A 288358-nucleotide genomic window follows, 5' to 3' on the forward strand; every position below is an offset into this window, starting at 1 on the left:
TGTATAGGTTGTGTGTGCTGGGTTTACTTGGAAGGGTTGAACTTGATGGACTCTGGTCTTTTTTCAACCCTATGTAATGTTGCCATATATCTGTAACATCATTTACTGATGGGGGGGGATGTTGGCTTGGAAACCAATGTCTTCGATGCTCTGACCCAAAGCATTCCATAATTTTTGTTGATTGTGACAACCACTTTTGATTTTGTGGATAGTATTTTATTTTATCTTTGCAGGGGATTTTGCAGGATCTGTGAATAATATATCTCTATATAGATGAAACAGGTTCTGATGTGTTTGCACAGAATACTGGAGAGCTGCACCATTAACTGGACTAGAAAAAATAACATTTGCCTTATTAGAAAATCTAGAGCTAAAATTGGGCCAAATACACAATACAATCAAAGCCTCATCCATATTTTTTTGCAGAATATTTACAAATATGTTATCCATACTAATGAGCTATTTTTCCTTTATAAAACAAATGAATGTCCTCAAGCCGTGGTTTTTTGATGATGGTTCATTTGAAAGCAGCATTATCTGCAAAGTCAGGCACAAGCCCCCCCCCAAAAAGAAAAAATTCTTAAATCAACGTTGCTTTATAATATGCCACAACCTACAATTGTCACTAAGTTAATGGGATGTCAAGAGTTCTTGTTGCCTGTGAAAGAGGTATAATTATCTGTCATTTTCAAAGCTGTGCTTTTCAGCGCCATGTAATTTATTTGCATAAATAAGATGAACTTCAACAGGCTGGTGGTTTGGACAGATTTTTAAGACCTGCGACCTCTCAACAAAATTAAGATTTCATGAATAAACCATTTCACTTCCTTTTAAGTAAGTAGTCGACCAGCATATCTTTTTCTTTGTTTACTAAGACCACCTTTCCTGTTTCACAATCAGAATGCAGATTTTACAGTAGGATAATAGCTAAATGCATGTAAAAAGCTAGTTGTGTAAACCAAAATGTGCTTGGATACAGCTATGGAATCTATGCATGGCACCTGGGGGTTTATAGATAAGGCATCCTTAAGTCTATTAAAAATTATTTCAATATTAAATAAACCCACTGGGATTGTTTGGCACCAATACGGATTTATGCAGCTTAGTAAGAATAAGGCAAATATCTAAATTATTTTCTTATGTAAGATGGTTGTCCTGTAATTCAGAACTGGATAATGGGTTTCCAGATAAGGGATCCCATATTGAATGGAACACGTTTGAGCTGCTGTGGCATTTAGGTGCGGGCATGACTATACAGAATCAGAAATTTCTTGCTGAAGAGCATGTTCCTAGGCTAGTAATAAATGTTTTATTTTGTTCCTTTTGAACTGCGTAGTCTTATCTGGTACTGAAAAGAGTTCAAACAAAATTGAAAACACATCAGTTATTAGAGCTTCTTCAGCATTATAAAAGCACAAACATTTTTTTTTTTTATATTTAATTTTGCATTTCACATGGGGCTAGCCATATTCTTAATTTCCCAGGGTGCCACAGCCATGTGACCTGTGCTCCGATCAATTTCACTCTTTACTGCTTTTGCTGCATGTTGGAGTGATATCACTGCCCTTCCCCCCAGCAGCCGATCAGCAAAACACTAGGAAGGTAGCAAGCTACGGCAGCAGCTCCCTGACACCTGTATTGCTTAAAGCGGTAGATATTAGAATTTTACTGAAAAGTGAAAAATCCAGGTCCGGCTTGGGACTCCTCCAGTTACATGGGAGTAGGCGAAACAATTGGTTACCTGAAAGCCGTTCTAATGTGTAGCGCTGGCTCCTTCTGAAAGCTCAGACTCAAGCACAATGCACTGAGATGGCGCCTACACATCAATATTACAATGAAAAAAAACATTTGTTAGTTCAAGAATAACATTTTAAAAGGTAGAGTGAGTTATTTGCGATGCAAACTGTGTAATATAGAAATAAAAAGTACACCATAAAAATCATGACAGAATCCCTTTAAGATACTGTGGACAAGAAATTTATTTGCATATACCCTTGGTTAAACTAGTGCCCTTAATAAGTAGATAGTAATTTAAAGTCCATTAAAGGAATTTAATTGGTAACGTATCTTAGAATCAGTCTCCATCATTCAAAAAGCTATTTTAAGTGGAGTTCTTGAAGAAGGTGTCATGGAGAATTTAGTGGCAAATCTTTTGGGATTTTATTGGTGTCAATTATGTATGTTTAACCTCTTTGTTGATCAGCAATAGTTAAATGGTAAAACGCTATATAGTGATAAGAGGAACAGTAATACCAAAAATAAAATGTAAATGTTATTAAATATGATATATTCTAATGCGATGCTTTATATAAACAAAGCTGCAGTGTAGCCATTGGGGTTGCTATTTACATTTTAAAAAAAGGAGAAAAGGCACAGGTTACATAGCAGCTTGCCATTGTATTCTACAGAGTGTATCTGTTACCTACTATGTAACCTGTGCCTTTTCTCCTTTATTCCAGCTAGAGTGGCTACACAGCAGCTTATTAATATAAACTATTAAAGTCTTTCTAAAGCAAACAAAACATTTACTAGTGCAGGGCAACAGTACATTATATTTTAATTCATTTTCATTTTTTGATGTTTCTGTTCCTTTAAGCTCTCTTAATGCAAGGACATACAAGACATTCTAGTACACCACTGGAAATGATCACATTTAAAATTGAGGTGATTTCTTTTTTAAGATAGCATTTAGCATATTTTATTAACACGTATTCACACCAGCATTCCGAAGTAGAATATAGTAGATTGTTATTCATTGGTCCATTTAAAAAAAAAAAAAAAAAAAGTATTTCTTTTTTGAAAAGAATGTTTGTACCAGCTTAGCTTGTCTTTAATTCTTGCAGGTTGTTATAATGTGACCTATGAAAAACACTGCTATTATAGATCAAACTATTACAGACCCTTCTCCTTGTTTTTATTATAGTAGGCATTCAAGAGCATATGTTTCCTTAAGGATTCCCTAAATAAAAGCCATACCCAGTTGTGGGATAAAAGCTGATAAATATGACCATATGGGACAGTTTAACTGCAGTTCCTTTGGTTATAATACATGGTTTTCTGCTTCTGAGCATGTTTGTCTAATATGTTTGATATAGGCAGCTGTAGCTTATGACCGAGAAAAGGTCATTGTTGCCAGCTAAAAATACACACAGGCATGGGACTTGTTATCTACAATGCTCAGGACCTGGGGTTTTCCAGATAAGGGATCTTCCTGTACTTTGGCCCATACCTTAAGTCTACTAAAAAATCATTAAATAAGCCCAATAGGCTTTTGCCTCCAATAAGGATTAATTTTATCTTCAAGTACAAGGTACTGTTTAATTATTATAGAGGAAAGGAACCCAATTTTATTTAAAATATTTTATATTATTTGATTAAAATCAGGGCTGTGGAGTCGGAGTCGAGGAGTCTGAGTCGGAGGCAATTTTGGGTACCTGGAGTCGGAGTCGGCAAAAAATGAACCGACTCCTACTAAATTTAAATGGGAATAAAAAATAAATAAAGCAAGTTTAAATGTCCCAATTCACAAACAGTCATAATTAATTACTTCTCTGCTATAAGAATAAAGCCCAATGCACGCAGTGCATAAACGAACACGTTGAGTGACCATGAAGCATGCTTTTTGACTGTATGCTTCACTAAATGGGACGTAACGCACAGTTAAGGTGCGGCAGCTCCACTGCGTCGTGTTCCTCTGTTACAGGGAACACAATGCCCACTGTGAACCTAGCCTAACTCTCACTGATAACTAATTAAGTAAAAAAAAATTGCAGGACTAGAAATACTTGTATACGTGCTTTAATTGGGCAATACAGTAGAGTGTTGGCTTCCTAGCCAGTAGTTCTGTGGTTAAATGACATGTATGTCTCCTTCCTTTCCTTCAATGAATGTATAAAATACATTAGCATATTAAAAACAGAGGAGTCAGAGTCGGAAGTATCAGAAACTGAGGAGTCGGAGAATTTATCTACCGACTCCACAGCCCTGATTAAAATGTAGTCTGTGGGAGATGGCCTAAGTTTATTTTCACTTTTACTGTATCAACCTGGAATGAGCAGTATTTGTTGATATGTACAGATATATGCTGTGGTAAAGTACCCATTTAAATTTACTTTCATAATTGTAGTTTACTTTGTGTTTTATAAGGTTATCTTAAGAGAGCAGTCATGGCAACTGAAGTTTTTTTTTTATCTACATGAACAGATCTGCATATAACACAACACAAGAATTAATTATACTTATTTATGTTAATAAATGAGTGATGCCCAATCCATTGGTATTGAACCACAGTTCTGATGATCCCTTGCCAACTTCTTTACATATTAGTCCTTCTTAGAAGGTGCCTGGCTTGATACAGATATGAAAAATGATCTCATTTTAAACCAGTATAATGACCACTTCAAGATGCACTGCCAGTGTGGCACATAATGATTTTAATCCGGATTGGATACATTTGTTACAGCAGTGGCACAAGACAAATTACTGCAAATAATATACAATTCAACAAATGCACTACAGTTCAAAAGAAGACAACAGGATTGTTTAAGCTGCAAGAAAGAAACGTGACTTTTTTCCCCTCTCCATACTAAACAATTTAACTTGTAGTCCTGTTAAAATTGATTCTATTTATTGTATTGGTACATATCGATTTGCCTGGTAATTACTTTGCTCAATGGTAATACTAAGAAGGAAATCAATCAGAACATTTGCCATCAAAGACAACGAATAGAATGGGCTGGGTTTCCTGTTAAAGCAATACAAATGGACTTGTCAAGAAAGAAAACTAAACCTCGTATCAGACACAACAGAGAACACTGAAAACATTTAAAACAACTCTACCGTACACACATCTATGCAACTTTTATTTTTCTAGGGCCTATTTTAGGCCAAACCTACACATATGTATCCACAGAAGTCATAATATTTGTTGGGAATGACTGCCGCTCATTCTGTGTAATGTGGATTAACCACTTCATTGTCACAAAGAATGTAAGTGAACAGATATTAAGCAAAAAAAAAAAAAAAAATAGTCCTGTGGGTTCAGTCTTTCCCATTCATTAATCAGTTGGACTGCATTCTGGGGCAATGTTTCTTTACAAGGAAAAGTCCAGAGATATGTCTTTGGCTCTCAATGCCTTTCGCTGCTGGAGAGGTTAAACATCAAGAGAAAGGAATGCTTCTTGTGCAAATCTTACAGGTTTTTATCTCACAGTTACAAACAGAAAAAATAAAAGTCTGAAGCTGACATCACACTACTTGGCAATGCACTGCCTAAAGGGGCAGCAAATGGTAGGTAGGCAAGCCATCATTACACACCTCAGCTTGACTTTCCAGTCTGAAACAGTGGCATTATCATTTGATTGTCACAAGATGTCCTGATGTATGTCAATAAGATAAAATAAAACATACATTAAAACTGATAGTTGGAAACAGCACTCTTTATGAAGAGGTGGGGAGGAACAACATTGGCTGACTTGTTAAAAAATGTAAAGTTTCTGTTGCAAATAACTATGTTAAAGTGTCAGAAGAGTTGTAGGAGTCCTGACCTTTTTCATTACATTTAGGCACAGTATTTACACTGTGTGAGGAATATTAGCCACACCTTCATTGCAGACAGGGAACCAAGTGTACAGATTCACAATAGGTACTGAAAACGTCCCAAGGACACACACTAGAATGAAGGAAGGAAGAAAGGAGGTGGTCAAAAAATATTTGGTGTCCACAGTCCAATGGTGTATGTATGTGGCAAACTTTAAAATTCTATTAGTGTTAGCTTTTTCCTAGAGCATTAAATAAAAAAATTAAATTTTTGTAGCAGCATCCCCATACCCCATCACAAAAATATAAATAATATTTATATATATATATATATTTTATTTTTTTTTAGAATCAGGGCACCCTGTGATTTGCCAGGGTTCCCATGCAATTTACATATGCTATCATTAAAAATGCTAAAAACAAAAACCTGTCAGTTATTGATATGGAACAAAGCAGTTTAACGTAATTCCTTTCCCAGGGTGAAAGAAACCGAGTAGCAAGTTTTTCCTGAAATATAAAATAAATTGGTAGTGTCATGTAAAAATTGCCCTATTGGTCTAGACAAATGTCAGATGCATTTATGTGCTGTTACTCTTGTGCCTGATTTTTTAAGGTTTCCGTTACCCATTTAGTCTGCTACTTATAGAAAGGGAATAATGAATCCCCTACAGTAATTAATAAGGATATTAGAAGGAGGAGTTCAGTGAGTGTATTAAAGCACTCTGTTGCACGCTGGGTGTTTATATACAGATCACAGAACTCCCTTGGTAACTGTTATTAAATTTACTTTTATATTATACATTTTCTAACTTTGGAAAGTGCAACTAAATATACTTTTACTTATATTTCTCAATCAATCAACCTGACCCTTCTGAAAATGTTCTTTTCTATAGTCAGCTTTTCCTGCCGCCATGTATCACTCAGAACACTTGACTCAGAACTTTACAAGATTTTACTGTTGGCATTAGGGGGAAAGTACAGTTCCCATGATGCACAGTAGGGGACTTATGTTCAGCATTAGGAAAACAGAAAGATGTTACCCTAGGACATGAAACAACACAAGGGTGGCTTGGAATGTTTGAAAGAAAGTATCACCAGTAGGCTATACAGACAGTTGCATTACCATCCCTTTCAGTTGTCTGCTTTTAGTTAGTTTTATTGTAACATAACTTGGAAAATAAGAACTAAATTTGGTTGTTATTTAAACATCAGTTATAAATTCAAGTGACATTAAAATTATGTCTTAGAAAACATACCCCCTATACAAGTCCTCTTTGAAGCATACTAACAACTGAATAGACTACATAATAAATCTGTTTAAAATACATCATCTTTACTACTCTTTGCTCATATGCAGCAGGAAAAATCAACCTGCACTATGTAAGGGTTTACTCTACAGACCTAAAAGGAAGCAGTTTTCATTCAGATGACATCTGTCCTGTTTCTCAGGTACATATGGTATCATTATGAAAGCTTCACTACCCATCAAACTGTGAACAAATGGTGGAAACTATAAAGTCACATCTTCGTTCCCCCCTTCCCAAGACCCGACTGAACATATTCAGCCACTAGGTAGCCACCACATTAAATAACATTCCACATTAAAAAAGATAACAATTATAACTAGTGTTTAGTAATAATTCCCAAATCTAAAACAGGGAGCCACAAGTCTCCATATTCTAAAAATATAAAAAGGTTAGTGTCTAATTCAGTTTCTGTTCTAAGCAAAATGTTAAAACATAGTTGGTCACATTTTTTCTACACATGATGACACATTGCCCATTCCGACTATGGAACAGAGTGAATGAGTGAAAGATGTCGCCTCTTGTTCATCAATCAGAGGTGGAATCACATGGTCAAACACACCAAGGAACTCTTACTATATTTACACTAAAGTCAGCGGCAAAAACCCAGGTTATTTAATATCCATGACAAACCCTTTCCGAATGTTTACCTTATTTAGTTCACATTGTTTACGAGTGGATATGTGAAAAACAATCTCCATTTAGTAGATTTTCTCAGAAATACAGAACCTGAAAAGTTATTAACTGCTCTGGAGTGAAACTATAAAGCAGAAAATGGCTGGTGATGTGGAAACTAGTTGTAACTAAAGCATTGTTTCTTTTTTTTTTTTTTGTTTTTTTTTTTTGCTTCACAATTAAGCTTTTTCACAGACAAATTACCCAACAACATCACAATCTGCACTGGTTGGACTTGTAAGGCTATAACAAAATATCTAGGAATTAAGATCACCAGCGAGGGAAGATTGTGTTTGTGTGCTCGCTTCTACAATGTGCTGGGTCAGATATGTGCTAGGAGCTATTCTGTTCACTGAACAGTTCCATATCCAAACTCACAAAATACACAGGAAAATCTGAATTTCTTAAAACATATCACAACCCCCTCTGTCCGACTGTTACAGACACAAAAATGTTGATTGCTTGCTGATTCTTTTCGAATAAACAAAAAACAACAAAATAACAATTTTCCCTTCCCTGTTTTCAATGCTCAACTTGCAAAAATGACTCCTGGTCAATACCCTCCCTCCTTTTTAAACCATTTTTGTAATTTTTTTTACATTATTTCTTTATGAATAAATATTATCCACTGAAAACCTTAAAAAAAGGTGTTTAAACACAGTGTTGTCAATTTGCTTTGTGTTAACTCCTCTACTTGCCATAAAACTTCCTAGCAGAGGGCTTCCACCATATACATACATCCATATGCATGGAGATAGGAATGTATGTATACTTCCGTTGCACAGACTTTTCTCTCCTTCCATGATGGTAAATGGCAAGTTTAGCGGAAGCTTGTCACTTTTTCACTGCTAATTCCACGGTTTTGCAGCGAAAAAGAAAAGCAGGACGGCAGCCTCGGTTCGCCACTAAGTGTTTTACAAGGCGGATACTTTCACAATGTTGCTTGTACTGTGAATGTTTGTTGAGCGTCCAGGTGGGCTGCCAGGTCGGGTTTCCCCTTCAGGGCTCAGAGCTGGAGGTGTAGGGATGCTAATAATTGCTGTAGTTATCTGCGAAGCTTTGCAGTTTGATCTTAACTCATCATCTGACTTCAGATTCAGACTGGAACGGCTAAAGAATGAGAGATTAGTTAACTTTGTTTATTACAGTAAGTTCTCTTATGTACAAAAACATTTTTTTCATGAAAAAAGTCAAATATACATTTTTAACATCAAGTAAACCTTTTTTGCACTTATAGCTACTCATACACACCCCTAGATCAGGAATATGTGACATTCAATTCCCAGATGGATAGAAACATTGCATTAATTCCGCTGTCTGACTCACAGCTGATTGGTCAGATCATTTGGTGGTAATGCAGATTATCCAATACATCTGCCAAATCAAGTCTTTTGTCTTTATGTCACCAATGTTGACAAGTGGTTTTAATGAAAGGTAGGAGTAGATTTGTGCGCCATGCACTATTAACCTAATGCTGGTGGTAGTAGGCTACACATTTTATCACACATGATTGTTAAAGTGGAACTCCACCTACACAACTTAAGCTTTTTGAAAGGTAAACATAATTTCAAGCAACTTTGTAGTATACATGTATTAAAAAATATGCAGCCTTTTCATGATTTATAATGTAATATGTCTTGGAACAGTTACCTAAGCCTGGCCCCCTGACTACTTTGAGATTTAAAAAAAAATGTAACAATAGTCGACTGTCCTCAGCCTGCCTTCAGCCTGCATCCTCCAAATTCCCTGAACACGTGATGTCCATATGGAAAGGAAGGTCACAGTGCAATGCATTTTGGGCTACATAGTTCCGGTATGCTGTCTGTAAGCTGTGGAGAAGTTATTACAATTTGTAACCTCAATGTTTTAGTTCCTCCTCCCTTGCCAGGATTTCAAATGATGCAGAACTGAGAAGAACTGTTTTGCAGCTGGATTTCAGCATATAAAAATGGTATTTATTTATACTTTTTGAAGGAACAGTTACAGTAATAAGTAAATGAGGGATTTCTTTGTTGTGTGGGGCTCTTTAATAATTTTGCTTTGGAAGCTGGAGTGCCCCATTAAGCCTGCTTTTTATAATAAACTTATCTGTCAGTTTTTTAACATTTGAGAATGTTAAAATTATGTGTATAATGAATATAATGTAAACTACAATGTTATAATACTATTGTATGCCAACTAGCACTACCCATGGCCAGCATTTACTATCTTCTCCAAGTTTAATGTTCTAGTGTGATAGAAAGTTATGGTAAATCATGGATATGTAGGAAATGGATAACTAACTCCCCCTTAATTAAAATCACATTTCCTTCTTTTTTATCAGTGATTTAATAATTTTCTGATATTAGATTGATGTATATTGTATATTGTATTTGGGCAGCAACACAAATTCTTCTTTTCTATTTCCCTTTCATTGTTAAATCAGCCACAGGCATTGCAGACTGCAATATAGTAACTAAAAATGATCCTTTAATATAAAGAAGATATAAATCTTCTTTGTCCTTTGGGACACAAGTTCAGGGGTGATTCTGCCCCCAAAGATGCACCAAGGTGGCTTCCATTATGCTACCCCTTTCCCCCCCCATGCTTACCTCTACAGTACTGAGGGGGGTCCAGGGGGGTTGCATTGCTAGCGTAGAGAGAACAATTGTAGCCACTGTACTAGAAGAGCAGAATGTCTGGTTTAATAACTAAAATTTAGCTCTTAATGTTACCAGGAACGTGTTTTTGCAACCCCTTGTATCTTTTAGGGCAGTGCTGTCAAACTTCTGTGCTACTGAGGGCAGGATTTTTTCTGGCCTACATGATGGAGGCCAGATAATGGAAGCCAGTAAACCACACCCACTTGAAACCATACCCGTGTTATCACATGAACATACCAATATTAATGGTGGTAGTACAGCAAAAACCTGACTTACTCTGCCTTCCCTACCCTGCCTGTGTGTGCCATACTCTGTCTGCCCTATTCTGCCTGTGTGCCATACTCTGCCTGCCCTATGCTGCATGTGTGTGCCATACTCTGTCTGCCCTATGCTGCCTGTGTGTGCCATACTCTGCCTGCCCTACCCTGCCTGTGTATACTATACTCTGTCTGCCCTACCCTGCTTGTGTGTGCCATACTCTACCTGCACTATGCTGCCTGTGTGTGCCATACTCTACCTGCCCTTTGCTGCCTGTGTGTGCCATACCATGCCTGCCCTATCCTGCCTGTGTGTTCCATACGCTGTCTGCCCTATTTTGCCTGTGTATGGCACACACAGGCAGCATAGAGCAGGCAGAGTATGGTACACACAGACAGCATACAGTGGCACAATGCTAGCACTGCTCCTACAGTCTGCATAATAACTATATATTAAGAAACTTTTTAATTGCAGTACCACCTCAGTATAGGTTCTTTTTATAGTGTGCAGGGTTTATTTGTGGGTTTCTACTGTTCCTACATTCTGTTCGAGGTGTGAACAGGTGAACAATGTGGGGTTTACAGTCAGAGCCTGAGGTACAATGCAGAGGGTGAACAATGTAGAGATTAAAAGGTGTGAAAACACAGGGGATTACATTTTTAAAAAATACAGGGGGTTTACAGCCTGAGATGTGAACAATGCAGGGGGCCAGTTAATCACAGTACTGATACTATTTAAAGCTTACACAAAGGTAAGCCATTACAGCAGCCAGACAGGTGGGGGGCCACACAGAGGGGGGTCGGGGCCACCAGTTGGACAGCACTGTTCTAGGGTTCTCAAGGCACAAGCACCCTTGCACAAGCTCTTATCCTAAGTATATCTCTAGAACTCCTGCCATTAAGGCAAGTTAAGATTCCTATTTTTCTATAGCTTTTTCAAAATCTTTCATCTATAAACATTCAATTGTTGAAAATTCTAGCTGCTATGATTAAATCATATAACAGCAACATATTATACAGCACTTTATGGAGAATGTTAATTATCATTCACATAGTTCCTGCCACAGTAGCGCTTACACTCCCTAATATATACATATTCTTACTACCCGCCACTAACAATATTAGCTTCAATTCTCCTGGTTTTGTTTCTCTTCCCATTCAATCTGTTTAATGCTAGAAACAGGCCCTCTACTTCATGAAATCTGAAAATGTATTGCCCCAGGGGATGATTTAAAGAGCCACTATACCGTAATATTTTAATTTATCCTTTACAGTTCACTTTGGATTTGGGTAATGGAAATATTTTGAACTGAATGTATATTTATATTCTTTTCTACCATCTGCCAAAGAATTTCTCTTCAGCTTGTTGGTTGTCTAGCCAAAAAACATCTTTATTAATTCACATAGCTCCTTATTGTGTAATAATCTTTCTTCAATAAGACAAATCTGGTGTGACCTAATAGTCAAGGTATTGTTGCATGGTATTTTGAGGGTGTAAAAGAAGAACAGGGTCATAAACAGAATTCTGCATATAAGAGATGAGGTTTTCTCACAGTGTTTTCCCTGAAAATAGAACTCCAATAAATTTGAAGTGTAGAAAGGTTGTAAAAGGATCCCAGAAATAATGGGGGCCATTTACCAACACAAGTGCAATGTGCAAAATGCAATTTCTGATGCAAATTAGAGTATTTTATCCCTACAATACAGAGCTTTTTTACCATAATTCCAATTATGATATAAAAGAGGATGCCCCAATGACAGAATATACTACAAATACTATATTATTGCAAACACGCTTGTGTTTGCACAAGCATGCTTTGCTGAGTTGTGTCCCATTTGATTTATGCTGCATCCAGGTCAAAGTCCATATTATCCTGTGGAGTGATCACTTATTACAGCATGTCTTATAAATTACATATCACATTATGAATGCGACAGTGGAGTCACAATTGTAAAAAGGTTTACTCCATCATATTACTACAGCGACATTGTTGTAATCTTTCCATCTTCTGTAAAATACTTTGACAGCTATTTACTAATATCTTTTTATGCACACTCACCTAGCTGTTAAAGATGGTTGGTCACTGCACTGTATGTGAATAGTGCTGAGTTCCTGCATGCTGCGCAACCTTGTTGCCGGCACATTGGAGTTAGGGAGGTGGGTGGTCTTTTTGTTGCGTCTGGAACAGCAGGAGGTGGTGAGCCCATGGTTACTGGATAGGGATGGGCTGCGACTAGATGGGTAGTTTTGCATGGAGCTCTCCCTGCAGTTCTGTTCAAACATCTGCTCATCCATAAATTCATGGTTCTGTGGAGATACCAGGTGTAAGTAGTACTAAAAACAGTGTATGAAGGCAAAAGGTTAATCATAGAGAAGCATAAACATAACACATCAGCGTGAAAAAATTCCAAGGAAACCATAAATATTGATCTCAGAGCTTTATAGGGTAACTTGAAAAGGGTAACTGAAAATCATGAAGAATATCAAAACCAATGTATGGAGAATGGGAAAGCTGGTTTAACAGTAGTTGCTTCAACAAAAACAATTGATAATTGATCATTTATTTCTTATAGTTTTTATATTTTTCTGCTGTTCCAAGAGATAAGCCAGAAATGTTTCCAATTAACAAAGGTGGTTCAGTGAAAATAACCCTGTAAGTTAGGTAATAATGCTAAGCATTCTTATAGTTAAGTACAAAGTACCCTAGCTAGAAAACTTTACTTTGTGGGTATTTTAGTGTATATTCCCATATTACATTTAAAGTAATATCTCATTTATATAGTCAGTTGTTGCTAAATAAAATATATAGCCAGCTAAGTGGATATCATCCCCATTGGTATCTTTGCTTTTATCTAATGTTAAACAAGAATAGTTTTTATACCAATTCTTCCAATAAGTTTATGAGAAACTGACACACATTTCCAGCTGAGTTTATCAATGGCAAGAGAAGTGCAAATCAAAGAAACCATCATTCCAAATCAAAGAATCCTCATTTAGAACCTCAAAGTGAAATTTGCCATTTTTTTGCACAATGCAGCCTTTGTTCCCAGAGTTCCTGAGTAACTGGGACTGCACTTCTGCTGCAATTACGTGCAATAAACATTTTCAGAGAGGAACTGCATCACTTCACTGCCAAGATGCAGCATCATAGTGTAGTTATCAACTTGCTGTGCAAAGCCTGCAATTACTACAAAGTCGAGGGTGGTGGTAATTGTAAGGTTCTATGATCAGTAGGCACAGTTTTGCATTGTTCATCAAAGCAGACTTGTGGAGAACACATTGGTGCTCTGTACAACTATGTGGAAGTGTAAGGAGCATGTTTGGGCATTAGTGCTCACACTAATTTGTGTCCATTTTAGTTTGTGGCAGTAACCGAATTTTTTTGACATACCAAATATGTCATGTAGATCTGCAAAAGCAAAATGATGCTTGTTTCAAATTATCCATGGAATGTAGTGGTTACGTAGCATTCTGACCATAAATAACTTGGGAAAGATATTCTGTTTTTTAAGTATAATTGGGATCATCTTCAAACATCTTGCAATATACTTTCCCTCTTATGTAAGCCAAATGACATCAACCTTGAGCCCTAGAGCACTCATTTAATGCAGGTATTAGCATCAGTCGCTGGGTTAATTTATTTAGGGAGATGTCAGGTATAAAGCCTGAGAAAATTCATTTTTGTGTCCCTGGAATGCCATTACAATTGAAGCAATCTTTGTAGTTAGTTTATGATTAAACACTCATATACCAGAAAGCACCAATTAACAGATACTCATGCAAAGCTCCTCCCATCAGGCTCCAGCACAGAAGACATGACCATACCAAACTTGGGGCAGCTCACACAGAAATTATTTTAGTATGAAGGGTGGGCACCTTCACATGTGTATATTAAAAATGTGATCAGGCTTTGTTTGGAATCAAATACATTTTATAAAAGAGTACAGTCAACAGGTTTTTTTTTTGTTTATGTTTAAAATTAAATACTGAATGAAGAACACAAACTGCAGCAAAATTTTTTAAAATTCTTTTTTTAAATGTTTTTTAAATCTGCTGTTTGTTTAAAAAAAAGGATCAGTGAAATATACAGTAAAACCACAGTAACAAGTGTTTTTGCTTCAACTTTATTTTTTAATCACAGTTTTGCCATTTTTAGACATGTGAACTTGCCCATCCTTACAACACTCCAACACTCACATATTGAAAAAGAAAATGGATACCTTCATGGTGGAAGTTCGAACAGATAACAGGGGATCATCCACAAGATAGGACAATCCCTACAGGACCACATGCCAACAGAAGATAAAAACACAATTGATTTTACATTCCAGCATTCCAGTTTTCAGCCCCAGCATTCTAGGTTGCACATGCTTTGTTAGAGATCATGAAGACATCAGCAAAATACAAGTTCACTGGTCACATTTTGTGGAGACTGTTTATAGGATCTAGTGTCTAGATAATGTAGCTATTCTGGGACTCTGGGAACAGTACCACAGAACTTATACAAACCAGTTGGTCCTATCACATAGCTGTAGTTCAACTATATCACATATAAAGTTGCAGTTCAGCAATAGCTAAGGCTACATAGCAACATGCATGATAAAAGGAAAAATATTTTCTCTATAATATGGATTGTGGTAACTTAACTGTATTATCTTTATTTGCTTAATCTTTAATTGCTTACAACTGTTTTCCTTAGTATTGCATTGAAAATAATATCTCGGAGCTATGTCACTGACCCTAAACAGCAAAATATTAGTTTAAAATAAAGACTGGATAAGAAATAACAGAGAGCCGGAAAGCAATCAGTTACATTTCTATTATTAACTAGATGCCTCTTGCTTTTATTTTTATACATACATTTCTATTATTAACTAGATGCCTCTTGCTTTTATTTGTGTCGGACTGACACACCAGGATACCAGGAAAACTCCCGGTGGGCCAAGGTGTCAGTGGGCCCTCCTGCTCACCCAAACATTTGCCTTGTATGCCTATACCATGGCCATTACTCAATTGTATATGAGAAGAAACAGAAGACATGGAGGAAAGGATTGGTAATAGTTTGTAAAAAGAAGTAATTAAGAGACTAAAGAAAGTGAGTGAACTGAGAAGGAGAGAGTGGGCCTAAAGTATAAAGTTTTCTAGTGGGCCCTTGGTACCCCAGTCCGACACTATTTGTACCTTACATTGAAGCTTTCGTTAAAGTTTTGCTGTCACAGCATGATCAGTTGATTAGTCGTCCTTCTAAGGTGGGAGATATCGGGCTAATTCAATCAAATTATAGGGATGGGTATAGGAGCCACCAGAGTGAGGACTGCATCAACAAGCTGATGCGGTCCCCAATCCGTCAGGAAACTCAACCCTGCTCGATCGAAATGTGCCCAATTTTAGGCCAGATATTGGTCAGGTAGGCCCATCGGGGGTGCCCATACACAGACAGATAACCTGCCAAATCAGTCTGAAGGACCAGAATCGCCAGCTGAAATCTTCTTGTGTGTGGCCGCCTTCAAACAAGTTGCAAAAGATTGCTAGTCATTTTTGATTGGCGTTAAAATCTCTTACAAAGGATATTGGGGGGTAGTTTATTAGTCTTGGGGCATAATATGACATGATTGAGGGCATGGTTAGTAAAAACCAGCCAATGATAGAATAATACATAATATTAACAATATCACCCTCTTTAAAACCATTCCAAACAGATGCCATAAAACTGTGTCTGCATAAGTACCTGCATAAGTACTGTACTCCCCTGCGCTTGGCATGATAATGCAGGGAAAACTATGTATTATGATACTTTAAAAAGAAAAGTGCAACTAAACTAAGGTTCCTTATTTGTTTTGCATTTTGCAACAGTTAGCTTTTAGAATTATGGATATAAAATAGGTAGAACAGTTAGGTAAGCAGTTTAAACAATAAGAAGAAAAAGCTGAGTGATCAGCAACTATAGTACTACAGTTGGTAACATGTACCTCTCTTACTAAATAAACTGCTCAGCAAAACTGTACCTAGAGTGTTTGTATTTTGATTAATTACGCTCTTAAATATATCTGCAGAATAAGCTTCATACACTATAATTCCCTTTTTTATGACTTTGTATGGTATATGTTTATGATCTTTGCCATAAAAGATATTTTTGATTTTAGGGCAGTGAAATAAAAAAAAATTGAATAAACATCTGTACAGTGACTGAGGCATGTTTATTGCTTAAAGACTGATACATAGGGTTTATATTAAGAACTTTAAAGGAGAATGCAAGTCAAAATTTAAAAAGCATACTGCCCAATAGTCCTCCTATTGTTTAGTAAAAACGCCACACTTTTGGCTCACCTAATCAAATATTTACTCAGTCACACTTACTTCACATTTTCTAGAACAGGCAGCCATCTCTAAAAAGGTATTCTCCCTTCCTTTCCCTCCTTGCTTCATACTGCACATGTGTTTCATTCCCTCACCCGCTCTGGCAGATCCGCTCCTGATTGGCTGGTGGGCATGTGTAGCTCAGATCAGCAGACAGGATCAAGTTACACACATGCTCAGAGAATAGGAAGGCTGCCGCTGGCAGCCTACAGGAAGGACAGAGAGATTTCAGTAATGTCACTGTAGTCTTCACACTGCTGTAGGCTGCCAGCACCATATCTCAGAGAAGCAAGCAGTGATCTGGGAATTTAGATATGCAGTAAGTACTTAAAAAGAATGCCTTTAGGCTTACTCTTAATTTATATTAACCTTTCATTGTCCTTTAACTTTTCCAAGAAATAATGATTTAGAATGATCTATAGCTTCACATCCCCCCATCCTTATGTATGGATCACTTTTCTTCATAGAATGATGTATCAGATAAAGAACATTCTGGATATTTGTATTAATTCCTATTGAACCCAGGTTAGAGTGTTCTTCATAATTAATTATGAAAATTGGGATTTTATGCTGATAACATGAAGGACATCTACATCAGAGTTCTATACAGCATTAAAAGGGATGCCATGCACCTAAACATTGCAGGTCTTTCTAAAAATATGTCATATATAACAGCACTGTTTAATATAAATACATTTGTCTCATGAAAAATACATTTTTCTTTCAGTATGCGTTATTGGATAGCCTCAGAATGAATACGCCAGCCTTTCTGGTTCATATGAGGCACTGTGCTCTCACCCAAACCACAATCAAGCATACATGCTAGGTTACATCAGCTAATGAATGGACAGAACTTCATCATTTGTTCTCACACTTCCGGTTACCGTTAGTGCATTGTTTCCTGTCAGGCATACAGGGAGGGAGCACACAAAACATTACAAAATGCTGACTCAAGGATATATTAGGATATGCAATGAGAATGTATTCCTTTAAAACAGGAATGCCAGTGTTCCTCTTGCTTTTGCTGAACTATAACTTCATTAGAACCCCAAAGCTTTTGAGATGGAAGGCTGCACATCCATATTTATTTTACTGAAAAAAAGATCCAGTGAAGTTGTACCAAAGATGTCTTTTACAATTCAAAACCATATCTATCTTTCCAGTACATGTACATTTATCAGAACATTCTCTTCATTACTTCAGAAATTGTCTAAGTTGTGGTTAGAGCTATGTTTCTATGTTTATTGTTTTTCCTTGAAATATTAGAAGAAAAAGATTGCACATATGTCAGTGGTGTTAAAAAAAAAATGTAAAATTAACATCTGGAATAGTATGTAGTAGTAGTTGAATTTACCTCTTACTTCTGTCCCAAATCCATAATAACATCTACAGTATGTATGTGAATTGATTTAGTCATGTATATTACTATATATGTCTGATTTTAATCCACTTAGGGGCGTATTTATTATGCTGTGTAAAACTAATTCACCAAAAAAACGGAGTAAAAAGCTGTGTAAAATAAATGGAAAAGATTGCCATCTGAACGCCGGATATTACGCCGTTATTTTCCATAAGTTCCGGTGGAAGAAAAAACGCGTAAAACAATTACGCCGATTTTACGCTGTTTTTACGCCATTTTTACACTGCAAAGCCTGTCGATGTGTGGCAAATTTTCTTGCCGTTTATTACACAGCATAATAAATATGCCCCTAAATGTATATAGTAAACACTGTACCCCTATTATAAGATTTCAAAATATTAGAGGTCATAAAGAAGCGCCATAACCACAGAAAGGGTATAATTTTTACACGTTTCAATGAGACACAAATGACATCACTAAGAACTGATTATAACCAGTGACCTTGCTTAGCACTATAAATATATATTACATCTTATTTGTGGATTATGTGTAAAATATTTCTATACCACTACTGAGCTATAAAATGTGAATAAAGTATAAAAATTACATTTTAAAACTTATTCTGGCTAGTGATAGCTGCAATTACTACTTTATGGTTTATGCCCACTAGTTACTATATATTTCCCACACACAGATGCTTTGTCTGTCAAGAACAATTTGCACATAAAATGCATGCATCATTCAGGGGCAGATTTTCTACATATTGTATTTTGTATGAGTGGTTACTGGTTTACATTTACAAATCATTTTCTGCATTATGCCTGATTGGTGGTAATACAGAAAATGATTTGTACTTATTGCACAATACTCCAGTACATTTTATTACTTTAAAATGAATGCAAACCTCATCTGTTTTGGGGGATTTACTGAATAGATCAAATGTTTTAGTACAACCATTAAACTTCAACACCTGACATGAAGAGATTGACTTTAAATGTTCATAGCAGTCAAATCCATTCTGACAAACTAGTTTAAAAAAACAAGTCTAAAAGGCTTTACAACTTGTTTAAAAACATTTTGGTATCAGAAATCATTACATACTTTCATTTTTGAATGTTTTGATAAATGGGGAAAATATCAAACTGCTGGAAATCCTTCAGTATTTCTCAGTTTGATATGTGATAAATCTGCCCCTCAATGTCAGTTGTTAAAGAAAAAGGAAATGCATCATAAAACCATCAAAATAAAAGTTCTGTGTTCTTCAACACATGCATCTCACTGACATTCTCTTTCATTCCTGTGTTTCATCTTTTGCAGTGAACTAAGCAAGAATGACCACAAGAATGACAATTTCTTGTAAATGTAGGCATTTCAATGGCATTGTAGCAGAAAATACATTTGGTTGTTTTTTTATGAGAAACAAAGCAAAAAATAAACAGAAAGCAGAACTCAAGTTTTAGCTACAAAGGCAAATACAATCCATAATGTTAGGCAAATATAAAAAGCTTTCTATCACATGTTTAACTACTGTTATAAGGCAAAATAGATGGTTCGCAATCTATAGAGCGATGTTTAAAATGTCCACTGTGGCAAGTAAAAGTTACAGGATCTAATATCTAAAAACTTTATACATAAGTTTTAATTTAAAAGTTTATAATTGGTTGGAAAGCATCCAGTCACTAAAGTATCCATGGGCAGTGTCAGTAGGATCACTAGGAGATCTGTAATCCGGAAACCCTTTATCCACCAATCTAAAAACATGGCAAGCTAATTTTTTATGACTTTTATGTTTAAATAAATTATTTTAAATATTTTACTGGTTTGTTTTTTTTGTAATTATACAGAGGTCTCTTGTAGAACATTACAATTGAAGCAAATAGTGATCATGATGAAACATAACAGTACAATCTCTATGATAAATGAAAGGCCTAACAACCAGAAAAGAGACCACTTCTTTCTCCAGAACACATACAAGCTATAGCTGTTTTGTATTGTATTCTGTTACCCTGAACAGTGCGCTTTGCACTGGAGCACAGCATCTGTGGGCCATAAGTACAGGGCCTTGTTGTGGTCTGTGTACTGTTCTGCTCCCTCATGTGCGTATATTAATGCCGTGGAAGTTAGGGAATAAAGGGCGAGTATGTGCATTGGATTGCATCATCAATGTAAGCAACCACTCAATTACTACAACAGAAACATGTCTATGAAGATTCTCATTCATGCAGGTCATGATATACAGTATCTAGTAGAATTAAGTCTAAAACAACTGGACTTTTCTGAGTTTTTCTTGAAAACGTTTCACCACTCATCCGAGTGGCTTCTTCAGTTCAAATGACTGGTAGGGAATTCCCCGGTATTTAAGCTCTTGATGGTAGTAGAGTCACAGACATCCAATCACAATGGTTCCATTGAACTTGTTCAGTTAGGTGTTAGCTGAAACTGACAGGTGTAAGAAGGTATGATAAGAAGGTATTGGATCATACCTTCTTACACCTGTCAGTTTCAGCTAACACCTTACTGAACAAGTTCAATGGAACCATTGTGATTGGATGTCTGTGACTCTACTATCATTTGAACTGAAGAAGCCACTCGGATGAGTGGTGAAAAGTTTTCAAGAAAAACTCAGAAAAGTCCAGTTGTTTTAGACTTAATTCTACTAGATACTACAACAGAAACAAATAAGTGTGTTCCTCTTCCATCTCCCCCTCCTACTGCCGAGTGTAGTTGCCAAACAAATGTCAAATGATAAAAACTCTCTTGGTTTTAAGGGTGATAAATTCCTCCTCAATTACAATTAACTTACCAATGTAAGACTTCTATAATTGTTTCAATTTAAACACTATTTACAGCTTCATAATACTATAACACAAAGAAAAGAGAAACTATTTGAAGTTTTATGCTTTTGTTTAAAACTACTGCCATATGTAAGTGTAAGCCTTTTCACGACTGGCCCATACATGTTCAGTAAGGGTCATTAGCTGACCTTGTGTGCCTCTTTCTAAATAACTCTTTTGGATGTCCCACACATAAAATGTAAATAAAATTTAGAAAGCAATTAGGTCTTGTGTGGCCAGCGTCAGTTAACGTACCTATCAAAGGTAACTTTTGATTGTATTTCTCTAGCAAATAAGCCCACAATTTTAGCCTGTTACTGTCTGGAGCAAAGTAGTATGAACAAATAAAAACTACATGGCAGAAAGACCAGGAAACAAGCTGTGTGTAATAGCTATGATATTTAAGTAACTAGAAAATCGATACCAGGGTTAGATCCTTCTAATGAAATACAATGCACTGGAACATGTTGGACTAACCCAATAAGAAGAACATTCTTCAACTACATCATCACAACAAAAGTTGCTCATAATTTAGTGTAAAAGCACTAAGTTCAGGGTCAGACTGGGGGGTGCAGGGTCCACCAGGGCTGCTGCCCCACGGGCCCCTGCCGCGGCCCCCACACCCCCAGTGGCTGCCCAACCCCCTTCCCCCTAGCATGTGTACAATATAGTTACCTTCTGATGCATCAGGGGAGGGAGATCAGAGGCCTGGGGGAATGCAGCAGGGATCTGGTCTGGGCCACTGTGGCCCGCAGGATGTTTTTTCCTGGTGCTCAGATGGCCCAGTCTAACCCTGAATAAGTTACGTTCTATATTCTATGCTGAAAGGAAAAGAGCTAACCACTTCCCTAAGAGTTGTGAAAAGAGCAATCTTGATATAAGAACAGAAATGAAATGTGTTTTACATCTGACAGAAAGTTTTATTCACTTTCTTATTATATTCTTGATTTGTATGTAAAATGTCCAGCATCTGAAAAAAGTGAAAATGGTTTTAAAGGGATACTGTCATGATTTTTATGGTATACTTTTTATTTCTAAATTACAGTGCTTACATAGCAAATAATTCACTCTACCATTAAAAAAATATATTCTTAAACCAACAAATACATTTTTTTAGTTGTAACATTGATGTGTAGGCAGCCATCTTAGTACATTGTGCCTGACTCTTAGCTTTCATAAAGAGCCAGCGCTACACATTAGAACTGCTTTTAGGTAACCTATTGTTTCTCCTACTCCCATGTTACTGGAGGAGTCCCAAGCTGTACTTGGGTTTCTTACTATTGAGTGCTAAGGTGGCCATACACGGGCCTCTTCTAGCTGCCGATATCAGTCCTTTAGACCGATTTGGTAGCTTATCTACCTTTGTATGGGCACAAACAAAGGGCCAAACGACCAAATTAGCCCCCATAGGTGGGATATCGGGAGAACATCTGCTCGCTTGGCAACCTCACCAAGCAAGCAAATCTTACCATGTATGGCCACCTCTACTTCTTAACCTCTGTTATCTATTGGGAGCTGCTATCTTGCTACTTTCCCATTGTTCTGCTGATTGGCCACTGGGACAGGGGTGCTATCACTCCAACTTGCAGCTCAGCAGTAAAGTGTGACTCTGGGAAATGAAGAATATGGCTAGCCCCATGTAATTTCAAAATTAAATATAAAAAATCTGTTTGCGCTTTTAAAAAAACTGATTTCAATGCAGGATTATGCTGGAGAAGCTCTAGTAACTTATGCGTTTTGAAAAAAAATGTTTTCTCATGACAGTATTCCTTTAAGGCTGCATAATTTTCTTTATATTGAGTGGTGATTTGGGGTGTGCTTCTACCTAAAACAGCAGACCTACTGCCTTTCCCTATACTCTCCCGCTGAGGTGCACTGACTTGACTACTTCTACCACTGAAAATCACCAGCCAATAATACATCTCCCACAATGCGCATGTTCTGTGCTTAAAAAAGGAGGTGAGTAACAGAAGCATGAAAGGCATTATGGGAGTATTGGCTGGTGGGGGGGGGTGAGTTAATTTCTGATACACTGTTTCTATAGTTTGGCAAGTTGGAAAGGCAATATCAAAGGACAAAGAAACTACAGTTTCATTTACAAATAACTTTAAAATCATTGAAAATGTTTCATTAATGTATATTGGGAAGTTTCTTCAAAATACATGCAAGTCATTATGGAAACAAATGTAATTATTTGGGTGGACATTGTTTAAAAAAATGTTAACATTAACATATATATATATATTTGATTAACAGGTTTCCAGATTATAGATCCCATAGCTCTGTACGGATAGGGGAGGCCCAATCTGTGTGCCTCTATATCCACCTTGCTTGGTGGAACAAAATATATAATGAAGCTGTAGCTGTGCTGAACATTCTTTGAGCATTCTTCGAGAAATTGCTGCAGATTTGGAGCCTTAGGTAGGAAAACCCATGTTTGCCAACTTTGGAAAGTCTAGGCAGACATCTAATGATGATTATCTATGACATATTACTATTGTTTTGCAAGAATAATGTATTCAAGGATAAATAACCCTTAAAATGCTGAACAATAAATTAGGCCATTAGGCAAGAGAATTTCTACGTGTGTTTCTACAGCTATTTCTAGTTGTTTGGTGTTCTAGCAGCCACTGCAGAATGCTGGGATCTGTATTTTGCTTCGCCAGTGGTTGAAGGAGTGTCAGAAGGAGCAATACTTTTTCATATATGCAATTTCAACATTGTGCAGACTGCAGGCATTTTTCTTGGGCTGCGGTGGGTGATAGAATAATAACATCATGTTCCACTTACAGTTGTTTTTTCCAGGCAATGCAGCAGGTGGTGGTGTTGGCTTTCTATCAGTGATGCTGATTTGCCAATGTGTGGCTCTTCTGTGGATCCCTAAAACAAATCCAGAATGGTGAATAAATTCTCAGTAATCAAAAAATGTACCCATGCAAGCCTACCAACTAAGACAAATGATATCATTACACCAGGTATCAGAACTAAACAGGCCAGTGATCAGTGTATTTGGGTGGCTACATCTATGTTTTAAAATGCAAAAAAAAGAAAAAGATAAACGGATAACACTTGAGAAAGGTCGCAGGGAGGACAGAAATGTTACTTTGCTTGTATATGCACATTTAAATATACTTTTTTGATTTGCACAGAAATCTCAGTGTTGCTGGTCTTTTTTGTATGATATAGAAATTCTTGTACTTGAAGGCTGGTTGAAATATTAATGTTGGATATCTGTACACTTTTGCCCTTGGCGTTAACATTTTCAGTTAGAAATGATGTAAGCAGTGTGCAATGAAAAGAGACACCCTAAAAACCTGATGTAACCCTTCACTGTCTCTCTTTCTGTTGTCATGAGTGTCGCTTAAATAAAACTGCTGTACATCAGTTAGAAATGTTATTTATTTCTTGCTATTTTTAAACACCTATACTTAACATTTACTTAGAAGTCTGTACCCTATTACTATACTAGAATGCATGCCAAGTGAGAAGCTTTAAGTTTAGAGTCCTATCATTTTTAACTTGGACTTAATTTAATCTGCCCGGCATTTTGTGAAAGTTATCAGGAAAAACATATTAAAATAAAATACACACAACCTCAAGCTTCAATGGTCATTTTTACTGTAAGGCTTCAGCAGCTTAGCAGCCTCTATCTTTCTCACCACAGCTCTCTCTACCTGATTTTATCAGTTCACTCTATACTGCATAATACCATATAGACTGAATTCTGTTTTAAAAAAAAAAAAAAAAAATAATCGCCAGGTTTGGCTTTCCTGTATATATTTGAATTTAATAGGCTTGTTGTTCAAATTTAAATTCTTTGAATGTTTGGTGCGTGACTCCTGAAGATTATTAAACCAAACTTGGTCAGAACTGGCTTCTTTAACTTTGATGCTTAACTGCTTTGGTACTTAGAAACATTATGGAACAATTAATTCTGATTGATCCACAAGGATCATTAGCATTTATAGACTGCACTTATAGACTCATAATAGAGCTATTGATTTTTACCAATATTCTTGGAAAGTAGATGTGATCATTATCTATAGTGTTCCAATCAACTTGAAAAAACCTTAAAGTTGCCCATAGTTTTCTACAGAATTCATTATCCCAGTACCATCATTATTTTTCATTAGTTTGGCTGGTTTGTTATACTAATCCTATAAACTTAGACAATAATAACTATCAATACTGATGGATTCCGAGGTTAAATGGTCATAAGTCAGCCCCGTAGGTTAATGAAAACGTGCTGAGTTAATAAGGGACACAGGCTTATGAGCAAGTGTTGGTGCAGGCACATGTAGCCAATATCTGGCTAAAATGCAAATTCTGGCTACATGTGCCTGTACCCAAGCATATTCAATGCTTTCGGGTGCAGGCATAGGTAGGAGGATTTTTAAGCGCAGGGGCGTAGTCTTGCAAAGCAATTTTCATCTTGATGAGAATACGCTCCGTCTGACATTAGCCTTACTCTGTGTGAACTTGATGTTAGATGTTAGGCAGAACAATATGTGTTCCATATCCCTGCGTTAAATGTCAGGTAGGGCAACATGTGTTTCATATACCAATCCAGAACTCTTCTGTAAAACAGGTAGAACCTCTGTACATTCCATTTATTATAAATTGACTTTTGTTCATGTATCAGATGTACCAAACTACTAATGAAATGGGAAAAATATACTGTATTTCAGCACAGCTATCCTATAATGATAGACCTGCTTTAAGTAGTACAGTCAGGCCAAAAATGTCCCCTTTATTTATAAGCCTGTTAAACTTTTAATTAAATTATCCAATTACATTTATGCAACAGGATGGAAACCCTGGCTCTGTTTTAATGATAATAACCATGGGAATAGTATAATCATTTCTGATGGAGAAGTTATATTGGAATAAAGGAATGAATAAAGTTGTTACAGTGTTAATCTGCATGACCGAGTGGACCTCCAGTTTAATCTCCTCTAAGTGTGTAACTAAAGTCTTCTCTGTATGTGACGGTGGTGCATACCCTAAAGAGTTAATCCAGCCAGTTAAAACTAAAAAAATGTTTGAGGTACCTTGTTACAAATCTAGAATTTAGGATGAACTAGTTCTCAAAAGTTAGGTTTTAAGTATCACGCAATTTCAACACAGGTAGTAAGAATTAATGAGCTATCAACCGTAACACTGGCACTCAAGTAACTGAAACCTTAAACCAGGCCTTCGTGCCAGAACTGTACTGCATTTTGGCAGGTTATGTAGTTTTAGACACATTGGGGCTGATTTGCTACAGTAGGTGTTGAAATTCATCAGTGTACCCACAGCAACTCTTCAAATCGTAATAGAGGTTTTTTGTTCATGGCATCTGAAAGCAGTAAGTAGCTTGACAAAGGGTTAATGTAGACCTGAAATGTTGCTATCATGGTCTGTGCCAATAATGTGAATTAAAGCGTTTTTAAGAAGATTGAATTTGGAGTGCTGTTCATAACTGGATGATCTGAAAGCAGTAAACCAAGTAACATTATCACACATACCATTAGATCTCAATAACCAAGGAAATATAAAAATAAAATAATTTCACAGTTCTGATAAGTGCAAGAAATAGCAAAAACCCAGATATTGGTTAGTTAAACTAACAAGCAGAAAGCATGGCTAATATAAGCCATATGTATTGAACTCATGTTGAGCTTGCATATTTTCCCTTTAAACTTTCAGTGATTTCCTTCAGTTTTGGTTCACATAAATTAAGTTACTTCCTTGATTTTAATTTATATAATGAAAAATGTTTAGATGAATTTGGAGCAAGGGAGAATTTTCATAATTACAATATTTCAGTGAACCACAGGAAAAATGTTCACCCATGAATCAGTAAATTAGGAATATAAATAAAGTGAGACTTTCCCCACTTGATCGTTCTGGCTCCAGCATGGGGTACAATTATTTGCAACTGACTTTGATTCACATGCCAGAGCACTTGTGAATGTAAGGCATATCTAGCCCCGTTCCTGAATAAGGATTGTTCCAAATGTGCTATCAAAGGCACTTCCACCACAATAGGTGTAGAGTGTAGGAACTCTGCAGCTGGGTTGCAGATAGGGGTTTGTGTATGTATTTTCTAAGCTAAATCATTAACTCTGAAAGTAGGACTATATTAGAAGTTATTTGTTCATGGTATCTGAAAGTAGTAAATTAAGTAATATCATGCATACCATTAGTTCCAAAGCTTCATTAAGAAGACCATTCCTCTTGCTGTGAAGGTAGGCTGTGGAACTTCCGGTCTTAGCCACCCTAATTCTTGCAAGTCTTGCTTTCTGCATTAGTAAAAGAAAACAATGCAATGATTATTCCAGATGAAATACATTGTTCAAAGGTATAGGAAAATTATAAGCAGTGAACATTTATAGTAACACTTTGCAAACATTCAGTCCATACACACATATATATATATATATATATTCACATATTCTAATAAACATATATTAAATTCACATAGTTTAAACCAGAGCTGTCCAGCTAGATGCTTGAAGTCCAAATGTGGCCAAGGAATTATGTGGCCCCTATACAATTTTTCTAGGACATTATTATATTAATAAAATCCAGACCCTAGAATGTGATATGCTGGACAACTACCGCCATCATGGAAAATCTGGAGAGCACTGTCTTAGATCACTAGCAGATGTGACTCTCCAGCAATGCTGTACGTGATCTATAACTCAATGCATCGAGTGCTGGTTTAGCAGCAGGTGAAAAAAATAAGCAGACTGTCTATCTTTGAACTACAATCTGGTTAAAATAATGTAGAATGGATTTGAAAATCGTTAATTATGCAAGCTCTTGAAACACATTTAAAAGTGCATATTAATTATTCCATTTCCTTTCATTAAGAGTGCAACATTAAAATTTATATATAAAATGAAAGAAAGAAAATGAAAGAAAAACTTGAGTAACTAAATAAATCCCAGGAGAAAATTTAACATTAACATACATCTAAGATGATTATTGACAGAATATCACTGCCTACTTAACTTAAACAGTATTGTAGCTAGAAATATCTATAAAAATACATTTGAGGGCAGAAGTTAGATTCTATAGATTCTGTCTTGAACACTTAGGGGCAGATTTAACAGACTGAAAGAAAGCCATTCAAATGCTCGCTGAGACCTGTTGCCCACGCTGTTAAGCTTGCAGTTTAAGACCCTTCCTCACTTTGTGACATGATGATTCTGAGACTTTTACAGATTGTCTGGAAAGGGACTTAAGATCCCTAAAGTCTCTTCAAAATGGAACAAGGTGAGTGGGTGTTACAGTACACTGGAAGCCTAAAATGGGTTGGGAAATGGTTCATGGGTTCCTTTCAATCTGTGGAATCAGGTATGTCTGCAAGTTGAAATAGTGTATATGCACCTTTGTTTACATAACTCCAATGAAATAAGCTCATCCTAAAAAAATTCCTTTAAAGGAAAACTATACCCCCAGAAAGAATACTTAACCAACAGATAGTTTAACATATTAAGTGACTTGTAAAAGAAGCTTTTTTCAAATTGAATGAACACGCACCATTGAGAAGGAAGTGCAACACTAAACCACGCAGACACTGTGCAGAGGGGGTGAGTGACCAGGAATCATCAGTGGGGGTAAGAGATCCCGGACTAGGGGTTGGCAACAGAGGTACCTGTCTAGTGCCCCTTCACAGTTGCGCCCTAGGCAGGTGCCTCTTCTGCCTACCCCTAGTTCCAGCCCTGGTGCCAAGTATAACCATGGCTTGGATACATCACCCACAGGAATTTGTAGTAAGTCAATAATATCCTTTATTAGTGTAGAATCGATGTTCGGGTTTTAGATATAAGCTATTTTATATGATACATTTTTTATAGAGACCTACATTGTTAGGTAGTATAGTTTTCCTTTAAGGGTAAAATACTTACAAGTGTATCCAATGAGACACTCACTGTACTTTTGTTGAGGATCAAAAATGATTTTATATGTCATATAGGTATTTTTGGCCTGTGTTATCAGCTAATTCTGCTCTCAATGGTTCTATAGACTCATCTAAACCTGATACTGTAAATCAGGCAACAACTATCACGAGTATCAAACACTACAGTTTTCTTTCAACAGTAATCATTTTGTTTCACATAGCAGCTTGGTGCTTGTAATTTCACTAATCAACAGCCGCCTCTCTCTTCTACTGTTATCTCTGTTAAAAAAAACCTAGATCCTTCTTCACTTCTTTCGATCAGAAAAGGTAAATAACACATGAAAATATAACCTTTCATAATTATATTTGGACACGTTTTAGAATATAACCTTTCCAGGACCTCATGCAAAGCGGTATGCCTTCCCCGGTAATTATTATGAGTTAATTACGTTGGGAATTTAGCACGAAGCAAGGTGTTGTAATTGTAGCAGTAGATATCATTGCTGCCATGATTCCAAAATAAGGAAATAATAAACCTTTCCTGAATACCCTGATTTTGGATAAAGCTTGTACCTGAAAGACTACTACTGTCTGTATTTTTTTCTGGTAATAGCAAAACAACAGAAATTATCTGAAAGGCGTATGTGATTTAGTAGAATTTAAAAACTAAAAGGATAAAAAGTACATATGACACAAGGTATATGGGTGAATAGAAAGAGTTGGCATTTAAGAAACTAATTGTGATTAGAGGCATTGGACTATAATCAATTTGATTAGCATAGCTTATCTCCTTATTCAGTTTCAGATCTTCCCATAGAGCCATATGCAATTCAATGAGTAAAGTTATCTCAATGTTTACCACTTGAAAACTCTGTTGCAGTCTATAGGGAAAAAATTTTCTCCTCAAATTGAGTCTCGCCCATAAGTTTTCTTAGACTGTGAACTCTGCACACTATTCAAATGAACTTTATGCACCAATGGACTGCACAAGATGTCTAACTGAAGGCACCCATTTCCTGCCACTAAACAGTACACAAGGACGCAGAATAAAGACAGGTTCTTTCCAGCATTAGTGAAGTGCTGTTCAATATGTGATATCAAATGCAATATTCAAAACCTTTTCTTGAATATTATAAAGAATTAAGTCTGACAATTGGAGATATTAATCAAATAAATCAAATATAAATCAACTAAACCAAGAAAAACTGAACCTAGAAGTATATGTGAGACCTAAGCATGCATGTTCCACTGAGTAAAATTTAACTCTAATTATGAATATAAACAATGTATGGTCAATTTACGTAAAATAACTCCAATAGGCAGTTTGTGGACAACATGGAAGCTCAACAAATAGGAACCTATAGCGTGGTTACTATGAATTAGTTGAGCCAGAAGTGCAAAACCCAAATAAGATGCCTATTTTCATGCCCAAAGCATACACACAGAACACTGCTGTAAACATTTGTACCACAGTGTCTCAGATTAGCCTCATTTAGGTCATTTGATTAACCATGCATGAACCATATTCCTAGCCTAAGCAAAATTGTATTTGAGGTAGTATAGTGCATGCATTCCAAAAAGTATTGCTAATTTCATTTGCCATTCCTATTCCAATTTACAGTTTCTGGAGTAACCATATATCAAATCAATACATTTACATGCATATGCCATGAAGACTTTGACATGAGAGCTGTGTAGGTGCATAGAGGAGGAGCATTGCTTCCACCCTACAGACACAGAAAGTCTGATAAATTTACAGGTATATCTCACCAAAATATACATGGGGTCCAGGTGCACAAGCCCCAGACCAACAGCAAGAGGAGGTTCAAACCACAACCAAAACAGCGGGCACTCATGGATCCAACAAACAGGGTTTTATAAAAGAATTGCAAACTTTATTGTAGGCCAACAGAAGATATAGCCTCAAGTGTTTCATGCATAAAGCCTGTTCATGGGATCCATGAGTGGCGGCAGTGGCCCCAGTTTTACTAGAGGTGGCAAAAAACACTCCTGGCAACTTCAAGTTGAAAATCTCATTTTCTAGTTAAGTGCATATAGCACAATTGCACTTTTTGCACTAGAGATTAGGTACCCCCCCCCCTCAGCCCATGCTAAAGCTCTAAATGGTAGGCAAGTGGCATCAGAAGGTCTGCCTCAGAGCAGCCAGGGAAGCATAATGGAGACATTACAAATGAGCATAATATTGGGTAACACTAGTTTAACTGTACATGTCGATCTGGCTATGTCAAGTGCATAATGAATGGTGCAGCCTGCATTACCTTAACACCTTTCTGTGTTCTGTCTAGTTCTGATTTCGCTTTTTTAGAAATTGTTTTGAACATTCTAAAAAGTGTTTTGTGAAAGTTCTTTAGCCTCCACTGCAAACTAATCACCCCAAGTTCCAAACTCTGGCAGACCTGTGATGGATTACTGTATTAATATGGCTGTGCTTTCCAAGGAACACAATGTAGCTGAGAACTCTAAGCTGTAAACTCTTTATTGACAGGTAGGCGACATTACTTGCTTTTAATTACGCGCACCAACTAATCCTTCACTGCAATTTTTAACCCTTTAGAGATGCAAATTTGTAATAGCTGCAGCTGATTAGACTGCATTTTGAAACACTTACTATTGTGGAAATAGAAATGAGGAGTACAGTTATGGAATCCCCCAGAAACCTGTTATCCAAAAAGCTTCAAATTACAGGAAGGCCATCTTCCATAGATTCCATTTTAAAGTGGTGGTTCACCGTTAATTGAACTTTTAGTATGTTATAGAAAGGCCAATTCTAAGAACCCTTTCAATTGGTCTTCATTATTTATTTTTTTATAGTCCCTGACCCCAGTAGCTTAGAAACAACTATTGCTCTGTGAGGTTTTGTTCTGTCAGTTTTTTTGTTATTGTTACTTTTTATAACTTATTTTTCTATTCAGGCCTCTCCTATTCATATACCAGCCTCTCATTCAAACCACTCCCTGGTTGCTAAGGTAATTTGGACCCTATCAACCAAATGGCTGCTGAAACACCAAACCGAAGAGCTGCTGAACAAAAAGTGGAATATTTAAAAAAATACAAATACTAAAAATGAAGACCAATTTTAATTGTCTCAGAATATTACTCTCTATAGCATACTAAAAGTTAAATCAAAGGTAAACAGGTCATTTAAACAAATAATTATAATTTTAAAACTGATTTCCTTTTTTTCTGTAATAATAGAACAGAAAAAAGGTCAATAAAAAACAGACAAAAACTGCAAAATTAGGAATGTAAAACTTGCATTATAGCATTGCTCATTATACTGTATATTTCTAAGACCTACTTTAAAGGGCACGTATCTAATAGAGAGCTAATAGAGCCCCCAAATGCGCTGGGAGGATGCTGATGCTTGTGGCACGTAATTGGCAATCTGGGACACTAAGCTTAATTTACACGTTTGTGTTCCAGAATGGCCCCCTTCACCTAGTATGGGCAGTATAATGCTGGCCAGGGACAAAGTAGCATTGTTTCCCCAAGCCAGAGTGCAGGTTCTACTAGCTCGCACCTCCAGTGGGGTAACAATTTTCCCCAGTGCATTTTTCTTGCTAGGCACAAGCATTGCTATAATTTCTGTCCTCAATGCCAGGCTTTGGAGACAGAAATGACAGGCAGTTCAAGAAAGAGATGTGATCACTGTTTCCTTCTCCTGTCCTGGAATAGCAAAAGTTGGTTGGGGAGGGCAGCTCTGTTGCCATGGGGATGGCCAGGGACAGCTTTCAGAGGCAGAGATGCTTTCTGGGGTCAATTTTGCACGAGGACAGGGAATCTGGAACAGGGTCAGTTCTCCTGAAATGGGGACTGATGGTAACCCAATTCCAGTTTGAAAGCAAACACTTTGATTGCTATGAGTTAGATCTGGTGTAAATTTAGCAGTTTTTATTAGATCACATTTATTAAGTGTCAGCTTTGCTTTATTTTAGTAGTGGCTTTGTTATTTGTATGATTTGGTTATTAAAAGGGAAATTCCATATACCTCCTTTAGGAAATGTTATTGGGTAGCTACAAAAAATGGATTTCTAGCTATTTCACTCACACCTATTTGGTAAAACAAGTTGACCCCAGACTGGAATCATTCATAAAACTGTCACAGGCAGCAAACAGAAACGGTCCTCTGCTTCCCCTACTGCTGTTGCTGAGAAATCAGGAGAGACAGGCTAGTAAAGGCAATTATTTGCCTGGTCTTTCTAGTTCCCGTTTAATCTGTATTCTAATTAGAATATGGTTCTGCTGCTTGCTGATGGGGTCATACAATTGTGTGCCTACTTCAAACAATGTTCATAGCAGGCCCATTTGCATTCATGACTAGGGCTTTTGGTACAATGCACACACAGCTTGTTAGTCCCATGGGTTGCAAATGTATTGAACTACCATGGAGCAGCTGATTAGAAGTGCAGTGCTCCTGTGTTTGTATACAGTAATTTTAAAAATAAAATAACCAAAGGTGTACCTTATGCAAGGAAAAGGGTGTCAACAACCTATGCAATATAAAAATCTAAATCTGTCTGCTACAATCAGAATCAAATCCTGTGACTCCTTTAGCCCTTACCCATGTATTCAACTCTTTCCTGGTTTTTAAAAAGTCTTCCCTTTATTCAAATTGGCTCCAGTCAACCTAACCCTATCACACCTACTGCAACCCTCTTTTCCACTTCTCCTTGCTTCAGTCTGTTTTAAACTTTCCTTCTATAATTTCCCAATCAATTATTTGTAGCACCTCTCCTCCATACAAAATAATTTATATGAGAATATATATATGATGTGTACCCTAAGTAAAATGATTGTCGGATCAATCTGGGCACCCTTACGATACACACTTTAAGCCAGGCTTACTGTCATCACAGTTTTGTGGAACATTGCACAAGAAAAATGTGGCCCTATGGAGCTCTGCTGTGAAAATCACCCCCAGTGGGGTTCTGCACAATTAGTCAGCATCTGGGGTACAGTCATTTATATGAGAGTATATATATATGATGTGTACCCTAAGTAAAATTATTGTTGGATCAAACTCTGCACCCTTACGATACATACTCTGCATTTCTGCTTACTTTGGCTGCATGTTCATTGAAGACACTGTATTATTCATCTGAACTACTAATCAATCAGCCATCAAGCATGCGTATTTTATAGTAAATTGCTCACATCCCCTCTTTTAGCCATTTTGAAGCAAGCTAGAAATAGATGTTATTATTTCTTTCAAAATAGTCACTGCTATTTTTGTAGACAATGAAACATGCCCCACATCAATAAAACCCTTTTTTTTTAAGGCAAAGGTGCTGGACATCCTTAGCCTGCTCATCACCCAATTGGTTTGCCCCCTGCAGTGCCAGTGCCTGCAGTTAGAGGTTTGTTTTACATGAGTAAATAGTCACAGAATGGATTTTGGAGTAAAGCTGTGCACTTTAAGCCAGGCTTACTGTCATCACAGTTTTGTGGAACATTGCACAAGAAACGATGTGGCCCTATGGAGCTCTGCTGTGAAAATCATCCCCAGTGGGGTTCTGCACAATTAGTCAGCATCTGGGGTACAGTTATGGAGTAAGCAGATTTACCATTTGGCTTGGGATTTTTATGCTTTACAATTATTTTGATGGAAGAACCACTGCACTGCAAATAGTCCACAGTTCCTAATGGTGTATACTTGATTATGATTTAATGGGCTTCAGGCAAATGTAGCAAGAAGTAGCTTTCATTTTATCCCTTAAGGTACTTGTCTTTACTGAAACATTACCCCTTGAGCTCCTCAGAGACAAAGACAGAGAGAAATTGTCTCCCATTACATGGATTGTCTTAAAACCTATTGTTGCATTTAGCAAAATACATATAAATTGTATATAAAAGAAATACATATTTAAAGGTACTTAGAGATGAAAGCATTTAAATGATTGTGTTGGTAGCGAATATCAATGATATCATGTCCCACAGACACCTCTTTACTGCAGCTGACAGCAATCATAGATGACTTTTCCAGCTTACAATGAATTTGACACCCTGTGTAATTCTATGCACAGAGGAAACTAGCGTTTCCATGGATACAGATCCCTCTTCTTGCTTTTTCTGTTAATCTCAATGGTATTATGAATTTTTCCATGACCTGCATTCTAACAAGTAGTCAACCGCCCATTTAAAACATGAAGACAAAGATATCTACCTTCCATCAACAATGGGAACTACAACTCCCATCATTCCCTAACTAGCTGGAGCACTGAAACTTTTCTATTTTTAGATAATTAAAAAAAGTCAATATTAAAAGCAATTGGTAATCCCAAATGTAACTTTAATTAAAGGTATCTCAGTAGATAAGTAGTTATTTCTTTTACTCACTATGTGATCTGTTTTGGCCCTTGATTATCCAACATTTATGTAAACTCTTTTAGATGGTGAGCTCTTTTGGGTAGGGTCCTTTCTCCCTCTTGTATAGGTAATTGGGGCTTTTTTTGTACAATGTATGTAAATTGTATATTGAGTGTAAAAACCCATTTTACAGTGCTAAAGAATATGTTGGTGCTTTATAAATATGTGTTAATAGTAATAATAATAACCTGGTGTTTCGATAAGGCAATGTCTCTCTTTCTGGAAGCTCTAAACAATGTTTTGTTTGTTGTGGCCCTTGGAAGGTGACTTTTCCCATTTGCATTTTATACCTTATCTGTTTTCAGCAACAGCAGAAATGCACAGATGGGAGCAGTGCTACTGCAGTGATGCTTTTAATACTTGGGAGAGATACCTGCCTTATAACACAATACAAAACAGCAACCTTAGCCTATAAATGTATTTTTACCCTTCATATATAACAATGCATGTAGTATTGGCCAAGTGCAGGTATGGAATCCCTTATCCAGAAACCTATTATTCAGAAAGCTCCAAATTACAGAAAGGCCATCTGCCATTGTGTCCATTATAAGCAAATTATTCTCATTTAAAAAAAAAAAAAAAAAAAAGGTTTCCAATTTCACTGTTATAATAAAACAGTACATTGTATTTGATCCTTACTAAGCTACATTAATTTATATTGGTAGCAAAGCAATCCTGTAGGGTTTATTTGATGTTTACTGTAATGTTTAGCAGACAAGGTATGAGAGATCCCTTATCTGGAAAACTTTAGGACTCAAGCATTCTGTATAATAGATCCTATCTCTGAAATGTCATACATGTGTGTTTCTACAGTGGATGTGCACAGAGCGTGACATTGCTTTTAAGGTCGCATTGCCTCCATTAATAACACAGAAAACAAATAGGATTTAAGAGGCTGCTGGCAGATAAGTCCTTTCCAGTTGCAGACTGGCTAATATCATTTTGTGGCTGCTTTACATAAAAGGGTATACCAGGGTCAGCCTGAACTATTTAACCAAGATTGTATTCCACAAGCCTCAAAGCTGTTCTGCTCCACAAGACAGGATTTTAGTTCCATCTATATGAAGATGATTGAGAAGCCTCAAAACATTGATTACTCTTGATTACTGTTTACTAAAGCAGCTGTGTCTTCTTAAAAGATTGCCTGCCCTGTGGATAATGTTCATTTAAAGAAAGAATCCTGCTTTGTATGCTTGACTGGGGGCCCCAGTGTACCTTGTATTCCGGAAACATATGTAACAGGATGTCTGCATTTACTAGGACTGAAATTGTCTGTTAGTAAACACAGATCATATTAGACCTTATAAACTCCAAAAGTCAACAAAGATTGTTCTTAAAGAGCTACAACTTCCATACTGTGCTGTAATATATTTCTGGCGATTTTAGGATTAGAATACATGATGTACTAAATCCTGTCATTTATAATGTCTGTTTTTATCCAGGTACAGAATACTGAAGAGCTTTTACCCATGCATACATGTAATTTTTTTTCTTTAGTTACTACAACAACCAGGTAAGAGAATTCTATTAATAAGGGGACCAAATCTAAAAGGCTGCAAAATCTAAATCAACTGGTATATCGCTCACCTCTCTTCAAGTTAGATAGAATATGTTCAAGGTTGGACTGGACGGGTGGGACACTGGGAAATATGCCGACCCAATCCCCACCTGCAATATTGTGGCTCCCCCACCGCCCTCCTCTGAAGTACAGTTATGTGACCCATTATCCAGAATGCTCGGGACCTGGGGGTATTCCGGATAAGGGGTCTTTCTGTAATTCGGATCTCCTACCTTAGGTCTGCTAAAAAATTTAAACAGAATGTTAGGCACCCCCAAGTGACTTTAATCGCTTACCTTGTACCCCGGGCTGGTGCCCCTGTTAGGAGAAAACTGCACCAGCCCGGGGTACCTGCAGCGAGTGCTTCCTTCTTCCGTATGTCGTCTGCCGGCAAAATCCCTGGGCCAGCGCATGCGCAGTAGAGTGAAGATCTGACTTTGTTTTTAAAGTTCGGCTTTTCACTCTACTGCACATGTGCAAGCGCATAAAGCAGGCAGAGGAGACGTTCGCAGCTTCCCTGGGCTGGTGCGGCTCTCTCTCTCAACAGGAGCACTTGGGGTGCCTAACATATTGGTACCCCCAAGTGACTTTAATCGCTTACCTTGTACCCTGGTGCCCCTGTTGAGAGAGAGCCGCACCAGCCCGGGGGTAGGGGGTGCCGCTGCACTAGTTGTGCTTAGGAATACCCGCTAGCCTCACTAATTTATTTTTTAAAGATAGTTTTATGCAATCCTTAGGCATTCATTTATTTACTAGATATTTACCTTTGATCATGTAATACTCCCCATTTAGCTGCCTTTGTTGTTTAATTATACACAGAACCATCAGTATGCAATGCAAATTCTTTTCTCCTGGAGCCACCAGTTTGTGATGGTCTGTGTGCTAAGTGTAACAGAAAGAAGTGTGGGAGTAAAAGACCTACAATGTATGTGTGCCTTGGTTTGTTTGTGTGCACTGTGAATCATATAACCCCTAGTACTTAAAATGGCAATATTCTATTTACGATTACTTAATGGCGCATACTATTAAAAGTCTAAAAAGACGAAAAGTCTGTTTTTATGAAAATACTTTATTTAGATGAAGCAGGGTTTTACACATGAGCTGTTTTATGCAATATATTTTTATAGAGACCTAAATTGTTCAGGGGTATAGTTCTCCTTTAAAAAGAGCCAGAGAACACCAATCACTCAGTAACCTCTTGGGAGCCATAGTGTGACTTTATATCTGGTACCCTTGGTGAACACTTTTTCAAATACTTTAAATTGCTGTCAGGAATAGGGACAATGAAATTCATTTTTTTGAATTCATTAAGGGATGTGTGTGCTGCAGAATAACTAGATTTATATATAATTATATGAAAAATCCTTTTTTATTTAAGCTTACTTGAGCCTACAACACAGCACACAGGATATCGCAGCTTTCAGTCACTGCTCCATAATTGTTTCAGGTCATATTTTGTACAAATTATGTTCAGACTTGTTTTGACACATGAAGTACAACAAGCTAAGGTTAAAAGAAGTGCTCACTGTTATCCAAACATGGTTAGAAGGGCATTGTTATAGCTTTCCATTCAAACACATTTATAAATTGTTGGGCAACACATTACTGACCTTTTGTGCTCGTCTTTTATCAGCACGCTGGTTCTGGTGGTAAATCCGGCTGAAGTTTGACACAATTACAGGGACAGGCAGTGCAATGACCAGCACACCACTCAGTGAACAAATGGAACCAAAGATTTTCCCTGCGATAGTCTTGGGAACCATGTCCCCATATCTAACAAAGAAAACCAAAGGAATAATAGATATCAGTAAAGTAATAAGCTAAAAGAATACAGTATCATTTTTCTCCAGCATTAAGATAAATATAACAAGACACTTTAAATCACTAAATGTGTTGCAATATATATTGTATCAGTGTCATTATTGTTTATTTTGTTATAATATCCTGTGTTGTATTAATAGTTATAGTTGTTATGCTAGAAAGTTTTTGCAGTTATTACATGTTATTGTAACAGCACTTATTGTAAGAGAAAAAGCAAAAGTATATAAATGTATAAAGCACATAATATATAAAGTAACTTTAAATCCCTACTAGCTGTATTGACATAAAAAGCTGTATAATAAAAATCCGTTACAAATTAAATAGCAATAGCAAAGTATGCACAGGAACTGCTTCCTATAGCAAATAAATTTACAAGTTACGTGTACAGATATGGCATTTGTTATGCAGAAACCAGTTATCCAGAAAGTTCCAAATTACGGGAAGGTCATCTACCATAGACTCTATTATAAGCAACTAATTCTAATTTTGAAAAAAATGTTTTAATTTCTCTGTTATAATAAAGCAGTACATTGTACTTGTTACAATGCTTATTGGAGGCAAAACAATTCTAATGGGTTTAATTAATGTTGAAATAATTTTTCACTAGATCCAAATTACAGAAAGACCCCTTATCTGGAAAACTCCAGGTCCCAAGCATTCTGGATGACAGCTCCCATACTTGTACTGTAAAGGATATTAGTGTCCCCTGACCTATATAAAGGCATTTTTAAACACCCTTGTGCCTGAAATCTAGTGCCTGATATATATTGAATGAGAAAGACAGTAAAAAATGAATGGGAAATCTATACCATTCAAGAAGAAAAAATGTTATGAATCAGAAAAATTAAACACGAGTTTCAAGTGAATAAATAACTGCAAATGCCAAAACATTTCAAAGTAAGAAAAAAGTAACACTGAGCAAAGATTAAAGAAGAGATACGTAACATACATTACATTATCCGCCCCTACAAGCAGTAAAGAGTCAGTCTACATTTGCTAATGCTCAATATGTCAAGAGTCCAGTATTATGGTGCTGAATTCTCCTCTGTTCACTGTTTCCAACATGCTGTTTTGGTGGCATCATATGTGCATATATTCACGCTCTTCATCTAACCTTTAAGAATATGATTTCTTTTGTAAGGTTAAAAGTCTTACTTAGTTTTATGGCTTACGTACATGGTAAAAAAAAGCCTTATCAATCTATATCATTATTTGGCTGCTGCACTAAAACCTTTTTCCTTGTAGGAAGTGGTTCAATTATTTTAATGTAACTTTTACTGTGTTGTATAGTCATATGCATTGGGAGAGACTTGGGTACTTAATACCAGTTTACTTACTGCTGGTAAGTGCTTAATATCCAAGAGGGAGTCTAAAAAGTGACTCATCAGACATAATATACCAACAGTATGTTATAGATAATGTTACACATTATTAATTATGACAGCAATGTTAAGTGCTGGGGTGTTGATTTGTCTTTACAAGTGTGAATGTTGCCATAGGCACAGTAACTTAAACCATCTCTGGTTTGCAAAGCCCAGGAGTCAGGACCAATCAGGGCACCTTAGAAATGTATTATTGATACAGCCAGTATTGCCTTATATTTAAAAATAATGAATCACTGTTGATTTACAGAATAGAAAAAAGTTTAACAGTTCATAATTTTCAGACTAAGCCCCTTTGTGACTTCGATTTTGCCATATTCTTAGAAGGATTAGCATACATAATATTGCTCAGCTTGAGGCATTGTCTTTTTTAATTAAAGTGTTTGAGAACACAGAGAAGATTCGCAGAGGCTTACATTTCAGTCATCAGAATCCGGTTAAGTTTTGGGCAATTCCACTTCATGGGAAGGGGGGTAGAGGTTAGGCAGAGTTCATATATGTGGCTTCATGATGTACTGAGAGGATTGAGTATGGGTTTATATAGTCTACTTCAGCTTTACTTTCATGGCACTGTAATGTGGTGCCCTGGAAAAGGTCAAACACAAACATGTATATGAAACACTAATGGGTTTTCTAGGAAATATGTAATTATTTAGAGCTATGGCAAAGCCATGACTGTTATTTTTTTATTTTCCCAGGGCCTCAGTAAAACCCTGGAACCAACACAAGCTAAAAATATACCTTTTTATCCTCTAATAAACTCAACCAGTATATTTTAGATAGTCCAAAAAAGATATAAAAATGTATATATTTGTCATGTATAATAAGTAGTTTGTATACCATATAACTATAATTAACTTTTGAGAAAATGTATCATAAGAAATAAACCACTTACACACTCACTAGAGATGCCAGTCCTTCTGCTTACTAATAAATTAATTCCTATTAAATCCAATTTGCTTAAACAAAGATTTTAGCTCAAAGGGTGGCAAATAAATGAGGAAGCTTTATACTGTATATCCCCAAAACTGGGAGAAATCATTAGGTCTGTTATGAGGCTAATAGTGGCGCATTGGTTAGCAAAGGGTACTTTTTGCAAAGACTTTGCATGTTCTTCCTCCAGGTTTCCTCCAGGTAGTCTGGTTTCCTCCCACACTTCAAAAATATACAGAAAGGCTAGTTGCCTGCAAAAATTCATCACGGTGTGTGTGTACATTTGCTAGGGAGCATATATTGTAAGCTCCATAGAGGACAATAATTATAATAATTTTGAGGGCATTTTGTTTTCTAAATCAGCTGTTTCATTGGCAAAATGCTGGTTTCCCCTGGCAATACACATTATTATGGCTGATTAATTTTCTATGATACCACTTCTCTTTGTCCTTATTTATTTTCAAGAAGAGCTTGTGACCTCGCCTTTGCTAAACCATTATGGTGCCTTAGAAATTCTCATATTTAGGTCTGGAGGTCTGGAATCTTAAAAATTTCTTTTATATTTATTAACCAGGGCTCAGACTTATAAGTATTTTCTTAGGAATATTCTAGTCTGGATTATGTCTTATTATGTTATTAGCAAGACAACATTTTCAGGTGCATCTAGTATAAATAAATTTAAAGCAACTGGACTTGTTTAGTAATCATTGAAGACGTTTCACTACTCATCCGAGCAGCTTCTTCAGTTCAACTGACTGGTATGGGAAGTCCTCAGCATATATACTCTTCCACTAATCCAATCACAATGGCACTATGTAACTCTTCAGGAAGGTGACATCTGAAACTCGCAGAGGTGTGAATGCTGTGGAGTTACTTTGAAAGGATTACCCAAGTATCATGCAACTCTTCAAACAGTGGAAGAGTATATATGCTGAGGACTTCCCATACCAGTCAGTTGAACTGAAGAAGCTGCTCGGATGAGTAGTGAAACGTCTTCAATGATTACTAAACAAGTCCAGTTGCTTTAAATTTATTTATACTAGATATACCATGACCTGGATGAATGAAAATCTTCATAGACATTTTCAGGTGCACTGATTAACATTATTAATATATGTCTTTAATACATATGTCTTTAAAGATTTGTAAGTAGGGCCAACTATAAAGTGGTGTCAGGCCTGAAATGTAATATTGCTCTAATTATACTCTTAATGATTCTGTTTTTAACTTTGACCTTCAACAGCAGACCAGATAATGATTTCCCTTATTGATCAAAATGGCAGTCATATACAATTAGCCTTGCTCAGAATTCACATAACATACACGTTTGTGTTCCAGTATATATACCTAAACCAAAACAGATTCACTTGTTTCAGTACCTAATTGCTGGCTAGTGCTGATGGTCATTAGTTTTATATATTTTTCACAAGGACTATGTTCTTTTGTAAACAATGTAATCATAGTTACATTTGAAATTGCACTCACTCTCACTCAATATAAAATATAAAGAACAGAAGGGTACTTTTACTTCAAAGTTTCTGTTCCAGATAGGGACCTTAGTCTGGTGTGCAAAGAGAACAACAAGAACCCCAACAGAACTTCTGCTTATTCTCTTTAAATTCCTGATAAAGGTCCCTGTGTGGGACTGAAAAACGGAGGTAATGAAACTTTCTATTATTTTTCATTTCAAATCATGCAAGTACCATTTCTTCTTTCATTCTTTACCTGTTTATGGTGCACTGTTGTACCTGTTTGGTGTGCTATGGTGTGGGAGGTAACAGTTAGAGTGTTGATCGACAGGCAGAGACAGAGCATTCCCATCTCAAACTGTTTTGCTGGCTGGGAGAAACATTTTTTTATGGATTGAGCAATATATCAGAGTACTATCTATATATTACTCTGACAATAGTATTTTGCTCTGTATTAGATGGTTTTATTAACTAGGGCTAAAGGTCTCAGGACCTACCTTCCTTTCCAGATCTAGGATTTTGTGAATACTGGCAATATTTAGAATGAGCCGCGGTGCTCCTTAGGAAACCTCAAGCCTCACCTTTGCAATGGGGATTGGGATAACTTCATCTCGAGCTAGGGAGATATTAATTATTTCTTAGAGGCCAATATCCAGGGTCGGACTGGGGGGTGTAGGGCCCACCCTGCAGGTGCCCCAGCCAGCCGTGTCCCCTACCCCCCCCAGGGACCCCCCTAACCCCCCCGCAGGGCCCCCACCTGACGTCCTCCCCGAGCGCGTATAAATTGAACACGTCAGGGGAGGAACAGTCAGAAGGGGGAGCGCCGGCAAAGGTCGGACTGGGCCGCCGGGGCCCACCGGGATTTTTCCCGGTGTTCCGGCGGCCCAGTCCGACCCTGCCAATATCCCTATACTGTGCATAAGTAAACAGGTTGTGGTGGCATTTAAAATGTTGTTGTTGTGTCATCCACTGTTTCCCAAGCATTTGTTGAAGACAGAATAATCTGAGTACAGGATTTTATTTATTACTTGTTTGTTAGATGTTAAAGATATTCTTTGATTCAGTGCCTCCAATTAAAATAGCTCTAAGTGACAGTATCATTGGTATACTTAGGGAGTGGTTAAAATTAGTCAGGTCATTGCATTTGAAGGGTATTATTCCCTATGTGAGGTCTGTTTGAGTGCTTCCATCTTTCTGTGCCTTTAGAGCGAACAGTTATACTCAGGAGCCTGTTGTACTCGTAGAATTATCTTTATAAACTGTCACTGTGTTTGCTCTCTGCCCTACGCTTGCTATAAATGTTGTCTACTCTCTGAGGGGACAGAACCGACTGACCTAATTTATTGCTGCATGCAGGCCTCCTGTCTTATTTTCAGCTTGAACTGGATTGAGCCTGCAAGAGTCCATCTGCCTGTAGTGCTCTCTGATAAAGCTTTTAGTACTCTGCCTTTATTGCCTTAGTATGGTAATGATTTTAATACTAGCAAAAAGAAAGCAGGTAGTACTAGAGATCATGTTCTTCAACCATGCCAATTTACAGTGATGACCTTTGCTTATATGAAGAAAACAGCTGGTTTATAGTGCAGTCTTGCAGTGGCAAAGGTTATTGTGACTCTCTTCCACACATAACAATCAGAACTATAGAGACTCCACATAATTATCATCAGTATATTGGCTGCCAGCATGAAAGCAAAAAGGTGGAAATGATTAGAGAGAATATTGAAAAGGTTGAAATATTCTATGCAGACTTACTGAGTTCAGTGGTTAATTTGGGTCTGATACATGTGTCATCTCCTCATGACCTCTGGCAAGTGTCTCAGTATGCAAAACATGGTTTATTGCACATACTACAGAAGAGTCATTCACTGTGCAGGAAAAAACATCCATAACCAGCTGTATGAAGTGCAAGTCAACAAATGTGATTTTGTTTTTATGGCAATGGTCAGACTGCACAGATCCAATCACATAACTTAAGGGCCAAACCAACAAATTTGCACATTACACTGTGCAATGAGGTGTGGCATCATTATGTTCTGTTAGCCAATGGCCCACAAATACAGGAATCAAAGCTTATGTTGACTTAAGCTCCATTCAAAAAGCATGTCTGGGCAACCCACATAACAATTGCTCAGTTACTGCCCAGTTTTACTAATCAGCTTTAGAAATTCATACACTCAAAGATGTAACTACTTTTCTACAGACAAAAAAAAGAAATTTCAGCAGCTTTATTGATTAATAATTAATAGGGCAGATATGATTTAGCAGCTGCGTGCAGTCAATTTCCTAATTGCTAATTTAACATGTGAACATCATAATTTCCTACATTTTTAGGACTATTCTGTGCTTTATGAAAGAATTACTACTGTATGAAAACCTTAATTCTCTATGTGTAATGTTGATCTATTGCTTTACAATTATGCTGCATGAAAATTATGATAGTTTTTGCAAAACATCTATTTTTTTATAATATGAATTCAGTGTATTATTCATCATAAAGCTATACATGCCTTGCAAGCTATACCTGTGCCTAACTCGGGACAGTTATAATGTACCGCTTATTGCATATGCTGAAGCCCTGTATGATCCCGCCTGCAAAATTACAAGACCAAGTTTTCTGCTGGCCAAGCACCCCAGCCAAATCAGACTGAGCAACCTGGCTTTTAGACATGTGCTGGCTTCTTGTTGGGGTTTATGACATGCCAAAATTATTGGAGCAGATTAGGATGTCACTAGATAGTTACCAGTGGTAACAAGGAATTTATACACTATAAATATGTGTGTATAAATATGGAGTTATGTAACAGACAATATGTTTGGCCTAGCACAGTAACTCATAGCACCCAATCAGTAGGTAGTATTTAGTGGTCATCTTTTTAAAAGCAAACATCTTATTAGTTGCCATGGGTTACTGCTCCTGGGCAAACAGTGCATCTGATTACATAAGAGGATATATTATCAAAAGCGTTGTGACACTTGCCTTTGAATTTCATTCCTAAATCAAGAAAATTACTATGAATTTGGTCCCCCCCCATTTATGCTGATTTAATAGACTCTGTTCTTTTTGAAAGGCTTTCCTGTGTCGGAAAGCCTTGTTGAGATTTGCTCCCATTCAGCTACAAGAGCATCACTGAAGTCGGACACTGATGTTGGACAGTCAGGTCTGGCTCACAGTTATTGTTCGGGTTCATCCCACATGCTTAGTTTGGAGGTCTAGGGTCTGAGTTGACCAGTTAATTTGTTTTCTACTGCAAGGAGCTACCTCTTTCCTCGACCTCATTCAGTAAACCCAATAGAATAGTTTTGCCTCCAATAAGGATTCAAAAAACATAGTTGTACAGGTATGGGATCCCTTATCTGGAAACCCATTATCCAGAAAGTTTCAAATTACAGAAAGTCCATCTCCCATAGACTTCATTATAAGCAAATCATTCTAATTTTTAAAAATGATCTCCTTTCTCTGTAATAATAAAACAGGATGCCTTTCCCTGTTTCAGCAAAAAACCTTGCACTTGATCCCAACTAAGGTATAATTAATCCTTACTGGAAGCAAACAAAAGTCTATTGGGTTTATTCAATATTTAGCAGACTTAAGTTATCGAGATACAAATTCCAGAAAGATCCCTTATCCGGACAACCCCAGGACCCAAGCATTCTGGATAACGGGTCCCATACCTGTAATCAAGTACAAGGTACAGGTTCTGTTTTATTAATTCTCAAGAATTTTAAAAAAATTCAATTATTGGAATAAAATGGGAGGTGGAATTTGGATCTTTCTGGACAACAGATTTCTGCATAACAGATCCCATACCTGTACTATGTACATTTAAATAACTCATTACTTTATTCTAATGGCTATTCGTTTTCAGTTGCTAAGTCTATGAAATATGTGGAGCATGTACAGGTAAAATAGGAATAATTCCAGATCCTGAATAATTTTATATTATTTTAAGGCTCTCTTGAGTTAGAAGAATGAATGTTTTTTTCAAGTGTACACTTGGGTGACTTCTAATTTTAGGTAGGGCAAAAAAAAAAGAAAATAAATATCCACTATAAAAGCTGTTTCTTTATTGAGTCAATTTGAAACCTTTAACGGCTTCTCTCCCTTGCTGAATCTATTATTTATAACCTAGAAATGGGATCATTAATATTATCCATGTTTGACAAACTGTAATTGATTATCTGACCACACTACAATGACTTTCCCTTGAAACTGGGTCTCTTATGAAAACTGCAGATAATTTCGCCCCCACAATCTACTTACCAATAAATGTACTTGGAATCTATATCATAAATTAAAGTACAATGTGCATTTATTTTTTCAAAGCAATACATGTGATTTGTTTCCATTGTCATACAATAGGCTTTCTTATGACTTCATTGTGTAAAAATGAACTCTATTGATGTAGAAATCTTGTTACAACCAAACTGAGACCAGACTGAACGAATGACCAGTTTTCTTCTGGTCTGACACACTCAGACCCTAATTCCAATTATTGAACATTATAAGTTTAAAATGAGCAGTCTAGAAAAAATGCAAAAAAAATTAAATAAACCTAAGGTCTTTTCTATATAAATCCAGTCCAAAAATCACATTTCCCTATTTATTAAAATATGTTCACCAAAATGGCAATGTTTTTGCACCATTATATTACACTAGTCCATTGACATCAGTGGGCCCAATGGGACCGATGTTACAAATAAACAATACAACAATAAAATTAGGATAATATAATAAAGTGTTGGGTCTCCCCAACTCTAAATTTTTTTACTGTGAGCCACAGTCCAATGTAAAAAGAGTTTGGGAGCAACACAAGCATAAAAAATGTACCTGGGGGTTCAAAATAAGGGCCATGATTGATTATTTGGTAGCCCCCATGTGTCCGTTCTGACAGCCTACAGGAGGATCTGTTTGGCAGTACACCTGGTTTTATGCAACCAGAACTTGACTCTAAGCCAGAAATACAAAAATAAGCACCTTATTTGGGGTCACTAGGAGCAACATCCAAGGGTTTGGTGAGCAACATGTTGCTTCTGAGACATTGATTGGGGACCACTGGTCTACAGGATGCCCACATCCAGTAAATCATAGCAACCAATCAGATGTGCCTCTTCAAGCAGCTTATCTGCAAATGCTGTCTGCTGATTTCCTACTATGAGTTACTAGACAAGAAACAAACATAAAATTAGTATTATGATTATTTTATTACACATTTTTTTTTTTTTACAAATATGCCTTTTAGATTTTATTTTGCAAACAGAAGTTTACCTTTTGGGTTATATTTATGACTTGATCATACAGACAGTCGGAATGATCAACATACGTTCTGAATATGAGCGCATTGTATGGGGGTTTTGGGGGTCTTGACAGTTGTGCAAATTCAGAATATCCTTAACAAAATCCTCCTCAAGGTTTGGGGTCCCTAAGAAGATAATGTGGGGTCTAACAACTTATGATTATACTACTGTTTGCTACAAACTCAACATTACTGCATTTACCATTATCTCACTATATTATATTCAGAACAGGAGCAACATTATAAAACAAGACAAATGAACATTTTTCTTTTTTTATTCTGCTTGAATAATGATGCAGGAACACAGTGGCATATTCTTCTAGTTCTGGATCATACATTGTGGTATTCTTATTTATCATTTTGTATCCTTTCTGTTAAAGCTTCCTTTAGTCTGCCTTCCTATTTTCCTATTTCTCCTTCTTGGTCTCTCTTATCCTTTTCTCAGTGTATTCAGACCACATATTGAGTTTATTCCATTACAATTTTAATATATACGGCAATCCACTTGCTACAGAATGCTTCGCTTATACAGTTTTCTTTCATTCGGTGAATTAGCTGCTATCATATTTTTGTTTTGTGTTTTGTTATTACACTAGTCACAGAAATTTATTAAAGTGTCAATCCTAATACAATAAGAAATGAGCACAGGGGCTGTAACAAGTCTCTTTTGATCATAGATAAAAGCTAATATACCAGATAACTTTCTCCATATAAGCAATAAATAGTAATTTAATGCAGCAGCAGAGAACATCCCTTCCTAATATACATATGAATATACTGTGCTTTACAAAAGTACTCATATAGCTGACCAATTCTCTCATTTTACTGGATAACTATTTCAACAATAAATTCAAAGGACTGAAATGCAGTCACGTATAATTTTTTAAATATTAACATATGCTGTTTACCTCCATTTATTGTATACAGCAACCTTTTGCAGCAATAATAGTGTTTAAGTGTAGGTATAGTAATAATAGTAGCATCGTGCTGCAGGTAGGGTTGCCACCTGTCTGGTTTTGAACTGGACAGTCCATTTTTTAAACGGCCACCCTACTTTAAAACATCCTGTCTGGGTTCCAGGGTTGTAAAACCAAACAAAAACCAGAGCCCTTCCCACAATGTCACTGGTCTGCCACCCTAACGCCACCAGTCTACCATCATATATATGTATACTTATATAATCCACTCTTTAAAGGGACAGTACTGTATATCCCATGTTTAACATGAGTGCAATGATTAGGACTTGTGCTGAACATACCTTTTGTCATTGTATTAATCACAGTGTTTACATTTTTTTTAGATAAACCGCAATCAGAGAAATTAAAACTACATGTTTGGTTCTTGCATGGTAGATAATTAGATTACCAATGCAGAAACAAGCAGATGCTTGTTCTGCTGGGGGTTTATCTGTGCACTGATCTTATTATCTACCTTGCAATAACCAAATATTTAGTTTATCTCCATATTTGCACTGTTTAGCATTCTTAAAATATAGTACTTTACTTCTTACTCCTGCTGGTTGGTTTTAGATACATGCAATTACGGCCACTTCCTTCTGTAAACAGATATAATAAGTATACAGGGTTGTCATTTCATCTGTATTCTATTCTTGCAGCCTGCCACCAATTTTGACTTGTCACAAAAAACACTTTGAACCAAGCTTACAGTACACTTCAAGAAGATTTTTAACATTTTGTTGTTCTGTGCTATAAAAATGACAGGCCACATGAGACTTGCATGTTAAAAATAGTCATGATGCATGTAGCTTAGAGCTTTATATAAAAGTATATTTATTTCTTCCTCAACACTCATGGAAAAAAATAGCAGCAATGATTGAAAATATCACACAATTTAGAGAGAAATAATGACAAGTCGGAGAAATTTGCCCGTGGAAAATAGGGGAAAAGTGCCCATCTGTCAGCATGTAACTTACAATTCTTGGAAAATGCAAGCAATTATTGGCTTCTTCAGACACGAAAGTTACTCTGCTCTTTGCTTTCATGTTAGGAACACATTTACATACTGAACTATAAATGATCCTGCCTTCTCTATATGGTGTTTCTAGATATTATTTCCCCATAATGAATCCATCATCCATATTTTTCACAGAATCATCCGTGCCTCTGGTACATTTTGATGCACATGACATTCCATTCGGTAACATAACCACTGCAGTAAATGTTATAAAGGTCAGCATCTACTTGATACCAAGTCAGATGCCTGAATGACTGCAACTTAAAGATAACTGCTTTGCAGCAAGTAGTACCTTTACAGGTACTTAGTATAAAGTTGGTGTGTGTTAAGAATGATACCATTTGTGGAAGAAAATACTGGCCTTTTATCTCCCTTTCCTTTTTACTCTATTAATAATAATAATGGCATTAAGTATTATTTTTGCTGGCTGCAAAGATAAAAAGGCAACCTTATCATGTTACGCAAAGCTATGTTAAACTTTCAATAACTAGGCTTGCCATTAATCTTCTCTTTCAATTAGAAAATTGCATGCATTAACTGTGTGTCTGCCTAACATGGATTCAAATCTAAGTGACTTTTCCAAGGGGTTTGTAGAAATATTAGAAATATTAAATAATATTAATAAAATATTATAGACTGGGGATGTTTGTAAATATGTAGGCTAAATATAGGTTTATGATTTTTACACCACTAGGGGGAGGCATTGTGTTTCAGTTCAACTGTTTTCAAAACACTTGGATTCTAGTATAACAAATAGTATCATGTGGGAAACATTTATATTACACAATGCATCACTAACAATGTTTGACATTCTTTTGAAGCAGCTCATCCTAACAATAATTAGCTTTCTTGTACTATACTTGACCTGTGCACCCCTTGAAATGCACAAATAACTTGCAGTCATACCCTTTGGTTTAGATAATGCTATTAATAATCATAGTGGCAATGTGGGCTTTCTGTTGATGTGGGAGCCTTTGATAGAGAAAGAAAAATAACGCTGAAAATGCTTATTATTATTGCCTAGCCCTTGGCCTGTAGCCCTTCTTACAACAGAGCAAGACCAGCACTTTTTTTTTTTTTGCTCCATTTTGTAGCAGTTTCTGGTTGTTACAGTCTCCTTGCTGTATGCTCGGCAATGCAGGTTATAGGGTTACTAATTTTACTATTTGGCAGAATATTTATCTTATACAGTATATTGGATGCTGTCCATTGCATCTCCACTACCTTTGAGCAGCCTTACTACAACAATATACTCTGTGTTTAAGGGGAATATCTAAAAAAAAATCAGTTTTAATATGAAATTAATAATACAGGTGCACAGCTACACTACATAAGAACTGCAGATCCATGTGTTACTGGATGGGTCATTTGTAACCCACACTTCTATTGTTATTCTGTTAAACACATGTAACTTATTTCTTTAAAAGTGGCATTACATCGGGTATCTCAGGTCCTTGTCTGATGATTGGGAAAACCTGTGAACCTATCATGGTAGTAAAAGATGGGACTAGGAACCCTGGCATAAAACAACACATGTGCATAAAATGTGGTTATTTATTATGTCGTTTGCAGAACACACATTTGGTATATAACACAACACTGTACTGTACACACAATCTGAAGTTTCTAATGTTTCATTCTTTAAATAGGCCCCCAAAGGGTATTCTCCCTATAGGCCAACCCTGGTGGTTGGTGCCATCTAGTGAATAAACCTAACATAACGATATACATTCTGCAGTTAACTCTCATTTCACCTGCTTACAACTGTTAGGGGCATTAAAAAAAAATATGAATCAGCTGTGCCCAAACTCAGAATGACATTTTAGCTACAAAGTGCGGCATATAGAAGCACAAGGGAGTGCTGTACTTTAAAGTTAAACTGCAAGGCATCTCTTTGCACATTGTATTTATGCACACAATTTAAGTGAGCCTCCACAACTAAGTCCATGGTTTGCCAACGTAATATCTAAAATACTTTATACTGAATGCAATTATGTTGGAAATCTGGGAAAAAATGCTGCATTTCATATACCATTATGCCACCATGAGTAAATTAACCGTGTAGTGTCTTCACTCAGCTTCCCGGCCACCTGTATATATATATATATATATATATTTCCACCATCCAAATTATTTTTAGCTTGCAACATTTGAGGAGTGTCCACCTTTATCAAACTTATCTCAAAGAGGTCAGTTCCCTTAAAATGGCAATTTCAAACATTAGTGTGGAACCTCTGTTTATACACCTGTTAAATAGAAGCTCAGCCTGAGGGTGTTTGCTAACAGCAAACAGAAAAACAATAGAAGCAGCCCTTTATTTAGAAAGCTCACATTACAATGAGAAGATGTACGTGCTCGACTCCCAGACTGCTGCTGCACCCATCCTGCTTTCTCTTGACATCAGCGCATGCCCCCTGCACACCCACAGCCCACTTACTCTTCATCTACACGTTTTGTTCTCTCTCCCAGAGAAGCAGTTCCTGTATTCCAGTTAGAACACCACAAAATAAACAGTGAAAACAGTAGGCGACTTTTTGCTCAAGACAAATTGCTCAAGATATACAATATTATTAATTTAAACAAGATAAAGTTACTAAATAACACCATGCCATTACCTCATTGCCATTTGTGGTGCACTGGCAATACAAAAATGACAACAAAGATGTCATATATGCCCCCCAGCAGTTTCTGAACTACAGTGAACTACACTACTAAGCATTCCCAACAGCCAAAGGGGAAGGATGCAAAAGGCTGGATTTCCTCGTACAGTTTTCCCAAGGACATTTTCATCATAATTTATTGTAAATCATTGATAAATCTAGATGTATACTTTACACATATATTATATAAAAACCTGTACTGTATATTGCTCCTTTCCAAATGCTCACAGTAAAAAAAGAATATGCAAGCAACTGATTTCTATAAACCAGCAAGTTCTGACGGATACATACCCTATTGCAACCAATCAGATGTTTGCTTTCATTCTTCACTACACCATTAAAACCTACAGTATCTGCAGTATGGTAGCTAAAGGTTACAGGGTCCCAGAGACCATATTCGCTGTTCAAAAAAACCTTATCATTTATATTTCCCTAGCTTCTAGAAAGGTTTTTTTTTTTTAATCAGATTCCAGGAATACTGGGATGCTGGGCAATTGGATGTTGCTGAAAATGAAATAGAACAGGCATGTATGCACGAGCATGTCCCCCAAAGGCTTTCATCTGTGAAACTGGCAGCAGCTTGAAATCCATTGTGACTGAATATGAACACCAAATAATGATACACATATAAGTGCTTTCAAATGCTTGTAGGCATATCCATTCACACAGGCTTGCAGATTGCTGTCACTTTGAAGATACATGCTTATTACGGGAGTGCATACTAAATGTAGCACCAAACGACCACCACCATTCTTTCTCACAGCCCTGCAGACCTAGAATGCAGTATGTTTGGTCGCAACATGCTGCAACCAGCAGGAAGATTGTCTTTTTACTGATCACTAGTGAACAGAATAAGGAAGGTCACTAAAACAAGCACTTTTCCTAGTGATGCAGAGTCGACTCACCCAATGCCAGAGAGTGAAAAAGCAATATTCTGTTTAAACTGTGAAAACACATGGTTTTGCATTTGAACAGAGCACACTGGAATTAAAGGGCACAAATCACAAAACAATAGGTTATAGGTACCATTTAATTCCAGTGCTTCCTTGCATCTATAGGCCCAGTAATTTGCACTGACTCATTAAAGCAACTCAACCAGAACAATGGCACTAGGCACACCATATCAGGCACCTGGAGGGCGCTGAAATGCCTAAAGAAAGCGCTGAGGGACTGGGGAGCCGGTCTGTACTTAATTCCCTCCAGCAAGCAAGGAGTTAAAGAGCTTAGCTTTGGGAGGGAAGAAAAAGCAGCTATACTCACCCCCTCCCCTTTTTTGCCTGTCAGCTCTTCTCTGCAGTGTCACTCAGCAGGCACGGAGCAGCATCTCCCTCCCCCCTCCCTGTTAAGGAGCAAATAGCCAGTACCCATAGGGCGGTAAGTTCTCCCAATTGCATGTTTTATATATTTTCTTTGCAGGCTCTCTTTATGCAAAAAAAAAAAAAAAAAAAGTTTTTCAAAGTCTTATATATATACTTTACATTTCGGTTTGTCACAGCAAATGGCGGGGGATAGTCCTTGGCCATTTAATCTCTGGTGGTGTTTGATGGTTTTCACATGCCCACTGCGTTTGCAGTAGCCGGCATTCGTTATAAACAGTTATAAAAAATGTTGTTGCGATGTTTGGTAAAGTTTGTAATACATGGCAAGGACTATTTTCTCTGATGTTGGATTTCTGTAATAAAGCTGTGGCCGAACTCCACCCACAAAAGCTATGGTGTCATTATGTTTTTCTTGACTAGGCGTTACATTCAAGGGGGACAATTTTGGTAGGGAGGGAATAAGTCTCCACAGTCTTTGTGAACAGTGTTTGTGTGCACAAAGCTGAACATAGTTTTTGCCTTAGATTTGTAAATGAGCACTAAGTTCCAGTGCTAGACTAATGGTGGCCATACACAGGCGGATTCTAGCTGCCGATATCGGTCCCCTAGACCGATTTGGCAGCTAATCAGCCCGTGTAGGGGAGAAGATCCACTCGCTTGGCGACATCGCCAAGCAAGCGGATCTGAAGGTGTATGGCCACCTTAAGTTTTCAGAAGACACAAAAAAAGATGAATTATGAGCCTACCCTTAATATACTTTAGATGGAGCATTGAAAGCACTTTCTATATGATAAGACATTATATTTAGGCTATATCAAAGCTGGCAGCTTTGGGGGAGGTTGCTTTTTTGGTAAATAAAACAAAAGGGAAGAAACTCTCCCATTGCTGCCAGATATTTTCTTAAGAAATCTGACAGAAGAGGCGAGGGGTAAGAGGGGTAACTTGCATAGGGCCACAGGTGAAAGGGGCAGCACTGGACCAAAATACCATGTTACCCTGAAATCCACTGAAAACCACAGAAATGGGCAATATTATGTCTAACTATAAACATGGGCTCATATGACCTTGAAAACAAGCTATTTTTCTCTCCACAGCTACTTTATTATTCTCTCTGTTCTCAGATAAAACAGCATAGAGGCACCATGACTTGTGCTACAGAATCTGCAGGCAGCTCTTTGCAAAGCAAATGACTGATAGAATCTATCTTGTTACTAAGCCTGAAAAATCACTATATCCCACCAGGTACTATTCTGTCTCCTACCCATTATATACACATCTGCAGAGGCATTGTTTGTGTGCATGTACATGTGATTATCGAATTGGCAAGCTGTATGCATCTGCAAGTGTAACTGTGATTTACTTATTGTTTTGCAAATATAAAACAGTTTGGTAAACTGACTTGGAGTAGTGTAATAAGTTATAAACGGTTAAAAAAAAAAATCACAAACAAGAACACATATCTGCATTCAATATAACATTCTTCAATAAATATGAATTATTTACACTGTGAATTGTAATTGTTGTAATTGCTCTTAGCACACTTTTTCAGTTCACTTTTTTCTCAAATAGAACACGGAAATATTGACTTCTTTTCAGTTGCATTCGGTGTTTTACTAGGTCTTTCTGAGCTTACTAAGAAACGTAAAATTTAAATCTTAAAAAAATGGTCAAAGAAAAAGAGAGGATTTGTAAAAACTTATGTCTGCAATCTTTTTCCCACTGGTAAATGAGGCACTACAGGTTTGCAAAATCTATATTAAATAGATGGAAGGGAAAATAGTTTGCGCATAAAAATAATCATTTCACATTGCACATACTGTTCTTTTTCCATTAATGGAATTTATTACATTGACCAGGATGTGTTCCTTTCTCCTGGATCATCTCATTCAGCAGAATTGCAGCCTGGTTCATTGGGGTGGTCATTGCATTCCTAGCTGATATCATTTTTATTACAATCTGCTTTTCTACACAAATATAATACTCTGTGTGCACTTTCTTTTTATTTTATTTGATTTCCTAGACAGGGATTTGCTTCTCAACTTCTTAGATTTTAAAGATTAGGGGTTCAGGAATCTTTGCCAGACTGTTACCTGTTGTGACCCTAGACATTTTGGGCACAGATGGAATGGATTGTGCTACTTTACACTGCCATGTGAATCAGTATTCACTACTGAAAGTGCATTCCTTCTTTTTATGAGGGGGGGGGGGGCGATATCATGTGGGTGAGAGATTGAACCTTTTGCATTGTGGTTGCACAATGGTGATAAACAATGTAACTAAGTTCTGCAGAAAATTCATGTGTTTTACAAGTAGCACATAGCTGATTATCTTTATCTACTATATAATATATAATATAATCTCTGGGGTTTTACTGATAATAATCAAAGCATTGCCTTATACTGTACTTTATCTTTATGTGCTTTATGTACTAATAATATTCAGCCTACCATCCCATACTATATAACTGTCGCAAAGAAAGCAATGTTTACAGTTAAAGTTTGCCCATGCCTTGTTCAAAGGGGTGGGATTAGCATAAAATGGAATTAAGGGCCCGACAGTTCAAAGATCAAAACCATCCTTAAAAAAATAGAAAATAAATAAAAATATTGTTTCTCAGTTGTGAATTTTGTCATGAGCATGTTCCCCTTGTATGTTTTATTCATTTCAAAAAAGATACATTGGTCCTCTGGGTCCGTTTTTCCAATTACTAAACAGTATATGGTTTTCCAAATAAGTCTACATTCATCACTCCTGGCATCTATCCTATCCCCCATCCACTAATTCCCACTACATTTAGAATTCAGCTGTCAGCCAATTCCCTCCCATCACAGCCCAGGAGGTTTGGTGGAGGGAGCAGTTGTAATGTTCTACTGTTGTATAAATGAATATATGTCAGTGTAGCATGTTTTTCCTCTGTGTTCCACAGTAATGTGTATTTGAGTGTTAATTTGTACTTTTATGTGTGACATATGCATGAAAGGTTAAAAGGGATGGTATTAACATAAAATGGAATGGGCTCACCAGTCCTAGGATCCAAAACTATCTAAAAAATAGGGTTTCTGTGTAATCAAAAGTATGTTTCTGGGCTATTTCCAAGCACACAATGGTCCTATATGCTTCATACATTTTAAAAAGATTCCTTGGGCTTCTGGGTCCTTTTACCACATAAGTCTCCATTCATTTCGTATTCAGATTTAGCTGTCAACCCTTTTTCCTCCCCGCAGAGTCCAGGGACCTAGCATCATTTCAGTAAGGGAAGACAAGGTAGATATCCTTTCTGCTTTCTAGTGTGGTCCTTATGCACGGTTTTATATCTTAGTACTAACCCTTGCCCATAAATAGATGCAAAACATTAAAGTGTCACAGTTGCAAATGTTAAAAAGGTTTGTATCCTTATTTTAGGTATACATACCAATTTAGCATCTATTAGTGTAGGCTAAAAAAATGTTTAAATATATCATGAAGAAGCTGATCATGCTTGACCAATGAGAACTGTTAAACCACAGCCCTATTTTTAATTGTCTTTTTCCAATTTTTACACTGCAGTTTTTTCCATAATAAGAAGGATCTCTCAGTGAACCTCTCTATTTTTGTGTTGATTAGGTTTAAAAGCATGTCCCAGAATAGTTTGGACATATTTTCCTCTATTGTGTGTGCCACAAAAGTCTAACACTACTAATTCCTTCAAATACAGACTCCAGTTGGATGCAACCTTTTAGCTCTCTATTATTATCTGTCCAAGGCAAATGTTATACAGTCCTACTTCTGCGCTTTATGTGACCTTAACCTGAATTCTCTTGCAACAAAGGGACAAATATATACATCTACACACTGAATCAAAATAAAAAGCATTGTGGTGATTAAGGATGTGCAGAAGGAAGGATGCTCTCCCAATTCTTTTTTTGAATTTGTTGCATCCCCTAACCTAAAGAAGTAGATTTATAGACTGCCTGCATGAGAATGGTGAAAGTGGCATGTATTTTATTTTAGGGGTGATTTTACTTTAACGAGTTTTAGAATCACCATTTTTTCCTCATCATTTCTTGAACAAACATCTGCAATTCCACAAATGTGCTAGATTGTAACTATTGTATCTTAAATGTACAGTGGTTTCTGATAATGCTACACAACAATTACCTTGATGTATTCCCCATAGACCAATGTAACCATCAATCCAGAGCATGGACAGAAAAAGGGCTTTCCTTTAGCCTTGGCTAGATAAATGCTTACAATAATACTACACAGTTGCAAATATACAGAAAGAGATAACATGGGATATTAGACTTGGGTTGCTCACCCATGGGGTCACAAATGTCTTAGACTACAGCTACCGGTATGCTTTACTAATTAAAGTGATACTGACACTAAAAAATGACTCCTCAAAATATGAATGTACATAAAAAGTTGCCTATAGGTCATGTTGATTGATTTTCACTGAGAGATTTGCTTTTATAAATAATTGTTACTTAAAGTTCCTAAACCTGACTGTTTTGCCAACCTGACTGTCCCTTCTCAGCCTGTCAGTTATAGCTTCTAATGCTAACGGCCTCCTGCTGGACAAATATGGCAGCCCCCTTATAGGAGAACATGGGGGATCAGACAGGTAATATAAAAGCATTGGGTAAATACTTTTATGGCAAAAATGAAGGTCATGTAAAGACCTTGTTATGATAGATGTAAAAAAAAAAGGTTTAATTTCTGGTGTCAGTATCTCTTTAACTACATGTCCAGAATATTGAGAGGGATTGAACTATAACACCTATTTGCAGTTAATACAAAATGATGGAAAAACAATGTACTAAATAAAACCTTTCCATAAAATCCATCCATCTCAAATATATGTTAACATCACTCCCTCCTGTACACCCCTCCCAAAAAAAATGATACAAAATGAGGACAAGGACAAATTGAATCTGTCACTTATAATGTGTGCAGCTCTGCCTGTTATTTTGCTAATATTAAAGAAGTTAGAATTGTAAATTCCACGTCCCAGTTTAGTGAGAAATCAGCAATACCACTTGTGAGCTTCAAGCTCTGTATTGCACTCCATCATATTAAAAGCCCACTTCATTTCATAAAACATTCTGACAGTCTGTCCTGCTCTAGAGGTGGATGGCTGATCCATTCTAAAGGGTTGTAATTATTCATGGGCTATTTTTAGTTGCAGGCTGCTTGAGACCTATATTTTCTCCTGCCCCTTCGGGGTCAGCTAAATGGGTTAGTTTGACTTCTCTCTGATTCTGACGCCTTTACCTTTTCGGTTTAGATTACTTACGAATGAGCCTGATTTCAAGGCAGCCTAATTGGAAGGGCCTCGTGTATATTCATGAGATATTTGGTAGCTGTCACTGAACATCTTGGTGTGTCTTAAGATTTTTAATTCAAATTGGAGCAATGAATTGGTGGTTGTTGCATGATAAAAGTAATTACATAGCATTTATTAATTAATTCAGGGAAGCACTCTCACTCTTTCAATATGAGGATAAGACCATATATGTTTGCTTACACATTGAGTATTTGTTTTTTTAAGTCATTGAGCCTTTTTTTAAGCATATTTACAGCCTATTTCTGTTTACTTTGCTAAATACTTCTTCTACTAAAACTGCACCATACCATTGCTGTATTCCTGGCAGAGGCCTTCAGCCATTCTACAAGAGCATCAAGCAGTGTGCAAAGGGCAAAAAAGGCTGATGTGTTATGAGTGATGTGTTCAGCAGTCAGATAGGTCTGAAAGTACAACCCCCCCTTCTTAAAATTGTCCATTAGTTAGAAACATTCTCTAAGAGGTCATAACCAAACAGAAAGAAATTACACTCCCTAGGTCCCAACCTGATTATTGTGCCATCCAGTACTGGGTGTTTAAGTTGCACCCCTTGGATCTGCTGTAAAAAATCCTACACTAAAGGTGGCCATACACGCACCGATAATATCGTACGAAACCTCGTTTCGTACGATATTCGGAGTGTGTATGGTATGTCGGCGAGTCGACCGATATCGCAGGAACCTGCTGATATCGGCCGACTCGCCGATCGGACCAGTTGGAAAATTTTGATCGGGCGCCATAGAAGGCGCCTGATCAAAATCTCCCTTCAGAGCTAAATCGGCAGAAGGAGGTAGAAATCCTATTGTTTCTACCTCCTTACCTGCCGATTCAGCCCTGAATGGTGTGTGGCACATCTGACGATGTTTCGTGCGACCGATGGTCGCACGAAACATTGTCAGATCACCACGTGTATGGCCACCTTTATATTTTAAGCAATCCATGCCACCATTGTTAACTGTAGACATTCTATTGTATTCTCTTCTTTATTGTCAGTCTACCAGGTATCTTGACTGTGAACTGTGATTTAATTGTTGATAATTGTGCTACCTGTTTTCATGCATGATAAAAATACAATGTAACAAAATGATAATACAACCTACATTAAGATTTAGAAAGAAAGAGGAACCATAGTGGAACCTTCACTTCGACTGCTTAGTTTATATTGGGATATTATCCAGAGCCACTATAGTGAACATCCAATGTAAATATGTCCATTGCTCAGAACATTTAGTCGTGTAGTAGAACTACCAGAAGAACCAGTGATATAAACCTCATTTACTACCCACCAACACAAGACTCAACACAAGACTATTCCAAATTAATTATGTAGACACTAAACAAGTGTAATTGCACAATAATCTAGCTACCATTATATAAGGATAACATTTCTTTGTGAGTTTGCGAGAGAGATGGTAGGTAAGATGTGTTTGTCAAGCTATATTGATAAATTGCTTTGCTAGCTGATGATGGAGAACAGTGTGTCCTGGCAAGTCACAAAAAGCTAGCAGCAGCTGTGAGTAAAATTGCATATTCCTATCTTGTGATTTAGGTACATTTGTTCAACATGCAACGCAAATCCTGCAAGCAAGTCAAAATCATTCTAGCATTTATCTACCAGAGCTATCAAGTACTGTCCTTCTAAAACCCTTCTGTATTTTAATTTGTTAGCTAAGATGTTGGTTCTTCGATCACTTTGCCAGTTACTTGTAATTATGTATCACCCCGTGCAGAAATAACTATTCCATCCCTAAAGTAGTAGATGCAACTTGGGTTGCCACCTATTTGGTTTTGACCCGAATAGTTCGTTTTTTCTAAGGTCTGTTTGGGTCTCACCTGCCTGTTCAGTTTTCAGAGTTGTGAAATATTAAGATACTCACCACAACATGGCTTAGTTTTCAAGTACAGTTAACTTCTTATTATCACAAAAACAAAAAAAAGCAAATCAATTGATTGGAATTTTTTAAAACTTAAAATACAGCATTTCTGTATTTCAAAGCTTTCTTGATAGATGTGTAGGAACCCATAGGGTTAAGCTCCCTATGGCTTTATACCCTACCTCTTCACACCTTAATTGTTATTGGGCAAAGTCCTTCTACTCAGGTTCAGTTATGTAACTGTATCCCTTATAGGTTTAAACCGTTGACCACTCCCCTTGCAGATATAGTATCTAGCAAGGAGGAGTGGCTTCCTCTTTTGGCTGCATGCTGTGTCCCGAGCAGAGCTCCATCTGAGCCTGGGAGCAGACTGTAGGCCCCAGAAGCTATTGTGCCCTAGAGGACACTATACCTCTAGTGAAAGTCGGGGACAGGGCCCCGTGAATGAGGACAAGCAAGCACAACAGATTATTTAAAAGCACTTTCTAGGAAAGTGAGCATAGTCAGCTCTAGCTAGAAAGGCAGGATAACCCCTGATCCTACTCACCCGGAGGACCCACCTGAAGGAGTCCCTACTACTTGGACTACCTCCAAACGGGCACTGGTTGAAAGGTGTGTATCCCGGCCCAGACTCTACCAAGAGGTGGGATAAAAAGGTGCATACCCTCTCTTCTGCGTCAGAGCGCATTTCAATTGTGCCATCATACTGCTTGTGCTTGTGAGTATAAGATTTCCCTGATTTCACCACTACTTTGTATGGGAAAATAAATCTTTATTATTGTTTCACCATAAGAACCTCTCTGGCGTCCAGGGCCGGATTTCTCTCCTGGGCGCCCCGAGGCCGCCCCTGTGGGTGTCCCCCCGTGCGCATGCGCAAACATGCGCCCCCCAGTGCGCATGCGCGAACGCGCCCTCTCCCGACTGCTCCGTATGGGAGCCAAATTTAAACTTTTTTTGCGGCGGGGCGGCATGCTGCCCCTAAACTCTGCCGCCCTAGGCCCGGGCCTTTGTGGCCTCTCCACAAATCCGGGCCTGCTGGCGTTCATTTATACTATCCGCACCACACAACCTCAGCAAGTGTAGTTCAACTACACCCTCAGCTCCTATTCATTTCTCCCACATAGCGGAGGCCCCGCCTAAGAATTAAGGGTCGCATGTAACACATGCTCTACACTACTCTATTAGCCTGGGTTTGCCTAATCTAAGCCAAAATAGTGTTACAGATGATTTCTGTTTAATAGATCCAATACCATTAATTAAAGCATTTTATTTATTCATCAGGCAGAATATAGATAAAGATACAGCTGCCACTCATGTGGTTTTGTACTGGACATCCCAGTTTTTCAAAGGGCTTTCTCTCCAGTTTAAAACACTACGAAAACTGGACAGAAATTCAGCCAAATGCATCAAATGATGCATTAACCACACTTCGGTTTCATAATCCTTCTGACATCATTGTGCCCACTTCTGATCATCTGGTCATCATGCCCATGTCCAATATCACTGCCCTGCCCCCTTTGTTCGGGTTTAGCCTCTGGCAAAGGTGGCAAGCTTAGATGCAACTGACCCATCTTTAATCTGGCCCAGCGTTGATAACTTTATTGTGCAGCCATCTGCCAAAACTATAGAGAAATTCCTGTGAGAAAACATGGATCTTAATAAATGAAACCCAGGTATCCAACTGTATAGGAATATAAGGAACCATAATGCTACACCAGTCTGGAAAAACAAGAGTGTACCATTTATACTGGTCGATAATTGGACCATTGCACATATTGCACTGACCTGGAAGCATTTATTAAGAAAACTTGATAAAACTTTAATGCTGCATTACGGTATCAGATATCAGCCACACGTCTTAAAGTTCAGATCACATACGAACAGTTCTAGGCAAAAGTAATTACAAAGATATAGATCTCTTATCCTCTAATTAATACAAAGCATCTTTTTTTTGATGTGACTGATAAACTATTACTGTCAACAAATTTTATAATCTTTTTTCTGTGTGCTGTGGTAAGAGATGCGATAGTACTGCTAATGCACAAATGAAACGGAACAAAAGGAAGACAAAAGCAACCACATCAAACATCTTGTGTGCCAGATACTGAGAAATGTATATAGCAATGGAATCAGAAGGATGAGGAACATAAAGCTTATATATATATATATATATATATATATATATATATATATATATATATATATTAGTATAAATGTCCTAAAAACAGAAGTTTAACAACAATTTGCAGTTGGTCTTCTATTTCTATGATTTGCTTTTTACTTCAGTCTGCTTGGTTGTTGGGTCAGCAATGCCGAAAAACCAACAAACATTTCTGAGTCTATGGTTTAATTGTTAATATTAATTTTGATTTATCTTTCAATTCAGGACTTATTTTGTTCGTCTTGCAGTCTGTCATCTGGTTGCTACTGTAACTTGGACCCTATAGTTTTAACTCCAAAATGGAAAGCTACAGAACAAAAAATGCAAAAATGAAACAAAAATTAAGGCCAATTTTAAATTGTCTAAAAATACCATTGTATCCATCATACTATAGGTTAATGTTAACTGAAAAATATACCCCTGTACACTGCAGACTCTATAAAAATATATTGCATAAAACAACCCATATAAAAAAGTATTTTCATAAAAAATGTATTTTCTACTAGGTTTTGGGTAATCGTAAATTGAAAAATAGCCTAGTACTAAAGGTTGTCCCCCAGGCTTTGTGCAGACCCAGGGCAAACATAAATATTAGACTACATCAGCCAATAACTTGACAGAGCTCTGTCTCTTACTCCCATTCTTCATCATGATACAGTTAGAGAATGCATTATTTCCTGTCAGTTGATTTTTTAGGGACCACAGAGCATCACATAACATAAGGGCAATACTTACTGATATATATATATGCCTATTTGGTAAGATTTTTAATAGGTTACTAATTATGACATAAATTATTTTTGGTTAAGTATGCACTATGAAGGTATAGTTTCCCTTTAAGGTTCTTTTGTTTGTATATAAACTTCATGATGGACAATTTTATCCTGATCCTGCTCTAATTTGATTCCAGTTTGGATGTTATTGGTAATAAGTGTAGTGGGTCAAAGAGCATTTTCCCTTGTGTTTCTGTTTGTGACATCATACAGCCCGGTTACAAGCTGGAGAGCAATCTGATTGGCTGGAAGCCCCAGTGTACCCCTGGGAAAAGAGAAGGAGAAAAAACCATGGGGTGTGCCAGCAGAGATTATAATGGAGCCCTGCTGCAGCAACCAGCCAGATCCAGAGAGAGAGAGGCAGCAAGGAGAGTAAAGGAGCTGCCTGGTAATCTAACTTGTGAAAGGGTTGTGCTTGCTTTGCTTGGTAGAAGCATTGAGCTCCAGCCATATTAAGAGAAAGTTCTGCTCAGCTGCTGTTGTATGCCTTTACCACCATGTGAATCCCCAGTGAGTGATCCATCTGAGAGAAGGTATTGGAAGGCTATGGTGTGTGGTCCCCTGTGTGAGGACAGGTGTTGATTGTGCACTGATCCAAAGAAGAGGTACTTTGGGTATCACTACCTGGGGTACTATAGAGCTCTTGGGAAGGGACATTTTGCCAGGGACTAACTGAACAAAACTGCTTTGTCCATCCGGAGTGGAGTGTGTGACTGTGGCACCTAGAGAGACTATGCCAGGGGTTGATAGACCACACGGTTCCCCAGGGCAGGATTTCTGGTTATAGTAAATACTGTTATTTATACTGTTATTTATATTTATAGAAAGTTAATCATTTTTTCTGCAAACCTGTATGGAATTTCCCTGAGGTGTACTACTCAAAGCCCACTAGGTGGAGGCACTGTGCTTGCTGTAAATCCCAGTTCCCCATTATCTTTCAACTATGCAAAGAGGTTTAGGGCTGCTGGATTGCTAGTGTGATCCTGTTCTATAGGAGGGTTACATAAGTATAAGTGCATAAATATGCAAACTTGGTAAAAACTACACTTTTTTGGTTTAGAAAAAGAAATATACATGGATCAAACCACCAAGAAGAAGGGGTGAAACACTGCTCATTTATAAAAAAAAAAAGTCACAAGAACATCTCTAAACATGCTGTAGGTAAGCCAAAGAAAAGAGGAATAAAACAAAACCAACAATAACATATTAACTGTACTGTAAATCTGTGGAACTATAAAGTCAGATAGTCAGCTGGGTGCCACAAGCTTGTAGATACTGTTAGTTTGCTATAGCAATCACTATAAGAGCCACAACCTGTCTGCTTATACCTTGAAATGAACAACAGGGATAAAGTACAATTACTGGATTAAGACTAGATACACAGTGTACAAACCTTACTTGCATTCGTCAGTTCCTGCTTAGCAGAGAAGCTTTGAGTTAATTCAGTTGAATTATTAAAAATGAGTTAAAGATTCTAAATTGATTCAGAAAAGCACGCAGGCTACATACCTGTTTACATAGATCCACTCTATTGTCACACTCTGAAGAGAGAAGCTGCCCTGTTGTTGCAGTGCTCTGTACCTTCCATTAGTTGGAGGACTTGGCTGGTTGCTATGGGTTACTAGAACTTTTTTTTATAAATTATATATATGCTGAAGTCCCATCAAACAGAACACCACGGATACAATTCCTTAGGCCTCTTGTAATTATAAAACAGGCCTTTTTTATGACCATATCCCCTAACTGCAGTTTTAAAAGCAATTTGAATTATTTATTAGACAAGCTCCAGATTTAATAAGGGAACTAATGATTTCCTTCCTGTGCTTCAAAACTTGGGAACTGGGTCTGCACATTTTTTATCAGGTGGTATATACAATACCTTTCCTGTCATAATGGTTCTTGAAATAATTTTTTCTCTTGATCTACTGTTCATAGCTGCTGCATATTTGTATAAAATTAGGTCATACAGACCATGAGTGCCAGTGATGGGAATATTCCTCTGGTGAGCAGTTCAATGCCCTATTTTTCAGGAAGGCGACTTTTAGTACAAGACTTGTCTTTAGAGCTGCCGGTGAAAGTAAGAAGCAATTTATAGCAGGAAGATGTTCCATGCAATGGGAGAAAGAGCTATGCAGTATTCATACTTCAGCAAGGCCCCAGATATAAAGTAGTAGTATTTGATACTTTTAGACTTTTAACCTGATGCCCAGGGTTCTTAACATATCTGAAAATTTGTAGCCAATATAAATATAAAACATACCTGCTTGAAAGGCATTGCTAAAACACTTATACATTGTTCCATAACAATAGACAAGTGTGTTCTTGTTATAAAATTCTGTTTTATACAGAAGCAACTTATTTATCTTTAGATTTCCTTTATAAGATAAAGAATTAACTGTCTGTTCTTCCAAGTGACTTTAGCTGGTGCTGTTCAGCTGCCAGTTTTGCCAAATAGTTAAACGAAGCAATGACAACTCAGCATAAAATCATAGTTTTTAAGACTGAGACATTGTTTTGGGAAAGTGGCATAGGTTTGATTGAATGTGTTTGAAATCAAGAGACATTATGGAGCACACAGCCATGAAACATTAGGCAATGCCCGCTTTCTGACAGAGCCCATTACTATATAACCTATGCCATTAAAATGATCATCTACAAATGCAGTGCAGTGTGCAAATTGAAATTTTCAAACGCAAATAGCCTTTTTTTTTTTACTCACAATTATCCTCAGATGCATTTGCCACAATTAGCATTAACGTGTTGGTGCAAATAGTTCCAGAGTTTCCCAGAGGCAATAGCCGCACTATTGTTAAGGCCTATGCAGCCCATACCAAGGTTGAAGTCAGGAACAAAGAGAAAGCTAAGCTCAGATATGCAGATTAGTCCAATGTGCAGTATCCAAAGGGTTAAGAGTCTCTCAGTTGAATTCCAGGCATATGTCAGGGCTGGCAGCAGAGTAGCTGTGCAGTGATGATGTCACTTAGTAGATGCCACATTGTGGCAATGGGCACTGCCATTTTTCATGTGGTGCAGAAGAGTAAAGGACTGCTAATAGCCCCTCCTGACAACTACTCAGCAGAAGACGCAGGATGGATACAACAACACTTAGAGCTACTATATGGAAACATGAGCTGTGTTTGTAAATTATCCTTAATAGGTTCCCATATTGCAGGACTGCATCCACAAGGTGGGGAAGAATTAATGAATGGCAATACCCTAAAGGCCAATAAAGGCCATATTAGAGTTGAGTTACTTTTATTGGCTAACCACAACTTTCCTGCTCCATTTCAGGTTGTCTGCTTCAGTACAAACTTAATAACTCTAGAAATAACAATTTTATGTATTGTATTATGTCTATGAAATTTGAGGAGGCCCTAGAGAATTTTTAGTATGTGGTTGTGCACAAATCCATTGGTTCAGCCAGACTTTGGGGTCCCTAAGAACCGAATAAGAAGGAGTGGCAGAAAAAATCGGCAACCAGTCCTATAAGCAAATTTGGGAACACTCATAAATTTACCACGTTGCCCACAGTTCTGAGCAAATCTCAGTATTTGTAGCCAATATGCTTGCAAAACATACCTATCTGAGACAACACTATCAGAGTTACACTTTGTTGCATACCATAAATGACAAGTATCCTTCTAAGACTGATGTCCCATGTGAGAGATTTACCCTCAATAGATCCCTGCTACTGCAGGTGACTAATCTCTCCAAAATGCCTTTCCACCAGCACCAAAGAGTGGTGGAAAGGCCTACACATTACTTTAGATTTCCAAAGTCTTGTGTAGGCCTTTCCACCGCCAATTCCCTTTGTCACCTGTTGTAGCAGAGATCTATTCCAGCAGACTATCTCTGTGTGGAACATTAGTCTAATAAAAAGCTGTTTAAGGGCGAAGACACACGGAGCTACTAGTAGCAGCTACTTGTCATGGCGCCTAAAATAGACAATGCTGATCATTTACTGATAATTGTCTCTACGTGTGTTTTAGCAGAGGCAATTCCCAGTATTGTCTTTGGCAGGGGATTTTCTAGCATTTAGTAGCCGTGAAAAAATAGCTGCCACTAGTAGCTCCGTGTGTCTTCACCCTAATAAAGCAGCAACTTATTAGGGTGAAGACACATTGAGCTACTAGTAGCAGCAATTTTTCATGGCTACTAAACCCCAGGAACAATACTGGCAACTGCCTCTGTTAAAACACACGTAGAGACTATTATCAGTAAATGATCAGCATTGTCTATTTTAGTAGCCCTGACAAGTAGCTTCTACTAGTAGCTCTGTATGTCTAATGTGTCATTAGCTTATCTTGCTATTGTAACCAACTTGCTGTCTGTTCTCCCTGGGGACTGTAGCTGTCGCTGTGCAGCTGCCAGTCATGACAGAGTGCAAACTGTATTTGCATCCCCAAATGCTGTAAATGACCCCTATTGTTTTTACATGCACTTGGAAGAATTTGTTTGAAATCTAGCCCCCATATTTAATAAAAGGCACTAAGTTTGCCCGGGGGCAGTAACCCATTGCAACCAATCAGCAGGTAGTATGTACTGGTCACCTGTTTAAAAACAAACATCTTATTGGTTGTTATGGATTACTGCTCCTAGGCAGACTTGATGCCTTTTATTACATATGGGTGTTTGTGTTTTAGACATGTTGAGGAGCACAGAGACATGGAACAATAAAATTAGGCAACTCCTGCTTTCTGACAGAGTTTATTACTACACTTCTTACACTATAAACAGAATTCCCCCTTCAATCTACTACGTGCCGTAGCTCCCTGATTTTTTTTCCAGAATAAGGACTGGCAAAAAAAGGTTCATAATTATACTGTTTTTAATCTGGTGGGGTCAGACAAGACTATGTGAAATGGCAAAGAACGCAGTCTGTTCATTTGAGGGAAGGCACAGACAACAGCTGATGGATCTTTTTCATTGATTACCTTTGGGAATTTGTCTAGACATAAAATGTCTTTTGCAGCTGAACATGGCATGCAAACAGCAGCCAAGTGCTAGGTATTTAGATTAGTGTAAGACACCTGCAAAGTAAAAGATGTTACTGCTTTTGTTGCATACAGTGGATCGTATTGTGCTGCCCACAGATTAAATTATGCAATAGCTGATTATCTACATAGTATTTTTCCACAGTGTAGAACTGGGTCCTCAAGGGGGAAGGTGCAGAATCAATGAATGGCAAGACTCAAAAGGTCAATTAAAGCCATATAAGAGGTCAAGTACTTAAACTGGCTGACCACAATTTTCCTGGTGTATATCTTAAGCATAACTCAAACAAACACACACACATATATAGTCATAATGTACACAAACCTACACTGCTAAACAATCCCTTAGTATGCTACAGTGTAAAAATAGACATGGGAAGATAAAAGAATGGGAGGATTAAATAATAAAATATGGGTCTATATATATGTATATATGGGTCATAATTCTATTTAAAGCTAAAATTGACACTTTAAAAAAAAAAAAAAATACCCATCTTTTTCACAAGTAGCTGCTCCATTTATTTTGATTCCTTGAGCTCTATCAATTGCAGATATAATGAGCTATAGGTATAGGCACTCGGAGTGTTGTGATTCACAGTGGAAATTTTGCTGTGTGATGACAAAGGAAGATACGGATAGAACCTGGAGGCTCGGAGCACTGGCATCCTGTTGATAAGTTCCGTTTCAGCGAGGAATATAACAAGTGCGATTCTTTAGTGGAATCAGTCATTCCAGCAAAGGAAAAATATAAAACTACATTTCAGAATAGGGAACATAGTGTACGATTCAGTGCCTTCAGTAGAAGGTGGTTATGGAAATGAAATTCTTTTAGCAGCACTGAAATGTATATTGCACTGCAGTAAGCATGGTTTGTTTTCTTTGAATGTGGGGATCCTACCATTTCTAGGTATTCCTGTTAATGAATTAACAACTGGTCCTGCCTATAATATTGATATTCAAAAGAATATAGTGTTATGGTACCCATGCCTGATAAACCAAAATAGAAAAAGAGAATAATGAATCCATTCCATAAGACTGGTGTGGTCTGCATAAACAAAATGTGCAGTGCATGGACATTGCTGTCTAACGCCTCAAGACATCAATATGATGATGAAGATGATGATGATTAAAATTACATTATACATTGAGAACACAAGAAAACATACAAAATAACCAAAATAAGAGGTAAAGAGGGCGGTGCAAACAATATTTTACAATCTATAGGAGAAGGGATTAAGATCCACACAAATATCCTTTGTTGTTGCAGGCCAAACTCTTATTATAACATCCTCCTGCATGAAATGTTTTGCTGTCACTGATGAAAGTTTTAGAGCATTCCCATTTTATATATTAATGGGGTTATATAAACAGAGACACTGATGTTTGCCGAGGTGCTCTAATTTATAGCAATCAATCCGCAATGTATAAAAAACAAACATTTAATCGGTTGCTATGGGTTTCTGCACCTAGGTCAATTGAGTGCATTTTATTACATATGGGGGCTAGTACATTATTTATCCTACTGTTTGTAGTTTGTATCGAGCACCAAATTTAGAGAGATATACGAGTTTTTATCTCTGCGTAATTGATTCTAAACTATGTTACACTGAGTTTACATAATAAAAAAACTAGATCTTATTTATGAAGGCATGACTGCCTTGCCATAAAAAGGTTGTCACAGAGACAGTAGACATGCAGTCATTCTAAGCTATTTTAAATACTTTAGCAATTCACATTATTTTAAAAAAAATTATAAATATTTTTATAAAATTATAAATATAATTAATTTTGTTTCCAAACTCTGATGAGGCAGCAGCAAGGAGAACTGTTCTAATGTTGTTTTCTCTGATAATTGTCTTATCAGGGCAACATTAGAACAATTCTCTTTTTATCTTCTGATGCATTCTGCCACTGGACCACAGTTGTAAAAATGACCAGCAAGTGGAGCTGTTGTTACAAAATCCATTAAAAATATCAAAATAATGTAAACAGCAAAAGTGCTTAGAATAGCAGTCTGATCCATTACATCAATTTATTAGAAAGGTTTACATTGCTTTTAATGTCGCATACACAGAAAAGGTGTGCAGAGCAGTTTCTCCTTGAATGTTGATCTCGCTGGCTCCATTTTGACATTCCAAGTGACAATATAACCTTTTTTCTTGCAAATTTATGTTTTTTGGAGCCTACAATATTAGTTATTTAAAGATTTTATGTTGAAAATGTTTTATCTCAACATCTATACAAAATAAAATCTACAACAAAGAGTAGTGTCCTCTGCTGAATATTCATAATTAAATAGTATTCAGCAGTAAAACCAAGCCTGAGCATGCTAGCAGTTCAATACCTGATGCAGGGTTGACATTCAGGTTAAGATTTATTTAGCCTGTGTTTGTATTGCCACAAATGTTGTCACTTGACTGTCTATGTGACAGGTTAAGCATGATTTGAGTAGGTTTAATATACACTTTTTATCCAGAGCGCTCACAGCAGATTGTGAGTGTGCCAGCTAACCTGCCTTATAAATTAGATTAAGAGCTACACAAATTGTAAACAGCTGCGGCAAGGAATTCTCAATCTCAGCCGCGGGTTCTGACTCACTTTGCATTGGAGCCAGCATTGTGGTAAGTGGCAGCACAAAACAGCAGAGATATGAGCTCTGCTCCCTGACTCTGTTGTAACAGCTTATCACACTGTGAAAATTGCCAGAAAAGTCTGGTAATGAATCTCAGCCTTGCTGAGGAGCGTTCACAGATGCCAACTTTGCCTTGGTGCTTTAGGGACTCTAAGAAAGGTGTTTTTTTTCCTTTTTTATACATTGAGGGTACAACAATTCTTGGTTTAAGATAAACAGGACAAGTGACATTTATTAATGTTCACCAAACATCACCCTTTATACTTCCCCTTTAACCTGATAAAACACATCCCACAATGGGAACAACAAAGTAGATAGAGATCAAAGGTCTAGTGTAAAGGACAAACAGTTTGTTAATAAATAAACCCAATGCCAAACCTGTCAAGAAATAAAATATTGTAGTAATTATTTGTATGGATGGACATTGTTTAAATGAGGGAAAAAACCTATGATTTAAGAGAGTGGGAGGTTGTATAAAGTTCACCCAGGTCTAGTAATCAAGAACCTTCACTTAACATAAGGAGCACATTTTAACATTGGAGACTAATATCACCAGTGATATTGCTCATAGCAACCAATCAGCAATTTGATTTGCATGGTCACCTACAAGTTAGAAAACAAAAGCAAAGATATGGTTTGCCATGGGCGATATCACCTGTGGTGTTTGTCTCCAATGTTAAAAACTACACCCTGTAAGAGTAAAATCACCTGTAAAAATGTAACTGCTGCTATAACATACTGGATAGATATAGTTGGGCAGATGCATTATAATAACTACAGCACTAAAATTTTTGTATTGAACCTATAACAATTAAGAAAGTGACTTTGTTTAATTGCCATTGGCATGATCAGTCTAGTCTGCATGTTAAGCATTGGTTAATGTATAAATAAGTTTATTTTATTAACATGTATAACATTTTATTAAGTATAATTTACAAACAAAGTGTTGTTGCAGTGTAGAGTGTAATACATTCTATTCAATGACAATGTTTAGTTAGAGAGATAAAGGGTATGAATGTAACTGGAGTTTATCCATCTTTCTCTGAATGCCCTGCCTCAGGTTCATGACCTTGGCATAAGTGTTAGAATTGTTTGGGATGATGAATTGTGTGATGATGTAGGTGCTAGATAATCATCTAATAGGTGGCTCCAGCAGTTTTGCTTCAACAGTTGAGCAGTTTATTTAGATAAAGCTGTAACAGATGGCAGTAGACAGTAATTCGTTGGTACTCACTGTCCCTCTCTAGTAGAAACTTTAGCTGATGCCAGGAAGGCCATAATGCAAAACAGCTTTTGTAGCAGCAGGCGCAGCTTAAGGCAGACTGTGGATTGCAGCACTGGGATTGAGACTACCTGTACAAACCACTGGAGCCTGTCCCCTGGCTAAACAGAGATGAATGCTACAAATAATAAGGTCACATAGCATTTTCATCACCTCAAGTTTGTTAAGGACAACCATCAAACCATTCAAAAGTACTGTCAGCTGATTTTTCTGTCAACCATTTTTCTGAAATCAACATAACACAGTGTGGCAAATAACACCAGAGAGCTGTGACAAGGCAAGGAGAGAGTGGGAAGTGGGTGCCACCAGTTGCAGGTTAAATCACCATTGACTGTTCTGAGCACTTTTTTTCTGCAGAGTGGGCACACCCTTAGGTAAAGTCACCTTAGAGTTCCCTAAAAAAGTACAAATATGCCAGCCCAGAAAACAGTTCAGTTTCTCACCTCCTTTTGGACTTGACTTTCATCTAGTAGTTATACTATTGGCATATCTAATAAGACTGACACTATGGATGCACCAAATCCAGAATTCTGTTCAGGATTCAGCCAAGATTTGGCCTTTTGTAGCCTCTGGCTGAAATGAATCCGAATCCTTAAAATCATGGAATTTGCATATTCAAATTAGGATTTGGCTAGGTTTTCAGATGAGTCTTTCAGAAAGGATTCAGAATTTGGCCGAATCCTTAAATTGTGGATTCGGTGCATCCCTGACACATCCTAATCGTCTGATCTTTTTTTCATTCTATGCAAGGAAGGCAACAACTGTTAGATACAAGGACCCTAAGGCTTCTTCAGTTGCATTATGGGCAGAACTCATGGAACAGCTATTGCCTGCTATAGCTTATGTTTATACAGCCAGAGGCTGTACAGTTTCACTAATGTAGTAAAGCTTTGGATGTAATGAAATTAAGGCTAGAGCAACAAAATACAACACACCCTGAAGCATCACATGGACTGGTTTCTTTCTGCCCAAAATAGAACATTGACAGTGGGCATACTGGAGGCAGAAGAAAGAAGCAATATGTCCTCTCACCTTAATGCTGTAATAGACATGAACTTATTGAACACGAATGAGGTACTTCCTTTGTAGAAAAATAGATGAGGCCAATAGATTCAGCAATAAACCAACAGGTAGTCTCAGCCAGGGGTAAGTCGAGTGTATCAGATTGTTCTGTGATGCTCCAAGAGAATATTCATCACCCTGAGCCCTGCCACACTGGTATACATATTTGTCACCTGGGAACTACTGGAACAACTAACGCCACTAATTCTACTCTATGGAGTTAAATACTGCTCCTGCTCACAAGTCTGACTTTTTTTTTTCCTTTGGTTACCTTTGTGCACAACACAGGGACCTTGTACTATTTACACAACAGAACTGTAAATGGGTACAATTTCCTTTTTAATTGCTATGCCATTTTTTTAGTGGGTCACTAGTGCTCCTCATAACTAATACTGAAAACTGTGGCCTCATTTAAAGTTAAGGCTATATAAAGAAAAAGCTACCCTCCACATGTAAATAGGATCATTTTGTATTTGTGTCAATATGTACAAAAGCTGTTCAATGTATTTAAATTGTTGAAAGACATCATTTAGGGGCCTCATGTGTTCTTTGACTACTCTGAAGAATAATTACATTAAAGATCAGAACAATACCTTTTAATATATGAAAGATATGATGTTTTTCTTTTGTGCTGCTTTTAAGAACTAATGTGTAATATGTTTGCAGCACAGCGGGTTGGCCTGAAAAACTGAAGTCTGAATGAAGTATCTTTGTATTGTGCATTCGATAAAGAGGGCAGTGTCACTTATTTTACATTCTGTGGATGCATACAAGCATTTCTGTGCACTTAATTACATGGAAGCAGTAGACAGAAGCCTCCTGGGGGTGCTCTATAACTGATTGAAACACAGTCACCTTTCTATGTGTTTTATGTAATGTGGATCTTCTTTCTGATTGGTGAATTTTTACCTTTGACTGGTAACTATGGTTAAAAGGAAAACTCATTTCAAATAACATAAAAGCCTTTTCTATTAAGTGGTCAGTAATGCTTAACAAGTCCGCATATGTTTCTATGCAGGTTACGTCTGTGACTTCCTTGAAGGCTTGTATAGTTGTATTATATTTGGGAGAATGGATATCCTGAAATTTAGTATCATTAAATGCAGCACGAGTGGAGCTTTAAGCCTCTCTGCTGTTGTGATAATGGCCATAGTGTACAATGGTTTTTTTTATTACTTGCAGTGCATAATGTTTTGCTGACATTACCCACACTCTCAGTTGTGTTTGCAGGCTCTTGAAGCAGAAGAAATGGCAATGATTTCCTGAAGTTAATTTACAATTTTATTTTGTTAATATGTTTCTTTTGGTTTAGCTTTATGTTTTCCCCGCATTATTTTCTGTTGCTAATGGATGTGCTCTACCAGTTTTGTTGGACATCATTATGTACAAAATGTCACTATTGTCTTGCTTCTCACACTCTACAATTTCCCAAGTTTGTATTCATTGGTTTTATCTAACTTGTGTAAATTAATTTTACATATGGTAGGATTATTATACTATAGACTAAAGAAGACCAGTCATCTGCACCCTTTGGTATCCAAGGTTTTCCTACTATTGCAGGGGTGTTGCTAGCTCAAAGCATTTTCCTGAAACTAGGGCTGTGCTTTAATTTGTCTTTTTTACCTTAAAGGAATATTGTCATGATTTTATGGCATAGTTAAAAGCAAACAAAAGGAATTCTGGGAGTGAATAGTTAAGTCACTGTACCATCTATCTATATCTATCTATCTATCTATCATCTATCTATCTATCTATCTGTGACTCTAAATACAGAGTCATACTGGGGGGTGTAGGGCCCACTGGGGCTACCGCCCCAGGGGCCCCGCTCCACTCAAGGTGCCCCCTCTGGCCACATCACCTGCACGCCGCGCCCCCCCAACCCCTTGCAGGGCCCCACCCACCTGATGTCCTCCCCTTATCACACGTAAGTGAAACACGTTAGGGGCGGACATTGGCGGCCAGGGGAAGTGGCAACAGGTATCGGATCTGGGCTTCCGGGGCCCACCGGGTTTACTTCTTGGTGTCCCGGTGGCCCAGTCTGACCCAGTCTAAATATACACATTTTTACATCTTCCAGTTTATCACACTTGTCCTGATACATAAGCTCTTTCTATATTGCTGCAAAGGCACCACAAAGAGAATACTGTAGTTCTTTTGCAGTAGAATCCCTTCCATGTCTTATTTATACCTAGTGGATATGTCAGACCCATCTAATTCTCTGCTATTAAAAAAAAAATGAAAAAAAAAAGAAATGATTTATGGAAGGGTGCTAATGGTGTAAGCACTCTTTCCAGTGATGTTGCTGTAACTAAGTATTTAAGTATTTCTGCATTTTAAAAAATCTGTGCTCTGTAAGCTGTTTTCTTCAGCATTGGAAACATTAATTATACACTAGACTCCCAGCTCCCCACATCTTCAAGAGTTCTTTTAGAAAGGCTGCGTCTCTGCACTAGAATTTTTGTCCTAGCTATTTCTGAGCAAAACAAGTGAAAATCAGTAGAGCAGCAGATCTTTGTTCCATGACAATAGAAGAGCAAACCAGACAGGCTGCTTATGTTAATGTTTGCATCAAGGGGCTGATTGCTATCTTTGCAAGTCTTGGGTGCATTAATCTCCAGCTCCTGCACAGTTCACTTGGTCAAGAGCAGGCACAGTGGTTTCAAATGAGATATCAGTGCACCCGTACAGTTCTGGCCTCATCAGAATATACATCTGGATTGTGGATTTTAAAATCAGGCAATAAGTCTACAATTCAAGCTGCGGTGCTATTTCTTAAATTTTATTTTATGAAAACAATAATGTAAGGTAGTATGGATTATCAATATAATCATGTGTAAAATGGTGTAATAATGCTGGATGTTAATATGTGGCAGTTTTAATTAGGTGAAAACATTGAGATCACTAGAGCTGACCTACTGCATTAAAGACCAGTTTCCCATATGGAAATGCAAATAATCAGAAAGCACATCATTTATATATTTAAATTATGTGCAAAAATGTAATGGTGTCAACGTTTCGGTCCTACACAGAGGCCTATATCAAAACATCATAAACTGTGATCTTTGTAATGTCTTGATAAAGATCCTCTGTGTTCTGCATGCTGATATAAATATATATTTATTTTTTACCCTTTTTTTTTTAACATAAGTCTTCATTCATTCTTCAGGCATTAACCTTACATGAATAATGTCACAGAATGCAGAGTAGCATGTGCCTTTCTAACAAGCACTGGGCAGCACCTTATGGCAACTTCTGCATCTGCAGCGCTAGGTCACTTATCTCCATTCATCAGCTTGTTAATCCTCCAGATAATTTAAATACCTTCAAATGGGATTTCCCAGCTGGGAACATAGATTCCCAAATGTTTTCTGAGCTAAAAATCAAAATATTCGCTGGCTGTCAGGGATTTCTTAGCTCATTAACAGCTGGATCAGCTACAAGCTCAAGAATCCTCCTAAACTGAAATTAACAAATTTCACCTAAGCATACCGTTTTCTCTGTTCTATTGGCCTCTACTTCATGGTAAATTTGCCAAATGTAATGTTTTGATCAGTGGCTTAAATGCTTTTATTCTTTGTTATCTATAGCTTCCAGGTGAGAAACCACAATATCCAATAACAAAGTTTTGGTGTTGTTTGCTAACAATTTCCTACATTTTAAGACAGTGTGCAGCAAAAGTATTTTCCTAGATGACATATCCATTTATAGACAGAACATGGCCTTTACCTTGATCAGTGGTATATGTGAGGATACTTATGCTTTTAAAACGTAAAGTAAATCATTCTCTAAATATGCACTATAAATGATGACTTATTTTTTGCTCACAAAATAGCTTCTCTTTCCTTCACTTCTCCTCCAATTTTTGCTGCCATTGTTCTTTTTACTGTACTTGTATTTGACTGACATGAATAGAGTGAGCTACATTAGTCACTGGTATGAGTAAGCCATTGCTAATTTTCTACATTATAAAAAGAAGAAAAACAATGCTAACACAGAATAATTAGATGCTGATAGAAAGTTGTCCCCAAGGTCACAGGAAAAACAAAATGATCTTGATCAGAATGACATGGCTTTTTCACTTTAAGCAACAATTACTTTAACCATGTAAATAGAAGGCATGTAACAATAAAGGCACAGTATTGTTGTGGCTAATACATTGAAAAAAGTGTAATATGAAATACTGAAGCAGTAACAGCTTTCTATTTGCATAAAACAGCTATCCCCGCCTATACTGCCTACAAGTTACTCCGGCAGAATGAACCGCTGTTCACAATATAAAAGGATTCACTTAGGTATTTAAGGGAGCAAGGAGTTTTGTCATTAAATTAAACCTGAGGTATTGTTAAAAATATATATAATACATATAAATACATATATTTTTATATTAATGACATACTATATACTGTCCACATGGATACCTTATAACTGCAATCTAATAACATACAATAAACTGTAGAACACAACAAGCCAAATCTGGAAACACACTGGTCATATATTAAAAGGTTTATCATAAAGGATCTCCCCAGCACTGTACTACTGAGCAGTTGTTTAACTCTCAGTCTTGAACAATTGCTTTTTGGTCAGCCCAATGGGGAGAATCAGCTCACAGGAATTTATTTATTGACAAATCACATTTTATACATCACATCATCTTGGATCATTTAGGTTTATCAGGTATCAAATGCAACATACAATACACAGATTATAAAGTCACCAAACTGGCTGGCGACAAAACATACACCTTAAAAGTTTTATATGACTCTTACCCCAATGCAATCCCTTCAAGCCCTAAAATACTGGTGTGCACTGTGCATAGTTCTTTCTTGGTGATAGTTATGATCAACTAATTTTCTCAAATCCTACCAGATGTTTTCTGGAGATGCTACAAACACAGATTGGGCATAATTGCACACAAAGCTTTATTTATTTTGTCATAAATTAAAACATAACTTCTTTATTAAAAAAAATCTATGAATTTCTTCTAAATGGTATAAGTTATGCCCAGGCTTGAATGATTTTTCCCTCCTTATACTGAATGATACTCATATACAGTAGAAGTGGATAAGGCTGAACAAAGCAAACTGGCAAATTATTTTTTATTTTTTTACATTTTGGGATGATTTTTATCTATGAAAATTAAATGACATAAACCAAGACATTCTGACAAGGAATTGCTAACAAGCAAGCCATTTCTTCCACGATTCATGCACCAGATAAAGCCTGCTGAGGCTGTTAACTCTAAGGCATGTATTATAAAACAGAAGTCATCAAAGGTAGGCAAGGTATTGTGAGACAACTTTGCACTTCTGTTCACCAGAATTATATTCGAAGCACAGTGCTTAGTAAACATATTTACAGCAAAATTATACAGACCCAATTATGCTATTTTCAATGTACTTTTAAGGCATGTCTACTAAAGGACTTGCTAAGCCTAAAACCTACTAAACGATCCAGGGAGCTGACAGTGGTGGTATGACAGCCTTATATATATAACACTTTATATAAACATATAATTTGTAGAATGCACACATCTATATTTAAAATATAGAGCAAAGCAATGTTTTTTATGGAAGCACATACCCTTTGTACTCTCCAATTTTGCTTCTAAAGATCAGGCAGCTCCTACTAACCAGTTATAAAACTACAGTAAAATACTGCTAGACATAGTTTTGAGGGATACTAGAATAGCTTTAGCTATACTTTTCATTATGTAAATCTTAAATTTACATCTGTTAAAATTGCAATTTTGCTTAAAAATAAGTGCTTAGGATTGATGGGTCTTGTGTGTGAAAATGTGAAGGTTTCCAACTGTAGACACAGGAAGAGTAAATGGCGCCACTGGCAGGTCTGTTCTGTCAGCATTGGCATCTACAAAGTAAGCAGAAGGGCAGATAAAAACTAGTGATGCACCAAATTCAGAATGTTCTTCCAGATTTGGCCTAATCCCAGGACTTCTTGCAGTATTTGAATCTGGCCAATTACCATATGCAAAACATTAAATTCATGTTACTTTAAACCACATCTGATTACTCTTAAGCTGAAGAACTTAAATATTGTAGACCCGACAATAACAGGCAAGATAGGTGTTTGGCAAACAGGAACAACTTTACTGAAGCATAGGCTTAAGGCACTGGCACAGGTAGGGTTAACAGACAAGCAAGAATCCAGGGCAAGGCAAACAGATACACATCCTAGGGAAGGTACAGTAAGGGTTAAATATACTACAAGTGCAATGGGTCCATGCAGGCAGCGGTCAAGACGAGGTCAGAACAGACCAAAGTCTTAGCAGGGATCAAAAGTGTAACAGAATCAGATTATTATAACAAGCAGAGTAATCAGCAGTATAGAGACCATTACATTAGCAAAATACATTGACTCCAGTGAGGCTTTAAAGGATTTGAGTTTCCCTATGGCAGTGCTGACATAATTTCAAAAACCCTGGTGTCTAGAGGGCTATCACTGGCCCTGTGTTGGCACTGATGTCTCCGAGCAAATCTGGCTCTGTGCCTTCATAACAGTAGGCCTAACTTACAAAAGCTAGAATAAGCTTTATATCGAGTAGTGCATAGGCGGAGGGTGACTTTTTTTGTAGGGTAAAGATGGGCCATACATAGACTGATTTAAAACTAATGTGAGACTGGATTCACTGCTAGCATAAAAATGAACCTCCCAACTACCTCTTGCGGTTCCCACTTACTTCCAGCGATGCTGTGCAAAAGTGCGGGTGGGAATGCTTTTTAACCCCAAAATGTTTAGGATGTAAACGTATTTATACTTTTACATCCATCTATTTGTGTTTATCCATCCATTTGGGTTTGTGATCAGTTAGCTTAAATGTGTTTTAGTTCGTTATATAGCGAGAAAGGCAGTGGGTACTGACACCCCAAAAACATTAAATACAGTGAAATGCTGTCTATATGTAAAACCAGCACATTATATGCAGTGAGATGCAGTGGGCACTGATGCCACATATTCAAGCATGTCATCGCACTATAACACTGGCACCGGACCATTGGTTTGTTTCCCAGCTATGCAGTCTTATGAGGGCTCTACTGTAAATAACTAGAAATGAACAAAACAATGACAAAAGTAAGAAAAAAAAGGGGAAAGAGTTAATTTAGGTTTGGAGCAAGGGTAATATTATAGATGCCAAGTGTCACAAGACTATTTAATTTCAGCTAGTGATTCAGCTTTTAGAACATATACAGTATAGTACCTGTGGGAGTGGGATGAATCTGCAGCAAAAGTTCAGAGTTGGTGAGGATCTTAGGTAAAGTTTACAGAATGTAGATCCCTCTTATCAGTCTTTATTTCTGAAGTGCCTTCAGTTTGTAATATCTCCCCAGCTCTGCCTACATCTGTGCCTTGACTGGTCAATTTTACTGTCTGTCAAGAGAGCTGTGCTCTGATTGGAGAAGCTACAAGAAAAAAAGAACTAATCAGAGCATAGCTAATTACAACAGAACTGGAGCTTTCAGGAATGCAAGAATATTTCCAGATGGTAAAGGTTCCAGAGCAGTGCAGAAACAGAGTGAGTTTGTTTTTAAGGCGCCAAGCAGGTTTGGGGAGGCTTAGCCTCCCGTAGCCTTATTAAAAAATTGGCATAACACATCTGCTGTATATAAATAAAAGAACTATTACTCCAATGATTAAAATAATTTAAACATTTTGAAAGATATGTTCTTTCTGTAAGTATATTTTATACACAGGGAAAATGCCTAAATGACCTGACCTTACTAGGACATTAAAGCTATATAGCTGCTTTATATACAGGTAGATCCCCTGATGACATAAACTAAAGATAAACCCATTGAAATATGTAAAGCAAAATATCCAATTAAAAACCTAATTATAGATAAGAGAAGAGATACTTATCCTGGCTGGGTGCAACTGTCCTTTATTGTTACAGTGATCTGTGACAGAGGTAATTTCTCCAGTGAGCTTGTATTCTTATTTATTCAGATATAGTGTGAGCAATAGTAGTGTGACCTGGGTCAGTGGTAGCTATCCTCAGCCACTCTCCCCCATAGGTACTGATGGCCCTCACTTGTTAAAAGGTTTCTCACTTTCAATTTTTTCGCAATTTTGTTTCCTGATCAGAGAATTTTTTGCCAGGCGTTTTTCACAAAACTGCTGCGAAAATTTGCCTCAACAAAAATTTTCTCAAGAAAAAATGCCCATTGATTTTTTTTTTCAGAAAAAAGTTGCGGTTGCATCAAAAAACCCATGGTCACATCAAAAGAGGTGTGCACAGAAAAAAAGTTGAGCAGTGAAACGGGACAGATTCACTCATCACTAATACACACATATACATATACAGTATATATACAGTATGAACACACAGTTCCAATATAGATAGCACACCACAAAAAGAGGAGTTGAAACCTGGGTGCTGCAGCAGCAAAATACAAATGTACATACAGTGAGAGCCAGCATTCACAGGATTTTTAATGATCAAACAAAAGAAAGAAATAGTTGACAAGAAGTATCCTTACATGGTGGTTTATTCATCCAACGTTTCAGTTCCTCATCGGGCAGATACAGTATGAACACACATATATATAATATATGAAACATGCCACCTATCAGAACCATGGGCAGCACCTAGGAATGTTAAAAAAAACAAAAAAAACCTCTGTCCAAGGTAAATCCTCAATTGATTAAATACTAAATACTACATTGATTGTATTGTGCTTGTTTAACCCCTTGGGTGTGAAGGATAAGAGCAGCACAGCAATCTTCTCTGAAACAGGCTTTCTCCATCACGACAGCTAATGATAAATCAGCAGCACGCCCACCTCCCAACTCTATTATTGGGACACAGTATCTGAGTGGCAGTTTATTATTCACCAGTGAGTCATAGCACTATCATTACAAGGAAAGACAAATTTACTAAACTACTACAGAGCTGCCTACCTTTTATGCACTACTATCTAAACCCTCCACAACATATTATAGAGAGTGTATCATTCTCATAATCATTCTTTTTAAGAACAAAACTTACATCTTATGTCCATTTGCTTATTGCAGTCAAACAAAAGTACACAATATTAGCATAAAATCTCAGTGTCCATAAACATAAGAAGATTTTATTTTCACTTATCCTGACTTTTTAAACTGCAGGACATTGTGTATAAGCCAACTAATAGAAGTGGACCCTCATATGGCTCAGTAGGCCAGCATTTAACCTTACAAAGGTAATGGCAGGGGTAGTTCTCAGATATACTCAGATGTTGGGCTTTGTAACAAAGCCAGACCTGCTCATAAAACAGCAAGAACAAATAAAATACCTATGGCAAAACAAAATGCAATAATGTACTGAAAGTAAAAGGTAATAAAAAGGAAAAAAATAAAATGAAAAGTAACTGCAGTATATAATGTCAATGCAGCCCTTACAAATCATGAAAAGAGTATTATGTACTTTTAAACATTAGGTGGCAAAGTGTTTAGTATAAAAAGAACAGGAAGCTTTAATTAATAAGGTCATTGTTTAAAGTCACTGGTAAGAAAGGTTTTCCAGCAGGAATATTGTACTAAATAAAACACAAAGAAAATCAAAAATTACCCACCATACCCTCCATAGGCAAAGAACTGCTTGATAAAGTGATTTCTCTCTTATGTGTTTATATTTAACTTGCTGTGCAATATTTTGTGGTTAAACCCATTCCCCAGATACATTACATTAGCAGTAGCAGCCTGCCTAAATTCCCAAGCATTTCATGAAGAAAAAAGTGCAAGTCAGCTTGCCAGCCAATACTTTATATTGGTTCATTTAAAATGCAATGTTTGCTTAACTCAAGTTAAGGGGGGGATTTAAATGTGCTCCAAAGCCAGACTGCTGTTTTACAGTTCATCCAATATGAAAGCAGCAAGTCAAATTTAGCATGAATGCCTGTTTCTGGTGCCAGTAATTATATATAATACCCATTATTCCCTTCTAGTTGCGGTGATATCATATTTCTGCTTTTTTTGTAAAAGAATGGGATTTTATATAAGCCAGCAACAAATTGCAAACGGATTATGGAGCAGTCACCAGGGCAGCATTGAGATCACTAAAACAGGTGTGCCTTGGCTGTAATAGAATCCTCTATCTTCATTCCTTTGGCATCTTGGGATGTGTTCATGCTGTTTATGGGAGGAACATGCTGGGATGTGATCAGTCCAAATGGTACCCAGAGACCAGAGCAATTCTCCGCTAAGTGACTACATCTGTGGTTTCCGATGAATTTCTAGTGAATACGTTTCAACTCTGCACTGGGAAGCCGAGGAAACTTGGAGCTGTTTGTTCGGCATCCATTCTTACTTTTCCTGACCACTCCTTTTTCTATATTCCTATCAACACTTTTTTTCCTTTTCTTTTTTTTTTTTACAGCATGCAATATATAGTAAATAATTAACCCCTTTTGTAAAATATAATTATAATTCACAGAGGAGTTCTATGATCATATAAAGGCATGAGGCTGAAGCACCAATTATAAATAATGGCATCACTAAGCACATTTATAAAGATATAATTTACAGGATACTTATTTATACATCAATGTTTTATACTCATTATATAAAAAAGTGATGTCATGGAACCTTTGGGTAGTCTTGGAAGGCTAGAAAATTCCAGTTCTGCAGTATTATTTGCAGATTGTAAGCTCTTTTGGGCAGGGCTCTCTTCACCTCTTGTATCGGTTATTGATTGCTTTATATGTTACTCTGTATGTCCAATGTATGAAACACACTTATTGTACAGCGCTGCGGAATATGTTGGCTCTTTATAAAAAAATGTTAATTATAGTAATAATAATAATAATATTATAGTACTGAAATACAATATATAGGTGCTAACAGGGGCATAACTACAGAGTAAGCAGACCCTGTGGTTGCAGGGGGCCCAGCAGTGAAGGGGCTCAGCAAACCCTAATTAATTTCAACATATCTTGTTAGAATATGCCAAAATATTAATGTTTTGGGGCCCTACATTTATTTAGCTGTGGGGCCCAGTAAGATCTAATTATACCACTGGGAGCTAAATAATGGCTGCAATGTATCATTACATGAAGTCCAGTTCTACCAGAAAAAGATATTTAGATTCTTCCTTGTTTTCTAGAAATGGAATGTGCACACCCTCTGCACAGTGTCATTACTCATAGCAACCAATTAGTATGTAACATTTTTAGTTATCAGTGTGAAAGCAAACATCTCATTGGCATCAGTTGGTTACTAGAAGTGATAAGCAAATCTGTCCCATTTTGCTTCATTTTGTCAAACGCCATTTTTTGGTGCAAATTTTTACATACCACGCAACCTGGTCTAACCTTTTGTCTATTTATTTCATTGGGCACAAATAACAATTTTTTCAGTCCGCAGCTAATTCAAGACTTAAGAGCCTATTCACAAACTGTAGCACAATGGGCAAAATGCAAATTCACATGCAGTTTTTTTAGCTAGTTTTTTTACCCAGAACACTTATTTAAGGGGGATCTGGGTCTGATGTAGTTGTGTCTAATGAGCCAGTGACATCTGCATGTTATTCTTCTGAGGCAGCCTGTAGTGGGAATCCAAGAATTACCGCCACCTTCAGAGTGGTGGTAGCTTCAGGGTATATCTGTGTTAATAGACACACTTGTGCACACTTCATCGCACAAATTCAGAGTGTGTTTAGACCTTAAATAAATGGAAGTGATATGCACATTAGTCCATTTTTGCACTACTACAATTGTAGCTGCCAAAATAAATGAGCATTTATGACCCCCAGTGTAACTGTCACATATATCCTATGCTGTTTTTATTTCTTGTGCATTCTGGTATATGGTGATGTCCAGCCTAGCAACCAGGCAATCATGGCACCACAGTTGTGATGCATATCACTAATGAATAGGTTATGGCAACATGAATTTTGTACTTAGTGAACACAAGTTTTAAATCATATGTACATCATCTGTGTATTGAATAGTATGTATGCATTAGACTATGTTTACAATGAACAAATCACTCTATTATTTTGCACTACCTGATTTAAATTAAATTCTGGTTTAAAAAGAGATATAAAATGTTGTATAAAAAGCAGCAATACATGTTTGTATACTTCTTTCTTAGAATTTTACAGTTTGTCTATGCACAGGCCAAAGTTCATTACACAGCTTTATAAGGATTGAGTTTAGATGCTGTACCAATCTTATCCTCTAGGTGCTTTGCAAAAAATAAAACCCATAGTGCCAACATAGTGAACTTGATCTACTTTTGTCTTTTTCAAACCCAAACCAAAATTAATATACGCCACTACCTACCATCCTTTTAATTTTATTTTATGTAAGCAGTTCCCTCTTGGTCCAACATCTTTATAACTCCTTTTATTGGGAGGTACTGTAGTTCTGAGACCTCCTTTACTATACATAAGACTGTCTGGTAAAATAATTCAGTTTTATAAACATTTGCTTTAAAATACAGTTCTTCCCTAAACTCCAAAGTAAACTATGTTCTAGGACACCTATATTTCATAACTAAAGAGAACATTAGGTGCCCAGGTACATAATTAAAGAAAAAAATAATAAGAACACATTTTTAATAACATGAAGCCAGTAGTATATATGATTTCACTGCACTGGGGCACATATGCCAATCCACTTATTTAATATGCAGCTCATATCTTGACTTTTTTCTTTTTTTTTACTAGTTTTAACTATTAATGAGTCTGTGAATGCTGTGAAGGCTAATCAAAATAAAAATCAAATTGAATGTGACAGCTATTTCTAGTTTTCTGGGAAACCTGCCAGCTAGTCAGGAATAAAAATCACTAACCCATTGCTAGAGGGTAAGCTGCTAAGGGGCAGATTTATCAAAGTTTGTTCTAGAAACTTGCAGGATTCTCAGACATTTTAACTGTGATGGAATTTTTAGAAGTTGGTCCAAATCACAGATCAATTTAATCTGCCACTTAGATCAAATTGCTAAATACTGATATTTATTATCAGGATTTGTTATCCAAGATAATGACTAATATGGGATATGGGATATAGGCAATTACATTTCTAACAAAAGTTAATAATTTGATAAATAGCAATATTGATCAATCTTTATTTAATTAGCACTTTTGAAGTAGTTCACATTTAGATTGAATTACCTAACATTAATGAAATGATAAATTGTGAAATGTGTATAATTGCCAGTGTGATCACTGGATTCCTTACAACTAAAATGCTGAGCCTTTTCTGTTCTTTTCAAGTTCACCTTGGATTCGACACTTCTCCATGAAGGCTGTGGATTTTGCTCTGTGCCAGAGGTCAGACTCTATTTTACAAGCTGTGATACATGGGAAGATGCGCCAACCTGCTAGCATGTGAAACACAAGAAGTCCCAGCCCCTGACACACTGCAGAAATATTCTGCAAGGAGAATGCTTACAACTTAAAGGAAGAGGAAGCCCATTTATCTTATGCATAGGGCCCCATTAGAGACTTCCTTTTCCCCTTCAAAACAACACACTTTAACTGAACAGCTTTTCTGGCTGCCAGAAAAATGGGAAAATTACATCTGATGCCAGAAATGGCAGCCACCAACTCTACTGCACTACTCTTGATATGACTTCCCATCGCATCAGTGTTGCTATGCTAAGGGCCTCCCAGCATGGAAAGCAGTTCCATTGCTACTAAAAAAAATGAATCCTTATTGAATGCAAAACAATCCTATTGGGTTTATTTCATGTTTAAATTATTTTTTAGCAGGCTTAAGGCATGGAGATCCAAATTAGAGAAAGACCCTTATCTGGAAGACCCCAGGTCCCAAGCATTCTGGATAACAGATCCCATACCTGTATAACCAGTTCCTTTTCTTCTGACCTCAAATCTAGTTACAATATACAATTTGTTGCCTTATGGGAATCACTATTACTTCACTGTTGATATGACATTAAAAAGATTCTCTCTGAAATATTATAACCATTTTTACTTACCATTCCTACTAACCATTAATAAACAATAGATTTCTTAAGAATTTTATACAGAAATCACAATCATTCTCCCTCAAAATAAGGTAAAAGGTTGTCCTAACTGATTTGGGCACCAAACCAAACATTTGGTATAGCAAACACTTTACCCAGCTACAGTTCAGCTGTGTTTTAAACATAAGCCTAAGGCTGAAAGAGAAGAGAACAAAGTAAAAACACCACTCACAAAGCTGCTTGTTTCCCCACTAAGGGGTTAACACAATGAATATTGCAAGCAGAAAAACAACCTATTGAGATCATATAGAAGCAAGTCAATGGCAGATGTCCCTATGTAGGGTGAGGACAGACAAAGCATACAGTATATCCCTGCACTTTTTGGCCTGGAAAATGTTTACTTTCGCATTTTCCAGGCCGACCTCCGATCCGCTTCGCTCTGCAGGCACACAGAGCAGTGTATGGAAGCGGATCCGCTTCTCTCAGCCAGGCAGAAAAGCATATTGCTGAGAGAAGTGGACATACACTTTGTTTTCCCTTGCCCTTACAGCTGAAAAATCTTTTTCAGGTTTTTTGACACTGACTTTTGTACAACAATATGAGTATAATGGGCAATAAGCACCCTATTAACTCCACACATGCCGGTACAATCACTGGAAAATGATCAATAATCACTTTGTTAATGCCAGTAAGATCACTGACTACTAGCCAATGAACACTCCATTAACTCCAGAAATGCACAGTGGCCCATGCAAATCGGCAGGTCCATTTGCCACTTTATTAAAGCGGTCCTACAATCTCCAGCTCTTGAGCTACAATTGCTTATTTTTGCAATAGTGCAAAGTAGTGTAAACCAGAGACATAAATATAGAAGAAGCAGTCCTTACTCCTGCAGAGGGACCCAGAAGTGTAGAAGGACTCATTGTGCCATAATTATATTGATAAAACTTGTGAAGGTTTTGGGGCCTAAAATGAATTTGCCAGGGGCTCAGTAATTGTGCTCTTCATGAAATTCTGTAGTATTCACACACCAATAAAATGGTGTGTGTGGGTGGCAGATGGAATGAAAGAGCATGTGAGGAACACCTTTGTATCAAATGAGCTGGATTTACCTTTATATCCACCTTAGGCCTAAATCACTTTTAGGATACACCCCTCACTTACAGACACACAATCCAGTATGAAGACATGAGACACATGGCCCCAAACCATGCCCCATGTTATCCGTATAGAATATAAAAAAATAATTTCATAACAGTTACTAGAGGTAAAGGTGATAATGGCACTTGTCAATACCAATCTTAAGTCAACACAATCACAATAACAAAAGATATATTTAAAAATATGCACACTGCCATTACCTCTACCTCAATAACCTGGGTTCATGTAGCGCATCTACAAATCCAGGCCCGAGACTCAACCTGCAGGTTCATTGTACAACAAGTAGTTATAAACAGCATGCATATTGTATACAATATGAGTGCTGAGATCATTTATATATTTATCTTCCCCAAACTGTTCTTTTTTTACCATTTTGCATTTGACCTTCCTGTGCCTGCTACCATGACAGCCCAGATATTTTAATGAGGGCAGCCATTTTACAGTGCTACATTTTCTGTTAAAGATCACATGTATAATTGGACTGCTGAGACTGAAAAGGACATTATATCTAAGTGCAGCAACAAAGGGACTTGATATAGACAAAGATGACAGCATTTTAATGATGCGCAGCAAGGGATTGGTAATGTGCTGAAAGTCATTGTTGCCCTGTGTCCTGCACAGTGATGTCACCTTGAGAGAAAAAAGACTCTTCCATTTAACGCTTGGCTTAAATAAAAAAAAAAAAAAAAAGCCTGCAGCCTGTGAAAACATTAATCAAATTATCAGGCTGAGATCTATACCCACTGAGTGTTTATAAGATTAGAGTGCTATTTTTGGATCTGTGTTCCATTTAGCTCATGAATGCTATTTTGGTGCCAGGCTGGCCTAAAGGTGTAGAAATTGTACAATGATAAATTCATTCATTCTCCTTAGCTGGTTTCCTAGAATTTTTGTTTCCTGTTGTTAAAGGTGCAAGGTGCAATTCAGTGGAAGACAGTTCAAAATCAATTATAGCTGATGTTCTTTTTACTCTATTTCTTTTTTTTTTTTTCTTTTTTTAAATCAATGAATATTTACATGCAAATACTTCTCAGGCACACTTCCCTCATTTATCAGAGAATTCAAATTTATGATTTACCCTTGCAATACAGTTATGCGGTGAACGCAAGGTGCAAGGTCACAGAAGGAAAGCCTAAAACATTGTGACTAAGACACAACTAATCTATTTTAATACTGACTACATTTACATTATTATATGCTTCCAAAGCAAATAAGAAGCTATAAGATGCACGCAGATGAGGATTTTCAGGGTAAAGCTTGTTGCTGACTTCCTATGGCTTCTAATTGTTCTTTCCCAGGAAAATTATCAATATCAGGGATCAGGTTTGGCCACAGTATTAGTAATTCCTGCAAGTAGCTCAGTGCCCACCATAATCCCACAATAGTCCTAACAAAATGGTAACACAGGTTGAACCCATGCTTTAAAAATGTATTATCTTGCATGTGTGGTAAACATTGAATGCATTTTAGAATAATACATTTCCAAAATAAATTTGGAAACCCATTATCCAGAAAGCTCTGAAATATAGGTATACAATTTCCATAGATTATTTTATAAATGAGGACAAAATATATATATAAGCAATAGAGTGAACTTAGAGGCAAAAAGATGGCTTTTTCACTATACAGGGTATAAGCCTGCCCAGGCTTTGGAGAAAAGAACACAGGAGGAGGAAGAATATGCAGCTTTTTGATGGTAAATAAGCTGCATAAATATATATTAGTGGAAAAACAATCCTGTTTGGTTTATTTTATGTTTTTAGTAGAATGAAGATCGAAATTACAGAAAAAGCCCCAAGCAGTCCAGGTAAGAGATCCTATACCTATATTGCTGTATTACGTGTTCTTTGAGACTTGGTTAAAACCTATCATCTTGGATTCTGACCCCCTTGCCATTAAGTGACAAAGTGCCCTAACCATCCTTTATTAATGATGCACTAAGAGAGATTGAGTACATGAAAGGATTCTCTAAAAGTTACTCTAGGGCTTCATTAAGCACAGTATAAGCTGATGTATTACTTGGCATCCTTGCAGCCCCACTGAAGAAGATTTTTTGAAATGCACATTTGACTGGTAGCATCAGTCACTCAAGGATGCTACTTTGATGTGTAACAATGTATTACCTGTAGATGTTCACCAGGACTGAGATAGTGGGGATAATGCTTGATGATAATGGGGGGAGGGTTGGGGCCTGATTTTTTTGTAATGCATACATGCAACTCTGCTTATTAGGGATGTATTGATAATTTTAGCAATTTATGTTTAATGGATCTGCACTTTACTATAATATTTGTACTTGGCAACAATGTGATGCTTCACGGTACGTAGGAAGGCGCAAGCACTTTACTTAGTAGGTTTTATATTTGACACCCACTGAGAGTTAAGTTTGTTTACCCTTCTATTTGGCTTCTCTTTCAACTTCCTTGATCCATTTTCCCAGCTGCCCCTCTTATATGCTGTAAGCTAGATATCCCCCAAGTTAAAGATGCTCATTGCTCAGCTTTTAGATTTCCAGCTTTTGAGGAACACTGGCATCCTACTAAGAACAATAGTAGCCTAGTAACTGCTGCAGGCTAAACAGTCTCTTTGCAAGGGAAGTAATATATTGTCAACATTTTAGGCTCTGTTAAACTCTTTTTCTACATTCTAAGTTGTTGCATTACAGTAAGTAATTGCAAAAGCTGAATACAAGGATCCTATTGATTTATGAATCTTTTCCCAAAACCTGTTTTCCAAATGGGGGTACCTCAAATAGTGTCTATGAATGGTATCACAAACAATAACATAATTTGTGATGAACCTTTAATAGCCAGTTTTACTTTCTATTGTATTTTTGTAGACTGTAAGCTCTTTTGGGCAGGGCTCTCTTCACCTCTTGTATCGGTTCTTGATTTTTTTATATGTTACTCTGCATGTCCAATGTATGTGTATATATATATTAGATCTGCTGGAGAGTTCCCTCATAAATCTGACAACGGAGCTGGGGGGGTGAGGGGTACACGGGCACCGCGGTGCAACGTGCCGCAGAAGTAACATTACTCACACACTGTCTATGACATCACTTCCGCAAACTGGGGAGCACATTTATATCCAATATCTTGGGTGGCGCTGGACCTGAATACATTGCTGTACCCAACATGCACTACAATGCCTTAATCTTAATATTTGGAATGGGATTTTTACAGTGAGAGTTTTGAATTTGTAGAATTTCCCTATGAATCAGATGTGCTGGCAGATACAGGGGTTGGATGACGGGAGATAGCTCAGAGTTGATCCAAGGACTGGTCCAGCGCCGGATTTGTGTTCTGGGCGCCCTGAGGCCGCCCCCATTGGTTGCCCCCCCTCCGAGTGTGCATGCGCATACATTTAAACTCCCATACGGAGCAGTGGGGAGAGGTCCCCATTGCTCTGTATGGGAGCAAAATTAAAAAATTTAGTTGCAGCGGGGCGGCATGCCGCTCCTACATTTCTGCCGCCCTAGGCCCGGGCCTTTGTGGCCTCTTCACAAATCTGGGCCTGGACTCGTCCAATTGCCATCTTGGCGTCAAGCAGGAATTTTTTTTCCCCTCAAATTGGAGAGGCTGCATAAAAGGTTGAACTCGATGGATGTGTGTCTTACCAACCTATGTTACAAATTTCATTCATGGGTTAATCTTAGGCATTTTTGTAGCTCTCATGAGCTACTAAAAGTTTCCAAAGTTGACACAATGTGCCTTTACTGAGTATCCTGTAATTCTTATTTAGGTAACTAATACTATAAGTGTGTCTGAGACCTTAAAGGGGTGGCTCACTTTTAAGTTATCTTTTAGTATGTTATAGAAAACCCTATTTTAGAAACTTTGCAACTGGTTTTCATTATTTATTTTTCTATAGTTTTTGAATTATTTGCCTTTCTCTTCTGCCTCTTCTGTTACTTATCATTACTTATCTTTCTTTGCAGGCCCTCTACTATTCATATTCCCACCTCTCATTTAAACCACTGCCTGGTTGTTAGGGTAAATAAGACTCTAGCAACCAGATACCTGCTAAAATACCAAAAGGAAAGCCACTGAACAAAAACCTTCATAAAAAACCTTCATAAACCTTCATAAATAATGAAGACCAATTGCAATTTGTCTCAGAATATCAATGTCTACATCATACTAAAAGTTAATTTAAAGGGATATATAACATAGTATAGGAGTCAGTTAGATGAACAACATTGCATATCTGCAGTTCATATGGTTAATATATGCCTGGAGCCAAACAGCTGTAGGGATAATATTTGAAGCAACACTGACTGTTATAGTAAACATTATATACCCTCCAGCAAACCTCATACTGAGTTCTCATCACAACAGGTTAACATAGAGTCATTGTTCCATTTTATGTGAATAAACTCTGTAAAGCTTTTTTGTTCATGCATTTAAATGTAAAACATTTAATGCATCCATTATCTACCACTTGAAGCAGCTTTTCTCCATGTAATGCATAAAGTAAAGTTCTAAGAGCAAATCCTCGCATTCAAGGAATTGCTTTTTTTATGTCTTTATTGGGCTGCAATGCCACATTCTACTGAAGGTTTACTGCATTGTCATTAGAGGTATAATGAGAAAACCTTCAGATTTTAGCACTGGCGTTCTTATACATATTCAAGAGACCTTCCTTCTCAGTGGTGTAAGTGTCTTGGGAAAGGGCTAACACAGATGGGATCATCTTATAGACAGGCATAGAGTAAAATCGATGCACCAAGTGTCAGTTTGGGATTCACTGCAGCTTTATATATCTTTATGTCTTTGCTCCAACCCTAGGGTATTTATTGATACAGTGACAGCTTTGCCTTGCTATGCTCACAATATGCAAATTGAGAGAAGAAAAATTATAATTATAACAACAGGCAAACACATTAAACAAGGGTTTTTTTTCCATGTAAACATTATTAGGGGACTGTAATAAAAGTCGCTAATGGAAAAACAGCAATTTTCTCCTTTTTCTGTTTTAAGGGTTTATTTAATAAATGTTTTAAAAAAACTCCTTTGCATTTTATGGTTTGCACCTATGCGCAATAAAAGTGGAAAAGGTGCTATGCCCAATTAAGATTTGCACTGTAATAACTGTCTAACAAACAACATTACATTGCAAAATGCAAAATTCTTCTTCTTAAGTGTGTGGATTTTTATTTCACTTGCGACTTTTATTGCATTCCCCCAAATGTGCAATAATTAGGTTTATGCTGCATATGTACAGATATTTGTATATAGCTTTTTTTTACAGGCGCAAGGGCACAGTAGATAAAATGCTTAATAAACTTTTAAAACATAGATTTCTGCTCTACAGCATCGTTTAACCCTGTCTGTAGAAGTGCTACAGCTACAGTGCTACAGCTAAGGCTATTCCTGAGCTGATACTTCTTCGTTGTATATAAACACACACGGTTAACATTTTTCCCACCCACATCTGCTCTAGCTCCATTATAAAATACATTTGGTGAAAATGCAAATCATGAAACATATTTAGCACCTGCCTATTCCTTAACACCACATTCATGTCTTTGATACCTTGGAAAAAACTTACAGGTATTAATAACCTACTGCAGCTTGTCCTATATCAAATAGTGGGTGTGTGTGGAAATGACATTTCATCAAAATCATTAGCATGCACAATAGCATAAAGGAACAGCAAAGGGTAACTCTTATTTTTTCATATAAGTATCTAACTAATAGGCTGGTTGCTAATGAAAGTCTAACAAAACCATGTAAATAGCACTTTCTCTAACACACTCGCACTATATCCTTTAGCAGTTAGAAAAGATAACACCAGTATGTATTTTTAGGCAGAAACTGCCAAAAAAAAAAAAGTTAAATGTAAAATTCTCAGCCGCAGTTCTTTAAAAAGATTCAGTTCAGCAGTGATATTAAAACAATGACACACCATCTGGTACTAGATTACAACTCACAGAAAACCATGGCAGCCTGCTGGCAGTGTAGTGCAGGATCAGCTGGACAGTCACACACTCAATAACACTGGCAAAGGAAAGAAGCAACTGAACTGGTAGTAGATATTTCTGTATACAAACTGAACAATATGAGCAGTGTTTTTAAGGCAGCAATGAAAACAGATATCTAATGGCAGAGGAAGCTATTAGACTTAGACTTAAAATACAAGGAAAGACTATTAAAGAGTTAACCTCCATTGAATGCCATACCTCCAGTGCTGCCATCTTGCAGTCATATTGATTCTGCACTGTCAAGCCTTTTTTCAGTTCAATCGCCACATTGTAGTAAAAATCTCTTAAGTAAAGACTTAAGTAAAAAAAATTCCCATGAATCACCTCTCCTTCACCAAGACTGTTGAGCATATGCAGAATGTAGAATCAGCAGGCGGGGCATGCGCATGAATAATACTCATGAGCGCACTATATACTCTGGGACAAGGAGCTCTGACATTCCCTGACGCCTGCAAAACCCTGCTTTTAGTAAGCACACACCAATTACAACACCCTAACAAGGTTACCATAGTGACGTGTAAATTAAAATGAAAGAAATGTGCACCAATTGGTATTATGGTATATGTGCAGATTGTTCAGCACGACCATCTTAATGATGGCAGAGGAAGAAACATGGCAGCCGCTATGAAGTATTAATAGAAGATAGTATTGGTGGGCACAGCAGAAGAAAATGTAAGTATTTAAACATATTACAGCTTGGGGGACACTATTACATACTACAGACTTGGGGTCCGGCCTTTCCCTGTTCTTTAAGGAAAGTGTGTGAATGCCATACAGAGCTCTAGTTTTCGCCATTAGGATATCACTGAAACACAGATAGGTCTCAGCAGAAAAGAGATGATTATACTAAATTGGGGTTGCCACCTAGCAGATAAATTTGTAATTCTCTGTCTCCACCTCTTCCTGCCTGTTATGCACGCTTGACCCACCCATTGAAATCCTCAATCCCAGCTTTCACAATAACCAGCTCATTGGACCTGGAAGGACCACCCTCAATCCACCCAGTCTCCGCCCTTGTGAAGTCCCCACCCTGCCCCCATAAAGACATCATTCATACCCCTTTATTCCTGGTTGGTATTTTATGCTGGCAAATAATCTTAACTCCATAAAGTCACTATCTAAATTTCACTTTCAGCTAGGAAGCCTTACCAAAGAATTCATTGATATTGAGAAGGAAAGCCTTTTGTGCCACTCAGGAAGATCTTTCTGGTTGAAGAATTAACTGAGACAGTGATGTGATCAAAAGGTAAACAATAGAAACTGGATACCCCTATGAAAATGGCTTGTTACATTGAAACATGCATATTGCTTTGGTGGGGAATATGCTGCAAATTCCTTCAAGAGCATCTCCTAAATTTTGATGTATCCTGCATCATTTACTATGTTTAGTACAGCAATTCATAGTATTTAATCCACTGTGGCAGTTGCTTGTGCTTAACCCCTAGGGTTGCCACCTGTTCTGAAAAAGCAAAAAAATGCAATTTTTCCTATTTATGTTATCTGCCCTCTTAACTATTAACATTGGCTTCTCCTGCTGGGCAGGCAAAATGCCAGCCAGGGAGGAAAACCTATCACATAATGGACCCAAGTTGCTTCATCAATATGAAAACTTTTTTTATGAAGGAGAACAGCCTTAGTTCCACAAAGCAATGTGTTATGTGTAATACTATGCAACTTTCAAAGCTGTTAGGGTTTAATAATAAAAGCTGAAAAGTTTGCTACAGGTCTAGTTCATACCTCCCAACATGAATGAAAAGAAAAGAGGGACAAATAGATTTGGCGTGCGCAGCGCGGCAATTTATTGACCACGCCCCCTTTTGTGGCCACGCCCCAATCACCACACCCCATTTAAAAAAAATACTCTTTTTATATACAGTGGTGTGAAAAACTATTTGCCCCCTTCCTGATTTCTTATTCTTTTGCATGTTTCTGATCATCAAACACATTTAACTATTAGTCAAAGATAACACAAGTAAACACAAAATGCAGTTTTTAAATGAGGGTTTTTATTATTTAGGGAGAAAAAAAATCCAAACCTACATGGCCCTGTGTGAAAAAGTAATTGCCCCCTGAACCTAATAACTGGTTGGGCCACCCTTAGCAGCAATAACTGCAATCAAGCGTTTGCGATAACTTGCAACGAGTCTTTTACAGCGCTCTGGAGGAATTTTGGCCCACTCATCTTTGCAGAATTGTTGTAATTCAGCTTTATTTGAGGGTTTTCTAGCATGAACCGCCTTTTTAAGGTCATGCCACAACATCTCAATAGGATTCAGGTCAGGACTTTGACTACGCCACTCCAAAGTCTTCATTTTGTTTTTCTTCAGCCATTCAGAGGTGGATTTGCTGGTGTGTTTTGGGTCATTGTCCTGCTGCAGCACCCAAGATCGCTTCAGCTTGAGTTGACGAACAGATGGCCGGACATTCTCCTTCATGATTTTTTGGTAGACAGTAGAATTCATGGTTCCATCTATCACAGCAAGCCTTCCAGGTCCTGAAGCAGCAAAACAACCCCAGACCATCACACTACCACCACCATATTTTACTGTTGGTATGATGTTCTTTTTCTGAAATGCTGTGTTACTTTTACGCCAGATGTAACGGGACACGCACCTTCCAAAAAGTTCAACTTTTGTCTCGTCGGTCCACAAGGTATTTTCCCAAAAGTCTTGGCAATCATTGAGATGTTTTTTAGCAAAATTGAGACGAGCCATAATGTTCTTTTTTCTTAAAAGTGGTTTGCGCCTTGGAAATCTGCCATGCAGGCCGTTTTTGCCCAGTCTCTTTCTTATGGTGGAGTCGTGAACACTGATCTTAATTGAGGCAAGTGAGGCCTGCAGTTCTTTAGATGTTGTCCTGGGGTCTTTTGTGGCCTCTCGGATAAGTTGTCTCTGCGCTCTTGGGGTAATTTTGGTCGGCCGGCCACTCCTGGGAAGGTTCACCACTGTTCCATGTTTTTGCCATTTGTGGATAATGGCTCTCACTGTGGTTCGCTGGAGTCCCAAAGCTTTAGAAATGGCTTTATAACCTTTACCAGACTGATAGATCTCAATTACTTTTGTTCTCATTTGTTCCTCAATTTCTTTGGATCTTGGCATGATGTCTAGCTTTTGAGGTGCTTTTGGTCTACTTCTCTGTGTCAGGTAGCTCCTATTTAAGTGATTTCTTGATTGAAACAGGTGTGGCAGTAATCAGGCCTGGGGAGACTACAGAAATTGATATTGAAATTGAAAATTGAAATTGATAAACCACAGTTAAGTTATTTTTTAACAAGGGGGGCAATCACTTTTTCACACAGGGCCATGTAGATTTGGAGTTTTTTTTCTCCCTTAATAACGTAAACCTTCATTTAAAAACTGCATTTTGTGTTCAATTATGTTATCTTTGACTAATAGTTAACGGTTTTTGATGAGCAGAAACATTTAAGTGTGACAAACATGCAAAAGAATAAGAAATCAGAAAGGGGGCAAATAGTTTTTCACACCACTGTAGTTGAAATGGCGGGATCAGACGCAAATGTGCTATACCCTCATACTATACTACCTAAGGAAAACAATATAGCAACTCCTACATATAAAATACAAATATAGAGAGAAGGCAGTCAGTTATAAGTGAGTTATAACTATGTACCAGTTTTGCCCCCCAGTACACAGTACCCCCATACACAGTAGCCCCTATACACAGTACCCCCCATACAGTGTGCCCCCCATACACAGTAGCCCCCATACAGTGTGCCCCCATACACAGTAGCCCCCCATACACAGTAGGACCCCATACACAGTGTCCCCATACACAGTGCCCCCCATACACAGTAGCCCCCATACACAGTAGCCCCCATACACAGTTCCCCCCATACACAGTAGTCCCCCATACACAGTAGTCCCCCATACACAGTAGTCCCCCATACACAGTGCCCCCCATACACAGTAGTCCCCCATACACAGTAGTCCCCCATACACAGTAGCCCCCATACACAGTGCCCCCCATACACAGTAGCCCCTGATACACAGTGCCCCCCATACACAGTAGCCCCCATACACAGTGCCCCCCATACACAGTAGCCCCTGATACACAGTGCCCCCTTACACAGTAGCCTCTGATACACAGTAGCCCCCAATACTCAGTACCCCCCATAGGAGCTCCGCCTTCGTCAGCTGCTTTACTTCTTGTGCAGCGGTGACATGCCCTTTTATAAGGTTGCGCCCCGTGCGCAATGACGTCACACGTACGCACGGGGTGCAACCGTATAAAAGGGCCTGTCGTGCTGCACAAGGAGAGGTATAACAAGCAAAGCAGCAGAAGAAGCCCGGCTCCAGCCAGCGCATCCCGCTGTGCTGGATAGTTCAATGAATGGCCCGCGTTTCCATAATCTATTACGGAAATGCGGGACATTCATGGAACTATCCGGGACAGCGGGATGCGCTCTAAAAACCGGGACTGTCCCGCGAAAAGTGGGACAGTTGGGGGGTATGGTCTAGTTGGCTATAGCAACTAATCAGCTTGTAGCATTTACTGGTTATCTTATTACCAGCAAACATCTTATTGGTTGCATAGTGGCATAAACTTTATAACTTGTCAAGCCTGTCACAGGTGACCTCCATAGAGTATACTGAAAATCATAGACCTGCAATAACTTGGGAGCAGTTTGTTATTGTATATTTTATGTTGTACGCTTCAAAATCAGGGCCACTTCCCCCCCAAAAAATTTTTTAAATACATGTCACTGCAGTGCACATACTGCACAAATAGCTTCTCCTGCTTATGTTTGAGGTATGAACCCTTCTATTGTACAGTGCTCTAGAATATGCTTTATATATATATATATGTGTGTGTGATGATGATAATAATAATAATAACAATGTTCTGCCCAGCCCACGCACTTTATTTTCTGTTAATATTATTTTACAATTGTAGTGTAGTTTTGGATGAAATTTGCCTTCAGTAGACATTAACCTTTACATGACCATAAAAGCCAGTAACATGATTAATAAAACACTGGACACAAGCTGTCTTGTACTACAGTTTTAATGTTCAAAGTGACAGACCACAAGGCTGCAAAGTGTAGATAAGCTGAGAGAATGAAAGCCGAGCTCTTTCTAGCCTTATTTGGACACAGCACATGCGTATGCTGGGGGTCTGGCAATTGAGACCAGGAGGCATTTACAACTACAGTATACAGAGGGAAGAAAAAAACAGGGACTTCATCAGATAAGCTGCAAAAAGCTACACACATACCTCCAGAGTTTCCATTCTTACTTTAACAGCACAAATCATTTCATTTGAAGGTCAGGCACAAACTGCTCAAACTTTCACTTCTCGTTTCATCTGAAAATCCATATTAGTCTTTTTGTTAGAGAGGCAGTAAGCAAAGTGTGCCAGAACGTATCAACCTGTGCTTGCTTTTTGGTATGCCACGCCAGGGCCAGAAGTAAGGGTAGGTAGGAACTGGGGGGGTGAAATTACATAAAATGTTTGTTGTTGTTTATTGAAGTTTTATTGTCGAAGTCAAACAAACCTTTAATAATAGACCCTTATCTGAATCTAAAAAGTACAAGGAACATGCACAATTTAAAAGTTAGTTAAGCTTATATGTAGTGATGAGCCCATTGACTCCTTATATGTAAAAGACATTCTGGTTCAAATTTCTACGACAAATACTGTATGTGCATATTTATAAACTGCTTAGGCTTAAGGTACTTTGCTTTTGGCACATTGCAGCATGGGACCATGCCACTTTATCCAATGTATCACTGCTTTAGTTGCTGTATATTGGCCTTTTATTATACTTTAAAGGGGTTATTTACCTTTGAGTCAACTTTTACTATTAAGTAGAGAGTAATTTGCAATTGGTTTTCATTTTTATTATTTGTAGTTTTTTTAGTTATTTCATTTTTTGTTCAGTAGCTCTCCAGTTTGAAGTTTCTGCAGTCATTAGGTTGCTAGGGTTCAAATTACCTTAGCAATCAGGGAGGGGTTTGAATAATAGACTGGTATATGAATAGGAAAGGACCTGAATGGAAAAAAACAAATGATAAAAAAGTAGCAACAACAGTAAATCTGTAGCATCACAGAGCAATAGTTTTTTAGGCTGATGGGGGTCAGTGACCCCTCCCCCCATTTTAAAGCTGCAAAGAGCTAGTAGAAGAAGGCAGATAACTATACGAAGTAAATATTGAAGACCAATTGATAGCAAGGGTTAACGTTAACTTAATGTTGAACCACCCTTTTAAGCTGCATCCTTACAGCTAACACAATGGCAAAATGCCCCATTTCCTAAAAAATGGAACATGCATGCTAAGATGGCATTACACATTTGAAGTTGGCTGTTTTGAAATATGCCCTGGTTTCTCAGGGAATTGACAGAAACAAAATTTGTATGCTGTTTTCTGCCTTTTAATTACAGAATGTACCAAAGCTATAATGAATTTTAGAGCATGCTGCCGGATTCAAAGGCAAGTTGTATAGTTTTATCCGAAAGAAAAACAACAGTATAAAACAGAATTTGTCAAGTAAGAAAAAAATGTAGAGGCATTTTCTCAGATCACACTCCTAGGTTGCTGTACATTGATTGATGGTGTCATTTTACTTGCACAAGCAACAACTTAAAATGTGCAAAGTCAACTTGCTGCTGAATTTTATGTTTTATTGCTTTTGCCTATTACTAAGGGGAAAACACTGCCATAAAATAACTGCAGTTTGTCTTTACATCTTTCAGCTAGTATTTAGCTTAATGACCTGTCTCTATTTATTACTACCACTTCAGTGTAAAAAGAACATTATTTTTCTCCATAATTCAGTATGTTTTCTTAATTGTGAGTTGTTAATAAACAATGAATTAATAAATGGTGCCATCAGAGTGTTTTTGTCCTACCTGATACTTGACCATTTATAATGATATCTCCTACTAATTGGAGAAGACAGCTTTGCCACAAATGGCAATCACAAGCCATTACCTGGCTAGCAACAATAAAGCGCAACACTGTTACCATAGTAACCACTTGACTTGAAGCAATGGATCGCCAAAGCTTGTAAAACACTGTACTTTAGTGTGTATGTACAGCTCAAAATTAACTATATGGGGAAGATCTGTGTAATGTCTGAGGCAAAATAAATACAATATAACATATACCTTTATGCAGATTTATGTTTAAACAATGAAAATTAAACTTCCATAATACATTTATTTCAAAAAAGCATAACTGTTTGCATTTTGGTTCATGATGAACCATCTTCAAATATAGCTGTCTGGAAGAGAGTAAGTCATAGGTTAACACTACAGTGTGAGTTATACAGAGCGGGGGTGATATCTTTCTTTGTTTTATGGGTATTTTTAAGAGTATGACTGCAAACTTTTCATTTTTGTACAGTTAGGTGTCTCTCCTGGTGTATATTGAGATAGGGGGGAGCATTCTGGGTGTTTATACTTCAATCTGCTACCTTCCCAACCATGCATAGGGTACTTACAGTATATGGAGTGCTATATACATACATGATTGAAACCTTAACCTATTATATCCCCTCTGTCTCCAACCAGTAAATTACATATATATTATTACAGTATATTCTTTGGTTAATTTGGTGCCTTGGTGTAGCCTCTAGATATGACTAAAAAGTGAGTTCTTTACTTATAACAACTTATAGCAACTATTTTGACACCAATACCCACTATCAAAGTAAATAAGTTTTAACCTATTTTTCAGGGACCTGATTTTGGACACCTGGGGCAACTATGGACAACTGTACTCTCAGCTGCTCAACTATATAGGAAGTAGACTCCACAGTTTTGGGGGGGGGGGGGCTCTTTGTATAGGGCACCAGATCACAGGGTCTGCTTCCACTCTAGTTGTAGAAACTATAGTATAGAACCCAGTTGCCCAAACCACTCATGTCCCCCACTCCTTAGCTGCTTTCTTCTGCAGATTTTTGGACGTGGCTTAGTTATACCACTGTGTACTCTACCAAGTCAGTTTTTTAAGGTCTTGCTGCTTAGAAAAAAGTGATAAACCATGGTTTGTTCCCTGGGAATAAGGCCCCAGCCTTATTCCCAGGGAACAAACCATGATTCCCAGGGAACAAACCATGGTTTATCACTGGTTTATAAATTCATTCTGTACCCTATTATATTTTTAATTTGTAAAAGGAATTTTAACTTTATTAATGGTGAAAACAGACACACTACCAGCATGGGGACCCAGTGTAAGGTCTTGAGTCTAAGGTTACAAATGTATGTATTATGCTATGTATTAGATCTTTGGCCACAGTTATGTATACATATTATTATCCATTGTATCATTATTGTAATATGTTTGTAATAGGTACCGCACTGCATAGACATATTATCTGATAAGAATATTATATTAAGGCTTTTGTGAATCATTATTTGCAGATGGCTCTGTATGATTTCAAGCAATTATTTGACTTATTTGCATATTGTGTTTCTTGAAGACTGGTTTGAGAATGATGTTTAATATGAGAAGTGACTAATACAAATATGTGAATTAACACACTAAGGGGCACATTAACTTACTCACGAACGGGCCGAATGCGTCCGATTGCGTTTTTTTCGTAATGATCGGTATTTGGCGATCGGAAAATTGTCGCAACTTTTTCGTTGCCATTCCGAATGTTGCGCAAAATCTGGCGATTTTTTCGTAGAGTTACTACTTGCGTGAAAAGTCGCGACTTTTTCGTAGCCTTTGCGGTGAGTACGAAAGATTCGGATTCATTCAAGCTTCAGTATGGTGACTTTTCTTGGGCCAGGTTGGAGCTGCAGGGTGCCATTGAGTCCTATGGGAGGCTTCCAAAATCATGCTAAGTCTGAAAGTTTCGCCCAGATACGAGCGCATCGTAATGGCTACGAAAAACTCGAGTTTTTTCGCCCAAATCGTATTGGTAACGAAAAAGTCGCGACAATTTTCGGAAAAGTCGTAAAGTCGCAAAATGTTCGTTTTCCAATCGGAATTTTTCCAATTAGGATTCGGATTCGTGGGTTAGTAAATGTGCCCCTAAGCGTTACCTTTTAAGGGGGTGGCAGTATGCTATTTTATTGTAGGATGGCTAGGATTTAAAATCTGTATTAATATAACCTTGATATATTTGCTATCCCAATTTTATATGCAAAATGTCATTTTTTGGTATGTGCAAGCATTACTGAAAGGTGGAATCGTTTCTACTGTTTGCTTTCTTTTTTCAGATGTAACAGGTTAGCAAAGCAGCCTGGCATTTGTCATACATTTTTTGAGTGCCTGAAGGAAACCCATGCAGACATTGAAAGAAAGTACAAACTCCTTGCCCAGGTGTAATGGACTCTGGATCCCAGCAGAGCTTACCACTCAGCCATTATGCTGCCCTACACATTTGGAGAAATTCTGAACTTCCATAGGTGTAGCACATTCAGAATATTGCAGTTTCCTTAGACAATCTGCAGTTTAAGTATAATTATGAAGTCCATGACCTCTCCTTTTAGGAAGAGATAGCTATAGGCTAGTTGAGGGGTATTAGTCAACCCTCTGGGATTTCAAAATTAAATCCCACCATGAACACTTGCTCACCAGAAGGCAAATGCATAATCACATAATTTCACAATAAGACTTACAAGGCCAAGGCTGCAGAAGATATTGTCCTGCCTATGACATACTAAAAGTTATTTTCATGATGAACTGCCCTTTACATTATATTTTGATACTCTTGCTCACTGTCACCTAAAATGAATCAGCCTGAATCCAGTGTATTCTGGCTTTACACAGGTTAAATTCAGTGTGTGCCATTGATTAGATTGCTATATTCATAATGGTTGTATTTTAAGCTGTACTTTTATATGAACGAAATTACATCTATTTACAGTACGTCTTAATGGAATTTCTGTTGGGAATTCATTTAAATAATATACTTACTGCAGCAAACAGGGATTTATTTTTTTTTCTTATATTTTCCCCTGTGGATGTGTCTTTGCAATATTGTCGCGGAAATGCCACAACAAAGACTGTTGTAAATTGATTTCCAACTGCTATATAATTACATCCAGTTTCCACTATCTTTGAAGGAAATGTATTTCTTTTGCCTCCCTCCTTTATAAAAAGATCTCCTTCGCCCTTCTGCTTTTACAGGCCAAGATTTATTCTACATGTAAGCTGAGGTTCAGCAAAACTTATTAAACTGTGTTAACAGCTCTGACAAACCTTTAGATGAAAATGCTCAAGGAATTTGTTTCAACCCCACTGCGAAACATTAATGAAATTGAATGACAAATTGTCTCTACGCCTCTCTTTACTTCTCCAAAAATGTCAGACTTGTTAGACAGCTTATTTAGAATTGAATTGTACCATGAATATTTACCCCTAATATACCACACTGGTATGCACATAATAAACAATTATGATTTTATTAAAGAATATACTTCCCCATATGCCAAACTGTCACTTGAACTTTTTTTTACAGATAATTATTATGCTTTATTTATATAGCGTTAACATAATCTGCACCAGGAGTGGTTCACTTTTACTAAGTTATAGAATATGCTATTCCCAGCAAATTTGCAATTGGTCTTCATTATTTATTGTATTATTGTTTTCAAATTATTTACCTTCTACTTCTACATCTTTCCAGCTTTCAAAAGGGGGGTCACTGACCCCGACTGCCAAAAACTATTGTGAGCTTAAAATTTTATTATTATTGTTACTTTTTATTACTTATCCCTCAGTTCAGCCACTTGCCTATTCATACACCATACTAAAAGTTCATCTAAAGGTGAACAACCCCTTTAAAGAGAAATTATACCCCCACAATGAATACTTAACCAACAGATAGTTTATATTATGATAAAGGAGAAGGAAAGTAATTTTGGCATTTTACTGCCAATAGATTCACCACATTAGTGCCACCTAGAACAACTTATTTATTCTGCAGAAAGCATTACCATACCCGAGTAAAGAGCCCAAGAAGCTTTCTCCGATTGCTTATGATAGCAGCTGCCATTTCCAATTGCCTCCTGTTTGCAGCTCTAGCAGTTATAGCTGAGATCACACATTCCTAAGGGAGGGGGAGGGAGTTCTTAGCATTCTTATGGGAGGGGGAGCAGGAGAGGGAGAGAGGAGAGAAGGGAATAAAGGATGTTTCTGAGAGAGGAAGAGAGAGGAAATACTGAGGGAGAAAACTCAGTATTAAACCTCCCTGTTTTGCCTCAAAGTAGGAGAAAATTCCTTCCTGACTTCAAGCTGGCAAACAGAACAGTTCATGGATAAACTTTGTACCAAGAGTTACAATTTTAGTAGCCTTGTATTTTCTCTTTTTTATAAAGTCATCCACCCCTCTTATGAAGTAATCTAATGTATCTGCAAGTACAACTAATTCAAGGAGAGAACTGTACAACTTCACAGCTCTCATTGTAAAAATGCTTTTTGATTATTAAGATGAAATCTCCATTCTTCTAATCTCACTGGAAGACATTGTACTTGGTGAAAGGACCTACTGGTAAATAAAGCATCACAGAGTTAATTGTATAGAGTCCCCTTATATATTTTTACATTGCTATACCCCCTAATAAGCACCTTATTCCAACTGTATATATTTCTTTATTTAAATAACATCTCTTCTGAACATTGGAGATCAAAACCAGCTATGTTTCCCTGCCTATCTACAAGTACCCCTAATTATGCATCCTCAGGTGCATTAGTTTACATTTATCGACTCTAAATCTCATCCGCTATTTAACTGCAAAGATTACTAGTTTGCCAGGATCCTGGTACAAGGATGCCACATCCTTGTACCAGGATCGCATGGTATTTATTGTGTTGCATATTTTTGCATCATCACAAACACTGATACACTGTTACACTGCCCAACCCCAATGAACAATGGGTCTATGAATGAACAGTGGTTCCAATACAAAACCCTGCAGCACCCCACAAAGAACCCTTACTCTAAGTAGAAAATGTACCATAACTATTATAAATCAATATATGATCCTTTAGCCAGTTTCGTATCCATGTACAAAACAGATTACCAAGACCAACAGACCTTATTTTAAAAAGCAGCGGTTTAAGAAGCAATAAATACATTCCTCAGTTCCTTATGTCCCTGAGCACTGCATTGAACTACATGAAGTTTGTTGATGCTTGTGACCTACATTAAGAGTTGAAGTTAATATTTTATTATTTATTTTACTTAATGTGAAATATTTAACAAGTCCGCCCTAGGCATTTCATGTTCAAATGAAAGCTTTAACCCTTTTACTGCTTCAGACTGTAAAAAGGCAATGTTGCTCTGAGTATGAGATTACCTTATAAGACTGTCCATCTTTTTAACATTCCTTTTTGGTTTATCCACAATGGCAGTAGTTGTAAAACTTTTTTAACTTAAGCTTATTTAACGGCCCAAACTTTGCCCAGGGCCTCCTTTGAGCTGTGATTTTAGGTCAGCAGATGATCTATCAAGCTAGATCAAGCCCCTCCAAAGTGGCCAGCCCCATAGTTTCGGAGTCACTGCATTAGGCAATAAATTTAAGGATGAACAAAGAGTGATTCACTCTGATGCTTTACTGTCCTCCTAAATGCCAAAAGAACAGCTGAAATTTTAAAATGCAATAATTTCTCATTCAGATAAATAAGAGTGCTCTTGCTATAGCAGATGCTGATGCTGTCAGATGCACACTGTTCAGGAATGCTAGTTTCCTTGACAAAACCACAGTAGTCAAAAATACTATTCTGTATAACCAACAGCATTAAATCTAGTAAATAATTAGGAAAATCACAGTCCCTAATATTTTCATTTCTGTTTCCCCCGTTTGTGAGACAGCAGACTCAGCAGCTGCTGCAGATCTCTTATAAAATAATTGTAATTTTTTTGGAAGTATGCATACTTTTAATATAGTATTATGTAAAAAGAACAACAGAAAAGGAAATGAAATCCTAGACTCCCTACACTAAACCCCCCACATGGTAGCCTGTCCCTTGAGGATAGATTATATGGCAGACAGAGGGACCTCTCTGTCAAATGAGATTCTTGTCATCTCAGTCAGAGAACAGTTAGCAAGGTTATAGTATTACTGTTTGGTTAGATCTCATGGAAGACAGACTTCTAACAAATCATCAACATTTTAATTCTATATCCTTCTTTTTTACTGATAGTCTATGGAAGCATGCAATATGAAATGTTAGTTGGGTTGGTGGTTGAGCACATAACATTTCTGGTTCCCTTGACCCATGGAATATAGTGGTTGTTCTGAAAAGTGTAATTTTTTAAATCAGGGAAGGAATTATAATAAGACACCCAATGGCCTGTGCCTAGGGCAGCATGTTTTGCCCTATATTTTCTTTTTTTATTTAAAAATAAAATGCCTCCAACTTCCGCTGCAGATTTTTGTATAAATCTGGTGACAGAGCTGGAGGGTGAGGGGGTTAGGGGGTCATGGGCTCTAAAGAGCATGTACACATTACATCACATCCACGAGGAAGGATCATGTTTAGTTCCAGTGCTGCCTTAGGCACTGGACCTAAACACACTCCTATGTCCTGTGTAAATACGCCCCTGTTTCAGATCATTCTTGATGACTGCCATTCGCCATCAGCTATTGAACTTAAAGACTCACTTTGTTTATGAGGCGAACAAAGTTTCAGACCACCCTGGCACTTAGTGGGTAAAATCCTTTGCTGCAGTAAGTGTATAAACTAAGGGAAATGTTTTATTTTCCCCTCAGCCTTATGCTTCTCTTAAAAGCTCTATTTGTTTTCCTTGTTCCTTAGTTTCTTACAAAGGAGAAAGTCGATTTTACAAGTTTGGCAATTATGTTTTACAGTTCCCTAAAACATCCCATTTGATGGTTTTGTCAGCCTGGGTTTTCCCATATCCCATTGGCTAATGAACACAGCAAAGTCAATACCCTCACTTAAACCATCTGCATCCTACAATGTCATTGCATACATATCAGCAATAAAACTGTGATCCATAATTGCCTGCATTCCCCTTAAGGACTTTCTGTTCTGTGTTATTGACGCAGAGGGTAAAAAAAGTTTATTGGTAATGTAAATTCAAAGAGTCAACAAACATATGGCAGGGAAAAGAAAGATGTGAACAGCCTGGGGAAAGGAGAGACAGACAGCTATAGTAAAGTTTGCCATTGTGCTTGAGAGAATTAGCTATTAACATGGTGATTTTCTTAACATGGACAGAGACTTCTGCCAAAATTCAGAATGGGCGCGGAAAAACCAGGGCATATTATTTGGTCACACATAGTTAATCAAAAAACCTGCATCCTTCCATGTGGTTGACAGGACAAATGTAGCGAGAGGACAGATACCCCTTGCAATACACAGATGATGAGTGATTCACAAACATGGGTGCTAAGTTGCACAAGTGCAGCTGCCAGTACAGCCATTAAGCATTTAGTAGGAAAATAAAAAGCAAAGAACTGATTGGTTGCTACTGGCAACTGCATATAAGTAACCTATAATCATAAATAAAGTCCTAATGAGTTTATTAGGACCACGTTAACCAGGTACCACTGGTAACAAAACACAATTCTACCCAGCAAAATACTAGAAAATTACTGAAAAGTCATAAGTGGTCCACCTCCTTGTGTATTCCTGTTTCTAAGATTTGTCTCTTTTATTTTTTATTTGAGACACAGTGCTGTTTTGCATAAAATGCACTTGAATGAAATCATTATTTAACACATAAAAGCAGTGTTCCAAATTCTAGCCAAAAGTGAAAAGTAAGATTATGTGTATGGTTTGTACCCCAACTTGCAGGGAAGAACCTGTATCATTTGTCTCAGAACCAGACAGAGATTAAGACCAAATGGGGCTCTAAGAAGGGTAATAAGAGCTCCAGCTTTTGACCCACCCCTGCAGTGTTTTTCTTGGAGGCAGATGCCTTTTCACCTTGTTGCTCCCTCACCCGCCTGGAACCTTGTCAATAATGGTGTTTTAGGCAAGAGCTTTGTGCAAAATTAGTCAAGCAAAACTTGACAAGGGGACTCCTCAATTTCCCTTCGCCTTCAGCCATCCCTCTGAACCCCATTGTTACATACATTAATAAAACACCAGGAGACGGAAATGGGTAAAAAGAGGCCACAGCATTTATTTACATTTTATCAAATAAATAGGACCTTGCCAGCCTCACCCCAAGGCAATATTCAAAGCCAGAATTCCATAAGAGATCGCTACTATGCTCTGCTGTTCCTTACTGAAGACTTGAGATCAGCACTATGTCATTATATCCACCACTGAGTATTAGGCTGCCTCTACCTACAGAGAGGATGGCCCCAAACTCTGCTACCAGCAGGAGCTGCATCTCCCACCATGAGAGAAGTTCAGCAGCCCTGCTGCCGGTCCTGAATCTGCAGTGCCTCGATGATAGGAAATCCAAGCAGGCTGTCACCTAGCACAAGCAGTAGTAGCGTCTGTATCAATCAACCCACCGTGCAGTCAAAGGAGAGAAGCTCCTTTCTCCCTCTTCTAAAATTTCCTGTGCAGTACTCTGGCAAGGTCCTACTGCTGCTGTGACAGAAACAACTTAAAATACATTAACATATATCCACTGTTTTGATCCAGAGGAAGGCAAAAAACCCAGCCTGAAGCCTGTGCCAATTATGCCTCAAGAGGGAAAAAATTCCTTCCTGACCCCACCTGGCGATCGGAAAATTCCCTGGATCAAGGATTTCACTTTTATTTAACATAAATAATACCATGCAGACTCTCACATTCATACTGTATAGTGTTACCAAAACCACAATATAACAGTGCATATAGGAAAACATTCACATTCTGTTATTAACAGATAATATGAGAGCATAAAAAAGAAAATATCCTGGCATTTTACAAAATATGCAAAAAAGAGGGGAGGGTGGGTGGGATGTTTCTACCTGTTCAGAAGATAGGAAGTGAACTCCTTCTTTTGTGACATCATATCCCTATCCTTCTCCACCCCCAGCCCAGCTTTTTCCCTCCTTAACATACTGCTTCTCACCCAATCACAGCTGCATCTGATTTTTCAATCTTTAAACATAAACCAGTGTAATCTGGCTGCTGGTCATTCGGATCCCTTGTCATGCAGCCCCTGCGTTTATAGCTTCAGGGCTTCCTTGACAAGGGGACTCCTCAATTTCCCTTCGCCTTCAGCCATCCCTCTGAACCCCATTGTTACATACATTAATAAAACACCAGGAGACGGAAATGGGTAAAAAGAGGCCACAGCATTTATTTACATTTTATCAAATAAATAGGACCTTGCCAGCCTCACCCCAAGGCAATATTCAAAGCCAGAATTCCATAAGAGATCGCTACTATGCTCTGCTGTTCCTTACTGAAGACTTGAGATCAGCACTATGTCATTATATCCACCACTGAGTATTAGGCTGCCTCTACCTACAGAGAGGATGGCCCCAAACTCTGCTACCAGCAGGAGCTGCATCTCCCACCATGAGAGAAGTTCAGCAGCCCTGCTGCCGGTCCTGAATCTGCAGTGCCTCGATGATAGGAAATCCAAGCAGGCTGTCACCTAGCACAAGCAGTAGTAGCGTCTGTATCAATCAACCCACCGTGCAGTCAAAGGAGAGAAGCTCCTTTCTCCCTCTTCTAAAATTTCCTGTGCAGTACTCTGGCAAGGTCCTACCGCCACAACGAGCCCAACTGAAAACCTTCAGTTGGGTTCGTCCCCACCATAAATTTTTAACTATGTTATAAAACATTTCTTTTTGTATCACACATACTGTACCACAGGATAGAATAAAATTGGCCATTAGCTCTATGGTATAAATACAAATCATTTTTTTTTTTTTTTTTTTTTAAATATCATATGTATGCAAAACATAAATAAATACTTTCCTTTATTGAAATACCTTTAAATCCATGACCATGTGCAATTACCAATATGGCCAGTTATGGATGTATATTTTTTGGACACGTTACAGCAAGGCAAAACTTCCCACTAGGATGCCTGGCATATCAGCCCAAATAGTTCTCAACTAGAGGATTTGATGAGCACAAAAAACAAAAACCACTGGAGCATTCTATTGGCCAAGAGACTAAAAATTTGTAGCATTATTTTGCTGCAAATTACCATGTATTCTGCCCATGTGGTAGACTAGGATGCAAACACGGCTTTTCAAAGGCAATCTGATTCCATCCTCGATACCAAACTTGCACTTCTGTTAATAACAATGGAGCACAAGTCAACCAACCACTTACCATGCCCTCCAGCTGTACACGCCTAGCTCAGAGGGTAAGATCAACCAACCACTTACCAAGCTGCTCCATAGCTGCCTGTCCTCTCTGTGGAGACCTCCCTCCGGCTGTACTTGCCTCGCTCAGAGGGTAAGGTCATCCAACCACTTTGCCATACTGGTCCGGTAGCTGCCCATCCATACTGTGAAAACCCAGCTCAGAGACCCCAGCTCTGAGGGTAAGGCCAACCACCACTCCACCATGCTGCTTCCATAGCAGCCCTTCCACACATGTGGAGACCCAGGTCAGAGACCCCAGCTCTGAGGTTAAGGCCAACCACCACTCCACCATGCTGCTTCCATAGCAGCCCTTCCACACATGTGGAGACCCAGGTCAGAGACCCCAGCTCTGAGGTTAAGGCCAACCACCACTCCACCATGCTGCTTCCATAGCAGCCCTTCCACACATGTGGAGACCCAGCTCAGAGACCCCAGCTCTGAGGGTAAGGCCAACCAACCACTCCACCATGCTGCTTCCGTAGCAGCCCTTCCACGTTGTGGATGCCCAGCTTCGAGGAAAAGGTCAAACTGCTCCTGTTGCTGCTCCCGTACACTTGCTGTTCCTGTACACACTACCGCAGCTCTGAGGGTAAGGCCAACCAACCACTCCACCATGCTGCTTCCGTAGCAGCCCTTCCACGTTGTGAATGCCCAGCTTTGAGGGTAAGGCCAAACTGCTCCTGTCGCTGCTCCCGTACAGACTACTGTGCTTTTTTGCCACAGCCCATCCCTTTGTGCAGAGACCTCCATCCAACCTTGCAAGCCTAGCTCATAAGGGCCCCAGCTCAGGGAAAAAGGCCAACCAACCACTTTTTCTTAGGCTTTGATATTATAGTCACTGTAGTGACAACTAGCCATAGAAAGAAAGAAATAATAACCTTGTCGAGAATGGGGGCTATTAGTTTCTTGCCTGCTTGTATGCCCTCCCCCCCAGGTGATCAAATCATATACTGACAGTGGGGAACTGCTTTCTGCCCAGAAAATTTAAAAATAAGTTCTATGAATTAAAGGCTAGCATTGTGCCAGGGAGCTATGTGATCAGTTTAAATATACATATATATACATACATATATATATATATATATACACATATAATCTACAGTAAGCAGGCCTCTATCATATAATCTTGGGGTTGCTAATTCTATATAATTGCACAGATATGGTGAAATTGTATCTACCCCCCAATTGCAAGCTGAGTGCCCTGAAACTGCAAGCGACATTGTGCTAAGCGTATGGTATTTTCACAGGCGCTGTGGCTTTCTTATACAAACCTTTTTTCAGAGGGAATGCTTGCCAGTAATAAACCACCATCCGCCTTCATGGACTACCTGGCATGCCAGCCACCCAACCGTTAGGGGTTGGGTGGGCAAGTGTAACCAGGCAGCCAATTGTCAACACTCCTGTGGGACCCAAGCCCATCAAGCACCTGCCTCGCTAACAGTCGGCTGCATCCCAGCTAAGCTACAATAGGCAGGCTCTGTTTTTTATACTTACCCATCAGTATCTGGACTCCTACTAGTTGTACTAATAGAGGATTATACTATATTTAGGTTCTGTCTGCAGTAGCAGCGGATTGTCCTCTGAGCATGACCTGAAATCTGTGACTCAATAAATTAGAGGTAAGGATCCTACTAAAGGCTGCTAAATCGAGAACTATATCTATAGAAATACCATGCAATGTACAGACTTCTTAAACCAAAGCCTGGGAAAGTTACTATATTCAGGCTTTGCCCTATTCCTGACTAAGCTCCTCTCTGTAAACTCAAACTACTGCTCTCTGTGTACTTTGATGAGTTGCAGTAGCAGCAGCTCAGTGTCACAGCCTGGATTTCTATATTTAATAGAGAGGATGCCTTTTAGGACTAAGGCTGACTCCCCTGCTGCCCAAGTGACTACAGTGCAATTAACTGCTGTAGCAACAACAAGGAAACGACTATTGAGCAGCCTGCCCAAATAGTTCTACCCCCAATGCTAGTAGTATAATGAGGAGTAAATTTGTATATACTTCAACTAATAACATTATGTAAAAGAGAGAGGTCTGTACATGGTCCATGATACACTCACAGGGGCAATTGTACTGTAATCCCCTCCTCCCTCACTCTCTCTCTCTCTATATATATATATGTGTGTGCCGAAACACAGTAGAACTACTTCTGCCCTAGGTACACAGCCTGAGTGTAGCCTCTACAGGAATGTTGTCCAAATAACTAGATGGCTATCTGGCAGGTTCTGCATGGGTTAATAATATATAGATAGATGACATCCGCAACTGGATAAGGCCCAGTAAATTTAGAGGTAAAACTCTGACAGCAGGCTGCTGAATCAAATGATTATATCTATAGAACTACTGTATAATACGTAGTGTTAGTAAAACAAAGCCCAGGAAAGTTACTGAATTCAGGCTTTGCCTTATTACCAACTGAGCCCCACCTCCAACTACAGCTCTCTCTGTATACTCCAACTGTAGCTCTCTGTATACTCCAACTACAGCTCTGTATACTCCAACTACAGCTCTCTGTATACTCCAACTATAGCTCTCTGTATACTCCAACTACAGCTCTCTGTATACTCCAACTATAGCTCTCTGTATACTCCGACTATAGCTCTCTGTATACTCCAACTACAGCTCTCTGTATACTCCAGCTATAGCTCTCTGTATACTCCAACTACAGCTCTCTGTATACTCCAACTACAGCTCTCTGTATACTCCAACTATAGCTCTCTCTGTATACTCCAACTATAGCTCTCTCTGTATAATCCAACTACAGCTCTCTGTATACTCCAACTATAGCTCTCTCTGTATACTCCAACTACAGCTCTCTGTATACTCCAACTATAGCTCTCTGTATACTGTAATGAGTTGCAGTAGCTGCAGCTCAATGTCACAGCCTGTATTCCTATTTAATAGAGAGGGTACATTTTTGGGCCCAGGCTGACTTCCATGCTGCCTGAGTGGCTACAGTGAGATTAACTGCTGTAAAGCTGCAAACAAACAGCAAGAGCCTAACAAACAGCTGCCCAAATAGTCCTACCCCCAAAGCCAGCAGTATAGTGAGGAGTTAGTGTGTATATACTGCAGCTAATAACATTATATTACAGAGAGAGCTCTGCCTCATGTTTCTACCTGTTCAGAAGATAGGAAGTGAACTCCTTCTTTTGTGACATCATATCCCTATCCTTCTCCACCCCCAGCCCAGCTTTTTCCCTCCTTAACATACTGCTTCTCACCCAATCACAGCTGCATCTGATTTTTCAATCTTTAAACATAAACCAGTGTAATCTGGCTGCTGGTCATTCGGATCCCTTGTCATGCAGCCCCTGCGTTTATAGCTTCAGGGCTTCCTTTCTGGGCCTAAACATTAATGCAATATAAATTATCCAACATGATTTACTTAGCTTTTTCAACCCTAAATTCAAAAAACAGAAGCAGAGCCCCCTTGACTTTGTTTATAGTAAATAGATTTACAAAGCCTTAGGATAACTGACTGTATAGCAAAGAACATGTTGGGAATCCTGAAGATCTCAGAACTTGTAATACAGAACGTTCATAAGAGCTGTTTAGCTTAGATAGCTTACATATAAGGTTTATAAACCAGACTATTGATTTTGTTTAATTTATGTCTAATGTCCCAGGGAAATATTCTCATATGGTCTAAACTTTTGGCATTTGGCATCAACAATCTCTACCCAGCTTTTAAACACTTGCACTAAGATATATCTGACATTAAATACCACACAGATACAGACTGAGAAAAGATGCAGACCCTACTGTGCTTTGTATTGATATATACAGCAGTGTATACTTGTGCAAAATGGAGGAAAACAGAGTGAAAAGGAAGGTGATACATTTAAAAAAAAAAAATATATATATATATATTAATAGAGGTATGGAATCTGTTATACAGAATGCTCAGGACCCGAGGTTTTACAGATTTGGGGAATTTCTTAAATTTGGAATTCCATTTTGAAATCTACTAAAAAAAAGGGGATCTACTAGGATTTTGCATACCTTTTTATTATTACAGAGAAAAAAGAAATATGTTTTAACATTTTGAATTAAAATGGAGTTTGGAGCTTTCTGGGTTATAGGTTTCCAGATAACAGATCCCACATGTATATTTAACATCTGGAAGTACAAATGTGATCTGTTTCTTTCTTGAACTTGACTATTTTTAAACAAATATTCATTATTTAACTATGTTCTTTTGGATGTTCCCTTGACTTCAAAGGGGTAGTTCATATGCTAATAAACAAAATGATTATAGTTTTTTGGGGCTGGCATCTTCAGAGGCCCCTATTTGAAAGCTGGAAAGCAGCAGTAGAAGAAAACTTTAATATATACAAAACATCAGCATAAAATAAAAAACAGTCTCTGGAATATGAGTAACTTTTTTTTTTTTTTAAACTAACTGTTTGAAGTGATTCATTTAATGATAGAGTTTACACTATATGGTCAGTCCTTAAATCTTTTCAATGTAGATTGTCTCAAAATTATAATAGATCTAATAGAACATTTCATGCTTTTGTTTTTTATTTACTCTCAACCACACTAAAATTTATTGAGTTTATTCTTAGGACCTATGGTAGTTGTTATCAGAAAATACCATATGCTCATTTTTTACTAGCACTTTATGGCACTTTTATCGATTAGACCACTAGCACTAGGTTTATTATGATTCTGGCAGTTTGTCTATAAATGTGAACATATTTATACAAGCAGGAGATCAATATTACCACCAGTACTGAATATTATTTGAAGACTATAAATATCATCACTTTTGCTCAGGTATGTAAGAAATGTCACCATTAGTGACAATAGCAACAAACACTATACTCCTATTGTATCCCATTGTATGTGCAACCAAGATAAACTACCAATTGCTATTATATATAGTCAGTCATTCAATGTGGGAATAAGTAAACTTGGTGATCAAGAAAAGAATGAGAACTACAGGACAATGTATTAAGGGGTATATTTATGATGCTGTGTAAAAAGTGGAGTGAAGCATTACCAGTTGCCCAGGGCAACCAATCAGGAATTAGATTTCAACAGTTAGAAAATCAAAGCAAAGTATCTGATTGGCTGCTATGAACAACATCACTGGTGATGTTTTACTCCACTTTTTACACAGCATCATAAATATACCCCTAAGGGTATGTTTATCATGCTGTGTAAAAAGTGGAGTAAAACATTGCTCATAGCAGCCAATCAGATGCTTTGCTTTGGTTTTCTAATTTTTTAAATCTAATTGCTGATTGGTTGCCCTGGGCAACATCACCGATAATGTTTCACTTCATTTTTTTACACAGCATGATAAATATACCTCATGTTGAGTTTAAGACTTTTGTGAGAATACTTTTTGGGGATATATGTGTTTTTATATAATAATAACAATAATAATAATAATGCCAATAATAATAAACATTTTTAATCGTCTCTATGGAAGTGGTACACAGAGAGCACTGAGACACAAACCTTGGTACTTTTGGTTTCAAAGTGCAGGTAAAGATACACATTACTAAACCATTTTATGTGGACTCTAAGCCAAGATGCAAGACAAAATTATAGTTATATTGTAGGGGTAGGAGAAGGAACAAACAATCCATCAATCCTAATCATACTTCCTTTATTATACAAAGGGTATGAAGGGCCAACAATGGGAGCCTTTTCAGCTTTTGAATTATTTGCCTTTCTTTTCACCCACTTTCCAGCTTTGAAATGAGGGTCACTGACTCCAGCAGCCAAAAACTATTGCTCTGTATGGCTGCATTTGTATTATTATTGTTAGTTTTTACTACTTATCTTTCTGTGCAGGGCCTTGACTGTTCATATTCCCATTTCTTGTTTAAACCACTGCCTGGTTACTTGGGTAAAAAAAGACCCAAGCAACCAGATATCGGCTAAAATACCAAATGGAGAGCTGCTGAACAAAAAGCTAAATAACTGAAAAACCATAAAAAAAAAAAAATGAAGACCAATTGCTAATTGCCTTAGAATATCAATGTCTACAACATGTTAAAAGTGAATTTATTGGTGGACTACGTCTTTAAGCTGGCCTCAAACGAGATAAATTATGGAATATCTGAACAATCATCTTGAAGATATGATACAGATGTTACTACAGGCAAGCTAAGATGCAGGAATTATGAATAGTTTTATATCAAACACTTTTCTTTAGTTAATGTCACAGTGGCTGGAGTCAAGCATCCTCTACAGTGGTGCTCAATGGCATATGTGTTTGACAGACAGGTACACCAAAACTATAAACAAATAAACAAAAGCAATATATCTAGACGACTAGGTAGCTTAATGTCATCTCCAAGCACAAGCCAAATCCTCTACAGGACTAAGACAATATTCAATATTTTTCATTCACACATATAATTAAGTACATTAACTGCTACTTATCATAACACAGTCTTTTTATCTTTAAGGTTTCAATACTGTGTGCAAACAAGAATTCCCTTTAGAAATGTAACACTGACTGCCTACTCTGTGGTTTGTCAAATGTTAGTACAGGTATGGGATCTGTTATCCTGAATGCTCAGGAAATGGGGTTTTCTGGATAAGGACTCTTTCTGCAATTTTGGATTAAGTACAAGGTACAGTTTTATTATTACAGAGAAATGAAATTATTTGTAGTAATTTATTTAATTAAAATGGATTCAATAAGAAGTGGCCTCACTATAATTCTAAAATTTTTGGATAATGGGTTTTCAGATAAAGGATTCCATAGCTGTACAACATTAACACTAATTTAATGTCTGTGGCTTGTGAATGGTGGACAAAATGTACAGAAATAGACCAGAAATCTACTTGTTTTATAACCTATAATACCTAAATACATATTTAAAGGTAAACAAGTATGGGTAAAAAATAGGGTATAATTTATTTGTGAATCTTCTGCATGGAGTCTTCATGCATGTGTGAATAATCTGAATCCTTAATGCACTTTACAGAAAATGTTCCTTATCCTTTCTGATCATTGTCATTTGTTTGTAATGGCATATCTCACAGCTCTCACAGTAAATCACTGCGTGGAGCTATTCCTCTCTCTGTCTGAGACGAGGAAGGTTGTAGGTGATGTAAAGTGTGACAGATGGAACCCTGTGTATATTGCGTATATTATTGCAAGTTGGGAGGTGTAATTAAAATGTGTATTTATGGAAAGGGATTAAATAAACTGTAAAAAGGGATGATGAGCGTGTGATATAAACTATTCTCAGAGGCAGCAAAAAATAGTACTGCTTTTCTATACATATAGTGAACGTGGGAGGTTAACACAAGTGGCTTTTTATTGTGTCTATTTAAAGGGAGGTATACTTCAGTATTTAAATGCAAATCAAAATGTTATGGTCTTCATTATATTAGTAACACTGTAAATTACATTTTGCTCTAAGACCCATTGAAGTAATATACATACAAAAAAAAACATTTTCACATATCAAGGAAAATATTGGGCAATGTACTTCAATGCAGAGCGACAGTCCTCCTTGCAGTGAAATTAACTCCCATTAAAAGGGCTCCTGATGTGCTTTGTGCACACAGAATTGCAGACTGGCATGCCACCCCTTACGCCCACCAGCACACCATTCACAGTTATCTTCATAATCAAGTGGAGAATTCTCCTTTACCTAAATGACTGTTAATATGCTTCATGGCATACTACATAGTGCATAGTGGACTAATGAAAGGGAAAATGAGCTAAACAGTGTAAGCAAGGTAGGCTACAACAATAAAAAACAGATATTTTTCGGATGACAGCATTCCTAAAACAGAAGGGGTGTATCCCAAAGCATGTCACTATTCCGTGGCTTTTACAAAAACACATGGCATCGGCCTTGTGATTTCATGTTCGGGGTAATTATTATAGCTTTATAAATTACAGTGGGGGTCATTTATAAAATTCGCACAGTGCAGAATTATTTGCACAGTAAACATATTTGTGAAATTTAATGGCTCTATATTTGTGCAAATTAAACACCCATAGAGGGCATGCTCATGCAAATCAAAATCTCATTTGCGAATTTTTTGTGCGCAATTTGCATTTCACTGCGATTTGCAAAAAAGGAAAGACAGGCAAAGCAGGGCAAAATGTAAGCATTAAAGGGAAAACATGCGCAAACACCCATTTGAGAAAAAAATGTTCTGCACATACTTTATAAATGACCCCCCAGTGGGTATACCATTATTTTATCACTCCCTATAGATAGATATCTGCAAGGGGCCTTTTACTTACCGCCTGCCCTATAGCTGGATTTTTTTATCTGGCGCAATATGCAATACACAGCCAGCGACCCACTTGTGCCCCTTTGTGCTTTTGCACTTAGTAAAGGCTATCACCCCCCACCAGACTCCAATCATTTCCAACATTTACATCATATGTTGGCACCAGTGGGCTATATTTAATAAGTGCTGTAATTTTGGAGCAGGTCTGTGACACAAATTCTCAACTGAAAGCACGGGTCAAAAATCTCTTAGAATTCTCTAGCACTATGGTGACTAACAATATGGGTCTTACTCCAAAAAGCAAACCTTTACTTATATACAGCAAGAATTAAGCTTGAGGATTTACACAAATGCAAATTCCTTCATTAGATGAACTGTTCCCGTGAAATGCCGTTCTGAATGCAGGCTGAATGTCCCTGAACCAGCATCTTTACTTTATCTTTTCCCCTTGAAGTAATGTCTATTTGTAATGTCTATTGTCTATTGCAGTCAGTCCTACATATAATTCACCACTATATAGAAATATGGCTTACTTAGCCAGGCAGGCCTATCTACTGGACAGAGGTAGATTTAATCTAAAAGTCTATAGAGCTGTTTGAGCTATTGCAAAAGATGAAATGCTGAGCTCATTTTTCTCTTTTCCACCAGACATATTACCTAGAACAGCATGAGATATTGCTTTGGGAATCTTGTTTGAAGCTTATTTACACGGGCAAGCACTACTTTTGCAGCCTTGGAGGTACTCGGTGTGTCTGTGAATGTGCTTTCCAGCCTGAATGCCATTCATCTCGCCATACAATCGGAGCAGCAGGTGACAGGAAACCTGCTAAGCTTTATATTCAGACTGAATGGCTTGTATCTCCAAACCAATTTCCAGAAGAAGCAGCAGGTGGAAAAGCTTGTTTTACTCCAAACTCTTTTGCTGCCATAGATGCAGAATGTAAATAGACAAATAAAAATATTATGTGATATACTAAAAGTCATCACACAAATGTATCAGTATGTAAGCCACAACTTGTGCACCATTTGACAAACAGAGGCAAATTGCAGATGACACCACTTAACGAATGCCCACTATAATGCTGGAATTTTGGAGAAGACGCTTCCCGTACCCTTTTTTTTTGGCTGTAGCAGACTAAATCCAGCTGCTCTCAGAAAGACCATGTTAAATGTGCAACTTTCTCTCTCAGAGGAGACCTCACCAAGTCAGAGGAAGGAATCAGATGGCTGAACTAATGCTTTATTAACTGGAAGCAGAAGATATTGTCTCCCAGTGTTTTAGGCTTCCCTGAAGGTGCTCCAAAGGGTCTCTTTCTCCTTACTCAATAAGGCTCCTCTTTTACTTAGTATACAGAGCTTCTTGGACCCTTATGCTCAAAGCTCCACAGCAACATCCATCCCCTCCAAAGACTCCAAAGAGGCAAAATACTAGAGACACCTGACATCCCTGGCCAATTACGGAATCGCCAGGGAAAATTTAACCTAGAAAGAGAAAGAGCTTCCCAATTCCAACTGCAAAGGTAAACACCATTATGCAGCCAGAACACCATTAAATAACTATAACGTGAGTGTCTATGTGTATTATATTATATAATGTATACATCTTTTGAATTGGGGTGCTTAAAAAAGGAGTTCACACACAGTGTCCTATTTGTAAATATACGATTCTGTATTTCAGTATTGCGGTGGAAATATTTTAAGGTAGCAGGTTTTGTCAAGGACAAGGTAAATGTTTCAGAAAATATACTGGACACTGAGTAATGGACCAGCAATAAGTAAATATTGTTTTTGCAACTGCAAAATTGAACCTAGAGTTTTATTTATACCTGTTCTTGGTACATTGCTATCACATATAACATACATTACCTTAGAGATACCTGATGTTGCCCATTGCAATATATGTACTTAATTTCAAAACAGACACTATTAAATTAGGAGATGTGTGGGTATGCTATCTATTCTTCCTGAAATGAGCAAACTTGTCTGTGGCCACTCTACATCTTTGTACAAGGGCAGTGATGGATTAAGTCCCCTGGCTTTATCATTAGTGCATCCCACTTAGCTCCCTCATCAACTCCTACTCTATTTTGTGTCATAGGGCTGGAGAATTGAGTGGATTTACTGAATGTATCACTAATTAAATAGCTTCTTAAAGATTTTAAATTATTTGCCAGGTGAACAGTTTCACTTGAAGCATATTATATAATGAAACATCATTAACCCCAAAGTTATCTTACTGAAAGTGCTAACTAAGGAAAGGGTTACCTCTCCCACTTCTGTTAAAGGGTTAGTTCAAGTTAAATTTGAATACGTTATAGAATGTCCTATTTTAGCAATGTTTTAATTAGACTTCAATATTTTGTCACTTTCCAGCTTATAGATAAGGGTCACTGATCCCTGCAGCCATATATATATAAAGTATATGTAGATATATAAAATATGAACTATAAATTTATGTTTCCCTTTTAATGCAGCGTTTAACCAATTTGCCAATTTGGTGGAAATCCATGAGAACTAAAACACATTTTTAGCATGTACTTTTCTATCTATAAATCTGTTTCTTTAAAACAAGTCAGAAACTGAAGTAATGTTATGAGTAAACAGTAACAAGTTGATCTCTGTTCTCACTGATTCAGCACAAAAACAGAACAAATGCTGCATTAAAGTGTCAAATTTAATTTTATTGTCTTAACATAAAACGCATTCAATACAGTTCTGTTCTTTCTACAACGTTTAAATGCAAGGTGTTGCAAATGGTTTCATTATTTATTTACAATCACTACTTTAAGAAAGGGAATGAGAAAGCAAATCAGTTCAGACCCAAAATCAATATACAAGTATTCTCAACTTCTGCTATGTTGAGTCTCTTCAGAAGAGGGAAAAGATTCGCTGTACTGCACTGTTCATCCACAGCGCAACTTGAGAGAAAATGCAGTTTGATGCGTGACTCAAAAATCTGGGCCAGCTTATACACCCTACAGCACAAAACATTTTTTCTGCATACAACATACACCAGTAAGCATCCATTCATTAGAGGATCCATTTGGCCAGGGCCATCTTAACCTCTTGTATTGGTTTTTGGTTACTTTGTATATAAATCTGTATGTTCCAAGTATACACCTATTCATTGAACAATGCTGCAGAATATGTTTATAAATCTACTACTACTCATAATAATAATATTAATCATCATAATGACTGACATTTAAATGGACTGTTTAGCTTTGCAGAGCTAAGGCTAAATATCCTTCATTCATATAATGCTGGCATATTTTGCAGGGCTTTCACAAGAGTTCCTGTCCCAGTGGATCTTTAAAGCTAAGGTCACACTTTCACACACTAGGGACAACTTTATTAGGAACAAGTTAACCTTTGTGTATTTTTTGGAGTGTGGGAGGTAAGCAGAGTGCCTGGAGGAAACCCAAGCAAGCACACAGAGAACATACAAACTCCCTGTAGATAGTGCCCTGGACAGGGTCAGACTGGGCCACTGGGACACTGGGAAAATACCCGGGGGCCCCGACCTGACCCTGTTGCTGCTTCTCCTGGAGAGCGATGTCCTCCCCTGATGCGTTTCACATACACAAATTCAGGGGAGAACGTCGGTGGTGGGTTTAGGGGTGGGCGGCGGTACGGGGCCCAGTGGGCACAGTGGACACTTCAGCCCCCAGTCTGACCCTGGCCCTGGAACTCCAGCACCGTAAAGCAGCATTGCTAACCATTACACCACCATCTCTATACCTGTTACTGCTAAGGAATGCTAGAAGGTTTGAATTTGTAATAGATCATTACAATTGTCTATATGCAATAAAGAGTCATAATTTTTTACCACTAATAATGCACACATACAAATTTGATTTCAAAAAGGTGCGTATGTACAAGAGCCTGCTTTATGCAATTCCAGATAACGTGTTGCAACAAATAGTTTACAGTTTGCTCTATAATGGTAAAATGTGTAGCGTTTCAAAAAATATTTTCTTGTAATTATGTGTTTACTGACATGCATGCAGCAATTTTTACCCTGCTTGCCATTGCCCTAGGTTATATGGTAGCTCATTTAAAAAGCTATTTATTAGCATAAGTAGCCAGGGCATGAAACAATTAAATAAAAAAAAACATATAACATGTATTTACTGAGATATTCATCCACAAAATGTATTTTGCTCGATGCTACATTTTCCAGGATTATTATGTCAGTGATTACTTAAAAACGTTTTTCTCCTTTGGCGAGACTGTAGTTATTTGTTTTCTTTACCTCTGTTTAAATAATCTTTATATACAGAGGCAAACATTTCAGCACCCAGGCCATAATTATATTTACTACCACATTTGTTTATTGCACTGCATTGCCTTAAAAAAATACAGGCCTGAAAATAAACTCCATCATCATGGAGCAATTATTCCTGTTTTGCCAGTTTCTATGGCAACCCCGTGAAGCTATCTATCCTTGCAGTGCTAAGAGCCCCCCCATGCATTATTTTTAGTGTCTAGTAAAGTGAAATGGAAACATATAGCTTGGGTATTAAAAGCATTATTAACAGACAACAGCTTTTTCTCATACAATTTTGTAGATTTTATGAAAAATGTGAGCTATAACGGTTTGATTTAACATTTAGAAACAGTTCAATCACTGAACGTAGCGACTTGTTAGGCATCAGCAGGCCTGGACTGAGATTCAAAAGAGGCCCTGGCATTCCACCTAAACAGAGGCCCAAACAGCCCCCCACTAGCCCACAAAATAGTTACTGTCTATGGCATCTTACATTAATCCACATATTGCCAGTCCAGGCCTGGGCATTACTGCTGTTGAGTTATGTTTCGAATATATATATTTTGTGTGCACATCTAATCTGAACTTGTGCAGGGAACACCAGGATAGTGAAGCATACTACCTAGTGAAATTAAAGAAGAACACCGGCTAGGGTAGGAGTTAAGTGATTAGTGTTACTTGTGGCTACCAAATTAGTACAAATTTGCACCTCCCCAGTGATTTAACATTTCCTTCTCCTTTAAAAATCTGAGAAGACCTAGTATTTCTAATTTTAGAATTATAAATATAAATAAAGTTTTTCTCTCATGAACAGTCATTCACGGTTCATCTAGGATTTACTTCAGCTTTAAGGATGGAGGTGTAGAAAGTTCAGCATTTCTGCCCCATCTCTTGCCAAAGAGAAACTACTGGACCAAGTAGTGGACAAATGGCACAATCCAAGTGTCATTCCCACATGTTGTTAAAGTACTTACATATTTACAAGGCTTTCCAAAAGGCAGTTGGTGCGTTTGTTAATGGTCCCCTACCCTCACATACAATGTTAAAGTGAATTCATCTTTAAAAATCAACTTATTACATGTTGCAAACAGCAAAAAATGCAACTGCTCCTTTCCATTATTGGACCAAATATTTTTGTAATTTCCTTCTATACCTCTGCAAGCTAACAATAAAGCTTCTAACTGCCTGCTAGAATCCTTGGTGACTAGCAGTGATAATACAGGTATGGGACCTGTTATCCAAAATGCTCGGGACCTTGTGTTTTCCGGATAAGGGATCTTTCCGTAATTTGGATCTCCATAGCTTAAATCTGCTAGAAATCATTTAAATATTGAATAAACCCAATAGGATTGTTTTGCCTTCAATAAGAGTTAATTATTTCTTAGTTGGGATCAAGTACAAGGTACTGTTTTATTATTACAGAGAAAAAGAAAATACATTTTAAAAATTAGAATTTTTTGCTTATAATGGAGTCTATGGGAGATGGCCTTTCCGTAATTCGGAACTTTCTGGATAACGGGTTTCCGGATAAGGGATCCCATACCTATAATAAGAAATAATCAAATTATTTAAAGCTTCTAATTATTTAAGTGTTTATCTTCTGATTTCAATCCCAAAGTCATCGTGCCAACTAGTATGTCACACAGAAGTCTTGTAAGGGTTCCTCTTCCTCCTACACAGGAAAGAACCAAATGTTGCACAAAATGTGCAAATTATTTTTAACATAGACCCCCACCCCCCCTCCAAATAGAACTGAATAACAAGATGATTGAAAAGGTCTAATCTTACAAACTATATCAGTAGCAGAAACTGCTTTCACTGTGTGCAGACCTAGCTTTATCGGCAGGTAAATGGTTAAAGCTCCACTGATCAATTCCACTAATTGCGTACATTTATTTTACACCCCACTATATGACTATTGTCTGTTAAGGACATTTACGCTAGTTAGAAAAATCTTTTTGATGATCAAAACGTGTTTTTCCTTTGTATTTCTTTAATGCCTCATTTTCATTTCACTGGCTTAAACGACTAGACACAAAGCAGCTCAATATAAAGAAGCATTTAATGCAACATTAGAATAATCGGATCCCTGCTGAGATAGATATTGGCTAGTGGTACCTATTATAAACATACATACTAAAGCTTCTATTTTTAGACCAGATTCTCCCACGAGCAGGTGTAGAAAGGAGTTTCAAAATCAATGTCATTTCTGACATGGCTCCTTGGCAGATATTTGCTTGAAGTGTCTTATCTGCACCTGCTGCTGATTGGTCCCAATCCAACCTGATATTACGTTAAAGACCGCATCACCATGGTTACCCTTGTGTACCAGAACAATTGATGTACAGGTCCTAAATGTATGAAAAAAATAATAGGCAGCTAAGATAAAGGAGAGTGTTGTTATACAAGAACAATATGTAGGTATCTGTTCTCCAAGCACACACATATACAGTATAGTTGGTTTAAGCATACAGTATACCAATGTTACCATAGCCATTACAGAATATAATTCTTTGTAATCATCATTTCATTTCAGCATTTAAAAAATAAAGAACAGTCTTTTCTCATTATCAGTCTGTGGTAATTTTTTCAGTGTCAATAACACAGCTCAGTACCTAGTGTTTGGCACTTCCAAATGATTCTTACCTTCTACCCCAGGCTGGCGACCTCTTCTTCAAAAGGTGCACCACCCCCGGGGACTATATTCTAAGTGCTCCACCATCAGTTTATTTTGTCCACTGAGGTGTCCCCTGTGCACATTCTAGTCATGCACATGCTCAACAAACACTACCCCAGGTTGGTACAAGTTTGTAAGAAGTGGAGTGTCAACCTGCCCAGGGTGACATATAAGCAAGTAGAATAACCGAAGATGCCTAACAACTTAATACTCCATAGTGCTATAAATGACACATTTATTTGGTAAATTGTCTTTCTTTTAAACATTTCTACCTAAATTTTAATTTTCAGTTCCTATTTCTAATGCAACTTAAAGAGTTTTTATAATCAATTAAAATTCTCAACTACTACTCAACTCCCATTCCTTTCCCAAGCAGCTGCTGTGCTTCTGATGGGACAGTGTAAATATACTTTCAAATCAGAGAACTAGATTTAGGAGCAGATTTATCAAATTGTAAAGTTAGAGCTCATCACTAGCGATGAGCGAATTTCTTCAGGCAGGGATTCGCAGTGAATTTCCGCATTTCACCATTGGCAAATTGTTTCGCGAAACTTCTGCGAAAATTCGCAACAAAAAGATGTGCCGCGTGGCACAAAAAGTAGCAGGAACATCAAAATAGGCGCGGGCACATAAAATGGGGTGTCGTCGCATCAAAAACTGTGCGTGACACAATAGTCGTGCAACAGACATGTTTCACTGATTTTTTGCAGTTTCGCTAATTTTCCTGTTGTTTCGCGCATTTTTCAGGACAGATTTGCTCATCACTATCCATCCCAGAAAAAATTCAACCACTTTCTATTCCTGTTCCAGCATGTAGCTATTGTATCAGAATCCAAGTGAATGCAGATATTAGTTATAAGTTGCAATAGTAAGTCAAAGTTCATGAGACCTTGAACTAAATATTACAGAGCAGTGTATTATCACAGCTCAATATCTCTTTTCCCTTCAGTATATTTTTGTGCTATATCATTCATGTATTTATGTTATTGGGGCTGGTATGCTGCACATCAGAAGAAGGTGCATATAAAATACAAAAATCTGGGTTTGGGAAATTGGAAGCAGTGACCTGATACGCTTGGGAAGGTTAGCGCAAAAAGGCTGAAGGATTAAGCAAAAAGCTGATTTCTCTGAACGTTATTTATCTGCACCACAAACATACACTGCACATTTTATTTGCTTGTAAAACTGGTCAACATTGTATGAGAAGGAACTTTGTTATCAAGTGAAATTGATGGGTCTGCGAACACTGTGTACCAATATTGCATTTTATTTGGAAAGAAAAAGGGTAGAATACATCCAGCAGGTCTGGCAATGCTCCCTTAAGCTGAACATTGTCAGCGGCTATAAAATTTAAACAAGCGTTCAAAAATTACCCACAAGTGACTCAAAAAGTGTTTGTAATTACCATGAAATGGCTTTCTACGTGCTAGATTCCTTCAGGCTAAAGTTATATCGTGTATGTGCCTTTTTCCCCATGGCTCTCTTTCTAGTTCTAGTAGGTGCCAAACATGTAAAAGCTCAGGGTGAGCATGAACATTTAAAATTATTCAGACGAATAGAACGAAACAAACTGACTCAATGAGACAATCTCTGCAGAGAGAGAGAGAGAGAAGAGTTCTACAGGGAGGGTGCACAGAATGAACAGAACGTACTCAGTAGGAACGAAAAGCACTGGCACTCAGAGCTGCAAATGGGACAAGCCCTTTAAAAATCTTTATTGCGGAAGTGCAACGTTTCGGGGGGGGGGGGTAAAGGGGTCACTTTGCCCCGAAACGTTGCACCTCTGCAATAAAGGTTTTTAAAGGGCTTGTCCCATTTGCAGCTCTGAGTGCCAGTGCTTTTCGTTGCTACTTGTACCTTGGGAGGGTGCCGATCCCTCCAGCAGTGTGCACTGAGCGCTATAATTTTTTGGAGAGCCAAGGGTGTGCAAGGAGGGTCTCTTGTCTCAGTGACAGCTACCTCTGTAGGTTCAAATATCTTCCAAGCACAAATAGCTGTTGCAGATATTAATGACCATTTTCATTGGTTACAGCTTACAGTGTGATATGAAGGCTGCCTTTGCAAGAAGAATATAAATATATTACATATACAGGTGTATATAATATTTAGACATTTCATTAATTATGATATGTCTACAAGAAGACTAGGGGATTTATTTCTCTGCAAGATGCGAAAAATTAGATCTGGTGCATGGCCTACCCAGTTTTCAAGTTACAGCTGCTATTTTAACAAATAGTAAGGGGAGCACTCACCGGAGCTTCCAGCTGTAAACGGTTCCCGTGCTGCAACGTCTTTAGCGCCCCCAGTCCAGGCGTATTCCAGCAGTCCGTAACAAAAAGGTGTGTAGATGGAGCACCGGGACCGTTTATTAGTTTAAAATATCAATTTTATTAGCAAGGTTAAAAACATCACAAATCTATATAGCTCGCTTGACGAGTTTCGTGGCCCTTGCCACTTCCTCAGAAGCTGCTCTGAGGCTTCTGAGGAAGTGGCAAGGGCCACGAAACGCGTCAAGCGAGCTATATAGATTTGTGATGTTTTTAACCTTGCTAATAAAATTGATATTTTAAACTAATAAACGGTCCCGGTGCTCCGTCTACACACCTTTTTGTTACGGACAGCTGCTATTTTAATTGCAGACTAAAATTATACAACTGTAAATATTTAATAAATAAATAGTATAGAAATATTCAAAAACACTTGTTTTTTGGTAGGCAGTTTTGTAAGGGCATTTTATCTGTATGTAGGAAAATGACAGACTTACATTTTAAAGAAGAAAAAGTTTATGTGGGACCTTCAGGGGCATCTGTCATGAGGAACTGTTACCTTGGAGTAGTCGGGAGGGTGTGTATTTGGTGTATTAAGAACAATTATATGCAAAAGAGAATGGGATGGACCAAATTTCGGACCAGGGTCTTTGCTTACTCTACTAAAGACTCTTCTATCCCTTTTAGCAGCAGTATATCACATCATACTTTTTTTCTGGCTATATCACAACATATTTTTTCTGGCTTCTGTAAGTGTATTTACCCAAGAAGTTTGGAAAACAGAAAAATGTTGCTATTGTTTACCTGAAGAGTATACAGTATAACAGTAGCACGATACAAATGATTTAATGGTTTAGTCAATTATTATTAATAGATTTCTTACCGCTCTTGTGCTAGCATTATGATGCTAATAATTCCAATGCCAAGGGTGCACAGTGTTTAATTACATTCATGCAGCAACAAGAAAGAGAAGCAGCTGTGAGCATCTGTCTTGGATTATGGCTCTGTAAGGATTTCAGGTTATCAATCCCGACTGTATGAAGGGCACATGAAGGTATGACTTTTAGTGACAAAACTACTGGGCATACAAGGGTGAGGATTGACTGCAATCACTCTGCAATTCTGTATACTGTTACTTGCCATAGGGAACTGCAAAGCATTACAACAGATATGTTAAAAATGCCTACAAAATTAGAAAACATCCATTAATTAAAGACTTAGTATCTATTTTTTATTTGCGTATCATTTAGTTACCTAAATGCAAAATCCAATGCAAAGTGACACGTTACAATTGTTATTAAAAAAAAACAAACTGTTTTTATATGAAGCAGGATGAGATCTAAACAAAGTGCAGGCCACAAGGATTTATAAACATACTTTAAGACTCTCGGCCCTTATCACAGCATCTGGCAGGTTTCCCTTTGCCTGAGGTTGCACAGTTGTCTGCACTTATGACAGGAGGTGAATAAAACTTCTTCTATAACAGGTAAAGATGGAAACATGATTTATAGCCAAGATAAAACATACAAAGCAGAAAGGTTTTATTCTTACACACTCAGAGGACCAATCTATCACAAAGAGAAACCAGTGAAATCCAGTGAATTCTAAATATGTACAGGGTTACAATAATTTTGTTAATATGACTTAAAAAGTTACCTGTGATAGATTTTATAATTTCTTATTTGCATTAGCCAATATTATTTTGTTTCATCTGAATCCACATATTTTTCATCTTACTTTAGAACTTAAGCCAGTCATTTTGGCACATTTGGCTTGGTACAAATGAGATTTTGTGTTTTAAGACTTAATTATGAAGATTTATCTTTAGTGTGTTTAGGAGAATTGGTCATATGAAAAGACCACAACTTAGGACAAAATTAATGGCTAACATGTTAGACATCATGTACACTAGAATTTTTAGTAGTAAGTCTGCAGTATCCCTTTTATCACGTGGGATTCCTTCTCCTCCTCTAACTCACTCGGCCCTCTCCCTTAGGAATCTTTTGGCTCTTGGCTCTTGGCTCCTGAGCATGCTTAGTTCTTCTAAACTCAGGTTACTAAACACTCCCTCCCATCTAATAGCCAATGAAGAGGTGGCATCACTGGTTCCCATAAAAACTCTGCTCTAGCTGCGCTTTCTGCTGGAGAAACATGTTTATGTGTCAAAGGGATAATGACTGCTGGGTGAAAGCTGCTATTTGTTTCAGCGCTGTGGAATATGTTGGCGTTTTATAAATAAATGTTAATAAAAATAATGTGTTTCAAAAAAATGTTATGGTGCTGGCAAACAGAAGGGATCTGCGCAGTACAAATGGGGTGGTTTTGGTGGGGCTGATGTGCCCAACCTTTATATATGGTAGGAAGATCTAGGGCTTAGTCTCATAGCTTTTGTTATAGCCAAAGTTGTATTCGTAACTCTTCTTTTTCCATCAAATTGCACTTATTAGTGTGAATATAACTTTATGGTGCAGGTGCCATAATACCCTTGATTAAAGCCTACATGGACACCTTGCCTGCCCTCTGATTATAATTGCTTTTCCATTGTGTATAGATTTACAAGTAGCTTGTTCCTAACATCCTTCCATTCTGAATGCAAATGCATTCTTTGCACTCCATTTTAGGAGCACGGAGCTGAGACTCAGGGCACAACTAGAAAATGAAAATATGTCATGGTGCAAAGTGTAAAACATAAAGTGATTTGTACCTGCTTTATGCACTTTGTACCTTGCCATACCATAGTATATAATCCTGAAAAATGCATGTATTGCCAATGACTCTGGCAACCATGTCGTGGGTTGAACAACATACTGGATAATAAATTATAATAATTGTCCACTTACTGCTTTCCAAGTCTAACCCCAGAAACCAAACAGCTGTTTAATTCTAGTCTAAAGACATGCACTATATAACAGGAAAATAATTCAAGACTCTAAAAGAATAAATAGATCCATATTAACCATTAGCAAAGCTGCATATATTGATTCTTTAAGATACAAAGTACTCTTTAGGTGAAGATCATATTTGAAGGTGATGGAAAAAACCACAAAAGTACATTATATTATAAAGGTGTTCATAAACAGTTATATCTATCAAAGATCAGTTAGTTGAATATAGGTCTCGATATTACTTATTACTCTGCTTTACCCACAAGACTGCTGCATAATAGTAATGCAATTTGGTCAGCTTTAGTTCTTTTAGAATGAATGTGTTTCCCATCCCACACAGAATGGTTCTGGCAGGCAAAGCTGAAAGATGTAAAAAAATGTAATTACATGCTTGCAAACCTTCCCTCTCTGATTCTCAGCTACTAAAACATGCCCTTTCTACTGCCATCCTTCAATTTCTTGGTTGTCTGCTTTGCCACTTACAAGTACAGTATGCATATTTATATAATAAAACAACCCTATTCATCAAGGGTGATTCCTTGAGAGACACTTCGAATCAAAAGGGGGGTCTTATAACCGAGATTTAAAATTGCCTCAAAAGCCTCTTTAATAAACAGGTCCTTATAAAAGGCCAAGGTGAAGTTGAAGGAGCACAAAGGATAGACAGAGGTGCCAGTTGATGCTTTGTTCTAAGTGCCAAGGCTATTCAGCTTGAGTGGATGCTACATGGCTGTAGTGTTTTCTGTTTTGGAGAGGTTAATTAGATATTCTTTGTAAGGCAGAGACTTTGTCTAGCAGTTGGCTAGAATAATAACTGTAATGAATGGCAAGCTTCTCTTCTGAAATAGACATAATTAGTTAACTCTGTTGGAGTACACAAAACTGATATTATGCATTAAGTATGTAATCACTGTGTGCTTAAACAACCTTAACACAAAATACACTAAAATACAGGGCAGAAGTAACATGTGGTGTGGCCTAACCATGTCTGAAACTTGGTAATGGGCCTTTATGGAATCTCCCAGGTGCAGATAAGGTAGATGCATCTAATACCATGGAACTGCAAGGGGGAGAACGGGTTATATGCTTTTAAATATGCTGATTTTAAAAAGTGCATGCACTGTGTCCACCCACATGTTTTTAGGTTTCAGTGCAAATATAGGGATCATATGTTAAGTGATTCACTTCAGGGTGTGTATGGTCAATAGAAAATGACATATTAGGAAATTAATATTAAATTGAAATTATAGAACAATTCATAAATAGGGCAAAGCCCCATATTGTTCTAGAGAAGTGATAAAAGTGAAATTACAATATAGGTTTTGGCTGCATCACTTAGTTAATGTGTATGACTTGGTAATCAACTTTGAAAAAAAGCATGTTTTGTCTGTGTTGCAGTGGTGACTTTATATATTTAAAAGGTATATTGAGTAGACTGAGAAGTGGATTATTTTATACTAGTGTTGACCCAAATTCTAATTTATACTTTGTTATTCTCTCATTCCAGTTTTCTAAAAATGATCTTACATAAACTGCAACTAGGACTTCCTTGTAATGGGGACTAATATAAATAATTTGTTCATGTCCAAGTCACACCCATAACATTTTGAGAAGGCCCTCAGGTCTGAAGCACTATTCCTGAATAAATAGAACACACACACACACACACACACACACACACACACACACACACACACACACACACACTCACACACACACACACACACACACTCACTCACACACACACACACACACACACACACTCACTCACTCACACACACACACACACTCACTCACACACACACACACACTATATAAATATATGGGAATCTCTTTTTATTATGCATATTTTTTATTTTAACATTGAAGTTATTAATTTTAGATTTACAGTAAGCACATCACATTCTATTGTGCATCTAAATAACTGTAATAATAATAAAAATCAACAATACTTTTCATGCTGTTTCATCTACAGTAAACAATCTGAGTCTTCCTCTAATTATCAGGTAATTAGAAGAGTGTGGGAGGGTTTATTAATGGAAACGCTGTCTAGATTAATTACAGTACACATGATACATCTTTGAAAGACTGTATTTGTTGCTGTGCAGGTGGTCTAAGGAATACTTATTCCTTCTAAAACTAAAACATAGAAGAATACAGCATTTTTCCTATCCTTGTGATATCATTGTTGGTCGGTCAGTACTTCTCTGGGTTAGCTGTCCTTCCTATATAAATTAGGTAATGTTCTTTGACACTTGATACATTTTGTTTAATCTTTTAAACCAGTGTAGCTATCAATAAACTCATTGCTGTACGCATGAAAGTAAGTTAGGTTAATAACTACTTGGCAAGGTCACTCTCTATGGCACTGCCTTTTGTTTGCAAGATTTGTGGGATAAATTTCATGTTGACTGCAAATTGTGTTTTCTTCTTGTTTGCAAGATTTGTGACTATATGATTTATTACTTAAAGCAAGGCTATTATTTGCTACATTTTTTTCTAGATAGACAGGGTATAGTAGAGGGTTGTTGAGGGGAAGATGTTTTTCAAGATCTTTAATAAAAGTAGATTAACAGGTTACCCTTTGAAGCAGTCTGCAACGTATGAACCATATGAGAAATCTATTAAGTGAAAGCAATTGCAGACTCCAAATTTGATCTCCACCATTTTTGGGTACTCATGACCTGCAAACAAAGGCACTAATTCAATTCTTAAGTGTGTATTTACAAACTACATTGTAGAACTGTGGATTTCTATTAATAGATAGATTCTGTTTTTAGTTATTCTGAAGTGCATGGAACAGAATACACCAGCTTTATGCTATGTTATAGAATAGGCAACTTATTGTCTGGAATCTATTTTTTCATTTACAGTTAATTTACTTAATAGTTTATGTCAGTTATATTTACACGTAGTAGGGAAAAGATCATGGGTTACCAAAGATTAAGGTTAAGGAAAAGATTTTTAGTTAAATAGCTTATGTCTTATACTTACTGTATGTAGTAATAAATGACTTATGTGACTGTAATATTGTAATAGAAATACACAATTTGTAAAAAAAAAAAAAGGTGCAAATGCTGGCCATGTTGATACGTAACCATGTGAATTGTCATAAATGTTATTATAACTGAAACAGTCATGTTTGTATTATATATTTGCGGTCCTTTACAGACAATTGGTCTCTGATTTACTTTTTGGGAGCTGTGAAATGTCTAACCATTTAACCATAGACATTTTTTCTACTTCATAAGGATGAAATGTTAACTGAAAAAAAATAATAAATAAATCTTAACATACAGAAGTGCATGAAAACACAGCAAGCTTTATAGCTATGGTTCTTAATTGAATAAACAACTTATAGTGTTGTGCCCCCATAAAGAATATTATTAATAGTTATTAAAAACCTGTCTGCATCCTGTGGCGACTTTGAATTCCTGCTCAACTGCCATATGGAGGAAACTGGCAGATGACTATTATTTCTTTGAGGCTCCTAAACAATCAGTACCTAGTACAGTTGTTATGTATTGCTCAGAAAAGTATAACCTGTCTGGTAAGTTAAGATGTGTGTGCATGGGTCAGCCAAGGAATAGTACTGGTTGTATTCTTATCTAGCAGGTGCTTAGAGCCTGTAGAATGATGGACTGTATTTGTACAATATGGCAGATTCACTTGTATATTATGTGAACCCAATAGAAAAGCTTAAAGCTGAAAAATACTTCCTCATGAAGTCCAGTGGGAGAAAGAAAATGCTTTGACTAAAAAGCAAACTCATTAACAAAATTCCAGAATATCAGACAATAGGGCTGATTCACTAAGGAGCGTTAAAACGAGCGCTATTTATAGCATGCGCTAAAAATTTTATCGCGTCTTATTTTTAGCGTCTTAACGCACGATTCACTAAAAGGATTATTTGCATTAATTTAGACACGATGCTGTTTGCGTTATTTAAGTCGCGAAGACTATTTCCGTGCGCTAATTAACGCAGCGTGCTACTTATCGCGCACCCCATATTAGACATGCACACCATTACGTTCATAAAACTACTTGTTTTGAAAATGCCCATTTCCCTGCAAACTGGAGGCTGCATCACTCTAGGGCCAACACATACTTGAATAAATCACACTGCAAAGTCCATATTGTGTTGCCAAAAGCTCATGAACTGTACTTTTCTATAATTACCGCCTGCCCCAAGTAGGTGTTAATTTTCGCACAGACTAATGCGATATTTAGCGCGTCTAAGTGTTTGAGAATCATGCGTTAGTATTATCTCTGCATGAGAATTAACGCAATGAGGTAAAATTAACGCATTCGGTTGCACGCTATTTAATGTGACTTAACGTATGCGATAATACTTTAGCGAATCACACATTTTTTTCGCAAAAATTTTTAATTTTAACGCAAAAAAGCATGCAATAAGCGTTATCGCACTTTAGTGAATCAACCCTAATGTTGGGAAAATTCCAGGAATACCAACTTGGCCTTTAAAAAATCTCCCTCTTGGCATAAGTAAAATACTGTAATTGCAATTTGTATGAAAACTGCAAGGAGGAAAACATAAATGCATACAAAAGGAAACTTCTAATAACTCTTGGCTTTTAGACCTTCCAAAAAAATCGAGGCCGTGATGAATTATATAAAGGTGAAAGCATTCCTGTGTAATAAGTATTCAGTCATTAAAATTGCTACCATTAAACTACCAATTACATTAATTTAGGGAGATTTTTCATTTACACGCATTCAACTGTCTCTGGCTTTAACTTAGTCACTTATAATTATAATCAACTACATTTACAGAAGCCTACCATCCATAAAAGAAATAAAAGTGATTTTACCTAGCGGAGTAGGACATATCAGTATAAAAATGTTGAACCAAAAAACTATTTGTTTTGGCTTCGAGTTAAACCTTGGTGATTTACAATGTATTAACAGATAACACAGCTGGCACACATTGTAGCCTGGTGTTGCCTGGCAGAGTAACCCTGTACCCTTCAGCAGTCTAAGGGGCACATTTACTAACCCACGAACGGGCCGAATGCGTCCGATTGCGTTTTTTTCGTAATGATCGGTAATTTTGAGATTTTTTCGGCGTCATTACGATTTTTGCGTAAAAACGCGAGTTTTTCGGCGTCTTTACGATTTTTGCGTAAAAACGCGAGTTTTTCGGCGTCTTTACGAAAGTTGCGCAAAGTCGCGATTTTTTCGTAGCGTTAAAACTTGCGCGAAACGTTGCGCCTTTTAAGTTTTAACGCTACGAAAAAGGCACGACTTTGCGCGCAAGTGTTAACGCTATGAAAAAAATCGCGACTTTGCGCAACTTTCGTAAAGACGCCGAAAAACTCGTGTTTTTACGCAAAAATCGTAAAGACGCCGAAAAACTCGCGTTTTTACGCAAAAATCGTAAAGACGCCGAAAAAATCGCAAAAAATACGAAAAAGTCGCAAAATGTTCGTTTCCAATCGGAATTTTTCCAATTCAGATTCGAAATCGTGTCTTAGTAAATCAGCCCCTAAATGTTGTAAAGATATTTCCCCAGAGTCTTTCTGTGGCTGTTGCACTCCTGATGTTGTATGCCAATTGCCCCATAGACTCATACTCATGCTGGTCATCTTGGCAGAGGCCTAGTAAATAAATAAAGCTATATTCTAAATGTCTGTTTTAATGAGTTTGTCCAAGATGCAACTTCTCTTTATAGTTCAGTCAATAAGCACGTTAAAAAGAAGATATTTGTAACTATATAACCATCATTCAACCAACAGCCACATTGAGTGGGTGGGGCAACTAGTATGCAGGTGCATCTATATTGTATAAATAAATAGGCGGCCAGATAGAAAACAAAGACTTTGGCATTCCACATACCTCTAAAAATTAGGTAAGTATTATTTAATTTTGCTTCACTGAGGTGACAAACGTTTCTAGATATACATATATTAACCTGCGTACTTACAAAAAAAGTTAATGATGCCGTATCTGTTGGTGGCTCTGCTGTTTACTCTTACAGTTACTGTATAGATGAAGACACTGGCTGAGCTTTGCACTTCATGCTGGATAGGAAATCAGGCCTATGGTGCACAGCGCAGAGTCAGCAGTGGGTGTAGGCCCTATACCAAGTGGTAAGAACAGGGCTCTGTTGTACCCTACATCTTCTGCTATTGTGTGGGCAGTGGGAGAGGCCTAGGTGTTTTTGAATTCATGGGCAGGTAAGATCCCATAAAATATTAAGCGACCCATTATAGAATATTCTTTAGGTTCTTGTTAGACCCCCTGTCTGATTTATCCTTGCATAGAGTAAGCAAAGTGGGACATGTGAATGTTCAGAAAGTACTTAGAGCAGCCAGCAGTAGCTTGTGCAGAGCCTGTGAAAGGAGGATGAGAAGAAATTAAGACCAAAGGAGATGTGCACAGTGAATTTCTATAAAAACAATTAGGGGGGCAGATTCTCAACCTTGATGCTTGATTTTTCTGTGATCTTATTTCATATGATTTATAAAAGAGAGTTGATTCCATTAAAAAAAATCAAAATCAAAAGGATGCTACCTAAAACTACCTGTTAAGATCTCATAGAAGTCAAGGGGAATAGGAGGTTGAAAATCACGTTTTTGCGCAATTCTCATATTTCTAGAAAATGTATGGAAAATATGCTATTTACAGTTCCTTACTGTGGGTTACTGTGTTACTACATGATCATTATTTATAAAAAAAAATTGAAAAATGTGGAAAAGTCATGGTCACGATTATGTGAGCATGTTTTTTCCCTGAATTGCAAAATTTACAGCAATTTTTACACACTTTCCTTATAGGAACAACAAATCTGAAGAAGGTCTGAAAAAAAGATTCTTGATGGGCTCACTCTCACTTGTGCTAACAACTTGCTGCACTAAGCTCAGGCCTAAGCCATCTTTCTACATATGTGACTTCCTAGCACACAAGCTTGACTTACAGTGTTCCACTGCTGTTACCTGTACAATGAAACAAATGTCACCATGAAAAGAGAACACTAAAAATTTAAAAGTAAAATGAAGACCATTTATAAAATTAAAGCTGTTGGAATCTGCTGGCAGGGAGACCATTTATAAGATCTTGGAAATGCTACTGTTTCTGCATTCTTAGTAATTGTAGCCATGTATAATATAAATGACTATTTATTGCTTTATGCAGAGCAGCTATTCTCATTTTTCTAATGTTCACAAAACTTGCATAAAAGATTTTTTAAAACAAGATTTGAGAAATACTTATAACTATCTCTGAATCCAATTATTTCTTAGGATTGGTGCCCGCATTCTCTCAAGAAGGAACACAGTTAATCAGCATTTGCCACGACTGCTAAAACCTTTGTAAAGTAATTCATGAATAAAACACACAAATTAATCTCCAGCATGTTTTCATATAAAAAACGATAAACTTCCCTAATATTGATAACTAGATTAGAAACTACTTACTATTAAACATAAGAAAAACAGTAAACAATGTTTCACAGGTCTAGCACCACAATTTTAAAGAGCAAATGCATAGTACACTCAAACACTTATCTCATTCATGAGATTATTATTATTATTCATTATTGATATAGTGTTAACATATTCCATACTAGAGAAAATATATATATTTTTTACATATTCACATCAGTCTCTGCCCCTGTGGCTTTTAAAATCTAAGGTTCTGATCACATTTACACACAAACTATGGCCTGTTTTATGAAGATCCAGTTAGCCTGCTTGTTGTTTGGTAGGAAATCCATTCAACAACAGGAAGAACAAACTCTTTGCACATAGTTCCCTGGCAGGAACAGAACCTAAATTGTATGGTAGCAATGCTAACTGCTTAGATTGTAAGCTATTATTTTAATATGTCCTCTTTGTGTGTAATTTTGTACAACTGAACAGTGCTGCATATGCTTGTAACACTTTATAAATAAAACTATACATACCTTCATGCAACTACTGCTCCACTGCACTACAGCTAGTTATTATATAATAGGTATATGTGAAGCTCAGAAATGCATACTTCATATTCAGTGGAATATGCCTTCCCACACAGATGTGTGGGTAGGCATGTATTATTTTGACCTACCACTGAACTGTATAACATGGTCAACATGCTTTCAAGGTTCTAATAGCATTAAAACTATTCTGCTGAATAAAGTCATTCAATGCCCTTCAACGTTCTATGTTTATTTTTATGTGTCACTAACAAACCACATTACCTTCATAAAGTCTGGAATTGTCCACTTGCCTATTTGTCTGTAACTTGTACAAACCTGATGAGATAGATTTCAGGATGCTTTTGAGCCCTGCAGCAAAATCTTTTTAGGCCCCTTTCAACTTAACCTTGAGAAAATATTTCTCTTCAGCAAATGTATACTGATTCTGCATCCGTCAATACCCCCACTTGCCCACTAACTTCTGGGATTCCAGCAATCACTGGGTCTGTACTATTGTGATTGATCTGCAAGCAATGTGGGATTTTTTTTCCTGCAGAATGTTCTCTGTGCTCTTTGTTAAATATTGTGTTAATAATATATGTATTATTTTGACTGAGCACTGAACTGTATATGGGAATGACATACTTTTTCAGGTTCTAATGGCACAAAAATCATTCTTCTGGAAAAAAAAAAACTATTGTGTTGAAATAACGTCCTTGCTAGAAAATGTCCTTCAATACTCCATCAGTGAACATTTACTTTTTCTTGACAAGAACAGGCAGGAGTTGCTATCCCAAGACACAGGAAATTCAGCATTGCTCCCTACTGTGAGATTGCTCCTTGAAAATGACACAACCTTTTCCAAAAGCCCATTTTCTTTCTAATAATTATGAGCTCTTGGCGAGGAGAGAGGACTGTCACAAGGACTTAAAGCACAGAGTCCCAGAAATACCTCAACTTCCACGGTGCCATTTATCAGTCTCTTTAATGGTATGTCTATCCTCTGGCCTGGCAGTATTTTTACCTGTCCTTATATTTTATGAATATAAAACTGATTTCTGTTATAGAACAACTAAATGTTACTAAAAAATTGTAAATATATATAATGAATTACTGATGTTTCCGATACATGCAAATTGGCATTTTTTTAATCCATGATGCAGCATTATATAAGATATAAGCAGATGTCCAGAAGTTGGGAGCAGTTAACCAATTTGGACCTTAATTATTGTCCATTTTTTTTTAAATTGCATACATTATGTCTGTGTTTTGATGGAACCAATATGGGTGTGCATTGTGCCTTTTCCCATGCAGCAATGTTCACAGCACAGAAAACAACATTAAAGGGGTTGTTCACCTTTCCAAAAGGTGTACAGAATGCTAGTCTGATACAATTTGCAGTTGGTGTTAGTTTTCTATTATTTGCTTTTTTTTAAAAAAAAATATTTAGCTTTTTGTTCAGCAGCTTTCCAGCTTGAAAATTCAGCAGCTATCTGGTGTTAGGGTCCAATTTAACCTAGCAACCAGGCAGTGATTTGAAAGAGAGACAAGAATATGAATAGAGGAGGGCCTAAACAAAAAGATAATGAATAAAAAGGAACAATAACAATAAAATTGTAGCCTCACAGAGCAATTGTTTTTTGGCTAATGTCACTGGGGGGTGCCTAACATGTTGGCACCCCCAGTGATGTAGCCTTTCCTTCTCCTGTAATGTGACATTCAGTAGGTGCTTTGCACTTGAGCTTGTATTAGTAAATAAGGCCTATAGTTCACTGAATTAAATATAGGTAGACATGTGCAATAAGATTTTGCAGAATCATAGGAGTGCACTCCAGACCAAATCACTTTAGACCAGACAGGAGTGTTGAAACTTAGTCAATAAAGAGAGAGACCAATCACATGCAGTGACATGGTTACTAATAGGGCTGCCATCAGGGGAGAGGGGGTACTGTTGTGCAGGTTCCGGTAAAATCTGCTTTGGAAGGGGTCCTGGCAGCATCACGATTATCAATCAAAAGTCAATGCAGAGAAACTTGACAGGGGCAAGTAGGGAAAACTCACTTGACCACCAATGAACCGACTGACTTATTAGCACATTAATTAATCATCTGAACTATTTATTTGGACTGATTATTATAAAGTAACATCAGCTGTTTATATTGGGATATATTTACTGAATTATGTGAGCATCTATTACCTGGACTTTCAGCAGTGAAATGACTTGTTATCAAGCCCCTACGCTTACGCAATTTAGATATCTTATGCAAAAATGTTACTTTCAAAGAAACTTAAGTAATTTAAGCATAAGCTCCACTGACCCCAAATTAAAAGACTTGTTAGCACATTATTTTTACTGTTTTTATGAGCTACTATTGACTAGTTATGGGGTCCCTAAATTCATGCAATTTACTTAACTTATGCAAGAACTTTGACAGCCAGAGCAGCGGCAGGCAAGAGTATAGGGTGTAAAGTTAGGGCAAACTCCACTGAACTGGCCGTTAATTAGCACATTAATTAATGAAACGCTTTATTTAAACTGCTTATTATAGCGTAATATCAGCTGTTTATATAGAGCTCCAAAGTTTATGATTGAGGCCCTAGTTACTATTATGAGATGGCTTGTGTTATAAGCAGCAGATTTAGTGCACTATACTGCATATAAATGAAACACCACCTTTTTACAAAGGTATATGATTTTTCAGCATGTTGTTACAATATGTCCTCCATATGAATATTGGGTGAAAGGTGGATTCAAATTGAGGCAGTGATAATTGAAATAAATGCAGTAAAAAGGCAATTGCCAATGATTTGCAAATAAGACAGAATTATGCAGAATAGACGGCAAGCCATTACAGCTAATTTTTATTGGTTTATGCACTTTTTTAACAGTTTAATGACAAAGTAATTATGAAATTTAGAATCACATGAATGAGACCTTTATGCAGCATCTGAAATAGAAGATGAGCATGTAATTAAAAAATCTCAAAGAATAAAAAAAATAACTTTTCCTAAGTGTGATCACAGTATTACATCTAAACATTAAGTTAGTTGTAATTGTAACCAACCTACAAAATGAGATAACAGGCACAAATGTATATTCAGAGAAGCTTTACCATCAAACAAAAATGCCCTAAAAGCCTCTAGGAAGAGTTACAGAAGGTATGGGTGAAAATTTCCTCTGAATATGTTCAAAAACTAAAATAGCATTGTGGTTAAGAGACATTCTCATTCATATGCAGAGAAAAAGGAATTCTGGGAAGGAAGCCCATGATTGCTTTCAGGTGGTGTTATTTGGAACATGAGGCATACTTTACAACACTGCTTTGTAATTAAAGATAAAAGATAATTAAAGAAATGTACCAAATAAAAATGTAATTTATTACAAACTCTAATATGTGGTATGTAATATGTATTTAAATATGTAATTAAAAGTGGGAATTTTTTTTTATATATAAGTTCAGTCAAATGCCCCACTGTCCCTAGAAGTACTGTATCCAAGCAGTAATTAGCACTTAATACGTTCAGTTCCTGCATCGATCCAGATACCCCTGTATTGCTAGATAACAAGGTTTATATAAGCATGGTTCCCTCAAGACATCTCAAGGGAAATTAAAAAGGTCAAAAAATCCTGTTAGTTGCAAAAACAAAAAGTAGCAAGCGTAACTGTATCAAGAAAGTAAGGAAAAATATTAAAAAAAAAAAAAAAACAGAACAGAAACAGTATAGTGTATAGTGCCCCTGGCTTCTTTTTGTTTGAAACGATTAATAATGATTTATAAATAAGGCATCCCAAAGCAACAAATTCAGTTATTTCTAAATAAAACTTAGAATGAAGTCTGTATCAAACAGGGATCCCCAACCTTTGTTACCAATGAGCCACATTCAGAAAAGTGTTATGAAGTAGCACAATCATAAAACAAAGTTCTCAGAGTCCCTAATATTCTGTTATTGACTATTTGATAGTCAGTATCAGGGATATTGACTGGCAGTCTGCAGGAGGTTCTGTTGGCAGTACACCTGGTTTTCATTCAACCAAAACTTGCCTTCAAACAAAGAATTCAAAAATAAGCACATGCTCTAAGGCCATTGGGAGCAACAAGTTGATCATGAGCCACTGGTCGGGGATCACTGATCTAGAATGATCATTTGATGCATGTGACTACTGCTATCCTGTAACCCCAACTACAATTTCCCATTGTGGGGCTTCCTGAAGCAGTTATATATGTATCTTTAAGAGAGATACTTTATTGGCAATTGAATTGGGCATCAAATTACTACCTTTATGATCCCATCAGCTGTTTGTATTTATGTGAGTGTGTATTCTTATGTTTGTACTGACATTTCACTGGGGCAGAAGCCAATATCCATAAATAATGCTGCAAACTATGTCAGCACTGTATAACTAAAGGTTACCAATAATACATAAAGAATATGCTTAATTTTTAGTCCTGGACTTTTATTTTGCAATAGGGAATTTGTGAATGATGTATTCTATTTTGATACAAATGGTTTAAGAAAAGTCATATATCCTAAGGTTATGGACCATGAGCCTCTCCTCAAATTAAGGAAAAAACCATACTACTGTATGGTTTTTCTTAACATGGCCTGAATATCTCCATCTTCAAATGACCATTGAAAGCTGCCACTTAGTAAAAATCAAACATACCAAAGACAATATTTCTGATTTAGAGAGACAAAACTCATCAAATTCACTTTTATAAAAAGGTCACTCCTTTTGCCTTAAAAAGTTTCATAGAAGCTTTACTGTAAGCTCCATTGTGTAGATGTATTCATAAATGCCCATAGCTTTAATGTTAGTGACACTTTCCAGCTTTCTCCATTATGTGCAGATGTCCAGTTTATTTCTGTATCACTATAGCAAAGTATTAGAGCCTCCTACACATTATTAAACAGCTATAGCTGTATCTACGCCTACATTGGTAACCCTGCAGATTCAAGGTAAAGATTTATCTTTCAAATCCTCTACAGGGGTCTATTGCAGTGACTTACTTGGAACAAAATGAGACCTTGATGAGCTTTTGTATTGATTTGTATTTTTACTTCCGTCTTGACCTAATAAAAACATCAACAGCTAGTAGTATCATGTCATTTGAAACAGGCTTAATAAGGTATATTAATCAAGACAAAATTAAAGCAATCCTTGGCTAAAGTGTCTATTTTAGATTTCTAAAGAAAGATTCATTTGAAAATAATACAGTTTGCACCATACTAATTAAAGCAAAATGTGAACTGGCCTGTATAAGCTATTGCACACTTCTGAATATAAAACACCATATTAATCATGGTAAACTGGGACCAGATGTCCATTAACAATGATGCACAATACAATGAAGTTCCTTCTGGCCATTGACATAGTCTTGCCTTTTAGATGCAGTTCTGTGGGAATTATTAATGATTGTGATATAGCACCTGCTGCTAGTGATAGTAAAAGGGCAGCTTGCATGATATCCCTTCCTGATAAGCTAATAAGCTTGGGTGCCAATACTGAGAAATACCCAACATGCCAGAAGAAACATGGAGGGACAGTATTATATGCAGAATTAACACCAGCCCCAGGTACATATAAGGCTCACACTGCATTGGGACTTCCATCTTACTACTAAATACTGTGAGGGATTCAAGATCTAGGCCCAAGTCTAGGAACCAAGGTATAAAGCCATTACCACTTGAACAATGACACGAGCCCCACTCTTGGTTGAGCGAAGGGGGCCAGTTTGATTTCAACACCACAATGACAGATGACACTGCTTACTAAATTTTACAATCACACAGTGAGTAGCAAGAGATTCCCAAACATTCCCTTAACACCTGGGGGCTAATTAAAAATGAATCAAGTATTGGAATCGGGTGAAGGAGGTAACAAAAATGCAGCTTTTTTAATAAAAAAAGAGGAAACCCAAATGATTACAGAAAACAAGGTGCTGAGGCAGATAATGCATGCAAGAATAAGAACTCATGTTTTTTTGTCTTGCTTAACCCACTTAACCCAATCCTGATTCTTGATTAATAATAAATCAGCCCCTTAGTGTCCCTGCTAAAGAATACTATAATCCTTGTATTCTAACATGCTGGCGATTTGAGGAATGGATTTTTTTTATTATTATTACTTATAAGGCACTATCGGCTCCTGCGCTGCTTTACAGAGTAGAGGGATAAAAACACAAGACATAACAATTTACACATGCAAGCAATAACATTTTACTAAGGAATTTACATATTATGGTTTATTTGCATAGCGTTAAAGCTGGTACAGGGAGGGCCCTGCTGGAAAGGAAAGTAACACAAAAGTTGAGATTAAACTGTGCAGTGCTCAAGGTCCTGTTAGTTTTAGAAAACATTAATAGCAATTTTTCTAGGTTTTAATCAGATAGCCCAATCAGTTTTTTAATCATGTGATTTTTAAAGCATTCACTGATCCATCTTAGTGTTTAGATGCCTTAGTGCAGGGGTCCCCAACCTTTTATACCCGTGAGCCACATTCAAATGGAAAAAGTATTGGGGAGCAACACAAGCATGGAAAAAGTTCCTTGGGGTGCAAATAAGAGCTATAATTGGCTATTTGGTAGCCTCTATGTGGACTGGCAGCCTACAGAAGGCTCTGTTTGTCTTACACTGGGTTTTATTCAACCAAAACTTGCCTCCAAGCCAGAAATTCAAAAATGGGCACCTACTTTGAGGCCCCTGGGAGCAACATCCAAGGGGTTGGGGAGCAACATGTTGCTCACGAGCCACTGGTTGGGGATCACTGCCTTAGTGTCTCTTATTATACTTTATTTTCAGCACTTTACCACTCAATCCATGCCCCAGTGGAGCTCGAAATCTGAGGTCTCTATTCCACCCCCACAGCACACACACAGGGTAAGTTTTATCTAAAGCCAATTAACCAGCTTGTATGTCTTTGAAGAGAGAAAGGAAAGAAACAAAAACAGCAGAGAACATAAACCACCCCTGCAAATAGCACCATAGCTGAAACTGAACTAAGGACCCTAGCATTTTAGCAGTAACTATACTGGGTTTGCAGCACCTGAGGTTAAATCGTACACATGTATATTATAGGGCACAATGGTTACATCTTTACTAGTTGTCTATAATTTGGTGTTAGAAAAGCCAGTAGCTCATTAAATAGCCATCTGATTACCTGCCTGGTCAGTCAATTAGTTAATCCATATCAAATCATATATTTATTGGGTGTGTTTTCAAGTCTAGACAAAAAGCTACTGATTACTAGTCAAGAACAGTCAAGTCTGAAGCCAGTCTGCTGCAACTATGGACGCCTTTAGGCTATATTTCTTGTTTATAATTAATTGATACCTTCCTGTCAAGTCATTTTCCATTTTTTCATTCAATGTACCTCTTGGTTGGAAGCATAGATTAACCTAGCAATTGGGTTCATTTAACAGTTTATATATATCTATATATATATATATATATATATATATGCAGCAGGAAAAAGAAGTTAAATATTGAAAATTAAAAATAAAGTTGTTGCTAATACTGATAAGCAAATTTCTTCACCAAGCATAGCTTTGCTGCAAAGTTCGGATTTTGCCATTGGCAAATTTTTTTCCACACATAAAAAAGTTGTGTTGTAGTGGCATTTTGCAAATTTTTGACTGTTTTATTACATTTTCAGCAGTTTTGCAAATTTTTCACCAAAGCAAAATGGGACAGATTTGGTTATTACTAGTTGCTAATTGTCTTATAATACCATTATCATAATCTAAGAAACTAATTTTAAGATTAATTAATCTCTTTAAGAGCATGACTACATTAAATTAAACAACTTAAATCTCATATTATCCTACATGTTGTCTCTGGAGATCAGTAATGATAATAAATGGACAAACAGTCCCTATTTAGTTTAAAGGGAAGCGCATTTCTTAGAAGCTCAGTGCACAGAATATCTAAATGTCTTATATATACTTATAATGTGTGAGGGCAGAGGACCTCTGTCTATATGAATTTTTTGGTTGCAGCCTCATTGCACCCCCCTGTTAATGGTTTAAAATTTAGTGGTGAGAACTTCTTTTTTTACATTATTAAACTACCCCAACAAATATCTTCTAAGCCCGCCTGCCTGCCATCCTTTCTAGTGTTTAGAGTGAGAGTGACATGTGTGCCCAAGTGTGCCTTGGAGCTACCATCTGGTCAGGAAGGTGGTGGTAACTCCAGGATTTCCATGTGTCAATAGGCAGTGGAAGGAGCACATTTTGATTCAAGCACCTTTAATAAAAGTGGTTTTATGCACAACTGACTGCATGGAAAATTTAAAGTTGCCCACTGTATTTGCGGATGTAAATTTGCCCTTATTTTCCCTTATGTATATTAGTGAGCTTACTGTGTCACTGAGTTTCCTAATACATATCATAGGATGTACAGGTATTATGCAGATGCCTGGCCTGTAGCAAAGTTGCAAAGAAGATAACAGAGAAATTGTAATAAGAAAATCACTTGCATTACAGAAGCATAGTTAAGTGGATGAAATACATAATGCTAGATTTCTTAATGATTAAAATATAGTAATGGAGGGGAGGGATTGAGTATCACTGAGGCAAACAACCTTATGTGTTTCACTGCATGTACAACACTTTATTAGGATAATAGAAGAAGGCACTTCATTTACACCTTTCTGCTAAATTCTTCAAAGAAAAGCTTCACATACTTTATTTTTAGAGAGTGCTAGTAAAGTGGCAAAAAATGTATTGCACCTATGCAAAAATACAAGTTTCTGCCGCATTTAAATTACATGCTGTAAAGAACCTAATTAAATTTATTGAAATTAACATTCTTTAAACCTCTTCAAATCTGCCCAAAATACATTTGGCTCTCTGTTTCTCTGTATCATTAGCAGAAGTTAGGGGGGTGAAATCCATCTGTAGCTAGTGACATGATTCATGAAGGTCACTCATATACTTAGATTATGGTTTAGTGGTCAGTGAGCATACACTGATAATTCATCATAAAAGTATTCGCCTTCCCCAACTCCCTGAAAGATTAGGAACTTATTTACATTTTACGTATTCCATACCACAGCTTACATAAGTTCCTATGCTTGTTAAGGGTGGTGAAAAGGCCTTCTCATTGCTTCAGTTTTCCAAAGTTGCACGGAGTTGCCGGCAGGAGGAAACTTTGCACGACTTCGGAAAACCAAAGTGATTCGAAGGCTTTTCCACTGGTGATTCCTATTGCTGCTGGTGGAAAGGCATTTAGGAGTGATTAGTTTCCTTTGACGTAAAATAAGTTCCTCATTCATTAAACTGCCAAGAATGATAGAGATAAGGTTTAGCTTATGCTTTTCTGTTAAATACAATAGTAAAAAAATGGTTTGCCACACAACTGACAACATACAATTATTCTGTTCTTTACTATGTATGATTCACTTACTTTACCAGTTTTTTGGTCCAGCCCATCCACCACCTCCACAGTGTGAAGGTTTCACTTGTAGGTTAAGCCAGTGACATTTTCTTTTCATTTGGTGGTCATTAGTAAAGAAAGGTTAATGACTTAAATGACCCAACACTTTAATTAGAACCTCTGGTGGAAATCAGGCATTATGTTTGCTCCCACGTCAGCATTATAATTATTGGGATGGAATTGATTACACCTCTGAGGACAGACATTAATGAAGGAAGTGTAGGAATTATAAAGTGAAACGACGCTTGGTCTTCAACCTTGAAAACATGACTGGAATGTTGGGCTGGCTGCAGAAACACCAAGTGCATGCCCGAAGACAATTTAAATATTGGTGGAATCCTAATGTTAGGTAGAAAAAACCCTTTATTTGTCACAAATAAAGAAACAGATCAAAATCCTTGGTTCTTCAACTAGACCTCAGCATACACCAACAAGGTAGGATTTTAAAGGATGCTAATTGTTTTAGTTTGCAATAGCTGGATTGCCACAAGATTTTGGAATCCTGTTGGAAAACACAGGGATTTATTTTAGCCACAAACATTTTTCAAAACAAGAACAACAACACATACAAGGCATTTCACTATGTCAACACTGCAAGCTAGTGCATCTAGTGCAGGTTAGCTAGATTTAGAATTTCATCAAAGCTCCAATAAATCTGCAATCATTTAGTCTGCATTCTTAGGGCACTCCTGAAAAGACATTATGCAGGCTGATGTAGTGCTGGTTCATCTTAATAAATGTCCTGCCTGTTTCTTGGTTTTGAACAAATAGAAGTTATCAAGGTTATGCTGTCTTAGGCTCATGCCACACAAAGCGTATGGCGCATATTTTCGGCAAGCCAAAAAATGCTTGCCGAAAATACTCTCCATACGCTCCTACCTGTGCCACATATGCATATATTTTAAATACCATATTGTGTTTCTAAGGCTAATGCCACACAAAGCATATGGCGCATATTTTTGCAAGCCGAAAAATGCTTGCCGAGAATACGCACCATACACTTGAAACTACCCCTACCTGCCAAAATATGCTAAATTTTATAGGTGTTATAAAAGCTATGATGGAACTGACTGGGTTGGCTGGAACTGAATGGAGATAACTAAGGCCTGTGTCCACTGGAAGGTCCTCTGGTGCTTTGGCAGGGCAGCCTGACCTGCAGCTATTAAATTGCAGAGTTAAGAATCATATCTGCTCTACCAAAAACAAAGATGGGAAGAAATCAGGCCTGGAATGGCAATCTGTAGATTCCGACAAAATCCATGTATATTCAATCACAGACTACATGGTCATATTACGTTAGAATGGACCTCTTAGTGCCCACCAGACATTCTGGAATTCAGGGCCCACTCTCACAAAAATAATATAGAGACTGCGCTCCCCCAGTCTGCCCGTCCGCTACTGAGACACACTGGGGGATGGCGGCATGTGGCATGGGCAGGTTGTAGCAGGAGCTTGCAACTAGGGTGGGGGGCCCCCAGGCGGCTGCGCAGGTATGCCCCTGACACCGCAGTCTGACACTGTCTGGTGCTTTGGCAGGGCAGTCTGACCTGCAGTTACTAAAATGTAGAGTTATGAATCCTATCTGCTCTATCAAAAACAAAGATGGGAAGATATAGGTAGGCAGATGTTTCTTTGAATGTAATAATTGGAATCTAAAATAGAAGGCATTGAAAGGATAGGAATCAATATTAAGGCTGGTAATAGGAATGTCATTCTTAGTAGGGCAGAAGTAAAATGGATTTTTCACTTAAAACCTAGATTCCCAGATGTCAGCTGTTACTATGAATATAGTTTTTTTGCATCCATGATAATTTTGCCAATCAGCAGAGTTTCTTCTTTTTTGTATGAGTGCACATTTTTTATGTATGAACAGCCCAGCAGCAAACAGCAATGAGCATGGTTAAAAGAAAACTAAGAATGCATAAAATGGGAAGACGGCAGTTTCCCAATATAGAACATCCAGCAAAAGGCACAGTACAGTTTGCCTTAAACAATATTCCTATAAGTAAAATGTTTATATACAGTATAAGGCCTAATATGTGCAATAAGCGAGGCAATTCATAACCTTTCTCAAGCCAGCACAAATGAGCATAGCAAACAGATATTTAAAATGAATGCACTGGGCCTTGTAGTATAACCAAATGTCATGTAACAATCATATTAACATAAATGATGTGCATGTAACCATGGAGACAACATAAACAGGGTCCATCCAGATCTGCTAAGAAATCATGCATTATACAATAGCATTCAAAAATTAAAATAGAGAAGGAAAACCAAAAACAATATAAAAATAGACAACCTGATATAACCAATATTAGTACAATTAAGACATTTAGGCCACTCTTTGTCAACCCAGACAGAATACTATTCCCACCTCTTGTGGGTCTATATATTTAGGTATACTAAAAACTGGTTAATATCAGGATTTGCTTCTACATAGCGTTTTGGAACTTGTAAAGGCACTTGTTTAGAATTAAGTTTTATACAGAACAAATGCATTCCTAACTTATATATGTGTTTTACCCATGTATAATAAACCACATGGGCATATAACACATTATATACATGGCATCAAAGGTAGGACCCTTGCTTGGATAGTTGACATTGTTTACATGTATTATAGCATATGTCCTTATGAGGGCAACACAGAAAGATAGTAATTAATAAAGTTAATACAAATCTTTTTTTTATGACGCTCAATTAACCATAGACCCTTATGTAATTATTCTGCTAATGTTGCCGAAGTAGAAACTGAGAATTAAAAGCTGTTTGCACAGGAAATTATTCAGCATCTAGATCGTTCCAGGTGTCATTTTTATTGTTAAAACTCAGGTTGTTGATTATTTTTTTAACTTTAATATTATGGGCTTGAGTACCATTCACAAAGCTGTTAATTAATCATATACAATTGAAACCATTATCATGCAGCTGTCTGTGGGTATCTAAGTCTGTGGGAACAGATTTAATTAAAAAAACTAAAAACTAAAAAAAAAAAAAATAGTTAATATTCAGCATGATGGCAAACAAGCATCGACTTGATGCTCTGATGGCTCTTTGAATACTAAAGGGAACATAATAAAAGCAGTAGGGAGCACTGGCATAGCAAGCCCATATGCTGGTTTCCCAAGGGGATAAGCTGCATTGAAAGGCTGGTACAACTCTAGTGTATTGGTGACAAGGTGCATGAAACCATCATCCATACTAAAGTGTGATAGAGGGTGATAATGCCAAAACCAACGTTTTATGTTTTTTTTGGCAAACATGCATTTTTTGTTTATTATCTCAACCATGCATTTTATAGCGTTCCACAAGGTTTACTAAGGTTTCCAGAATTATCGCCAAGCCATATCAAAGTTGCGAAACATGATCAGTAACCATTAGTGAGTCCAAAGGGAAGAATGGTACTTACAAATTTAGTGTTAGCGAATTTCTTAATAAGTAATATAAAATGAAAATAATTTATAGCTGTTTTAAACTGCCCATAATTCAGTCTGATAATTTACCACACATAGAAGCATTCATCTAATGAGTCAAATAATGATATACCACTATATTAAATACCTAGACCTAATACTGTATTATGATACTTTAATCAGCTCTTACCTCTACTGTGTTCCTAAGAGAAATAACAGTGAATATTAGAAGACCTATTTATGTGACAAACAGCAGCACTTTAGAGAGGCCAACAAATGACTGTCCTCTTAAGTGAGTGTGCAGGATGATGGTGAAAAGTCAGACATTGAATATGGCAGCCCATCAAATTATTACTATAAAAATGAACTGTAATAACCCAGACTATTATTCTTTGAGCAGAAGACTTAATACAAATATTTTTTCTCTTCACACATGGAAAAAGACTTCTTTGCAAGTAGGATATGTCTCAAGCAAATCCACTTAGCACTCATCACCCATCCCCATCATCATCATTTATATAACACCAGCAAATTATGCAGCATTTTATATTAATTTATAACCAACAGGGATCTTAAAATAATTTAACAAACTAGAGTCTACAATATAGCATTAGAGGGCCCTAAGAGCAAGAGCTTACAATCTAAATTTACGATCTTACAGCAATTTTTATGTTTCACCCTTCTGTGTACTAGTGATGAGCAAATTTTTTCGGCAGGCATGGATTCGCATCGGCTTTCCGAATTTCGGCAATGGCAAATTGTTTTGCGAAAGTTCAGTGAAAATTTGCCGCAGAAAAATTTGTTGTGCGTCAAAAAAAGTCACGGTCACGTCAAATTGGACGCCAGCGTGTCAAAATTGGGAACATCACACCAAAAAAAGACACAGCGAAAAAATTAAATGCCGAAGATAAAAAAAGATGTGGACGATAAAAACGTTGCGCAACAAATGCGTTTTACGAATTTTTTGCTGTTTCACAAATTTTCTTGTCGTTTTGAGAATTTTATGGGAAAGGAAAACAGGTTAGATTCATTACTGTCTACCAGTATTTGCTCTGCTTTTCCTTGTTTAATAAAAGATCAGAATGTATTGATTCAGCGCATCTATTATCTATTATCATCTAGCCCAAGTATTATCTATTTACTTGATTGCTCACCTAGCTATAAAATACATTAAGTTGCATTATTATGTTTCTAACATTAGTGTTAAGCCTTTTAAAGGAGAAGTTCACTTAATAAATATTCGTATATTATAAATTACAAAAACAAGAAAAGTAAGTAATTAAAAAAAACACAAAAAAGACCAAGTTTTCCATACTATTGCTCCATCTGTATTTGTCGTACAGGTATGGGATCCCTTATCCGGAAACCCGTTATCCAGAAAGCTCTGAATTACGGAAAGCCTGTCTCCCATAGACTCCATTATAATCAAATAATTCAGAATTTTAAAACTGATTTCCTTTTTCTCTGTACTAATAAAACAGTAACTTGTAGTTAAGCCCAACTAAGATATAATTAATCCTTATTGGAGGCAAAACAATCCTATTGGGTTTATTTAATGTTTTATTGATTTTTTAGTAGACTTAAGGTATGGAGATCCAAATTATGGAAAGACCCCTTATCCGGAATACCCTTGGTCCCGAGCATTCTGGATAACGGGTCCTATACCTGTACCTGTATTCATGGATTTATTAAAAAAAATATACCCGGGTGGTCAAGTTCAGGTACGAATATATTATTATTATTATTTTTTTTAATAAAACCAATTTGCTCCCATATGTGAATATAAGAAAGTTGTGATGATCTACATGAATTTTTTGATTCTGGATTTGGATATGGGTAAAACTGCAAGAGGGGCAAAAACGTTTGTATATAGTTAGGCTGATCTTTTCCATAGTTAGGCCAGAATAATCTATTAATACATTCCTAGTCTCAATGCAAACATTAACATTACTTGGCCTGAGTTTGATTTCTTGGCCATGTGCCACATTCTCAGCAGAGTCTTAATGGAGCTGGACCATCTCCATTCATAGACTTTGAAATGGTCTATTTTATTCTGTTGATGCAGAAGGTTAAATTTTGAAACCTATAGCAGCTGTTTGATATTACCAGGAACAGCAAACTGCAGTCTCTGCTAAATGTTTGGTGGAACTATAACTGATTGCCTTTAACATACAAGCTGTTTATGTTCCCGAATGGAATGCTACCAGTATATCTTTTTCACCCAGCCTGTTAAAAATCACAATATACTGTTGTTTATTGGCAAATCATTGCATCCTGGAACATATTAATCTTCTTATGTAAGAATAAATGATATTTTTAATATATCCCTTTAAATCAGTCTTTAAACCTGACAGAGCTATGGCTTTCCGAAATAGAATTTCTTACTGTATCCTCATTGTGACTCTGATTTATAAGGTTCATAAAAGTGTTGAGTTTATATGGTAAATAAAGAAAAAAAGACATTGGGAAACCAGAGAAATTGTAAGAGACGGAGATATTAAAGAGAAGGGTTTGAAAGAATTGAACGAAATAGGAATATAAAGGCAAGAATGGTCAGTAGAATATAAGAAAGCTAGGAAAATGTAAGAAATAAGGGAACATATGAAATACGGCTCAAAAATAGAGTGTACAGTCACACATGCCGGCAACTAAGTATATTTCTTTCCATTAACTTTTTGCTAAGTAAAGAAATATGGACACCAGAAATTAAATCTTTTCTACATCTATCATGACATTGCCTTTGTGTGCTAACTATAAATTTGCCTTAACTGTATTTGCCAGACGTTTTTACATATCTGATTCCCCATGTTCCTATGAGGGGGCTGCCATATTGGTGCAGCAGAAGTCCATTAACATTAGAAGCTATAACTGATAGGGTGAGAAGGGACAGTCAGGTTGGTTAAACAGTCAGGTTTAGGAACTTTAGGTAACAATCACAAAAGCAGCCCTATGAGTGAAAAATAATCAACATGACCTATAGGTAACTTTTAATATATAATAATATTTTGAAGAGAAATCACTTTAGGAATCACCCAAAATTTGTTGTATGAAGTAGATACTTGGGCAAGATTACTGGGATGTGACATGAAACTGAATGTGGGCTGTGGAGGAAAAAAGGGGGGTTATATATAAACACAGTGAATAGACAAAAATGACAGCAAGAATGTGCAATAAGGTTTTTTAACTGTGTCTCTTTCTCTCTATTTAGTATGGTTACCAAATGCTGAAAAATGCTATTTAGTTTACCTCTTGTCTACCTAGTGAAACACCGCTTTCAGAAGGAAAACACTCAATACACCCTTCACCCGTTCCACTTCTATTGCTTTTTGAACACTGGAATTTGTATATAGTCTGAAATAATCAGAGAATTTCATCTCGTTTGGATACTAATTAAGTCATAGATAGGCAGACTCTATAAATAGAGCTGGCCTATTGATCTGACCTGGCAATAATGAGCTGCCTGTGCTTCATGGTGGTACAATGTCCTGTATCAAGTGAATTTATATAGCTTGGCTCATTAACTTTATGCTGTAGTTATGTGATCACAGAGTGATTATTGTATCTAAGTGATAATGTGGTTTTCATGCAACTATTAGCCACAAGGTATTGTTTAAATGAGAACCATTACCTCTACCTATAACAACCAGGTCCACGTGTTATGAGAGAATTTTATATGGAATGTGGCATAATTTAATGTCTCATCAAACACCTGACAGTCAGTTGGGAGCTTTATAGATCCAGTCCCTGTACCCCAATATTTTATATTGTAAGCATTTACATGAGGAAAGGCATACAGTAAATACAATATAACCTTTATTAATGAGGCCAATATAGCATTTTGGAACTTTCTATGACTTGATCTACCTGTCCATAAAGACTGACATTCCATAAATATAGCAAATATTTATTTACTAGAGAGAAAAGCACAACCTTGCTGAAGCCAAGCGATGCAATACACCATCTATAACTGCCTCCCTGTAAGAAAACAGCTTTAAGAAGTGGAGAATACTGAAGATTTAGAGAGGTTTAGCACCAACTGCTATATATTCATATTTAATTATAAGTTTGCCAAAGAAAACCCATTTATTTGTTGCTTTCCCAAACAATAATATAACCTCCTCCACTGAATATACTCATGACGCCTCAAAGCTATTTTATAAATCAAAGTTTATGCGCTCAGATTTATCCATCTGTGGGCCATTGTGCCAATGACAACTTTAAACAATAGATAAAGGCAGGTTGCACATTGCAGTACAGCTGAGAAAATGGCACTTGCACTCAAAACATCATGTAATTTATTTTGTTTTACATTGGGGATCTATCAGATAAGACAATGCAGTAAATAAATACTACTTATGTTTCTACCTGTACTAGCAATGACAAGCAAATAAGGTTATGAGATATTATTAAATGAGGTTATTGAGATTTATTAAATTAAAATGCACCCCAGGACAAAAACCATGCAGGGGGGAATTCACAAAAGTGGAGATAGCCCTTTTTTGGAGTAAAAGTGGTGGCAAAACTGGTGGAAAACACTTTCTCCAGATTCACAATCAGAAATCCGCCTAAATTCCGACTCAACCGCCACTTTTCTGTTTTTGGTGAAAGAAAGACAGTTTACAGACACTTTTGTGAATTTGTCATTTAAACGACATTTATACGACGTTTTAACGACATTTTTCCCCGACATTTTCAAAATGGAGTAAAGCTCAGTGTAACTCTGTCAGATCAATTCTAAGCTCTGCTGTTTTGTTTCCGCCAGTCTCCATTTCACACCTAAGCTAGGGGCCCCATTGGGGGATCATTAACATATTAATGGGGATTAGCAGCCTATTGTTAGGGGACAAGTTTATGTCTAACCCTAGAACAAGGTGCAAAAAGCCTCATTAACATTTTATAAACAAGTACAACACTGATTAAAAAAAGTTTAATTTATATCTTATATATAAAAAGTTTTTACCTCACATTTGCATTGTTATGCTAGTTTTAGCTTAATCAATGAGGCAATAATAACATTTTGTGTGAATATATTGTAAACATTTTTATTAAAAGGAAAAGTAAAGCCTCCCAGGCAAATTTTTAGTTTTAGCAGCAGTGCCCCCCTTTAATCACTTCACTGACACACAATCACTTCATCAACTTATCTGTGCCCCCATAGCATGTCCAGAACTACAGAGCTGCCTGACAGCATTGGCCCCCACCTGTTCCCAGCAGCCATCTTGGGGATCAGCAAACGCACATACACACTGGCACCCACACTGGGATATTGGGGTACAGGGTTGAACTGGTCCCAACAGGGCACTGGATAAAAACCCAGTGGGCCCTAGTCCTAGTTGAACCTCTTTTCACCGGGCATGTTGGTGTGTGGGCCAGATTGCTGCTGCCCAGTAATGAGTAGGGGCTAGAGAAGAAGGTATTTAGACCCTTAAATCTTGTTACAGGAGTGGAATTACACAGAAATATAGAAAACATTATAAAGTCCATATTGTCCTGAAAAAATGAGGTATAGTTTCCCTGGGCAAACTAAAATTACCCCTCAGGAAATGCCCCCAAAGTGAAATGACAAATGGCATATAAAATGCAAAATCCTGCTGGTAAAATTCGTATCCCAAGGCTCATGTAGCTGTGGGACTGAGTTTGATGGCACCGGCAAATTCATAAAAAAAATGTTGGGAAAATGACAAAATCTGGAAACTGTCTGTTTAAAAGACAAATTCACAAAAGTGGAGATAGAGGTTTGTGAATTAGGTGGAAATCCGACAAATCTATCTTTTATTTTGTCGGAATATCCCCACTTTTGTGAATTCCCCCCGCTGTCTCAGGACTAAACAGGAAAGTTTGGGATAAAATTTGGTTATAAAAGGCAGGGGCGGGCCAAGTGGTCAGACCTCGCCATTGCACCTGCGCTATCGCATCACGTCACCCCCCCCCCCGTGTGTGTGTGTTTTGGCGTACATGCGCAGTTCGTGCACGGGGGTGCGATGCAAAGCGATAGTTCATCGCCCCCACCATGTAATGACAAGCGGTGGGGGAAATGAAAACAGAGCACAGACTAGGGGGCACATTTACTAACCCACGAACAGGCCGAATGCGTCCGATTGCGTTTTTTTCGTAATGATCGGTAATTTTGCGATTTTTTCGGCGTTTTTACGATTTTTGCGTAAAAACGCGAGTTTTTCGGTGTCTTTACGATTTTTGAGTAAAAACGCAAGTTTTTTGTAGCCATTACGAAAGTTGCGCAAAATTGCGATTTTTTCGTAGCGTTAAAACTTGCGCGAAACGTCGCGCCTTTTAAGTTTTAACGCTACGAAAAAGGCGCGACTTTGCGCGCAAGTGTTAACGCTACGAAAAAATCGCGACTTTGCGCAACTTTCGTAATGGCTACGAAAAACTCGCGTTGTTACGCAAAAATTGTAAAGACGCCGAAAAACTCGCGTTTTTACGCAAAAATCGTAAAGACGCCGAAAAAATCGCAAAAAATACGAAAAAATCGCAAAATGTTCGTTTCCAATCGGAATTTTTCCAATTCGGATTCGAAATCGTGTCTTAGTAAATCAGCCCCTAGGGGTAGGCAAGAGAGGCTCCTGTCTGGTGCCCCCCAATCCTTGCACCCTAGGCAGCTGCCTCTTCTGCCTACCCATAGTTCCAGCCCTGATAAAAGGTAACTTTGAATGTGTTGCGATAAACTGCGCCACTTTATGGACATCGTGATTATCTGCAGTACATCTACTGGGAGACAGATATACATCTGTACATGTGTAAGGTGACAATAGGCATCCCCTCAGGAATGTACTTAAAAAATTATATAGCATCTTTGAATTATAAGAGACCAATGAAATAAATTGCTGCAAGACAAAGCAACTATTAAAATCATTTAGGCACAAGTCATATATGAGGACAATATGCGAACTCAGTAGGTCATAGAGTTAGATTAATAAATACCCACAACTGCTGTAAATCTTCTCCAGTGAGAGTAGCATAACAATACATTAGATGTAGTTGAGTAGCTGTGAAAGAAATATTGACTTAAAGATGCAGTTCATGCTTTCCAGTCTTAAGTAAATAGATAAAAAAAATGAGCCTGTTTGGCACAAGAACATGGTGCTCCATCTGTTCCTTAATTAACATCAAAATACTGTAAAGAGTGGAGTTGGAAATCCCTGTATATTTAATTTGACCCCGCACCCCAATATACACAGTATAAAATATAGCCCTGACCAAACTATAGCCTAAAACAGGTTGCCAAAGGCCTTACAAATTTTACATGTGACCCAAATGAGGGTAAATATTTCAAATTGCACTTTACTGTGACCCAAAACATAGAATTTTGCTTTTATTCGTAAGGCAGAATGTTATTGTTTCAAGGTGCAAACTCATTTTTCTCTGCCTTTTATCTTTCCTTTTTGCATGCAGATTTTAATGGATACATTAGATTATCCTGAATAAATCACCCCTGCTCCTATCAGCTTTGTAATTGCAGCTCCAGCCTTTCTTACGTTGTCTGAGCCTTTAAAGTATTGTAAAGATTGTGATCAAAAGGGCTTCATAGACATTAGTAGATTTGCATTAAATAAATTCTGTATACTTCCATCAAAACTGCTATTTGTGACCATAAAAAAACAAAATGTGACTGAATTTAGTCCCCACTGACATTTCTGCATAAAGCTTTGAAGTGTGATTCCTGTTTATAGAAAAGTCTTGTTTCTAAAATCATTCACAGCTTGGAACTAAGTGTTAACTCAGCTATTGTTAAAGATGATGAACATAATTGTCTTCAAGAGATTCAAGACAAAAATATGTATGTTGGCAATATTCAACAGGGCAGGATAATTGTCTACTGGCTTTTCTGTATCACCACTGTACAAAGGGAAGAAATAAGTGAAGGTGACAGCTGGGAAACACATCCTGCCCTGAAGACAATTATGCCTATTTAAGAGGAGTTAAAGGAGGCCTGTTGTGTCTAAATTTATGTACCAGTTTTAAAAGGAATGTTAAAGAAAGTCTAATACAGATAAAATGTGCAGGTTTTGACTTCAAAAACATATGAAGAGAATGGAAATCATTACTTCTTTTCTGTGGAATTTCATTTTGCTTTAAATGCTGCAAGTGTTTCTCAGCTTCTAGCCATTTTCCCTCCAACGGCAGTTCTGAAAACCACACACTGTCATCTCCTGTTACACGGTCACCCCTTGACAGCTTATTTTGCCTGTAGTAATGTCATAACATGGATTTTTTAAATGTTTTTAGTATATTTTTTGTTTGCTTAAAATTGTAAGCAAATAGATTGTTGCATACGCTCATAGTATAATCATATTTAAACACTAAGTAAAAAAAATGGGCATGCATTTCTAGGCAAAACTTAATGAACACAATGTTCTAAAATGCCACATAAGTTGAATCACTCCATGAGTCTGGTAAGAGACAAAGTCCAGCGCCTGCAAACACCTCCAACCTATGGCACTTCAGTCGGTGCTATATTCGAATGCCAAAAGCTGTCCTTGCATACTGTCCCACAACGTATTCAGTGACACTATTGTCCTATGCAAAGGTGAGAGAAACCATTTATTGTTTCTTTACCAAGCATCTGGCATTTAATGTTTAAGCACATCATTTGTCTCCTTCTGGACACAAACAATTGTAACAGTCCAGCGATTCTTGTTTTGATTATTCAGTTGCAGTGGCAGGTGCAGGTTTGAGCTATTGATACACATGCAGAGTAGCTTGTAATTGAGAAACCTGTGGTCCAGAAATTTATAGACATATAAACAATTTTGAAATGACCCATGGGAGGTTGGGCTTTCTAAAAATCAATCAACCACTAATCTACTGAACTAGTCTGCTTTACAAATAGACTCAATTTATTAAGTGCTTTCAGCATGTATAAAGCTCTGGGCCAATAAGAACATCTGACCTAGCAGGCACCAGAACTGTTCCTAGATACAGGTGCAAAAAACTTTATGGGCGCAGCAAGAAGAACCACCATGAGGTCTAGTCCACCAGGAAGGCAAGCTGTAATTCTGCTTCCAATACTACAACAGGACCAAAATAAAAATTCTGTCTATCTGTCGCTATAGCACTGCATAGTGCCTACACATTTAGGCTAGGCTTGCTAGGTTCTGAACAAATTGTTTCTTTGCCCACCAAAATCCATATCTCTGCAATAATAATTATGAGAACTGACTAGCATGCGTCATGTGCCAATATAAATAAATGGAAAGACTGGTAAATACCAGTGTTTAAAATGGATGAGGAGAAGTGGACAAGCTCTTTACTGCAAAAATGAAAAGTATATATAAGAAAGCATAAGAAAGATTGTACTTTTAAATGGTTTTCATGCTTTACATTGGATTAACATAATGATCACTCCAAGAAAGGCACAAGCAGGGAACCTAATAGATTAGCATGTGCCAAAAGAAAATTATGTCAGAGCTGTATCTAATACGTAGATATGAGTGTTAATATAGTATTATAAAATAAAGTCCAACGTGTATTTCAATTACTTTGCATATCACTACAGATTTGGGTTTTAGAAATCGGTAATTTGTTTGAAGTGCTCTGTTGGGCTATACATATATATATATCCAATAAAGTCCAGCACACAAAGGTCTTTCATGAAAATAAAAATACATCTTTAAAAGCTTCACTAAAACTCAAGCCCTCATCAGGATGACTCACAAAAACACCTCAGTGATTTTTAAAATAAAAATGGCACCTAAGTACACAGAGTTTAATGTAATTTATCCCACCCCCATGCAGTATATCTCAGCCATGACATCGTTATTAGTGAGGACCTCCCAGAGTAGTATAGTACAATCAATAACATGATAAATTAGCATTCCATGCACCGCACAAAGTAGAATACAGATTTATGCTCCAAAGTGTGAACAGAAAAACATGTGAACAAGGCAGAATATATATATATACATATATTTGTATATCTCTGTATACAGTATACACTATTGTTACGTTAATGATGAGTGGGTGGTCTAGGTTGGGGGTGTGTTACATCACAGTTCATACGTCACATTTTTGTTTCTCCCACCAAACACAGTATGTATGGGTTGCTATAAAAAAAAGACCAGTAACACCGAGTTTATTGCAGAAAAATAAAAAAATGTATTAAAAAGCATGAACAGCTAACGTTATGTTTCGGTCCCCATCGGGACCTTTCTCAAGGCCTTGAGAAAGCCTTGAGAAAACTTGATTCCGAGACTTTAAAGGAGAAGGAAAGGCAAACCTACCTTTTACCCCGGGCTGGTGCCCCTGTTCGGCGAGAACAGCACCAGCCCGGGGTAGCTGCAGCGCTTCCTCTTTCTCGTGCACACATGCGCAGTAGAGTGAAAAGCCGAACTTTAAAAGAAAAGTCGGCTTTTCACTGTACTGCGCATGCGCCAACCTGGCATAAGGAAGCAGGGAGAAGGAAGTGCTACAGGTACCCCGGGCTGGTGCTGTTTTCTCCTAACAGGGGCACCAGCCCGGGGTACAAGGTAAGCGATTAAAGTCACTTGGGGGTGCCTAACATTTTGGCCTTTCCTTCTCCTTTATATCCTGCTGAAAGTCCTCAGATTTGACCCATTCCTGAAGTAAATGCTGAAAGTAAGATAAATGGGGGACCTCCACTAAAAACAGAAATATATAAATGTTATAATGTAGGGATCAGTAATGGTGGAATTAAGTGGTAAAGAGTAAAAAATTGAGAACTGGATTTGAGTTAGGCAAGTGATTTTAAAAGACTTGCTTGAAGGTGTTGTGGGATTTCTGTTGAAAATACATTACAGTTTTATTATATACACTGTTCATTGACGCAAGTTAAAATTGCACAATAAGTTATCTGGGGGCATATGAGTCACTTTGAGGGTACCCAACATTCATATTAAATAAATAGCATTCCCAACAGAGAAATTGTATACTTTTACTACACTTCTTGAAAGTGCTATGTAACTGGTGTTTGGCATTTGAAAATATGTAGCTTAGAGTTGCAAGAATCAGTTATGTGCCTTTTAGCTTACTGATATTTAAAGAAATGAATGTGTCTTCAGGAAACCATTTCACTTACCCCCTACCTGCCTTTTGCCAATTCTTCTTCCTCCTGCTGTTAAAATAGGTATTTAAGTGTAAACAATATTTTTTCTTCATCGCTGGTTTCCAAGGTTACATAGGAATTTCGTGACCTTTGTGGAATCACAGTGTAGAGTTTAACTGCTATTTTTATATTTGTTTGTATGACTGCATATTTATATATATATGAGTGTATAGTTAGAACCTATCATTGGCCATCGATAGTAGCACGGTGGTGAGTAATCCTTTACCAGAGTGCTATTTTTTACACAAAATGATGTGTGTGTTGTCTCAGATTTTCTCTAACAAGGCAGGTAACAAACTTTTCAGGAGGGTCAGGGACCCTTCATTGAAGGCTCATGCTAACAGAAAGCAGGTACACCAGATTTGTAGGCTAAGCACTTCTGTTTGTGGGTGACTTGAATGAATTTCTTCCTGTCAAGCTAAAGTTGGGTAAGGAAGTACAACAAATCACTTAAGTATAATATCATTAAGTTAAAGTCAAAAGGGGAAACAAAATATACAACAGATTCAACAGTATTCAACAGATGGCAACTTGTCCTAATATGTCCCTAATCTGAGATGTCATATTCTGTTTTGGGTACAGAAACATTTGCCAATTACTGCCCCATAGGTACTATTGTATACTATTGCTATCTGCTATGGCTACATAAAGCTATATAAAAGGTGCACTTGCTTGCAGTTGATCACAGTATTTACCAGTTTCCTTTCTTATTTGTTACACTGCGATTTGACAAAATTGGAATACTGGGCAGCAAACTGGAAATGAGGTTCAATGTGGACAAATGCAAAGTTATGACTTTGGTAGAAATAAATAAACGTGAACTATCTACTAAATGGTACTTTGTTGGGGGTATCCTTAGTGGAGAAGGATCTAGGGGTTTTTGAAGATAACAAGTTGTCTTATTCCAGGCAGTGTCACTCTGTGGCTACTAAAGCAAATAAAGTGCTGTTTTGTATAAAAAAGGGCATTGACATAAGGGATGAAAATATAATTTTGCCTCTTTATAGGTCCCTGGTAAGGCCTCACCTTGAGTATGCAGTGCAGTTTTGGGCTCCAGTCCTTAAGAAGGATATTAATGAGCTGTAGAGAGTGCAGAGACGTGCAACTAAACTGGTAAAGGGGATGGAAGATTTAAGCTATGACGTTAGACTGTCGAGGTTGGGGTTGTTTTCTCTGGAAAAGAGGCGCTTGCGAATGGACATGATTACTCTGTACAAATACATTAGAGGGGAATATAGGCAGATAGGGGGTGTTGCTTTTCCTATAAAAGAGGCCACCCCTTTAGATTAGAGGAATGAAGCTTCCATTTGAAGCAGCGTAGGTGGTTTTTCATGGTGAGGGCAGTGAGGTTGTGGAATGCCCTTCCTAGTGATGTGGTAATGGCAGATTCTGTTAATGTCTTTAAGAGGGGCCTGAATGAGTTCTTGGACCACAGTGGTCTGATGGTGTAGGTTTAGAGATATCTAAAATCTGTAACTTGCCTTGCACTCAACTGATTTACTAATTTAGCAAGATCACCACAAAAGTGTACTTTTTCTTGATTTGTACATAGTTACAAAGTTACATAGGGCTGAAAAAAGACCAGAGTCTATCAAGTTCAACCTTTCCAAGTAAACCCAGCACACAACCTATACTTAACAATCTATACACTCACATATATAAACTATATATACCAACATCAATACTAACTGTAGATATTAGTATCACAATAGCCTTGGATAATATGCTTGTTCAAGAACTCATCCAGGCCCCTCTTAAAGGCATTAACAGAATCTGCCATTACAACATCAATTACACAATATTCTTGCATTGAGGGTTCAAGGACCAGTAGTGTAGGTTGGTATGGACTTCTTAACTGAAGAGTTTACCACTCAGCACCGGTCAGCACTGCTGTAAGCATATTTTTATTTAACCCTTGTAGTTTTCTAACTGATGAAATAATGCAAAAATAATTGACTTCAATTAGCCTTCAATGCAAAGAGCTATAGCCTATTAACTACAGTGCATACAATTAACTCATGTTGTAATAGTAAGTTTTTTTACAATTATATCTATATATATATATACAAGAACTTAAATTCCACCTGATTTATTTTAAAAACAGGTTTTGTAAACACTAGGAGGAAATTTAACATCTGGCATCTCTTTAAATAAGAGTCCTTTCTAGTGTTCCAAGATGCCGTGCAAAACTACTGCTACATTGCCACATTTTGTTCATGCTTTAGTTGCATGTTTTGGTTTCACAATAAGATTAGCATGGATGATGCTATCGACAACAATGTAGGATTATAACTTCGGGCAACATGAAACCATCAGCACCTCCGACAACATATGAATTCACCAGAAAACAGTAAAAAAAAATTGCAAGCGATATGACTGTTGCATATGACTTCAATTTTCCAAATGTCATTTATCCTTCAGAAAAGTTACACATCCAATATTATTGCACTGTTAGTGCCGGTGGCCATATGTTCTCTTCTTCTGCTTTGCCATTATGCAACCTGTTCTTAATTGCTTTGGAACGTTAGTCATCATCTTCTCTTTTATTACAGGGTGACAAGGCCAAAGGAAAAAATAATAAAATAAAAAATGATGCTGCCTGGCCAGCCTTGAAATTTCTACCACGTCTCTTGTTATTTTGGCCTTTAGATAGCGTAGTGATCCAGTCTCCCGCACACACAGTCATCTGAAATACTGACACTTATTGAGTGGTTTGGAAATATTGGAGCAAAATAGCATCCATCAAATAAATGCAGGTGTCTTTACACTGCCTGGCAGCTGTGTCATCATAGGGGTGATGAAAATCTCAACTCATGCTGAAAGGTGCTGCAGCTATTGGAACCTACAGATAAGTAGAGTCAAATAAAAACTGCAGTACATGGAAGCAGTACTCTAAACCTTCCATAACCCTTTCACTGCTAGACACAATTATCAGAAAATTTGATACAGGAGAATTTAGCCACTAGCATTTTTTGGTACTGGAAGTGGAAAGATAAACTCTGTGACTCTTACCAATAATTATCACATTATTTTTATTATTCACTCACATATTGAGTGGGGGATAAGCATGCTACTGACTAAAAATACCAACGTTTGTAGAATTTTTTTTATAGGGAGCCTTTCTCCTGGGCAAAATGCTTAATTATACTATAACTCAGAGGTTTTGGCTTTAGGCTCCCACTTTATGGGTTGGTTTGCCACACCCTCACAACAATGTAACAGACATATGAAAATAAGGTACTTTCTAGTCATTCTCTTTTAATTGCAAAAATATCCAACAAAATATCCAATGTACTGTAGTCAATTAGCACTCACCTTAATAGATACTGTTATTGACTGTCAAACTGGGCCCTGCTTTTACTGATCTCTAGAAGTTTCCCCCATACTGTTTGGAACCACTGCTATAACCTCTTTGTAATTGCTACTGGTATGAAAGCTGCAGTTGGGAATATTTATAGAAGGGCAGGTTGCCAGTTCTGTCATGCTTTTAAAGCTCCCAGTGATATGAGACAAGTATCCTAAACCACGCTATTTATCTGTGTAGAACATGTCTTTGTCTAATATAGCAGGTCCAGCACTGAGGTACATTTTTAAGGTTACTGTAATGCTATAAAGGTGTTTCAGGTAATTGGAGTTGAGATACCATATCCAAGGTCAAATACATGCCATTTAACAGATGAAACAGTTGGAGAGGACTTTTCTAAAGCCCAGGGCCGTAACTAGGTGTAGGTAGAAGAGGCACTGGCCTAGGGCACAACAATGAGGGGGCACCAGGCAGGTACCTCTTCTGTCTACCCTTAGTCTGCACTCTCTTGTCCCTTCTGACACTCATCATGCACCCCACATAACGTCACTGGGCATGAGCACAGTTCTTTGCGTGCTCGCACACAGGGGAGGGTGCGGGGGCGAGGTGGCCAGATAAATAGACTTCTAAAAATCCCATAGGAATAAAAAGTGAGTGGGCAAAGTTTATAAATCTGCCTCTTAATGTACGGAGATTCAAATTACAGACCCCTTATCTTAAAAAACCCTGGTCCCAAACATTCCATCTAGTAGATCTAATAACTTTGCAATGCAGTGTATATTTTTACTCCAGTTATTGTAACAATTTAGATGGCAGGACCAATCCAGTCATGTTACACTGTAGCTCTTTTAAATCACGTATTATTTGTCTTAGTTATGACTGTAAATGCTCAAATGATGTCTTTGAGAAAAAGGTATGTGTCTAATGCTCATGCACATGCATCAGACTGGACGTGTGGGGCAGCACTTTTTAAATAAATAGGAAACAGGGTACAACAGGCCATAAGGGCTAACTGTATTCAAGGAACATACTATACCTTTCTTGCATATTTACATTTATATGTATAAGTGAGTATTACCATAGAAAAGGAGCATATTCCAAATACTTTAACAAATACTTACAAACTCCTGAGAGGACACACTATATGACAGATCCTGTTTATTTATTAAAGTGATAATACTGAGAGAAGAATTTCAATACATTAAACTGCTGTATAGCTAATAGACAATAATTATATATATAAAAAAGCCTTAGCAACAATGTCCATCAAAGACATTGTATTGATGCTATGTTGCATGAATGAAAAAGTACAAGAAGTATAAGTACTGATTAGACAACTGATGAGACATTAAAGGGGGGAGGTTTAATGCTATCTACCACATACTACTTCTCTTCAGTACCACACCTATTGCCCCATCTTTTGCTTTGATATTCCATTATTATGTAGTTCTTGATTGGTTTAATTAAGCTTTATGTGTTCCATACAGTCTGCCCTGAATAACTACGGTTCCCAGCTGGCCCAGTCTCCTTCCTTTAGGGCAATACATTGTACTGTACTCCCCAGTGTTTCTCAAATGCTTCATTTTTAATGAGGTTTGAATAAAAATAGACATTACACATTACAAGCAATAAAGTATCCCCTACAGCAGAGGAGTGCAAGGTTTTTCTCAGAGGGATCACATGAATTTCAACAAGTTGCTAAAAGCCTTCCATTAGTACAGAACATTACATTATTGAAAGTACCTTGCAACCAACCTGCTCTTGTATAAATACCCATTAATACTAATATCACTGCAAAGTAATTAAGTTCCACCGCCTTAATTATGTCCACCTTCACCCAATAAAAGTTATGGCTATCACATTTTGTAACAGTTCTCCGGGACTGTTTATGTACACAGAACTGGTACTGTCCATAATGATTATTAATGATGTACCCATATTCGTGATGAATTTGACTTTCTATATTTTAGAACGGAAACAAAATCTGGTTAAACATACTAGCTAGCTAAATAATTCTGTCTAGTTACATGCAGTGCAACATGAAAAAGCAATGTAAATGAGTTAATAGCTAGATATCCAGGTAACTGAAATAGATTAAAAAGTGTCATAGTGACAACATTTTCACTGATTAATACTTATTACCAACTAGTAAGCAGCTAGCTTTCAGTTTTCCTCTGCAAACAGAATTAATAAAATAATATATTTGATTTGTTGCAGTGGTCTGCTGTGCTGCACTGGACTAGACTTTGTCCAAGATACTAAGATACCAAGATACTATATATATTGATCACCATGGGGTGTGCTATGGTGCCCCTTAGTCCTCAAGGCTTTCATAAATGACCCCTAAAATCACCAGAACATTCATTTAAAATGACACATGAATTTCACATGTTGCATATATAATTTCCAGCTCTTATTGGTTTCCATAACTTCAGTTTGACGCAATCCTAACTTTTTACATTATCTATTTTAGTGAGCCCAAGATACAAATATTTTGAATATTTATTACAACATGAGTTTTATTCATATTCTGAACACTTAATGGGCACTAACAGCAGATAAGAAAACAATAGATGATTATCATTAGACAGCAGTCCAATAGAAAACAATGACGTTTCTTTCAAATTAGAAATAACAGCTTGAGTTTAAAATGACCCATTCTAATGTCTTTGTGAACAACACACTATAAATATATGTATTAAGGCTTCATTCCACAAAGGATGATTATTTTTCTTTTTAACAGCAGAGAAAAAGGTTTTTCTACCAATATATGCAGGAATTGTCTAAAGTACAATATACAGCAAATAATGGGTTTTATATTGGGAAAATGCAAGTCTGCTGGCCCTGCCATAAAAAAAGAGCACACAGAGAAAGCCAATGACCGATTAGAATCTTCTAATTACATGAACACGTCCGACAGTCCTGAATAAGAGGGCAGTTGTCAGATAACTGAATATGCATTTCCTCTTTCAGCAGCCTCCCAGGCACCTCTCATTTGTTTTTATCCTCATGAAGCACTCAAACAAAGCTATTCATTAAAGGCCCTAAAAATAAGATGTTAAGCTACATAAGGCTATCTTTTCTGCTGGTTGGATTTTTTTGTGTTTAAAGCTTAATTATCTTTAGCTACGGTTACTTGGCTAGTAAAGTAGTGAGTTTTTTTCTGGTGCTCAAGAAGATTTAGGCTGAAGGGGTTTATTTTGTGTTTTAATGAAATATTACTTACACTTTGAAGGAAAACTAAGTTGCAGGTCTGTACTGTAATTATAGGTCAGGGTAAGCCTAACCATGGGCATTTCCAAGCTGAGATAAAGCTGGCATGGATATTGCTACTTAAAGAGTTGGCAGGAAGCAAGTGTCCCTGACAGGAAACCAAGTTTCTGGATCAGTGGGATATTAATAAAGTCACATTACTATATTTTACAGATGCCAGATTTATTAATCCTCCTGTAATAGATAGTCCCATGTAACAGAACATTCATATCTGAATGCGGCACAGTTTCCGTAGCGGCTCGTATAATATCCAGGAATGCCCATTTTTGGGAAGACAACACAAGACAACACAAGTCATCTGCTAAAAAGCTCCTACTTTAAATAACAATGACATTCTCCTGGTGCTATTTTTTGTAAATTTGTGTTCCTTTCACCCATGCTTAATCTCTGATTAAAGTATGTTTGTGGGTTCCAGCACTCTTTTTTGTCCCACTGTTGAGGCATTTATGCAGCCTCTAAAATGGGGTATGGGGAAGGCTGGGGCTCTGATAAGCAGGAATACTGATAATTCTACTCTATTAGAATTCTATCACCTCCTAGCCAAGAAAAAAAGGCTGTATGTATGGATGAACAAATGCCTGGTATGGATTTGTGGCAAAATGTTTGTTTTCCCAAGTGCCAAAAATGTTTACAAAAATGTGCTAGAATTTTGCCGTGTGTATTGTTTCACTGGGGAAAAAAACACTTTTTTTGCAACAAAAAATACTCACTAAAATGCATTTAACAAAATTTGTCAAAATGTTATCATTTTGCAAAATTTGCAGCAGTCTCTCAAATCTTCTTGGTAAAACAGAGCAGTATCACTCAGCACTTGCAGTGTGCATGGGTTTGTAATGTGTTAGGCAGAATTCTATTACCTACTAGGGCACTTAAGGTTCAGATAACTGTTCTATATATTCATAATTAGTCCAACCAGTAAAACAACAAAATAGCAATGGCAGATTAATGAGATATGAGACCCCTAGGCTACACTTTCCAGTCCCCCTCCCTTCTTTCTAGGCTACTCCCACTCCCAAAAGTTTAAACTAATGTGTGATCAGGGGCCCTGGACCATCGAATTATTATTAGAATTTAATTTGCTTGTTTCAATATGTATTATTTTTTATTTATATAGCTGCAGCCTATTGGGCCCATCCAGTCGCATGACTCATATAGGGTACCTGGCTGGTGGCTGCCTGCAGGAAGAACAAGCAGAAGACAAATGGCGCTTGTCCCTGCACTCTGACATTGCATCGTGTTTGGCGTATGCCAGTCACTGATGCACACCAAATGTGATGCAATGTCAGGGAGCCACTTGTCTTCTTCCCCCCCCGCACCACTTCTTTTACCTGCAGGCAGTCACCAGCCAGATACCCGATTCATGCAACTGGCATTGGGCAACAGCTGCACAAACAAAAAAAAAAAAACCATGTATTTAAACCAGCAGAATGGGCCCCTGATCAAACTGGACCCCAAGGCTATGCCTTGAGGTGCATATTCATTAATCCACCCCTGCAAAATAGCATAGAATAACACATGTATATTTTAATAAATGTGAAAAAGGTCAATTTGGAATATATAAAAATGCATTTCAAGTACAGAAGGAACAATCAGATAATACTACAAATTGAAATACACCAAGCATTGCCACTTTAACACCACAGAACAATGTGTAAAGTCACATGTATTTATAAAGGCATTTATGTCACTGCACAGCTGAGTGCAAAATTCTAGTGTTAAAACAGGTGTTTAATAAAAGCAACATAAAAACCTGTGCTGTATGCCAGCAGATAATACAGAATTGTACACCACTTTTGACATCAGAGTTTTTAGGTAGTGTCAAAATAATAATAGCTTATTAACAATGGATTATTTGCACAATTGCATTAATCTACACGTAAGAAGAACAATTCAGCTCTGTAATCACTTTATATCAATTTTTTTACACACCTTTAAATTATGTCCCTTATTGTATCCTAGTAAGTAACAATGTGTTGGTGTCCATTACATGTACACGCCAGTACAGCTTTTCTGCCAAACACTTAATTCCCACTTTGCACATCAGCTATTCCAAATATACACCTTTTTATATAGACATATTTCTCAGCGTCACAAATTGCTTCATGTTGATAAACTTTTCCTTAAAGAGATACTGACATACAGAAATTAAATGTTGTTTACAACTACCATAGCATTGTCTTTACATGAGCTATAGAATTTCGCCATATAAGTATTTACCAAATGCTTTTACATTACCTATCCAATTCCTGTGAGGGGGCTGCCATATTTGTGCAGCAGGAGTCCAGTAGCATTAGAAGCAATAACTGACTAGTGGAGAAGGGACAGTCAGGTTGGCAAAACAGTCAGGTTTAAAGACTTCAAGTAACAATTACTTACAAAAGCAGCCCTATCAGCAAAAAACAATCAACATGACCTATAGTTAACTTTTTATGCACATTAATATTATAAAGAGTAGTTTTTTGGTGTCAGTATCACTTTAAACTCAGAACGGTTATCTGCTTCCATCTGGTTTTGTATCTGCTGCTGATGTTGCTTATACTTATAGGCACAGCTTCAGGCTTCTGTTTAGATTACAGTCAGTCAAACTGCTATTAATAACGACCTCCTAAAATGTATTTAAATTTGTGCAGCTGTCCAGCACATATGCCACAGCACTACTCTCAGCCATGTACCCAACATATATTATGGATATTTCTAATGCTATATTATTTAGTCATACCTGTATGTAATATGTTCTGTGCAATATATAAATATATGAAGCAGCATCATTCTGTGCTACAGTTACCTTCAACTGCTGTCCTGCTTGTTTGTATGGTCCTGATCCCCCTTTTTTTTATCATTTTATCATAGAACGTTTAACCCAAATTCCATATTAGACTATAACAGCTGGTCTAATGCTCTCATCATTTACAAGGGGGTTACTTAAACCTATATAAAACAGCCATTCTTCTCATAATAGGCCATACCCTCCTTCAATTCCTTTTCTTTTTCACAAACATGCTCTCCTAATATGTACCTGCATCAGTCTGCCTTATTGATACTCCATGCTTAACTATGCCTGGTAACAAGTCACATATAGATCTATTTTAATGGGTGGATTTTTAGCTTTCTCCAAGTCACTGAATTTACATTTAACTTTTGGATATATAATATATATACAGGTAAGGGATCCCTTATCCGGAAACCCGTTATCCAGAAAGTTCCGAATTACGGAAAAGCCATCTCCCATAGACTCCATTATAAGCAAATAATTCCAATTTTTAAAAAGGATTTCTTTTTTCTCTGTAATAATAAAACAGTCCCTTGTTCTTGATCCCAACTAAGATATAATTAATCCTTACTGGAGGCAGAACAATCCTATTGGGTTTATTCAATATTTAAATGAATTTTAGCAGACTTAAGTTATGGAGATCCAAATTACGGAAAGATCCCTTATCCAGAAAACCCCAGGTCCCGAGCATTCTGGATAACAGGTCCCATACCTGTATATATATATATACAGTATATATAAATAATAATTTACAAAGCAGAACAGTGAAAAGTGTCTCTGTGCATTCCTGGTTGCCTCCTCCACTCCTCCCAATCAATTGGGTGCACCCACCATTTCTGTTTCCCTCCTTAAACTTTTCTGCCTTGCTGCTCTTTACTTTGGAACACCATACCTGAATTCCTCCAGACAGAATCCTACCTCAGTCTCTTCAGAAATTAACTCAAAGACTACCTTTTGCAGTACTCACATATCATTTGACCCAGGTCTGGCACAGTGTAGTGACATTGTAAATAAACTGCAGCACTTCCCTTGAAGTTACCCACTTGCTCTCTGAGGCAGGAAACTCCTTCATTTTGTCTTTTTAACACTTAGCACTTAATCTTTAATGTAGCTGTATTTATTTGTATTTATTACTGTATTGATCCTGTCAGTTTATAGATTTGCTGTACAACACTAAGTGCAAAAGTAGGTCTATATAAATATATACATACAGTACATACAAATACATACATACAGCACAGACTGTGTTAATCAGTACAGGTATGGGATCCCTTATCCAGAAATCTGTTATCCAGAAAGTTCCAAATCACAGAAAGGCCATCTCCCACAGACTCCATTATAAACAAATAATTCAAATTTTTAAAAATGATTTCCCTATTCTCTGTAATTATAAAACAGTACCTTGTAGTCAAGCCCACCTAAGATATAATTAATCCTTATTGGAGGCAAAACAAGCCTATTGGGTTTATTCAATATTTAAATGATTTTAGCAGACTTAAGTTATGGAGAACCAAATTACAGAAAGATCCCATATTCGGAAAACTCCAGGTCCCGAGCATTTTGGATAACAGATTCTGGATATACCTGTAGTATATTGGTGAAGGGCAGTGTACCCAACGGTATAGGGCCAAGCCACAAAAGTGCTCTGTCTTAATGGCCTGCCCTAAGGTAATAAATATGTTCAGCAAAAGGTGTATTCTTTAACCCTTTCCCTGCCAAGACCGTAGGTACTACGTCGTTTTAAAAAAAGCAGTTGCCTGCTAACGACGTAGTACCTACGTTCTTTCTCCCTTAGCGCTTCTCTCTGCATCGGCGGCAAAAGCCACCGGTGCAGAGAGACAGATGTGCCCCCAACCCCTTCGGCAACGAGCCGAGGGGGTTGGGGGGGATGGTCCTGCGATGCGATTGTCGCAGGACCATCCTACAAGCAGCAGATGCGATCGCATCGCATCTGCTGCTTGTACAGCTTCCTGCTTCCCCCCCCCAGAGCCGCCTCCCACCTACTTCCTCGGCGACTGCAGGAAGGAGAAGCAGGGAACCGATCTGACCTTCAGACAGGTAAGTGTGACTTTATTTTTAGTTATACACACTTTTACACACACTTACACACATTTATATACATTTATATACATTTATACACACATAGAACACAATTTAGCACAGGTTTTTTTTTTTTTCCACTTTGCACACTTATATACACTCATATACACTTATATACACTCATATACACTCATATACACACTGTCACACAACTTTTACATGTGCACATGTATACACAAACTCACAAAAACTTTTAAAATTTTTTTTAATTTTTTTTTAATTTTACTTCTTTTTTTTTTTTAATTTCCCCCCAAAACTGTTTATTTTGACAGCGTGACTATTGGATCAGATATTCTGACCACTAATTATGCTGTCGTGTGACTTATTTTGTTGTTTCATTGATTTGCACATTTTTATCCCTATATTAGTATTCCTGATCTGTTTTAGCGTAGCTTTGCCATGTGTAACTTTGGTGTACAAAAATAACTTTACCTATTTTGAATTCATCAGAATGTGTACTTTCCAAAAATATATGGTTTTCTGGGGGTCCCTGTGTACTTTGGGGGTCTTACTGCATATAATAGGCCGTCAGGGGGCTCTGTGTGCAAAAGCTGAGCTGGCAGGCGAGAAATCCTTATGCGCTATTTTCATTTTGGGGTCAGTACATACCGCAGACTTTGGTATATCTATGCATATTGGGCATCAAACTGTTCAGTAGGCCTCTGGTGTTCCTATTTGGGATGAGTTGCCTTTGTACGCAAGAAATTGTGTGAGATAAATGTGGAAAACTGCAACATTTTATGCGATTTTCTCAAATGTCATAAAAACCACTAACTTTAGGAAAGCCTTGCAGATGGGTACTTTGGTGTAGAAAGGACTCTTTACCCTTGTTGGATTTGTCAGAATGTGTACTTTCCAAAAATATATGGTTTTCTGGGGGTCCCTGTGTAGTTCGGGGGTCTTACTGCATATAATAGGCTGTCAGGGGGCTCTGTGTGCAAAAGCTGAGCTGGCAGGCGAGAAATCCTTATGCGCTATTTTCATTTTGGGGTCAGTACATACAGCAGACTTTGGTATATCTATGCATATTGGGCATCAAACTGTTCAGTAGGCCTCTGGTGTTCCTATTTGGGGTGAGTTGCCTTTGTATGGAAGAAATTGTGTGAGATAAATGCGGCAAACTGCAACATTTTTATGCGATTTTCTCAAATGTCATAAAAACCACTAACTTTAGGAAAGCTTTGCAGATTGGTACTTTGGTGTAGAAAGGACTCTTTACCCTTGTTGGATTTATCAGAATGTGTACTTTCCAAAAATATATGGTTTTCTGGGGGTCCCTGTGTAGTTTGGGGGTCTTACTACATATAATAGGCTGTCAAGGGGCTCTGTGTGCAAAAGCTGAGCTGGCAGGCGAGAAATCCTTATGCGCTATTTTCATTTTGGGGTCAGTACATACCGCAGACTTTGGTATATCTATGCATATTGGGCATCAATCTGTTCAGTAGGCCTCTGGTGTTCCTATTTGGGGTGAGCTGCCTTTGTACGCAAGAAATTGTGTGAGATAAATGCGGCAAACTGCAACATTTTTATGCGATTTTCTCAAATGTCATAAAAACTACTAACTTTAGGAAAGCTTTGCAGATTGGTACTTTGCTGTAGAAAGGACTCTTTACCCTTGTTGGATTTGTCAGAATATGTACTTTCCAAAAATATATGGTTTTCTGGGGGTCCCTGTGTAGTTTGGGGGTCATACTGCATATAATAGGCTGTCAGGGGGCTCTGTGTGCAAAAGCTGAGCTGGCAGGCGAGAAATCCTTATGCGCTATTTTCATTTTGGGGTCAGTACATACCGCAGACTTTGGTACATCTATGCATATTGGGCATCAAACTGTTCAGTAGGCCTCTGGTGTTCCTATTTGGGGTGATTTGCCATTGTATGCAAGAAATTGTGTGAGATAAATGCGGCAAACTGCAACATTTTCTGCAACATTTTCTGAAATGTCATAAAAACCGCTAGCTTTAGGAAAGCTTTGCAGATTGGTACTTTGGTGTAGAAAGGACTCTTTACCCTTGTTGGATTTGTCAGAATGTGTAGTTTCCAAAAATATAGGAATTTTAGGGGTCACCCTACATTTCTGCAGCTTCTACCCCTCATAAAACTGCCATGTGTTTATGAATTAGGTAAAGATAAGCCATGAAATTAGTGTGCACAAGGTATATTTGGGGGTCTCTAAGTGCCATGTGCTTTGATAAACCTATGTACAGTGGACATCAAACTGTTCAGTAGACCTCTGGGGTTCATATTTAGGGTGTTTTATCTTGGTACCTAATGACCTGTAAAAAATAAGATGCTGTATAGTGGAAGTTTTGAGGTGATTTTTGGAAATGCCATAAAAATCATCAAACTTAGGAAAGCTTTATGGCTTGGTACTTTGGAGTAGAAAGACATGGGTACCCATTTTAGATTCGGGGGAATGTGTACTTTCCAAAAATATATGACTTTCTGGGGTGAGTGTACTTTTTACTAGCTTTATCTCACATATAATGATGTAAATGTATTGATTTTGCAGAAGCTGAAATGACAGAAATGATAGTTCATATGGGGGTATGTTCTCATTGGGGCCCCTACATGCCACATACTTAGGTAAACCTATACATATTGGGCATCAAACTGTTCAGTGGGCCCCTGACGTTCATATTTAGGGTGTTTTATCTTGGTACCTAATGCTATGTGGGAGATAAGATTCTGGAAACTGGAAGCTTTGAGTGGATTTTTGGAAATGTTATCAAAATTGCCAACTTTAGGAAAGCTTTGCGGCTTGGTACTGTGGAGTAGAAAGACATGGGTACCCATTTTAGATTCGGGGGAATGTGTACTTTCTAAAAATATATGACTTTCTGGGGTGAGTGTACTTTTTACTAGCTTTATCCCACATGTAATGATGTAAATGTTGATTTTGCAGAAGCTGAAATGACAGAAATGACAGTACATATGGGTATATGTTCACATTCGGGCCCCTACATGCCACATACTTAGGTAAACCTATACATATTGGGCATCAAACTGTTCAGTAGACCGCTGGGGTTCATATTTAGGGTGTAATGCTATGTGGGAGATAAGATTCTGGAAACTGGAAGCTTTGAGTGGATTTTTGGAAATGTTATCAAAATTGCCAACTTTAGGAAAGCTTTGCGGCTTGGTACTGTGGAGTAGAAAGACATGGGTACCCATTTTAGATTCGGGGGAATGTGTACTTTCTAAAAATATATGACTTTCTGGGGTGAGTGTACTTTTTACTAGCTTTATCCCACATGTAATGATGTAAATGTTGATTTTGCAGAAGCTGAAATGACAGAAATGACAGTACATATGGGTATATGTTCACATTCGGGCCCCTACATGCCACATACTTAGGTAAACCTATACATATTGGGCATCAAACTGTTCAGTAGACCGCTGGGGTTCATATTTAGGGTGTTTTGTCTTGGTACCTAATGACCTGTAGAAAATTAGATGCTGCGTAGTGGAAGTTTTGAGGTGATTTTTGGAAATGTCATAAAAATCATCAAACTTAGGAAAGCTTTATGGCTTGGTACTGTGGAGTAGAAAGACATGGGTACCCATTTTAGATTCGGGGGAATGTGTACTTTCCAAAAATATATGACTTTCTGGGGTGAATGTACTTTTTACTAGCATTATCCCACATATAATGATGTAAATGTATTGATTTTGCAGAAGCTGAAATGATAGATCATATGGGGGTATGTTCTCATTGGGGCCCCTACATGCCACATACTTAGGTAAACCTATACATATTGGGCATCAAACTGTTAAGTGGGCCCCTGGCGTTCATATTTAGGGTGTTTTATCTTGGTACCTAATGTTATGTGGGAGATAAGATGCTGGAAACTGGAAGCTTTGAGTGGATTTTTGGAAATGTTATCAAAATTGCCAACTTTAGGAAAGCTTTGCGGCTTGGTACTGTGGAGTAGAAAGACATGGGTACCCATTTTAGATTCGGGGGAATGTGTACTTTCCAAAAATATATGGCTTTCTGGGGTGAATGTACATTTTACTAGCATTATCCCACATGTAATGATGTAAATGTTGATTTTGCAGAAGCTGAAATGACAGAAATGACAGTGCATATGGGTGTATGTTCACATTGGGGCCCCTACATGCCACATACTTAGCTAAACCTATACGTATTGGGCATCAAACTGTTCAGTGGACCCCTGGCATTCATATTTAGGGTGTTTTATTTGGTTACTTTATGACCTTTAAGAGTTAAGATACTATAGACTGGAAGCTTTGAAGCGATTTTAAAAAAATTTCACAAATTTTGATAAAAACCAATAACTTTAGGAAAGCATTGCAACTTGATAGTTTGGAGTAGACAGACAGTTGTGCCTATTCTGGATTGCCCAGAATCTCTTCTTTCTAAAAATGTAACATTTTCGGGGATAAACTTTCTGTTAGCGGAATTTTTGGCCTTAAAATCTAAAGTATGCAGCTTTCTGGAGCAGTGCTTTGGAAATTTGGTAGTGTACTGCTGGGAGTTTTTGACCTATACATGTGAGAAATCTCCATAAAACTATATATATTTGGTATTGGCACGTTCAGGAGACATGGGACTTTCCAAATCAGGTGTATTTTCATGCATAAAATAATTTTTTTTTCTGGTATGTGTGTTAATTTTTTTTTTTTCATTTTTTAGACATTTAGAAGCCTATATCTTGTTACAAAATTGGAATTACACAAAAATTCTACCATATTTTAAAAGCTTAGGTTGTCCTGAAAAAAACAATATATTGTTTTCCTGGGTAAACTAAAAGTCCCCCAAGGAAAGGCCCCTAAAGTGAAACAGTGCAAAATGTTCAAAAACTGTCTGGCAGTAGAAGTTCCGCTTTGTTCAAAACGGCTGGCAGTGAAAGGGTTAAACGTATGCTGAACAAATGGTTATAGTAGCCATTTAATTTCTGTTTTATTCATGGAAAATAGAAGCAGGAAAGGGAATTTCAGGAGGACTTTTCTAGTCTACCTTTTCACTGTGAACTGTAAAGCTCTGATTTAATTTTATGCATATACAAATTAAAAGTTACATATTTTAAAATAAAGAAGGAGCAAAAAAGATAATCTAAACACTTGGCAATGAAAGGGTCTTGAAATAAAGCACTTCATTTCAACGCAGCTCAGCTACAAATTATTTGTTTAAACCAATTATTTAACTGCAGATGAGACAGATGGCAGCAGGGTACACTCACAAAGCAGTAGGTATAAGGGGATATTTGAATAACCAAGTTGGTTGATCCTGCAGATTGCAGAGGATAAAGTGGAGTTCCGCCAGGGAACGGCAGGACAGAATTGCTAACTTCTCTAGAACATCTGGTCTGTTAAATGGAGTCCCAAACAGATGTATAAGAAAACAATTAGAGCTTACAATCAGTCCTTCCCTTGACTTATGCTACCTAGAACAATAAGCATTATAACTGAGCATGGGACCAGAAACCTTTAAATACATACTGCCTCATCTTGGTCCATAGAGACAAAAACTCTCCTCAGAGAGTAAGGCCCCATTGAAGTCAATAAGGACAAATATATTTTTCTATTTAATAAAAGTCTGTGGCAGTAAATCATTTTATTTATTGATATATTCAATGAAAGTCAATAGGGACAAATCATTTCTTGTAAAGAGGTATACAATGAAAGTCTGAAGTGATTAATCATTTCTTCCAGAAGTGAATCAAATGAAAGTCTGTGGGGACAAATTATTTATCATGAAGGGACATTCAATTAAAGTCTATGGAGATAAATATTTTTGTAGCACATGGCCATCCCAAGAGGATCTATGGTGATAAATCATGTATTGTTAAGGATAATCTGATTAAGACCTAAGGTGCACCTCGTGACTGCACAATAGGCCACCAACACACAACTGTTTCAAGCATACAGACAATATTATTTTGTCATTTTTTATTTTACACAGGAAGAGCAAAACATGTATCTTTGATCTATTTTTTATACAGTTCTCCTCTCTGGCTGAACAAGTTCTGATGCCAACTGACATTATTCCCTGCATTGGCTGCTGTGTGCATGTTCTTTTAACAGTCTCTTTTTTAGGAAAGAACACATTTTCTTCTTTAACAGAAACATAATGGAGCCACTTTATCTCGGGCATAAACTGCAAATATATATATAATTATTCATTTGGGTTATACCGGTGCATGTAGTTTGAGGACATCTAAGATAATCTCAGTAAGTACAGTAACAGTCAAAATGGTGTGCCTGCATTTTGCTGCTTCCCATTCATCTAAGTTAATCATGGCAAATGTTGGCCTTATCATACCTACATTACCCAAAAATGCTCAGTTTTGTTCCTTAGCAATTCCTGCTAACCTTAGCCTTTACATTCAAATGGATAGGAAGTTACTGCAGTCGGGGTAAAGATATTTTAAATGTTGAATGTTACCACAAGGAGGGGCAAAATTTAGTGAAAGATGGCCTAAGAAGGGATTGTGGGTCAGCGACTGTTAGGATGGAAGTATATTGTTGCAGTATATTGTTAAACATTGCTGGGCTAAATTGTTATAAGTCACAATCTAAATGATATTTTTTTTTTCACCTTAAAGTAATATTAATTCAACATATATTTTAACTTACATTAGTTAAATAAAGCTGTGGGCGAATTGCTTTTTCATTGGAATGTTGTATGCATGTAATTATTACTTGATCATAGTTTAATGGGGATGGGGTCTGGGCAGGGATTTGTGCTTTTCTCATGTATAAAACCTTTATCTTTAAATCATAAAGGTATTTGCACAACAGACTAACATTCTGTATTCTGTTTTTGTCTGAAAGCCAGGTTGAAACTTTTGTCATCATTACCTGTGATGTACAAATACTTTGTTGTCTTATTTACACGTGTTCTGATTTCAAATACATACACATAAGTAGTTTCAGAAAAACAAAGTAAGACCTGAATGTCTGCAGTTACCAACGTTTATGATGTGGATACCTGCCATCAAAAGGTCCCCAAATGCACATAGGCATATGCCCTTGCAATTGCAGGAACATTGCAGCACATTTACTTTTAAGAACAATTCCCTATTAATCAACCGACTGGTAAATGTCTATAGCACTGATTTTCAAATGGGGTCATTGTTATACACTTTCATCTTTTGGGCAATACATATTACAGGCATAGGACCTGTTATCCAGAATGCTTAGGACCTTGGTTTTCTGGATAAGGGATCTTATCCAGAAAACTCATTTGAATATTAAATAAACCAAATAGGATTATTTCACCTCCAATAAGTATTAATTATATCTTAGTTGGTATCAAGTACAAGGCTCTCTTTTATTATTACAGGGAAAAAGGAAACCATTTTAAAAGCCTAAATTATTTTCTTAAAATGGAGTCTATGGAGTCTAAATTTAGAGCTTCCTGCATAACGGGTTTCCGGATAACTAATTCTATACCTGTATATCTTTTTTCCTCATTGTCATTGCACATATCAATTATGATTTGAAATAGCATCCTTTTTTACTATGGATCTTTTTTTTTTTTGATACATGTTGCAGACTATTATTTAGAACAGATTTCCATTCAGCATTTCACCTTTGCCAATTGCAATTCCATCAATTCTTAATAAACCTGTGTTTGCTATCGCCTTTACACGCAGATGTGCATTTCAGTCTCAGTATCTTGACATTCAGCTGATGTGACCATGCTGAGGCTGTAAGCAGCTGCAAGACATACACATGCTGAGAGGCTCACACTCAGCGCTGGAAGTCAAGCTGGGGTTTCTCAGGGTCACCTATAGGGCTGCTGTTTTATTGTTGAGACAGCAAGGGCCAAAGCCTAGTCATTAAAGCAAGCTGTTTCTAGAAGTGACAAAAATAAGGAAACCTATTGCTTTACTGTGGCATCACAATGATGAAATCACTCGAACAAGAACCCCTTGGCCAAAATATAATACGCTGGTGTTATGGTGAAGGCTGAATGAATAATTAAAAGATCTGACACAAAGCACTAATCATTTGTAAAGATATTAAATGTATATTGTAGGCTGTAGTCAGGGTGTAGGGAATACATTTATGCAAGAACCAATTGCTACATAGGAATCATAGCTATCGGGTAGAGATACGGAAATAACAGACACAATTCCATTCTTTAAGCAATTTTTTACACAAGACATACCAGATCCAGTTATGAAACATGGGTCTTTCTGATTATCGTTGAATAAACTGTAGGGTCAAGGAGAAAGCAAATAACTGTTTTGATGTTGCTCTGCTCATAAAAAAAAAGAAGAAGAAGAAATTTTGGTTGAGGTTTCTGATATATTTCCTGAGTTCCACTGTAACATATTGTCCTTGGCAATACAGTGAGGTATTATTTTATGGTCTTGATTATTTTCTGTTATACCAAACATAAGGGCTTGCCATGTGTGGCGAAAAAGGCAAAAATATGATCCCAGATGAAAATCGGACCTTGACATTTTCAGAATTTAAGCAAATCATATTTTTTTGACTAGTGCTCCAATTTAATGCTACACATACGAGTTTATTTTGATCACAGGGTTATTCTTTTCATTGTACCTTGTAAAAACCCTATAACCTTTAATGTTGGAAGTAAACCAGGATTCCTTAACTTTTAGGGGCTGATTTACTAACCCACGAATCCGACCCGAATTGGAAAAGTTCCGACTTGAAAACGAACATTTTGCGACTTTTTCGTATGTTTTGCGATTTTTTCGGATTCTGTACGAATTTTTCGTTACCAATACGATTTTTGCGTAAAAACGCGAATTTTTCGTATCCATTACGAAAGTTGCGTAAAAAGTTGCACATTTTTCGTAGCGTTAAAACTTACGCGAAAAATGCGCAACTTTCCGCGTAAGTTTTAACGCTACGAAAAATGCGCAACTTTTTACGCAACTTTCGTAATGGATAGGAAAACTCGCGTTTTTACGCAAAAATCGTATTGGTAACGAAAAATTCGTAAAGAATCCGAAAAAATCGCAAAACATACGAAAAAATCGCAAAATACCGATCATTACGAAAAAAACGCAATCGGACTCCATTCGACCCGTTCGTGGGTAAGTAAATCAGTCCCTTAGTCTACTATATTGGTGCAGCATCTCTATGTATGTTCCTGATTAGCAGATAGCACCCTTCCATGTCACACTGGGGTAACCACATTAGCTTGCACTTTAAATGCCTTGCTAGTACCAAGTTAAACAGTGCAAGTACCAAGAATCTACTACTGGGAAAGTGAATTACTTATGAAAAATCAGAGCTAACTGTACATGTAGTGGTGTGGTGTAAACATATAGCCCCATTAACAAAATCTAACAAAACATTTTGACTACATTTAATCACTATCAAGATCATGAAAAGTCCTAACAGTGAGTTGGAATTGTACCTTATCTAGCATCCCACTATTGGGCAGATTTATCAATGTTCATATTTGTTCAGTGATTTGAGTTTTTTGGGGGTTTAAAATCATGAATTTGAATAGTGGTTAAAAAATCACACATATTTATTAAGCAAAAAAAAAAAAACAAAAAAACCATGAATGTAAATCTTCGGCATCTGTAACCAGACAACACTCTTCCAACAAGCCATACTTAAAGAAGATTATACCTTTAGAATCATAGCTTCCCTTTTAAGTCTTTAACATTTAGGGGCACATTTACTAAGATGCATTTTTTTCTGGCCTTGAAACACGATATGATATAATTCAAAGTAACCACGAATTCCAAAATGTTGAACCCAGTGGGTGAGCTGTAGCCTTTAGGATAAACCCATGTAAATGGGATTTTTTGGAATTCATTCCCAGAATTCCTTTTGTTTGCTTTTGTCTGTATGAGGCAGTCTCCTCAACCTTATTTATTTGTTTGTAGAATCAGAGATCACCTTACAGGAAATTATGCAGCTCTAACTGTAACAGGAGGAAGTGTGAGAGAATGCTGTCCATTCATTGGCTGATGTAACGTAACATGTATGTGTGCCCTTGGTTTGTTTGTGTGAGCACAGAGAATTGTAGGAGCCAGGGTGGCCCTTAGTACTTTGTACTTAAAATTTAGGCTTATCAAGTGGCAAATACTGCTAAAAGGATATATTTTATAAAAATGGTTTGATAAAGTAGTGTTTTACATTTGGGCTGTTTTATGCAGTCAATATGGTTTTCTTTGTAGGCCCGATGTAGCAAAGGCTAAATGTTAAATTTTATTTTTTTTCTCTCAATAAAAGTGTTGTGTTCTTTTGAAACAAAAATAACTTTTTGCTCTAGTAACTATGACATTTTATTACATACATAGCTCAATGACGCCTTTCTTGCACTGCCGTAAGTAGTTGCTAAACAGCTTCCATGCTCACAAACGCTATATATTAGAAACAGAAATTAATTTTTCTGTTAATGACTTTTTATATTTCACCATAAGGAAAGCTGTCAGAGAATTCTCTCTGGCATTTCACAAATAATATTTCATTTTTTTTTCTCCCCATTAATTTAACATTCTGCTGAATTGTATGCCTGTTTGCTATGCTAACTGGGTAACAGGCCTCCTCAAATGAAGTATACATATACATCGATGGAAACATATCCAGCAAGGCAGCATTATTCATTGCTTAGTTTTGGTGCATTTTTGTACTTACAGGCCATTGCCACAGCTGTCATTAACCCATATGCTCTAATACAGCTGACATATTTCTGAAACATTTATTCACTGTCTGTTTATAACATAAATGATGAAGAGTAGAGGTTAGTATTCAGTTTACCTATAATTCATTTCCATTTGTCAACCCCTTCAGGCCTGTGTGGCAATGCAGGGGTTAAGCCTTTTACATGAATTTCTTTAGAATATACACCCTTACATTTAAGCACCAGCATAAGAACTTAATATAGCCTTTGGGCACACACAAGCGTATAATAATTCTGAGACATGAACATCAGCCTTTCACAGAATATTAGTTCCAAAACACAGAATATATTCTCCCTGTTGAGAAGGCAGAAGGCCATTGGCTGTTCATCAAGTCCCTGGTGCTAATGCATAATAGAAAAGGCAAAACATAACACAACTCATAAATACACTGTGCCTTGGGCTTCCCATACATCAATGTCCAGTAACTGAAATAACAATACTTTTTTTCTCTTGATTAATGTTCAGATGTTTGATTTGCCTGTTTTTTCTTTGATTATTTTTTCCAGCAGATTCATGATCTTTCCTCTTGTAAATCTCTTAAATATTCTTGATATTAAACATGCTGCCCCACAGAACATATCCATTTTATAATTACAGTATATCCTTAATGCAGGCAAATTGGCAGAGTTCTTTTAATATCTTTGTACTGTCTGTGTACTAAGGAGCAAAAAATGAACTGTTGCCCGACAATAAAGTAGTTTGAATGTTTATGTTGTATTAATGATGTGTGGTGTACTACACTTCATAAATTGCAGAAGTATATATCACCCACAACAATCAATAGCAATTGCAGCGCTCATTACTTTAAAACAACAATACAAAGGTAGGAATTAATTTTAGAATCTATTGACATGGTATTCCCAGGGTATTAAGTGTGACCAACACTGGCTGAAAATCTCCTTGACAATCTATATTAATTAATTAATTAATCTCCTTGACAATCTATTTTAATGTTGTATCCATGTGTTTCTGCAGCAATGCAGTCCAACAGTTTCACTTGTTTAATTTTTGATTGGGCAAAACATTAAAAGCAACATCTGGCAGCAAGACCTTTTATTGGCAGCTAATGGGGGGGCTCTGGAAGATTTGTACATTATTTTCTCTTCGGTACTAATTCAACAGAACAATGGTGAGTATGTGGCTCAGTTGATAGCACATTTGCCTTGACAGGGCTCATTGGTTTAATTCCAGGCTGGCACGGAGTCTATATGCTGGGTTTCCACTGGGTACTCTAGTTTTCCTCCCACATGCCAAATACAGGTATGGGATCCCTTATCCGGAAACCCATTATCCAGAAAGTTCCGAATTACGGAATGCCCGTCTCCCATAGACTCCATTATAAGCAAATAATTCTAATTTTTAAAAATGATCTCCTTTTTCCCTGTAATAATAAAACGGTACCTTGTTAATAGGGAAAAAAAGGAAAGCTTTTAAGAAATATAAGTCAGAGGGGACAGTAGCTGCGTTTAATGAATATAAACACTATAACAAGTGTTGTAAAACAGCAATCCGGAAGGCAAAGATAGAAAATGAGGAGCGCATCGCGGCCGAGGCCAAGACTAACCCCAAAAAGTTTTTTAAGTATATTAATAGTAAAAAGATGCAGGTTGAGGGTGTGGCCCCATTGAGTTATAATAACAATATGGTTACAGCGGATACAGAAAAGGCAGATGTGCTTAACCAGTTCTTTTCTTCTGTGTATACAGTAGAGGAGCCAGTGGGCCAAGTCTCACCCAATAGCTTCACTGTTGCCTCAGCTCCAACTACACAGTGGTTGGCACAGGATATGGTGCTTAAAGGGTTACACACGATAAATGTAAACAAGGCACCTGGGCCAGATGGAATACACCCTCGGGTACTGAGAGAGCTAGGGGCAGAATTGCAGTGGCCCTTGTTTCTGATATTCTCAGACTCTCTTTCATCAGGTATGGTACCTAGTGATTGGAAGAAGGCGAATGTCACTCCCATATTTAAAAAGGGAATAAGATCTCAGCCTGGCAATTATAGGCCTGTAAGTTTGACATCCGTGGTGGGCAAGTTATTTGAAGGCTTGTTAAGGGATCACATTCAAAATTATGTAGTGGAGAATGGCATTATGAGCAGTAATCAGCATGGCTTTATGAAGGACAGGTCATGTCAGACCAATTTAATTGCTTTTTATGATGAGGTAAGTAAGAAGCTGGACAGTGGGGATGCAGTAGATATAATCTATTTGGATTTTGCCAAAGCATTTGATACCGTTCCCCACAAACGACTGCTTTCTAAGCTAAGGTCTATTGGTCTTAGTGAAGTCGTTTGCACATGGATAGAAAACTGGCTACAGGATCGGGTACAGAGGGTGGTTGTTAATGGCACATTCTCTACTTGGAGTAAGGTTCTCAGTGGGGTCCCTCAGGGTTCTGTACTGGGTCCACTTTTGTTTAATTTGTTCATAAATGACTTAGGGGAGGGTATTATGAGTAATGTATCAGTGTTTGCAGATGACACAAAACTCTGCAGACCAGTCAATTCTATCCAGGATGTGACATCCCTGCAGCAGGATCTTGACCAACTGGCAATCTGGGCAGCTAAGTGGCAGATGAGATTTAATGTGGATAAATGTAAGGTCATGCACCTGGGATGTAAAAATATGCAAGCCCCGTATAACCTTAATGGGACTGCACTAGGCAAATCCATAATGGAGAAGGATCTTGGAGTCCTTGTAGATAATAAACTTGGCTGTAGCAAGCAATGCCAGGCAGCAGCTGCAAGGGCAAACAAGGTTCTGAGCTGTATTAAAAGGGGTATAGATTCACGGGAGGAGGGGGTTATTCTTCCCCTTTACAGAGCACTGGTAAGGCCCCATCTAGAATATGCTGTTCAGTTTTGGTCTCCAGTGCTCAAACGGGACATTATTGAGCTAGAGAGGGTCCAGAGAAGGGCAACTAAGCTGGTAAAGGGTATGGAAAGTCTCGGTTATGAAGAAAGACTGGCCAAGTTGGGTCTGTTTACACTGGAGAAGAGGCGCTTAAGAGGTGACATGATAACTATGTATAAATATATAAGGGGATCATATAATAACCTCTCTAATGTTTTATTTACCAGTAGGTCCTTCCAACGGACACGAGGGCACCCACTCCGTTTAGAAGAAGGGAGGTTCCATTTAAATATTCGGAAAGGATTTTTTACAGTGAGAGCTGTGAAGTTGTGGAATTCCCTCCCCGAATCAGTCGTACTGGCTGATACATTATATAGCTTTAAGAAGGGGCTGGATGGATTCTTAGCAAGTGAGGGAATACACGGTTATGGGAGATAGCTCTTAGTACAAGTTGATACAGGGACTGGTCCGATTGCCATCTTGGAGTCAGGAAGGAATTTTTTCCCCTCTGAGGCAAATTAGAGAGGCTTCAGATGGGGTTTTTTGCCTTCCTCTGGATCAACTTGTAGTTAGGCAGGTTAGGTATAGGCATTATGGTTGAACTTGATGGACGTATGTCTTTTTTCAACCCAACTTACTATGTTACTATGTTACTATGTTACTTGATCCCAACTAAGATATAATTAATCCTTATTGGAGGCAGAACAGTCCTATTGGGTTTATTCAATACTGAAATGATTTTTAGCAGACTTAAGTTATGGAGATCCAAATGACAGAAAGATCCCTTATCCGGAAAAGCCCAGGTCCCGAGCATTCTGGATAATAGGTCCCATACCTGTACTATAAGACAGGTTAATCGTATTCTGATGAAACGGATGAAACCCTGTTGTATGTGATAGCGACCTTGGATTGTAATACCTATTTCAACTACTAATATACTTCAGAGGATCGGGGGACAAAAGGTAAAACTGGCTCATCTTAAGGGTATTACTAAGTTACCAGCAACTACTTTGCCTTGGCAGGTGTTTTAGTAGCTAGGTGTGTGGCAACCCTCGATACCTGTAAATCTTGCATTTTACTTTTTGGTGTAGAGAAAATTAAAATGACTTACTAATTGAAATTGAAAATAATTTCTTGTGACTCCCAGTGAACAGTTAGAATTGTTTTAGTGATCAGACTGTTGACCGTGCAGGTAGTGATGAGCGAAAAGGCGGCTGATTTCCAAAATGGCAAAAATGATGCGCATAGAAAAAATTGGTGTGTACATCAAAAAGAATTGTCGTGCACAACAAAATGTTTTTACATGCGTCATTTTTATTTGCGCATATGACAAATTTGCTGCCCGTTTCGCAAAGCAATCCCCCAATGGTGAAACGTGAATTAGCCACGAATCCATGCCTGCCCAAATATTTCGCTCATCACTACATGGAGCCTTACAATACATTTTATACAATAGATGGAAAATAATTAACCACAAACTGAAAGGCAGGGCTGGCTGTGAGATTTTATTGAACATTCTTGTACTTCCCCATGAGAGAAAAATATTTGACATTAGTAAATGTCTCTTGCAGGCAAAACAGCCAGTATGGTAGTGAAACTGGTAAACTGAGAGAAACAGGAAGGGAGCTAGTGAATCTAAGCAAGAACATGAATAACTACAATTAGATGTATTTATCTACGCTGCACAGAATCCATCCTATACCTATTGTACAGCGCTGCGGAATATGTTAGCGCTTTATAAATAAATGTTAATAATAATTGAAAATAATATATCCTATCAAATGAACATTAAATCAGATAAAGCTTTTTCAGCTTTTGTTGGCCTTTACCTGGATATTTAAAGTTATTTATACTGCTGCTATTTATGCTTACAGCTACAGCACCTTATACGATAAACTACACATGCTCCTCCATTACCTCAACTCAACTTTGTTGCATTCTTCTGTATTAATCTTGCCTCACCTTGTGTTGATGATAACCACATGCTCACAGTGCTATCTAGTGAAGTATGTATGTGTGTATATCAGCAGATATTAGCATCTCCAGCACCACCACTATCCAGTTTGCTTACAGTATAGCGTAACCATCATGCCCTAAGAATAAGGACTCCAAGTAGGAGTCCCGTGAGAGTGCTCCATAAACTCAAATTAACTGGCTATGAACTTTAGTCTTCTTAATACTCAACATCTTCTTCCCTAGGAGGCCATTATATAGCATGACATTCCCACAAGGAAATTTATATGGTGGTAAATGCCCACTTTTCCTAATACATAGTTATAACTACCCTTCCATAATTAAAGCATAAGAGTGCAGTAAGCAAGAGACTTGTGAAAAAATATATCACTTAAACACAAAGAAGAAAAATCATGTAAGAAGTTTAATGATGTAAAGTGTCAGTCCCAAAATAGTGGATATTTTAAACCAGTTCATGTTTCTTCTAAGATGCTCTATTATTTCACCTGAGATAATATGATTTTCAAATTATGCCCAAATTACTGTGCTATTGTGATGCCTTGTGTTACTTTATTCAGTACACAATAATTTATAGAAGTATCTAGGGAAATTCAATGCATGAGAAATGAGCCCCACTAGATGACATGACAGGAGGTTACATTATCTTCCATTAACTGATATCAGCAGATTAATGAATATACATCATCAAATAAAAAGGGAAGCACTCTGACACTCATTTATATTCCTCCTTCTAAAGGCATTTGATAATGTGCATTATTATTGCTATAAACTGCTCTGCAATTGCCATCTACACCAATTTTATTATAACAGATGTATTGCAAAACACAGAGCAAACCAGATTTTTAAAATGAAATAAATCTGATCTTTCTTAAATTGTTATACTGTATGCCAGTAGTTACTAAAAGTAAAAGATGGTAAAAGACAATATGATCTACCATGCAGAATAACATTTAAATTGTTATTGTAAATATAAAGATATGTATTATTCTCCTTATACAAAACTATAAAGTATATGGGAATTACTATTTAAAGGAGAACTAAATTGTGCAATTGTGCAATCACAGACCTTTAGCAGTGACCTGTGCCTCCAAAGATGCCCCCACTACCCCCCATCTTCCTTTTGGCTGGTTCACTGTACATGCTCTCTGCTGCTGTTAGTTACTGACCTTAGAGACTGACTCTATATACTGCATACATATACTGACTCTATATACTGTATACCGACAATATACAGGTATGGGATCTGTTCTCCAGAATGCTTGGGACCTGGGGTTTTCCAGATAAGGGATCTTTCCGTAATTTAGATCTCCATAACTTAAGTCTGCTAAAAATCATTTAAATATTTAATAAACCCAATAGGGCTCTTTTGTCTCCAATAAGGATTAATTATATCTTAGTTGAGATCAAGTATAAGGTACTGTTTTATTATTACAGAGAAAAAGGAAACCATTTAAAAAAATTATAATTATTTGCTTATAATGGAGTCTCTGGAAGATGGCCTTTCTGTAATTCGGAACTTTCTGGATAAAGGGTTTCCGGATAAGGGATTCCATACCTGTACTGTATATATTGAATATAAATGTCACAATATAAGGCTGATTAGTAATTCATTCTGATTTCCATTACATGGCAGCTATGAAACCAGTGCAATTAGCATTATGTAATATTAGCGTAGCGTCAGCTTATGTCACAGATGAACCTCATTTTGTTTGATTTTATTTGCTACGAACCCTAAGCTCAACTTCTCAACACCTGCCCAAAGCATACTGAGCATGTGAGTGTCACTGACACTCCTAACAGATTTCAAGATGGAGAGCTCCCTTGATAATTTTGACCGCCTGGATCACTACTACTATAGAGATACTGAACCTTTAGGCTGGTGCAGTAAGTTTAGAATATAAAATATACCATTTCTATCCATATTTATTCTTTAGTTCTCCTAACATGATTCCCAGGTAGGCAAACTGTGCATATATCTTCAAAGATTATTTATCATTAGTATTTCCTAAAGGCACATGGTTATCCACAAATAAAATTGATAAGGTTGATTAAGGTTTATGGAATTAAAAAAGGGGTGATGGCAACAGAACCACTATACCAACGAACCAAATATCATATGTATATTAAGGAACTCTGCAAAAGGCAGAATGATTTTAAATAATCTGCTAAAAGGATCTATTATTGCATCATATTATAAACACAGCAAACTGCTTTCATGCAAATCCCAGTTATATTTTGTCCTACATAGGGGCGGATGCAGTAGCATAGTTTACAATTATACACCTGAACATTGAAGGTATATATATATATATATATATAATTATGATTAAAGCACATATATACATATAAAACACTGCTATACTGAAATAAAACATGTTTATAAAAATATACTCGTCCTTAGTAGTTGTGTTTCATTGAATAACCCTAAATAGAAAACTGCCATTTTAGAGGTCTGCCCCCTGGCTCGTACAATTTACTATGCTTAAACACTAACCAAGGGCACATGTACATGTAAGGTCACATCAGCCAATTGATGGACATAGCTGGGTCAGGTGATTTCTGAGGCAATACACAGAATGGTAGCTTAAGGTTATATAAATATATGCCAATATTGTGAGACTCTTAGGTCATTGTTATGATATACATGTTGTTGGTTAAGTATTCATTCTGAAGATATACTTTTACTTTAATGCAATCAGTTCATAATAAATGCGCACTCTAATTACCAAGCTCTTGTTTTGCATAGAGAACATTGCATCGCCTACCTTACCAAGGTGATGAGTCAAAAACTCTTCAAATAATATTTTCAGTGCATTTATAAATAAGGCAACATATGCCTACCAACTGATTATTAATATGTTGTGACAATAATTGAAACCTCTTATTTACAAAATAGGTTGTAGGTGCATGTAATGGTTAAAAAGTATTCAATTGTTTTTGAGATATTTAGAGATTTGGAAAAAATAGTTGCTGTGGAACCAGGGGACATCCATGAGCTCCAAAGGAGTTTAAATCATACGACCAAGACATCTCAGATTCCTTTGGCAATGTTGCTATAAGGGTATGTCTATGAGTTTATCATTCCTGGTTCTTGCTATTAGCATACTATTAGCACACTATTATTACCTTTAAAAAGATCACATTAATATTATAATAGTATGCATACAATTTAATTTAGTAAACATGTCTATATGAATGTATGTATTTGTAAATCTATGGGTGTATTTATTTATGTCTGGCAGTGGAATGACAGCTTGGTGACAGCTTCTTGTAAGTGCCTAGAAAACTTCTTGACCTTCACGCTTCACAGAGCAGAAAATTCCCTCAAGTGCCTTCTTTGCAAAAGCCCTTTCATCACGTGATAATGTCCACACATGATGTATGATTATAGCTTTAACTGCTTCTGTTATCCCATGTGCATTCAGCATAGCAATCATTCAAGAAGCTACCAAAGCCTTCTGCCCATTTTAACAGTGGTATCCTCTTTGCATTCATTAATTTAATGCACTGAAATGAGTGAACCATTAGCAGAAGTCTGACAACTGGGTACAATAAATAATATTCTGGGGCCACTCCGCATTCCACAGAGATTTAACAATGTAAACAATGAGTAGCACAGAGTAGGAACTGGTGAAGGATGCTGGCAGTTCAATTCCATTTATTTGGCTTAGGTAAAATGCAATGAGACCACCTTCACCGGATACTATTTCTGCTGTTTACTAAATCTGTCTCCTATAAGTAGACATATAAGGTTTCATGTACAAGTGTTTCTGAGATTAGATGGACGCAATAATTTTTATATTTTAGTTGCCTACTACTAGGTAGTATGTATTGTTTTACACTATCAATTCATGCACTTTTATTGAGGTATTTAGATATTTAGATATATTGTTGGTTGTTTGAAGATTAATTAGCTTATCCTTCAATTAATAATCATGGAAATTAGAATATATTTTATATTACAAGCACTTCCTTAGCTGCCTGTTACAGTAAGCAGCTATGTTTTGTTAAAACAATAATAATAATAATAATATATCACTAAATTCAACATGCACTGTTTAAACACAATTCACTGTTACAAGATTTTATCAGTACTAACTGAATCTTTTGTTTTTTTTCTTTTTCATTTTAACTTTTTAGGGAATGGTATTATCTCAGAACGATAAGGGTCATTTCACTGCATGTTGTACAGGTATGGGATCCTTTATCTGTTATGCACGAAGCTCTGAATTACGGAAAGGTAATTTCCCATAGACTCCATTGTTATCAAATAATTCTAATTTTTAAAAAAGATTTCATTTTTCACTGTAATAATAAAACAGTACCTTGTACTTGATCCCAACTAAGATATAATTAATCCCTAGTGGGGACAAATCAATCCTAATGGGTTTAACTATTGTTTAAATTATTTTTTAGAAGACTTAAGGTATGGTGATCCATCTTACCGAAAGACCCCTTACCTGGAAAACTCTAGGTCCTGAGCATGACATTATTCATTAAGGAGAAGGAAAGGCTAAGTCACTGGGGGGGTGCAAAAATGTTAGGAACCCCCAGTGACTTTAATGCTTATATTTTACAGCACCAGCCCGGGGTAGCTGCAAGCGAGCGTCTCCTCTTTCTTATTCTGTCTTTGCGCAGTAGAGTGAAAAGACAAACTTTTTCCAAAAAGTCAGCTTTTTCACTCTAGTGCGTATGCACCAGCCCCAGGATTCAGATGACAGAAGGAAGAGGAAAAACTCACTGCAGGTACCCTGGGCTGGAGCTGTGTTTCTCCTAATAGGGGCACCAGCCCGGGGTACAAGGTAAGCAATTAAAGTCACTGGGGGGTGCCTAACATTTGGTTTTTACCTTTCCTTCTCCTTTAGGAGTGCTTGCATACAAATATGCTCCTTACACTTTTGCACTATTGTGCTGTGCCAGTTTGTTTGTTACAAAAATTGTGCACTTAGTAATGCAAGGGCACCCTGGAGCTACTGCCATCCTGCCACCGTGGATTCCCACAGTGGCTGCCTAAATACATTCAACAGACTTGCGCCTAAAGAATCAAATGCCAATGTTGTTTTTAATGCTGAAAATGAGAAGTGATGCCTTCCCAGTACATAAATTTTAGCTGCAATGTGTTCCCAATGAATGCACAAATGCTCATTCTATATAGCTAAATGTACCACGCACAGAGCTTGTACTGCCATCCATAGCTGAATACTTAACACCAGCTACTAAATGTATTATTTCATTTTTTTTTTACTCTTGGATGAAAGATTAGTGTCCAGTTCAACAATTAGTGTCTGACCATGGTAAAAAAATGGACTTAATTTACCATTTACAATTGGAATTAGACTGAGCTGCCAGCAGACATTTTTCTTCGTCTAGCATTGGACTTAGTCAGCAGGTTTCTCGGGAAACAGTGAAAGTATCTTTTGCCAAGGCAAGATATTTTTCTTAAAATACAATTGCAGTGGTTAGGACAGAATTTTCATAAATGTCTAGGAAGATAAATTCTCACCTTCTAAATGAGGAAGGAACCCACATGAACAGGAAGATAGATAAATCATAATCTGTCAATGTTCTTCTATTACAATCAATGGAGACAAATTCTCTCTCCCCTAAAATAGATAGGCTTAGGCTTGTGCAATCTTCAAACTAATATACGCACACATATATAAATATAACAAATGAGATGCCACATATATATCTGTGCAATAAGTTTAAAAAAAAACATTTCTACATTTGGGGGCAGATTTATCAAAATGTGAGTTTAGAGATTAATATATAAAATTCACCCATATTCTTTTCATTCCTATGAGATTTTTAGAAGCATATTTATCAATTGGTGAGTTCTAACTTTCACCTATTGATAAATATGCTTCTAAAAATCCTATAGGAATGAACAGAACATCGGAGAGTTTTTATGTATTAATCTCTAAACTCACATTTTGATAAATCTGACCCCTGGTTTTTTGGCAAAGTATTAGGATAAATAAAATGATACTCAAAAGTTAACTTACTTAGATATATATATATGTGCCTACATTTAACTCAGGACACAATGAACCACAAATAACATCCCTTAAAAGAGAAGGAAAGGTAAAAACTAAGTAAGCTTTATCAGAAAAGTCCATGTAAATACAGCCATAAACACTCACAGAAAAGCTGCACTGAGTCCTCTGTAAACATGTTCTTTGGTATTAGACTTCCTCTCTCAGAAAAATCCTTCATTGCTGGGGCCAGAGTCTGCGCAGCTCTCTCCTGCTCCCCCCTCCCATAAGAATTCATAAGAATTCACTTCCCCCCTCCCATCAGAATGAGCCGAACTACCAACTGCTAGAGCTGCAACAAGAAGCTACGGAGCCCAAGCTAAAATGGCAGCCGCTATCTTAAACAAATGAAGAGAGCTTCTAGGGCTCTTTACTCAAGTATGGTAAAGCTTTCTGCAGAATAAATATAGCGTTCTAGGTGGCACTAATGTGGCTAATCTATTGGCAGTAAAATGCCAAAATTGACCTGCTCATGAGCTGCTAAAAACCATGAACCCAATATGCAGCAAACAAATTTATGCAGCAAAACTTTACAAAAATGAATCCCAACCACACACCAATCTTACTTTTCTTACTGAAAAAGTTATTTTATGGCAAAAAAAAACCCCAAAACACCATAGGTTGTATAAAACCAAATGCTTAGTTTTATACACAACAAAACTTAGAATCTGTTTATCTTATTGCATTTTTATTCTCATTTGCAGACTTTTATGATATTCACAATGCTAAATAACAATTAAACAGGTGACCATTAATTACAACTTGTCTGTTGGTTGCTATGAGTTATTAAACCTGAAACAAACTTAACCTTCATAATATTTAAAGTGGTGGAAGATACTGACCGAGACAGTTATTTTCTTACAAGTGCCTTGTAAACAAAGAAGGGCTGTCAGGGGCAAAATCAGTATCAGATTACAGGTTACAGGTATAGGACCCGTTATCCAGAATGCTCGGGACCAAGGGTATTCCAGATAAGGGGTCTTTCCGTAATTTGGATCTCCATACCTTAAGTCTACTAAAAAATCAATAAAACATTAATTAAACCCTATGGGATTGTTTTGCATCCTATAAGGATTACTTATATCCTAGTTGGGATCAATTACACGGTACTGTTTTATTACTACAGAGAAAAAGGATATTAGTTTTAAAATTCTGAATTATTTGATTAAAATGGAGTCTATGGGAGACGGACATTCCGTAATTTGGAGCTTTCTGGATAACGGGTTTCCGGATAAGGGATCCCATACCTGTACTAGGGGTATATTCATCATGCTGTGTAAAAAGCGGAGTGAAGCATTACCAGTGATGTTGCCCAGGGCAACCAATCAGCCATTAGATTTCAACAGTTCGAAAACCAAAGCAAAGATCTAATTGGCTGCTATGAGCAACATCATTGGTAATGTTTTACTACACTTTTTATACAGCATGATAAATATACCCCTCAGTGTTCTAATGAGAGAATCACTATGAGGCAGCTTAAGGTATTTTAAAGTAAAGATGTATTGTTATTGCCTGAAAAAAAGATTTAATTTCATAATGTCTTTTGTTATTTCGTCACAAAAAAGTACAGGTTTATGCCAAAACCATAGTCCTGCCTTAATTCAAACAAAAATGTTAGGCTTGTACAGGTTTAGTGACCTTTAGCAACCAGATATTGGCTTTTATATCTGGTTATCAGCTAATGGTTACTTCACCAGGACATACAGTATTTTGCCCATTTTGCTTCTCTTAAAAAAAAATATAGCTATTAAAATATTAAATCTGCACAACATCAAATAAATAAAAGAACAGAAATCACCTTATTTAAGAACAAATACAATTGTACAAAAATAATACTTGTGTTTAAGCAAAAATCTACCAAGGCGGCCTAATTTCTGAGCTTGTAACATTGCTGCTAAAAAACAGTGTATGATAAATCAAAGCGGCGCCAGGACTGAGGGTTTCATCAAGGTTTTAATTTCTCTGGAATTATTTCAGGGAACACAAATTGTCATTGTTTGGCATTTTCATGTTATTTGCATTAATTATGCTGGCTGTATTCGTCCCAGACGTGTAGGAAATGTTTTGAAGTGCTGAGAAGGCTGGAAGATGACAATATTATCATATGTTTCTGCTTATTCATGTATATTTCAGCCTAATGTGTTCAGATAATAGAAGATCTATGCCCAAATCACATCCCCTGTTAAAATGATATGGATTAAAAGATAGTTGCTACATTGCCATTATGTTTATAATGACCGGTTTTGCTTTTGTAGCTATAGGACAATAAATAATGTCACCCCTGTCATGATATATTAAAGGTAAAAAAACTTGCTTCAGTCTGCTAAAAACTGAAAATTGATGAAGGGTCATCTTTCCACAGGACAATTATTCAAAACACAATGGAACTTTTTGTGGATTAACAATGAAAAGCTCAGACCCTGGTCTCAATCGATACATTAGAAGGTGTGGAACTATATGAAAACTGAGGTGCACAAGTGTGGACTACCCTGAACAACCTAAAGCCAATGTGTCTAGAAGAATTGGCTACAATCAACAGTCTGCAAATTTGCTACTTATTTAAGCCAAAAGACGAACTAAAGCTTAACCAAAGAAGAGCAGAAATGTTGCAAGTTATGTTTTGGGGTTCTGTAAAGATTTGTGCCTCCGAATATGCACCCAAGTAGACCCCCATCCAGCTCACAATATGTAGTATACCTAGACTATAAATGTCATTATGTAAGGCCAATTCATAAATAATTCAGATTATTTCATGGCAGCCCTGAAACCAGTGCATGAGAGTTTAATAATCAGCCCAGTAGCACCAGTGTATATTACAAGCAAACCTTTTTTTCGCTTGATAATTTGCAAAGATCCCTAATCTAAGCTTCTCAACAGCTGCTCAGATCTCACAGAAGATGTGTGTCACTAACAAAATGAACAATGGGGAGCTCCTGTGACAAATGTAGTAAACCTGGATCCTTGCTACTATAAAGATGCTATACCTCATCACAATAAACTGATATTGTCTACGCCTCATCATAAAACACTGAGATTATCTACACCTCATCACAATACACTGAGATCATTTACACCTCATCACAATACACTTTGATCATTTATGCCTCTTCATAATACACTGAGATCATTAAAACCTCATCATGGTACACTGAGATCATCTACAAGTTATCATAATACACTGAGATAATCTACACCTCATCATAATACACTGAGGTCATCTACACCTCATCATAATACACTGAGGTCATCTACACCTCATCATAATACACTGAGGTCATCTACACCTCATCATAGTACACTGAGATCTTCTACACCTCATACATGCTATTATTCCTATTTAGAAAATGAATGACATTGTCAAATAGTTTATGTTGATCTCAAATGAAACTGCTTAGAGTTTCTTTTTATCTCTTCCACCCATTTCCAATTGTCTTGTATAACTGATCTGTTGCTCACCAGTGTTCAGTTACCATTTATAAATTACTGAGGTGGGGCAATGTTACATCCATTCTTATATATCGCTTAAAACAGCTCTGATCTAGTCTGCGTTCTTGTAATTACTTTTGTTAATAGAGGTTTCTCGTTGCTTAACAGGAGGGTGGAAATTTGATCAAAGCTACTGCTCATTCATTGCTCTGACAGAAAGAACCATCATGCCAGAGAGTTTATTTTACAGAACAGGAGACTGGTAAATAAATAAGCAATTTTATTCACTGGGGGCCATATATATGGCAATCTAACAATTGTCACTACATTCGCACCAGGTAGCACTGCTAGAGCACTACCTAGCCATACTGTGCATTATTGAAAAGTAAGTGGAGTGATAAAAAGATTTCCATTCACACACACTCTGATGTGTCCATTGGTTTGAATACATCTTGGTAGCTTTAAACTTGCCGGTGAAAAGACACAAAAATTTTTAAATTCTCCAAGATTTTTCTTGTGATTTTTTTTTTATCGTCTTGACCTTTGCCGCTCTGTGGACCAGAAACTAATCACACTGTCTCTTTCATGAGTGCCACAGACTTGCAATATCGGACTTTACAAGACACGGTAAAACGGGTTTTTCATATGTTGTTTGTTTCTCCACAGTCTACAGAACATGTCAGAAACAGTCAACTTTGAAACTGTGTATTAAATTGAATGCTTCAGTGTGTTCTGACACTCAGAGATGTCAGAATATAATGCCATAGTTAATCTTCACTAGACTCCCGTAAAAAACACGTATTCTTTTTTTTCTTTTTGCTTTTCCTGCTGTCTCTCATATATACAGTTTGAACTTTATCTCTCAGCACATTAGCACCACTCTCTCTTAGTCTATAGATATTAATATCTATACTTTGCTTGTATGACCCTCTAAACTTTACAGTGGACTAATATTTTCTTGTGTCTTTCCAAAACCTTTTATTATCTTCACTTCTACTAACTGTGCAACACATTGTGAAAAATAACTGCAGGTATTTTATCTTTGATATTTTCCTGCAATATGGAAACCCATATACATACAAACAGTACAGGTTGAGGTTGAAAAATGACCCAATAATCATTTCACACAGTCATAAGAATCTAAAACTGCTAAAACTGTGTTCCATCAAAAGTCAAATAGGATCTTGTCTTCTCTAATGTGTATTTAATATATTACATTTAATCTGTCCCTATGTATCCAGTAAGTGGTCAGGCTTCAGCAAATGTGTACAACATGGATCATCTCTAAATTAATTAAAATCCTAAGAGAGAAAATATAATGGAAATAAGAGTTATATGTTAATTCTTCCTCAGCTTTAAATTTCTATCTGAAGTGACAAAAAATGTTTAAAAAAAAGTAAATGAGAACTGACCTCATGTTTAACAATTCAGAAAGAATTATTGTGTCTTCACATTTATGAAAGGTGGCACATTCCCTTTGAACAAAGAGATAGAAAAGCAGTATTCATCTATTCAATGAACTGATTAAGTCCAGCGAAGTGGCTGAATCAGAGTATAAAAGAAATTCCATACTTCATATTCTCCTAACATGCCAATGTAGTTGCCATAAAAACTAACTGATTTCAAGGTGAATACAAAAATGCAAAAAGGCCTCAAGAAATTGCCAAACAGAATGTAAATGCATTGTAAAATGTACATCTGAATTCCTTGAAGGAAAGTTTGACAAGTTTTAAAAGGATCTCCATGAAATGACTCCACTAAAGCAGTTCTAGGATATATGAGCATTGGTTTGTAAGAGCTGAAATTATATCCTCATATTTTTGTGCATTACTCCCTCCCGGTATAATGGCCAGGAAGCCATGTATAAGCTCAACAGTGCTCTATCTGGGTCAGCCTAACGGTATCTGATCTTGATGCGCCCATGTTTTTATTTTTTCAAAGCTGCAAATTTTCTTTTGGATCCAGTGTTGCTGCCTAATTTTTTCAACCTAAAGACCCTGGTTTTAATCCCAGTGTTATATTATCCTTGATACCTAGAATACTTAATGTAGCCAAAGATGGCTAGATAAAGTGCAATGTGCCTTTTAAGAAATAAGCACTATAAATTGTAAATGAAACACGCTAATCAGGTTAAGAAATAAAAGATGCAGAAATGGGAGAAATATGGGATAATGTTAGGCGAAATGTATCAAGTGTTAAGCAACGGGAAAGCATTTATAAAACTTTATTTTCTGGCACTATACTCCAGACAAATTACACAAAATACACCCAAATACCTTGCAACTGTACTGGAGAAATTGTGGAGAAATTGGGTTCATTACAACACACAATGTGGCATTGAACTATTATCAATACTTTTTGGAAAATAATAGAGAGGAACTAATACTTAAAAGTTTTCTTTCAGGAAGTTACATTGGACATTCTCTCTACCCTAGTTGGAAATCCACTGGACCATTTAACGACTAATGAACAGAGACTCCTGAGCTATATTTTAACAGCATCTTGACTTACAATCACACAAAATTGGAAAAATCCCTTACCACCCTCAAGAACAGAGGTGATTTCTAGAATAGGAAATATGAGGGAGATAGAAAATATGACGGCAAGGTTAAGAGGGACGATACTAAAGTTTACCAACATTTGGTCTAGATGGGATCTGTATATCTCTTTGATTTAAAGGGACACGGGTCTCTTTAATTATTAAACAAATAGGTTGTGTACTATTTATAAAATTAATTATTCCTCCCTAAACTGCTCTGTTCCTATACTTTATCTATTCATTCTTTTCCTCTTCTCTCTCTGAAACTTTCCCTAATGAATCCACAATGGTAAATGTTTTTATCTCACTAAAATAACACCACAGAGTGCAAGAAACTCATCTTTCCAATAGCTATTTATTCTATATACATAATGATATAAAATAGTACAGAAACAGAATACCTGGTTTCATAAGGCAACATATAAAACTTATGTACAGCAAATTTGAACCACACTGTATAAGTAATGCACAATGGACTGTAACTGTATTTGTATGTAAAAAAACTTTGATAAAAAGTTCAAGTTGGAAAAAAAAAGAAACCAATTCAACCAATCAGCAGGTAGAATGAATGGGTCACCTGTTTAAAAGCACCTGGGCAAAGTTAGTGCCCTTTATTACATAAAAGGGCAAGTCTATATATACAGTACATACTCTTGTAGAGCAATGGATTAGATTTTTCTTTTAATTAAATTTCATTAGGTTGCTACTCTGCAGTTATAGTCCTCTAAATTTGGCAATACCTCCTTAGTTTAAATTAAATTAAAAAAGTGCTTGGGGAATATCTAAGCTTAAGCGTGCTTTTAAAAATAATTTATCTATTTAAATTAAACTTTACTCAAGTGATTTTCTCTAGATAGCCATTTACCAAATGCTTATAATCAATACAATGCATGTTGCCATTATTCTAATCATGAAAGATTAATGTAGGAATGTGGTCCAGGTTTCTATCAAATTACCCTTGGCATTCATGTGAAACAAGTAGGGTGACAAAGTTCCAGTCACATAGAAGTATATTTTATTGTTCATTAAAGAAATGACTGCTGACAAAGCACTGTTCATACCTAGCATTGTTATGCAGAGAACAAGGCCAGTAGTGGAGAAAGGGATGCCAGTCCATCTGTCAACTGTTTGGCTTCAGTTACTTAATATTCCATTAAGCTCCCATTACATTCTGCTTCTGGATGTGAATGCAAATATAATAAACACTAGGACAGAAAGAAAGTGTGCTGGCATTTTCTGCTGTCTTTTTTTGGCAGTGAACACATGTACATGTGCTGCATGTCTTGATTCCTGTGAACACAAGCATCCTGTTCTTGACAAATGCATTATCTCTCTATCACAGTAACTTTTACTACATCAGCACATATAGGCTTTCCTAAGCCTTCATGCAGAGTGGTTTGTCGGCCTAAGGCATCTCTCAGTAATGTGAATGCTATGTAATTTTTTTTTCAAGTTCAAATGCTTTAGTTGACTTACTCATTCAGAGGAAGATGGAACAAATGCGGCCGTCATGCAAGTCACCTTGAGGTTCCTCAAGAAGAACATTTCCTGTATAGCAATTTTATGCTTCACCTAGCAAAATCTGTACATAAACATATCTATTATACATAAGAATTGAAGGATAATCTTAGTGTGAGACTGCTTCATTTGTTGTATGTCAAATGTCAACAAAACTTTTTTCAGAAAGATCAGTCTTATGAGCTTGTAATTCTCAGCAAATAATGCAAAATGTAATATCTTTTAACAGTCAATCATATAGCAAGCAACAAAGAAAACAAGTGAAAAGAAAGAGGTAGCAATATAAAATACTGTAAGGGGAAAAGATAGCTCTTATGGAGTAGTGGAATAACAGGTGCAGGGTTTGATCCAGTTCTAGTAACTAACGCTTCCCAAAATGTATTGGTGTTGGTTACATACAGTATGTGTCTATACAGGTTATTACATTTCTTCCATAGACCTCAAGTGAACATATTGGACTAATTCTTCTTCCATGGGCATATGTGTAAATCTGAATAGATAGATACATCCAATAGTATGAAACAATAAAATGCAGGCTGTTAGTTACTGTTTTTTCGCTCCTTTACTTTAATTTCCCAGGTTCTTTACACATTCCCTACCCACCCTCCCACCTTACTACTCCTTACCTTTCCCCCCTCTCCCCCTCCCGCTGCGCACAATATATTTCGCCACTTGCTATATTAGCGCACAATTTAACGCATGTAACCATTACGTTCGTAAAACTACTTTTTCTGAAAATGACCATTTCCCCGAAAACTGGAGGATGCATGACTATAGAGCCAACACATACTTGAAAAAATCCCACTGCAAAGTCCATGGTGTGTTGCTAAAAGCTCACCAACCACAATTTTCTTTAAGTACCGCCTGCCCCAAGCAGGTGTTAATCTTCGCACATGGAAACTCTGTTCCTCTAATCTAAATGGGTGGCCTCTGGTGCGTTGATCACTTTTATGGGAAAAAAGAACACCCCCTATCTGCCTATAATCCCCTCTAATGTACTTGTACAGAGTAATCATGTCCCCTCACAAGCGCCTGTTTTCCAGAGAAAACAACCCCAACCTCAACAGTCTAAACTCATAGCTTAAATCTTCCATTACTTTATGGGGATGCTCTTTTTTGGTGCCTTGTAGCACTGAATTTAAAACTTCTAGTAGCTACTATCTATTGTATATAATTCTTCTGGCCTTAATTAAAACCACTGAAAATGTTTCATTATTATATTAGAAAGTTACTTAGAATTACATTTTCTTTAAATATGCAAAACAAAGTTTTAGTCACTGCCATGCAATTTATCTAATCTATCTTTAATCATTCTATCTAAGTGCAGGTGTTGAGTATTCTGGGCTCTCTGCCAAAAACCTACTTATCTAATTAAGTTTGAGAAACGTTGGGGTTTTTTGGCGTTAAGTGCAGGAGATCAAAAGGAAATGAGGGACTTTTCAATAAGAATTTGGGACTGCGGGCTGAGCTGTTAAAATCGGGACTGTCCCATAAAAATTGGGACAGTTGGGAGAAAACTAAACTAAACCAACTAAAAACTTATTATAAATATTTGACATTTTGCATATTATAATTCACCTTTATCTGTCATTACATTTTAATGTGTAGGATACATCTCATCAGCCTTGCACTATTTAGTATCTATCCTTAAATTTTCTCTAAATTATTCATTTCTGCTGTGATCTGAGAAATAAATAATACAAAGGAGTAAAGGATCAAGTGTTCCTTTATTTATAGATTCAATAGGCACTTAAAGGGACTGTCCATATTACCTTGGTAAGAAAAGGAGTAATATTTACTACTATTAGACTAATGCACTAGGTAGAAAAAACAATCAATACATTTCTTAGTAACAGAACTAGAAACATTGTCAAAATCCATATATCACTCACGCAGATCCCACCTGGCAAAGGAACTTTTGTAGCATATTTTTCTTCCTGTTTCTTGACATGGCATAGATTTGTGACCTGGTGGTCTTTCTCTCTTCATTTTCTTGTTACAATTCTCAGTTGGGCCTTAGACATTTTGACTAGTGGTGCATTTTCCTGGAATCGTATACACTATAATAGACTCAAAAGGATGAAATAATTTTTATTACTTCCAAGCTGAAGCACTGGATGGGGGATTGTACAATGTAGTGTGTGTAATCACAGTTCTGCTTAATGTGAGTGGGGTTTATTTTCATTAATTATCTATTTACCTGACATTAAGCTTAATCAAAAATACCCATTTGTATATGCTGATTTGACACAGAACAGTACAAGAAGCTTAATACACATGGGCTGTCCATACACCATAAACAAAATTAACATTGAAACTGTACCTGTTATTCTGTCTAGTGACCTCAAGACAGTGGGTTTCAGGCACTTAGCTACAAAATAACACCATAGACCTCAATTTCCATGACAATGCAGCGTAAGTTTACAATCTGTACCTACCCGATCCCTTCCGGCACTCCCCCGGGCTGCCAGTCCCCTCTCCTGGCTCGATAAAAGTAAGTTTAACTTACGCACACTCAGGAGAGGCGGTCGGGCGGGTGGCAGGGGCTCCTTCAGGGGTTAGGGGGCGCACTGGGGGCCCCTGTGGGGGTTGCGGGGGACATGGCGGGGGTTCCTTGGGGGGTACAGAGGACACAAAGTGATTATAGGGTATTTTCCTAAAATAATAGAGCTAATGTTTGCGGGAAGCACAGGTAAATTGCCCAGTAGTAATGAGCGAATCTGTCCCGTTTCGCTTTGCCAAAAAACAACAGGAAAATTCGGGAAACGGCACAAGATCGCCAAAACGTGTTTGTCGCACTACTTCACTCATCACTATTGCCCAGCAGCCAGTTGCAGGTAATACCCGATTCATTAAAGGTACTTGCATCAAAATGTGCTCCTTGCACTTCTGTATACTTGCCTTCTTGTTTTGAATGGAGCACTTCTGTGCCTGTTGATGCAGAAGAACTCTGAAATTACCACCACTTCCAAACCAAGCAGTACCTCCAGGGTTCCATCAGCAGCCAACATCTATAGGTGCAGGGCACTTGTGCCTAAACAATAAGGCACACAATCAAGCAAAATGGTGGAAATGACATTAATCAGACTTTCCCATGTGAGCACACTGATGCTGGAATTCTGAAAAAAATGCTTTGTTATGGGAAAAAAAACGTAAATTTTGCTCAAAATTGCAAGTTGCTTCCTGCACTTGAATGTAAATGAGCCCTGTAAGGGGTGTTATAAATGTCATATTGGGGTTTCATTGGAGCCTTAATCTGTGTTCTGTCTCTGCTACAGAACTGAAGAACCTTCACAGAAAAAATGCCAGAGCAGGTTTACTAATGTTTGAACACTTTTGTTATTGTGGAATTTCTGGAGCACATATACAGTATATAATTACTTTTTTTTCACATCCATGCTACATAAGCTGTTCTGCAAGGTTTAAAGACAAGCACCAGAACTGTCCCTACATCGCCACCCACAGAGAGGTGTTATGTGGAAAAATGCCAGAAAAGTTATAGTGGGGGAGATGCGATTTTCAGCTTTTTAACACAAGCAGTGAATTAGTTTGTCCGCTGGGAAAGAATCATATTGATAAAGGTATTATTAGTGAATGAAGTTATAATAATTAGTATAATGTGAAGATAATAGCTGATATTATTTCACTGGCCATAATTACATTTAATAATACATTGATAGGTTGTTTATATAAAATATTCATTAGTGTGGTCATCTGTGCACAATCTGCACAATTCATAGCAGATAGTGCAGTTGGCCTAAATAAACCCCCAAAAAATAGCAGCGAATATAACAGCTACACTTCTGTAAATAAATGCAGATATCACAAGACAAATTTGTAGCATCACACTACAGTAAGGGATGGGCAATCATTTTGTCACAAAAAATTTGGGCAGACAACAGACAACACAGACAACCCTCTGTTCTTGTAGTAAATGGATGCCTAAGTCCTTAAAAGTGTTCTGTAATAAATTGGATTTTAATAACGGTACAAGCAAGTTGACATATCTAGTGCATGTGTAATTTTACCTCCTAAAGGCTCTCACATGATAAGGTGTTGTTTTATTGTCAATATAGGATTTAGCCTTTTGCTTGGCTGTTATGACTTTATGGAGATAAGGCAATTACTGAATTTTGTGTACAGAATGATATTCAGCTGTGGGAGCAGAATATCCACAGTTCAAACCACTTATCATGGTTATTTAAAAGCTGTTGGGCTTGCAAACAATAATTCAGCTCAGATTAATTCAAGTTTGTTTTCTTATTTACCTGTATAAAAGTAGAGTTCTCAGAAACAAAAAAATGGTCAGTTTTGAATTGAACAGCACATACAGGTATATGATTTGTTACTTGGAAACCCGTTGCCCAGAAAGCTCTGAATTACAGGAAGGCCATTTCCCATAGACAGCCCCAGATTTACAGTTTGTGCACCCCTAGGCGATCATACACATATGCAGTGGCTCCTCCCCACCACTCCACTCGTCCCCATTGCTCGTCAGAGGTGGGCCAAGATGGCCCAGTCGGCCACCTCACGCCCAGCGCTTCCCCCTCTCCCTCCACCCCCTGTGCCGTAGAGGAGAGAGGAGGCGCACAGATGCCACTAGGGGTGGCAACAGAGGTACTTGCCTAGCACCCCCTCACTGTTGCACCCTAGGCAGGTTCCCCCTCTGCCTACTTCTGGTTTCGGCCCTGTTGCTCATGCATACTTTCTAAACAAACCTCCTGCTGGCCTATTTCCCAGTGCTACTGAAAAAAACAAATGGGGCTGGGCAGCTTGAGTCCCGTAACAACATTGTGCCGCCCTAGGTCTGGGCCTTTGTGGCCTTTCCACAACTCCAGGGCTAATCATAGATTCAATCTTAATCAAAGAGAAAACAATGAATTTCCTTTTTTCTGTAATAAAACAGTACCTTGGACATGATCCTAACCAAATGCATGAGTCCTTATTGTTGGAAAATAAATATTGTTAGGTTTATTTAATGTTTAAATGCTTTTTCAGCAGACTTAAGGTATGACGATCCAAACAATGTCTTATGTGTGTACTATATTTGGATGTGGAAATTTTAAGCATATGTTTTTGTTCTTAGTTCTATTGTTACTAGATCTTGAATGATACCAAAGATATTTTAATCACAGTACCTTGAAGTAAGTTACGAATTCTGCTCAATTTGTCACAATATGGTGGTAACAAAACATTGTGGCCCTTAACTCTTTTTTTTTTTTTTTACTAAAACCGAATGTAATACTTTGTTGCTGATGCACACAGGTAAGAAGTGCCAGAAACCGTTTCCACTGCCTTGTCTCCCTCCCATTCAACAGCCTGAAGGTACCAGTACAGATGGTTTCCATTATAGTTAATGGAAGGTAGCAGGCTCTGCCATCAGCCTACAGATGTTTTCAGTATAAAACTTGAAGGCTTTCTTGTTCTTCAAAAAAGGGTTTAATTCTAAACAAGATACATTTTTATAATAGTTCCCCAGATTACAATTCTCTAGTTTTGTAATTTAAGAGGATAGTCACTGATTATAATTCAGGTTTTATTCAGCATGAGCTGAGTTTCATATAATAAAGCATAATGGCCTGATACAAAATAAAAACAGTCTCTGCACTTATCTGTGCTCTGTTCTTTCTAAGCACCAAAAGAACAACCTTGGCAATGGCAAGGGATAATGGAAAGAAGAACATTTCCAGTGATTTAGTGAACTCTAAAAAACATATAATTTGTACCTGAAAATAAGTAATGTTCAATGTTGAGTACAATTGACGAGGCTGGGAATATGTGGGTTGCTCCAAAGGGGTTATATCACACAAATACACACACATTATATATAACCCTTATCAGGAAACCCATTAACCAGAAAGCACTTAATTATGGCAAGATCATTTTAAGCAAATAATTCTAATTTTTAAAAATGACTTTCTCTGTAATAATGAAACAGCATCTTGTGCTTAATCCTAGCTATGCCACATGACTCTAAATTACGGTAAGATTCTATATATACCTATGTGTTTGTGTATCTATATATATATATATATATATATATTTCACTTTTTGTTTGTTTCCCTTGAACTGATTGTGACTAGATGCTTTCAATAAAAGTGACACTTTTTCCAAGACCTGCAGATTGCTATATTTTTTCTATACTTCTACTCTATAGTGGATAGGAATATTGGTTCAATGGACTGCTAAAATGTTTATAAAATGTAGTTAATTCCCAGGAAATCAGGTCAGTGAGCCGACATCCCTTTTATTCTAGAAAGGTTCAGTATTTAATACCGATAGCTCATCTTTTCAACAATTTGTACTTGTTCAAAATGTGATTTTTCATTTATATTTTTGCTGATTTGTATTCTGTTTTCAAGTTTTATTACTTGGGACACTGGGCCAGTTTATCTTGTCTGTTTAATAAACTAAAGTCAGAGAGCTTTGCATGCATTATTTTCCTGCTTAAGACACCTAAGGTACATAATCTCAGCTGCATTTACTTGTGTCTCACATTCATCAACAAGGATAAGTATACTCCCTGCAAGGGACATCCATTTAGCAACCAATGAAACGTAATGCACCCAGGACGCAGGTTAAATGTCTGCGTGAAGCATCTTTAAAGGAAAGAGTAAGATTTCCTATCAGCATCTCTACTGAATGCAACACTGCAGAAAATAATCTGATGAGAAAATCTTTGACAAGAAAAATAGCTAAATGCTACTTGTAAATTATTAAAAAGTTTTGGTTTATTAGAAGGTTTATTAATGTAAGCTGCCATAAAAATTAGCTAATCAGACTTTAATAAAAATCCAACGCATGGCCCAATTACTGCAGGCCATAGCAACCACAGAATATAGAGATGACATTTATAAAAAAGTTGCACTGCTGAAGAATTGTATCTATTGGATACCAGTATAAGCATGGTGGGTATCATTCAGACCAAATTATGCCAAAAATACAGGAACATACAAGCCTGTGTTAAGCATCTAAGCTAATCTGTATTTAAAGAAAAAACACCTTACTACATGCCAAAAAGACCTAGAACGGTGTTTCAAATAAAGCCAGTTAGGTGCCTGCTATAATATTAATTGAAATCATGTTAAAAGTTGGTATGCTGCACCTTTTATTAAGAACCCCTAATATTCATAAAAATAGCCCTAAAAACAAAAGCTTTAACAGCCCTGTAAACATGTTACTACAAATTCTGTAATTAATGGGAAAATATACGCTAGAAGTAAAAAGATATCTTCTCCTATTTTTTTTTTTGTTCCTTGAATAGTGATCATGGAGCCAATAGAGCCAGTGAAACTGGTCCACTAAACTGAAAAAATTTGCAAAACCAAGGAAACCTTTGTGATATTGCAAACACTCCAATGGGTGTTTCTGTCTAATGTCAAATGCATTGGATTCACTGTGTGTTTTTCCCAGCGCAAAAAAAAAAAAAAATAAACTCCATTTTGCTATAATATTTAAAAAGTACAGAGAACCTGAGTTGGACAATGAATGTGATAGGGACCTTAGATTGTAAGCTCCACTCTGCAGGGACTGATGTGTAAAGCGCTGCATAAATATGCAGGTACTATCTAAAAAAGATACTAATAAACAAATAATGCCATCAATTACATTTACAAATAACTCTAAAACCAATGAAACATTTTAATTAATATATACTGGTTATGTCACAGATATCACTTTCATTCTTGGTTCAATGAATATCCTCCCTTGAAAAGAAATCGGAAATAAAATGAAATGAGCTTTTTCTGCATATTTATGTTCGTTAATTACAGGGAGCTACCAAGGGTTGAACTGGGGAGTGCAGGGTCCACCGGGGCTACTGCCTCAAGGGCCCCTGCACCCCCCCAATGGGCACCTGCTGTGGCCTTCAGCCCCCTGCCAGGGCCCCCACCACCCGTCTGACCCCCGAGTGCGTGTAAATTAAACTTATCTTCAGTGAGTCAGGGGAGGGAGACTGGCAGCTCGGGGCAGCGCCCTGTGGGTATTTTCCTGGTGCCCCAGCGGCCCAGTCCGACCCTGGAGATATCATGCTGCTTGCTTGATAAAGGTAAAATCACATATGCATAGGTGCAAATTAAAGCATATTTACACCACATTAATAGTTAATGTGGAACAACAGAACAACTGTATTGCTAAACCGAGCAATAACATGAATAAAACATCTCTCAACTATTGCTTTTCCATAAAAGATCATTATAATGATCTGGTTATTATTAGCCAACCATTTTTTAAAGCTAACTGTATATCCTTAAAGTAACTTTATGCCAGGAATAATCCCCTTAATATAATGTGAACAAATATTAATTAGTAGACAACCTGTGAAGTACTGGTAGACATTACCAACCTCTGACAAATGAAACCATAAAGTTATCCTCTTTTATTACTATTTAATGTAATATCCTATGGTCACTCAGTACGGAAACCTTGTTTAAATTCACATTGTTACTCTTTGTTTCAATAAGAATTGATTGTGATTGCGTGAGTAATATACAGAGCTGCAAACTACTGTTATGTTTGTGTTCTGTAAACCCAAGGTGATGATCAGTTCTAGGACCCGGTGTTGTTTTTCTATGGTGAGATATGACAGCATCACAATGATAAACAGCTGTGGACAGATTGAAAGGGAAATTCAAACAAAGATTTTATTAAACAGACAAATAAAATAAAAACTGCAAACATCATGTACTTTCACAAATCTTATCACTGATCTGAATGCTTTTCAGGGGACGATGGAAGAAGAGAAACGAGTAACAAAAATGGCTCTCATTCTCTACAAAGAAAGAAATGAGAGACAAACATTTCGGGAAAAAGATAAGAATGGGGATTTGTTTGCATAAGAGGACAATTCCTCAAGACCAACAAACCATGCTGTTATTCTGTGGGGTCCTGTTAGATCACAGATAATGTAACATGTTTAAAAATGTAATCTGCTCACTATGTTGGCGAGCGCATGGTGCTTCAGCAGTTACTACTGCTCTGTTTCAGATCGTTTTTGATAACAGATCCCATACCTATACACCATATATTATCCTTGTTTAATATACTTATAAAAAAGGGTTTTATACATAATATGTAACATAATTTACTGAAACTTGTGTAACAAATAATGTACCCCCTATCTTGTAATACATGAGGATAGTAGATATCACTTCAGATGCATTAGGCCTTTGTCTTTGTTTTTTTTTATATGGTCATAGATTGTCTTGGTGACTTAAATATTCTTATATTTTACAATAAGGGTTGCATTAATTCATTTAAATAAATGTATGCTATATATAATTAGTGATGAGCGAATCTGTTCCGTTTTGCTTCGCCGAAAAATTCGCGAATCTTTCAAAAGATCCGCAAACGGCGAAAATGTTGTGCGGCAAAAAAAATTGTCGCCCGCGACTATTCTTTTGTCGCCCACGGCTATTATTTTGTTGCGCGGCTATTATTTTGTCTCCCGTGGTTATTATTTTGTCGCGTGGCTATTATTTTGTCGCCGGCGGCTATTATTTCCTCATGCGGCTATTCTTTTGACGCCCCCGACTATTCTCTTTTGACGCTGGCGACAATTTTTGGACGTGCGGCGAATTTTTCCGCTGCAATTTTTTTTCATCCGTTTCGCGAAACAATCCGCCAATGGCGAAACAAGGTAATTCGCCACGAATCCATGCCTGCCGAAACATTTCGCCCATCATTATATATAATATCTGTTTATGGTGCACCTTTCAAATTTAATCTAATTTGTTGCCTAGGGAATACTTTGTGTTATGCTTTGCTTGAAGAAAATATCTGTTTCAGGGCTTATAGGATCAATGAACTGTACTCCCTGAAAGGCAGGAACAAGTTAGGCCACAGTGCTGGTTTATGCATTTCTTAATAAAGAACCATCTTTTCATCCCAGAACAAACAAGGCTCTCACACTGCAAATATTATGATGCAAAAGATGTGATAAAACATAATCTGAAATTGCAAATGCCAGATGTACAATGTAATATGCAGCAAGGAATACATCCTGTTTTGTCTGACTTGACAGGTAAAGTTCATTATTCCCATGAGAAATTATAATATTAAAAAAAAATACCCCTTATCTTCAGAAAACAGAGAACTGCAGGAAAGTCAAACAACATAGCTTGTGATATTGTCTGCCCTATATTTGGAGAAATATTTAGTTAACAGATTAAAGGGACATTTTATTATAACCTAACATTTTCCTAAAAATTGTGTCTGGTGAAGTGCAGTTATGTTATCATTCTTTAGAACAGTGACCCCCAACCAGTGGCTGGTGAGCAACATGTTGTTCTCCAACCCCTTGGATGTTGCTCTCAGTGGCCTCAAGGCCGGTGCTTATTTTTGAATACTTGGCTTGGAGGTAAGTTATAGTTGCATAAAAACAGATGTACACAATAAAAAATGTTATTGAAAAAAGGGAAAAAAAAAAAAACAGATGTACAGGTATGGGACCTGTTATCCAGAATGCTCAGGACCTGGGGTTTTCCAGATAAGTGATCTTTCCTTAATTTGGATCTCCATAACAATATAAGGTACTGCTTTATAATTACAGAGAAAAAGGAAATCATTTGTAAAAATTAGAATAATTTGCTTATAATGGAGTCTATGGGAGATGGCATTTCTGTGACTCTGAACTTTCTGGATAATGGGTTTCCGGATAAGGGATCCCATACATGTACTGCCAAATAGAGCCTCCTCTAGGCTGCTAGTCCACACAGGGGCTAAAAAATAGTCCTTATTTGGCCTTAGGGGTCACCATTGTTCAAAATCTTCTGGACTTCCCCCAGTTCTGACAGTATATAGATATAAACCATACCACATTATTAAGTGGATATTAAAATATTTTTAATTAAAATTATGGGTAAACATGCCCTCCCAAAACTTAAATACATCTTCACCATTACAGAGCCATGTAAATGGTTATATGTTTAGTAGGACCTCTGACTCCTGAGGCCTATGAAGTTAGCACCGTTAGATAAGCACATATAGATATTCATATCTGGTGATACTATTCTACATGAACATCTGCTCCAGTATAACCCCTTAATTTCTTTTGCACTTGATCTATTGGGTGCCCACCTAATTTATTGCATTGTGTTTGTCTCCTTGCTTCCCTTACCTAATAATCATAATCCATAAGTACCACATTGAAACACTGAACAAGAAACTAGCGACCTATTGTTTTAGACAAGGTCTAAGAATATTCATTAACTGCAGTAAAGTTAAAACCTTTATTATTAGAAAGTGCCAGTGCTCCAATTTGAGTGCGACTATGTCACAATTAAAAAATAAAATTATCACAAAAAGAGAAGTATTCAAAGTTTGTGCTCTATAACTACTGTTTCAATTCCTATCTAATCCCTGGGAAACCACAAAGAGGGAGAAGACAGGACACCAAGGACTGTGGCCTCATGTTTTACCTTTCCTAACATAAAAAAACACAAATCCAAGGCACCTTTGGCGAAAAGCTTTTTTAAGGCAAATGCTTTGATTTTGATTTGTGAAAAGTAAATTTACTATCACACATGCTAAACAGCACAGCGGAAGTTACCAATAGCAACATTCAAACCATATATTTGCTTTCTTTTTCTAACTTGTGGTAAAATAATCAAAACTTTTTGCTGATTGGCTGCTATTGGTTACTGAACCAACTGTCCCACTGCAATTTAGCACCTATGTAAGTAAAGGCATTTGAACTGTTCACTGTACACTCAGAACTTCGATTCATATTTAAATTATGAAAAATCATCTGTGAACAGAAATGATAAAATATTTATTATAGTTGCAACTGAAATGACTAGAATTTACCCTGGCAAAATTATTGTTGTGATATTTTGGCAGATTTTAGCTCTGTGGTTTTTATATTGTCATAATTAAAAATGTTTCATTGGAGCATATGTTGATGCTTATTATAACATGCAAAACAATACATCTGTTTGGCATAAGGTTTTACCAGCATTATGATGCAATTTACTAGCCATCAGTGGGAAAATGATTTTGAACATCAAGCACATTCTGTGTGCTAAAATAACAATTTTTAAAAGGTTTTTGCAACATCACATTTGTGGTAGAGTGCATACTGTGTAAATATTTATAGACTGCAAGCTGTGTGGTTAGTCTCCTTTCATACTAGTTCTTTCTCTGACATTAAGGCTGATTGCCCACACAGGGAGTTAGTCGTCTGCGATAGATCTTTGCTACCAAACTTTGTGGGACTTCGGAAAGCCAAAGCAATGCTAAAGCTTTTCCACTGGAGACTCCCACTATTGCCAGTGGAAAGGCATTTTGGAGCAGTTAGTTGTCAGTGGAAGCAGAGATCTATCGCGGGCGACTCACTCGCTCCATGGGCCATCAGCCTCAGCTGTTCAAGTTACCATTATGGTTGATTCCATATCTCAAATTTGGGACTAGAGTGGACTAAAGTGTAATTTGCTACATCCTTGTCACAATCCTTATTACAGCTAGTTGCCTGTGTAATAAGGCATGTGTGCACTAGCATAATAAAGGAAAGTTTATCATCAAACTTGTATCATCTGGTATATAACTGTGCTAGTCACATTACTGATCAGTTTAATCTCAGAGGAACACCTTCACACCCTGGTGATTACCAAAAGTGGTAGTCTTGCAATGACAATATAATAGAAACTCAGGGTATTTTGCTTAGTGTAAACAATCACATAACCATGAAAAATTTTGCCAAAATGCATTGGAGTTAATTGGAAGGTGAAATTACATTGTGGTTTAGGCTTTTTAGCTCTGCAGTAGCATATACATTTACCTACATTGTTCCACTATGTTATCACAATTCTTCATAAAGGAATTTGTATCATCTAGGTAGCGTGTCGCTTGCTCAGACTAGCTTCTTTAAATCAGGTTGACCAAACACCCATTTTCATGTTTTATGTACATGTGGTGCACTGTGGTAAATAAAGCTGAATCTCCATAGTGCAAAGAAGCAGCAGATGTAGAAGGCAAGGGGTGGATCAATGATGACTGCTGTGAGCTTTTTTTCCAGTGAAACAGACTAGATATTCTAGCATGGGTTTATCATCATCATCATCATCACATACTCATAAAGCATAATCATTTATTAAGAGAGTAGGAAGATTTGACTATTAACTTCATATTGTTGTTTGCATTTTTATTCTACATTTTGGTATTATTTTTGAATCTATACATTAGCTTTTGCATCCATGACAATACAAGGAACTGATAGGAATAGAGAGTAGAATTCAGACCTGGTCCTCAGAGGTTTGTTTCCTGAATAAATCTCTCAGCCTACCTAATGGCTCCAGATTTCTTTGTGTGGCACCACCACAAGCCATCCTGAGAACCTGTCAAATCATACCTGATCTGTCATGGCTGAATAATTTAATCTGCAGATGCACCTTGTCAGGGGGTACATGATGCTTTGGCATATGACATAGTAAAGAGGAGCTGCAACTCCACTTCAGTACTTCAGTACAGTTCCAATCATACAGACCGCTGGGCCAAAACAAATGGAACAATAGTATTTGACCATCTCAGCGTATCATATTTTTTTTTTTTGCCACACAGGCATATCAAATGGGTACCTGAAGGGTTGTCCACCTTTATTTGTGAGAGCCAATAGGATGATCATGATGATAAAAAGCAAAAACTTTAAATAAATACGAAAGATTAGTATTCTGTGCCAGAAAAATAAAAAATTTTACAAATGTCCTGGAATGGTAGTGTATATTAGCCTAATTCACTCCAAAAGCACTAGTTACTTCTGCACTGCTAAGATATATACCCTTTTTTCTTCTTTGAGCTTTGCTCAGTAGCTTAAGCCCATCCCTATACAGATCTATTCATAGATTTAATCATATAACGGACAAATCTCCGTTATAAATGGTTCAATCAATTACATGCATCCACGATTCTCTTATATTCACAATATTATTTCCCTTTTCCACGCTCTCATTTAGCACTTCCTTTTGGATCGCATTGGAAATACTGAAGTATAAATACAGAAAATAATTGTTCATAACATTTATCAGGATTAAAAAATGATATTTGCTTATTTGTAATCACTGTCATTAATGTGAGCAAAATGGTTGATAAATTGGTTGCCAGCTACACAAATTTATATCTAGCCACATATTTTCATATTCTTCAGGTACAAATTAAAGACCATATGTACCTGCAAAAAAAATACTGTAATTCCAGGCATACTCGTAGGTATTAAAATTTTGGATGCATTTCAGATACAATTTACCTTAAATGATTTCCTTTTATAATGCAGATTTGTCAGTGTTTGCTGATGCCTGATCATAGTAAATTGGATTAGATATCCCTGAGATACTTATGTTTACAAGCAATGTTGCTAGGATGCAATATGAAACAGAGAGGGAAAAATAAAGAAAAATGTACACAAACTAAATATGGCAATTTTTACCTAAGTATGAATGCACATTACATTAAAAAATATATGTATAACATTTCCATTTTGTCTTTTTCTTTAAGAATTCACCATAACATATGTTGCTTTCATTTTCCCTAATTGCATATATTTTAGTGTATACCTACAAATCTGCCTCATTTCCGAGACATAATATAAAAAGTCACCTTCATCTCATCAAGAGACAACTAATCAAGGAAGCCGCTACAAGTGAGAAACACACAAAGAAAAGACATAATTATAATCTGTTGTTTTACCCCAGCACTATCTCCTCTAATTGATTTTGTGTGTCTGTGTAAGCAGCTTAGTGAAAAAGGAAAATGCATTTGAAATCCCATGAGAGTGTCATTAAATGTCATTGTGGAGGAGCTGAAATCTACCTGAAAAACGAAGGGTTCCAAGGCTGCAGCAACTCTCTATGTTGAATAAACATAATAAGGGGATCACGACTTACCCAAGTGTCGTCATGGTAACAATAGTATACCAAAAGGAAGCTGGGATGCTTGTGAATTTGCTGGATGATGACCCTTTCTCAGCATAAAACATCACAGTGGCAAAGATAATGATTGCCATGGTCAAAGAGAAGAGCAGGAATCCCAGTTCAGAGGCACAACTCTTTAGGGTGTATCCAAGGATCCTTAAGCCCTGGGAGTGGCGAGAGAACTTGAAAATCCTGAAGACCCGGAATACCCGCAAGGTGACGAAAGCACCACTCACATCCTCATTGTTGGTCATTACCAAGCCAATGTAGTATGGCATGATGGCAACTACATCAATGATGCTCATGACACTTCTCATGAACCTGTAGCGACTTGGGGCTGCAAAAAGTCTCAAAAGGTATTCAACTGTGAAAATCATTACACATGCAGTGTCCAGGCAAAAGAAGGCTACATCATATCTTTCACCACATGGAAGCTCCTTATTTCCAGGTACGGTGCCACAGGGCACAGTTTCCACAACATTGGTGATGACCGACACTGCAATAAAGAAGCCAGTTACATAGTAGAAGACTAAGGCTAAAGTGCTGGTATGGGGATTTTCAAAGGCGCGCCACATTGTCTGGCGTAAAGTAAGTGAGGGCATGGCTTCTTGATTGTTCTCAAATTCATTGTCATCCATCAACCTTTCTGCATTTTCTCTTTTTCTGTCTTTGTATTCTTCATAGCAGCAGTCCCCTATGATTTCAGGCAATATCCCATAAAAAGCAAGTTCTTCGTCGTAAGCAGAGATGCACTCATACCTGGGGTAATGCAGCTTGCCTGTTCTGTAAAAGTTAAGGATGCACCTGAAGACTTCAGGATCACGGTCAAAGAAGTATTCCTTGGTTTCCTCATTAAAGAAGAATTCCTTTTCAGTGCTTCCCAGTAGTGTATCAGGGTACCTCTCTAAGGTAGTTCTCCAGGTCTGGAATCGACGCCCACTGACATTGAGAATTATCACCTCATCTTGTCTTTTGTTCTTGTCAGCTGGGGCCAATGGCATAGGGCAGTTGGCCACTGGCATCCACCCAATCGCTGCCGCCCTTGCAAAGGGCAGCCATGCTGCAACCCCAGAAGCCATGAGGGCGCCAGGTCTGGTGGGCAGATCAATGACTTTTAAAACCAGTTTGACTTCAAACCATGACCATCTGTAAGCAAAGAAAATAAATATATATAAATATTACTCAACCATGTAATCAGCATAGACAGCATACACATATTGACACTGTATGGCCTGCTTCAAATCCATCCTGCCTTAAAGCATTTATAAAATAATCTTTATAAATGGCTCTGAGTAGGCATTGATTCATTCAATTATTTGCAAGTGTCCCAGCTCAAAACTATAGATTGCTTTAAAATATTGTCTTATTGATTGATGATCTCTTGAGGACTATACAAAAAAAGCTTCAAAAATTGGACCACAAAATTAACAAATTAAAAGAAAAGACCTGGATGGCAAACTGTGCGTGTCAGAAATGTGACAAATTCAAGTGTAAGCACATTTCGTAATTCTATTTTAACATTGTAATTGTACATTGAAAGGTTTTTGAAGTAATCCCAACTGTGGTACTCAATTTCATATTACATTTTAAGAGAATAAAGCAGGACTAATCCCATCATTTTCTACCAAAAAGGTTGCCATGCACTGCAATTAAGGTTTTTCACATAGTAAAGACTGACACTTTAAAATCTGACATGTTACTGTCTTTCCTTTAGTTGTATGTTTTTAATAGTGCAATCTCTCATTTAATCCTATCAATTCTAAGAAATCTAGAATCTAACACCCCCAGCAATTAATTTGGGCATTTGTGTAACCTGCTGGGTTCAAAACAGGTATGGGATCCTTTAACCCCAAATCGTCTATCCAATCATTAATTTATGGTAAGGATATCTCCCATAGAGTTTGTTTTAAGCAAATAATTCTAAGTTTTAAAAATTATATAATTTTTCACTGTAATAATAAAATGGTACCTTGATGGTTACTAAGCTGCATAAATCTATATTGGTGGCAAACCAATCCTATTGGGTTTATTTAATGTTTATAATGATTTTTGGAAAACTTAAGGCATGCTGATCCAAATTACAGAAAGATCCCTTATCTAGAAAAACCCAAGTCCAAAGCATTCTGGATAATGTACAGGATTAATAGATTTCCACTTTACTAGAAGCATCAGGCAAGCTACAGGAGTAATTTAAACCCCCTACCATATGTTATAAAAGGCACTAAGTTTGCCCAGGAACAGTAACCCATAGCAACCAATAAGGCATTTGCTTTTAGACAGGTGACCTGTTAATACTGCCTGATAAAAGTATATATTGATTTATGCAATTCTAAATTTGGTCACTTGCATCCTGATATTTGGATCTGAAACATTTGCTCTTTTTGCATATTTTTATTTAAGTTGGTATATATATATAATTTGCAATGGCCTTTAAACGGAAAAGGCATATGGCATTTTAAGATATTGTATGCTACTGAATGTATATGATGCCTGGTAACTTGCAGGATTTATCATTTTGGATAAATATTACATGATGCCGGATGTAACCTCTAGGAATGGCTAAATAATCTTACAGGAAAATAGTTAAATTTTTTGCTAAAGGCTTTTCATAACAGGACTAACAGGATCTGAGGTTATAAAACAACAAGTGTAATTGCTTTTGTCTTCCAAATCCCATAAAAGTGCAGCTCCCGAATCAGAGAGGCGAGGGATATAAACACACAAGCTGGAGGTTATTTATTTAACCCTTATTGAAAACAAAGGAATGGCACATTGGGCAACAATTTAATCTCTGATAGTTCTGAACATCTTTTGTGTGAGTTGTTCATGCAAGGCAGTGCTTTAATATTTAATAAGCACTGTGTTCCGCTTAACAAGCACACTCATGGCCACAAAGGTAACATGGCAGCTGACTATATGAAATTTATTGTGAATAAAAAAACACATATCTACTAAAGAGATTTAGAGGGGACTTTGCATACCACATGCAGTGAACCCTGGAAAGACACAGATGAAGGTATTTTTTGCAGTATAGATAAATAATTGCAAGGCTAGAAAACAGCAGTCTGCAGACAACCATGAATGAGGTCCAGAATAGAAATTATGCAGCACATCAAGCTTATGACAAGTGAAGCTTTAGCTTTGTAATAATTAGTACCATCTTAAGAACCAGCCTCAACCTGTCTGCAAGGAGTAGCTTAAATAATGTAAGTCTTAATTTGCCTTATGCCTGCTGTGCAGCGAAATGTCTATCTTGGTAGCACGCTCAGGCCTCTATATCCTCATGGTGTCCAATTGCCTTGCAGCTCCTTAAACAGTCAGTAAAACACAGTACACAATGAGAAGCAAAATCCAGTTCCATTACTCTGTCTGTGCTAGGCAGGTAAAAATCTATACTATGCTCTAAAGCTAATTCTCATTAGCGTAACGACTCTTCTGACCAGAACAAATTGTGCTGTGCACTTGCAAAGAAGAATTGAAACTAAAGAATAGGGGTAGGCAATTTTGGCCCCCAAGGACTGAAAGCAGTAGAGACTTTTAATTAATACATACATAATGAATTAGATCATGCTTAATTATCACATTGCTTAGACTGAAGCCACCCCCAAAATATGGCCTTTATTCAGTCCCCTAGAGCAACAGTGTAAAATATAGCATGTTACTCTACAAAGCACAGGAGCAGCAAAGAAACTGTTAATCAAAATATAAAACACAAAACAAGCTATCTATCCCATAATAAAACAAGGAATGGGGTTTAAGAACAAATCCTTTTAGACACATTTATTACTAGTGAGTAATAGTGCAATTGTAGGAAATTACAGAAGAGGATAAGGCCACAAAGCTTTCTTTATCATTGCGTGTGCTCAAGCAGAATGTGCATTTTATTCATATTTTTTGTTTTTTATTCTTTTGGACCATTTATAAAGAAGGACTTGCAATGAAATAATTAGAACACATTTTCTTTACAACCCTGCTGCAGACAATATAGACACAGGAGTCTGAAACCTACTGCAGACTGGCAAACTGTCCATGAAATTTACCCACTGAAATTAAATTGAACCTGGAATGCCCAGAACCATTTTAAGACATAAGAGGATTCAAGTGTAGAATGCTCACAAACTGTGCATCATTTGTCCCAGCAAGCAAAATAACATCATCTAACCTCACATCATATTGGCAGCTCCATGAACTCAGAGAAGATATTTTTCTCTCACCCCCTAAACTCACACACACAAAAATAATACAGAGGTAGAAGTGTGGAAGTGTTACTTATTAGCATTGTAAATCCTCTTCCCAAGCAGTGATGTTTCATCACCTCCTTTGTGCAGTTTCACAATTTTGTGAGAAAAGGAAAAGCAAATAAATATATAAGGGTGATGTGCTAACAAGTACTGAGTTTGCTTTTGTCTATGAAAGCACAGCAACAAATCACATGCTTTCAAAAGCATATCAATAACTGGTATTTGCTGTTTGGTTGCTATGGGACACTACAGCTGGAACAAACTCTGAAAGTATATTTGATTTACCTGTTGCAGAAAGAAGAAAGAAATTATTTTATTACCAAATTAGTAAAATTTACAATTAGTCCAACCATTAACAGCTTGGATCAGACTGGTGTGTTGTGTTCAGCCCTGTTGTTTTGCTCTACATGCAGTGGTTGGCAAGGCTGGTTTACTAGCCATTCTCACTTTCCGGTCATCCACTACGGTTCATACACCCACTACTTACTGTTCATACTGTTTGTGCTATATGGTCAAACATAACAGCACGGTAATATATGTTATGTTCACTGGGTCAATACATTCCCAGCCATACTGCGATATTTTGAACCTCATTTGAGCTCAAAAACTGTGTTTTGGTGGGGCTTAAGCTCATATGCATACAAAAGTCCTGTACATTATCACCGACATGTTTCAACAGGAAATTAGATGCCCTTTAAACCGGCAACTCTCAAAATCATAAAGGTACTACACAGTGATTTTTCAATAAAAATCCAAACATGTTGCTTATGCTGAAAGTGTGTTGTAATTAATGAATAAACAAGAATCTGCTTTTAGTGCAAATGTAGCAAGTATTCAGACTAATTCCCTCTAGATGCCTTTGGCAGTGTCAGTCCCACTCATCTTCCAAGTGCAAAGTGCTAGAATGAGCTCTATGTTTGATCTCCTCTGTTGCCTCTGCTGCATGAGCTCTCAAGCTTCATAAATGCGGAGGGGTTCATTACACAGACGGAAATGAACTTGGAGGCAGAATGTTGCAAAATTAGTATCCATTACTAACTCTTGACTTTCAAGAGTCAAATGTCACTTTAATCTGAAATAAGTTGAAGAGTTAAAACCATTATATTTGCATGTATATTGTTCAAGAATAAACTATTTTTACAAAATCGTTTAAACATCTACCATAATCACATATCTCTCTCCCTGTGTTCAGTCAGGGATTTTCCCCAACTGTCATGAACTCCCTGGTCTAGAACCAGGGACCTCAGGTGCAATGGCTGCTATTCCTTCAGGTGGAGACACAGGAGCATCTCTTGAATGCTTTTTCCCCCACTTTCTGCTTTCTGATTGATGCTGTAATGGTAGGCAGAGGAAATTGCAGCTCTCTTTGAAGTTTAGAATATGGCAGCATATTTATGTGTGTGTGTAGCATATGATAGTGCCCTGTTGTCACATTAGTACAGTTGGGTGTTTGGCGTTAGGTTTCACCCTGTCTGTATTTTCTCCACAGACAAAAAGAGGCTGATGTGCTCCCATACGCTCATTTGTAGCTGTACTGACTGGTACTGCATTAACCTGTGTGCAGATACATGGAGCAGATTTTGACATGAATAAGTGATGAGCAAAATATTTTGCCAGGTTTTTCTGAAAAACAAAAACACCAATAGAATCCAATGGTCCTATAAGAACCTGGAACGTGTCACTATCCTTTAAAGTCAGGTCAGAAGTAAAGACAAAATCAAACCTGAAGATAAAAAAGCTATTCTTATTTGTTACGGATCAAGGAGTTTGTTAGCTATATTGCATGTCATGTCAAGTTCTTGAGATCTGGGAGTTTGGTGAATGGACACCTTTAATTACTGTAGAAATTCCTCCTCAGCTAGTATAATGGCAAGTTTTCAGTGCCATACTTTTGGTACAGAAAATTGTAATTTTAAAAGAAATAAGTTTCCAGGTCTCTTTGAGAGAACGGAGCACACCAACCTCAAAGACATCACCCTTTGAAGATGAAAAGACTGAGAAGATAAAGTTGGAAAATGACATGGCATGAAGCCATGCCTTTTTAAAAATTATTTAAAGAAGAGCCTTCTAGGTGCTAAGACACTGTATTAGTTTCCTTCCAGGTAAGAGTAGTAACAGGAGTCATGTGAGTAGCAAAGTTCTTAAACCCTGCTGCTCAGCACTACTCAATCAAACTGTACTCAGCTGTTGCTGGACTACATATCCCAAAACAATTTAACATATAATGAAGATTGAGGCATGCTGGGAGCAACATCAGGATTATATTTGTAAAGCAATATTGCACAATAAATCTTTTCCAAAACTTTCTCCAAAATTTCAAGGGCCAGCAGCTGCAAGAAATCCTGCAATGAGAATCCAAGCTTATCTTTAAATCTGACCCCATGTTCTTTGTTTCTGCCATTGGAGTTGGGAGCACTAAGCACAGTTTCCCAAAACTGAACTAGTCTGTCCTTTATCCCCATGTCTGATTCCTGTGTCATATAATGAAGGGAAAAAAACTACATTATTATCAGCATTTTCATTGGTCACTTCTCTTGCACTTATAATGAGATTTTTGGTCAGTAGAATTCTCATTGTTGAATTTCCTTGCCTCTATAATTATTTTTTTTGTCAACTTCTATAGTGAAATTAAGGGGCGCAATGGGACAGTTTTATGTTATGTTTACAACCCCTTTAATAAAGGGATAGCAAAGCTAAGGAATCTTTGAATGAATTTTAGGCTGAGGTCAAATGACACGGCATGACCCATTATGGGTATGGAAACATATATATATCCCAAAAAGAGCACCTAAGAGGCTTAAAAAATTAGCCTTGATACTAGGGGCGAGCATTCTTTATTAGCTCCCATTCAGGTAAGAGCATTGACTGTAGGCGCTAAAGTAAATAAACCCTTAATAAAGTGATAGAGTAATTCATAAATCACACCACACAATCTTTAAATGACTTTTGAGGGCAAATTACAACAGCATATAACCATGATGAGACCTGAAGAATAAATAATATACCACAGAAAGCTGTCTGTTTTCTCATAAATGTAGAGTCTGCTTAACAAGAATCCTAAGTTTAGCAGGGTTCCTAAAGCCATTAGCCTTCAGCCAATTGCAGTGTTCTAAAACTAGTGGTGGAGGGAAGTAATTTTGTGATTTTATCTAGCTACAAAGAATAAATAGGTAAGAATGAATGTAACAGGACTGAGTGTTGTGTGTAGAATGTGCTACAATTTTGAACAATTCTTAAGGTCCCCATACACGGTCCCTTAGACCGATTCGGCAACTAATCGGCCCCTGTATGGGCACTCCCGATGGGCCTGCCCGACCAATATCTGGCCTGAAATCGGGCAGATCTCGATTGGGCAGGTTAGAAAATCAGAGATGTAATAAATACAGTTATACTTTGCATCCATAGCTGAAGGTCAACTTTAAAAGCAGGAAAACCTTTATATTAAGTATCTGTTCTAACATGTTGCATTAAAGAGGACCTTTAATGTCACCCTAAGAAATAATTACAAATTGTTTTCTATTGTGTTTGTCAAGCAAAATAAACTTCAATTACACTATATAAATTTTTTTAAACTTATTTAATTCAGCACTGGAATTCTCCATTGCAGAAAACAGGCCAGCTCCATTTTGTGGACACTGTTATTAAGGCAAGCTTTGCATCCTGCCAAAATCTTGTTTCTGTGCCAGTGTGGGGGGACCTGATACCCATATCCATGCACTGGTTACATAATTAGATGGTGAGGAGGGAAGGGGAATGTGAGGAGGGCAGTGACATCTAAGAAGTTCTGAACTGAAAGTGAAAGTAACTGTCCGCCCCACCCCTATGCCTAAGGCATAGAGGCGGGTCAGGCAATATATGATTGACAGCTGGGACTTTTAAATGCTTATATAATGAGTATAGATGTGTTAATAAAAAAATGACTTTGAGTTACATGTTTAATTTGAAAAGGGCTTTTATTATACAGCTTTTTATGTCTGGGTGACAGGTCCACTTTAAAAGACCTAATTCCAGGACAGAATGGAGAATAGTGTTCAAGAAATGGGCTCATAAAAAGTATATATATTTTACACATTTGCTGAGTTAGATCTGCTTCTTTTTATGAACTTTCTGAAGGCTACCACTTTAATAAATGGTGCTCTCCTTGTGTGCCTTTCAGCTCTTTTTCAACCTTTCAAGTCTGCTTAAAAGTAATGCTAACTACTCATGAATGTAAGGCTGTTGAGGCTTGCTTTGTATAATGTATGGATTGTCTTCATTTAAACATAATCAATTAGGATAGTGGGTCATAGGTTTAAAATAAACGAAGAGTCTTAATAGAGGATGTAACTCTTGAGGTATCAAACCCAACATCTCAAGTTAAAAGCAGTTCTTAGCAATCTTAGTGAGCTGCTTTCTGAGGATGCTGGGAGTTTTACATCTCAACAGCTGCTTGTATGACACAAAACAAAAAAAGTATGAAAAGAAATAAACATTATATCTCTAGGAAATTATACAACTGGGAAAAGAAATAATGAAACAGTACTATTACATGCTGTACAGCATTAGCGAAAGTATCATCCATAACTATCAGTATTATTGAGCTTTCTCATTGGCTGTGTAAATCAGTAATTAAGAGCAGAAGTTGTAATGGCTGATTGCTCCTCATTCTTCATGTACTGTGCATTCTCATCAACTTAAGTGGGAACTTTGTATTCTGACACTAAAATCCATGAAGGAACCAGAAGAAGCCTGTAGATGTTTCTGTTTCTCGTATCTAACTTTCTTATAATTGCATGGCAGAAAAAGGAATAGCTACAAATGGCTTCTACGCATTATAACATTTAAGGGAAAAATAGGGTAGCGTGTTTGCAATGGAAATAAACCTATGACTTCGTTTGTGAAAAGCTGTTCAATGACGAAAAACAGACATTGCAAATAGCAGGGACTAAAAATGGATGCTCTTTTCCTACACTGTTTAAAGCAAAGTCAGGATGATATATGGAATGAGTTTGTGTAATGGGCAACCTGTTTGTATGATAAATATAAATGAGAATATTTATCTGTTATTGGTACTTTTTGGTAAATATATCAGACTTGTTTAATATATGTTTTGTCTGTTTTCACACACTTATGTCAATACTGTAAATTATCCTGGGTCATGCAGTTTACGTTTGTGGACTGTGAAAATGGAATGTGGGTTTTGAAATTGCTCATATTAAATCACTCAGTCACTGAACCACAGCACGCCATATGCACACTATTAATGCATGTGCAAAGTAAATGGCAGAAAGGAGTAAAGGAGAAATACAATGGAGTTTCACAATGCTGAAGCAGAAATAGTGCAGCAGGGCAGGGGGTCACTATTATCTGGCATATATATATGTTTAATGTGCAATGCCAAAGTAACGGAAAAAATAGTACAGATAATCAACCAGACAGGCAAGCAAAGAGAGGTGATAATATGCTAGCTATTCTTTATGCAGCTGTTAAGCATTTAGTATGCAGCTGGAGATTTCCATATGTCTTTATGTGTCTATATAAATATTAAGTGCTGGAACAGATGTTCCATTAAGGAGGGCAGAGTTACTGGTCATTTTTTTTACTCACAAAACTTCCAATACAAAAGTCCATTTATATCTGAGATTGCCAAAAAGTAGACCCCAGTTTACAGCAATTGTTGAGCAGATGGTACTTATTATAGACAGCTATTCCCCCATAAAATAGGATCAGAGAGGAATATCAAGGGACTGGTTATAATGTTGTTCTAGAAATTAAATATACAGTAGCTGTCAGACTTTACATGGCTCAAAAGAAAGAATTGATTGTTGCCCCTGCTGCAATGAAATAGTTAAATGTTCCTATTTGATTCTGGATTAATAATGCAAATAAGAATACTTTTGGAATCTCTGGGGGGAATTTACAGAAGTTGTGATATTAAGACAAAATAATAAAGAGCCGATAGATTTGTTGGATTTCCCCCAGTCTTTTAAGCAGACTGTTTCCAGATTTTGTCTTTCACACAACATTGCAAACAATATTTTACTTACATTTTTTTTCTGAATTTGTCTTTTGCTATCCGTAATCCTGTAAGTAATAGGTGACTTTTTGGTTGCCCTGTGCCTTGTACTAATTATTGTGCCCCTCACAGAGGAGGTACCCTGCCATTTTCAAAGGCAAATATAGTAGAACACACACTTTATCACACAAACTCTGAGTGAATTTCTCATCTCTCAGTTGATGAATGCAGCACCACATGGGTTTTATCCATTAGGTGTTGTCTCCTGTTCATTGGGAAGTAAACCCTGTTTGGAAAAGTTTTAGTGCCAGTGCACAGATCTCATCTATCCGTTCTCCACAGCCACATCAATTATATTTGCACCTCTGTAGGCCTGTGGCCTATTACACATCTAATATTGCATAGCCACGCTACCACCTTTGCCCATGTTCATTCATTCCCATCATGTATCTCAATGAGGAACATGTACAGAAGTTCAAGATCCCAGTTTAGTTTTCAGTGTGTGTTTTTGCTCGCTGATCACCAAGATGGCTGCTGGAAACAGATCTGACACTGCTGGGCAGCACTGAGGTTCTGGGCATAATCAGGGCCGGATTTCTCTCCGGTGCGCCCTGAGGCCGCCCCTGTGGGAGTCCCCCATGCGCATGCGCGAACGCGCCCCCACTGCGCATGCGCAAAGCGCCAGCTCCCCATTGCGCATGCGCGAACGCTCTTTTTAACTCCCATACGGAGCAGTGGGGAGAGGTCCCGACTGCTCCGTATGGGAGCAAAATTAAAAAATGTTCTTGCGGCAGGACGGCATGCCGCCCCTAAACTTCTGCCGCCCTAGGCATAATGGTTAGTGGGCTGTGTACTAGTACAAGAACTAAAATTTGCCAAGGTGGCTGTACTTTCCCTTTAAATAAATATTTATAAGGCATATTCAGGTAAAATTGTAATACTGCCTCACTCATTAAGCAAAAAATAGCAAAATAATGCAAATATTAGATATAAACATGTTTTTGGCATTTTTTGTTGGCAATCAGCTACTCTTTAATATAAAATGTTATACTATATACTTTTTTCTTGTTTGTACACCTATTGTTATATACAGAAAACAGGTCTCATACCTTGGCAATAGGCTGCTAATCCCCATGAATATGATGAGTCCCCCATACTGCAGCTATAAGTGGGGTAAATGGAGACTGAAAGAAGCAATGCAGAGCTGAGGACTCCTTTTTTAAAAATGTCGGGAGAAAATCTCATTAAAAATGTACCTTTTTCTCAGTCTTTGTCTATTTATCAACATTTTTACAAAAGTGTCTGGAAACTGTCTTTCTTAAAATGAAAAGTGGCCACTAAAACAGTATTTTGTTGGATTTCTGTTTGTGAATATGGAGACTGTATTTATACCAGTTTTAACACCACTTTTTTTCCAGAAAATGCTTCCCCCACTTTGTGAATTCCCCCTTCTGAGTTGTAATTATTCCAGTCCACGGGTGACGTCACAAATCCCAGCTGATTGTTATACATGAAGTCACAAGAGACTGCTTAAGCAATTAAGAGGGAGGGGGAGCATGGTTTCTTAAAGAGAAATTATATCTTTAAAATAAGGGACAAACTTTAATTACAGCACCCGTTGTATTCAGTCTGTGTTTCTGTGCATTTATTTGATACAATTAGCAAATTAGTTATACAAGGAAGAATAAAATAAAGGGGAAATTCTTGTTATATAGACCTTGAATGGGCAATCTTGTGGTCCCCCAGATGCTTCCTAACTACATGTAAGATAGTGGGAAATGCAGCTCAGCAACATCTGTACAGTATGCTAATGTTACATACAAAAAAGCATGAATGAGAGGAGGCATTTTTAGCTCTACAGAACTAAAATGGGCAACATACAGTCCTCCAGATGCTCTTGAACTACAACTGGGATAAAAACAGCATCTGGAAAACCACAGGTTGCCCATCTGCTTTCTATAGCTAACTAACATACATATTGGGTAAGTACCAACTTTGAGGAGAAGGACATGGATGCTGTACTAGTGAGTAACCTAGTTGTTTCACACTGATCTGCAATCAAATCGACACTGTCGATACCCTCCATTTTTGGAATATTGATATGAAGTTACAGAATCAAACCATTTTTAGTTTACAGTACAACTAATGAAAAGCTCAGCACCACAATTGTGCCAAACAATTAAAATGACCTTGTGCACATAAATACATAAAAAAACATTTTAAAACATGAAGTTGGTGAAATCCATTCCTCTGTCTCTAATCCACATGCTGCCATTATAACTGAGGGGGATCTGCTCCTGAACATGGGGGATGGGTATTATTTACAATGGTAATGTGTGCCATACTAGACTACACAGCTACAAATGCAATAATAAAGCTTTCACCAGATCTACTGAAAATCAGCACTGCATCATACTTGCAAGTCCAACCAGTCATTTAAAGGTAAAATGCAAAAGAGCCTGCCACTTAAGGGTTACTATTATTAGTGCAATTACTACTGTAACTGTAAAACATGTGTATATATATTTTGTTTCAGGTGGACAAATGGTTTTCAGCTTAACATCTTGCTTCAGTTTTATACCAACATGCAAAGGGTTAACACATCCCTGTACTACAGTACTGTAAGGCAACGGTCTGTATACTGCACTACCAGCACATCTGGCGCTATGGCTCAAATAATTGATTCTTGATTTTCTGTTTTAAAGAAATAAACATTTTGGAAATCTAGGATATTTCTGAGCCACATCTTCTAACAATTCTTAGAATAAAACAGACAAGTGGGCAAAATCTTCTGCTCTCTGTAGATCTTTGTGGAATACAAATCTAGCTATAGAAATCACTCCTTACATCAGAGTTTAGCAGACTAAAGCAGAAACAGCTAGGCAGGTGCTGATTCATAAAACAGGCCTTGGGGTACAAAGAGATTAACACATAATTCATATTTTTTTAATCCACATATTAATTATATCTATTAGGACGTGGGCTACTTTTCATGTGTTTCCTACATTTACTTTGTGCTTCCTGTGAAATGTATGAAAAGAAATGTATCTACAACTCATTGCTAAGCAGAGCAGGTTGATTGTGATCAGCAACAGGCTTACAATAAACAGATTTAAAACTTCCCCCGCATGCACAGTCAACTGGTAGTCAGAGGAATAAAAGCATAATTGCAGGCTTACCTTCAGGAGAAAGGCAGGCATCACTTGAAAAAAAAAATCCAGCAACAAAATATATATATTTATATAAATGTAGCAGGTTGCTGAAGCCTGGAAGAATTGTCTCCCTTTTCCCCAACTAAAATGGGAAGAAAATCAAAGCAGAAGCAATCATGGATAGCGATCAGCAGAGGAAAGTGGAAAGAGAGAGGGGGTGCCACACCTCCCACTGCTCAGGATTCTGCTGCCCACAGCACTGGCTCTCATCACATCCAGGGTTCGACCAAGAAGTGGTACCCAGCCCGAGAGGCACAGCAATAGTAGGAGACTGTCCTTCTCTCTGAGCCCCAGTGAGGCTGCTGGAAAGCAAGAGAGGGAGTCTATATGTGAGCTAACAGGGACACCAGCAAATGAAATCATTAAACACACATCTGACACTGAATGCTAATGGAGATCAGCAGAGGCAACTGTGCGCAAAAAAGTTACCCACAGAGATGCCCGTTCAGATGGTGATATATCATTGTTTCACACATAGAAATTCTTATTTAAAAGAAAAAAAAATCATACTTTTATTCTAAAAGTAATTTTTCCAGTAAAATCTGAATTCTGCAGGTCCAGTTTTATTAAAGGCAAACTCCATCAGCACAGTATGTTCTTTATCCTTACAAAGCTGAATTCTTAGTTAAAACAAAACAAAAAGTAGAACAGGTAGGTTAAAAATGGTCTTTCCAACAAGAAGCGCTGTCTCCCGTCTCCTCCTTTGCTTTCCCTTCTGCTTGATGTTAGTAAGAGCCAGAGCAGCAGTGGGGGGAGTGGGATTAGCAACGTGAGGCTCCCCCGGCGCTAAACAGCGTTTCATTAGAAAAGAAGAGGAATGTGTCAGCTCTCATCAGACTCAGGTAATAAACAGCCTTTTCCCTTATTAGGACACAGATTCATCAGAAAAGTCTTAATATGGGAGATCCAGTCTACCCGCGCTGAATGGAACTGCTGCTCTACTAGGACCCGTTTGGAGCTCATTGAAAATGCCAAGCGCCCAGGCACAAGGCAAGGGGGCCCGCCGGGCTAATCCATCTCTGCTGCGAAAGGGGAGAGCGGGCGCTTTCCAATGTGATCACTTGTTAATGGTGACATATTCCATCCAGCAGCAACTCCTGGCCAGGCAAGGTTGGCTCTTTTTTCAGGTTTCCCCCCTCTCGCTGCTTCTGTATCTGATTCCTGCGGAGTATAATGTGGATTAAAAGACAGGTGGCGCCCTGCTCGCTGGCAGAATGAAGAGCGAATATCTTCTCTCGCCTTCTGAGCCTACAAACGCTCGGTCTGTTTACATTGCATTGAGTCCCTTTGATTGCAGGAGGCTCGGTGTAACAGGTCTGCACTCTGTGGAATAAAGCGTCTCCCCTTCCTGCGTCCTGCTGCTGAGGACACAAGGTGGCCTTTTCCCTTTGTATGTGCGGCTATATTTAGACTGTCCTATATCTCGGAGAGGTGAAGCCGTAATACAGATGAACTGCCGGGAGATCACACCTCTCATATGCACACATAGATCAGGGAGATAGGAGGCTTTTTGTGTGGGAGAATATTAACCTTTGGGCAACAAATGGGCCTGAAAACCTTAGCAACATTGGGTCATCTGATAACAAACAGGTTCATGTGCTACTAAAAATGTTTAACCCTTGATTTAGCCTAGTTCCAAATATTGTTCAGCCTGGTTTTGTGCAAATGTAATTGAACTGAATTGTGCTGGCATTGTCATATAGCTGTGTTACTCTCTGGGTGTGTTGGGGGCAAATGATTGCACTGTGTTTTTATGTGGCAATACCATTACCAGGATAAATTAACTATTCATCTGCACCCAACTGCAGTTAATGTGCCTTTATGTATCATGCTCCTAATATTACTCAAGCAGTTGCTGTTAATGGGCTGTTTTAAACATAGTTATCTTCTTCTCAGGAAAAGTTCCCCTGGAACAGAGACTGATGTGCCCAAGGTCACAAAATGGAGTCTCTAAACCTATTTCAGGATCAGAATCCATTGGCTGCCATAGCCCTATAACTGTTTTACATTCACCATATTGTTGACCTTTTCTCGGCTTTTAGGCAATCAGTGTAATCATCAAAGGGGCTTCAGCTACTATAGAGAACTGCTTTCAGATAACCTATTGTTTCTCCTACTCCCATGTAACTGAAGGAGTCCCAAGCCAGACTTGGATTTCTTACTATTGATGCTATTCTGATATCTATTGGTCCTGCTGATATCTTGCTACCTTCCCATTGTTCTGCTGATATGCTGCTGGTGGGGAAAGGGGGTGATATCACTTCAACTTGTAGCTCAGCAGTAAAGTGTGACTGAAGTTTACATCAGAGCACAGGTCACATGGCTGTGGCACCCTGGGAAATGAAGAATATGGCTAGTCTCATGTGAAATTTTAATATTGGATATTAAAAAATCTGTTTATGTTTTTGAAAAACAGATTTCAATGCAGGATTCCGCTGGAGAAGCTCTATTAGCTGAGAAAAAAACATGTTTTCCCATGACAATATTCCTTTAAAGAGGAGAGTCAGGCTGGGGTTTGAGGTGAACTGTTATATTCCCTGGGGTGCCTAACAAATTGGTACTCCCTGGGATTCAACATTTCCTTCTTCTTTAAATGTATTAGAAACATTTACATGTATTAAATATGTCCCTAAATGTTCATATAATCTGCTAACCTTACTGGTAGATACTTGGAACAAGAGCTAAAGGGCAGCACCTTATTGTAGTGTAGTACAACACGCAATACACCAATGGACATTGCATCAACTCATTAGTTATGAATTAGGGTAACAATGTAACTAGTATAGCAATGCTGCTACTCTTAAGTGAGCTATGAGATCACCCAGAGAGGGTCAAAATGCTGGGAACTTTAGCTTGCTGCATTATGTTTCCTTTTCTTTTTTACTTTGTAACGGCTAGTTTTTAGTCAACAGAAGGTCACTGCTGCTAGTAGGAACAAACAAATCTTAAAAGAACAGTTTTTTATACTTCATGTTTAATATGGGTCAATTTGTCTGTGCCATCAAAATATTCTAATATGGAACAATCCTTGGATTTTAGCAAGAGTCTTTTAGTACAATTCTCTATTTTTTTTTTGCTGGAGCTTTTTTTATATTTTTTATATTTAGTACAGACTGAGGTACATGTTGATGCTCCTGCTGCTAGGAACTACTCATGTGCCCCAGGAACATTGGCCCTTTACATTATGGGGTATATTTATTATAGTGTATAAGCCAACATCACCAGTGATGTAACTTGCAACACCACCGGTGATGTTGGCTTACCCACTATATTAAATATGCCCCTCTATGCATTATTCTATGCTGTGACAGTGTAAAGTGCACAGAAGCACAGTGATTGCTTGCTTGGGGTGCAGCCAACTTGCTGTCAACCATAGTACTGGGAATTTTACAAAGAAAAATTGTTTCTAAATAAAACATTTCTTTAGCACTTTTTAACTTTGTACTGTTGTACTTGGCACTGTGCCAAAAAAAATGGCAAATGTTTATTAGCTTTTGTTTCCCTTGTTTCTTTGTAGGTGTTTCAGGTCACTAGTAATTTGGTCACAACTTTACCTATTATCTACAATGTTCATCCTGTAGTGTTATTATAGATTTGCATGTCTTTACCAGGGTGATAGATTTCTTCAGGTCTAATTTACACTTTAAAGGAGAATGCAAGTCAAAATTTAAAAAGCATACTGCCCAATAGTCCTCCTATTGTTTAGTAGAAACGCCACACTTTTGGCTCACCTAATCAAATATTTACTCAGTCACACTTACTTCACATTTTTTAGAACAGGCAGCCATCTCTAAAAAGGTATTCTTCCTTCCTTTCCCTCCTTGCTTCATACTGCACATGTGTTTCATTCCCTCCCCCCCTCCCCCCTGGCAAATCCGCTTCTGATTGGCTGGCGGGCATGTGTAGCTCAGAACAGGAGACAGGATCAAGTTACACACATGCTCAGAGAATTGGAAGGCTGCCACTGGCAGCCTACAGGTAGGGAAGAGAGATTTCAGTGATGTCACTGTAGTCTTCACACTGCTGTAGGCTGCCAGCACCATATCTCAGAGAAGCAAGCAGGGATCTGGGAATTTAGATATACAGTAAGTACTTTAGACTTACTTTTAATTTATATTAACCTTTAAAGGAGAATTAAAGTGTAAAAAAAAACAACCTAGAAATGCCACTATACTGGGCTTAAAGTTCAGCATCCCTACACAGTAAACAGAATAAAAAAAATAGAATTAAGTCTAAAACAACTGGATTTTTCTGAGTTTTCTTGAAAATGTTTTACCACTTATCCAAGTGGTTTCTTCAGGTCAAATGACTGGTAGGGAATTCCCTGGCATTTAAACCCTTGAGGGTAGTACAGTCACAGGCATCCAATTATAATGGTTCAGTTAAACTTATTCACTTAGGTGTTGGCTGAAACTGACAGGTGTAAGTAGGTATTATCCAGACATAATGGTACCATGATTCTCATTGATGTAGGTGTTAATCCTTCCAAGTAAATGACTGGAAGTGTGAACTGTTGTGACTGTCATTTGAACTGAAGAAGCCACTCAGATGAGTGGTGAAATGTTTTCAAGAAAGAACTCAGAAAAGTCCAGTTGTTTTAGACTTAATGCTACTAGATACTGTATATCATGACCTGGATGAATGAGAATCTTCATAGACATACCTACACAGTAAAGTTGTCCACTGCATTTCCCGATCTCTTTGTCTTGTTCATAAGGAGTAGATGCAGCAGCTTGCAGTTTCATAAACTTTACCCCTAGGATTGGTACCAACCACTGTTGCAGCAAACAACAGACTTTACAGTGTAACCTGTACACATAGTTCTTTCATTCTCCATAAAGGGAAGATCTTAGGTCACATTTTTCCCATCTCTCTTAGGAACTCCTGTCCTGAATCACCCAAAGTTCCACGTTGCTGTCTGTAAACCACCACTCAGGGCTGATCTGTGTTTCTCATGTCCAGGGCAGAGCTCTCATGTCCTGGGCAGAGCAATTACTGGATAAGAGAAAACTGGTGCCTAAGCTCGGGTACCAGACTACTGCTTAGAGCATCAGCAGAAAATTTGACAAAATGCTACTAGGGGCATCTTTGGAGGCACAGATCATCACGGCTGAAGGGCTGGACTTCTAGAGAAGGCCAAAAGATAAGTCTAGAATTTTTTATTCTGTTATTTTTTTTATTATCTATTAAGACATCATATTTAAAGTGTTTCTGTTGGGAGACAAGTTTACTAGATATTATTATTATTCTTTTTATAACAGCAGACATATTCAACTATGCAATGCACAGAATAAATATCATGCAAGTGTCTATAACATTCACAATTTCACACTCAAGCCACTTTTATCAATTAATATGCCTGTATATTTTGGATTGTGGCAGGAAACCAAAGTACCTGGAGGAAGCCCATCTAGGCATGGGGAGAACATTTAACTCTTGCAGATAGTGCCCTGGCTGGAATCAAACCAAAGGACAACTGTGCCACCATTCTTCCCAGTATAAAGATATGTAATTACTAAATAAAATTGTTGTTCTTTGACAGCCATATTTTATGCAGGCAGAATACATATTCTGCATTACATAAATACATTTTCAGAAATGCACTTTATCTTGCTCTGCCTCTAAGATATTCTATGTAAATATATTAAGGTAATTTAATCTTTCAAATAAAATTCATCTAATATTTCTAAATGTGACATGTATATGTATTTGTCCAATATAGCATGTTTTGATTACATACATGTATTGTATTCTCTTATGAAACAAGTTAGAATTCCAGGTCCTCCACAACCATCTCAGTTACATAGGTCAATAATAAATAATGTGTGTTCACTACTGCAAGCTGTCTATTTCCTTGTGAATCAGTCTGTATGGGCTCATGTTTCATTAGAAGTCTGGGACATACTATACTGTCAAGGCTTTGTTCAAATTGCCACTACAAATAAAATACATGTAGTTCTTATGCAAAAGATGCAGTTTATACAGAAATAAATGTAAACATGTTGTCCTTTCTGTGTTTCCAATTTTTACAGTTATATAATCCTGTTTTAGGAGAAAAGGGCATTCTAGAAGCAAGGCTAATTGAAATAAAATAGAAGTGCACTTAAAGGAGGAGGAAAGGAGAGAACTCAGTAAGTTATATCAGAAAGATACATATATATTAATACAGCCATAAGCACTCACAGAACTGCACTAGTCCTCTATCAAAAGAAACACAGGATTTCTTGTCTCCTTTTGTGTAAACATGTTCTTAGGGTATCTGACTTCCTTAATTCCTGGGGCCAGAGTCTGTGCAGCTCTCTCTTCTCTCCCTTCTCCTGCACCCCCTTCCCATAAAAAAACTACGAAGACCAAGCTAAAATGGCAGCTGCTATCTTAAGCAAATGGAGGGAGCTTCTAGGGCTGTTTTGTCAGGTATGGTAAAGCTTTCTACATAAATAAATGTAGCATTCTAGGTGGCACTAATGTGGCTAATCTGTTGGTAATAAAATGCCAAAATGACTTTCCTTCTCCTTTAACCATGCTAAAACTGCCAAAAACACCCTCATACACATAAAACATTGCTCACTGCACATTTCACAATTCACAAATAAAAAATAACTACTTCCATACCCACATTAATGTAAATGACTTATGGTGACGCCAGTTATTTACCTCTAGTTTTTTTTTTAATTTACTGGCAAGCCAGATATTTCTTTTAAAATGTCCTCAGATGGATCTCTCAGCTCTGACTTCAGCCTAAGCTAAACGTGTGTGATGAATCAGAATGCTAACTGCAAGTCAGGTCTGATTCCCAACATCAGTTTCAAACTTCACTAATGCTCCTGTAGCTTAATAGAAACAAATTTTGCTATTACAAAATAGGGGAAAGCCTTTTCAGAGGGGTAAAGGCTGTTAAAAACACAGGGCCAGCTTCATATTAATACCCTTGGTCTGGGAATCAGATGTTAGACATGCTAGTGTCCTTATAATTTTGGTTATGTATTGTATAATGGCAGTTCTTGTTTGACCAAAATTACCTCTCTTTAATTAAAGGTAAGATCTTAGAAGGGATCAGGTTTCAGAGCACAAGTCACATGGCTGTGGCACCCTGGGAAATGAAGAATATGGCTAGTCCCATGTGACACTTCAAAATTCAATATAAAAAATCTGTTTGCTCTTTAAAAAATCAGAATTAATTCAGGATTCTGCTGGAGAAGTTCTATTAACTTATGTGTTGTTAAAAAAAAAACATGTTTTTCCATGACAGTATTCCTTTAAGGTAGAAACCCAAAGTATTGTCGATTCTTCATATTTGCTTGAAAATATATGTCAAACTTACTGATTAGTGAATTTGCACAGCACCCTACAATTTACTGTCATTGCTTTGGATTCTCAAAGATCTAAGAAGCCATGGTTTCCCATATCTCCACTTGGTGCATCCATCAGTAACTTGTTAGGCCAATCCTCACAGCCTTTTTTATTCTGCTTATTGAGAGGGTATTGACAGATGTTGTTGCTATGGAACTGATACAGCATTTTATCTAACACAGATAACACAGAATCAAGTAAAGGTTGTTCCTGTATGAGAGAATGGAACTGGGCTGGAAAAAATAGCTCAGTGATTTGAGTGAAGGCATTGGATAGAGAAGAGAATGTGGGTAAGGTAAAAGAGTTAAGAGGGAAAAAAATCAAGTAGAATTGTTCTGCCATAACCATGGACAAGTGTTAACATCAAGCACAAGTTACTGTCATTTTACAAAGAAAATAAAAGTCACTGAAAATGAAGAATTGTTTGTTTAAATAGGGCACTATGGGAAGTGACTTTGCAGTTTTTTTTAGAGCCTTTTAGATAAGAATTTTTTTTAATACAAGATCCAATTGCACACAAGAGCATATATCCTCTATAGATTTTTAAAATCAGTGTAGAATGTTTCACTACAAATGATATAACAGGATGGCAAGCGGCAGTACACTTGTATTCCTGTCAGAATCAGAATGGCTTTCTCTTAGTTAGGGCAGTTGAGGCCCCATTTAAATAACACAGGGTCAGGGAGGATCATATTAGTCAGTACCTTTTTTCTGATCTGACAGATGTATCCACGTGTTTCTCTTCCAAACTCAATATCTGTCATCTCAGCATCTTGAGAACTCCTTCAACGTCAATTTATATGAAAGACCTACATTATAATAAGGCTGCTTCTTGTACAATATCTGTCAGGAGTGCTCCGGTTAGAAGTTCTCTGCTTCTTTTTCAAGATGGAGGCACCCATGGTTGCAACATTATGTTGGCGCTTTGTGTTGTGTAATGTCATTACGTTTTTTACGTTATTTAAAATAAAGTCGCCAAAGACTCAGGTTTCAAAATAAGACTTATTCTGTAAGTGCCTGGGTGCATCCTAAATTGACTTTCTAATTTGATCTACTGGTTCTTGATTCTGCTATCCTGACTGTACAGATTCTCACCTGCCCTAACTTGTGCCTGAAATTGACTAAGAGACTCACCAAACCCTTTGGATGCCTTGTTTATGCTAAGTGTTGCCTACCCGTACTCCACTTACTCCTTGGTCCCCACCCGGGAGAGGGCGAGCAGGCCCTGACAATATATAGGGCAGTCTATCCCTACATTTCAGACCTCATTGTATCTAACAGAGAAAGGGGTAATTTCATAGCAGTATGTATAATGTGGTATGGCAGGGGTGCTTGTCTCAGGCGGCAGTGTCTGGCAGGTTACAGGGGGCGGCAAATAGCCCAGGCCCGGACCCCTGAGGCAGAGCTGGGTATAGGTAAATTTATTGCTTGAGGTTTTATAGCCAGCACTGGGATCAAGTGTGTATTTTTAAGCATTCTGAATCTGTAGTTTCTGGAAAAAATATGGTATTGTATAGCAAATATCAATGAGCCTTTGTAATAAGTGTAGTTGCTTCTACTTTGTCTTGTGGGATGGTGACTCCGATCTTAACTATTTATAATATTGGCTAAAACAAGACAGGGCATTCTGTTGTTAGCCAGAACATTCATGTGAGTATTAGAAAATGGATTGCTTCATGCAAGAATGAAAAGTGTCAATAACTTGTTCAGAAGAAACGTAAAAACATTTTTCCTATGACTGTACTCAAGATATTTTCCTTTTATGCTTTTTTAACCCCAGAGCAGCTTCTCTGGTCCTTGAAGCGAATGCCGAAGGTTCTATGTTCTGCAGCAGATAAGCAATTATCTGATGCACCATTCCATTCTGCCTCTCCATAGTGATACATAGTGTGTCTCACAAATCCAAGTGATTATAATTCTATATTTTTATTGTCATTATTTTAGTCACCGTCCTATTCATTGTTAATTCTGGCACTCAGACAAATTCACTCTTAGTAATTCTACTCTTCAACTTCAGCGTATTCTTCCAATTCTTAATCTTTTACTTATTCTTAGCGCCCCCCATTTTCTAAATGCTTCTCCTCCTACAGTTTTATGGGCACAACACCCAAACGCTCCACACTTCTTTGCCTTATAGCGGAGCAGGTTGCTTGTGCTTTTCTAAGCGATCCTACCCTCTGTCTTTTTGTGGCACCGCTTTGAAAACCTGAATTTTTTTATTGACCTTGTTATGGAAGATATTCTAACTGCTGCCACTCTTACAGCTTTGAAGCTACACTCCCCAAACTTGAATCACATAGTCATGGGGGTCAACCTAAATAAAAAGGTGATATTTGTTGGATGCCCAAAACTGGGCGGGGCTACAAACAGTCAATCAGATTTTACCAATTAACTTTCAATGGGGAAATTTAACCTGCTTCCATTCTTACAGACTTAACACCAGGGTCCCCAAACTCTTTAAGGTTGGTCACTGGTGGACTGCAGGTCAAGGTTATCTCATCCATTGAGTTTTATTGTTTTACGATTCTAAAACTCCCATTCTCACACTATTTATGCCTGGGTTCCCAAACTACTTTTCAAGTTTTAAAAAAGCAGATTTCACTTATAGACTTTCATTGGTTTAAATTTTAACTGTTCCCATTCTTTAAATATTAATACTAGGGTCCCCAAACTTATAGCTAGTCACTGTGCAACTGCGGTTTAAGGTTAGAAAAAGTGAGCGGAGCCACCAACAGCCAATCAGATTTTCTTACAGTGTTAACGCCAGGGTCCTGAAACTCTTCACATTTGGTCACTAGGGGCAGTTTTAGGTTTGAAAAAGTGGGCAGAGTCACCAACAGCCAACCAATCAGATTTCACCTATTGAATTTTATTGGTTTAAATTGAAAATGCTGCCATTTTCACACTGTTTATGTCAGGGTCCCCAAACTATGCAGAGTTAGTTTGAAAAAAGTCAGTGGGGGCACCAACAACCAATCAGATTTATCTCATTGATTTTAATGGGGAAATTTAAACTGTTTAACACATGTTTAACGCCAGTTTCCCCAGTCTTTTCACAGTTGGTTTCTGGGGGAATAAGGTTAAAGGTTAGGAAAAGTGGGCGGAGCCACCAACAGCCGATCAGATTTCGGCCTTTCAGTTTCATTGGTTTACAATTAAAATGCTGCCATTTTCATGCTTTTTACACCAGATTTAAAAAAATTGAGTGGAGTCACCAACAGCTAATTCGATTTCACCAATTTCATTGGTTTAAATTTAAAATGCTGTAATTCTCACACTATTTATGCCAGGATGCACAGTTTGTCACTAGGTGACGTCAACTCAAGATTAGGAAAAATGGATACACCCACCAATCGCAATGCAGCTATTAACTTGTATTGGTTTAAATTTAAACTCCTGCCATCCTTTACATATTAGAAAAAGTGGGCAGAGCCACCAACCGCCAATCAGATGTCACTCATTAACTTTTAGTAGGGAAATGTAAATTGCTGCCATTCAGACACTATTAGAAACAGAATCTCCAAACTTTGCTCAGTTTGTTTTACTATATGACTGTGGTCTAAGGTTAGCAAAACTGGGTGGAGCCAACAACAGCCAATCAGATTTCATTCAGTTACTTCACAAGTTTTTCAAACCAATATGAAATTTGTTCTCAAACTTCACTTTGTATTTTTTGGTTTTATTACTATAATTATTGTTTGGGAGTTTTTATTTTTAGAAGAGTTCACAACCCACTTATAATTTAAATACAGCTATTTATACCTGGCAGAGCTGTAGCTGTGTCTAATAAAGAAAGTCAACACCTTTAACATAAACAAGTCTTACTTAGTACGAAAACCTTACATAGTTACATTGATTTTGTATAACAAACTTGCCTTGTAGAGCTTCTTACACTCATGGGGTACCTGTATTGTAGTTGCAAATATAGAATTTTGTATATACTTTAGAGGTACTAACGTGATCCCCAATTGTGTCAAATTCACCAATTTGCAGCATATTAATGGTTAACTCACCCCACCGCCACCTTCCATTAAGCGCATGAGAGTCTCATTGATGACTGTTTGTTGTGCTGCATATCAATTAACACGTTCGCAAGAAAAAAACCTTGCATTAATTATTCATGAAATTATTGTGAATGAAAACAAAGCTAGTTTGTTGCTAGAGGAATTCACCTATAATCAGAGAAGGGCCAAGGAGCAACACCAACGGCCTCCTAATGCACTGAAGTGTACTGTGTGATCGATATGAATGAGGAACAGATTTGAGTATTGCTCTGTGAGTTGCTGAAAGGTTGTTAACAGGCTGAAGCTGAATAGAATAAAATTCTCTTTATAGTGTAGGTGTGCAAGGTAGCACTTATGGCAAGTAATCATATTTATATCTCAAAGTGAAGAAAACAAAAATGAAAAATTTGCTAAAATGGTAAGTTTAACCATGTCATGTACACACAATTAAATTAGTAAACTATCCTAGTCCTTTGCCTTTCTGTTGTTAATGTTTCAGTTATTAAAGGCTGCTCAGTGTTGTGCCATTTCTTTCACCAGTCTAATCTAGCGAATGATAGGGTCATGGGGCTTTGCTAAGGTGTTGTATGTATGTATATCTTTATTTATAAAGCGCTACTTATGTACGCAGCACTGTACAGTAGAATACATTAATACAAACAGGGTGTTAATAAGATAATAGATAAATACAAAGTATAATAATAAATACAGATAAATACAGCAGCAATAAGTTAAGAGTCGAGGACACAAGAGGAAGGAGGTCCCTGCCCCGTAGAGCTTACAATCTATATGGGAGGGGTAACTAACAGACACAAATAGGCAAATATAAGTGCTGTAGGTCACAGTGGGTGACATTACAATATAAGTGCCAGTTCCCAGATCAGGTGATGGGCGAGTGCTCCAAAAGGTAGTCTTTAACCTTAGTTTTAAAAAGACTGGGGGAGGATTCTCTCCGTAGGACATCAGGGAGGGAATTCCAAATGTAAGGGGCAGCAAGGCAGAAAGGTTTAAGGCGGGAAACCGCAGTAGTAGTGGGGGGCGCAACCAAACGATTGCTCTGCGAGGAACGAAGGAGTCTGCCGGGAACATACGGAGACACAAGGGACGAGATGTAGTGAGGAGCAGAGGAATGGAGGGCCTTGAAGGTTAGGAGAAGAAGTTTGTAGGATATTCTTTGTTTGATAGGAAGCCACGATAAGGCCTTTAGCAGGGGAAGGGCCTGAACTCTCCTGGATGAGAGGAGGAGAATTCTGGCAGCAGTGTTTAAGGTGTTTGACCTAAACTGTTGTGGGAAAAACATGGAACACTATTACTTATTGTCTAGAACTGTCATAATGCCATCTTCAGCAAAAGTACTGCTGAACATCCTTTTAAGTTTAATTAGTGTATTCCCAGACGTCTACATTGGTTCCCTGAAGGCATTCATTATTTTAGGAGCACTTTGTACTTGGTGGGATAGTTCATTTCCCAATTAGACCATTTTCCAAAATACTTTACAGTTTCTGTTGAGGTGTCTGAGTTGAAGACACTCCAGCATAGCACATCCAGGTCCTAGGCTACAAGTGTCTAAGTGGGTAAGTTATGCAAAATTGGACACTACCAACGACAACAAGTGTCTTTGTAGTCCAGCTCTGTTATATATATAGGATTACATACCTATTATTTTATATGTTAAGCTGCCATTTCATGTTGAGTAATTCAGCATGAAAAATCTAGACACCAAATTAAAATACTTTGGACTTGATATAAATAACTTCTGTATAAGGGACTGCAATTTAACTACTAGAAAATTTTTTTTTATTGAACAGCATAGCATTAGGATGTCAGCTCGGTTATTATAAATAGGATTTTACAGCAGGCTATAGCTGTGGGATTCCTTGATCAGGAGGTAGAAATGTCAATGCCACAGATCCTGTCGGAGCACTGCTGAAATCTACTCTTTAGACAGGCATACAAACCAGCAGATTGTTTGAACTGTGCATCTATATCAGCCCAAAGGCAATGTTCATTGTGAGCATTTCATAGATAGAGAATTGAAGGGACAGTGTCGCTCCCAGGTATGACTCATTACTGTCAAAACCAAGGATTATGGGAAAATATGAACAATGATGCTCAGTTATAACATTTTATATAGATAAGTATATAGAAAATTCCAATTCACTGTGAACAAAGGAACTGTACAATTCACTATAAATTTGAAAGCAGTAAGAGAGAATGTATATCTTGACACTGTCATATTCTCTGTATTTAGAAGGATATGCTGTGATGGAGGAAATAGTCATAGATTTTTGTTTATAACTAAAGATATATCTTTGTTTTTTTATCAGTAAATAACAATCATCTAGTTCTCATCATACCCTGATATTCTGTAAATGCCTAGCGTGCATTAGTGCAAAACTTTTCCCTGAATTGTTTTTTTCAAGCTACAGTGTAATAATGAAAAAGAAAGTAGACATTTCAATACAATACATACAATACAATACATTTCACAATGTTGCAAAAAAATGAAGAAACAAGAGGCAGAATCTAATAGAAAACAGAAAAAAGCAAAATTTGGAAAGATTTTCCTTGCAATAAAAAAAGAACACTAGAGGAAATCAAGCAAATGAAACTAGGGAGGAACCCAGGCTCAGATAGGTAAATATTACACAGACGTCCCTTGCACACTGAGTATACAGTACATTGCAAATGTACATAAATGCTTTTATGTCTTCTCAATAACTGCTACTTTGCAAAATTCTAAAATATATAAAAAAATCAGACTATAATATTCATAAGGTCCATTAGGTCCATTGAGGTCGATGTGGATGGACGGAAAAAGGGGATAGCCTTGGTGCGCCCTATTCAGAAATCCGTCCCTGAGTACCTGTGCATAGAATAGAACACAACTATAAATATTTGCTACAAGCTTAAACCCTATTTATTTACATGGTTGTAATAATCAAAATATCAGCTGTAAAACTCCAATCACCAATCACAGAAAGCACATATAACAATAATTCCAACACAAGAAAAAGACCATTTAGAATGTGGTAGCCATAGTCAGATTTCATTAATAGATATTGATCAAAGGCTATTTGTAAAACTTATAGCAAACAGGATTAAAACTTACATTCCTAAAATTATTTATACCGACCATTCAAGTTTTGTTTAAGGTAGGGTTGGTAAACATAATACTACCAGAATTCAAACTGTAATAGTAATAGCAGAGAAACAAAAGCAAAAATCAATGATAATTTCAAAGGATGCCAAGAAAACATTTGATAGAGTTACCTGGAACAATTGCAGGCAACCCTAGAACATGCTTTGGCATTAACATTATAAAAGAAATGTTGTCATTATAGCATCATACATCTGTAAAAGTAAAAAGTAATGGTAAAAGACAGGATTCCCACTGTGCACAATTTTATTTGTACTAAATTAGAAACTTTCTAAGCAAGCATAAGGAAAAATACAGATAATGAAGGAAAACAAGTTGCATTATAAAGTAGCAGCATATGCTATAACTTACTATTTATTGTACTGTAACTCAACCTAGAATTTGACTTCCTAAAGTCAACCTCTAATTTTTAGTGAAGAAACTACTAATTTTAAAATTAACTATAGTATGGGGCATATTTACTAATCGAACATTTTGCGACTTTTTCGTATTTTTTGCGATTTTTTCGTCGCCGTTGCGACTTTCTCGTAAATTGTCGCAACTTTTTCGTAGCTGTTACAACTTGCGTGAATTGTCGCGACTTTTTCGTAGCCGTTACGTCTTGCCCGCATTGTCACAACTTTTTCGTAGCCGTTATGATTTGCTCCTATATTGTCGCGACTTTTCCATATTGAGCACTCGTAAACGGTGGGCAAAACTTTCAGACTTTGCATGATTTTGGAAGCCTCCCATAGGACTCAATGGCACTCTGCAGCTCCAACCTGGCCCAAGGAAAGTCACGATACTGAAGCTTGAATGAATCGGAAACTTTCGTACTCGGCGCGGCGGCTACGAAAAAGTCGTAACTCTACGAAAAAGTCACAACAATTTACGAAAAAGTCATAACGGCTACGAAAAAGTCGCAACAATTTACGAAAAAATCGTAAAATACCGATCATTACGAAGAAAACGCATTCGGGCGCTTTTCGGACGTTTGTGGATTAGTAAATGTGCCCCTTAGAATCATCGAATATCATCCTTTACATCAACTGGTAATGTATTTAAAATACATTAAGCGTAGAAAGGGCTGGCATATTTTTACATCCCAGGTGCATAACTTTACATTTGTCAACACTGAATCTCATATGACACTAATGAACAAGCTGTTAATGAACAAGTTCGATAAATGTAGAGTTATTTTTCATCTGTCTACACATCTGAAGAACCAGCTTATAAAGGTTTTTTTAATAGACCCAATTCTAATAATAACTATTAATAGATTGGTGACTCTGAAGGAAATTCAAAAGAGACTACAACATGTAAAGGTAAACAAAGGTCCAGAATCAGAGGGTATTCATCCAAGGGTACGAAAAGAGCTTAGCTAAAATTAATATTTCAGAATTTTTTGTTTTCTGGCATAGTGAATTGCAAACATGGTGCCACCATTGAAGAAGCGATCCCATTCTCAGCCTGAAAACTATAGGCCTGTTGACATCAGTGGTAGGAAAGCTTTTGAAAGGGGTAATAAGGAATAGGATACCTGAATATATTGCAAATTATAATACTTTGCGTTTGTGCCAGCATGGTTTTATGTGTAATAGATCTTGCCAAACTAAATAAATTACCTTCTATATCAGTGCTGTCCAACTTCTGTTGTACCGAGGGCCGCAATTTTTCCAACCTACGTGGTGGAGGGCCGATAATGGAAGCCAGTTTTGACCACTCCCCTTTTTGAAACCGCACCCACTTGAAACCACACCCATGTTATCACATGACCATACCCATATTAATGGTTGTAGTACAGCAAAAACCTGCCATACTCTGCCTGCCCTACCCTGCCTGTGTGTGCCATACTCTGCCTTCCCTACCCTGCCTGTGTGTGCCATACTCTGCCTTCCCTACCCTGCCTGTGTGCCATACTTTCACTGTGTTTGCCATTCTTGGCTGGTTTGTGCCATACTTGGCCTGTGTGTGCCATACTCTGCCTGCCATACCCTTCCTTTGTGTGCCATACTCTGCCTTCCCTACACTGCCTGTGTGTGCCATACTTTCACTGTGTTTGGTTTGTGCCATACTTGGCCTGTGTGTGCCATACTCTGCCTGTGTGTGCCATACTCTGCCTTCCCTACCCTGCCTGTGTGTGCCATACTCTGCTTGTCCTATGATGCCTGTGTGTATGGCACACACAGGCAGCCTACAGTGACACAATGCTGGCACTGCTCCTACAGTCTGCACAATAACTATATATTAAAAAAAATGTTTAATTGAAGTACCACCTCAGTATATGTTCTTTTTGTAGTGTGCAGGGATTATTTGTGGGTTTCTACTGCTCCTGAGGTGTGAACAGGGGAACAATGTGGGTGATTACAGCCTGAGCCTGAGGTGTGAACACTGCAGGGGGTGAACAATGCAGAGATTAAAAGGTGTGAACAACACAGGGGATTACATATTTAAACAATACAGCCTGATTACAGCCTGAATCTGAGGTGAGAACCATGCAAGGGGGGGAGTTAATCACAGTACTGATACCATTTAAAGCTTACACAAGAGTAAGCCATCAAAGCAGCCAGACAGGTGGGGGGCCACACAGAGGGGGGTCGCGGGTCCAGTTGGACAGCACTGTATATGAAAGTGAGTGAAAACCTAGACTCTGGATTGGCAGAGGATGTGATCTACTTCAAATTTGCCAAGGTCTTGACACAATATCACAAAGAAGGTTAGTTTATGAATTAAACAATATTGACCGGGGACATAATATTTGGGGATTTTTGTGCATAACAAGCTGTGGCACTGTGTCACTTAGTGGCTACTAAAGCAAATAAAGAACTTTCTTGCATAAAAAAGAACATTTACTTAAAGGAAGAAAGCTTATTTTTTCCTCTATAGGTCCCTAGTAAGGCCTCACCTTGAGTATGCAGTGCAGTTTTGGGCTCCAGTCCCTAATAATAATATTAATGAGCTGGAGAGAAGGTGTTCGTAAAGGGTTTGATGTTGACTCTTTACAAATACATTAAAGGACATTATAGGCAGATAGTCTGATATTTTTTCCTCCCTCCAAAGGATCAAAGAATAAGAGGCACCCCTTTAGAATTAAGATAATACATTTTATTTAAAGCAGCATAGGTGGTTCTTCACGGTGAGGGCAGTGAAGCAGATTCTATTAATGCCTTTTAAAGGACAATGAAAGGTTAATATAAATTAAAAGTAAGTCTAAAGACATTCTTTTTAAGTACTTACTGCATATCTAAATTCCCAGATCCCTGCTTGCTTCTCTGAGATGTGTGTAACTTGATCCTGTCTCCTGTTCTGAGCTACACATGCCCACCAGCCAATCAGAAGTGGATCTGGCAGAGGGGGGGAGGAAATGAAACACATGTGCAGTATGAAGCAAGGAGGGAAAAGAAGGGAGAATACCTTTTTAGAGATGGCTGCCTGTTCTAGAAAATGTGAAGTAAGTGTGACTGAGTAAATATTTGATTAGGTGAGCCAAAAGTGTGGCGTTTTTACTAAACAATAGGAGGACTATTGGGCAGTATGCTTTTTAAATTTTGACTTGCATTCTCCTTTAAAGAGGCTTGTTAGATTTCCAGAACAAGCATAATATCCAAGGCTAAAGTGATCTTAATATCTACAGTTAGTTCTCTTCTTGTGTTGGTATATATAGTTTATATATGTAAGTATATAGAAAGGTGGATATAAGTGTATTTATATATGTGAGTGTATAGAAAAGTCTGTTAATGTATGCACTACATGTGCGTTGAGGTTTATGTAGAGAGGTTGTAATTGAAAAAAATATATATTTTTGTTGTGGAAAACTTTCAAAGACATTGAATTTTATTCTGCTAAAAATAATACATAATGACTTAAAACAAATTGTTCTAAATAATAGTCTTATGTACAAAACCAGATAAAACGGAACTTGTCATTTACACTTTAATGGCAGCATTTACTGTTTACTTATCAAAAGGAATTAAGAATGTTCTTTCTTGTCAATTTCATATTTGTATTTTTATAATTCAACTAAGACTACACTGCCACCATTTGTCACTGATACTTTATAAAATCCATTTTTTTCTTTTAAAAAACTTGCCAGTTTGTGGCAAATTTTATTTGTAATTATTTCTGGCTTCAGAGGTTGGTCTAATTTTCTTTCCTTACAGCCTTGTGCAAATCTGTGTTCTTAATGGTTCTGATCAGTGTCTGGAAGATGCAACTTGCATCAGTGTGTGTCTGCTCCTTTCAGTAACAAGCTTTCCATATGACAAAATTGAAGCAGATTTGAAATCTACTTTGTTGCTTCTTCTTATCACTGCTCATGCTCTGTTAATAAAAACTCTAACTTATCACCAGCTCTGAGTATCTTGCAGCCCAACTTAATTATGCTTGTCATATGGGAACTGAATTCACTGGCATAGTTCAAACATTCTCAGCAAATTAACCTACCAACTGATGAATACTGATTTGATTTGATAATCGGTTTGCAACATGTCACATATGAAGCATCATTCTTAGACCACCTTAATTAGACCTTTATGCCTTGTCCAGATGCACTGATTACTCTGCTACACAATCTATAAACTGTATATGTCTCTGCTATGCTGAAAATGTGCACTGTTCATTTTTACCCTGCTCCTTTGCTGCATGATAAGAGCTGCAACAGTTGCAATGTAAGAGAGACCGGCTTTGTAATCAAAAGAGAACATAATCTTTATATCTATCTATCTATCAATCTATCATCTATCTATCTATCGATCATCTATCTATCTATCATCATCATCTATGTATCTTTATCTATTTAGTGTTGAGGTTGGTAAGAAAAAACATGCTTTTAAAGCATTCAAGTTAGCTGGGACAGCAGAAACTTTCATCAGGTACATGGAAACAAATAAAGTATGCAAAAAAGCAAAAAATCAGGCAAGCTAAAATAGAGATGGAAAGGGGTATTGCAATATTTTTTAATTATGTGAATAATAAAAAAATGAAGCAAGAAGGGGTGGGAACCTTATTATCACGGGGGGGGGGGGGGGGGAGTTGGTTGATGAGAACAGGGAAAATGGGAAAAAGCAGAAATTTTGAACTCTTATTTTTCATCTGTCTATACATCTGAGGAGCCACCTAATGAAGGCTTCTGTTTTAATATGCCCAGTTCTAGTAATATAGCTACTGATGCACGGGTCACTCGGGAGGGAATTCAAAAGAGACTTGAACATGTAAAAGTAAACAAAGGTCCAGGACCGGATGGGATTCATCCCAGGGTATTATACGAGCTTAGCGCTTTGATTGCCAAGCCTCTTAACCTAATTTTTCAGGATTCATTGAGGTCTGGCATGGTGCCAGGAAACTAGCATATTGCTAATGTGGTGCCATTATTTAAAAAGGGATCCCATTCTCAGCCTGAAAACTATAGGCCTGTTAGTCTAACATCAGTAGTAGGAAAGCTTTTGGAAGGGGTAATAAGGGATAGGGTACTTGAATACATTGCAGTTCACAATACTATAAGTTTGTGCCAGCATGGTTTTATGCGTAACAGATCTTGCCAGACTAATTTGGTCGCCTTTTATGAGGAGGTGAGCAGGAACCTTGATGCTGGAATGGACTTAGTTATTTGTAATTGGATAGAGAACTGGCTGAAGGATAGATTACAAAGAGTGGTGATAAATGGAACATTTTCTAATTGGACCAGTGTGGTTAGTGGAGTACCGCGGGGGTCAGTCCTTGGTCCTTTACTTTTTAACTTGTTTATTAATGACCTGGAGGTGGGCATAGAGAGTACTGTTTCTATTTTAAGTTCCAAGCAGAATGCTGCCGCTTTGCAGAGCGATTTGACAAAACTGGGCAGCAAACTGGAAAATGAGGTTCAAGTGCAGAATTATGCACTTTGGTAGAAATAATATAAATGCACGCTATCTACTAAATGGTAGTTTGTTGGGGATATCCTTAATGGAGAAGGATCTGGGGGTTTTTGTAGATAATAAGTTGTCTAATTCCAGGCAATGTCATTCGGCGGCTACTAAAGCAAATAAAGTGCTGTCTTGTATATAAAAGGGCATTGACTCAAGGGATGTCTCTGGTAAGGCCTCACCTTGAGTATGCAGTGCAGTTTTGGGCTCCAGTCCTTAAGAAGGATATTAATGAGCTGGAGAGAGTGCAGAGACGTGCAACTAAACTGGTAAAGGGGATGGAAGATTTAAGCTATGAGGTTAGACTGTCGAGGTTGGGGTTGTTTTCTCTGGAAAAGAAGCACTTGCGAGGGGACATTATTACTATGTACAAATACATCAGAGGGGATGATAGGCAGGTAGGGGGTGTTCTTTTTTCCCCATAAATCAACGCACCAGAGGCCAACCCTTTAGATTAGAGGAACTTCAACTTCCATTTGAAGCAGCGTAGGGGGTTTTTCATGGTGAGGGCAGTGAGGTTGTGGAATGTCCTTCCTAGTGACGTTTCAATGGCAGATTCTGTTAATGCCTTTAAGAGGGGCCTGGATGAGTTCTCAAACAAGTATAGTATCCAAGGCTATTGTGATATTAATATCTACAGTTAGTATTAATGTTTGTACATATAGTTACATTTATATTAAAATTGTGTATAATCTCTATTGGAGGACAATTTTGCCTATGAGGAAGTAAGCCAAAGGCTGTCTTTACAATATAATGTATATAATGCAATATATAATCCAGCAACATACATGGGAAAATAGTTAAAGTGGACCTGTCACCCAGACATAAAAAGCTGTATAATAAAAGTCCTTTTCAAATTAAACATGAAACCCAAATTCATTTTTATATTAACACATCCAAACCCATTATAAAGGCATTTAAAAATCCCAGCTGTCAATCATATATTGCTTGCCCCACCTCTATGCCTTAGGCATAGAGGCGGGGCAGACAATAACTTTCCGTTCAGCACTACCTAGATGTCACTGCACATCTCACTTTCCCCTCCCTTCTCATTATCTAATTGTGTAGCCAGTGCATGGGCCTGGGCATCTGGTCCCCCATTCTGGCACATATGCAAGATTTTGGGGTGATACAAAGTTTGCCTTCATAACAGTGTCCACAAAATGGTGCCTGCCTGCTTGCTTTGATTGAGTAATTCCAAGACGGAAGGAAACAAGATTTATATTATTTATATAGCGTAAGTAAAGTTTATTTTGCTTAACTAACAATATAGAACATAATTTGGAGTTATGTCTTAGGATGACAGGTCCCCTTTAAGTAATGCACAAATATGGGTAATCTGTAATCAGCTGATAAATGGTTTACTGGATTTCTCAATAGGCATATCAACCAATGGCAGTGTACACCAGTCATTCCACGTCAGCATAAGATATCTGCTAACCTGCCCAGTCAAAAAGGATTCTGATTTTTTGACACATAATGAGATGGCTTCCAGTTCAAATGAGCTCAATGTACTCACCTTGTTGGCTTATACTTTATTATCAGCTGCATTGTTCATGTTACACAGGCTTATATCCAGGGAATGTACTCTCCTAGCTCGAAGGTTCAGTTACTTGTGCTAACCACCATTACTGATACTCTACAGACTCTCAACGAGGTAGACTGACCTCATTCAATGGTGCTTCCTCTGCAACCCTTGTAGGGTCAAAAATAACCTTTATTCCTACCCTGTTTATAGGTAATAATGCAGAAGCACTGAGGGAATAGACAGTATAATGATGTCATAGAGTGGCATGCTGCTATAGGCTACACCTTGGTAAGATATCTATTGTCATGCAAAAGTGTGCCCCTTATAGGTAATACAGGGAACAGTTATGTTCATGCCACTGTCAGATGAATGAATCACACTACACTATGTATGGAATAAGTAATCTGGCCCAAGACTGAATGCAGCTCACATGTGTGCCTTCCATTTGGCAGGTGATTATTATAGGGCTACCCAGTGCCCCCCCAGCTTGTGCATTCTGAATAATTCCATTCTGAGGATTCCAGGGGAATCCTTTGTCCCCCCCTTTCTGTATACCCCAAATAGTTGTGTCTCATGGTGAAACATACAGGACAAGGTACAAAGAACCTTTGCACCTTTCCCCACTTTTGGTGTAACGAGGGCCATGAAATGACAGTAAATGTAAAATTTACACAGGACCTTTCCCTTGAAATACATGAAATAAATTATGCAGTGAGTAACACAAGTATAGCAGATGTGGGAATATAAGCAAAATATCAGCATGCAAATGTTAGCATAAGGTAATTACAATTTAACAGGCAGAAACTATTAAAAAATGTCAGTGAATCAAGCTTAATGAGTTGGGAATATATATCCTTTGATTGATGAGATTTGCTAGTTGGGCTGATTTGAGTAAAAATGTTTAATGGAGCTAGTCAGGATTTGTCAATTTTATGCAACAGAATCTTTCCTTGTAAATAGCCAGCTTTGTTGAAACATATAGGATAATAAAAGTTCCAAACAGATTTTGCTACAGTAGAACTTTTCAATAATATATTTTCAGTAAAGCATAGTCTGCAAATCCGCTCATATCATATATCCTTATAAGAAATATGTTTCTACAACAATACAATATTTCACGCGTAAATGGAGTTTGTCATGTTAGCTCGGGAAGCAAAATATTCAGATGATTTACAGAACTGTTTGCTGCAGATTTTAGTTTTTCAGTTATTCTTTTCTCCTAACTAAAATCCCATTTCCTATAGCCTCATGAATTAGCAACAAAACTGGTCTCTTTAATTTACTGTTTTTTTACTCTATTATATCCATGTGGCAAAGTACCTGTCTGTTACACTTTTTCTTCTTGTCTCTAGATATTGCTGTTTTATATAATTTGTTGGATTACCTAGGAAAAAAATGAAAACTTTAAAAAATACAAATTGTATTTCTTTTTTGGCAGCTGTGTTTTGTAGTACATCGATCTTATATTTCTGTGTGCTATATTTTTTAGACATTACCCAAAACTGTTATCTGTTTTATAACATTTTCCCCTCGCTGCTTTACATTATTATCTGCAAACCACAGTCAAGTCATTCACTCCTGCAGTAGCTACTTGGGTAGGATGTTGACTGAATGAGGAAATGGAAGGAACAGTGATTAAAAGATATTTTTGTAAATTAAGTTGTATCCGAGAAGTATATTTAACACTTTGGGTTTTTTATTTGGTCATCATACTGTCTTTGCAAACTATCGTGCTAAAGACAGATAAAAGGGGTCATTCTTGACCTGGATATTTGGTTAGCTTAATCTGGCCCATCACATCAATGAATTCATTAAAGACCTGTTCATATGGTGACCTGGCCAAATTAGCTGAGGATGCTAACTCCAGTTAGCTGCAGTTAATACTACTCATTTAAATTGACTTGAGTGATTTATAGCAAAAACTTTTTAGGTGGTACAGCCTAAAATATATAATAACGTTTTAGATCTTGAAAAATAAAGGCTAAATGTTAAAATACTTTGTGACTGTAGCAGTAAAGTTTGAACAAAATATCCCTGCCCTAACTGGATAAAGAAAAATCTGTACCCTTTTCATCAATGCAGAATAAAAAAGTAAGAATAAATATTTATCAGTTCATGATGACAGAAAATATTTTACTTGGACCATGTCTAAGTATCCGTATAGGTTGCATCATATAGAGACATCCTGACCTTATATTAGTAGTAAGGTAATGACATGCAAGACAAACACAAGAGAATAATGTGATGTTGCAAAATGTGTGTATATTTATTTTTTTGTTAGTGATAAATAGACAAGTTTATGTCAGCTGGGACATGCTGTCTTATGCTAAGACATATGCTTATGAAGTTTTTAGTGGATAATGATTCTATATTACTGTAAATAGCAGAGATTGTCTTTGCCTTTGGGGGTCCCCTTTTAATAAAGACCCAATTAGATATGCAATTTGTGTTTCTGTATGCGCTTATGATTATTAGAATATATTGCACTTGTTAAAATATATTAATTTTGAAACAGTTTAAATTTTGTAAGCAGCACAGGGATAGTTTTAGAATCTCTCTGAATGAAAGCCCAACACGTATTAGTCTAGAATTGCTGTATCACCAATCCAGCTGGCACTTGGTGATGTTAGCCTTGTGTGTAGCTGATCTCCCCTTAAATGGTTCCTGTTATGATATTGCTTCCAGAAGCAGTTTGAAACTCTTTCCAACTGAGAAAAGGGGTGTCCAGATACTTTTGGCCAAATAGTGTATGTTTAAACATGATGGGTTTGTTTGTTTAGCTTTAAATACTGTCACTAGTTTTATATCGCTAACAAGAGAACATGCACTAGAATAATTTAAGGTACCTAATCCAGGAAGGTTTCCAGGAATAAGATTTACCAAATCCTTAGTGTTTAGCTAAACCAATCATAACCCATAAAGTTATGTGGTTATGTGCCTTTAAAGTTGAAATCCAAATTTTTTAGATGACACAATATTTTTAAATGTTTGCAAATGCAAATTAGTTTTGGGTTCAGATTTAGCTTGGCTTTTGTTTAAATGTTTATCCAAATTTACAAAAAAGAAACACAAAAATGGTGTGATTTTTAGCCAAGTTATAGCATCCTTAATTCCAGTCTTATATTACACCAGGGGGAGATCAAATTAAAAAAAGTGTAGTGTCTAAAGTTGCCTGCCCTATTTTGAAGAAGTATGTACTGTAAAATCAATTACTGAACTGAACTGTTACCTGTGATTCCATCCTTCTGAGCGTGCCAATGGGTTTAGAATCTATGCTGTATAAAATATTTGTATGTAAAAATGTGTACTTCCTGTCTTGGTCCCATTTCTTCCCCTAACCCCCAGAAAAGGCAAAAAGCAATTTTGAAAGAGATCTGATTAACTCTTTTAGACTGCAGTTTGGACAGCCTTGTGTTCTAGCTGCGGGCAGGAAGGAATTCCTTTTGCTGATTTGTTTGTGGGATCAAGAAGATGATATAAAACAGAAATGGTGCCAACAAGGAGGAAGAGTCACAGTAACACTGGAAGGTTACAACTGAAATGTAAATAAAGAGTACTTTATAGGTCTACTGAAACATAATGTTATAGTACCAGTAATTATGACAAGGGTTAAGTGTTCAGTGAAATTTAATTTTAATTGAATCTGCTATGGTTGGTTTATAGTTTGTAATGTTCTACCTGCTTATGTGTTGCCTTTTTTTCTTTATGTTATTTATTTTACTGCCATTCTGCAAATTGAGAGATACTCCTGGTTAGCTGCCAACACAATTTTCAGAACAGTAGTTTTTAGAAAGTAATGGTTAAATAACGCAAAGAACATTGCGTCTTAATTATGACGCCTGTCCTGTTAGTGAATCGAGCATTGTCGCAAAAAATAAGAAACTATAACATTTTTAATGCTATAAATAGCTCTCGTTTTATCGACCTTTAGTGAATCGGCCCCTTAGTCTCATATTCTGAATTAAATTACTGAGCAGCACCAGTGTGATCACAATTTCCATGGACTGCTAATAACACTTGTTAATGAACATGTATCTTTGAACAATTCATCAGCTAAAACTCTATGGAATAATTACTTAAATGTATATTTTGTAGTTCTATGCTAAAAACTTCATGCTATAAACAACAAGGACTGCACTGAACCAAGAACCTTTACTATGTTCTTAAAGGGGAAGTCTGGCTTCTGGAGCGCCACACAACACAGGAACCCCTGTTCCTACAAAAAGTATAAATAAATACCAGTTTTATATGAAATCCAGCTACAAAAGTTCTTCTCTTTCTGCATCATTTGAAATCCTGGCAGGGGAGGAGGGACTAAAGCGTTGATGTTACAAATTGTAACAACTTATCCACAGCTTACAGACAACATGCAGGAACTACATAACCCACCATGCATTTCACTGTGATGTTCCTCTCCTTATTGACATCGCGTGTGCATTGTGGGATTTGGAGGATGCAGACTGAGGACAGTCGACTCCTGCTACATTTCTTTGAGTCTCAAAGTTGTAAGCCAGAGGGAGAACAGGGGGCCAGGCTTAGGTAACTGTTCCAAACCATATTACATTGAAAATCATTAAAAGGCTGCATATGTTTAATTGATGTATATTGCAAAGATGCTTAAAATTATGTTTACTTTTCAAAAAGCTTAGGTTTTGCTTGAGTGAAGTTGCCCTTTACATTGCGTTTGACAATGTTCTATCACTCTGCCGAAGTTCTTAAGGCATACAAAATATTTAATAGATACGTAAGATCAGCTTGTGCCATAATTTACACGTTTGACTTTAGCATAATTCAATATCCAATATTGCTATTATTTTAAAAATAGTTATTTTAGAAAAAAAATATTTTTTGTAGAAAATAACAAAATAATTGTACATGGAGCCTGGAGAGGAAGATGGGACAGAGGCACAGAAATGATTATTCTAAATCCAGAACAAAAATCCAAATTATTATGTGGACCTATTTCTGCACCGCGTTGTTTCTCCCTCTAGGCCTAACAAAATAAGAATACATTAAACATGGCAGATTGTTTGTTTGTTCTGTGAAGTTTTAATCTGGAATGGAAATAAAATAATAGTGTTTCCAAAATAAAATATGGTTAATTTTTATATATGTAATGTAAAAGGCCTTGGGCTGGGTTTTTGATTATGCTGTTTGTTTGGAGCACTGACAGCAGTGTAATACCATCACTGGAAATAAATACAGAGCAGAGAGTTTAGGCAGCCAAGCTCTCATGCACAGCTCCCATATCCCTAATTTATTCCTTTAACTGCGTGGAAGCATTTACAGCTTGTAGTACATTAGCCCTTTACACACCCACTGGTTTGAAAGATGTTGCAGGCTATGTTTAATTAAAAAAAAATAATCTTGCTGGAATAAGAAATTGAAAGGTGTAGGTCCCTGTGTAGGAAGTTTCTGTGTTTTGATGCAGAATGTTTAGCTTGAAGGGGGTTTTCAACAGAGCAGAGCAATATAGTTTAGGTATTTGAAAAATGATATACCTATGGGCCTTAATTCCTTTTGTACATTTTAAATTATGCAAAAATACCAGCAACTGATTTCTAAAATGAGATGTTTAGTTATAGCATTCAAACCTATCAGCCCCACCAAGTTATATCTCAGTGGTAAAACCTAATAACATGTTAAATGTCACAAGATGTTATGAATTCTCTGCATCTGTCTGTATGCTGAGATATTATCCCTGTAAGTTAGAGGCAGCCAAAATATATTTAATAGTTAACCCAGTATGGGGAAGAAAGTCAAATCCTAGGAATATACCTGTATCAGAAAACAATGCAAGTGAGAATATTGACATGTTCTGTAATTATCAGACCTGTAAAGAAGGAGAACCACTGAAATGTGCAAGACATTGTTGGAAATGCAGTTTTAGCAGGAGGAGAGTTGAATACTACAACATGGTGTCGGGATCAGCAGTGCAGAGGAGAGATGCATTTTCAGCAAAGGAGAGATGCATTTTCAGTACAGGTATCGGACCCCTTATCCGGAAACCCGTTATCCAGAAAGCTCCGAATTACGGAATGCCCGACTCCCATAGACTCCATTTTAATCAAATAATTCAGAATTTTAAAACTGATTTCCTTTTTCTATGTAGAAATAAAACAGAACCTTGTAATTGATTCCAACTAAGATATAATTAATCCTTATTGGATGCAAAACAATCCTATTGGGTTTAATTAATGTTTTATTGATTTTTTAGTAGACTTAAGGTATTGAGATCCAAATTACGGAAAGACCCCTTATCCGGAATACCCTTGGTCCCGAGCATTCTGGATAATGGGTCCTATACCTGTACTAGCCAGTGTGGTCTCACATTTCTACAACTGTATTTTGATTCTGCAAGAAGAAACAAGATAATGCACAAAGGAAGGCCAGATGGGTCAGTTACCTTTTTTGTACCTCTACCCTTCGTTCATTTTTTTTGATCTTATACCCTAATTCCATCAATAATTCCATCAATAATTGCACCAAACTTTTTGTTGGATAATACTGGCTGCAGCAGATTTTATTTCCAAATAATGCACTCAAACATTACACCAACATTTTTTATTAACATTTTGCAAATCGTACAACTTTTTTAACCAGTATGCCACTTGTATTAACCCTAACCAGTTTTTAACCTAGCCTAATGCCACCGGGCAAGTGGTCCTGGGATTACCATCCTGTGCGCTAGATTATCCATCGGCTGCAATACACAGTCTTGATGGTGCTCTGCTACCAAGAGACCCCATGCCCAAGCGGCCCACTACACCCAATCCAACAAGCTCTCCAGAGCCCATAAAACTTGCATTTTTCATTCCACAGCCTTCAATCCACCGCCGAAAGCTGCGAGAATTAACAGCATTAACACACCCTAAAAAACATTATTATGTACCCATCAGAGAAGTGGGGTGGGGGGGTGGGAAAACAACCTTTTGCGATGCTCCTATGGTGTCCTGTGCTGAAAGAGGAAGTGGTACCCACTCTCGGTTCCTTTATATCCCCCTCACCTAGCCTGTGATGTCACTCTGCTGTCTCCACACTGTGTGCCAGCTACACTGACCTTCCTGGTCGGGTGCTGTCCCCCTGGACCTCCCTATTCATGCCCCCCTTCTGCTCAGGTATGCTTCTGGGGTTTACTATACATTGGAAACCTCTTATCATTTTAAAAAGACATTTATTAATTGCCCAGCTACACTTACAGTGGTTAAAAATTTTAAATCAAACAAAAATATACTTTTTAAAACATAGTAGGATTGTAATAACTCTGCCCCCCAAAAATATTATAGCTGCATATGCATTATTAGACATATTAGATAGTAAGGAGAGAAACCACTAGATTTGTTTCAACAGATATCAATGTTACAATTGCAATTTGTTAACTTAATGTGTATTAAAGTTCAAGGTTGTTAACAGAAAAACAGTAAACATCTGAGACTAAAGGGCTTATTTACAGGTGTTCAACGCAATGTGCCAAGTGCAATTTTGGATACAATTGCCATGTTTTTTACCCATAATGCAGTACATTCCCCTATAATTCCAATGTAATTGTAAGGGGGTGACATGAATCAAATAAAGAATCTTCACTGAAGTAGAATGAGCACAAATCACTGCAGTATTTGCTGCAAACAACTGTTTATTTATCAGCTGGGGTAAAAAAAAACAGTTGTTTGCAGCAAAGTACTGTGGTGGCTTGTGATCATTCCAATTCAGGGAAGATTCTACAGTTGTACAAGTTTTCTTAGTGGCGGAACACAGTGGTACCAAGGAGCAATGTGTTGAGAGAATTCTGTGTTGTGGAAGAAAGTTTGTTGTATGAATTTTATTCATTTGCACTGAAAAGTGTGTCAATTGCTGTTAAAATGATGCGTGCACAAGATTCTTTAGGTACATGTTAGTTGCATCCATTGACACAGGCCGTTGGAATCCTGCAGCTAATTCCACCTTTAGAGATGACAGTAGCTCTAGCTCAACAATAGCATATTCATTGCCCTTCCTGGTTAGAGATGCTCAATTCATCTATGTTATAACTGTTCTTCATAAAAAAAGAGTCCCATGTTCAAATCTCTTCCAAACATGCTGGTGACTTTTACATCAATATCATACTGTCAAGATATCTTTCCCTAGGCCAGAAGTTCTCAAAATCAGGCTCCAATCCCTCTGGTTTGCCTTTTCAAAGGGGCAGATAATAATGATAATAATAATGATGTCTGCACAAGTGACAGCTTTTTTTCCAGAAAAATATACCACATGGTGAAACCAGGAATTTCATTGTAAAACTGTACCAGGCAAAAAAGTTCACTCATCCCTACTTTTGAAAGATCCAGTGACTTTAATGTATACTGCTGGTGACATGCTTACAAGCCTGACGGGCAGACATTGCAAGTGGCTGCAGATCACCTCAAACCAACCCTTCCAGCATGTAAGGATTGGCTCCTAAGACCAGAACCAAATAAATAGCTGCAATGTTGTATTTTTAGCTCTAGTAATAGTGAACAAAAAAGGCAAATTGAAAAAGAAAAAAGATTGTCTGAAGACATTAATATAGTAAACAAAAGCCAACAAAGCACAAGTACAGCTGCCACAGCATAAGCAATTATGTGAAATGGCCAAGCTATAATTCACAACTGCCCTTGTTTAACTGTAAATAAGAATATAAAATTGTAATAACAGTTTACATTAATGCTGCTGATTTATAGATTGCAATTAATCTTGCACACATAAGTCTGCAAGGCTATAATGATAGGTTGTGTGTTTCCTCTCTATTGCTCCATGTGCAAGAGTCATAACTCCAAGTGTGACCTTCCAGGCACCACAGGAGAGGTAATTATATTTTTACTTTACATTAATTGGCGATTTCTGTAAGTTTTTGTTTTATTTTTTTTTAGATAATATGTTAAAAGCATATATGTATTATTATTGTTATTATTATTGGCAATAAAAGTAGATGATTAGAAGTTAAATGCAATGGGTGCCCTGTAGTGCTACAACCTGCCTAGGGCTGAGGCTTTTGCATCCACCAGTGCAGAAGTAATTAATGTTTCTACTATATGCTTTTGCTTATTATTTTGAATAAAAAGTCAATTACACTTCTCATAATGCACTTAGAGAATATTTGCTGTTCTTTCCGAAATTCTATGCAGGTAGCTGTGGGAATTACAGTTAAAGAAATGACTTTGTGCTTCTTTATATTATTTTTAGAATAATAAAGGTGATTTGCATTTATATAGACGTGCTTCAAGCTTTGGCGAGCAGGCTTAAAAAAAAGCCCCCGAAGATTTGTTAGCTGCCGTCGTTTTAGGCAGAAACAGGACGCAAGTGATGATTTAACAAAAATAGAAAATGGCACAAATAATATAATGTAACATTTATATATATGATACAATTTCTGAATAATATCACAGTTTTAAGAGGAATATTCCTTTTATAGGCAGGAAAGGATTTTGCAAGCAGAGAACGTAGTGGCATTTATAAGGATGTGTAGGAGCTGCCATATGACTTGAGTTGGCTTGACTAATACTAAATATTCAGAATGTTACATCTGTAGCAAATGTGGGCATACAAGTCATTCTATAACCTTACCTGTTTCTATACAAAAGTTTCTCCCACAACACTGTTGTGCTTCCTACATATAATTAATAATTTGCTTTCTGTGTGGGGTATATTACAATGGAGGTATTTTTGTACTGAACCATATACTGCTTGACCATCTAGCTTTATAAAGTACCTGCAAACCAATTATTTTTTTCTTTGTTTATCCTTATTTTTATTGTTTATTCCTTATTTTCTTGGTGAAAGGAGCATGTGATTTAAGAATAGCCAACTGATTCCTGCAATAGCAATAGACAGCTATGTCTGCAGCCCTACTCTTGTCTGAGAAGTGTCAGCGAAGCTAGTACAATGTATATATGAGTTCTGTCAGAATAAGGACGCAAGTACTGGTAAGAAGGCTGGTGTGCTTTGTAAGAGAAGCTCAAGTATGCCATTGTTTCCTGAAATACCACAACATACGTCTACTGCAAACCATTGGCGTAGCCCCATCCTTCATATTATATTCAGGGGTCATTCTTGAGTAAAATAAGTATAACCCATTTTACCTGATCAAAAGGAAATTTAACAGGACCATGTTAGTAATTTTGTGTTAAACATTCAAGGAACCCTAAAAGCGGAACTGAAATTTTAGCTGAATTGTGCATAATTGATTAACACTCAAATCTGCCATTAAATAAAATTAACACTAACACCCTTCAGTTAGCAGCTGATTTGCAACATCTGCACAAGAACATGTAAAAGAAGCTTTTACATGTTCTTGTGACACAGACAAACGAAACCACGTCATGTTTGATAAAACTTAATAATGTGTTCACAAAGCATTGGCCCTTGAATCCTCATAAACAAAATGATGTAATGCTTGGGTAAGTAGACTTAAGCTTGTTTCAGCAAATCATTACGCATAACTTAGGGGCTGATTTACTTACCCACGAACGGGTCGAATGGAGTCCGATTGCGTTTTTTTTCGTAATGATCGGTACTTTGCGATTTTTTCGTATGTTTTGCGATTTTTTCGGATTCTTTACGAATTTTTCGGATCCAATACGATTTTTGCGTAAAAACGCGAGTTTTCCTATCCTTTACGAAAGTTGCGTAAAAAGTTGCGCATTTTGCGTAGCGTTAAAACTTACGCGAAAAGTTGCGCATTTTTCGTAGCGTTAAGTTTTAACGCTACGAAAAATGCGCAACTTTTCGCGTAAGTTTTAACGCTACGCAAAATGCGCAACTTTTTACGCAACTTTCGTAATGGATACGAAAAACTCGCGTTTTTACGCAAAAATCGTATTGGTAACGAAAAATTCGTACAGAATCCGAAAAAATCGCAAAACATACGAAAAAGTCGCAAAATGCTCGTTTTCAAGTCGGAACTTTTCCAATTCGGGTCGGATTCGTGGGTTAGTAAATCAGCCCCTTAGTCTAGGTATGTGGAGCACTTGCGAATACAAATACATGTCAAGCCTTAATTCAGTGCCGTGGTCCTTATTGGAACACCAGTGATGATTATATAAATCCAAATTCCACTCATCAGCTCTCTGAGGCCTGGATTAATATAATCACTATACACTGGCTTTCCTAAGAGATTGATTGTGTGCCTGGTAAATTGAGTTTAACCCATTGAGGAATAAATGTTTGTTGTTGGCAAAAATGTTGACAAAAAATAAATGTTGACAAAAATCAAGTTGACCTCTACATTAAACTCTTAAACTTAAGATATTGCAAAAAACTAAAATATTCATCTGGTTATAGTAATAGGAAATACTCCATACATGCATTGATAAGATGCTATGATACTAACATTTAGATGTAAAAGTCTAAATAACCCAATAAATGGAGGAAATCTGTTGATAATATACAGTATTTTTTATTTAACTTCTGTTTGCCTCCCTTTATTTAATGTATTAAAGTGTAAAACTTTGAGAATCAATAGGAAAAGCTGTTTTAAATGCTGAAAGGGAATGGTACTATGGCCCTCACTTCATTTCCTTAAAATAAACATTTTGTATGTTAATCCATGAAGGTTAATTCATAAGGTTTATGATGAGGCAAGTAGTCTTGTCACTTTCCCAGTGATAGGCTTCTGCAATATGTAATATACAGTAAAACCATGAAATATTGGATATTAATCTGCTGTGTAAAAAAACGGCAACTAAGTATCACATACATCTTCAGGCATCACAGTGCAAAAAACTGTGTAGTTATCAACCTGTGTATTTATATTCAGCCATCATGTACCTCTGAGTAAAAATCTGGTGTAAACGCATAATTTCTCGCACCCGGAACTTATTTGCCACTTTAATTTTTCCATTGACTGTAATGAAAAATCTGGTAAGATACAAGGCCTGTAATGATGTAAAATAATGGCATCAAAACACACACCGTAATAAATTATTTCTGTTGGTCACTGGTGAAGATTTTTTTTTTCTACACAAAGAAACAATTTATGTTTGGTCTAAAACATTTTAGGATATCCAAATGACAAGTTTTGTCCTAAGTTTCAAAAAGCTTGTATAATATATTATGTACAGTGTATCAGTTTATATTCATGGTTAATTTGGGTCAGTCCTTGTGATTAAGACGTAAAACCAACTTTATTATCAACACTGCTATTTTATAAAATCCGCCCTCAGTTTATACCCAAAATCTTTTGAGCCCCAGGCCCTGTAGATAATGACACAATGGTAATTCTAGAGAGGCAATAGATGGCAATTTATGAGGCCTTTCTTCTGAGTTGTTCTGCTTCTCTGCAGAAATGTTGAAGCAGCAAAAAAAAAAAAAATCAATGGAAAGAATGAATGTGCTATTTGTGTTTCGAAATTAATTTCCTTGTAATTGAAAAGACAGAAAACTCAGCCTTCTGTCTTGACAATGTATTATTCGGTGTACTTGGGCAAGTGAACATCTATTTTCAGTGGGTTTTTTTTCAATACTAAACAAGTATTTAGATTAGAGAGGTTGAACTGTGCAAACACTTTGGGCTGTTAAACTGGAATCATAATTTTCTCTTTTCTTCTGTCATATAACTGTATTTGCAATACTATCGAACAAAAAAATTATAACCATTCAAAAATGATGGTATGCAAATAAAAGCTGTGGTGTTGGAAAAACCAGTATTAATGTTTTATATATATATATCCAGTATATAGAAAGCACTCACAGCATCAGTGTCCAACGAATCAACTATTTATTGAGACATACTATCTACATGTTTCAATCCACATGGGATCGTCCTCAGGATATATATATATATATAAAGAAAGGGTACTGCACACACAGGGACTTAATGCAAAGAAATAAAGAAATAAGTGTTTATTGAAAAAAATCCAACGTTTCGAGCATGGTCTGTGCTCTTCCTCAGGGACAAACCCCCACATACGTGCTCTTCCTCAGGGACAAACCCCCATGGTATGTGCTCTTCCTCAGGGACAAACCCCCATGGTCTGTGCTCTTCCTCAGGGACAAACCCCCACGTATGTGCTCTTTCGCAGGAACAAACCCCCACGGTCTGTGCTCTTCCTCAGGGACAAACCCCCCTGTCCCTGAGGAAGAGCACAGGCCATGGGGGTTTGTCCCTGAGGAAGAGCACAGACCGTGCTTGAAACGTTGGATTTTTTCCAATCAAACACTTTTTTCTTTGCATTAAGTCCCTGTGTGTGCAGTACCTTTTCTTTATATTTTATGTTTTACCTGCACCCAGGGCCTTTGGTGTTGTGAAGGGTGTGCTCCTCTCTGTTCAATATATATATATATATATATATATATATATATATATATATATATATATATATATATATTGTAAAGCCATTGCTTCATTTTTTTAGTGGTATAACAAGTGTCCCCCTGGCAAATAAATTGTAGACAAGGAGGCACATTTCAAGCAGCAAGGTGAAAGGAAGGTTCGGGTGTTTACCAGCTGTTGAGGGGTCTGCCGTCCTTATAGTTAAATCTGATATCACACATTGACATCCCAGTGGTGTCTTCTTTACCTTGGTTCTCAACAGATGCACAAACCAACTGTTTTGCCTCCAGTAAGGAATAATTATATCTTAGTTGGGATCAAGTACAAGGTACTGTTTTATTACTACAGAGAAAAAAAAAACAAATAATTTGATTAAAATGTAGCTATGGGAGATAGCCTTCCCATATTTTGAATCATTCTGTGTAACGGGTTTCCAGATAAGGGATCCCATAGCAGTATATGGTGCCTTTCTGTTTTAACAATAGGTGTTGCATGCAGAAAAAGGAAATACATTTTTAAAACTTCCAGTGGAATAAATGGATACGCAGCATCCAAATCATAGCAATAAAAAAATACACACTTTTTCTTTCCTTATTTCTGAATTTAATATTCATATACATGCATCTTTCATGAGACAAACAGAGCCTTTCATATTGATCTATTCAAATGCAAATTTCAAAGGCACAGCAGAGAACATATATTGACATATCATGTCTATTTGTAGTGTGCATGATTTGTTCTGAAAAGTATTATCTGATCACACTTTAATTTGTGACATCTACATTTTCCATGTGAGACACTGAAACAAACAGCATTGGGATGTAGACATTTAAAGCTAAAGGAAAGTAGAAAATTCTGATCTCCTATTAAAGCTACAACAAGAATACTGTTACAAACAAATGCTGCGGCTAGCCATTTACATACCTCCCAACTGTCCCGCTTTTTGCGGGACAGTCCCGATTTTAACAGCTCAGCCCGCAGTCCCGGATTCTTACTGAAAAGTCCCTTATTTCCCTTTGATCCTCTGCACTGAACGCCAAAAAAGATACAACATTTCTCAAACTTCATTAGATAAGTAGGCTTTTGGGCAGATAGCCCAGAATACTTAACATCTGCACTTTGATACAACTGTAGCTGATAAGTTAAACAGGTCTCTAAAGCTGGCCATACACGTGGCAATCTGACGATGTTTCGTGCGACCATCTTCGCACGAAACATCGTCAGATCCGCCACACACCATTCAGGGCTGAATCGGCAGGTAAGGAGGTAGAAACAATAGGATTTCTACCTCCTTCTGCCGATTCAGCGCTGAAGGGAGATTTTGGTCAGGCGCCTTCTATGGCGCCCGATCAAAATTTTCAAACATGTCTGATCGGCGAGTCGGCCGATATCAGCAGCTTCCTGCGATATCGGTCGACTCGCCGACATACCATACACGCACCGAATATTGTACGAAACGAGGTTTCGTACAATATTATCGGTGCGTGTATGGCCACCTTAAGGGCTCTGGCACACGGGGAGATTAGTCGCTTGCGACAAATCTCCTGTGTCTCGGGTGACTAATCTCCCCCAAATGCCATCCCACCAGTGAAAATGTAAATCGCCGGTGGGATGGCATACGCGGCGACGCGATTTCAGTTAAATCGCGCAAGTTTCCTCTCGAGGCGGGATGGGATGGCAATCCGGGGAGATTAGTCACCCGAGACACAGGGAGTTTTGTCGCGGGAGACAGAGCCAGAGCCCTTAAGGAAACTTGCATCGTAAAGGGCAATTTCACCTTCATTAGCAAAACTATAATAACATATAAAACAAGACCCCAAAACCCCCAGAAATGTGTTCAAACTTTACATAACCTGCCAGTACATACATGAAATCTATATAAAAAAATTCTACATAATATTGGGACACACTAGCCAGTTTGACTGTGGCAGTAGGTTGCTAACCTTAATCTTTGGCTTGTCTGTTGGATATAACTTACCAATTCTGTTCTTGAGGTAGGACAGTAAGAAGTAGACAGCCCAGTTCTCCCCCACATATTTGATTTTAAAGTAAAAGGGATACCACATACCAATTTTGTAATATGAAGAGATTTACATTTTTTTACATTTTCGCCGGTGGGATGGCAATCCGGGGAGATTAGTCGCCCGCGAACAGGGAGTTTTGTCGCGGTTGACTAATCTCCCCGTGTGCCAGAGCCCTTAGGGAAACTTGCATCGTAAAGGGCAATTTCACCTTCATTAGCAAAACTATAAAAACATATAAAACAAGACCCCAAAACCCCCAGAAATGTGTTCAAACTTTACATAACCTGCCAGTACATACATGTAATCTATATAAAAAAATTCTACATAATATTGGGACACACTAGCCAGTTTGACTGTGGCAGTAGGTTGCTAACCTTAATCTTTGGCTTGTCTGTTGGATATAACTCACCAATTCTGTTCTTGGGGTAGGACAGTAAGAAGTAGACAGCCCAGTTCTCCCCCACATATTTGATTTTAAAGTAAAAGGGATACCACATACCAATTTTGTAATATGAAGAGAAAGTTGTGGTACTGCTCTGATTCAAAGTGAAGGGAAACTACTTTAAGTGAAATGTCACCTTTCCTTCATATAATTTACCGCAAAACTAACACAGACTTAATAAAGTAACACTTAGAGGTAGTGGAAAGATGATGCCAGTAATTGTTATGCTGCTTTGATGTCCATCCTGCCAAAAGCTGTTTCCTTTAAAGCCCATATTATGAAATATATTATTCTGATCAGTGATTCTTGAAGTGCGGTAGCTGTGCTGCATATTCTTCTTAGGCTTGAGCCCTCTCAGTCTTAGCAGGAGTTGACTAAACCTTTACAGTATTTGGAAGAGCTTTTGCATTTTTTTAATAATTTTTATTTCAGGTGATCCAGCCTTCATTTAAATAAATGACAGTAATACAGAATTCTTCTAGTATCAACACATATCTGCATCAAATGAAGGCGATAAAATAAAACATATCACACTATAATCAAATAGAAAAAAGCAAAGACTGTGTAGTTGTCTGCTGTCATGTAGGCATTCACCAGATATCGTTAGAGGGAAATATAAGGAGAAGTTTGGGGGTAGACAAAGGTATTTAGCACACTTATACAGGCATGGTCTGGCAGATACTTTTCTAAGTCTATTAAATAATATAACAAATGAACCTAGGTCAACCGGAGAGACCCTCAGGGTAATTCAGCATAGCTTTGTGAGAATCAGCAAGTATTTATTCTAACCTGTGAATATCTTTCATTTCTTTCAGATTATGTTACCCATTGCATTTCTTATGGCATTTCCTTTTTATATACACAAAGAAGTTGGCAAAAATGGTTTGCTCTGTAATGCCTGAATTGTCTCATAACCATCTGTTTCCTGGCTATTTGGAGAGAGTATTCTAGTTTTATATTTTTGTGACCAATAGTAATCATAAGAACCAATGCACAGATTGTCTAGAAAGCAGATAAACTTAAAGTCCCATAACTTCAACTTGAAATAAGGGAAAGAGTCAAATGACTCTCAGGGGGGTGCAGGAATGGTCCCTGCAATTCAGAGGCAGATCATGGTTATATATACAGGTATATATATATATATATATATATATATATATATATATATATATAGGACATTAAGTGGTTCTGTGCATTAAACTAGCAACAAATGCCCTCCCCTTTAAGCAAAACGGGGATTGTTTTCCATGTATTGAAATATACTTCAAGCTGGCCAATTACATCACAGTCATCCCCAGTCTGGGCAGTCCTACACTTTCATCTGATTCATTAAAGGGGAAGGAAAGTGAAAAAATTATATATGTATATTTATTTAGGGCATCAGCCCCCTCCTGAACTGCCACATTACCAACTCACCTGCTGCTTGTGGATCGGTGCACCATCCAGCCGAAGAATCTCCTGTCTTCATTCCTTGGTGCCGACATTTTAAAACTGCTTACATCACTTCCCCCTTGCGCCTGCTCCTAATGCACATGCGCCGCTTCGTGACCCCGGTACTGACGGCGCGCTTATGGTGCGCGCTCATAGGGGCCAGTTCAGAGGGTGATGAATGGGGAGCGCGCCTGCTTGTGCACGCCCAAGGATCATAGACATGCGCCACCTCAGTTCCTCAGTCGTTAAGTCTGTGCAGTAGCGATGCATCATGGGAATTTCCTTCACACAGCTCAGCGCTTTTTTTCCCGGTTTGGCTTCTGAACTTCTAAACCATCGATATATGGGGAAACTTAAGGGCACTATTGAGACAATGGATGGTAAGCCTGCAGATTGATATTAACTCTTTACTAGCCTTTCCTTCTCCTTTAAGAATTCTACTACTTCATTATACATTTTACAAAGGGACTGAGTTTTACCTGCAACTTGCTTGCTTTCAAGGTTAAACCCCCAAATGGTTGCCCTTTTATTGGCTCCATTGGGATCATCTGACTGTAGCTGGGAAGCTTTTCTTTTTGGCAGTTGAGATAGTCTTTTTGAATCTTTTTGATATAGCTTTTTCTCTTTAACGATTAGAATGCTTTTGTGGGGAGCTCCTAGTAAAGAGCGAATGTTTTTGCCAGGCATGGATTCACAGCGAAATTCCACATTTCACAATTGGCGAATTGTTTTACAAAATTTTGCTGCAAAAAAGTCGAGGTCACGTAAAATAAGAAGCGGTTGTGTAAAAGGTGTAGTCATGTCAAAAAAAGTTGTGCAAAGTTACAGTACAAAGTTTTTGTATTTTTTATCCCCTTCACTGAAGTCCGATGAGTGCATGCTGTTTTGTTTTTGGTTTGGAAGTCGGTTTCCCCTTGCTGCTGGTCTGGGGCATGGCACCGGCCATCCGAATGAGGCGGTGAGTTAAACATCCTGTATCATGTAACCATGTATGGATATGTCTTGTTTTAAACAAGGAGTGACTAACTTATAAAGCAAAGGGTTCGGGGCATGAGCGTGCAAAGCTTTTTAATCAATTAAGATATATATATATTCGCAGTATATATTCTTCCCTCTACCCATACATATATTTACTGTGCCACAGGCAGGCACACAGCCCCAAAGCATACTACTGTAGATCCACCCCTATGCTTAACAAATGCCAAGAAATTCTATTCTTCAAAGGCTTCTATTTTTTGGCCAAACATACCTGACTAAAGAGTTAAATTTTTACTTATTTTTCCATCTAAGTATTGTTTTATATACTTCAAGCATTACATTTTGTCAAAAAATTGTTCTCTGCAGACAATAAGCTTAATTAACAGTGCCCCACGCAGAGGGAAAAGTGCAAGAAATGCCGGCTTTTTTACACTTTTAGCCCACTGCCTGAGGCATTGTTCAAATAGCCCCTAAACCTATCAGCAAGTGATCTAGTGGTTTTGGCTTGCATACCTGACCAATCGAAAAACAGTTTCACCATGGAAAAATGTATACATGTACACATAACTTAAAATAATTTATACTGTCACATTGTTTTTTAAATAATAATAATGATGCTTCTTTAAGGAGAAGTATACTCCGATTTCAACAACAATTTAATAAATAGGGCTTGTGCTGAACATACTTTTTGCTTATTGTATAATCATACAAAAAATCTATGGTCTTTGTTATGTCCTGAGCTAAATGGAGAAAGTGAAGCTACTACTTGGTCATGGTCATTGCAAAATAGATAATTAGATTGCCACTGCACAGATAAACCCCTGCATAATCGACTCCTGCTAAAAAAGCACTCACAACAAAGGGGGTAGGGTGAGGGTTGTATATTGGTAATCTAATTATGTACCTCACAAGGAGCAAACATGGAGTAGCTTTAATTTCCTTGTTTGCCTTGTTTAGCTCAAGAAATAACAAAAACATAGATTTTTTTGTGTGCAAAAGAATGCTTAGCGCAAGCTCTATTGAAAGAACTCATGATGAACAGGGGGCTATGCTGACATGGCACAGTTTCTAAAGGGGATATACCAAAATAGAAGAGAAAAGAGAAATAGAATAGAAGTATATCTTTTTTTTTTTTAATTAAAAATATTTGATCAGAAGCTATTAGAAAGGAGCTGTATAACTTTGGCTGTATCTGCATCCAAAGTAGTCCAAGATTGGATTTGTACTCTGAGAATAATAAGCATCATACAACATATGATCAGTGGTTTAAGAGATTAACATCCATATGTAATAAAAGGCACTACGTCTGCCCAGGAGCAGTAACCCATAGCAACCTATAAGATGTTTGTTTTTAAAGAGGTGGCCAGTAAATGCTGCCTACTGATTGGATACTATGGGTTATTGCTCCTGGGCAAATTTTATAAGGAAGAAATATGTGTTTAAATGAATTAAGTTCAAATAATTATATGTCACATTTGTTAAGCAGCTGAATAATAATGGACTCTGAAGAAGAAAGTATATGTGAGGTTCATAGCTAATTCTTTTTTTTTCATCTGAAAATATACAAGGTTGCTTGAGATGACAAAAAACATATTTATAACTAGAGCTATTCTGAACAAGCATCTTTTTTTCCATCACTGTTTCTGTTGATGTGTGGCGGCAACCACAAATGCTCTGAGAAAGAAAATTCATCCAAGGGCAATAATGAAATAGTGCTCTACAGTGGGCAAATTCTCATGCTAGCTTAGCCTTACCAATCAATAACCTTGGAACTCAGACATGGGAGTGCCATTGTTTCACCTATCAAGAGGAGAAATCCATTTAAAATTGGATTCTTGGTCAATATACCATCTCTGATTCTTGCACATTTCAGTAGATATTTCTCCACCAGGCACTCTGTGCTGATGTTTAATTTTCTGGATTTGATGGGTTCCTGCTATTCCCATGCTCCTGGACTGTAATAAAGTATCTTTCTCATAATTGGGAATATAAATGCTGTTAGACTTACAATAAAACCCACTTATCACTCAAGTACAGAGAAGACATGAATCTCAATAATCGGTATGCAGTTACAGTGGAGGTGCCACAAATTGTAAAAGGTATTCTGAATAGTCTGATGGACCTGCTGCCATATATTCTTATACTGTATATATTCATGCATAGAATTTGCACATTGGCATTTGCACCAAAAGGGTTAATGAAACCTTCAAGTCTCCAGAAGATTCTAGTAAAAAGAATTAACTGCTTTTGAGGGGAGACTTGGGATTTAATAGCAGGAGAGGAATCCTATCTACACTTTTCTCTGCAAGAACATCTCATTCTAAATCAATATTATTCACCTTTAAAAAAGGAGATTGCTTCAGTAGCTATGCACTTTCCATCAGAATGCTTTTTGCAATTTACCTTAGAGATATAAGAACAACATTAATTATAGTTTTTATGGTTTCTCTCTTTGTGATTTTTTTATTTTTTGTAAAAACCAATTAACCAGGCAGATGAAAAGCAAAGCTCAATATACATGCCTAATTCATGATCTACAACGTGATTTTCAGAGAATACATTTTGCACACTGCACTTGTATTGCAATATTTGTGTACACAACAGGAAAGCGATTTGTGTATGCGATTAGATCTAACTGGCTTATGGTTCTTTACCCTAAATCAACTGTGAAACATGGTGACGTGTTCATTTGTAGTACTGATAGTGTGCACAGAGCTGTACATGGAATGATGTAATTACACTGTTTCACTTGAAATGGTGAGTGGTTTTTGTAGGCATTAGTAAAAAAAGGTATTTGAAAAATTATAGGGAATACTTATGGGAGCACTTATGGGAATAATGTTTTAAACAGAATTTAGAGAGCTAGTTATCTGAGGAGTTTAATGGTGCGGTTATAGAAACAGTTATATGCAGAGTTATTGGGAGACATTATGGCAGCCGTTTTGGAATCTGAAATAAAGTGGGCACTAGAAATTGAGTGCTGCATACTATCACACAGGATAAAATCTGTTAGTGAATCTATTTCCTCAGTCCCCGGGCTATTATTGCAGGAATTTCAGATGTTAAAAAAAAATCAAAAGCAAAGGCTTTGCTGCTTGTCAAAGCTACTCTAAGAAAATATTGCAGCCACTGTATATGACTTCATATTGTAGGGTGACAGGCAGAACTGTTTATAGAAAGTGCAAACAGGGGCTTCTGCTCTGGGCCCTGGGACCCACAGAGCAACAACTGAGGGTAAAAGGAATGAAGAATAAACAGTTATAAGTAGAGCACAATGGTGTATGGAGGGCAAAATGGACATGACCTTTAGTTATTTATGTACAATTTTTAGTACCCACAGCCAGATGAATACTGTTGGGAGTTGCACCATGGTAATAATAATTGTGTTGCATGCCAAGTCTGTATTGCTCTGGATCACACCCCAACTAAACACACCAATGGTGACAAAACCCCAATTTTATCAAGAATGCCAAAGGAAAATGGAGGGAAATTAGGAATTCCAGAGTTCCTTAGAAACTGGTGATTTACATGCAGCATCCCCTAGGCCAGTGCTGCAGTAGATTTTTGTCCTGAATCCCTGTTCAGTAGGATTCCACCTGGTGATTATTTTACTTCCCCAGTAAAAACAATACTTGATACCAATATTATTAACAAAGAAGGACAATAACAGAAATTTGTAGCCTTTCCTCCTGTGGCAATCCTAATTCCACCTGAATTTCATTATAGTTATATATATAGTTCCAAGTATTGTAACAGCAGTGCATTCTCTATAAAATATAGCATGTGCAAATTTGAATACAAATGCCATTTTCATAAAGAAAAGCAACCACAACATATTGCTAAATGTTAAAAACAATATGGAGTACAAACGTCATATTTTATATAATGAACTTACTGCATCAGTCCAAAGTTTCAGAATCTCTATGAGGCTCATGCCGCATGGACTGATTCTAGGCCTGTGGTTTTCAGCAGGCTGTGAATCAGCCCCTGTGCTGGCCCCAGCTTTCTTGTTTGCCTGCACCTAGGAAGGCAAAGAAGCACAAGAGTTTGCATTTCAGAGCCAATGTCCATCATGTGTGGCTGAACCAGGGCCAATTCAGTTGTTCTAGGTGCATGCAAAGAAGAAGGCCAATGTAGGGCTTATTCTCAGCCTCCGTTTTTCTACAGGGCAAGAATTAGCCTCATGTGGCATCAGCCTTACAGTAATGATTTAGGTCTTTAAAGTTGTACACAGGGAGTAACCATCTTGGATTTGGTAAGGGGTGTCAGTGACACTCACATGCTCATTGTGATATGGGCAATTGTTCAGAAGCCAAGCTTAGGGGTCATTGTAAATCATCAAGCAATGAGGTTTGCCTGTCATTGAAACTGATGCTACATGACTGATTACTACATTCTGATTTAAATAGCACCAGTTTCTAACCTGCTGTGTAATGAGAATCTGAATTCCTTTACAATCAGCCTTATATTGTGACCTTTATATTCTATATATACAATATAAATCAGTCACTAAGCTCAGGTAACTGACAGTAGCACAGAGCTTCAGCAGAAAAGAGGATGGGGAGCTACTGTGGCATATTTGAATTCACAATCTTTCCTGCTAAAGAACAGGGGTTGCCTAGGGCTGGTACAGGGTTGCAAAACGTAATGTGCAGCATTTCTAATTAAGTCTAGTCTATATAGAGATGAAAAAGGGTATTGCAGCAAGGTGTAAAAGGGGCTTCAGTCCTTAAGAAGGATATTAATGAGCTGGAGAGAGTGCAGAGACGTGCAACTAAACTGGTAAAGGGGAAGGAAGATTTAAACTAGGAGGTTAGACTGTGAATGTTGGGGTTGTTTTCTCTGGAAAAAAGGCGCTTGGGAGGGGACATGAATACTCTGTACAAGTACATTAGAGGGGATTAGATGTACAGATCGATAGGGGGTGTTTTTTCCCATAAAAGGCCACCCCCATTTGAAGCAGTGTAGGTGATTTTTACGGTGAGGGCAGTGAGGTTGTGGGATGCATTTCCGAGTGATGGCAGATTCTGTTAATGCCTTTAAGGGGGCTTGGATAATTTCTTGAACAAACATTATATCCAAGGCTATTGTGATACTAAAATCTACAGTTAATATTGATGTTGGTATATAGGGTTTATGTATGTGAGTGTATAGATAGGTCTGTATGGGTCTATGTGTTTGCGCTGGGGTTTGCTTGGAAGTGTTAAACCTGATGCACTTTGGTATGTATTCATTCTTAACTATGTAACTATGTTAATTCTTTGTTAAGCTTTAGTTCTACTTTAAGGTGCTACCAAGGGTATTTCAATGCTTTTAGCTCAAGGGTTGTGTTGGAGCTTGTTGTCTGATAATAATTACAGATTGTATCTACTCTTGCCTCACCGAAACATTTTGGATCTACTACTTCAAAAATTGAGCTTGACTATTAAACAGAAGATGATTTATTTGTGAAAACACCCATACATATCCTAGTACTTATGTGTTATTACAAGGGTTACTAATGTGCCTTCCCAGGTTGCTGAAATGAAAATTGAAAAAATGAAATTACATGAGGATATAATGACACAAGGAAGCTGTTATCATGGTGGTATTTCCAGGCTTTTACTAGAAAGTGGTGCATTGGTCCACTGGAAGGGATGTCAGTCCTAGTCTGCAAATGCTAGCCGCAACATAAGAAACGTAATACGGATGCCTGAAAATTACATGCACTTTGTTTGTAAGTGAGGACATGGATTAGGAGCTCCAAATGTTAGGTTACTCCCAGTGAAGTATTTTACTCAGGACTGAGCAGTGGCCTGGTGAAAAAACTGACAGAGCGCTGAGCCTATATTTTACCCCCCAGGCTTGGGGCTTGAATTTGCACATGTGCATTGGAGTAAAATCTTTAGTGTACTTTATGGCTAGGGAGACATGGGAAAGGTAAGGGAAAATAGTGGAATGACTCTTGTTTTTCTGAGATCTTTTTTTCTTAAAAGGAGTCTCCTACCTAGCTAAGAGGGAAAAAAGTTATTGTATTCACTGGGATGTGCTAACTTATACTCCAGTAACTTCAGCTTTTCTTGTCTTTTTAGGCCTGTTAAAGGCCAGAGCCAAATGTTTCTGTCTGGCACCATTAACTTTCTTTTCTCTTTAAGCTTTTATTTCTCTACAGTAAATATTTCTATTGTTTTAAACAATTTCATGAAACAGCAGTCAGTCTTCTGGAATTTCATGGTAGAGGATTGACAGATATCTGTTACCAAAATCCCATATAACTGTGGCAAAATGGAAGAATAAGGTGCTTATAATAGGAACTCTGCTTCTAAGAGCCTGCAACCAATCCATAGTAATTCTAAAAAATAAAAAAAATACAAGGAGGACATGATTGAGAGACATTGTATAGCTGGCAAAAAGCTATTCTAAAAAGAATGAATTTTGAGCAAAGCTTGTAGGATCAACAGCTTTTGACATGAAATCATCTGGTTGTCAAAGTGAAGATCTTATGGTTGAAAAATCATACAAGCAGCCTTAGCCCATGATTACAAAGGATTTCGTTATGTCATCTTTTTTGTCATTGTTTTGCACATCTGCAATCAAAACTGTTTAGCTGGAAATAACACAGCAGTTACAATTTTGAAAAAGCTAATATTAAGTACATTTTAGCAGGAAGATATGTATGTATGTATGTATAACTTTATTTATAAAGCGCCACAAGGGTACGCAGCGCTGTACAGTCTTACAGAATACAAAATTACACACAGGGAGGATGAGTGATATAATAAATAAATACAATAAATACATATATGTATATATATATATATAAGTGCCATGTGGTATGAGACACAGTAGGAAGGAGGTCCCTGCCCCGTAGAGCTTACAATCTGAGTGGTTGGGTAACATACAGGCACAAACTGGAAGGTAAGAGTGCATCAGGTATGGGCATTTGCCCTTAAGCGCAGGACTGGGCATGAGTATGAGTACTACAAGGGCCAGAGGTTGGCAAATGTTATGTTAAATGACAAGGTAACCTTAATACAGGTATAGCACCTGTTATTCAGAATGCTTGGGACCTGGGGTTTTCCAGATAAGGGGTCTTTCCTAATTTGGATCTCCATACCTCAATCTACTGAAAAATATTGCCTCCAATAAGGATTAATTATATCTTTGCTGGGATTAAGTACAATGTACTATTTTATTATTACAGAGAAAATAATTTTCAAAAATGAAAATTATATTCTTATAATGCAGTCTATAGGAGATGGCCTTCCTGTAATTCAGAAACTTCTGGATAATGGGTTTCTGGATAATGGATCCCATTCATGTATGAAATTTGTCCCAGTGGAAAGTCCACATTTATTTCTAAGTAGATGTGACATCACTTTCTCCTTTTTTCCTGCCACTGCCAGTGTCCCGAGCATTTAGAATAGGCAGTCTATGCATTTCTCTTTGATCTAAACTTATTTACACATTTATATTGCCCTTTTGGGCCCCTGAAATGCATAGAATGCAGAGATCTGCAGCAGCAATGTTTGACATTTCTGCCTTTCATAAAGGAAATAAATAGATATATTTTTTTTTTGTATTATATTGAAAACTGTTGTTTAACGAGAAAGAAAGGCTACCGATGAGTTAATCTCAAGCTGCAGGCATACCTTCAGTCGTCTCAATAGTGCCCTTAAGTCTCCCCATATGGCGATCATTCAGAAGTTCAGAAGCCAAACAGGAAAAAAACACGCTGAGCTGTGTAAAGAAAGTTCCCATAATACATCGCTCCTGCACAGACACAACGACCAGGATTGAAGGCAGCGCATGCGCATGTCTCTGTTCAGTGCGCTGCTTGTATATGTTAGGAGGCACGCCTAGGCTCAGGGGGAGGGAATTTTGCGCATGCGCGCAGACAGACGCGCGCCTAGGCTTGGTGGGGGGAGGAATGTGCTGAAGAAAAGGAAGTGGGCATACCACTTCAAGGATGGCGGCGCCATTCTACACAGCGCGCTGAAACTTTAAAGTAAGTTTTATTAAGTTATCCCTGCTATAACAGATCCAAAAGTATAGTGTTTTTCTTTAACAATAGTAGCACTATTGAATTCTACCATTTATAGATTTTGCCTTTCCTTCTCCTTTAAGGAGGGGACCAGAACGGCAGTTAATGGCCTTTATATAATAATAAAGCTTGTCTTAAATTAAAGTCTTAATTTGAAGCAATTGGTCAGGGCTAATTGGTCATGTGTAACCATTCTACACAAGTGACCATGTGAAAAAAGGTTTGATATGCAAGTATAGGATCCATTATCTTGAAAACCCATTATCCAGAAAGCTCCAAATAATGGGAAGGCCATCTCCTATACATTTAGGATCCATTTTAAGCAAACAATTCTAATTTTTGAAAATGATTTCCTTTTTCTATGTAAAATTAAAACAGGACCATGTACTTGATCCCAAGTAAGATATACTTAACCCTTATTGGAGGCAAAACAATCCTATTGGGTTTATTTGTTAGATTGACATTTTCTCTAGACTTAAGGTATGGAGATCCAAATTACATAAGATGCCGTTGCTTACCTATGCTGGCATTTGTTGCTGGACAGGGGGTGGGTAGTGATGTTGCAGGGCGGGGAAGAGGCCCAGTTTTCCTAAATTGGAATAAACGGCCTGTCTGGGTCAAAATCGGACAGGTGACAACCCTATCCCGTATCCGGAAAACCCCAGGTTCTGAGCATTCTGAATAACAGGCCAAATACTGTATTACAAAACAAACCTGTATATTACAAACTAAATATAATCAGTTATAATAGTATAAATAGTAATAAAAAAGGCAGAATTTGTTTATATTGGAAAATAAAAAGCCTTAATCTAGATGTTTTTGCAGTAGGGACTATAGTTAACAGATGCAAGTACCAATTGTATCACAGAATCACTTTGAAATTACCTGTACACTTTTATCTCTACAAAAGCATCAGTTCATTTCTACAGTGATGTTTTGACATTAGGCCATAAAGCTGAGGAAACTATTGGCTCTTTGGCTGACAACTTTTTTGGGACATCACCAGATATATCTGTATGTTTTTGTCAGCAAACTTTGTACCAATAAAGTAATTACATTGACTTTTGATAAAAGCATTTTATTGCTGACAGCAGCTCTCCTGTACAGCATATGTGAAGGTCGGGTTCAGCTTAGTGAATTCCTGCCTGGAATGTAAACATCTGAAAAACAGTACCCATTAGATATTTTATAAGACTACAAAAAAGTGCAGAAGGTATTGTGTATAAAAATGTATATGCTTTTACTGCAGCTTAATGTATAACCACTTTACTTTTTTAGGCTACTCTTTTGGTAGGTAAGAGCTACATTAGATTTTTCTAATTCCAGACAGGAATCGTAATGGCAGTGTTAGGTGTTTTTTTCAGTATAATCTTTGGAATTATTATCTTCAAGCAATGATCCCTCTATTTTTATGTAGGCAGCATGTTAAACAGATATTTTATAAGTGTTTGATAAATGAAAAACTAACTTGTACTGAGCATGGTTTTCTCAAAATTTTGATAATTTTTATGTTGCAATTTAAGAAGGTTTTCAATTGTTTTCTGTAGCTGCTATTATAAACATAGGATATAATATATACTGTATTCTGAGATGATCATGAAAGTTATCCAGGATTACATACATTTCTCATTTTGCTTAGCCAAAAAAATTGGTGAAACTGCTAAAAATTCATCAAACAACAAAAAATAGGTGAAATGCTTTGAAGAATAGACATTTTTTGTGGCTAATGTACAACTTTTTTTTTTTTTTACACACATGCCTTTTTTTATGCATACAACTTTTTTTTCTCGCTTTTTATGATGTTTTTGCTCACCCAAATGCATTGCGGAATTTTGCTACAAATTCACGATTGCCGAAACTAACTTTAATGTCAATAATTTCAGCAAAGTCTTTTAAATTAGGTTTATGAGGTTGAGAGGCAGCTTTATGAAAAGTCATATACATTTTTAAGAGGACATATTCATCTGTCTTACATTAATAACAGATCTTTATATTTTTGCATTCATCAATGGTCCTTTGTTTCAGTGACAATTTATACAACCATTTTAAATAATTTATTGTATTAATTTAAAAATGTAAAACTGCTCATCAGGTTAGGCTTGCTCTAAAGTCATTGATTTGAATTTCAGCAGATGAATAAGGTTACCATATAGATGGTTAAAGGGCACAGTCAAAACTTTGGGGTAGATTTATCAAAATGTAAATTTAAAGTTTAATACATAAAAATTCACCCACATTCTTTTCTTTCCTATGGAATTTTTGGAATCGTATTTATAAGTGGGTGAAAATTCGAACTCACCATTTGATATATAATCTTGGAAGGTGATATATTGCTTAGTACTGAATCCTACAATGTCTTGATAGTGTGGACATGCCTCCTGCTGCGTTGACACATATAACATATTGGAAATCCCATTTGTGTTCAGGCTGAAAACACAAAGAAGTCCATTTTTTTTCTTAACTTCAGTGTAGGAGATTTGCTTCTTATGCAGCTCACCACAGACATGACAAGGACTGAAATTGTGTCCTTGTGTCCATGACTGAGTGTCATGGGTAAGAAACTGGAGAGTGAAAATTCAGAAGACATACTAAAGTTAGAAGAGAAAACAGCAACCAGTTAGGGTAGGCCTGGAACAGACAAAGCCAAGAGACAACCAAAAGTTGACAACAGAAGATCAATATGAAAACAAACAGAAACCCCAGATAAGATGCCATGTTTATAACCAAGCACAGATAATGATTTCTGTTGTCTTCTTTATAATTCCTACATTGATGCTAGCCACAGCAATGACACATTTGGTGCATATGCCAAAACGAATGGCAGAAATGTGCCTTACACTTCAACTTTGCCTTACTAATAAAGTATAGGTTTTTCTGGATCAATGGTCAGCTGATTCTAAACAGGTGATATACAGTACATGTTGGATAATGGTTATTGTCAAAACCCTGGCAATATCTAACACTAAGGGGCCGATTTACTAATCCACGAACGGATCAAAAGCGTCCGAATGCGTTTTTTTCGTAATGTTCTGTATTTTGCGATTTTTTCGTCGCCGTCACGACTTTTTCGTAAATTGTAGCAACTTTTTCGTAGCTTTTACGACTTGCGCGAATTGTTGCAACTTTTTCGTAGCCGTCGCGAAAAAATCGGAAAGATTTGCCCGCCGTTTACTAGCGCTCAATACGGAAAAGTCGCTACAATTCGCGCAAGTCGTAACGGCTACGAAAAAGTCACGACAATTCACGAAAAGCGACGAAAAAATCGCAAAAATACGAAAAAGTCGCAAAATGTTCGTTTCCAATCCAATTTTTTCCCATTCGGGATTCGGATTCATGGATTAGTAAATGAGCCCCTAAGATTAGATCATAATATTAACCTCCCTTTTTGGACATTCATCCTATGAAATCCTTAAATAATTTTACAGAATATTTTCAGCAGGCATGGATTCGCTGCGAATTTCCGCATTTCACCATAGGCGAAATGTTTTGCGAAACTGATGTGAAAATTTGCTGCGAAAAAATGTTGCGTGGCAAAAAAAATTGGAGTTGCCACAAAATAGACGCGATTCCGTCAAATTTGGTGCAGTTGCATCAAAATGGGTGCGTTTGCATAAAAATAGGTGCTGTCATATAAAAAAAGTCACGCGCCAACAAAATGGTTGCGCAACACCTGTGGTTCACACATTTTTTGCTGTTTTGTGAATTTTTCAGCGTTGCAAAACAGGACAGATTTGCTCATCACTACATAAGATTCTATATTAAACAAATTAGGCACGAACTAATCTACAACACTGCATATTTATTAACAAAGCATCTCTATGCATCTTTATAGGCTTTTCCTAAATTATACTATCCTTTTTGGTTCCACAGATCATTATTCAACCTTCTCCCTCTAATTGGCCTGGGGCTAAAGGTGAGTTTGCGCTTTTCTTTGGTAGATAAGAAAGCTAGGAGTTTTTATGGATATATTTGGCATTGATCTTCACTGCAGGCCTGTTAAATGTCAAGGCTCATATATTAAGCAGATGACATAAGGTACATGATTTTGAGCCTTATGCTTTGTTGGGCTTTAGTTTCTTTTTAAATCTAGACCACAAAACAATTGAAAGGCTAAGTCAAATTTGTCTTTAGAATTCATTTTTTATTTATATTTTTTATTTTATTTATATTTTTCATTATATTAAAAATTAGTTTTAGTTGATGATTCATTAATTATCATGCAACTTCATCTGATCAGATTCAAAACACAGAAAGCTATAGTTTAATAATAAAAGCACTGTGTGAAGTGCAAAGTGCTTTTTGTATTTGACTAAATCTGATATCAATCTTATCTGACAAAGCTGCTGGAAAACCTAGAACAAATTAAGCCTTAAATGTTCTCTGCCATGTTTCAATAGATTAGCATTACCAATGCTGGATATAGGATAGCATGTCATTCCACCACTTTTCTTTCTCTGACAAATTTAGCAATTTTGCATCCAGTAGCTTTTTTGCAGCCCGGAGCTGCTTGCTCTCACACTATGCTTTGTCCAATAGAAAAGAGGGCATATGAATATAACAGGTACCTTGCCCAGATCATCAAAAGTGATGTCACTGTGCCATAAATCCTGGGGCCACTGAGCCAGAGGGGATTCATCATGCTATATATGCTGGGGTCTCTGTGGCAAAGGGGCTCACTGTGGCACATACAGTATGTTGGGACCATAAAGATAAACGTGAGGTTGTTGTACCACAGTGGTCCCTAACCAGTGGCTCAGGAGCAACATGTTGCTCACCAACCTGTTGGATGTTGCTCCCAGTGGCCTCAAAGCAGGTGCTTATTTTTGAATTTCTGACTTGGAGACAAGTTTTGGTTGAATAAAGACTACGGATACTGCAAAACAGAATCTCCTTTAATCTGCCAGTTCACATTTGGCTACTAAATAACCAGTTACCAATAACCATTAGTCACCCCCAAAGGGACTTTTCATGCCTGCATTGCTCCTTCAATTACTCACGGGTAAAAAAAAGTTAGTGACTGTATTATGAAATCCTTGGGTTATAGTGTCATGAAACATGTGTCTTGAAATACTGTAGTCGCTGTGTCATGAAATGCTGGGGCCAGATTATGATACACCTTTAAGATCAATGGGTAATGAAGTCCTGTGGTCCCTGTGCCTTTAATTTACTGAGTACTATAATGCTTGGCCTATTGTATAATGAAATTCTGCAGCAACTATGTATGTGATATGTTGGGTCACTGTGTCATATAGTGCTGTGGTCTTTGTGCCATAAGTTCCAAATGCAACTGTGGCATAAACTGCTGGACCATTGTGTCTTGAAATGTCCACTGTCTTAAAAATGCTGGGGCCACTATCTTGTAATGTTGGAAGCACAATGTAATGTCCTAAAATGCTTGAGTGACCAAGCAAAACATTGCTGGTATCACTGTGTCATATATTGCTGGGCCACTATGTCAATGAAATGCTGGGGTCAGTGTGTCATGAACTGTTTCATGGGGCTTATTGTGCTATATAGTTGCTAGAGACAGTGAGCTGCTCCACATACTGAATATAATAAATGTATACTGTATGTTGGAATCACTATGCAAGATGGACATACTGATAATATGCTGGTGCCTCTATGTAATGAAAACACGCGGACCAGGAAATGCTAGTACCGCTGAACCATGAAATACTGTGGCCACGGTGTCCTAATTTTGTGGTCACAGTGTCATAAATTGCTGGGGTTCACTTCTAGGGACAATGTAATAGCATGCTGGGTCTACTATGCCATGAATTGCTGGGGTCACTGTTACCTAAATTTTCAAGCCACAGAAATGCTAGGTTCTCTGTGGCATAAACCTCTGGGGGCACCATGTCTTTAAATAATGGGTCCACTATGTCTTAAACTTCTGTGGCCATTTTGTCATAAGTTGCAGGAACCACCATTCCACAGGGGCTCTTTTTTTGCGCTTGTGCAGAAAGGGTGATGGTATAAGGGGGGATTTGTCACCCACTAATAATTCTGCACTACAGCAGGTGACAAATCTACCAAAAATGTTTTCCTGGTTTCAGACCAGGGATTACTTTGACTTAGGTGACCAGCTTGAATATATTGCAATATATGGACAAACAATCCCTCTCTTGCTTAAAGGGGAGGCATATCTTGGTAGCTTAATGCACAGAATGTTTAAATGTCCTGTATGTATTGATAATGTATTGAGTGCAAAGGACCTTTTGTTTCTGTCTATATTAATTTTGTGGTCACAGCCTTATTGCACCCCCGCCTAAAGGTTTAAAATTTAGTGGTGAGCACAACTTTCTTTCTTGGTAAAATATATTGGAATCCAGCAACTGTAAGCAAAATTGATTGTTAGCATTTTAAGGTGAACAGTGCACAAAATGAATGCCTATGCTTGCTCACAATGGAAATATGTTTACTATAACGCTGCAGCCAAGCCTGTAATCAGAATGAAATAAAATCATGCAAATCACGTTCTCTTGTACACACAAAACGGGACTCATTTTCAAGTACAAAGTGCTGCTAAAACAGGAAAAATAAACCGTAGTAATAATAACAGATTCAAGTTCTATTGAAAATGAAGCTATTTCTACTTCTGCAATTACTACTGTATGAAACCTAAGTGTCTGGCTACTTGCCTGTTCCGTTTGTGCAGTGAGAGCACTTTAAAAAAAAAATTATGGAGCCATATAGCTGCTGGAAATTTGAGCAGCACATGCAGCAACAGTTATACTTTTGTATGTTCTGCCTGTGGGTCCTTCCTCTCCAAAAAAGGTAAAGGTTAACTAGCACCTGTTAAACTGATGTGTGAGTACTTATGTGAAAGAGACCCGTCACAGGGGAACTTGTCATCAATTGTTTATCTTCTTTAACTCATGTAAATCTGTCTATATATACATATATTAATGAGTTGAAGAAACAATTGATGACAAGTTCCCCTTTGCTACAATTTGTATTTGTAAAAGTTTTGGTGCACCTGTTAATAAATATGCATCCTGTAGCGTTATGCTGAAACTTAAGCCAACATTCTATGCCACTCAAGACTTATCAAAGGCCATTGAAATTAACTAGAACAAAACCTTTGTAAAAAAAATCAGCTTTATAAATGTGCCCCTTAGACTTTGGGGTGAAGGGACACATGTCCTTTAGTCCAATTCTAACCTCTGCTGTAGAATCAATTCACCCTCTCCCTTCTGTAGGATATATGGTAAGCACAATGCATTTTAATTTA

The 288358-nt window shown here is 37.3% G+C and overlaps 1 protein-coding gene across 2 annotated transcripts; it reads right to left on the reverse strand.

The window, feature by feature from the left end:
• Positions 1–7675: 7675 nt before the first annotated feature.
• Positions 7676–234529, reverse strand: kcnd3 (potassium channel, voltage gated Shal related subfamily D, member 3). Of its 2 annotated transcripts, NM_001102941.1 has the most exon segments (8): positions 7676–8627; positions 12477–12724; positions 14638–14694; positions 23759–23848; positions 27151–27252; positions 38415–38577; positions 219546–220718; positions 232988–233093. In NM_001102941.1, coding segments are annotated over 7 exon segments (1962 nt in total). In that variant the 5' UTR covers positions 220652–220718; positions 232988–233093; the 3' UTR covers positions 7676–8431.
• Between the last annotated feature and the right edge of the window lie 53829 nt (positions 234530–288358).

This window comes from Xenopus tropicalis, chromosome 2 (assembly GCF_000004195.4).
Source record: "Xenopus tropicalis strain Nigerian chromosome 2, UCB_Xtro_10.0, whole genome shotgun sequence".
In the NCBI taxonomy this organism is placed as follows: domain Eukaryota; kingdom Metazoa; phylum Chordata; class Amphibia; order Anura; family Pipidae; genus Xenopus; species Xenopus tropicalis.

What these genes read in the sequence shown, in the direction of transcription:
- kcnd3 (XM_031895616.1), bottom strand. Translation starts at nt 220,651, where the DNA reads ATGGCTTCTGGGGTTGCAGCATGGCTGCCCTTTGCAAGGGCGGCAGCG. An exon ending in GTTACCATGACGACACTTGG is followed by an intron (nt 38,578 to 219,545) that starts GTAAGTCGTGAT and finishes TTTCTTTGTTAG; the next exon opens with ATATGGGGACATGGTTCCCA. An exon ending in ATTGCCTGGAAAAAACAACT is followed by an intron (nt 12,725 to 23,758) that starts GTAAGTGGAACA and finishes GTATCTCCACAG; the next exon opens with AACCATGAATTTATGGATGA.